Source organism: Moschus berezovskii, chromosome 16 (genome assembly GCF_049115385.1).
Source record: "Moschus berezovskii isolate FMDL1 chromosome 16, NW_MosBer_1.0, whole genome shotgun sequence".
Lineage (NCBI taxonomy): Eukaryota > Metazoa > Chordata > Mammalia > Artiodactyla > Moschidae > Moschus > Moschus berezovskii.
In genome coordinates, this window is record NC_142475.1 from 76,695,573 (window position 1) to 76,983,930 (window position 288,358).

General features: G+C 43.5%; 4 protein-coding genes, 1 long non-coding RNA gene and 1 other non-coding gene across 12 annotated transcripts; 4 read left to right on the plus strand and 2 right to left on the minus strand.

Moving 5' to 3' along the window:
- Window positions 1-1,789: 1,789 nt before the first annotated feature.
- On the plus strand, window positions 1,790-3,416 carry RPS20 (ribosomal protein S20). Its single transcript, XM_055431887.2, has 4 exons — window positions 1,790-1,947; window positions 2,131-2,230; window positions 2,489-2,562; window positions 3,198-3,416. The coding sequence occupies exons 1-4, from the start codon at window positions 1,945-1,947 to the stop codon at window positions 3,378-3,380; spliced, it is 360 nt and encodes a 119-aa protein (XP_055287862.1). The 5' UTR covers window positions 1,790-1,944; the 3' UTR covers window positions 3,381-3,416.
- Window positions 2,352-2,418, plus strand: LOC129560587 (small nucleolar RNA U54). Its single transcript, XR_008686816.1, has one exon. It is a non-coding gene; the product is annotated as a small nucleolar RNA U54 (small nucleolar RNA).
- A 32,406-nt stretch (window positions 3,417-35,822) lies between the features above and the next one.
- LYN (LYN proto-oncogene, Src family tyrosine kinase) lies at window positions 35,823-147,107 on the minus strand. 4 transcript variants are annotated; one of them, XM_055431658.2, is made up of 13 exons: window positions 146,840-147,107; window positions 84,737-84,873; window positions 81,089-81,134; window positions 79,897-80,002; window positions 77,672-77,770; window positions 77,446-77,549; window positions 76,908-77,057; window positions 75,242-75,394; window positions 66,794-66,976; window positions 64,133-64,209; window positions 43,048-43,201; window positions 40,427-40,558; window positions 35,823-37,236 (listed from the first exon to the last, which is right to left on the minus strand). In XM_055431658.2, exons 2-13 carry the CDS (start codon window positions 84,866-84,868, stop codon window positions 37,034-37,036), a joined length of 1,539 nt encoding a protein of 512 aa, XP_055287633.1. In that variant the 5' UTR covers window positions 84,869-84,873; window positions 146,840-147,107; the 3' UTR covers window positions 35,823-37,033. The 4 variants fall into 4 exon arrangements, with proteins under 4 accessions (XP_055287633.1, XP_055287635.1, XP_055287634.1 ...); XM_055431660.2 differs by having other exon boundaries at window positions 84,800-84,873; window positions 146,840-146,974; XM_055431659.2 differs by lacking the exon at window positions 146,840-147,107 and adding an exon at window positions 109,273-109,616.
- A 37,442-nt stretch (window positions 147,108-184,549) lies between these two features.
- TGS1 (trimethylguanosine synthase 1) lies at window positions 184,550-209,957 on the minus strand. The gene is made up of 13 exons (XM_055432380.2): window positions 209,680-209,957; window positions 206,861-206,925; window positions 204,992-205,164; window positions 203,584-204,421; window positions 202,857-202,974; window positions 201,843-201,929; window positions 200,478-200,652; window positions 198,206-198,512; window positions 197,715-197,867; window positions 196,002-196,145; window positions 193,944-194,160; window positions 192,346-192,424; window positions 184,550-185,479 (listed from the first exon to the last, which is right to left on the minus strand). The coding sequence occupies exons 1-13, from the start codon at window positions 209,781-209,783 to the stop codon at window positions 185,357-185,359; spliced, it is 2,583 nt and encodes an 860-aa protein (XP_055288355.2). The 5' UTR covers window positions 209,784-209,957; the 3' UTR covers window positions 184,550-185,356.
- A 26-nt stretch (window positions 209,958-209,983) lies between these two features.
- TMEM68 (transmembrane protein 68) lies at window positions 209,984-247,213 on the plus strand. Of its 4 annotated transcripts, none has more exons than XM_055432359.2 (7): window positions 209,984-210,091; window positions 219,202-219,595; window positions 230,097-230,264; window positions 233,225-233,418; window positions 239,617-239,677; window positions 241,491-241,630; window positions 245,649-247,213. In XM_055432359.2, exons 2-7 carry the CDS (start codon window positions 219,271-219,273, stop codon window positions 245,763-245,765), a joined length of 1,005 nt encoding a protein of 334 aa, XP_055288334.2. In that variant the 5' UTR covers window positions 209,984-210,091; window positions 219,202-219,270; the 3' UTR covers window positions 245,766-247,213. The 4 variants fall into 4 exon arrangements, with proteins under 4 accessions (XP_055288334.2, XP_055288333.2, XP_055288332.2 ...); XM_055432358.2 differs by having other exon boundaries at window positions 210,017-210,126; XM_055432357.2 differs by having other exon boundaries at window positions 210,018-210,164.
- Window positions 247,214-263,331: 16,118 nt separating this feature from the next.
- Window positions 263,332-270,756, plus strand: LOC148775282 (uncharacterized). The gene is made up of 3 exons (XR_016039279.1): window positions 263,332-263,736; window positions 269,487-269,653; window positions 270,617-270,756. It is a non-coding gene; the product is annotated as an uncharacterized LOC148775282 (long non-coding RNA).
- The last annotated feature ends 17,602 nt before the right edge of the window (window positions 270,757-288,358 follow it).

A 288,358-nucleotide genomic window follows, 5' to 3' on the forward strand; every position in this document is an offset into this window, starting at 1 on the left:
CTTTTGAGCACTTGTTGTTCATTCCATCTTTCTGTCGTGTCCAACTCTTCACGACCCCATGGACTGCAGCACGCCAGGCTTCCCTGTCCTTCATCATCTCTCGGCGTTTGCTCAAACTCATGTCCCTTTCAAGCACTAGTAAAACCTGAATGCAGCTGTAAGCTTTCTCTGAACATGCATACTCAGTACTAATGTAGTTGTGGTTGATCACTACCAGGGGAGTTTAGGCAATTGTATTTTTGTCTATCTATGACTGTTAGCCATGCCCAGGTGATGCCAGTGGTAAAGAACCCACCTGCCAGCGCAGGAGACACAGGTGACTTTGATTCAATCCCTGGATCGGGAAGATCCCTTGGAGAAGAAAATGGCAAGCCTGGAGAATTCCAGTATTCTTGCCTGGAGAATCCATGGACAGAGGAACTTGGTGGGCTACAGTTCACAGGGTCACAAAGAGTCAGACATGATTGAGTGACTGAGCACGAGTCATGCCAAGACATGAAAGTCCAAAGTTACGAAGTCTCATTTAGGTTACAACTAGTAAAACAAGAAAGCAGGTTTTTGGATTTTCTGCTGCAAATTCTACTAATAAAGTATTTACAGCCAATGGATGACATTTTAAAATAACTGAACTGAAAAATATCCAAATTTTAACACTTAAATTACTTGTTAAATGGAAGCAAAATCTAGAACATATTCTTTGTGAGCCAAAGATAGCCAGGTATTAGCTGTGCCCAATTATCCAGGAAAAAGTCAATGATATTATTCGATCTGTTTCAAGTATAATTTCCCTCCAAGGAACAGAAGAGAAAGGCTCAAGAAAGGCCCCGAACGGGAAGGATCAGATTTGAGTCGGAGAGAATCACTCTTATGCACTATGGTTCACCTGCAAAATAATAGGAGGTTATTGACCCTCACTTCTGCCCAGTACCAAAACCCAACTCACCCATTGCGTCCTACGTAACCACTCCGTCATCTGTAAGTACGTGTGTCCTCCTGGCTACCAGGTCAGCCGACTACTCTCGGGGTGTCCACTGTACTCTGTCCCATATCTAACTATGAACAGACAGACGCTCAGTATTGGGGAGGTCCTCAGGGATCTCGGCCAACCTCACTTTATCCCGACAGAGGAGATAACACGCTTTTGAAAGGAATCGGGTGGAGGGCCTGGGTGTCCAGGTGGGGGCCTCGGATGCACGACACGCCCCCAGATAAGCGGGCCGCGAGGGGAGCGTTTGCCCTTAGGTCCGGAGGGAAGAACTTCGCTCACGTACTTTCTAGAAACAGACTGCAGATGCTTCTGCCGGCCTGGGAAGCCAGAAGATGAAATACCACGAAAGGATGTTCCAGGCTATGAAAAATAACTGCTAATTTAAAAAAATAACATGACCAGTCATTTTCCCTGATATCCACGTGAGTTGTGCTCAGAAAAGCTACCGCTTCACAGAGCACGAGTGATTCGGTTTCTACGGGCAGTGGACTTTGCAGGGTAGAAGCCACAAGCACGGAGGCCGGCGGTCGGCGCACCAAGCGGGGCAGTTTGTGGGGTTTTAGGTCAGGTCGTAGTGTCCCCATCACCTCCGCCAGGTGCGCCCGAGGACCGCGCCGCGCGCACTCCACCTCCCGGCGCTCAGACTCCGCCCGGGCGACAGGGGGCGCGCGCAGCCACGCCTAGCCTGCCCCTTCGCGGGAGCCCCATCCCCGGCTCGCGCAGCCGCCTTAGAGCCCGCCGGAGGATTCCTCTTCCGGGGCAGCGCGGAGAGGCGTGCGGGACCCGGATGCAAACGTGAGCGCGGCTATATAAGCGCCCCGCAGGCCTCACGCCTTCCTCTTTGAGGAAGACGCGGTCGTCGCTGTCGCGGAGCGCCGTGCGCCCACTCCTGCTCCTGACTCACCGCTGTTCGCTCTCGCCGAGGAACAAGTCGGTCAGGAAGCCGCGCCGCAGCCATGGTGAGTCGGGGGCGTCCGGGTCGCGTCCTGGAGAAAGGTTGGGCTGGCGGGAGGGAACGGGACTCGTTTGTCCAGGGAATGGACTTAAAGAGATGCCGCCAGAAACTGCGAAGGCTCCTAGTGCACTGGTCCCCGGACTTGACCAAGCTTAAGGGTTCTTTATTCCCACTTGTGTGGTAACAGGCCTTCAAAGACACCGGCAAGACTCCCGTGGAGCCAGAGGTGGCCATTCACCGGATTAGGATCACCCTCACCAGCCGCAACGTGAAGTCTCTGGAGAAGGGTCAGTGCGGCGAATTCGGGGGTCTCGGGGCTTGCTTCTGAGCGAGGTCGGCCCTCGGGGAGCCAGCGACCTCTTTCAAAAGACAGAGTTAAGAGTGGTCCACATTCGGTGTGTGCCGTGTTGGCGGTGAGGAGAGAATTGCTGTGTTGACTTACGGTGATCGTCTTATACGCTATTCTGAGCCCGCGGCGGTTCAACTTTGAGCCGGCTACTGTGCGTTAAGGGAACCAACTGAAGGATGCTTTTACTTCCCTGCAGTGTGTGCTGACCTGATCAGAGGCGCGAAGGAAAAGAATCTCAAAGTGAAAGGACCAGTTCGGATGCCTACCAAGGTGAGAGAGTGTCCTGGGCAGGAGGTGGAAGATGGTAGTTGGAGAGAAGATGGGGAAATTAAAAACAAACTAAGTGAAATAGGAGCACTGAATATGAAAGAGAAAAAGTGAAACAAACTAGGTAAAAGGTTCTGTTACAGTCCAGTTGCTTTTAACATGGCTGCTCGTTAGAAACATCTGGAGCTTTGGCGAAAAAAAGTAATACCTGAGCATTTGTATTTTTCAAAAAATTTCAAGATAATTTTGATGTACATTTGGATATCAGAATGCATTTTTGCCTTTTAGGGTGGGGGATTTGGTTGCTAAAAGACTTAAAATGTACTGATGCTAGCAATACACGCCGAGTCAAGTGTTGGTAAAATCTGGTTCGTGTTAAGTATGTAATTTCTGGAGGTAAAACGGTTGAAGGTCTTTGCTGCTGGCGTTTGGTGTGCCTTTGTCACAGTACCAAGGGTCCTGTTGTGACCGAGGGAAAATAGTCTTGTTATTAAAAATTGTCTGTATCTGAAAAGTATTTATGTAAAGCTGGCTGAGGCCCTGGAAAGTTTTCAAATGGAATCTGTAATGATTCTATAAGTGTCCTTGGGAAGCACAACAGACCATAAATGCTTGGTTTCCATTTTTTCTTGTTGCAGACTCTGAGAATAACTACAAGGAAAACTCCTTGTGGTGAAGGTTCTAAGACTTGGGATCGATTCCAAATGAGGATCCACAAGCGACTCATTGACCTGCACAGCCCTTCTGAGATTGTCAAGCAGATCACGTCCATCAGTATTGAGCCAGGAGTTGAGGTGGAAGTCACCATTGCCGATGCCTAAATCAACCTTTTAATAAACCGATAATCAGTTATTAAATCTTGTTGACTTTTATTCATTATACTGACAAGTCTTAGGAATAGAGTTGTGTTATGGAATTGATTCCACCTTTTAAGTAGAATAATCAGAATTAGATGGATAGCCTGTGTGTTGGTTGACCCTATTCCATTGTTTTCCTGGGGTCAATAAGCTAGTTTACACGTGACAGCATTTGAAAACGGAATTGTGTTAACTGCCACATGAGATCTTGCTGTTGATGAATATTGGGGTTTTTGAACACGTGTGTGGGTTTAACTTTTGGAACTGTCAGAGGTTTCTGGGATGATTCTAATGTGACCAGCTATGGTTAGAAACCTAGTGTGATAAAAGGCAAGGAACTCGGAGGCTAGATCTTAATATCTGACCCTGACCCTGCCGTTTGTCATAACTCTTTTTAAACTTGGCAAATTTCAGTAAGTTGTGGAAACTTATAGATACTGGTACCTTAATTATATTTTAAATGAGAAAATAAAATATAAAACAATCCTAGTACTTAGATTTAGGTTATATCTATAGATACATGTTCTATAAATACTCTTTGGAATCACTTTTCACTTAATGTATATAGGTCATTCAGTATGAAGCTAAGTTAAGCATCTATATGTTTAGGGCTGAAAAGCACATCTTAGGTCAAATTCCATTTAGCCAAACCTCTATTGGCATGATACTGGATAACACTGCTTAGCAATAAAATTTGCCACTCTTAGGATTGCAGTAATGAAATTTCTGCCTTTCTTCCCAGGAGCCCAGTCCACTTTGGATTACCTTGTCCAGTGACTTCAGTTAGCATGTATAAACCGTTCAGGTTTCTCTATATATCCAATTATGTGCCAGATGCCAGAACCTCATAACTGACAAGCCCCCACACCTTGTTTTCAACCCATGTCCAGCACATGCCACACAGTCATTATGATATTGGAATTCTTATCCCTAAACACTTCTGCAACATCCAAGTCCTTTTGATTCTGTTCTTTTGCTCCTAGCAGGTCTCCATCAGATAGCTTGGGAAAACAAAATTTCATTGCATAAGAAGAGACTTACAGTTCTATTCCTGAGGCCAGCAGCGATCTAACCTTTCCTAGAGAAGCTGGTGTTCTCAGTCCAACTGAAGAAGTTGGTAGGAAATCAGCTTGGCAGTGAGCTACTAATTTGCCCTCTAGCCCAATTTTCAGCATTCTCTGCACTAGGAAGTTCTAAAACTGCAATGGCAGTTAAGAAAGAGTAGGTTGTTAGGCAAAATGTGCCTTCATAAATCAAAAGATACAGCTTGCATACAGTTCTGAAATTCAACCAACACATGCGTCAGGGTGACTGATGGTTTAGCAGTTGTCATCACATAAGGATAATTGCATTTAAGCCATAAGCAATACATAGGGCCTGAAATACAGCTAAAACCTGGCATTTGAAATTCAGGAACTGCTATTATCTTCAATCCCTTTGTTAAGTCACTAAGTTTTGTGGGACTGTCACCCCATGGACTGCAGCACGTCCGGCTTCCCTATCCTGACTAACTGTAGTACAGGGGAGATATCTCATGAACTAACTGGGGTTTTAGTCTTTAGTTCCACAGCTGGTTAGTTCAGTCGCTCAGTCATGTCTGACTCTGTGACCCTATGAATTGCAGCATACCAGGCCTCCCTGTCCATCACCAACTCCCGAAGTTCACCCAAACTTGTGCATTGAGTCAGCGATGCCATCCAGCCATCTCATCCTCTGTCATCCCCTTCTCCTCCTGTCATCCCCAATCCCTCCCAGCATTAGGGTCTTTTCAAATGAGTCAGTTCTTTGCGTCAGGGGGCCAAAGTATTGCAGTTTCAGCTTTAGCATCAGTCCTTCCAATGACAGGATTGATCTTCAGGATGGACTGGTTGGATCACCGTGCAGTCCAAAGGACTCTCGAGTCTTCTCCAACACCACAGTACAAAAGCATCAATACTTTGGCAATCAGCTTTCTTCACAGTCTAACTCTCACATCCATACGTGACCACTGGAAAAACCACAGCCTTGACTAGACAGACATTTGTTGGCAAAGTAATGTCTCTGCTTTTTAATATGCTGTCTAGTTTGGTCATAACTTCCCTTCCAAGGAGTTAGCATCTTTTAATTTCATGGCTGCAATCACCATCTTCAGTGATTTTGGAGACCCCCCCAAAAAAAGTCTGACACTGTTTCCACTGTTTGCCCAGCTATTTGCCATGAAGTGATGGGACCAGATGCCATGATCTTAGTTTTCTGAATGTTGACCTTTAAGCCAACTTTTTCACTCTCTTTCACTTTGATCAAGAGGCTTTTTAGTTCCTCTTCACTTTCTGCCATAAGGGTGGTGTCATCTGCATATCTGAGGTTATTGATATTTCTCCCAGCAATCTCGATTCCAGCTCGTGCTTCTTGCAGCCCAGCATTCCTCATGATGTACTCTGCACAGAAGTTAAATAAGCAGGGTGACAATATACAACCTTGACATACTCCTTTCCAGATTTGGAACCAGTCTGTTGTTCCATGTCCAGTTCTAACTGTTGCTTCCAGACCTACATACAGGTTTCTCAAGAGGCAGGTCAGGTGGTCTGGTATTCCCATCTCTTTCAGAATTTTCCACAGTTTATTGTGTTCCACACAGTCAAAGGATTTGGCATTGTCAATAAAGCAGAAATAGATGTTTTTCTGGAACTCTCTTGCTTTTTCGATGATCCGGAGGGTATTAGCAATTTGATCTCTGGTTCCTCTGCCTTTTCTAAAACCAGCTTGAACATCTGGAAGTTCACGGTTCATGTATTGCTGAAGCCTGGCTTGGAGAATTTTGAGCATTACTTTACTAACGTGTGAGATGAGTGCAATTTTGCGATAGTATGAGCATTCTTTGGCATTGCCTTTCTTTGGTATTGGAATGAAAACTGACCTTTTCCAGTCCTGTGGCCACTGCTGAGTCTTCCAAATTTGCTGGCATATTGAGTGCAACACTTTCACAGCATCATCTTTCAGGATTTGAAATAGCTCAACTGGAACTCCATCACCTCCACTAGCTTTGTTCCTAGTGATGCTTTCTAAGGCCCACTTGACTTCACATTCCAGGATGTCTGGCTCTAGGTGAGTGATCACACCATCATGGTTATCTGGGTCATGAAGATCTTTTCTGTATAGATTTTCTGTGTATTCTTGCCACCTCTTCTTAATATCTTCTGCTTCTGTTAGGTCCATACCATTTCTGTCCTTTATCGAGCCCATCTTTGAGTGAAATGTTCCCTTGGTATCTCTAATTTTCTTGAAGAGATCTCTAGTCTTTCCCATTCTGTTGTTTTCCTCAATTTCCTTGCATTGATCGCTGAGGAAGCCTTTCTTATCTCTCCTTGGTATTCTTTGGAACTCTGCATTCAGATGCTTATATCTTTCCTTTTCTCCTTTGCTTTTCACTTCTCTTCTTTTCACAGCTATTTGTGAGGCCTCCTCAGACAGCCATTTTGCTTTTTTGCATTTCTTTTCCATGGTGATGGTCTTGATCCCTGTCTCCTGTACAATGTCACGAACCTCTGTCCATGGTTCATCAGGCACTCTATCAGATCTATCAGAAGTGAGAAATCGATTAAAGGGACTAGATCTGATAGAGTGCTGGTTAGTTAGGTGACCTTAAACATGCTTAATTAAGCTCTTTGGTCATTAATTCTCATCTGCGAGAGGGGAAAGGCTACCCACTCCAGTGTTCTGGCCTGGAGAATTTCATGGACTGTATAGTTCATGGGGTCACAAAGAGTGGGACACAACTGAACAACTTTAAATGTAAACTATTCCAGGTAAGATTTTTTTTCCCTCTTCCCCAAAGGAAACATTAACATTTTCCCCCTAAAAATAAAAAGAAATTCTGAGACATTCAGTAACTCACTTAACATGAATGAACTGAAGCGTAATAAACATCAGCCCACTACCTCAGAGGACTTTAAAAGGACAAATGAGAAAATAACATAAAAATGCATTTGTTGTTAAGTTGCTCTGTCATGTCCAACTCTGCAACCCCACAGACTACAGCATGCCAGGCTTCTCTGTCCATCACCAACTCCCAGAGTTTACTCAAACTCATGTCCATTAAGTCGGTGATGCCATCCAACCATCTTATCCTCTGTCATCCCCCTCTCCTCCCACCTTCAATCTTTCCCAGCATCAGGGTCTTTTCCAATGAGTCAGTTCTTCACATCAGGTGGCCAAATTATTGGAGCTTCAGCTTGAGCATCAGTCCTTCCAATGAATATTCAGGACTGATTTCCTTTAGGATGGACTGGTTTGATCTCCTTGCTATCCAAGGGATTCTCAAGAGTCTTCAACACCACAGTTCAAAAGCATCAATTCTTCGTTGCTCAGCCTTCTTTATGGTCCAACTCACACATGTGTACAGGACTACTGGAAAAACCATAGCTTTGACTATACAGACCTTTGTTGGCAAAGTGAAGTCTCTACATTTTAGTACACTCTTAAACATTGAAAAATAGCTACTTAAAAGTAAAATCCCTACTGGGCCTTCAAATATTAGTAACAAAATAATGGTAGTTTACATAGTGATATCGATATCAATTAGTCTGGGTTGTAGGCCAGCTTGTATGGATTAAGGAGTCAGAGTGTTAGTCCCTCAGTCATGGCCAGCTGTTTGGGATATCATGGACTGCAGCCTGCCAGGCTCCTCTGTTCATGGAATTCTCCAGGCAAGAATACTAGGGTAGTCATTCCCCTTCTCCAGGGGATCTTTCCCTCCCAGGGATCAAACTTGGGTCTCCCACATTGTAAGCAGATTATTTACACAAATTAAGCCCAAGGCAGAGGAAGGTTGAAAATGGGAGGCTCTCCAATCTTTACCACATTCCCATTAAGATTCACAGCTACTTTGTTTTAAACACGCAGCTAACCCGGAGACAACAGCTGTGCATTGCTAGGTCAGATTTTTCCACCTGAAGCTCCTAAAGTATGTATTAAATAGGTTCCGGATCTGTGATGTCAGGTAAACGGGCAAGAGAAGAGAAATTCTCGGCCGTGCTGTCAAATATGTTTCAAACTTAATTACCTGGATATGCAGGCTTAATAAGATACTTCTTTGAGTCTCAATTTTCATGTGCAAAATGAAGGCACTTGTGTCTATCTCAAGGTCATACTGGGGGTTCCTTTGTCTCTCTGGGAGACATTTTCTAACAAAATCAAGACTGGTTTGCTAAGTGCATAGATTTCTCCCACGGCGACCTCGATTCCCACAGGGTGTGGTGCACTGCTGACCAATGGTGTTAGGTGAGATTACTTACAGGGGCATTTGAGCCCAGGACATGGCTTTCCTAACTGCTTCCTCCTTCACCAAACTAGTGAGTACACAGGACCAACTCCAAAGCAGATGTGGCAAAGCCAGTTTAACCTTTGGAAACTGCTGCTGCTGCTGCTAAGTCATTTCAGTCGTGTCTGACTCTGTGTGACCCCATAGACGGCAGCCCACCAGGCTCCTCCATCCCTGGGATTCTCCAGGCAAGAATACTGGAGTGGGTTGCCATTTCCTTCTCCACTTTGGAAACTAATAAGAGCTAATTCTCATTCTAGGCATACTACTTTTCACTTTCATAGCAAATTAGACTTCTAGAACAAGAGAACTTGATCTTTCTGTGCGTTTTGTCCTATAAAGTGCTTTTTTTTTCTTTACATAAAACCCACGCACCCCAAAAGGTATTGTTAATATTGAAATCTTCAGAACTTTTGTTGTAAATATATGTGATTTTAATCTATTCAATATCTTTTCTTTACCCATTAAAATTTATCTCTTTAAAAAATACATGTGAGACAATGCTAAACATATCGCTCTCTGTATATTCTGATATTAACTGATTATCTGATATGTGATTTGCAGATTCTCCCATTCTGTAGGTTGCCTCTTCATGTCAATTCATTTTGAGTAAATTTTTGTATATGGTATAAAGTGAATTTTATAGATGGCTTTATTCTTTTGCAGTAGATCTCTGTATTTCTCCCAACACCATTGGCTGGAAGAGACTTCTTTTCCTCACTTGCTTGGTCTTGGCACATCTGTTGTTCAGTCTAAGTCATGTCCAAATCTTTTCGACCCTATGGACTACAGCACTTCCTGTCCATAGGGTTTCCCTGTTCTTCACTATCTCCCAGAGTTTGCTCAAACTCTTCTCTATTGAGTTGGTGATGCCATCCAACTGTCTCATCCCCTTCTCCTGCCCTCAAAATTTCCCAGCTTCAGGGTTTTCTCCAATGAGTTGGCTCTTTGCATCAGGTGGCCAAACTATTGGAGCTTCAGTTTCAGCATCAGCCTTTCCAATGAATATTCAGGATTGATTTCCTTTAGGATTGACTGGCTTGATCTTCTTTCAGTTCAAGGGACTCTCAGGAGTCTTCTTCAGCACCGCAATTCAAAAGCATCAGTTGGCACCCTTCCTGAAGATCACTCGACCTTCAGTCAAGGCTGAAGCATCCTTGTGTTGCAGGAATAAATCCCACTTGGTCATGGTGTATAATCCTTTTATCATGCTGTTTAATTTGACTTTCTAGTATTTTGTTGAGGATTGCCTCAGTGTATTCATCAGAGATAAAGGTGTGAGTTTTTTAAATTGAGGGCTTCCCTGGTGGCTCAGGAGTCAAGAATCTGCCTGCAATGCAGAAGGCTGCCTGAAATGTAGGAGACGTGGGTTCTGGCTGGGAAAGATTCCCTGGAGGAGAGCATGGGAACCCACTCCAGTATTCTTGTCTGGGAAATCCCATGGACACAGGAGCCTGGCGGGCTACAGTCCACGGGGTCCCTGGAGTTGGACATGACTTAGTGACTAAACCAAAGCACCATAATTGACATACAGCATTCTATTACTTTCAGGTGTACCGTGTGATGATTTGATATTTGTATACAATCAGTAGTTTTCTTGTAGTGTTTGGTTTAAATGGAATAATTGGTATTATTGGAATAATGCTGCCTTCACAGAATGAATTTTGAATTGTTCCACCTCTTCAGTTTTTTGTAAGAGTTTGAAGACTGGTGTTAGTTTTTCTTCAAATGTTTGGTAGAATTCCCCAGTGAAGCTGTATGATTGTGGACTTTTCTTTGTTGTTCTTTGTTAAAGCTACTTCAATGTTCTTACTAGTTCAAATTTTTTATTTGTTCATGATTCTGTCTTAAGAGGTTCTGTTATTTCTAGGAATTTATCCATTTCTTCTAGGTTATCCCATTTGTTGACATATAAGCATTTATAATCCTTATAATCCTTTTTATTTCTGTGGCATTAGTTGTAATGTCTTATATTTCAATTCTGATTTTAGTTATGTAGTTTTTTCCTAGTTAATTTAGCTAAGAATTTGTCATTTTTTAAATCTTTTAAAAAATTCAGCTCTTAGTTTTATGAATTTCTCTGTTGTTTCCCTATTCTCTATTTTATCTCTGCTCTAATCTTTATTATTTTCTTCCTTCTGCTAACTTTGAGTTTAGTTTGTTCTTTTTTTAGTTCTTTGAGATGTAAAATTAGATTACTTTTCAAGAGTGTATTGTTTAATTTCCACATATTTGTGAATATTCCAGTTTTTCCTTTGCAATTGAGCCCTAGTTTCATTCCACTGCAGTCATTTGGTATATCCATTTCTTTCCTCAATTTAGAAAAAAAAAATTTTTTTTTTTTTTTTGCTTTTATTTCTTCAAGCAAGCTCTCTGCATACCCCTTCTTCTTCTGGAGCTCCTATAATTATTACATTGATCTGCCGGATGGTGTCCCAGAACCCCAAACTGTTTCACTTTCCCATTCTTTATCCTTTCTGCTCCTCTGACTTAATAACCTCAAATGATCGTCTTCAGGCCATTTGCTGATTCTTCCTTCTGCTTGATTAAGTCTGCCACTAAATCCTCCTATTGGAATTGTTAATTCAGTTATTCTATTCTTCAGCTCCAGAATTTTTTTTGTATAATTTCTGTCTCTTTGTTGATATTCTCGTTTTGTTCATCCACTGTTTTCCTGATTTTCTTAAGCTGTCTATCTGTGCTCTCTTTTAGCACACTGAGCACCTTTAAAGTGGTTATTTGAATGCTGTGTCAGGTAATTCATAGACCTCTTGTTTCTTTAGGGTCAATTTCTGGAAATTTATTTTGATCAGTTGATTGAGCTGTGTTTGTTTCCCCCCTTTTTTTCTTCTAAGCCATGTGATCCTTTATTGAAATTTGGGCATGTGAAAAATGGCCATTCCTCCCAGTCTGTTGTTGTTTACTCACCAATTTGTGCCTGACTCTTGCAACCCCATGGGCTGGACTGTAGCTTCAGGCTCCCCTGTCCATGGAATTCTTCAGGCAAGAATACCGGAGTGGGTAGCCATTTCCTTCTCCAGGGATCTTCCTGACTCAGGGATTGAACTCGCGTCTCCTACATCAGCAGGCAGATTCTTTACCAAGGAGCCACCAGGGAAGCCCAGTCTGTAGGGGAAGTCATCTTGGCTGGAGATTTGAGAACCTCTCATACCTTTTCTGGGGGTACGTCTCTCTAGGCTTGAGTGGATGATTTACTAGATAGAGACAGAGACGTGCCTGCTTCCTTCTCAGGAGCCTGTAATCTCTTACTCCCTCTGGTGTCTGTCTATGGTACTGCATTCTCCATGGTATCAGTTCAGTTCAGTTCAGTCCAGTCGCTCAGTCGTGTCGGACTCTTTGCGACCCCATGAATCACAGCACGCCAGGCTTCCCTGTACATCACCAACTCCCGGAGCTTACTCAAATTCATGTCCATTGAGTCCGTGATGCCATCCAACCATTTCATCCTTTGTCGTCCCCTTCTCCTCCCACCTTCAATCTTTCCCAGCATAGGAGTCTTTTCAAATGAGTCAGTTCTTCCCATCAGGTGGCCAAAGTATAACTCCAACTGAACATGACTTTGTTCTCAACGGCCTCAAGTCCGGCAACCACACACAATATACTGCTTTCCCACCAGTGCCCTGAGTTCCAGAGTCTGAAATTAGTCCCTTAGGCAGCCCTGCAAAAAGCCAGGACTTTGGACTCATGTTCCACTCTATTTTCCCTTCCAAGAGAGAAGTTGGGAGTTTTCTTCTGGTCTCTGTCGGTGACAGAGTGGTGTGGGTGGGACTAGGGCAGGCAAAACACAAGGAGCTTTCTTACCTACTGTGACCTTTCTTGGTTCTGTGCTCACCTCATGCTGCAGCCTGTTCCCTGGTTCCTGGAGTTGTCACAAAGATACTGTGGCCTGTGTATCACTGTTAGGTTGGTGTCTGTGTTAGGAGAAGGTCTGGGACTTCCTATTCCTCTGTCTCGCTGACATCACGCTAATGAATCTTTTTGAAATAGAATCAAATGTCATAAATAACAATAACCTCTTAATATCCTTAAATATCCAATAATATTCAAGTTTTTTGAGTATTTTTACTGTTTATTTATTTGAATAAGGATCTGATTGATGTTTCTAAAATTTATTTTAATCTCGTGGTTCCCCTTCCATATAAGAAATTGTTTAGGTACAGACAGGCCTCGTTTTGAGCAGTAGCATGGGACCAGAGAAAGTAAACACGCAAGCTGAAAACTTGCAAAATGGTCCTAATAATCAACAAGAAAAATTATGGTGGTTCTGTTACCTATAAAGTTTTACAAAAAATTAAATCTTTGCTTTCAGTTATAAATGTAAAGGAAAAATTTAAGTGGCAGAACTGATATTCAGTATGTGTGTGCTGTGCTAAGTCGCTTCAGTTGTGTCTGACTGTTTGCAACCCTATGGACTGACACCCTCCAGGCTCTCCAGTCCATGGGATTTTCCAGGCAAGAATACTGGAGCGGGTTGCCATGGCCTCCTCCAGGGGATCGTCCTGACCCAATGACTAAACCCATGTCTCATATCTCCTGCATTGGCAGTCCAGTTCTTTACTACTAGTGCCACCTGGGAAGCCTGATATTTAATGTTCAGTTATTTAGTGTACTATCATCTAAAACATTAGTAATATTAAGAAAATATTCTATGTCTTTGTTAAAACAAAAAGAACAAAACCCAGAAAACCCAAGCTCATCAATAGTAGTATGAACAGTGCTTGCTTTCTCATTATATAACTTAAGGCATTTTTTTTTTCCCCTATGCCTTGGTGAGCTGTCATATTTCTGACTTTGGTCATGAAATATTTCTAGTTTCTTTTTAATGTATAGCTTTTTAATGGTATCCCCCATCTAGGACATCATCACCCTTTTCATCACAACCGCACTCCTTCTTCATCTCAATAAGTCTGTCTTTGCTAAGTGCCTTTGGCTGTGTTTCTGAGTCTCTCAATGTTGCGCTGTCAACAGGCCCAGGGTCCAGTGTTTGCTCCACACCCCCGTTTACCTTTGATTCAGACTTCACGTCCAGCATTCTCGTATTGCTTCTTTGCTCTTCTTTTGTCTTTGTGTGCCAGTTTCCTGTTCTTAAGTCTCCAGTTTTGTAAAACATCACATGGGTTTATGGCTCCATGCTTTGTTGTCTCTGCGGCCTCTGTGAGGACTGAATAACACGAGCCATCACCAGACTTTGAGAGAAGTGACGTTGTTCTGTGTGTGTTAATGATTTGTAGACTGAAGTGCTCGCCGCAGATTTATCTTCTCTGCAGCTTCTCTCACAGTCGATGTACTGTGGTAACAGGAACTACATCAGTGGGGGCCTGGCGGTGTAGGCCTCTACTGTGATAACTGTGATAGAGCTCGTGCTTATCAAAACCTGGCAAAGCAAAGACCACCCACATTTGTCTTGGAATTATCTCTGATTTCTCAGGGGCAATTGTCTATTTATTTTGATTTTTCCCTTTGAAGTTATGGGGAATCTTTGGTTTCTTTTATTTGTAGTTCAGTTCAGTCACTCAGTCGTGTCCGACTCTTTGCGACCCCATGAACCACAGCACGCCAGGCCTCCCTGTCCATCACCAACTCCCGGAGTTCACTCAAACTCATGTCCATTGGGTCGGTGATGCCATCCAGCCATCTCATTCTCTGTCATCCCCTTCTCCTCCCACCCTCAATCCCTCCCAGCATCAGACTCTTTTCCAGTGGGTCAGCTCGTCGCATGAGGTGGCCAAAGTGTTGGAGTTTCAGCTTTAGCATCAGTCCTTCCAATGAACACCCAGGACTGATCTCCTTTAGGATAGACTGATTGGATCTCCTTGCAGTCCAAGGGACTCTCAAGAGTCTTCTCCAGCACCACAGTTCAAAAGCATCAATTCTTTGGCGATCAGCTTTCTTCACGGTCCTACTCTCACATTATTTGTAGTTAAGAATCATAATTAATCTTTTCTTTCTGGTACTGGTCTGGATCTTCCCTCTTAGGCAGACAGACCTGCTTCTCTAATAGGCTCTTCTTTACCATTTGAAGGATTTTCAAGGCCTGGAATTCCCTGTAAGGTACATGTATAGGCAGCTGGCTACTAGACTGGGAACCCTCACAACAGATACCACTTAAATGAAGAGCAACACTCGGTCACGCTTGATTCTTTTATCTCTTCCCAGGGGTTATTCAGGTCATAGACAGGTACAATCTCCCTCTTGTCCTTAGTGAGGCAGAAGCTTATGGGGCAGGCTGACAGGTATAGGTGTTTCAACAACACACTCTCAGTTAAAAATTAAGCCCCTGTTGGTAGCCTTCTTCTAACCCTGCACCCAGGGGTGCACCAACTCCTCCCTACCCGGAGCCCCGGGAAGGGCACTGCCCACCACCAGCCCTACCAGGAACATATTCTAGGGCGTGCCTCCTCCATTCTGTCTCTTCTCACACATTCTGAATCCTAGAAAGCTGTTGAACTCAAAAGTCTGTTCCATTCTCTTTCTTGTTATTGATTTAATTCTTTGTTTTCCTCTACGATAGTTTCAGTGAGGTCTCTAAACAGAGGTGAGGCAACTTCCTTGGCTCAGTCTGCAATCCTGAGCTGATTTCTAGATGATTCTTACCTGTCCGGGACACCTCTCCTTAGGAAGAACAGTGGAGTGTTGTAGTAAGGAGAGTAGGGGCTCCTAGCCAGGCTGTCCGTGCTCGCAATGCGACTCTGCTCTTTTCTAGCGGAGACTTTGAGTTATTTATCCTCTTGTATCTTGCTTTTCTCACCCAGGGCTTCCCTGGTGGCTCAGATGGTAAAAATAAATCTGCCTGCAATGCAGGAGACCCAGGTTCAATCTTTGGATCAGGAAGATCCCCTGGAGAAGGGGATGGCAACCCACTCCAGTATGCTTGCCTGGAGAATCCCTGTGGGCTGCCAGAGAAGCCTGGCGGGCTGCATTCCATGGGGTCACAAAGAGTCAGACATGACCGAGTAACTAACACTTTCACTTTCTCATCAATAAAATAAGAAAATACCTCATGGAATTGTTTGAAAATGAAGTGAGTTAATATTTTTAATATACTTAGGACAGTGGTTAGCACAGAATAAGAACTATTGAAGTATTTGAAAATGAATAGCTTTGAACTTCAAGAAATGAAAAATGAATCTGAAAATGTGGCCCCTTTAATTTCTTGTCTCCACATCTAGAACAGAGTTCCCTGAATACAAGGAGGCTTAGGAAAATTTATTTTTCCTGCTTAAAAATCACTTAGGTTCAGTGGTGACTGCTTTTGCAGTTAAGTAGGCGGTTCATAAGAAGTAAAGGTGTAAGTCTGAAGGACTAAGTATATCCCAGACAGGACACACAGGCATCAGAGTAGCAACGAAATGAATTCACCATACAAACAACTAACGGGGAAGAGACACAGCCTGACAGAGGAAGCTCAAAGACAGGATTCCAAACATCTGTTTGCTTCTAATTTTGGTAATCATTGCATCCTCACAATACTTCAGCCAAAGCTCAAGGAAAGCAAAAATGCTACCTATTTAAAGCCCAACAAAAAGACCACAATGAAATATTCAGCAAAAGATCAAGTTCTAACAAAGCTGCAATTAAAATAAAAAGAACTGTGGACATTGTTTTCCTATGAGCAGTCAACAGGTGTTTTCAATCATTTATCATTTGTTCACTTATGACTGAGCATACTGTACATTATCAAGTGTCAGATGTTTTCATTTCTAAAAGCGTCAACACTGAGCTGGAATCTTTTCCAAATACAAATCCCATTAAACTTTGGTTTAAAGAAAATGATAGAAAACCCACAAGAACAAAAAGTAAATTGTCTCAAAAAAAAAAAAAAAGTAAATTGTCTCTTTAAAACAGGAAGGAGAAATAAACCAGTTACACTACGAACAGGAAGCCTCATTGATCCCAGTTCTTGTTGGGATCCCAAAACTTGTTGATCCCAAAACTAGTTGCTGCCATGTCAGAAAATAATGTTGACAAACGTATGTTCCTTAAAGATTCTTTCTTTTTCCTTTGTAACCACAAACTTACATAAAAGCTGTAAGAAGAGTACAAAGAATATTTTGTCACCCATTTGGATAAAAACGATTAACATGATACCATCATTCAAATACTTCTATGTGTGTATTTCAGCCCTGCCCCCCCACAACCGAAGTGCAGCCACCAAAATTAGACCAAGGAGGCTCGCCTTGGTCTAATCCTCATGTCTCATTCAAGGTCTGTCAGCAGTGCTAACTCTTCAGAGCACAGTATCAGACTGACCCAGGCATCGCATCGCACCGCACTGAAGTTCTGTTTCGCCTGATTTAGCCCACCCGGTCCTCAGTCTTCCTTTGACCTTCATGACCTTGGCACTTTGGAGGGTTACAAGCATTGTAATTTGGATGCCTGCCTTACCTGCTCAGGCTGCAGCCCCACTCAGAGCTCGCCCCTGCAGTCTTGCCCTTCTTCTCCACTGAGCCCTTCCCTCTCGGGCAATGTCCTGGGCTGGGCTGAGCTGCTGGTCCTACCATCTCCCCCCGCTGGGTGCTGACACCCTGCAACGCGGCCACTGCCCTCCCACTCCCTCTGGGGGTGATCACACCCATGGCTGAGATGCTCAGGGAGAGAGGGATAAAGGATAAAGGGGAAAGAAAAGAAAAGGAAGAGGCCTCTAACAGTCTAGAGAAATATGTTTTTGTGTTTGTCTAACCGTGAACTGTAGCAGGTAGAACTTTGATCCAGTCAATGATCGAAGTCATCCTAAAGAGAATCACAGATTTTAAACAAAATGCCTTTGCATTTCTGTCATGAATCTCAGAGGAATAGTTTGAGGGGTTAGGTAGTGGTCATACTTAACTATGATTATTTTAAAAATGCATACAGAGAATTCATGCGGTCTTAAACATTTATGTGTGTGCCCCAGAATGATATTCAATTTATTTTGCCCACACTGAAAAATGAAACCAGTAAATTATTGTATAAAACATTTAAAGTAGTTAGAGGTTATTATGAAATGTGGGTTTATGTTCTGCAGTGATGTGTTAGGGTTCTCCAGAGAAATAGAATCAATAATATATATGTATAAATGTTGTATGAAATTTATTGACATGTATGAAATTTATTATGTCATCTCACGTGATTATGAAAATGAAGTGTTAGTCGCACAATCATGTCTGACTTTTTGCGACCCCAAACGACTCTTTGACCTCTGTGATGATTGATTTTATGTGTCAGCTTGACTAGGGCATGAGATGCCCAGGTATTTGACCAAACATTTTTCTGGGGATTTCTGTGAAGTGTTTTTGGATGAGATTAATATTTAAATCTGCAGACAGTAGAGCAAGTTGCCCTCTCTAACACGAGCAGGGTTCAGTCAAGCAGCTGAAGGCCTGAATAGAACACAGAGTCTAACTCTCCTGGGAGTAAGAGGGAACTCTTCCTACCTGGCTGCCTTTGAGCCTGAACACGGCTTTATCCTGCCTTCAGCCTTGAGCTGAAACACTGGCTCTTCCTGGTCTCTAGCCTGTTGGCCTTCAGACTGAAATTATTCCATAGTTTTCCCTGGTTCCCAGGCCTTTGCACTCAGTCTGGACCTAAACCATCAGCGCTCCTGATCTCCTGCTTGTTGCCTTGTCCTGCAGACCTTGGGGTCTGCATACCTCCATAGGGGCTTTCCTGGTGGCTCAGATGGTAAAGAATGTGGCTGCAATGAAGGAGACATGGGTTCAATCCCTGGGTTGGGAAGACCTCCTGGAGAAGGGTATGGCTACCCACTCCAGTATTCTTGCCTGGAGAATCCCATGGACAGAGGATCCTGGTGGACTACAGTCCATGGGGTTGCAAAGAGTCAGACATGACTTAGTGAATAAACAACAATCGAAGTTTAATCCTCTAATTTCCAAAGCTTTTCTATTATTCCCTCTCAGGGGGCAGTCTTCTAATATGCACTATGCTGTTCCCTGCTGTATTAAATAGGGTGCCGATTATCTAGGCTTTATCTGCTAGAGGGCCATCTGAACCTCAGGTGCTGGAAGACTGTCTGTCCTCAAGGGCCGTGGCACCATGAGGGGCTCTTGAGTTCACTTAAGGAGATGCTGCTCTAGTTGTTCTCCTTCTCTTCCAGCAAAGTTTCTCAAGGCTGTCTTTCCCAGTGGCATCATGCTTACTAGAAAAGCTATCTTATGGAAAGAGTGAGCAAGGTGCCAGAAGGCTGAGTGGAAATGGACTGGAGCACAGCTAGGTCCCTGCTTGGTCCTATAGACTCGTGATTGCATCACTTGCCCTTCTGAGGCGCCAAGAGCCTCTGTGAGGCACTTGTTGTTCAGTCACTAAGTCGTGTCTGACTCTTTGTGACCCCATTGGACTGTGGCTTGCCAGGCTCCTCTGTCCATGGTATTTACCAGGCAAGAGTACTGGAGTGGGTTGCCATTTCCTACTCCAGAGGATCTTCCTGACCCAGGGATCGAACTTGAGTCCCCTGCATTGGCAGGCTGATTTCTTACCACTGAGCCAGCTAGGAAGCCCAGTATGAGGTGATACACACCCACTGAACTCCAGATAGTCCAGATAGGGTGCCCCTACCCCCCCAGAAAGCACACCCTTGCCCCCCATCCAGGTCTGGCTATATTGCCTTTCTCAAATTCTGTGGTATCCTACGGTGAGCTCTTCTTTAACAAAGAGCTCTTTTCTTTCCTTAGGAGCTTCGGATTGCTAGACATCTGTGGATGGACTTCAGTGAATTCACTTTGAAATTACAGACAAAATTTTGCTTGGGCTGATGCCTGACCCTTCTGGAAAGAAGATCCAACACTGTCATCAGATTCTCAGAAGGAATGAGATGGGCTGAGATCTTACTCCTAAGATGGGCTGAGATCTTACTCCTAAGAAGAGGAAGTGATAAAGCGAGGTCATTAGTCTTCTGAACAGGTCTGGTCTGAGCTGAGCAGGTATAAGCAAACTGATAGAATAAATTGCCAGGGTAACCTTTGTGGAATGAGACCCCAAGGCAGCCAGGTGTGTACATGGAACTCAAATTACAGTGCTGTCTATACAAGTCCTGGTTCCCTTCACTTACATGTCATAGACAGCATTTTATTTTTGTTTATAGAACTGTCCTAATATTTTAAAAATAATTACATAGGATTCCATTGTATGGCTATACTGCAATTTATTTATCCGGCACCTCATGGATAGATATTTATAATTTTCATTCTAGTTATTTTTGGTCATAAACAGTGCTACCCTGCAGATCTTTGTACATATGATTTTGCACAACATATAACAGTATCTTTTTGCTCATTCCCTTCCAGCACAGGATATTGTGATTATCTTTTGGACATTTTCCTGAATGAAAGGTGAAAACTATGTCTTTTACTTGTTATTTATTCTCTGGAAGATGTTTATATATTTATGGATTATCCGTATTTCTTCTTCCATGAAATGTATGTTCACATTTGCCCCATAAATACAATCTTTCTAGAGTATGAAGTGTTATAAGTGAGAAGCGAGAGTGCTAGAGGAACAGCTTCCATTTCACCAATGGATGTGTGATTTGACCCTGCTCCAGAATATATTATCCATGTCTCTGTTTTCTCTTTTCAATGATTTTTTGCTGGATCTGTTAAGGTCAGCTGGAAATCTGATAGAAAAGTTAACTGCCAAAAGACTAACAATGCACTGATGCACTAAATAAAGATTTATTAATACCCGAAGTGATATTCCAGGAAATAATAGGAACAGAGCAGATTAAGAGGTCAAAAATTCTGTACCATGACCCCAACTTAAGTTGACTATGAACCTACTTAAAGAAATGCTCATAGCAATCATCATAGTCTTTGTGTGTTTTTTTAAAGTAAAGAATGCTTTGTTGTAACCATAGATCTCATTATTATCTATAGAAAAATAATTTAACGTCCTGTAATGAAAACTATTATAAAACTTCAAACGGGTTGTGATTTTTAAATGCAAACTTTGAAGTTTTATTCCTTGAATAATCTCCCTGCAGGTTTTTGGAAGTTGGTCTATTTCTTTTAATGTGTGCTTGATCCTTTAAGAGCATATTAGGAATTTGGCTCCTTAAGAGGTGAAGGGCTGAGCTCTGTGTTGAAGGCAAGCCTTGGTAAATCGTATGCTTGTCTGTAAAGTTCAACATGCTTATGATAAAGTCACGGTTTCAACTCAATACATGTTTGTTTCATTATCTGCAAAGCTAGATGTTTCACCTAACTCAGATTTTGGAAATAAAGGTCAGAATAAACTAGATTGTGGACGGGTGCTAGAGGTAGGGTGGGTCAGGGAAGTACTAAAGAGGACGAGAACAGGTGAAGGAACATTCCAGGAAGAAGGACCAGCTCGCAGCTGAGAAAGAGCATGGCATGGTAAAGGGACTGAGAGAAGTCGGGTGTGGATGAAATACCTAGTCTGGGCTTATGTGACGAGAGACACAGGACTGGTGAGGTAAGAAGGGTTGCATCATACTTTACCCTATGCTAAGGAATGTAGCGTTTATTTTCCAGCAAAGGGGAGAACATTGGAGCGTTTGGTCAGAGGCGTCAGACGATGGCATCTGCTGTTAAGAGTGGACTGCAGGGAGAGGGAAGCCTGGAGGCTGACCAGTGATTGAAAGGGTCCAGTCGAGGCACAAACACAGCTGGAACTAAAATAGAGGGACTGGGGATAGAGGAAGCTCTATCACTATGAGAGGTTTCAGAGGAAGATGCTACTGCAGTTGTGAGTAGGTCGAATAGGAGGAAGGGTAAATAGTGAGGCAGGATCTTGAGTGGTGAACGGCTGACAGAGCGTTTCCAGAGAACTCTGAAGAAGGGTTGTAGGGCTGGATCTGACATGTTTGAAGTGGCCGTGTGCCTTCCATGTGTAGAAACTGATAAACAGCTGGACAATGTGGATCTGAAGATTAGGAGAGGAATGTTGGGTGGGGAGGTGGACCTGGGAACCTCAGCATAAAGGTGATAATCGCAACCATAGTCATAGGTGAGATGGCCCAGGGAGTGTGAGACCGCTGAGCTGAGCTGGATGGATCCCTGAGAAGACAGGTCCTGAGAGGAAGGGAACCCGTAAGTGGGGTCAAGAAAACCAGCAGACCAGAATGAGGGGATGCCAAAACAATATTTCAAGAATGTTAACTGGAGGTGTTAACTGGTCCTGATCAGACACAAGTCGAATGAGTCCATTAGATTTCGCAAAAATTGATAAAGGACAGTTTCACAAAGGTGATGGGAATGTGAGGTAGATTACAGAGGAGAGAGAGAATGGAGACCCTCGAGCGCTGACAAATCTGAAAAGTTAGGTTCTAAAGGAGATGAAATAGACAAAGAGCAAGAGTGCAGCAGCGTGTGGTCGAGAGTGGACCTTTGTGTTTCTCAGAGGAACTTTAAAGGCCATTTAAGGGTTGCTGGGAAGGAAGCAGCAGAGAGGCCAGAGCTGAACACAAAGGACGAGGCGAGGATGATGACATCATCACAGGGGGAGGAGGTGGTGCAAACTAATACAAAGTTCCATGTTAATTATGTCTCAATAAAAATACTTTTGGAATAAGATCAGCAATTTCAATTAAGCTTTACATTTCATCAACAGAAAGACTTTAAAATCCTGCCTTTGGGGCTTCCCTGGTGGTCCAATGATTAAGAATCTACCAACCAATCCCAGTTCAATCCCTAATCCAGGAAGATTCCACGTGCCTTGAAGCAACTGAGTCCCACAACTGCTGAGCCTGTGCTCTAGAGCCCGGGAGCCACAACAGTGAGAAACCCATGCACTGCAACCAGAGAGCAGCCCCTGCTTGCCTTGCCAACTAGAGATAGCTTGCTCAGCAACGGAGAACAAAAATAAATAAATAAATCTAGAAAAAAAAGTAGAATCCTGCCTTCATACACCGTATGCCTTGTCTTTATACAGAAAAAGATATACATCCCTCCACAAACATCCGTGTGAGGAAGAAATAGTTGACAAATTCTGTTAGAAGAATAAATGGGCTTTTATATTTATAGGGGTGGCAAAGGAAATAACACCTGAAGATACCACAGTTTAAAATGGAAAGCTAACCTCTCTGCTGAGCAAGGAAAATAGCTCTCTGGCTGTTTTTTTTTTAATTGACGTATAGTTGATTTACATCTATAATTTCTGCTCTACAGCAAAGTGATTCTTTTATATACATTCTTTTTCACCGATAGATAATAATACTGCAGTGAACACTTTGAAACCTGTTAAGAGGGTAGATCTCATGTAGGGTCTTTTTACTATAATTAAAATTACCATGTGATAGACCAAGAAATCCACAAACGAAAGGGAGGATGTGCAACAGAAGAAGATTCTGATTGTTACGTCCAGTCAGCGTGAAAGGAAGTCAGAGCCCTTGATGAGCCTCTCACGGCAGCAGGAGAGTCGTGACTCTGCCTCCGTGCGAGCCTGCACAGACGGCGGAGCTGAAGGAGCACAGAACTTAGTACTGGGGGAGATGGGCTTCACTCTGTTCTTCCTTCTTGTTTGTCCTTGAGCAAGTGGTTCGACCTCTCTGGGACTCGGATGCCTAATATATAAAAGTTGAGGCTAACTGAGATCTCAGCTTTGAACTCTACAATTCTATGATTATATTAAAGAGAAATAGTTTTTTCCTAATCGTAAACAAATGTGATGCGAACTTCCTCCCATGGCTGCTGCTGCTGCTAAGTCACTTCAGTCGTGTCCGACTCTGTGCGACCCCATAGACGGAAGCCCACCAGGCTCCCCCATCCCTGGGATTCTCCAGGCAAGAACACTGGAGTGGGTTGCCATTTCCTTCTCCTATGTGTGAAAGTGAAAGTGAAGTCGCTCAGTCGTGTCCGACCCTTAGCGACCCCACAGACTACAGCCAACCAGGCTCCTCCATCCATGGGATTTTCTAGGCAAGAGTACTGGAGTGGCTTGCCATTGCCTTCTCCGTCCTCCCATGGCTATATAACATAATTAGTAGGAAAGGTGTTATACTCCATAATTACAAGAGGACTTTCTATTGCTGTAATTCTAACTAAAGATCTGAGAATACTGGCACTGATGTGCTTGGAGAAGTGCCAGGATTTTTGTTTTAAAGTGGTTACAGCAAAGAATCTAGTAACATTCAATAAAACGAGTTTTTTGTTGTTGCTGTTAGAACGGAGTTTTAGTAAATGAGAGATGCTAACTTATTTTTCATCTTTAAATAAATGTACATAATTGGGTGCTGCTGCTGCTAAGTCGCTTCAGTCGTGTCCGACTCTGTGCGACCCCATAGACCGCAGCCCACCAGGCTCTGCTGTCCCTGGGATTCTCCAGGCAAGAATACTGGAGTGGGTTTCATCTCTTACTCCAGGGGATCTTCCCAACCCAGGGATCAAACCCATGTCTCCTGTCTCCTGTGTTGGCTGACAGATTCTTTACCATGTTGCCATGTGGGAAACCCTAAATAAATGTATGCAGTACTGAAAATCCTAGGAAATGCACAAACTTTCCCCATGTAATTAATGAAACTTCTCCCTTTTACTCCCCAAAATATCCCAGTTTGGCTGCTAAAATGGAAGGGCACCCTACTGTTAGAAGATTCTTTTCTGCTTTGCTTGATTCCAAACCCACTTCAAAGATATTCTTCATCTGGTTCTCAAGTGGCTTCAGATGGGCTTGATGAAAATCAATTGCAGCCAGAAGAGTGGGTTTTTCTCTTTCTTTTCCATTTCCTAGCTGTGGGGTTATTAAGAGCATATTTCCAGAGATCCAACATGCTGATGAGGTTTCTGCTCTGACAGGTAAAGAGCTCAGAAGTCATCATTCCCTCCTGTGATAAGAAAAGCTGACCAACAGAAAATCAAAGAATTTCCCTCTACTCATCTGACAACTGCAGCCAGAGGGCACCCTCCCTCCTCCAACCCCACACCCAATCTGGAGGGTCTATCACAACCAGAAAGGTCCCTGGAGCAGAAACTGGGGATCCCAAGCTGGCAGAAAGATTTAAACCAGCCCTCAGGACCCTCTCTGCCCTCCCTCCCAACCCTGCTTCCTGGAGAACGTCCCTTCCATTCTCCACAAGCTTCCCGAACTCACAGCCCAATATATCTTTATGTGTTTTTATTAATTCCAGGGGCTCAAGATTGGCATGAAATTTATTACAGCAAATTTAAAGCATTGCACAATTTCACTGCAACTTTGAAGAGATTCCCTAGGGATTTCTTCTACTTGAAAATTTAATCAAATAACCCCTTGGTCATGAATCTGCCTGGCTAGTTGATGGGGAGTTGTGTTCACACCTGCAGTGACGTGTACTCCAGACTCGATTCAATTCTAACTCTCGGTGACCTCATCTCACCTACAGATGGCACTGAACGGCATGGAAACGGTTCAGATCTGCTTGCTCTCTGTAATTACAGTGACATATCCAGTTCTCAAAATCAGTGAACAGCTCCTGAAGTTGCTGTGTAGCAAAATGGTGGAGAGTTACATGAAAACTGAAATCCTACTTCGTTCAGTCAACAAGGAAAGGCTTGTATCGTCTCTGATTTTCATTTGTTTTTTAATCAACCTATAATGGCTGTAAATGGATGTTTCTCAGGAAAAATTTGACAAAGCTCACTGTCAACTACAAATGGGCACTCGCCATAGGCACTTGCCTCTACAAGGCTGAAATCATGAACTACTGCAGCTGCTGACCCTCAGCACCTCCTGAAAGGAGTTCAGGGTGGACAGCAGAAATGAGGAACGCTATGCTCAGGTAGAGGGGAGGAGGGAGAAACTGGCAGGACAGGTCTTCAGGTAGTTTGGTATTTTCAGGAGCCGATTTTATGAGCCCAATTCTTATATCTCCGCGTGTCTAGAAAAGCACTAAAACCCTTCATGGAGGCCACTGCTCCTTGTGACCAGCAGAACGTTTCTGGGAAGATTTGTGCTTGATTGCATGAACTCTCCATTCACCAAAATCACATACAGACTGACCTCCCCCCACTGCCCCTTTGGAGTGGTCTCTCAGAGCTATCTGAGGTGCTGTCTCCCGGGCTGCAGTCCTCATTTTGGCCCCAATAAAACTTAACTCACAGTTCTCACACTGTGCATTTTTTAAAGTTGGTGTCACCGCCCCTTTTGCTATTGGGAGTTGCCGGAGTCGGGTGTTTCTGTGGAAACCTCGCTCTCTCTGGAGAACACAGCACTGCACTCTCTCTTCCTCACTGAGGACCCAGCATCCTTCAAGAGGTCGTCTTATCACAGCCAAAGACTGCTCCTTCCCAGCACCCCGGAGACTCCAGCCAGCTCCTCTTTGAGCCCCGGCCAGTCCTTCTGTATCTGCTGGAGATGATGTTGGTGGCAGCGCTGCCTCTTGGTGCTTTGTCCTAGAAAAACTGCCTCTCCTCGGCCTCCCTGGGGCCCATCCTCTCGAAGTCCCAAGACTCTGATGCTAAGAGATCCTTGTGTGTGCTTAGTTGCTCAGTTGTGTCTGACACTTTTGCAACCCCATGGACTGTAGTCCCCCAGGCTCCTCTGTCCATGGGATTCTCCAGGCAAGAATACTGGAGTGGGTTGCCATGCCCTCGGATCATCCAGACCCTGGGATCAAACCCTGGTTTCCTGCATTGCAGGCAGTTTCTTTACCTTCTGAGCCATCAGGGAAGCCTTTATATGTCTGTGTATATATATATATATTCTTTCTCAGATTCTTTTCCGTTATGGAAGATGACTTCCTAACCAAAGGACACACATCTTACAGACATGATCTCTCCAGGGGCCTATCTTAGCATGCCTTGGTGGTTAGAAGACTATGAAGAGTGTCAATCAAATTAACAACTGAAGTGATTTTTTCCATCTATTCTATATGCCAAGTATATAGGAAAATACGGAGGGGAAGGAATACATTTTTGCCATTTATATTCTAGGCAATCTGCTACTTTGGTTATTTGCAGTTGAAATGTGCCAGTTATTTCACCTGTGTTTCTTTTTTTAATGACATATTTTGAAAAAACATTCAGGTTTATAACCCATATATGTTAATAATCATTTCAGTTTTTTCCCTTGAGATGTTTTAGACCATAATTGACCTCATTTTTCCTCTTTCAGTCTTTATTCTTAATAAAGGTATAACTTTATGAATAATAATCTGATATTAATATAAGCATGGACTTATTAAACAAGGGAATTTTATGTAAGTGTTAGGGTAAAGTTAAATAACACAATATTAATATATAGCTTTATGGTTTCTAGAACAGACACTTGGAATGGAGAGATCTCAATTCTGCTATCTTAGAAGGCTTAAGCTATTTCGTTACTTTTAAAAGTGGCTCTTACTGACTTTTTCATCAGTTTGTATTTCTCATAAGGTCTCTTTCATACACATTATTATTGGACTGAATATTTAAAAATAGAAGTAAGCATTTTATAAACAAAGATTCTAGGCTGAGGTTGTAAGTGAAACCGAGTTATTGCAATTTGATGGCTCAAGCCATTTGGTAGTAAAAGGACTTCTGGGGAAGGTGGGGGGAAGTGCTTTCATTTCATTTTTCTTTCAGTTTTGTATTCGGATGTAGGGTAAGGTATAGCTGATGAAGAAGTAACCAGACCACCTCCGGTTCATTTACGTGACAGAGCACTAGATGGCACTGTCTTCCCCGGGAATTGATCAGAATTCTTTTCAAGTCCATTTGTCAGGGATATGTTTCTTTTGCGTTTTCCAGAAATCAGATAAAAATATTCCCTTCACTTTCTCTTCTTAATGAAGTGTTAACTTTGTGAATAAGCATCTACACTTGAAACAAAGTGGACTGTTTGAATAATGTAACTGAGTAAATGACAGGTTGGTAGCTCTTTATGGCTTCTGGGAACCAGGACTCCTGGAACTAGTTTACTTTTTCATTGCTGTTGATGCTAATGAACTTCAGAACAGTTTCAGGTTTATACCAGCCTCTCAGAGCTAGTACAGGGGGCGCTCATGCGCTTTGCCTCCAGGTCCCCATTCTATTGCTGCCTTACTTTAGTGGGGCACGCTTGTCACAACTGATGAAGTGATGGTAACTACTGTTAGCTGAGGTCCAGGCCTCACCCAGTTTCCTCAGCTGTTACCTCATGGCCTTTCCTGTCCCAGGATCCCCTCCAGGTGACTGCTGTACATGTTGCCACCCTGACTCCTCGAGCTCCTCATGATGACCGCGATGGCTGCCAGGTTACTGACTGGGTGAGTGTCTGGTGCGCCTCTGCGGGTCAGGCTGGGTTGTGGGTTTAGGGGAGGAAGGCCACACGGGTGCCAGGCCGCCTCCTCGCCTGGTGTCAGGGTGCACACTGTGCTCAGTCGTGTCCGACTCTGAGACCCCATGGACTGCAGCCCACCAGGCCCACGGGATTTCCCAGGCAAGAGTACTGGAGTGGGTTGCCATTTCCTTTTCCAGGGTGCTCACTATTTTAAAAATTAATTTATTTTTAATTGGAGCATAATTGCTCTACAATATTGTGTTGATTTCTGCCATACATCAACATAAATCAGCCACAGGGATATGTATGTCCCCTCCCTCTCGAATCTCTTTCCCACCTCCCAACCCATCCACCCTTCTAGGTTGTCACAGAGCCCTGCTTCCCGTGTCATTCAGCAAATCCCCACTTGCTTTCTATTTTACATATGGCAATGTCTATTCCGTGCTACTCTCTCAGTTCATGAGTGTCCACAAGTCACACTGTCGATGTGACCAATCACTGTGTACACTGACCTTCATCTCCCAGCTGAGGGGTGCTTGGCGGGCTTCCTGTTTCCCCACTGTCAACGTACCTTTCCCCTCCTTTTCCATACTTTTCTCCTTGGAAGGAAGTCACTTTGCACAGTGAGAACTTGAGGAGGTGGGTGTGATGATTCATATCTATTACATTAATCATCTGGAATTCTGCATTGGAAAAATTTCTCTTCTCCTCCATTTATTCACTACTTTATTTATAACAGTGTAGATTCATGAATATTTATTTTACCCTCTGGGTTATAACTCAATACTACTTTATTTATTTTGTTACTCACATTTTTTCCAGCTTTGGCCCTTGGGGAATCTCTCAGTTGGCTTCTGTGTACCTTTGACATACCTCCATCAATGTATTTTTTTCTTTTTAAGCAGTTCAGTCTACAAATGGGATTTCACACCATTATTCTGTGAGCATGACTCTTTTCCATTTCTGGAGTAATATGTTAATAATGAAAACTGAAAGACAGATGAAAGTAGAAAGAAAAAGAAACAGTCCACTTTGTTTAAAAAAAAAAAGCCTTCGTTACTCTGTCAATCTTTGTTACTATTCATGTGTTCTCTGAACGTGTTTCTTTTTTCATTATTATTTTGCATACTTTTTTTTACATTTCCTCTTTAAAAAACAGGTTTACTAATTCTTGGTAAATAATTTCATATCCTGATCATTTCTATTTAACAATACATCATGGATATTTTCCCCATGTTATTATATATATATTACTTAAAATGTCATCCATCGAATTAACCTTTCCTTTAGAGTTGAATTGGCTCATAAGTATCTTCAGTGTGTAATTCTGGATGCAGAACATACCTTTAATACATAGGGACTGAATAAATTATCTCTCAAAATGATCTGTTTCAACATTTTAGAATTACAGTGGGGAAATGAGTACATTTGAGCCTACAAGTTCTTTAAGCACTTTCTCCTTATTTCACGTATTTAAGATTGCTAGGAGTTGAGCTAGGTCCAAGGAGGGCAGCAATATTTTTGAAGCTCTTGATTCATGTTTGGATTTTACAAAATTGGGCAAGCTGTATGAGGGCAGCCTAGGAAAAGGAAGGGGAAGATGTTGTCCAGACTACGCAGATAAGCCAGGGGTCAACAGCCAAGAAGCTAAGCAAAATGAGCTGCTTAGCAAGAAACAGGCTTTTCATAGAAATAATGTCTAATTCAGAGCCTGGGTGCTGCCCTTCTCAGCACAAATTCTTACTCCTTTACGGAGAAATTATGCAACTGACTTAATTCCACGTAGTTCAAGAAAATACAGGAGGAGATGACTCCACATCCTGGGTGGTACTAGTCACCTTATCCCCTCAGGAGCTCTCCTAAGTGGGCAGAACAGTGAGAACTTGTATTTTTCCCTAAGATCTCTGCTTAATCACACCACCATGCTATCCAAAATATTCATTAAACAGTTAACACAGGTGACTGAAAACAGAAAACACCAGAGGCTAGACTCTTACACATTTAACCAGAGGTGGTACATTAAAAGAATAAAATGGAATTTCTTTCTGTCATTTTTTGTTTTAAAATTATTTTTCTCTCCAAGGAGAGAGTTCAGCCCTCGTTTTGTATTATGTGGCATAATAACACGGAATTTATTTCTGGGGTTTCACATTCACAGGTTAAACCTCACGCACATTGTCCATGTGCGGGGAATCCTCCCTGCCCCACTCACCCCCATTTCTCCCATGAGGAGCTCGCAGGGTTTTCACTTCATCTTGTCTCAGCTTTGTCCTTGGGGAACAGGGGGCCTATTTCCTCATCCACAGCTCTTGTTCCAGAAATTTGTGTATATGTGAATTCTCTTCTCAGAGGACTTCCTTGTTATACTATTGATTGATAAGAAAAATATTTTTATTTGATTCTCTGAAGTTGAGGGTTTTCATCTGATTTTTAAGTTTTTCACACTCTCCTTTTCTTTATTTCCTATTACAGACTGAGAAGCTCTCTGGAATATGATTGGGATATTTTTAAAGCTGTTGACAGATGGGGAGCTGTTGTTCAGAGAGCTAAGTGACAAATGACTGTGGATATGTGTGTGTGGCGGGGTGTATTCATGTCAGGGTGTCCTTAGAACGAAGTGCATTCCAACCAGCTACCACCCAGCACAGTGCCTGGCACATGGCAAGTGATCCACAACTATCTGTTGATTGAATAAATGAACGAATAGCTGGTATTTTATTGTGATATGATTCCCGAGCTTGAGATTTTGTTGTTGTTGTTCAGTCATTCAGTCACGTCCAGCTCTTTGCAACCCCATGGACTGCAGCACGCCAGGCTTCCCTGTCCTTCACTGTCTCCTGGAGTTTGCTTTGAGTTGATGATCCCATCCAACCATCTTGTCCTCTGTCACCTCCTTCTCCTCTCTTGGAGCCAAGGGTGGTCCCAGAGAGGGATCCCAAGAAGGGAAGATGATGCTCTGTCCCAGAACCAGAAACTCAGGGGTGGGCCAGGAATCTGTGATGAAGAGGCAATTCCGAGGCCTTTAAGATTGAGAGTCATGACCTAACTCTACAATCTGGGGGGCTCTGTCCTTTGATGTCCACCCCCAGACTTTTCTGCCCTCCCCTCTCGCTTCAGCCTCTCTCTGAAACTCCCTGCAGCCTTCTCTTCCGCTCCCAGTGCCCTGTCCTCCTCTAAGCCAGTCTTGAAGGTCACTTCTTTACAAAGCCTTTTTGTTTTTCCAGGCCTGTCTTTGTAACCAGCTCCACTACCTCTCCACAGAAAGATCGTCTTCACCATTTTTTCCCCCTTATAATCATTTTCCTGCACTTGCATTATCATCACTGCCCTTGTTCCCTTAAAGCCGGCCACCTGAGACTGACTTCAGTGAAGCACTGTAATGAATGACCACTATTAACTATGGGATAACGTTCTTTCAAACTAAATACATTGACAGGAAATTAGGAGCGATGATCCACTTTGGGGAAAAAATGCCTTACAAAGAAGGATTCAAATCCTTTGACAGGGCAAGTGTTTTAACATCTGTCACTTGTATCCCCTTGCCCACATCAGAGAGACTTTCAGGGCAGTTAGATTTGGGAGTCCACCATCAATGGCAAGCCACTCCAGTACTCTTGCCTAGAAAATCCCATGGACGGAGGAGCCTGGTAGGCTGCAGTCCATAGGGTCTCTAAGAGTAGGACGCGACTGAGCGACTTCACTTTCACACATTGGAGAAGGAAATGGCAACCCACTCCAGTGTTCTTGCCTGGAGAATCCCAGGGACGGGGGAGCCTGGTGGGTTTCCGTCTATGGGGTCACACAGAGTCGGACACGACTGAAGCGACTTAAAGCAGCAGCAGCAGCAGTGAGCAGAATTGAACGGAACGCCTCCTTGTGGTCTTTTGTGAAAGAGCATCTCCTTTTGTTTGTGGTCTTTGACCGCTGCTGTGCCCTTTATCTATTTCAGCAAAGACAGTTCACTGGCATCTCTGTGGTCACTAAAACCACTAGACATTTCTTCCCACTTGAACCTCGAAGTCCCAGGCCTCCCTAAAGTGCATTTGATCAGAGAGTATTTTAATGACTACGTTGCTTCAGGGCTTCCCTGGTGGCTCAGACAGTAAAGAATCCACCTGCCAATATAGGAGACCGGGGTTCAATCCCTGGGTTGGGAAAACCCCTTGGAGGAGGAAACGGCAATACACTACAGTATTCTTGCCTGAGAATTCCATGCACAGAGGAGGCTGGTGGGCTACAGTTCATGGGGCCACAAAGGGTTGGACATGACTGAGCAATTAATACACACACATGTGTTGTTTCAAAGAGATGCATAAATATTTTGCATCTTGCAACATAGCTGCATAAAATAAGTTTTGAGTAGCCACAACCCCCATGTTGGTCAGTTTGAACTGGACACTTCACTAACACTAAAAGATCTCACAAACTCTTCAAGCTCTGTGGTCCATCGCCTTAGCCCTGGAAGTCCAAAATACCCCAAAGCAGCATTTTTAAAGAACTCATTTGGTGGTAAAACTGATCTGAAGCTATGTATAGGCTATATTCACTCCACTTCTTATGAACTCAGGCATTTTTCCTACAGAAATGTTTTATTTGTTTAGTGGTTTCTTCTCCAGTGTTCACTGAGAGAAATCCACCAAATAGTATATTTATTGTATTAGCCTTTCAAATAAAAACAAAAACAAAAAAGCACCTTAAATCAGAAACACATCTGACCCTGAGGTTAGCAGATGAGGGCTTAAGAACTTGTCTGAGCCCCAGCATAAAGTGTAATTTAAAAAATTCACGTATTGTTTTGTTTTGTGACATGGTATTGACTTTCAATGCTGTAAATAAAGCCACCTTTGATTCTAGAAGTTCTGTATTAACAGGGCACAATGACCAATCCAGATTATATCTGAAAAATCTTATCAGTGGTCTAGAGATGGAGGCCCAAGCCTGCCCCTATCATTTCCAGATTTAAGGGAAATATTCGAGATCACTTGGTGACCATCTTGGGGACCCTGTGACATTTTTGGCACTTGCTCCTACTCCAAGTATTTAGATTCATAAGAATACAGGAAATTAAACTGGAAGGCTTCCCTCTTACACATCTCTCAGATTAGGACTTTCTGGGATAAATTTTCATCAGTTTAATACAACCTCAATGTCATGAAATGGAGAACAAATGTTATCAAAGCAATTCATTCAAAAGCGTAGTTTCCTTAAGTTGTCTTTTTAAAAAGAGTGAATGGTGAGTTAAATACTTGCATGACTTTTCTCCTCAAATAATTGTTAGAAGAAATTTTCTCTCACATCTGTCTGGACTTCAAGTGGGGCATCTTGTAAGTAGTTCCTTTGCCTGCTTAGAACATCTAGCCAAGTCACGAAGATGCTGCTGTAAAGGAATTTCACTTGTTTTATTTTGCAAGAAAATATGAAGAGAAACCACTCTAATCCTTTTGTGGCCCTGAATCCAACTGATTTCTCAGCTGTGAATCAGCAATCCTAGCGTCCAGGTATTCCAGAGTGACTGTATGAGTTCAAGGTGATCTTTTTCTTAAAGTGCCAAAGCACAGAATGGAGAGAATGGTGGGTGTCTGGGTATCTTTGTGTATCTATAGTCATTATCGCCATCAGGAAGAAAGGCAAGGCAGCCCCAGTTCATCAGAAAACTTCACGTAGTCAAAGTGTAGAGACAGAGAGCTGATGTCTCATTCAACCAGCAGAGGCAGAAATGCAGGTACCAAATGGGGAAGGTGGGAGGTGAGAGGAGGTCTGAGAAGAATTAAGCGGGCATGGGACGCGGCTTAAAATCAGAAGGGTGGGGGCTGACCCATAGGATGAGCAGTTGTCTTAATTCAGTTGAATTTATTAGATGCTGGTGCTTCGCTTCCTTTTAGCCACAACTTCCTTGGATGTAATTTGAGCAAAAGGAAAGCCTTTAGCACAGGCAACATGAGAAATGAGCTAACATTTAACTTCAGCGCCCTTGATCTGTCACATTGTGTAAGCAAACAGATATGGCCCCTCCTCTAATCGACCCTCTTCTATGCTCCTGGGTGTAGTGTGTATGCTTCTGTGGTGTACTGTGTCCCCGAAAAGCAGACCCAGACATGCTTTACCGGTGGGATTCTGACAGCACCCCGAGAAGCCTTCTGGAGGGCCTATGGAAGCACCAAGTGTCCCCTCCTCCCAGGGACACATGTCAGGGCTACGAGCTCTACTTTAGGTTCAGCGAGCTTCCTGTTCCTAAGAAAGGAAAAAGCCACACTTCCTCCTCCTTCTTCCTTCTCTACGCCTACAGCCACCTGTAGGAAGGCAAGCCGTCTAGGGAAAGAGAAGGTCTTCTTTTGAGCAGATCACTTTGCAATACAGGTCAAAGCTGGGGCTGGCTCTGGAACCTGGGCATGCACTGTACTCACCTTAGATTCCCGGGAAGCTTTTAAGTTCACTGACAGCCCCATATCTCCCCCACCCAGTGCGGAACCACAGAGTCAGGATCTTGGGGATGGGAGTGGGGTGGGCATTCTGTTTCTCAAATTCTCAATAATGACCTGGGATGTAACCAGCTTGCATGTCTCTGTGGACCCTGAGATTAAACAAGTACCTGCCCCGCCCCTGGTTCTGCCAGTCAGGAACCCTAACAGCGCGTGTTGTCTGTTGGGAGCCACCTAGTTGGACGCCGGTTGAGAACAAGCGAGGAAGCCCAGGTGACAGCAGAGATGCTGAAGGCAAAGGAGTTCAGACTTGACCTGGGGGCGGGGTGGTGGGTGGGGGACAGTGGAATGTAAGACTGCCAGAGGAAGCAGAATGGAAAAAAACAAGGTGAAGGTGAATTTAGTAATTTCCTAGAGATGTTTCGGAGAAGGCACTGGCACCCCACTCCAGCACTCTTGCCTGGAATATCCCATGGACGGAGGAGCCTGGTGGGATGCAGTCCATGGGGTTGCAAAGAGTTGGACACAACTGAGCGACTTCACTTTCACTTTTCACTTTCACGTACTGGAGAAGGAAGTGGCAACCCACTCCAGTGTTCTTGCCCGGAGAATCCCAGGGATGGGGGAGCCTGGTGGACTGCCGTCTATGGGGTCGCACAGAGTAGGACATGACTGAAGCGACTTAGCAGCAGCAGCAGAAATGTTGTTTTGCTTTGGGGATTCCTTATACTCTCTCTTGATGCTGGGTCATGTGTGAGCTTCTGAAATGGAGTGTGAACAGGTGTGTGTATGAAACAAAATGCAGCGTGGTGAGTCAGGCCACCAGCTGTGCAGACATCAGATGGCGATGATAGTTCGCCTTTGTGAAGGTGGCTCTTGTGAGTTGAGAATTTTAGAATACTTTAGAATGGACCTTTAAAAAAGATTATATGGGAAAGAAAGTTAAAATTTAAGGGGAAGCAGAATATTTCGTCCTTTTCTCCAGGCACCCAACACCTACAACACATACAAAGTGAAACTGTAATGGAGCTTGATAGATAAGCCCGGCTTCCCTGCTGGCTCAGTGGTAAAGAATCCATCTGCCCAAGCAGGAGACGCAGGAGATGCGGCTTTGATCCCTGGGTTGGGAAGATCCCCTGCAGGAGGAAACAGCAACCCAGTCCAGTATTCCTGCCTGGAGAATCCCATGGACAGAGGAGCCTAGTGGGCTACAGTCCATGGGGTTGCAGAGTCAGATAGGACTGAGCTACTGAGCACGCACGCATGTACTTTACTAAGCCTATTTGAAAACAAATCCTGTTGGGCCCCCGACAGGGATGATGGGTGTCCAGGCCACCAACTCCTCAGTTCTCCAATCTGAAAACACTCAAAGGGTGGAGGCAGAACTTGTACACATTTTTCAAAAGATGTAACCAATGGAATCACCTCCCAACCCCCACTCCCCCACCAACCGGTACCCAGTATTATATTGGCGACAGCTGGAAATGTTAAACACCAGTAAAGAACTTGAGAGGTTACTGGCCCAGGTGTATTAAAATAAGATCAAAAATAGAAATATTAGGTATATACACAAACAGCATAGGTGAAATGTGACATGATATAGCATTTTCCATTCAAGCTTACAGTAGCAAAATTTAACAAACAAAAGCTCTGTCGAATTGCTGCAGTGACTCAGTAAAGCCTCGTCACTCATTTAGATTCCAGCATAGCCTCATATAAATAGACTCACACAGACCACACACAATTTAGAAAAGATTGCTGAATCACAAAAATAGCCCCCGAATATGCATTTTTACTTTCTAGAGTACAACTAAAATGAATACTTGATCAATAAAATAATGTTTAGAATCATGTGAAGCAGTAAAGAAAGCTCTGATGTTTTGTAAGGCCCTAGAAGGTTTTGCAGAGATTAGAATCATCTTGTTCGTCCAAACTACAAGGTCCAAAGAAGTCTGGATAGAGGACATTGTGGAATTGAAAAGATGGACTGTTAAAAAACATTCCTTCTATTGGCAGAATAGTTCCTGAAGCTCCCTTCCAGGGGAGCTGGGCAAACCTGGGTGGCTGGGTAGTCTGCGTCGCTTAAAACGGTGGCCCTGCCTGCTTGCTGATGACACTTTCAAGGAAAGAGATTCCTCTGCCCAGCTGGGGTTCTGAGTGATCTCCACGGAAGAAAGTGCTGACCAGTCCAGATTTCAGGGGGTGGGAGGTCACAGAAATCTGGGAAGGACATGGAAGCATCTGACTTCACCTGTAAAATCTAACAGGTGGGATTAGTAGATTTTTTTTTTTTTTTTAACAAGCTCAAGCATAGAGAACATACAAGGAAGTGTCATGAAGACATCTGGTCATTTCAGTTGTGCTCCTGTCTGCGATTTACCGAAATGGCCTCCGAACCTCTGTGTCACATGCCCCCTTGTAAACAAGAGGCCGATGTGGGTGCACTTTGGTGGGATAGGTTCTTTCTTCTCAGAAACCCATGTCCAGGTGTTGGACTCGCAGACCCAGTGTGCCCGCTGGGTGCAGGCTGGTGGGCATATCGCTCTTGAGAGGAGAATCCTTTCCCATGGAAGAAGTCCTTCCTGAGTTTTAGCCTGGTGTGAAGGAAGCAAGGACAGCTGGCAAAGCCAGCCCAGGAAATAACTAGTGACCGGGGATTGTTGTTTTTTCCCTTTGCAGGGAGGCGGCGGTCCCATGCATGGCTCGAGTCCCCGGCGCTAAGGCTGCTGCTGGTACTGGCCCTCGGTGGCCGTGTAAAAGTCGTCCAGCACGCTCTGTAGATAGTCGAACGTCGGCCTCTCCTCTGCCTTTTCCTTCCAGCACATCTTCATGATGTCGTAGAGCTCATCCGGGCAGTTCTCCATGCGGGGCATCCTGTAGCCCTGCGACAGGGCGGTCATCACGTCCGCGTTAGTTCTCCCTGGAGGCGAAAAACCCACAGGTACTCTTTAGAAGCCTGACTGAGGGTCATGTGATGCAGTGGCACCCACCTCCTTCAGCCCTGGTTGAAGCGAGTGTCGGAGGATGCTGTGGGCTGAACTGTGTCCCCACAGTCCCTGCTATCCTGGAAATTCCTATACTGAAGACCCTAGTCCTCAGGACCTCAGAATGGGACTGCATTTAGACATAAGGCCTGTAAAGAGGTGACCAAACCTTTAGGGTGGCCCTAAGCCCCATCTGACTGGTGTCTTTATAAGAAGAGGAGATTAGAACATGGAGATGCAGGGAAAAGCCAGAGAGAAGACAAAAGGAGATGTTGTCTCAAGGGCCAAGGATGAGCCTTGGAGAACGCAATCCTGTCAACACCTTGATCTTGGACTCCCGGCCTGAAGAACTGTGAGAAAATACATTTCTGTTGTATGGGCGATTCAGTTTGTGGTATTTTGTTACAGCAGCTCTCAAAACTGGTAGAGGGGCTAAGGACATTTCTGTAAGCAACGTAATCATATAAAGGCAGTTAGTACAAAGAGGATCTAGGCAGCATTCAGCTGCCAAAGTAAAAACCAGTGAACGTGATAAGCAGAAGACAGAGTGAGTTCTCTTTAACGACAAAAGGATGTTGGACCTGACAGACCTGGGGAATAAACAAGCCCAATTCTAACATTTCATCTCACTGTCTTTTGCACTATTTTCTCCCCCAGCTTCTACCGGTAATTAAAAAAAAAATCATTTTCTTACCCATCATCTCCCAATACTTTTTCAAAGTCAGCTTTTTCATTGCAAGTTTACTTAAAGAAGTCAGGATCCTTAAGTGAGCTAGACCAACTGTTTCATTTCCACTCCTCAAATTGTCCTCAGGACAAGAAGAGGCAGAGCTCAGTGGGCTCCAGCGAGGGAACCAGAGTGCCTGCGTGCTATGTCACTTCAATTGTGTCCGACTCTTCGTAACTCCATGGACTGTAGCCCGCCAGGCTCCTCTGTCCATGGGATTCTCCAGAATACTGGAGTGGGTTGCCATTTCCTTCTCCACGGGATCTTCCTGACTTAGGGATCCATCCTGTGTCTCTTAAACATCTCCTGCGTTGGCAGATGGGTTCTTTACCACTAGCTCCACCTGGGAAGCCCAGGGCACCCACTATTCCTGCTGGGCTCTGCAGGATTGCTGACTGTGGAGGATGGCTTTTACTATAATCACGTGTCTTAGGTTAGCTCAGACACCGAACTGTCCATCTTTGACACTGAGAAGAGCTTTAAGGGGGGGGAAAATGTCACTTTAATAATATTTTTCTCCATCATTAAAATGGGATAATAAAACATGCTCATTCAGCCATTTTAGCAGGCTTCCCTGGTGGCTCAGTGGTAAAGAATCCGCCTGCGATATAGGAGACCTGGGTTTGATGCCTCGGTCGGGAAGATCCCCTGGAGAAGGGAAAGGCAACCCACTCCAGTATTCTTGCCTGGAGGAGCCCATGGACAGAGGAGCCTGGCGGGCTACAGTCCATGGAGTCGCAAAGAGTTGGACAGAACTGAGTGAATAAAGAACAAAAACATCAACAACAACAGGGCTGGGGGGGGCGGGCGGGTCGGGGAGTATCTAATGGGTACAGTATCAATTTGGGAAGATGAAGACGTTCTGGAAATGAATGGTGCTGATAAGTCCAGCAGGTGAGAGCGAGGTGGTCAGGGTTCCGTGGGAGCCAGTGATGCGGCTTTGGGCCAGAGTCTCCTTCTCCGAGCCCCAGAGCCTCGTCCACACATCACTGTGGAGCGTACAGTACCTACCACACAATACTTGTGAGGCTGTATGTTTATTGATCAGGTGTCATATATAGGCAAAGTATATAATCTTTCTCTATAGGTTATATCTGGGCTGATTCAGAAATACCGTCCCCATTTTGCGGTGGTTTTATTCATTGACTTTGGTGTCTAGAGCAGAGCAGCCGTCAGAATATGAAATTTGGCACCAGAGGGTTTCACGGGACCATCAGCCCACTGTGTAGGCCCCACCCAAAGGCTTCCCCCTCCCACCAGCCCTCCAGGCCCAACAGCAGCAAAGGTGACTAGGAGCCTGGAGGCCACATCACTGTTCTGCCCCAAAGCCTCCCGTCTCTTGCAAAGTCAGAGGTGAAGTCCCTGGGCGGCCGCTGAGGCTCACATCCACTCCACGTCATCCCCACACCTCCTGCCCATGCTCGGGACCCTGTGCTCTGGTTGTTTCCCCTTGGGACACCCAGTCCCTGACAGCCCCTGGGGCTCTCTGTCAAGTCACTGAATCCCTGCTGGTACTGGATCGCATTTAGAACCTGCAACCCATCCCCCTACCCCAATTCCTAAACCATCACACCCCCCCCCAACAGCATGCTTCCCATCCTACATATGGTCCTTATCATCAGTGACTATTATAAATGATTGTGATCAATACTCAACTATAGCTCTCAAGGGAGGAGCTGGGACGGCTCTATCCCGCAACTCGGGAATGTTTAGCACCCTCAGATTTTTTAATGAGGGAATGATTTAAACCTTAAAGATTTACTTTTAAACTGGCCCTATCCATTGATTTTGTGAAAAGCCCAACATTAACAAGAATGAGAAGGCTTTGGGAAAAATCCCTCTGCTTGCATGTTCCTGGAAAAGGGAGGGCTGGCAGAATCTGGATGGGAAGATGTTAGGAATCTGGAAATACTGAATGAAGTCCCCAAAGCCAGTAAGTTGAGGATCTGAAGAATCATTTGTTGTCAGAGAGAGGTGGTTGTCTCTTGAAGTAGCAGAGACTCTGAAGTACATTATACAAATCTCTGTTTCAGAATTGACCAAGAAAGAATCATACAGCATCATTTCTATGTCCGTTTCCTCCACCATCTGGTGCGAGGTTTGGGAGGAGCCCCATGTCTAGTCCTCCAACCATGTTGCTTCAGCAGTATCTGTGACTGCGCCAGGCACATTCTAGGCTGTTAGTGGTGGAATTCATTAGTAGAGCGAAAGATATACACTCAGACAAGAAGGCGCAGAAGTGTCTAAGCATGTCTTAGAACACCTTCCGCTAAAGACAGTCAAAGTTCTCACACCCTTGTCTTTCCTCTGGATATTTGTTCATCTTTTTAATATCTCATACCACTAGGCTTTTTTTCTCATATATATCCCACAAATGGAAATAGGTAAGTAAGCAGTACCTGGATAGGGAATTTTCCCATAGGTGACAATTTCATACAGGAGAATTCCAAAGGACCACACGTCAGACTTGATGGTGAAACATCCGAAGTTGATTGCTTCTGGAGCTGTCCACTTAATGGGGAACTTAGCACCTAGGGGAGAAGACACAGGGGCTTTACTTGGGTCTCTGAGCTGAAACAAAAAAGTCACAGGCGTGTGACTCTCACACTTTCCTTCTTTGAGGGAGAAAGTTTTGATGATTTATTTTGAATAGGGAACACATGCATATCCCAGGTGGCTCAGCGATAAAGAACCCACCTGTCAATGCAGAAGACCCAGGTTCAATCCCTGGGTCGAGAAGATCCCCTGGAGAAGGAAATGGCAACCCACTCCAGTATTTTTGCCTGGGAAATCCCATGGATAGAGGAGTCTAGGAGGCGATAGTCGGTGGGATCACAAAGAGTCAGACATGACTGAAGCTATTGAGCACACACACACATAGAAGCTTGTCAAATTCTACAAAACCAATGTAATAAATCGATCTCCTGGGTCTGAATCCTGGCTCTCCCACTTACTATATGGCTTCAGAAGCTTCTGAACCTCTCCTTTTTCCTCATATACAAGACGGAAACAATAGACTACTTATCACACAGGGTTACTGTGGAGATAAGTGAGATAATGTATGAACAGCACTTAGAACAGCAGCTGCCTCACTGCAAAGCTCACTACCTTTTAGATTCCTGCTGTTGTCGCTCGGTCACTCAGTTGTGTCTGACTATCTGCGACTCCATAGACTGCAGCACACCAGGCTTCCCTGGCCTTCACTACCTCCCAGAGTTTGCTCAAACTCATGTCCATTTGAATAGGTGATGCTATCTCACCATCTCCTCCTTTGTCACTCCCTTCTCCTCCTCCCCTCAATCTTTCTCAGCATTAGGTTTTTTCCTTTTACCTACTTCTCAAACTGTTTTCCTTGAGCTGCCATTTTGCTGAAGGTGATTAAGGCCAAAGATGAATTATAGTCCACCAAAAAGAACCGAAACTTGAGGCAGGAGAGCCACCTTAAGCATGACAAATACAAGAGATGTTTCGCAAATCAAAACAATGTTTTCAGTCTGTTTGTCACGTCTATGAATTCTGTGGGCACTTTCCAGAAATAACACACATGTTGTTAAATTAATCCTTATTTAACAAGTCTTAGGAATGTCAAGGAAGTGCTTGACTCTGTCAGAAGAGAAAGCACTGCAAAAAAAGCCCAAAAAACAAGTCACTAAACTTTCAGGAATGAGACTGTTGGAATCCTCAGATCACAAGCAGCACAGAACAGTCTTTAACAGGAAAGGCCAGTGCGGTGCCAGGCGGGCCGGCCTCGGAGCAGCAGGCCAAGGGCTCGGGGATTTTCGCTGCTCCAGGTGTTCTTTGGTTTCCATGTATAACATGCAACGTGGGGAAATAAAGGAGTGTGTCTTTGTAGTGTTACATTTACTTCTGTGTGTGTGTGTGATAACTTCCATGTTTTAATTTGTATTGGGTTGGCCGGAAGGTTCGTTCGGGTTTTTCCATAAGATGCAAAGGAGAAACCCAGATGAAATGTTTGGGCAACCTGACAGTTAAAAGACCAGAATACAGCCTTGAATAATATAGTATGGAATTACTGTTACAAATATTTTTTCTACAGTGAAGCAGTGTACCTCATTGGGTGAAATCTCTGACATGTAATATGAACAAAGAATTATGATTCTGCCTAGCATCTTCTTGTTTTGCCTTGCTTAGCTGAAATTCAAATGACAGCATTTGTAAATTTTATAAAAACATCATATAGAGATAACTGAGAGAGTCATTTAAAAAAAAACAATTATTAGAATACACCACAAACTGCAGCTATGGTACATTTTGAATACTGTGCCAAATGAATTCTTTTTTTTTTTTAATGATGCCTATAGATGGGGAAACAGTGGAAACAGTGGCTGACTTTATTTTTGGGGGCTCCAAAATCACTGAAGATGGTGATTGCAGCCATGAAATTAAAAGATGCTTACTCCTTGGAAGGAAAGTTATAACCAATCTAGACAGCATACAGAAAAGCAGAGACATTACTTTACCAACAAAGGTCTGTCTAGTCAGCGCTATGGTTTTTCCAGTGGTCATGTATGGATGTGAGAGTTGGACTGTGAAGAAAGCTGACTGCTGAAGAATTGATGCTTTTGAACTGTGGTGTTGGAGAAGACTCTTGAGAGTCCCTCGGACTGCAAGGAGATCCAACCAGTCCATCCTAAAGGAGATCAGTCCTGGGTGTTCACTGGAAGGACTGATGCTGAAGCTGAAACTCCAATACTTTGGCCACCTCATGTGAAGATTTGACTCAGTGGAAAAGACCCTGATGCTGGGAGGGGTTGGGGGCAGGAGAAGGGGACGACAGAGGATGAGATGGCTGGATGGCATCACCGACTCAATGGACATGAGTCGGAGTGAACTCCGGAAGTTGGTGATGGACAGGGAGGCCTGGCGTGCTGTGATTCATGGGGTCGCAAAGAGTCGGACACGACTGAGCAACTGAACTGAACTGATTGTAATTGCTTTGTTAAAAATAGGCAAAAACTGAACAATAACCAAACACCTAAAGACGGCTCTGGGAACACACCTTCTCTGGCTGTGTACTCGTTATCTTCAATCACTCGAGCAAGACCAAAGTCTGCGATTTTGCACATGAGAGACTCGGAAACCAGCACGTTAGCGGCTCGTAGGTCCCTGTGGATGTAGTTCTTCCTCTCGATGTACGCCATCCCCTCGGCAATCTGGAAACAGAACAAGGCTCTCCTTTAGACGCTCCACTTAGGCCCAGAAAGGAAAATCAGAAAGCTTCTGAGTTCTCGTATGATATTCTGATGGTTCAAGTCTTTCAAACAGTGGGTAAATTACAATCACCCCCTTGAGTCCTTTCTAAAATAATTGCTCCTCCAAATCTCCAATGAGGACAATCACTCTCAACATGATTATTTAAGTTGTCTCAACCTTTCTGAATGTGTGAAGACCCTTTCGAAGACTTTGTAGATACAAGGACGTCATTGTCCCAGCTTTTCAGAAGAGAAAACAGAGCTGGGGGAGGTTACAGACCCAAGAGCAGGCTGTCTCTGTCACCACACATTCATGCAAGAAAAGTTGATCCTAGATTCCATTAGCCAAAGTAGTCTCTAATTTCTTCCTGCTGTTGCGAAATAGAGAAACAGAGCTGGGTTTACTGGTGTCCCTGTTACCACATCCCTGCTGTTCAGTTAGTCAACTGCCCACAGGGCCCTGGCTCCAAGCTCTCTCTGCACAGTCCCTCCAGGATGAGCAGAAAGAGTCACCCAGACACAAAGCTGATGGATGGCAGGAGAGAAGCAATGAACCAAAGATAAAACAGGGGAGGTGAAATTGCTACGCATCACTTACTGGAAAATTGGGTTAAGGAATTAAAATAGGGTTATTTAGGAACACATTACCAAATTATTAAGATAAGAATCAAGAAGGAAGAAAGGAAGGGAGGAAGGGGGGGATGGAGGGAGGGAAAGGAAGGAAGGAGAGAGGGATACATGAAGGAAGGGAGGGCAGGAGGAAGGGAAGGACCAAGTAGCTGTGTCTGGTGAGCAGTTAGAGGGAAAACTAATTAGAATTACTTCACAGAGGAATGAGTGTATTCTGCAGATTCTACCTTGAATTCCAGGCACCTCAGGGTGGGGGACCTGACTCCCCCCTAACTTCATCCTCAACAGCATCCTCCTTATCATTCATCAAAGGCCAGTTCAGGCAGGTGCTGCGGCTCAGCGAAGGCTTAGCTCCTTACTACATGTGACACTTCTCCTGACTCCAGCGACTACAGACTGGGACTACAGACTCCAATGACTGCACTGGGAACCAGGAAGAGCCGAGGTCTGCTGTGATTCCAACGCAAGCTGCACACTGCATCAGGGACCCTTGCCGGACACGCCGCCAGGATGGACCCACCACTCAGAGGATCCCAGGGGACACAGGCTGAATCTCTAACCTGGGGCACCAAGGACTCATGTCTCTTCATTCTCAGTGACGGATCTGAATGCTCAGCTCATGAAAAGCGTCCTGAGAACTTGTTGGTAAGGCTCTTCTTACACACTCACTGAGTTCGGCATTTATACAAACCTGAATGCAGTTTTTAAAAACATGATTCTCTGAAATAACAACAGACTTGCAGCAAGTCCAACTTATTCTGGCTTTTTTTTTCATTTCAGGGTTCATTAAGGAGCTCATATTACAAATAATAATAATGGCGCTCACCGAGACGAAGATTCAAAACAATAGCATTCGCCAAGTGGAATAAACAATGGATATGAGAGCATAACAAAAGCTTTTGGATAGGACTTGTTCTGAGGTCACAAAAGACTACAATTCTCTTTTTATATAAAATGTACTATTTCCCTGGTCTGTATGCATTGGTCTTTCTGGGTTTCTTTCTTTTAAACCTTAATCTTTTTTTTTTGGTTGTTGTATTTACTTTGACTTAAGTAAATCCAGCTCTATTTCTCTATTACGAAACACCAGGAAGAAATCAAAGACCACTCTGGCTAATGGAATCTAGGATCAACTTTCCTTGCGTGAATATGTTCTACCTCTTCTGGGCCACTTAGTCTAGCAGTTGTCAGCATGGAAGAAAGAGCTGTTGCATAAATACATCACCCCCAGGCTCAGCCATCCTCCAGGACCCAAGGAGAGGGGGGATGCTCACCTCCCACTTTCTTTTTAATTAAATTATAAATCATTTACAATGTTTCAGTCACAATGTACTACAAAATGACTCAGTTATACTTATATATTGGGTTGGCCAAAAAGTTCATCCCGGTTTTTCATACGATCTTATGGAAAAACCTGAATGAACTTTTTAAAGGCCAACCCAATACATGTGCATTCTTTTTCAGATTCTTTTCCATTATAGGTTATTACAAGATACTGAATATAGTCTCCAGCACTCTCCAGCAGGTCCTTGGTGTTTATCTATTTTATATATAGTAACCCATGGCATCACCGACTCTGTGGACATGAGTTTGAGTGAACTCCGGGATTTGGTGATGGACAGGGAGGCCAGGTGTGCTGTGATTCATGGGGTGGCGGAGAGTTGGACACGACTGAGCGACTGAACTGAACTGAACTGAACTGAACCCACTCCAGAATCTTGCCTGGGGAATCCCAAGGACAGAGGGGCCTGGAGAGCTCCAGTCCATGGGATCACAAAGAGTCAGACTTAGTGGAAGGAAATGGCAACCCACTCCAGTGTTCTTGCCTGGAGAATCCAAGGGACGGAGGAGCCTGGTGGGCTGCCGTCTATGAGGTCGCACAGAGTCAGACACGACTGAAGCGACTTAGCAGCAGCAGCACCAGCATGCATCTGGGGCTTCCCAGGTGGCTCAGTGGGTACAAAATCTGCCTGCAATGTATGAAATGGGGAGAGGAAGGTTTGATCCCTGGGTCGGGAAGATTCCCTGGAGGAGGGCATGGCAACCCACTCCAGTATTCTTGCCTGGAGAATCCCATGGAGAGAGGAGCCTGGTGGGCTACAGTCCATAGGGTCTTGAAGAGTTGGACATGACTGAAGTGACTTACTATGCATGCCATGCATGCACACAGCATGTATCTGTTAATCCCACCAGCTTGGGAAGGGTGAAGTGTGAAGGAGTTAGGTGGAGTTACTCAGGTCTGATGAGGACAAATCTGATTCACGAGGTTCCTTTGCACCCAGAGGTATTTTACATGGATGACGATGATAATAATAAGGTGGCTGATTGACAGGTAGATAGATATAGAGAGGGACAGTAATAACCACCACTTCTCCCAGCACTAAAGGAGCACTTTTTATGCACCAGACACTGTTTTACCGCCATTAAACCTACTTCACATTTCATCTGAAACACAAATCTATCAGGAAAGTTTTATTTCCACTGTACACATGTGAATGAGACTTAGAGAGGCACAGGAACCTCCTAGAAGTCATAGAGGGAGGGAGAGAGCCAGGACTGACACCCAGGAGAGTCAGCCTCCAGGTCCCATCCCAGAATGTCCCATCAGCAAGAGAGCTCACAACTAGATGCTTCTGGAACTCAAATTTTTCATCAAGAGGAAACTATTTTGCTGAGAAGAAGAAAGAATGCTTTTGATGTTTCCTCTTAGAATTCATTGTTCTTAAGCCCAAATTTCACAGCTCAGAAGCGCTAACACAAACCCTCCCCAGGTAGAGGGCAGGAAAGACATGAAAGCTTGGACAGGCATGGGTTGTCTTTGTCTGGAACAGTGCTTCTCAACCTTTTTCATTATCACCCTCTAAGGAGAAAAATTGGAGGGCAAGAGGAGAATGGAGTGACACAGGATGAGCTGGTTGGATGGCATTACGGACTCAATGGACATAAGTTTGAGTAAACTCTGGGAGATAGTGGAGGACAGGGGAGCCTGGCATGCTGCAGTTCACAAAGAGTTGGACATGATTTAGCAACTGAACAACAACAACCACAAAATTAAATATAAAGAAATAGGATTTTGTCCAGTAGGTCTGAGCTGTGGAGGGCCACAGAAATATCTAAGCTTTCCTCATCCCCCACAAATGAATTCTGACTCCTGTGGGGGCAATCTTGCCCCATTTTGAATTCTTGGTCTAGAAGCTAAATTAAGCAAAGAAGGTATAAAGTCCATTTTTTCCTATGACTCAAAAGCGGCAAATAAGATGGATGATGATATATTCTTGGCTTGGATGAGGTTAACACTCTGTCAGAATGAAAATAACCAGGCTAAAATTAAGCAGGAAAATATTCTTTCATTCAAATAGCCCTATATATTGTGAAAGAAGCAATAACTATCTTTCCTTTTGGAAAATTCAACAAGGCTGAAAGGAAATTATTTTCCTAGAGTCATGCCACAGGTTAGTGCAATGGTTTGGAAGTGACTTTAATTTCCCTTCTGCTCATTTAGTGGTTAAATTAAGTGTTAACCCTTATGACCATATTTCTTAACTCTGGCTGGCTGTGTCCCTGGGCATCTTATGCTAACCCAGGTCTCACCCTAAACCTCCTAAACCTGCATCCCTAAGAATGAGGCCTCCCTGGCTGGTTGTGATGTGCAGTCCAGGTGCAGAACCACCTTGGCCCTTGTCACTTCCCCGGAGCTTGACTCTGATCCTGATTTATTCAATAAGAACCTGGATTTAACAAGCTCTTTGTCTGCACACTGAACTTGAAGAAGCATTGCATTAGACCCAGTGCTTTTCAACTTCAGCTGTCTCAGGATTTAAAGCTCTAGATAGACTGGAACGAAAGCTCAGTCTCAGCCTCATGAATGGATGGACGTTTGTTCTCCTAATGCTGGGGAAAAGGAGGTCCCCACACAACTCACCTGAGGAGAAGCAAGGAGCAAGATGAGCGCAGCTGGCAGGAAAGAGCCCAGGCGGGGAGGCGAGGGTGCCAAACAGGGGCCAAAGGCCCAGATGGTGGGCAGCTCAGGACGTGTGTCCTGAGCTCCTGTTTCTTTTGTAACTTAGGGAGGAGAACACCAGGCTCACAGCTCAGAGGCAGGGAAACTGGAACCTCCTCCTGCACATCAAGGTTCTGGGGTCAGGCTGTTATTGACAGGGCTTAGAAAATTGATTTAACCTCTCAGCTTTAAATAGTCGGAGGGGATTCTCTACCTCTTGAGCCACGTCAGCATCATGCCGGCATCAGGCTTAGTGATGTGCAAACATGAGAAAACCCTGACTTTCTGAACCACCTGCCAACACTAAAGAAGAACTAAAAATGTCTCTTTCTCCATGGGCTAATTTCCAACTCTGTATTAGAGTGTCTGTGTGTGAAGCGAGTGGAAATTTGAAGTAAAAAAGCTCCCCGATGACTTAAAATGAGAATAATCATACAAGGAGACAAGGTTGGTGATGTGTCTGGACTCTTGGTTTAAAGCTACCTTGATTCACAGTCACACGGGCTGGCCATTTCCTGAGGTCAAACAGCGTGGCAGGCGCACATGTCTAGTTCCTCTTTTTCCACCTTCAGTGGAAATATATGGTGACATTTTCTCTCTTTAATGTTTCTGTGTGCAAGTGTGTGTGTGTGTGTGTGTGCGCGCGCGCGCGTGTAAACTGTCCCAAGAAGACAGAAAGGAACCACTTGGAAGTGAACCACTGGGACCCCCACCTGAGCAGTAACCCAGCAGCCCAGCAGCTTCTGGCAACATTTCCCCGGCATCTGGTACCCAGCAAAAGTTCCAGGCACCGAGAAGACATTAAAAATGATGCTTCCTGAGTTAGAGGTCACTCTCATCGTGCATGCGTGCATGCTCAGTCGCTTCAGTCCTGTCCAACTCTTTGAGACCCCATGGACTGTAGCCTCAGAGAAGGCAATGGCACCCCACTCCAGCACTCTTGCCTGCAAAATCCCATGGATGGAGGAGCCTGGTAGGCTGCAGTCCATGGGGTCGCTAAGAGTCAGACACAACTGAGCGACTTCTCTTTCACTTTTCACTTTCATGCACTGGAGAAGGATATGGCAACCCACTTCAGTGTTCCTGCCTGGAGAATCCCAGCGACAGGGGAGCCTGGTGGGCTGCCATCTATGGGGTTGCAGAGAGTCAGACATGACTGGAGTGACTTAAAAGCAGCAGCAGCAGCAGCAGGCAACCTGTAGCCTGTCAGGTTCCTCTGTACATGGGATTCTCTAGGCAAGACTACTGCAGCAGGTAGCCATTTCCTTCTCCAGGGGATCTTCCCAACCTGGGGATTGACCCTGGGTCTCCTGCATTGCAGGCGGATTCTGTACCACTGAGCCATCAGGGAAGCCCCAATCTCATCTTAGTGCTAAATAAGTAGACCCTCAGCCTCATGGCTGTCCTCCAGGGAGGCCTTTCAACATGCTGTGAGAAGGAAAAGGGTGAATATTGGGCAACTGCCAATCAGCTTCCCAGACAGGACCAGAGAGTAGGCTCTGACCCCAAATACCGGGAAGCCGCTGTTCTGAGAAATGGGCGAGTAGCAGGCTATCTTGCTCAATGAGTGATTTGTAAAATTTTAATGAGCAGAGCCCACATGAGACAGAGCGGATGGAGTAAAGGAACCTAATCAACGGACTTGATGTGATTTCTCAAGCAAAGCTAAAATCTGCCCCAGGAAATTCCAGCCCGAAAGAAAACTGGAAGTGAAAACCCAGCCTGTCTTCGAATTGGCCAATTGGAAAACATTTGTCACTTAGATGAGCAGTGAGAGAGAAAGAGCAAGAGACCTGCCAGAAAGCAGGAAAGACTAAACTTTGGTTTTCTTGTGGCATGCTGTTGTGGCACCTGTTCCAGGAGGCATGGTTTGCCTTACTCTTTAGATACATACTTTCTTCCTACACTTGGGAAAAATAGAATTCAAATAATTAATCACTTGCAAAAACCCTAGGGAGATTACAAAATAATAATAGTGTTACTATTAATAAGCTGGAACCGAGCCAAAGGGTAAAAGCCTCTCAAGCCTCTCTGAAGGGTTCTCTCCATCACCCTGGGGTCAATCCTAAATGGATCTGAAAAGACCATTTCATGACAAAAGGAAAATAAAATGTAGAGAAACAGTTTTCAAAAAGAATTAAGTAAGAACACATTTCCTTGGTACTCCAAATGGTACAGCATTTGCTTTGTGGCAGGTGATACTTCGTATAGATGTACTTTTCTATCAATATTCACTGAGCCTCCATACTGGATCCCTGCACTCTTTAATCCATAATTTGGATGAAGGAAGGGATGGCTTAGAGAGCTCATTCCTTGCTATGTTTGAGCATCACATTTCTTAGAAATTATGTTTTAGCTTTACTGAGTTATTAAAATATTCCTATTTATTCCTCTTTTTCCAGCAAAACTTCCAAGAAATAATGGAAACTATGGCTTTGATGATGATGGTGATGATGATGAGGATGGTGGGGATAGTGACGGGGATGATGATAATGGTGATGATGACAGCTACTATGTATTGGCTGCTTACTCTGCCCAGGTACCTTGCCAGGCATTTATAATCCCGAAAACAAGCCTATGAAGTAGCCAATATTCCTAGTAAAGATGAGAAAGCTGAGTCTTGGAGAAGTAAGATTTTTTTTCCTAGACAGACTTGGATTTGAATCCAAGGCTGGCTGGTCCTACCCACTGTGCCCTTAATTATGTATCTGTACTAGCTATTTCCTTTTAAAAGGGCTACAAACAGTAGAATTCTTGCAAGCTGACATCAGGGGAAAGGAGAGTAAGGAGAAATAATAACTAGATCATTTAACAAGTGGCCACATTAAAGTGTGCAGTCTGTAATATCTTCATAGCTGAAAGATGAGGGCAGAGTTTGATACATACAAACTTAGGGCTGGTGAGGTTCTCTGATAGATCAAAAATTAATCAGTTCAGGGACTTCCCTGGTGATCCAGCAGTTAAGAATTTGTTTTCCAATGAAGGAGATAGGGGTTTGATCCCTAGTCAGGGAACTAATATCACACATGTTAAGGCGCAACTGAGCCCATATGCCACAACTAGACAGCCCGTGCATTGTAACTAGAGAATCTTCATGCCACAGTGAATACCCAGTTTAGTCAAATTAAAAAAAAAAAAAATCAATCCAAAAGCATATAAGGACCCTCAAAGCCTCAGGAAGATACAATTTCCACACAGAAAACATCACAAAATAATCATACTTAAATCAGTAAGTTTCCATCAAAGATATTTACCTTCATTAGCAGAAAAGAAAGAACCAATTGTCAACTAATTCTCATAGATTTTCTCTTGCAAAAACTTATGGGACCAGCTAACATCTATTAGGATGGTTGTTATAAAAACAGCCAAACAATAACAACAAACAGAAACTGTGTTGAGGAAGTGGAGAAATTAGCTATTGCTGATGGGAATGTAGAATGGTACAGGCACTGTGGAAACCAGAATGAGTGTTCCTCAAAAAGTTCAACATAGGATTACTGCTGCTGCTGCTGCTGCTAAGTCACTTCAGTCGTGTCCGACTCTGTGTGACCCCATAGACGGAAGCCTACCAGCCTCCCCTGTCCCTGGGATTCTCCAGGCAAGAACACTGGAGTGGGTTGCCATTTCCTTCTCCAATGTGTGAAAGTGAAAAGTGAAAGTAAAGTTGCTCAGTCGTGTCCGACCCTTAGCGACCCCACGGACTGCAGCCTACCAGGCTCCTCCATCCATGGGATTTTCCAGGCAAGAGTACTTCACAATCCATCAATTCCACTACTGGGTACAAAGCACGAAGAACCAAAAGTAGACAGTTAATATTTGCACAATCTTGGACAGATGCACCCCTGATCATAGGAGCATTATTCACAATAGCCAAAAGGTAGAAACAACTCAAGTGTCCATCAGTGGATGAAATTAAAGAAAAAAAACAAATTGCAGTCTATACAAACAATGGACTAGGTATGATTCATCCATAAGAAGGAATGGAGTTCTAACACAGACTACAACATGGATAAACCCTGAGGACAGTAAGCTAAGAGAAATAAATAAGCCATAAATAATTAAGAAGGGCCAATACTGAATGATTCCACTCATGCAAGGTACTCAGAGGACCAAATTCACAGACACAGGAAGGAGAATGATGGTTGCCGAGGGCTGGCGGGAGGGAGAAGCGGAGTCAACGCTTCTTGGGTACACAGTTTTAGCTCTGCAATGTGAAAAGGGTTCTGGAGACAGATGGCTGTGATGTCCACACAGCAGTGGGAAAGCCACTGCCAACCGGATGCCACTGAACTGTGCGTTTAATAGTGGATGAAATGGTAAACTTTACGTTATGTGTATTTTATCACAGTTGAAACATAAAACAGGGAGCTTCCAGCTGTAGGAAAGCAGGAACAGAAGGTGGAGAGTCTGCTGGATGCAGCAGAGTGGGCCACACCCATCGCGCACCACTGCGCAGTGCATTCTGCAGCTTGTGGTGGCACCCTGGCCAGGGACGCCCATGCACACCTGGGGGGACCAAGTCACACTGGGCAGTGGTCAGGGCTCCTCCCATACCACTTCCTCCCCAGGCCACTCCTCAATCTAACCTCAAATAGACCCGGCCGTGATGTGAATACACAACCAGGGATCAGCAGGCAGTAGACCAACGACGCCTCAGAAGACAGTCAGACGGTTGTGACTTTGGGTCAGAGACTTAAAATGAGTCATCTTGGGTTTTAAACAAAACGGGCAAGTTTCTTCTCAAAATCTCAACTTTTCCACTCTATGAAATGCTGTAAGAATAGCATCACCTGAGAGTCCAGATGAGACTGAAAAGGAGAATGCAAGACCACTCAATACAAGATGGAGATTAACGATTCGTAACATTAATACTCCCTACTGTATAGCACATGGATCTCTGCTCAGTGCTGTGTGGCAGCCTGGATGGTAGGGGAGTTTGGGGGAGAATGGATAACATATATGTACGGCTGAGTCCCTCTGCTGTCCACCTGAAACTATCACAATATTGTTAATTGGCTATACTCCAGTATAAAACAAAAAGTTAAAATGGTAAAAAAAAAAAAAAAAGATGAAATGGGATCATAGCAAATAGTAGTGATTTCCTTTTTTTTAAGCAATTTTTTTTACCTTGGGAAAATGTACATAACGTAAAATTTACTATTTAAACCACACAAAAAATTATTACTACTACTGTTAATAATCCCTGGAGAAGGGCAAGGCAATCCACTCCAGTATTCTTGCCTGGAGAATTCCATGGGTACAGGAGCCTGGCAGGCTACCATCTGCGAGGTAGGATGGGTCATAAAGAGTCGCATATGACTGAAGCGACTGAGCACGCGCTGTTAATAATAATTTAAGTCCCACATCCAGATCTGGTCGTACTGGTGAATAGAGAGTAGGGCTGATCTCCATGGGGCAGTGGGCAGAACGCTGCCCACAGGTGCCCAAGTGCAGCCTCGTGCACACTGCCTCCCCTGCTGAGCGGCTGCCACCACCCCGGGGAGGATCTGGAGCTGGACTCCGTGTACACTGATGGGCTCCCTGGTATCAGCTGCCTGAGGCTGAAAAGGGATGGCCTGTCGATGATCGCCTCCTCCCAGTCAGGTCAGGGACTCCCCACTCTGCACCCCCAAGAAAGGGCAGTGAGTAACCAACAGTAAGATCAGAAATCTCCTTTGCTTACTGTCCCCTCTGCTGCATCAATTTCACTGCTGCTCCTGTTATCAAGACAACCTGCTCCGACCTGCGGCTAATGAACCGTGCTCATCACCTCGGAAGGAGAAGAAGGAAGCCAAATGTTCTCAACTTATCCCAAGGATGGAGGCATGAGAGAAAAGCCACGGGTTCTTCTGCCCACGCTTTTGCAGGAGAGAAGAAGTGTGATAGCCGGATCAATGTTGCCTCTAAGGAGGAATGTGGCCTGACGGGGTTTGCCCCACACACCTCCAGCAGAGGGACAAGTCGCAGGATGCAAATGCGCAAATCTGCTCAAAGAAAACTAAAACTGTCAAGTGACTCGAAAACATTCCTACTCTGATCTTATTATCTGGCAACTGGGGCATAAGGAAAGAGGTGCAGTAAGTAAAGAAAGGTTTTGTTACCTATATTAATGGAAAAGTGGAGATTCCCCAAACATAAACCAAGGAATGGTAAGGAAATCATGATACAGTTACAGGAATAGAATATTATACTTTAATAGGTACACACATATTGATGGAGAGTTAAAACTAAAAAAAGGTTTAGTTTATATTTATTTATTTGGCTGTGTTGGGTCTTAGCTGCAGCATGTGGGATATACTTTCCTGATTAAAGATCAAACCCGGACCCCCTGCACTGGGAGCATGAGGCCCCAGCCACTGAACCACAAGGGAAGTCCCTGGAGAGTTTTTAATAAAATGAAAAACTGTAATATTCAGTTCAATACATATAAGACAGCACATATGGTACAAAGCTAATATGCAATGAAAAGAATAATTAGAAAGGATGGATAATGATGAACTAATAACAAAAAGAAATTGGTTGAAAAGCTTAAAGAAAGAATTCCCAGAAAAATAAACTGCAAGCAAAGAATAAAAATAGGAAAAGATGTATGATTTCATCTATACTAAAAAACACAACTGACAATAAAGAAATAGTGCGTGCCTGCTAAGTTGCTTCAGTCATGTCTGACTCTCCTGCAACCCCCTGGACTGTTGCCTGACAGGGTCCTCTGTCCATAGAATTCTCCAGGCAAGAATAATGGAGTGGGTAGCCATACCCTCCTCCAGGGGATCTTCCCAGCCCAGGGATCAAACCCAGGTGTCCTGTGTTGTAGGCAGGTTCTTTACCGTCTGAGCCACCAGGGAAGCATCCTGCATTTAGGGTAGGCTCTAAACCAAAACTGAGGCCAGGAGAAGGGGGCAACAGATGATGAGCTGGTTGGATGGCATCACTGATTCAATGGACGTGAATCTGAGCAAACTCCAGGAGACAGTGAAGGACAGGGAGGCCTGGAGTGCTGCAGGCCATGGCGTTGCAAAGAGTGGGACGTGCCTTAGCAACTGAACAACTAAACCAGTGAGCAGCATTGTTTTAAGAGAAGACACGTGGAGAGACAGGGAGAGGAGAAAGCCTGTGAAGAAAAGTGACGCTGCCGCAGCCGGGCCACTAGGGGCCACCAGGGGCACAGGGGGCAGGGGGATCCTCCACTAGAGCCTCTGGGGTGAGCGCAGCCCCGCTGGCGAACTGATGTAGGGTGGCTTCCCAAGTTGTGAGAAGATAAAAACTCCCGATGGTTTAGCTACCCAGTTGGTGGTGACTGGTTATGTCAGCCCTTTCCAGTGGTCCTGTATGGATGTGAGAGTTGGACTGTGAAGAAAGCTGATTGCCGAAGAATTGATGCTTTTGAACTGTGGTGCTGGAGAAGACTCTTGAGAGTCCCTTGGACTGCAAGGAGATCCAACCAGTCCATCCTAAAGGAGATCAATCCTGGGTGTTCATTGGAAGGACTGATGCTAAAGCTGAAGCTCCAATACTTTGGCCACCTCATGTGACGAGTTGACTCACTGGAAAAGACTCTGATGCTGGGAGGGATTGAGGGCGGGAGGAGAAGGGGACGACAGAGAATGAGATGGCTGGATGGCATCACCGACTCGATGGAGGTGAGTTTGAGTGAACTCCGGGAGTTGGTGATGGACAGGGAGGCCTGGCGTGCTGTGATTCATGGGGTCGCAAAGAGTCAGACACGACTGAGCGACTGAACTGAACTGAACTGAGGAAAGTACACAGTGCTCTCAATGAGATCACTCAGGAGGTGAATCTAGAGAAAGAGGCGGTCCAAGGACTGACTCTGGGGACCTTCCAGTGTTTAAATGCTGGGAGCCGAGGAGGAAACTGCCAATGAAGTGGGAGGAAAACCAGAGTGCAGTGTCGCAGAAGTCAAGTGAAGAGGAATGTCTGGGAGGAGAGAGAGATCAAGCACGCCGCTATGAGTCTGAGGAATGCCCTTGTGTCATGGGGTCACCGAGGATGACTTGTCCAGAGCTGTTTGCTCGAGAGCTGGTGGGCTCAAGAGAGAGCCGGAGGGGAAGAATTGTAAAGAGAGAATATGGTCCTTCAAGGACCTTTGTCGTGACGGGGTGGAGTGAATTGGAGGTAGAGGCAGCTGGAGAGGGGTGTGGAGGAGAAGGGGCGATGTATCATAGTTCCTATGGGAATGGCACAGAAATGAAGGGAAAACAGCAGGGAAGACTTTCTAGGGCAATGTCTTGAAAGGAGGGCTTCCCAGGTGGCTTGGTGGTAAAGAACCAGCCTGCAATGCCAGAGATTTGGGTTCGATTCCTGGGTTGGGAAAACCCTTTGGAGAAGGAAATGGCAACCCACTCCAGTATTCTTGCCTGGAGAATCCCACGGACAGAGGAACCTGGCAGGCTACAGTCCATGGGGTCGCAGAGTCAGACATGATTGAAGAGACTAAACATGAATGCACGTCTTGAAAGGAAGAGGGGATAGGACGTGGTGCCCAGAGCAGGTGGCTGTCAGTCAGGAAGGAGTGAGTGTGCTGGCTTCTCCTTCTCAGGGAACGACAGCAAGTGACCCAAGAGAGCGGGAGGGGGAGGGGTTTAGATCTGGGGACACGTGTGTGTGAGTGGGGTCCCTAGGCAGCTTGACCGCTGGTCTAGAAGCAGAAGAGCCAGTGCCTTCCATCAGCCGTGGTCACGGCTGGTGTCTGCACATGGGGGCCAAACGTGTGAAGGGCTGGGCTTGACCCAAGCATAACTGATAAAGGAGGGGGCAGCTGGTACACAGAAGCCAGGTCAGGAGAGAAGAGAAACATGGGGGTGCAGAGTGTGGGGACAGGGACAGGCGGGGGCATCCTGGATGGATGGGAGGTGTTGCAGGGGGCCCACATTGTTGGAGCTGGAGTCCTGGAGCAGGAACCAGGCAGATGGGGGGTGGGGAGTGATGGGCAGGAACAGGGGTCCCAGGGGCAGAGTCTCTAGTCATAACCACGGTGGAGCTCCGGCAGGTGAGAACAGTCCTGGGGGAGAGGAAGTCAAGAAACAGAAGGGCCTGAATGTGAGGGTCTACATGCCTGGATGACCACCAACAATGGCTGGGGTTCCGGGGGATGGAGTGTCGTGCTGAGAAGCAGTGCCCAGGGATCCTGGGATGGATGGTGGGCTGGTGGATCTCAAAGCTGGGGGTCTGGAGAGAGGGAGATGGAAGATGTGGAAATGGTGAAGAAGATCAGCTAAAACACGCTGCTGCCAACCTGAGTATAATATGATGGTTACCAACCAATGTGCAGGTGGTTCTCCAGCTCAGAGCAGCTCAGATAGTGATGTCATAGACACGAGTGTGTGTGTGTGTAACCCCGGTTGCTAAGAAAAGCCTGTCAGCCCCTTTGCCCCTTGAATTCCAGCCTCAAAGGAATCTGGATGACACTAGAGAGGAAAAACTCGTCCGATTAAAAGTGTTTTCCTGAGTAAAAGCATCCGCCACTGGCTGCCATGTGCAATATTTCATTTATAGTTTCTCATCCCCCTGGTGTTTTTTACTCCACAGAGAGTGGAAACAAGGCAGCTCTTTGTCTTTTCAGAAAGGCCCGGCTACTTCTGTTCTACTTCCTTCTTTTTCTCTCACTGTGATTTTGACCAATCATGTAAGCTTGGTACAGGGAAGTCAGCACGGTCAGAGGGAGGGGAGGAAGAAATGTACCAGGAACATGTTTCATGGGTAAATCCACCTGAAGAGTGGCCCAGAAAACACCAGAAACACAGGCTCTTCTAATTACTCATTCAGATCCATGCAAAGCAGGCTCTGTTGTTTTAAACTGAACGTGGGCAGCCCCTGTGTGGGTCAGTGCAGTCATTCGACAAATATTTATTAAGTACCTACTGCATGCAAGGCACTGTGCTAAGTGTCTGGGACACAGAGATAAAAACTGCCCAGATATTCACACTGCAGTACGTGCTCTGAAAGAAGTAGAAAAGAGAGAGTGGGTGATCTCCAAGAGTGGGCTTGGGAGAGACACTGAGACAGGAGCCTGGTGGGCTGAAAACCTGAAGAAGGCTTGCAGGAAAGAGTTTTTTGGCTTCCCTGGTGGCTCAGATGGTAAAGAATCTGCCTGCAATGCGGGAGACCCGGGTTTGATTCTTGGGTCGGGAAGATCCCCTGGAGAAGGAAATGGCAACCCACTCCAGTATTCTTGCCAGGAGGGTTTGCTCAAGGATAAGCCTACTGCCACTAGGGTAGGGGGCCGGGCAGGACCTATGGGCCTATCATCTGGGGCTACGTCCTTGGGCAGGGCTCTGGGGGGGCTGGAGACTGGGGAAGGGGTCTCGGTGCACGGAGGGGGCAAGGCTGCAGGGTGGCACCCGTGGCAGGGCACCACGTGGCCTTGGGCATCACCTCTCTGCTCTGGTGGCCCTGTGGCCCTCGAGTAGGACCCCAGGCTGAAAGTGAAGCTGCGGAAAGTGCCTTTAGCCCCACCCTGACCTCAGAATGAACGCCAAGGACAACAAACTCCTCTTAAATTGGGGATGCAGTGACTTTTGGCAACTGTTTTAAACCTTCTGTTGGATTATATGAAGCCAGGGAGTGAGGTAACACAAGTGTCTTAAAGCAGGTATTCCAGGGGTGGGGAAGAAAGGACGCATCTGTGAAAGGCTATGAAAGCATCTAAAGGTTTTGGGTAAAGATCACTCATGTAAAGGTCACTTGAAGTCATTTTCTTCTATTTTTTTTCCTGCATAGAAAAAGTCAATATGAACCTGCTTTTAAAAACAAAGACCAAATGATTCAATTCAAGAAATACCTGGTATCAGTTGTTTGGAGAGCATGACTGAGAGAGGCCAGGAGGGCAGTGGGATGGGGACAGGGAGGAGGAGCAGTCAGGTCTAGGGAGGAGGCTCCGGAGGCAAAGGAAGGGATTCCAGGAATCAGGGACAGAGGAGGAGACCCCGAAACAGGGAAGGGGATGAGGCCCCAACTCAGCTTTCGCTGAAATCATCACTGGGAACCATCCAGCTCAGTTACCTGGGGGCGTCCTTGTTGCTGGGCACCCGTCCAGACGATTCTGTGGAACTGACCATCTCTGCAGACTGGTGGTTCCCACTCAGAGTTATTACAAGAGATTCCCTGTCTGTACCGTTTCCTGATCAGTAGATACTTCAATGAGGGCAGGCTCAGACACTAATGTCAAAGACCTTTGTACTAAACAGGCTGAGAATCACATGATCGTAGACTGAGGTATCTGACCTGCCTTGTTCCCCAATTTTCAACTTAAATGTGGCTTACCCTTTAACACAAGAAGGCAAAATGTATCTTGAGCATAACCACTATGTGACAGAAAGACCTGCATCTTGGCAATAGAGATTCTTTGGTGGAAAAAAACACTTAATTCTGATAATCAAAATCTTTAAAAGGGGAAAATACATATCAGCAAAATGTCAGGTGCAGATGACCACAGGGCAACTCTGATCATGAAATTATGGTGAGGTGCAGAGGAAACGACCAGTAATCTAGAGTCAGAGGAGCCACAATGGAGCCCAGCAATTCTACCACTAGCTGTAACCTTGGACAAGTCCAGGGTCACCCCTCCATCTGTAAAATGTATTAAACAACAATATAAATGCTTTCAAGGTTGTTGGGCTTAAATTAAATGATGGAGGTAGAACTGTTTTATCATCCAAAAAGAGTTAAAGAATTGTTACTTGCTGCCATGATTATAACAACTTTGATTTTCCCATTTTTACTGCAATTTTGTTGTTCAGTCGCTAAGCACTGTCTGACTTTTTGTGACCCCATGGATTGCAGCATGCCACCACTTTGTCATGGCGAAGGGGCTTGTGTAACTCAATGAAGCTATGAGCCATGCTGTTCAGGGCCACCCAAGATGGATGGTTCATAGTGAAGAGTTCTGACAAAATATGGTCCACTGGAGGAGGAAATGGCAACCCACTCCAATATTCCTGCCTGGAAAACCCCATGGACAGTATTGCAGCTTTACTCACACTTAACTGTGTGTTCTTTGACTTTTGGTACTTTTTGTACCCTCAAAGCTCAAGAAATGCCTTGATTCTCCTGAATTACAAGATGATTTATCTGACCTCCATATTGCAACTGTGAAGTCCCCACTTCCTTTCCTTCTCTGTTTGATGAGTCTACAAGCCTATTTCCATCTCTGCTGAAGGAAATTGCCACAGATTTCACCCACTCCTCTTTCCAAGTTCATTTTTTTCTCTTCCATGAGGCAAGGGCTGGAAAGTAGTTGGACAAAGTCTCTCTGCTTTGAAATTATCAAACTTCCTTTGCAAAGGGGTCATTTTTCTACTTCAGCACAAGATGGCTTTAATACAAGAAAAGCACTGGATACGGCTGACTCAGCTGGGATTTCTTAATCTCCACCAAGTGGAGAGGAAGACGGGTAGCCAGAGAGGTGGATTGGTCAATGACACTGGGGCTCCGAGGAACCTTTCAGAACTCATCCTGAGACAGGAAGTGATGAAATCAGCTCTCACAACTCACTTCCTATCTTGATGTGCCCTGAGGGAGCTTGCGGGGGGAGAAGAGCATGGGGAAGTAGCTGGTGGGGAGGGAAGAATTGCTGAGAGGAGAGTCTGGGAAAAGTCCCAGCACTGCCCCTCACGTGCTCCACCCCCATCCCCGTTTCCTTATTCTTCTGGGGCCGGGAATCGGTCAACAGGTTTATTTCTGCTCTCAGTCTCCCATTGCAAAAACTACTGAATTTAACCATAGCCTCTTGTGAACACTCAGTTTCCCAGATCTCTGATGCTACTGACAGTGAGAAAGAAAGCAAGTGTGAAAGTATTTTATAGGTTACTGATTATTAAGTTCAAATACCACTCAGATTCACCAATTCTTCTGCTTTACCCCATTTCCAAAGGTCCTTCTAGTCAAGGTTATGGTTTTTCCAGTGGTCATGTATGGATGTGAGAGTTGGACTGTGAAGAAAGCTGAGCGCCGAAGAATTTATGCTTTTGAACTGTGGTGTTGGAGAAGACTCTTGTGAGTCCGTTGGACTGCAAGGAGATCCAACTAGTCCATCCTAAAGGAGATCAGTCCTGGGTGTTCATTGGAAGGACCAATACTTTAGCCACCTCATGCGAAGAGTTGACTCACTGGAAAAGACTCTGATGCTGGGAGGGATTGGGGGCAGGAGGAGAAGGGGACGACAGAGGATGAGATGGCTGGATGGCATCACCGACTTGATGGACATGAGGTTGAGTGAACTCTGGGAGTTGGTGATGGACAGGGAGGCCTGGCGTGCTGTGATTCATGGGGTCACAAAGAGTCGGACACGACTGAGCGACTGAACTGAACTGAAACCCATTTCCACTTTCAATAGCCTAGTGGAGGTAAGGGGTAAGAAGTTTGCATTATTAGGGTACTGGGTGTCCTGTGTCACCTTATTGATTGTTGTTGTTTAGTCGCTGAGTCGTGTCCGACTTTTTGCCACCCTCTCAGGTTCCTCTGTCCATGGGATTTCCCAGGCAAGAATACTGGAATGGGTTGCCATTTCCTTCTCCATGTGTCACCTTGGGGCAGCTTTCTGAATATTTACTATTCTAAAGTTATTCACTATGGCAAAGCGACAAAGTTCATTACTGGCACATGATGGAGGGGAAAAGGAGAACCAATTCAGAGATGACTTTCTTTGTACAGAGATGGTTTCAGGAAGGCCCATGAAGACGGAGGAGTGTGGGGAGCGCCAGTCATAAAGGGAACTGACTATCACAGAGGGATGGGGTGGCCAGTATGGTTGACAGTGATCGGATGAGTGTGGTGTAGGATTTCAAACCGAAACTGAGGCATACATGCCCCAGCCTCACTGCCAAGGTGCAGGTCCCTCCAATATTACAATAAGAAAAGCCACGAGCAGATGAAATGGATGACAATTAATAACAGACAACAGGAGATCTCAGTAGCTCCCCCTAGAGGGGAGGGCTGGAGGAGAGTTGAGGCGAGGTTTGCCCCATGAACAAAGATGGCCTCAGGGAGACGGAATTCGGTTGTAACAACCTTGAGTTTTGTGCTGACCTCACCTGCTAGGGGCTCCCTGGTGCTGCTGACCCTCCACGGACACTCAATTCTCCTGCTCTTAAACTAGATGCGGTACCCGCCAGTCACTGCTGGGAGATCCAGCCTGAGACGGATGAACAAGAGCATCATCCTGTGAGCTGGATGCAGTACGCTGGCTTGGACGATGACTAGGGGTGAGTGCCTTGATTGCTCCCTGGCCCCTCCTGGAACCCACAATCTGAAAGTTAAAGATTAGAGATGGAGGCCTTGACTTGAACCTTAAGAACTATGTCAAGATAAGGTTTTACAAGATAAGCTATAGAAAACCAGATACAAAGTACCCCTGTGACAAGAGAAGTCCTACCCAGACATAGCACACAACCCGATGTGCTAATTTCCACCCTACAGAATGGCAGGCAAGAATGACCCTGAGAACCCGGACAGGGATGACCATCCAGGCCTCCAGGCCACGTGCCCTCCTCTTCCACAGCCCCCTTCCGCTTCTGAGAAGCAGGTGCACAAGCTCTTACGACAGCCCTCAACGTCCGCATCCAACGGGGACTCCCATGTCACTAGCCTTGGCAGGGCTCCCTGCCTTGTATGACGGTGCCGAGAGTGACACGGGCTCATAAGCCTCTGCCTTCTCAGTCTCCTGACTCCTGTCTGTGCGGGGTCTAGAGCTAAGCCCAAGTCATCTCTCCTCTCACTGAACAGCAATGGTTTTCAAAGCGTGGGCCCGAGGACTCCCCTGGAGGTCCAGTGGTTAAGACTGTGCCTTCCGATGCAGGGGGTACAGGTCCAATCCCTGGTATGGGAGCTAAGATCCTACATGCCTCTTGGCCAAAAGACCAAAACATAAAACAAGCAATGTTGTAACGAAGTCAATTAAGACTTTAAAAATGATCCACATCAAAAAATCTTAAAAACAACAACAACAACAAAAACCGTTGGCCCAGAGCCTGGGGGTCCCACAGAGCCTCACAAGGGCAGCTTAGAGAGTTTGAGAAGAGGGTTCAAAAGTTAGGGTTGCCTCCTCAGCCCCCACAACAATTTTGCTTCTTTCCACACTAGATATTGGAGTTGCAGATGCTGTTTGAATTGCCTACTGGGATAAGGAACCTGTAAAGAGCCCCAGCTGTGGAGACGAGGTGAGGGCCAAGCAGGACGACTTCCTCACTTGCCTTTACTGCAGGGAGGGGGCCAGTTGCCCCCGGGGTCTCTTCAGTGTCCCCCCGCTGGCTGTGAAGCACCCATTTCATGCCAGCTCATTTGACTCTACCCTCAATAACTCTCCTTGAAGCAGGAATGACCACACCCCTTAAACAGGTGAAGACACCAACCCAAAGAGGCAAAGGCCCCTGACAGTGGCCACCGAGTGGCTGAGCATCGGCACCAGCTTAGTCCACGATGCTGGGCTCCAACTCTGCCCCCTGACACTCTGCTGCACAGCGTGTGCTCCGGGCCTTTCCTACTCAAACTGCTTTACCTGCTGACTAATTTGTTCCTCTGGTCTCATCATCCCAGAAAGTTAAAAAAGGAAGGTGTTAGTTGCTCAGTCATGTCCGACTCTTTGTGACCCCATGGGCTGTAGACCTCCAGGCTCCTCTGTCCATGGGATTCTCCAGGCAAGAATACTGGAGTGGGTTGCCATTCCCTTCTCCAGGGGATCTTCTCAACTCAGGGATTAAACCCACATCTCTTGTATGACAGGTGGATTCTCTATCACTGAGCCACCTAGGCAGCCCGAGGCTAGTACTAGAAGTGTTACAAATGAACACTTTTCAGAATCCTAAAGACACATCCAACAAGAAGGAGTGAAGGTGAGGTAGAGAGGGAAGGAAAACAGTTCTGTTTCCCAGAACACTGAGGCATCAGAACTTAGTAACTTAAACACTACATATACATCACTGAGAAGGTGCCATGCTTATACCGCATGGAGTTCACCTCCAGAATGCACAAAAGTGATCAGCTCAGTGGCGCTGTTTCTATCTTTCATGCAGAAATGAACACAAGTATAAAGAGGTGGACCAGGTCAGACATAAGAGCATCCATGTCAACACTCAACACGTGCACACACATTCCAAGAGAAACACCCAATGCCACCTCCAAGGACCTGTCCTTCGAAGGTCTACTAGGAAACACAACCCTAATGCCTTCCCCGCAGAAGTGCGGTCCCATCCCAAGTCTGAAGCAGGGGGACATTTACAGCACTTTGCAGCTGCTCTTTCACACGTCACCTGAGCAGAGAAGTCAATCAGCTTCGGAAGCAGCACCTTGCCCCCCTCATCACTCTTCAGGAAATCCAGCAAACTGCCTGTTGATGAAGAAGAGCGAATCAGTGTCGTTCAAACATGCACACACACAAGGAAATCCAAACAAAATTCAAATGATCACTCCTACTGGCAGGGCAGAGAGGAGGGACCAGGTGAAATGACTGCTTTACCATTCTGTGTGGTCACCATGCCTTTTTCTGTCATTGGTCAAACCCAGTCCCCTGCGACCTGTCCCCTTTGACCTGTTATGAGATGGACATGAGCTCCAGGTAAGAAAGGGTCACGGTGGACACTCCTTTTCTTGCTACAGAGCATTTGTACCTGCCACCATGGCACACGTCCTGCAGGGCCTCTCTGGGACAGAAACCAGCCTGTCCTCCCAGCTGCACTCTCCATGCCCACAGCAGGCACTCATCTGTGCCCAGCAGGGCTCTCAGGCACCACCCAGGTGCCCAGTGAGGATGTGATGAACCAACTGTGCTTTGGAGCAAAGTGAGATCTCACTTAAAAGGGAGCAAGAGTGTACACCAGCATTGTCTCCAGCATCCACAGATTTCATCTCTGAAACACGCCCTGCTCCTTCTTCTAGAACTTGTAGCACCAACTTGAGGGTGATCTTGGGCAAGTTCTGTACCTCGTCTGAGCCCCTGTCAAGTGGGCAGTTCCCAGGAACTCTACCACAGCCCATGGGAGGAGGGGTTTAAAGCACGTGCCAGGGTGATGGCAGGTAGTAAGCGCTCAACGGATCCACAACACAGAACGGTGGTGCTCAGCCTGGACTGCTGGGAAGATGAGTGCGCTCCTCAGGGAAGACACCAAGCGCCATCTGGCATATAGTAACTGCTCAATACAAGGTGGGCACTGCTACCATTTACATTTATGGTTAAGAACACTATTAGTTAATCCCACAAGTATCTATGAACTCCTGCTTAAGCATCTGATCGAGCTTGGTTCCTGAGTGGCAACAACCTAATAGGTAATAGGGTTTTTCCAAAATGGATTTATCTATTTATATTTATTTTCTTGGCTGTGCTGTATGGGCTGCTCTCTAGTTGCGGCACACGGGCTTCTCACTGCAGTGGCTTCTCTTGTTGTGAAGCATGGGCTCTAGGTGCATGGGCTTCAGTAGTTGTGGCTCCTGGGCTCCAGAGCACAGGCTGTGTCTGTGGCGCATGGGCTGAGTTGCTCTGTGGAATGTGGGATCTTCCAGAATCAGGGATTGAACTCATGTCTCCTGCACTGGCAGGTGAATTCTTTACCACTGAACCACCAGAAAAGCCCTGATAGGGCTTAAAAAAATATATTCTTTTTTAGAAGGACTCCGGGGGATGTTAATATTCTGAAATATTAGGGTCGCAAAGAGTTGGACATGACTGAGCGACTGCACTGAACTGAAATAAGAAAATGTAATATTCATCTTTCTAACCTATTCAGTTATGGTATCACACTATAATCTCCATTCTCAGGAGGTCACTGTTAGTTCTGGATGATGGCTTAGGTATCATCTGCATTCCTTCCGAAAATTCTTTAGAAATCACGGGCAGTTTAATTAGTATTTCTCCTGAGCTAGAGGAAGAAGGAGGATGACTTAAGACCCTTGATCTGAAGGGGACAGCAGTGGGAGATGGCTGCTTGAAACCTCTTCTTCAGGGATTCTCTGATGACACAGGAACTTGACAAGTTTTTCAAATATTTACGTTTTAAAGTATCATTCTGAACATTTAGATAATGCTAAAGAGGACAAGTGGAGAAGGCAATGGCACCCCACTCCAGTACTCTTGCCTGGAAAATCCCATGGACGGAGGAGCCTGGTAGGCTGCAGTCCATGGGGTCGCGAAGAGTCGGACACAACTGAGCGACTTCACTTTCACTTTTCTCTTTCACGCATTGGAGAAGGAAATGGCAACCCACTCCAGTGTTCTTGCCTGGAGAATCCCAGGGATGGGGAAGCCTGGTGGGCTTCCGTCTATGGGGTCGCACAGAGTCGGACACGACTGAAGCGACTTAGCAGCAGCAGCAGCAGCAAAGAGGACAAGGATCTGGTTTTCAATTTTGAGAACTCACAATTGGAACCCAGAACAATAATACTCTTATTTGATATTTGTATTTACTTATTTGACAAGTATGTCCGGGGGGCCGTCTAGGCTTGGGGTCCCATTCTTGAGGCCAGCAGGTGCATGGAGACAAGTGCACAGAAACTGAAAAGACAACATATTCATTTTATAACGGATGACTTCCAGTGAGGTGGCTTATGAAAGAGCTTCGTTGTCCTGTGTTTTCTGATGTTTCCGTAGGAAGCCTGCGTGCTGAGTTGCTTCAGTTGTGCCCGACTTTTTGTGACCCTATGGATTCTAGCCCGCCAGGCTCCTCTGTCCATGGGATTCTCCAGGCAAGACTGCTGGAGTGGGTTGCCATTTCCACCTCCAGTGGATCTTCCCGACCCAGGGATCAAACTGACATTTCTTATCTCTCCTGTATTGGCAGGCGGGTTCTTTACCATTAGTGCCACCTGGGAAGCCCTTGTAGTGAGCCTGCTGTTGATAATCTGAGGAGTCTCTGAATGTCTAAGTGTTCTCCTTTCTGAGGGCTGGGCCATCACACGCCCGGGCCGGGGCGGGCACTCACCCTTGGCCATGTACTCAGTGATGATGTAGATGGGCTCCTCTCTGGTGACCACGGCATACAGCCGCACCAGCTTGTCGTGCTGCAGCGTCTTCATGAGGTTGGCCTCCTCCAGGAATGCCTGCACGGACATTGTGCCTGGCTTCAGTGTTTTTACGGCCACTTTGGTGCTATTGTTATAGTAACCTAGGGAGGGAAAAGAAGGGAGGTGGTGATTCATCAAAAACTTCACGCAGACTTAGAAGAATAGTTAGCTATAGACAAGAAAAACTTCTATAAACTCTATAGTGTTAACATTATCTAAAACCTTTAGGGACTTCCCTGGTGGTCCAGTGGCTAAGATGCTGAGCTCCCAATGCAGGGGACCCAGGTCTGATTCCTGGTCAGGGAACTAGATCCCACATGACACAACTAAGAGTTTGCAAGCCTTAACTAAAGATCTCACATGCTGCAACTAAAAAGATCACACATGTTGCAATGAAGACCTGGTGTGGACAAATAAATAAATGCTTAAAAAATAATAATAAAAAGGAAAATAAAACCTATATATGTAACATTAGGGGGCTTCCCTGGTAGCAGATCAGCTGGTAAAGAATCCGCTTGCAATGCAGGAGACTCCGGTTCGACTCCTGGGTTGGGAAGTTCCCCTGGAGAAGGGATAGGCTACCCACTTGAGTATTCTTGGGCTTCCCAGGTGGCTCAGATGGCAAAGAATCAGCCTGCAATGCCAGAGATCTGGGTTCAATCCCTGTGTTGGAAAGATCCCCTGGAGAAGGAAATGGCAACCCACTTCAGTGTTCTTGTCTGGACAATCCCACGGACAGAGAAGCCTAGTGGGCTACATACAGTCCATGGGGTCACAAAGAGTCGGACATGAAATTGGTGGCAAAATGACTGAGTGACTAAGCACAGCACAGCATATAACATTAGGGGCAACTGAGTAAAGGGTATATGAGAATTCTTTGTATTATCTTTACCAAAAAACTTAAAATTATTCTAAAATCAAAAGGTTTTTTATAAAACAATGGTAAAACAAAACTCCATATGCACTGTACCATTTTCTCTAATTAATTCGATTTTCTCTCATTAGATTTTTTCTAATTAATAAAATGTTTTTTATTCCGAGACAAAAACCCCCACATACCATAAGTCTATTAGATGTTCTTACACACACACACATTAACTGTCTGGAAGAAAATACACCAAAATACACTAAGTACTGGCTTAATCATGAGTGATTTAAATTTTGCTCACCATACCTTTAACTCTTTACCAACTTTACTACAATGAATATGCATTATTTTTATAATCAGAAACAAAAGCTTTGCCCTTAAAAAAACTTTACTAACTCTAAAGTACAAAGAATACACAGGAGTCAAATAAGAACTACTCAAAGTTTTCAAAGAGAACTGGACACAGTGGTTCTATGCAAAGGAAGGGCTCTGGGTTGAGCCACCTGGGAAACCCTGCCTGCCCCACACCGTCTCACCCAGGAGACACAGCAGGAGTGCAGACAGCCCAGCAAGGAAGATGCCCATCTGGCTCGGTTAACCACAGCATTTCCCATGCTATCTCAACCTCAGAACACATTTTCATGTACCTTTTATCTCCCAGAACACACTTTGGAAACACCGCCTCCGCCTCCTTAATATAGTTCCCCCAAGGCACTGATTTTCTGGGACCTGCCTCCATGATGTGCTTACTTTTTCTTTCTTTAAGATTACTTTTGATGTGGACCATTTTTAAAGTCTTTATTGAATTTGTTACAATATTGTTTCTGTCTTCTGTTTTGGTTTTTCGGCTGTGAGGCATGTGGCATCTTAGCTCTCCTACCAGGGATTGAACCCATATCCCCTCCATTGGAGGGTGAAGTCTTAACCATTGGACTGCCAGGGAAGTTTCCAATGACGTGCCTACTTTGGAGCTTGATTTTCTCCTGGAAAAGTCTTTTCTCGGTGGTTTGGAAAGCAGAAAAAGAGGTAATCACACGCAGCTTTTCTTTCTGTTTCCATAGTTCTCTTGGAAGGACAGGAAAAGGTGAGGATGGAGTGGCAGATGGTCACCACAAGTCACCCTCAAGGTCACCTCTACCTGGTGTGTGCCAGCCTAATAGCCCCAGGCCCAAGAGAGACAAACATCTAAGGAACGGTGATGTGAAAACGTTCAGGCCCTTTTCACATCACATGATTATCAGTACACACACAGCTTACGCTCAGTGAAAACCAACAATGGTAGTCTCCAGAGGACTTTAAGAATCCACCTGCCAATGCAGGGGACATGGGTTCGATTTCTGGCCTTGGAAGATTCCACATGCCGTGGAGCAATTAAGCCGTGTGCCACAACTACTGAGCCTGTGCTCTAGAGCCCTCGCACTTCAACAAGGGTAGCCTCCTGACTGCAACGAGAGAAAGCCCATGTGCAGCTACGAAGACCAAGAGGAGCCAAAAATAAATAAAAAATCTCCAGGAGAAAGAAACCACCACCCAGCAAGACAAAAATGACAACGTCTGACAATCTTGAGTGCTGGCAGTGCTAGCCCCTTAGCAGGACAGCTGGGGCAATTCCTGCAGGTCCTTTCTGGGTTCTCTTCTGAGCATCCCTGAAACTGAGTCGTAAAGCTTCTATCTTCAACAGTATCCTCAAGGGCCCTGGAAGGATGCTGACAGAGCAGGCTCCTTTCTAGTGCAGTTGTACTGAGTGACCACCCACCTGACCATGAACCTGTGTACATTGGTGGGGAGGGTGTAACCCAGAACAGCGCTTTAGAAACCAAGACTTCAGCATTTATGGGAGCTGAGGGCTTCCCAGGTGGCTCAAGTGGTTAAGAACTCGATCCCTGGGTCAGGAAGATCCACTGAAGAGGAAATGGCAACCCACTCCAGTAATTTTGCCTGGGAAATCCCATGGACAGAGGAGCCTGGCGGGCTATGGTCTGTGGGGTCTCAAAGAGTCAGACATGACTGAGGGGCTGAGCACTGGAACTGGAGATTCATATACCTGTGATCCAGTAAATCCACCCTGGTCATCTAGAGAAACTCACGTACCCTGGCACCAACCAATGCAAAAACGTTCACAGTAGCCTTGATCCTAATAGCCAGAACATGGGAGTAACTCTAATGCCCTTGATCAATAGTAGGTTTTCTTTTATATAAAGTTTAAAACCGGGCAAAAGTAAACTACTCTGGGTGCACTCAGCCCCATACACAAAAGCAGCAGAACTACAAAGAAAAGTCAGGAAATGATCACAAAAGCCAGAATAGCAGCTGCCTTCAGGGGACAGGTGGGGTTGTGGTCGGGAAAGGCAGAACGGGGGCTTCGGGTGTGATTCAGTGGTCACCACACAGGTTTTCATGTTGTCAGTAGCTGTGAAAGCGAATGTTCGTGTGGTAGGCACTTTTCCGTCTGCTTGTTATACTACTGCATGTTACAGCGACAGAAGAGAAAGAAGCAGGGCTAGCTAATCTCCTTTTGTCATCACAAAAACCATGGGACTCACTGAGACTTTTCACAGAACATGAAGTTATGGGTCAAGGATGAAGGAAAAAAAATGCTCTCCAAGCGTAGGGGAAAAAAATCACCAGGAAATACTGCAGCTGCTAAAGATATTAAAAATGCTGATAAGGAGTTTGAAAAGAGCAGCGATTAAAACAGCTGTGTCAAACCCAGCTTTAGGAGGACAGCAGCTTCCACTCACGGCTGCTTAGGGCTCTGATGTTTGCAAGACAGGGCAGCTTTCCGTCTACACCAAAGGCATGAGTTTTACTCAGCGCTAAGCATCAAATCGTAATTTACCGATACAGTGCCCGGTACCGGCAGGTTCACACGGCTCACAGCAATGTGGCATGATAGATGGAAACACACACACATGTAGCTACGTATAAAACAGATGAACAACAAGGAACTACAGGGAACTCTACTCAATATTTTGTAATGACCTGTAACGGAAAATAATCTGAAAAAAGATTCTTATATATAACTGAATCACTTTGCTGTACACTTGAAACTACCATAACACTGTAGATCAACTGTACCTGAATAAATAATAAATTTGTAATAATAAATAAATAAAAGGAATCTGCAAAAAAATTTTTTTTAATCTTTTGAAGGAAGTGAATAATTTCTTGCGGGTGCTGCTCTGCCATAGGTAAAGCAGAGAGCGCTCCAATGCAGGTGTGGCTGCCTTGCTATACCACAGGACGAAGGTGGTTTTGTTAATACGAAAAGATGAATGTAGTTGCTTTTAGAAGCTGGCTGGTGAGTCATTCAATGCAGTTGGCTCCTATGAAGATGGATCAAGCAAACTCCAATGCAAAATCAGTTTCCTTTCTTTCCCAAAGTCTCTTCAGAGACCGAGCAGGAACAGGAAATGTCACCCCTTTGTGTCACTCATGGGTCAGTTCCCTCAGCGTCCAGCAGTCCGAAGAGGAAAACGGGTCCCTGAACCAGACGGCCGAGGATCACACGGACAAGAGGAAACAGCTTGAGGGACAAACTCCTCTCTCTTTTCTCCCAACCCCTACTCCCCCCAGATCAGGGCATTTCCTAGTATTTGTCCACTGTGCTTTGGACCAAAAACTCCAGACCATAAAGTGTGCCTGGGAGCCTCTGAGCCATTTCTCACGCTTCACGATAATATTCACTTACTTGATTAACAGGGATGCAATTTTTAATCTGCTGTCCTTTTTCTATCCATGAGCAAAGCTAGCCAGCTTCTTTATCCCTCGAGAAGTTAAAGCTAATTGCCAGCAACTCTAAACTGCACAGACAGACCTTGCTTTTACATGGAGCCTTGGTCGGAATGAGACGTGCAGACACACGTGGGAGGGGCGCATCCTTTGACCTGATTCGCAGCACATCCCTTCCCACTGTTCCTTTGGTTTTATTTCCAGCATTCCCCTGCTAAATGCATTCAACAAACTGACGTAATTTCAGCAGCGAAGGAAGAGCTCCCTGGCTGGCAGCCAGGTTCACAGAACCACACTTGCACAAGACCCCAGATCAAAACTATTTTTCTCCTCTTCTTTCTTTTTTTTTCCTTCTCTTCCTCCCTCTCTTTCTTTTCTTTCTTTAATACAAAACTAGAAAACTAGGGGAAAAGCACCATTTAAAAACAAACAACTTTCAGCATCAACATTCCAGCGGTGATGTTATACCATAGTCTTGCAATATGTTACTTTTGGGAGAAACTGAGTAATATTTTGCATCTACAATAGTTTTATTGAAATATAATTTATATGCCACATCACTTTCCCATTTAAAACATACCATTCATTGGTTTTGGTATATTCAGATTTGTGGTACCATCACCACAATCAATTATAAGAACATTTTCATGTCCCCACCCCCCAAAAATGGTACCTATTAACAATTACACTGCCACCCCCCCACCCCCACCTGAACCAACCACTCATTTCCTTTGTCCCTACAGAACTGCCTTTTACACACATTTCACATAAATGGGAGTCATATAACACATGGTCCTTTGTGTCTGGTTTCTTTTTTTTATTATGTTTTCAAGAGTCATCCATGTAGCGTGTGTCAGGACTTTCTTTTTATTGCCAAATAATATTCCATGCAAGGAAACACCACATTTTGTTTATCCGTTCATCAACTGATGGACATTTTGGTTGTTTACACTCTTTGGTTATTATGAATAACGCTCTTACTTATGAACAGTTGTGTAAAAATGTGTGAACAGATGTTTTCATTTCTGTATTATTGCAGATAACTGCGTGTAAATCGATAGTTATCTCAAAAGAAAAAGTTTAATTGAAAATACCCAAGAAACAGCTCATGTTGAGGGGGGAAATTCTGGGTAATTTCTCCCCTCTATTTCATAGTCTTTGCTCTAATTTATCATACCATCTTCATAATTATTTAAAATAATAACAACAGTTCTTAAATGCTGTCAACTATACTAAATGATGACTTGCATCACCTCATCCTGTTTTTGAGTTGAGTTCAGTCGCTCAGTCGTGTCCGACTCTTTGCAGCCCCATGAATCACAGCACACCAGGCCTCCCTGTCCATCACCAACTCCCGGAGTTCACTCAAACTCATGTCCATCGAGTGGGTGATGCCATCCAGCCATCTCATTCTCTGTCGCCCCCTTCTCCTCCTGCCCGCATCCTGTTTTTACACCATCCCTATTTTATTGTTGCTGAGCCACTTTGATTTTAAGGAGGTCCACCAGATTTCTCTATTTTAAATGTAACATTTTAATTCCCTATTGTAACTGATGTATTCATTACCTTAGGGGAGATTCTTTATAATTGTTTAAATATCCAAAAGCACTTTCCCAAGATGGTTTCAGCATCATGTGCTCATCTGATTCTCATCCCTCTTAGAGGCCATCACCTCTCTAAAAGCCTCAGCCGTCTGTCCTCTGACCCGCCTCCACCCTCCCTGGTCCCCCCACCCCACCCCAAACATGGTTACTCCAACCTTCGGCTCAGTCTGGGAACTAGGGACTCTGCCCTCCCTCCTTGGCCTGTAGGCAATAATGGAACCAACCATCATTCTGTGCCCCTGAGGGATGCAGGAAGACACAGCATCGCTTTAGTACTTAGATGCCATTCGTGACCCAGGGCATAATCTGGACCAAGTCACGGGAAGCATTGGAAAATCCAAAAGAGAGACATTCTACAAAAGGACAAACCTGTCATGAAAGATGGGGACGGGCCAAGGGACTCTTCCAGATTCAAGGAGACTACAGACAGGTCAGTTAAAAGCAAACTCTAGATCCCAACAGCCCTGGGGACATCAGTGGGACAATGGGGGGTATTAGGATGTCGGCTCTACACTAGACTCTGTGGATCAATGCAGAACTTCCTGAATGTGACGACCGTGGCATGAGACCACAGCCCTTCTCTGAGGAGACGCCTGCATGAGTATTCAGGGGTGAAGGTCGTCGCGTCTGCACCTCACCCTCAAGTGGCTCCGCAAAAATAAAACATGTCTGCATGTGTATGTATAGAAATGATACAGGAAATACAGCAAAATATTAACTGGTGAATCTAGGTGAAGAATATACAACGTATATAGTATACCTGCTCCTACTCTGTGGACTTGGAAAAAATATATTAAGAAATAAATGCAAATATCTCAGGGGAGAAAGAGGTGACAATTTTTTAAAAAATGAGTAGATCCCAGTTAAGACAGTTCCTTAAAAAGTTAAGCACAGAATGATGTGACTCAGCAATTTCACTGCTAGGAGAATGTATATCCTTAAGAAAATGAAAACACCTGTCCACACAATAATCTGCACATGAATGTTCAAAGAAGCATTATTCATAATAGCCCAAAGATGGAAACAACCCAAAGGTCCACCAACAGATAAGCAGATAAGCTGTGGCATACCCATACAATGGAATAGTGTTCGATCATAAAAGAAGAAAGAAATTCTGACAAATGTGGGTGAACTTTGAGGACATCACGCTGAGGGAGATAAGCCAGACACAAAAGGACAAATGTGTGTAGGATCCCACTGACGTGAGAGCCCTGGAGTATTACAGTCATGGAGACAGGAAGTAGAGTGGTGTCCAGGGGCTGGGGAAGTGGGGTGGGGGTGAGTGTCTGCATTACGGGAAAAGGGCTTCCTTCTGGACTGATGGAAATATTCTGGAACCAAATAGAAGTGGTGACTGTACAACGTGAATGTGAATTGCTCACTTTAAAATGACTGACCTTATGTTACATGAATTTTACTTCAATAAGAAAGGAAAGGTGGACAGAGCAAGGAGGAGGAGGTGAGGATTTAGGCAGCAGAGTGGGAACAGAGTGCCACATATGACCCCAGTGATCAAGGTGAGGCTGTGTAATTATGATTTAGCCTGATTCCATTATCATGTTCCCAGAGAATTATAGCACAGTAAGGATTAATCATGGACTTCCCAGGTGGTGCTAGTGGTAAAGAACCTGTCTGTCAATAGAGGAGATGAAAGAGATGCAGGTTTGATCCCTGGGTTGGGAAGATCCTCTGGAGGAGGGCATGGCAACCCACTCCAGTGTTCTTGCCTCGAGAATCCCATGGACAGAGGAACCTGGTGGCCTGCGGTCCATAGGGTCGCAAAGAGTCAGACTCAACTGAGCGACTGAGCACAGGCACACAACCTAACTGTACCTTTCCCTGAGATGCCTGCACTCAACCGTATGTCCAAAGAATCTGCTGATGAGAGAGTCAGGGAAGAGTAGACAGATAAGCCAGGATAAACCAGGATTATTTACCAGCATAAGTGCTCACTGCCCCTTCCTTGTAACATTCATCCACCAAGAGAATGGCTAAGTCTCAAGGAAGACAAAGAGTCTAATCACGAGGACTGTGTAGGCTTGTTCTGGCAGCAGGTGGACAGAGGGAAATGAAAGCATCACTGCTTCTGAGAAAACTGACAGAAATCAGCTGGAGCCCTTATTTCTCCAGAAGGGACTCAGGCTCCAGAGCCACACACTCACCCATCCAGACTTCCCCGAACTGCCCGGCGCCCAGCCTCTTCACCAGTTTGATGGACTCTCGGGGGATCTCCCAGGCATCCTTGTCCCATGGCTTCTGTGGTTTGGGGCTAATGCATGCCTTTTCCAATCTCCGGCACAAGCCATCTGACTGTTCTAATTTCAAAGAGAAAGTACATGTAGAAAAAGTCATCCTGTGTATTTTACCAGTATCTACAGAAAGATTTGGACTATGAGTTTTATCATTTCCAACTCGCCAAGGTCTACAAACTTAAAATGTTTATGGGCATATCTTCTGTGTAACCATGACTTGAAATTCTTAAATGAAAGACAATTTAAGATGCACTTGATTTGATTCATCAGTAATACTAATCTATGAAAATAAAAACAATAAAATAAATAGACAAACACAGGCTGGCAGGCTGTCACACTTTAGCAATAGACTATAATTTTAATTACTGAGTCCGTGTAAACTCTTCAGGGCACAATGGTGGGAACTTGGTCAGGTCACCAGGGGACCCCGCCCTCTCCCCGCCCAGCCTCAGAACAGGGCCAGGGCTCCACAAGTACTTAGCACATGTGGCAGATGAATAACTTGATGGGGGTAACAGAGAGGGAAGAAGGGCTTACTACTCTAGAGTACTTGCTCTCTCCATACTTGGGGACATAAGCAAATTTTATGTGTATTACCTTAAAGCAGCTTGAAGAAATAAGCAGTAACAGCTTCCCACTACAGCTGACCTCAAACACAAAGGTAATGTACCTAAAGGCTATTCACGGGGTCAGACTAGCAAGGTTGTAGAGCAGGCTGGGGACGAAGGACCACTGACTGGCCACTTCTAATTGTTTTGGTGTTATTGTTTTAATTTCTGTTTTCTTTTACCAAGGGTATGTATTACTTTTACACACACACATACACATGTCTACACTAGAATGCAGATCTGTAGAGATCTGCATTCCTAGTCTGGATATTAAAAGATGTGCTGTAAAGTCATGCACTATATGAAAATAATATTCATTTCTAACTTTGTAATTTTTGAACATTAACTGTTAAAAAGCACAAGCTAGGTGGGAAGGACTAGGATCATTATTCACAAAAATCAAATCTGACTTTGAATGTTTGTGTGCGCTCAACCACTCAGTCGTGTCCGATTTTTGGCCCCATGGATTGTATAGCCCACTAGGCTCCTCAGACCATGAACTTTTCGAGGCAAGAATATTGGAGTGGGTTGCCATTTCCTCCTCCAGGGGATCTTCCCAACCCGGGGACTGAATGTGTGTCCCTTGTGTCTCCCGTATTGGCAAGTGGAGTCTTTACCACTAGTGCCACTGTTGAATGTATAGTTACAGGTTACTTTAGGACCAGTTACAGAATATGATCCTGCAACTTTATCCAAAAGAAATATGATTCTTCTTTCTAAAGAGGCTTGGTGATAGACAGGGAGGCCTGGAGTGCTGTGATTCATGGGGTCGCAGAGAGTCGGACATGACTGAGCGACTGAACTGAACTGAACTGAACTGAAAGAGGCTACCAGGAAAACTACTACAGTTCATCAATGAATTCTGTAAAGTTGCAGGATACAAAAATTTTTTATATAAGTTTGACATCATATATTTATCATAACAGATGTATCTTTCTTTTCTTGTCTGACCTTGTGTTTTCACTTACTTTGATAATGCTTAATCATGTCGCTGATACAAGGAAAAGTGATTCGTGGGGAGATGTAATAACCCCCATTGTCCAGACTTCTGATTTTGTAGTGCTTAATCACATCACCGTGGACGGGGTCATAGTCTCTGACAGACAGAGAGTAACTTCCTGCAGAGGAAGAAGTACAAGCAAAGATTACACCTATATTTTGTAAACAAGATTGGCATTATGGGGAGGGAAGTGTTGGGAGTTTGGGATTAGCAGACGCAAACTATGACACATAGGATGGATAAACAACATGGTCCTACTGTATAGAACAAGGAAGTATATTCAATAACCTGTGATAAACCAGAACAGAAAAGAGTATGAAAAAGACTACACATATGTATAACAGAATCACTTGGCTGTACAGCGGAAATTAACACAACATTGTAAATCAACTATACTTCAATAAAACGAGGTCTGCCCATAATTCTTTTTTAACAGAATTCTAGAATCGTTTCTAAGAACAATTTCCTAAACAGCATTTGATAAGAGGCCTTATGTCACTTCCTACCTTTTAATGTCTCGCTTTCTCTGATAAGGAAAGCTCCAGCGCTGTTCCCTGGGGCCAGAAGCTGCCTTTCTGCATCTTTCCTGGTTATATCCTTGAAAAACCACCTGTGAAGACATATTAACATCCCATGACTGCTGTGATCCAGGGAAGAAAAAAGATGAAGAAAAAGCAAGAAATCCAGCATGTCACACAGAACCATTCCAGACCACTCCAGGTAAGGACTCACTCTTCTGTTTCCAAGGTGTTGACTTTGGCCACATAGTTGCTGGGAATGAAGCCTTCTTTCTTTGTCGAAATGGACTTGGCTTTCCACCACTCTCCGTGCCTGGAATAGAAACCTGCATCAGAAAGGGTTTGTTGGACTTCCCTGATGGTACAGTGGTTAAGAACAACCTTGTAATGCAAGGGATGTGAATTCAATCCCCCATCAGGGAACTAAGATCCCGCACACCATGGGGCAGCCAAGCAAGTGTTTGTGCCTCCAAGAAAGAGCCCATGTGCCAAAGCTAAGACTCGACGTGGCCAAATAAATACATATTAAAAAAAGAAAAAAAAAAAAAAGGTTTGTAGTCAATGATTCAAGAACTACAAGAGCAATTGTCTTAAGGTGTTTGTTTTGTGGGGTGTGGGACAGAGGGGAAGATCCTGGGACCCCAGGATGCAGGGGAAAAGTTGATGCATCCTGATGAAATACAAATATGTTTAGTTATGGAAGCAAAGGGAAACAGCCTCATGACTAAAGTGTGGGTCTCTGTGCTCAGAGCTGCTGCATAAGAGTTGGTGAAAATGGTTTCCATCTTGCAGAAGCAGAGTTCTTAATTTCCCCAGGGATATCTACAAAATGGGCTTCCCTGGTGGCTCAGAGGGTAAAGAATCTGCCTATAATGCAGGAGACCTGGGTTTGATATCTGGGCTGGAAAGATCCCCTGGAGGAGGGCATGGCAAACCACTCCAGTATTCTTGCCTGGAGAATTCCAAGGAGAGAGGAGTCCATGGGGTCACAAAGAGTTGGATACAACTGAACAACTAACACTTTAATGGGAGTCAAGGGAATAAAAGGTCATAGTTCTTATGTTATAAATGCCTTTGTTGAAATAGCTAGTGTCCACTGGCTGATGCCATGGGAAAAAAAAATAGAAAATCGTAAAACAGTCCCAAGCAGATGAGCCTCATCACCACCTCACACCTCCTGCAAGAGGCATGGAGCCAGGGGAGGGAGGAACGGATGGGTTGCCAATGGATGAGCCTCAGTTGTGTTCCCGTCAGGTTCCCATACCCAGATGGGACCCTCATCCGGCAAGACATGAAGGACAATTACAACGGGCACTAGGCTGTGGTACACTACACGCCTGTGCCATATTTACAAAACGCACACACACACATAAGCCGTTTCTGGTTCACAAGCAAGACATTAAGATAGAGAGTTGAAGTGACTTGTCACGGTCACAGAGAGATCAAGTGGCAAGGCCAGGATGAGGCTCAAGTTCACACTCAGCCAGTAATGGACAATCCCTCTCAGCCACTCAACACTTTATACTTAATAAGGGTCTCCCTCCTCCAGCCAACCAGGGGTCTCCTGTTGGCAGGCCAAGGTGACGCTATATGAAGCGTAGTAGAATTACTGAAGTTCCTTATTCTCAGCACGGTCCTGAGCCCTGTGAGTCAGCCTGGCAGGGTCAAGAAAACGATGTCCAAGCATCTTCACAGAAGCGCTAAGTGCTGAGCAGGGGCTTTCCCCGAGATGACCACTGCCTCGGTGCCCCGCCCTGATGACTCACACCCACTTGGTGGGAATTTGAGGAAAATAACAAAGTAAAAATGGCATTAAAAGAACATGCAGGGACTTCCCTGGTGGTTCGGCGGTTAGGAATCCACCCTCCAGTGCAGGGGACACTGTGCAGATCCCTGGTCCAGGAACTAAGATATCACATGCCTCGAGGCAACGAAGCCCACAGGCCACAACTAGAAAGCCCGTGTGCTGCAACTAACTACTGAAGCCCGTTACACTCTAGAGCCCATGCTCTGCAACAAGAGAAGTCACTGCAGTGAGAAGCCTGTACACTGCAACTAGAGAGACGCCCCTGCTCACGGCAACTAGAGAAAGCCCAAGAGCAGCAACAAAGACCCAGCACAGCCAAGAATAAATTTTAAAAATGTTAAAAAAAAAAAAAGAAAGGCAAATTCCACATAGATCTAAGCCTCTTAAGGCAGCACACATGGATAAGGAAAGACAATGGTGTTTGGTTTCAAAGGAAAAACACTTGGGAACTGCTCACAGTAAAGCCTAAGAGGAAAATCCCTCTGGGCCTGCTCCTTCTGGCAGCAAGGCTGGGGTTCCGTGCCCACCCCCAGAGAGGTGTCTGCCATGCTGCGCCACTGGCGGCCAAGCCCAGGGGGTGGATAGGCTTTGGGACCTGGTGCCATAGAAGAGGGACACCTGGCTGCACTTACTGCTCCAGGACTTTCATCTTCTCCCCTTTCTTGAAGGACAAGTCGTCTGGGTGGATGCCATCGTATGGATACAATGCAATCACGATGTCCCCTTGCTCCTCTGGATCTGAAAATGAACAAGGCGAGCGAAGACCTTTAAGAATCCACAGCAGAATGTTTAAAATGGATAACCAACAAGGACTGATTGTATGGCACAAGGAATTCTGCTCAATGTCATCTGGCAGCCTGGAGGGAAGGAAAGTTTGGGGGAGGATGGATATATGTATACGTATGGCTGAGTCCCTTTGCTGTTCACCTTCCCTGTTTACAACACTGTTAATCGGCTATACCCCAATACAAAATAAAAAGTTTTTTAAAAACAGAATCCACAGCAGAAATGTTGTAACAGCTTGTCATGTGGCACGGAGTGCAGGGACGTACTGAGGAAACAGGCAGCTGGAAAGAAGACCTGTTTTCCTCCCAGAGGGCTTGGGGTCCACGTGGTCTGTGGTTGGCCACACACTGTACACACTGGTACAATGTCTGTTATCTCAAATCATAGAGACCTATGACCTCAATGACTTCCAGCTCTAGGTTTAAAATATGATACATCTGTGCTCATAGCAGCATTTTCACAAAAGTTAAAAGGAGAAAACCATCCGAAGACACTGTGTATACATACCACAGAATAAAGGAAGCAAAATTCTGACACCTGCTTCAACATGGATGAACCTTAAAGACATTATGCTAAGTGACATAAGTCAGCCGCAAAAGGACAGATACCATTTGATTCTATTTAGGCGAGATCCCCAGAGCCATCAAACTCATAGAGACAGAAAGTAGAATGGTGGGTTAACAGGGGCTGGGAGTTTGTGTTTGATGGGCACAGAGTTTCTGTTTGAGATGATGGATGGATGGATGGAGGTGATGGCTGCACAAAAATGAGAAGGTAGTTAATGCTACTGACCTGAACACTTCCATGGCTAAAATGATAAATTCTATGTTATGTCTATTTAAATTCAGAGACACATAGTTTTTCAAGGCAGAAGCCTAGATTTGTGTCTCCCTTTGCCTGGCAAAACAATAAAAGTATCCTTTTCTACCTCACCCTGCCGCCTGCCCCCCTAAAATCAACAAAAACATCCAGGACAACTACTTTACAGAGACTCGAACAGTAAAGAAAAGAAACTACCACGGCGTTATGAAAACATACCTTTACTTTGAAACCTCTGTCCTGGTAAAAGCTGAGAGTCTGCAACCTAAGAGAGAATATTCATTAGAAAAATATTTTCTATGTTTAGCGTTTTATGCTTACATTCACACTGTATGTCATGTCATTTTCGAACAGAAGCAAATAGGGTTTAGATTTGTTAATTTATTAAGCCAGAAAGAAGAGGAATGCAGAGGAACAGTCCTGCGGAGCTATGTTCCAATCCCTGCCCGCTGCCCCAACCATGGAAGGGCTTTTCCTTTTTCAGCAGCCACTGGCCTGGGGGTGACAGGACATGTCTGAGCCACTGCTGATCCAATTGGTTCCCTCCCTCTGATTCGGCACCAGAGCCCAAATATCCTTAGGGGTGGTGGTTTGCCCAGCTCCATGGTGATGCTTCCCAATTCTCTAGCCTTCTATGAAAATGGCAAGGAGCTGACCTGCAGGCAGGTAATGGGGCTTTGGGATAGGTTTTCTTATTCCCTGGCCTTCTTTTTTCTGCCCAGAAGCAGGTGATGAGCTGGGCTTTCAGCAGCCATGGATACCAGTGACCAGAGACAGCAGAGCATAAGATGGAGAGGGGTCCTAGGGGTCACCTGGGTCCTTGGTGACCTTTTGGAAGTGCCACCCAGGCCAGGACTGCTGATCTTCACTTTTCCCAGACTTGTTTTAAAAGCTGCTGTAAGGGCTTGGTCACTGGCAGCTGCGAACAAGTCCTAACAGATCCAGGCTTCCTGTGGCTGACCCCGATTCCGCTATGGAGACAGATGGCATCCCTGTTATTTTAGCTTGGAACTGAATGATCAGGAAGGGCCTCGTGGTACAAAAGGCCACCCCAATCACCTTGGAAATCAAATTCCTTTTTTCTTCGTTGACATGGGGAGGATGTGTGAGACTTCCTGGGCTTCATCGTGTTTCTCTTTGATTAACGTGACTGAATGGAATATGAATCAAAACAGCTTGTACTGAAATTTAAATTTCTGATGGAAGTCAGCCCATCAAACCTCCAGGGGCAGGGAGCAGGAGATTACGTTTTTCTGGTTTAGAAACTCTTGGCTCCAGATGATCTTTCAATACTTATTTCAAGGAATTCTATACCAATTTTTAAACTCATTCAGATTTGCATAATTAGAATGTATGATCATTTTAAAGGAGTTAGAGGAAACAATTAGAAGATGAGAGACTGATTAAATCATTTTGAAAGCAGCAAGCTGATTTTCAAATATCAAAGAGTCCTTAATTGACAAATGATTGAACACATTCTTCAGAAGGCCAAAACACATGCATAGAACTCATCTGTCACCACTCTTCTTCTCTAAAATGTCTTTTCCTTAGAGTGTTATTGAATTCGTGTCAGTTCAGCCTTGCTGTCACACAATAGAGCCTGTAATCAATCCAGGGGTGTGTTTTGGGCACATCTGGCTGGAACTGAATGTTATCCATGGAATAAGGCCCAACTGCCCAGTTCACAAAGCAGGGCACCTGTGACCACAGAAGGCGGAGTGTACTGCGCTCCGGGAGTGCATGAGGGAACTAAGAGATTTCAAACATGCTTCCTACTTCTGCTTTCTAACTTAACTTTTAACCTCCTTTACTTTTACCAAGAGGAAAAATGGTGTGTAAGTTTGTACTGGTCTCCTTTGCTTTTCTGAATGAAGGACATCTTCTTTCATTACATTAAAAAACAAATGGGGGATTCTAAACCATGTAAAATCTACAGCACATGACACTAGAGAAAGTCAGGTCCTTTTTATGACACCTCTGAAGTCTGTAATGGGAAAATTACCTGTGACTCCAAGTCCTTGCATCATCTCATTTTCTGTTAGTCATATTTCCATAGCAGAGCTCCATATCAGTACCTATTTATGTGATGTGTTTTTGAATATCATATTTATAGGTATTCATAACTAAATCATAAAAGTTATTAATACTCTTGTACACTTTGAGTTTCTGTATGTAAAATTACATTTTTAAAAATTTTTCTTTATTTTGGCTGTGCTGGGTCTTCATTGCTGCGCGTGGGCCTTCTCTGGTTACGGGGTTACTCTCTAGTTGCAGTGTACAGGCTTCTCAGTGCAGTGGCTTCTCTTGAGCACGGGTTCCAGGGCACACAGGCTTAACTGCCCTGTTGCATGGGGGTCCTTCTGGACAGGGGATCAAATCCATGTCCCCTGCATTGGCAGGAGGACTCTTAACCAGTGACCACCAGGGAAGTCCACAATGTTTTTCTTACATTTCTTTTTTGGTTGTGCACCACAGCCTATGGGATCTTAGTTCCCCAGCCGGGGATCAAATCCTTGCCCCCTGCATTGGAAGCATAGAGTCTTAAAAACTGGACTGCCAGGGAAGTTCCTAAAATTAACGTTAATTTATCTGTCTAGAAATATCACGTAGGGAATTAACAGCATAATGTATTCACTCTTCATCTCTACTTTTTTGCAAGAATACCAACACTGACTTACAATCTCAACAATGACATGTGACCTTGACACACACCATACCTGCAGGATAAGGGGGAATATGGGGGAGGGGGCTGGTAGAGGGCGTGACAACAATAATATACTTCTAGAATGCCAAGTCATTTAAAAACATGTCAGATTAGAGAAACAATGAAAACTCTTAATGAAGGCATTTGAACTAATGTGGAATAAGCTGCTTTCAGCTTAAACGCTGAAACACTGGTTTCCATAAAAACCAGGCGATGGGGGATGTACATATATACAGTGAGCAAACAGAAAGGACCTGAGATCTGAAGTAAAGTGCATTTAAGGTTGTAATTATCCAAATCTCTGTTCCTTTCTTCCATGAAATGTGATATTAGTTCTTTGCCAAGCATTTCTCAAACACATCAGAGAGCACATCCATCATGTAAAAATGCTGGCACAGATATTTGTCCTAGGTAAGAAGGCAGAATTAGTTGCTTTTTTAAAAAAATCTTTTAATTCTCTATAATAAGTCATGACAACTTCAGTGTTTGTACTAGTTTGAATTAATTGAAGAACAGCATGATGGGATAAAGTATGATGGCTACCCTGGTGCCTTAGCGGTAAAAAATATGCCTGCCAACGTGGGAGACACAGGTTCGATCCCTGGGTCAGGAAGATCTCCTGAAGAAGGAAATGGCAGCCCACTCTGGTATTTTTGCCTGGGAAATCTCATGGACAAAGGAGCCTGGTGGGCTATGGTCCACGGGGTCTCAAAGAGCTGGACATGACTGGGTGACTAAACAACAACAATATCTACCAAAGGGCAGATTAGCACCTATTTTGGCTTCCGACTTGAATTCAGCATTTCCTTCTGCTTCCAGACCACTAATCTTATTGCCCATCCTAAGTCACACAAGCTCATATACATGTCTTTACATATAAAGAGAGGGTATCTGTACCAGTGACAGGAAAGGTGATAATCACCACACATAGGAAGGTGACCAAAGGCCTCTTTATTGTACATTAAGTGGCCTGGTTGTCTTGAATATATTTATAAACTCTTTAAAGGATTAAGTTACAAAGTATATCAAAAATTATTTGGGACCCAAGTAATTAACACAATTTTTTTTTTTTTGGCATGCACATGGTACAGATTTGGAGTTTAAATTACGCAGCCATGTTTTCATCCTGCTGTGGGAATGCTCCCCTGAGACTATCTACTTACTGGCCTTTGGTGTTTATTGGACGTTGGATCTCTCACATAAATAGTTCGGTCAGTATTACGTACTGGTTGCGTCTTCAAATCTACTCCATCGTCATTCAGATTGTCTTTCCTTTTTGACTTTATACATCCCATAGTTCCTGTTGGAATACAAAAGCAATGGCATCGTTTTACCATTCCAGAACTCGCTTCCAGCCACCAAAGTCTTCTCCATTAATAAAGAGAAGGTGACAGCGACTCAACAATAACAACAAATACACTTCTATTCTTCATCGCTGATGATTTAACCAAGTCAAAAAGGTGAAGACTGTTCACAAGCCAGGTGCTTGTTCATAATCTGTTCACTCATTCATTTAACAACAATTTATTGAGCATCAGTTTTATGTCAGCATAAATTCCTGCCCTAAAGACACTCCTATTCTTGTGGTGAAGATGCGTGAATTAAAATAACAATGCGATGTGGCAGGTCAACGACAAAGGATGCACAGGACACAGGAAAGGGCACTGACCTCAGGCAAGAGGAAAAGGATGTGGGCAGGGGAAGGTCCTGATGGAAACGCTTTGAGTCAGAACGGGAGTGATGTCAGCTAGATGGCAGAGTCAGTAAAGGGATTCCAGGAAGAGAGAACTTCACATGCAAAGTGCTGGCCCTGGGAACATGGCCCCTTCGGGGAACTAGTTCAAGTCGAACCCTTCAGGGAACAAGTAGGGAAGTCCAGGAGTTGGGCTGGAGGGGTAGGCATGGCTGAAGACGAATGTCACTGTGCAAGGTGAAGTGAGGGGACCTGGGGCTTCAAAGGCAAACATGATGAGGAGCCAGGAAGCATAAAGGGTGGCTCCAGCCTTCTGTGGCTTGGGGCCTGGGGCAATGGCGGCAGCCTTCGCAGAGACTGGAAATCAAAGAGGAGACACAGGTATGGAGAAAAGATGCTTGTAGGAACATCCACCCGGTCACATCTGTAGACTTCCCAGTGAGACGTGTGAGTGTGGAAAACAGGAGAGACGTCAGAGCCAGAGGCACAGAGGGTGCTGCCAGCCACCCTAAGGCCTCAGGAAAGTCCCCCGACAGAAGGGGGCTTGAGCACAACCAGTGAGACAGACGGAACCACCCTTCTAAAGGCTAAACTCTTATCTGTCCATTCAGTTATACTAGGATGTGTAGCGTGCCACCCAAAGCAAACTGGGAACTTTAGATCTAAAGGTGACTTTAAAACTGAAATTAGATATGACAATTCCTCACAGCACAGCCTCACGGTCAAATTTATACATTAAAAACAAAACAAAATCTGTTATGTACTCCATTACAAGGTACTGGAGGGTGGTGTTCCCAAACCCAAAGGCACAGAAGAATTGCCTAGGTTCGCAGAGCAGATTCCCTGGACACAGTCCAGGAAGTTCTCCAGGGGCACAGGGGGGTGGGCACTCCACTGTGACTGTCATTCTCAGGCACTGCCAAAGGGGACCTCTGCCCAGAACATCACAGAACAAGTTCGGTTTCACGTGGGAAAGGCAGGCGATGGGAGTTCGTAACACCTCCTAGAGGAGGAATGGGTCAAAAATGCCTCAGGAGCTCGTCCCTATTGCCCCGGCTTGGCCTGCCTTTGGTCCTGCAGGTCTCGGCGACCACCACCTTGTTTATCACCTCATTGGCTGACATAGGAAGCCTCTGAAGACAGTCACGCCTCTTTCTGAAACTAGCGAGCTATAGTTCCCAAAATTAAGGGGAAGCAAGTACTTCTTTGACTCAAAACAGCACAGTATTTTTTTTTTCTTTCATGTGCTAAAGTTTCTGAAATGGGATGGGTTTTCTAGTTGATCTGTAAATAAACAGAAGAGTTCTTTTTTGACCCATCCCACCTCCACCCCTACTCCTACCCTAAAAAAAAATGGGTTTTTAACTTATTCACATTAAAACGGGGTTGCATGAAGGAGGGAAGTCGGTATTGGAAAAGGCCAACCCTAGCAGACCCCAATGGCTCCCTGAGCCGTGAGGGGAGCAGCCCTAGGAAACATGCATCCCTGGTCACGTGCACCTCTCCCCAGGATGTTTCCCAGGAGCCCACTTTTCTCCCCAGACCCTCCCTGGCTCTAACACACTCCAGTTCTGTCTTTTTTCCAGATCTGGACCCAAATGTTACCTCCTCAGGTCTTCTGAAGCAGACACCCCAGCCTGTTTCTTCTCTGAAATACCACTCTGAGCAGGTGGCTCCAGGTGGGTTCGTGGAAAGAAGGGATGGACCAAGTGCTCAGGCTGCTGCACTCTGGGCTTCCAGTGTGCTCATCCCAGACCCTCCCACTCCAGACAGACAAGGAAAGGGAAAGGGGACATCCCTGCCCCAGCCGTTGTTGCTGTATTGGAGATAGAGGCATAGAGACCTGTAGAACTAAGTACTGGTTCATAGGAAACAGAGGTTAAAGGATCAAAATAATCAGACAGGTTCATGATGTGTCAAAAGGTGGGAACTTCAGAGGTACTCCCTGAATGAGCTTTGAATGAATAGGTGAGTGGGGGAGGACACGTGCGTGGATCATTGGAGATATCTGAATACATGTGGACTTGATGCTGGGGGATTATGCGCTTCACTGATGTGAAGATGGCATTGCTGGTCATGCAGGAGAAGGTCCACATCTGAGAGGATGCTCATGAGGCGGGTAGGGATGTGGGCTCAGGATATCTGCCACTGTCAACATTTCCACAAACACGAAAAAGAAAAAAGGGGGACAAGGGAGCAAGAGGAGGGGACAAATGTGGCAAAATAGTTTAGAAAAAACTAGTGACTGGAGGTGAGGATGTTTTCTTCTGTAGATTTGAAATTTTCAAAATAAAAAGTCAGATAAGGGAGAACATAGGAGGACAGTATAAATGACTTTATGCAAAAAATTCCCGGCAAAATATTAGCTACCCCTGTAGTGTGTGCGTGTGCACACACATTTGTGTGTGAAGGCAGATGAGGTTAGAAAGTCAGTTTGTGGGTATTAGTGATACGGCACAGATCGGGGAATTGGTGTTCTGGTCCTCTGAAGGGGTGATGGTGATCGTCTGAGGGCAGTGGCCATATGAAGGAAGACAGAGAATGAAAAGGGAGGATGTGTGAGGGGGTCATCTAATCTGCAGATTATTATTTATTTATGCATATTTCATGATTTCCCTCTCCCCCATCACATGGGCTTCCCTGCTGGCTCAGCTGATAAAGAATCCACCTGCAGTGCAGGAGACTTGGGTTCGATCCGTGGGTCAGGAAGTTCCCCTGGAGAAGGGAATGGCAACCCATTCCAGTATTCTTGCTGGAAAATTCCAAGGATAGATGAACCTGGCGAGCTACAGTCCATGGGGTCACAAAGAGTCAGACATGACCGAGTGACTTTCACTTTTCATCACACAGGTAACTGAGAGCCCCGTGCGCACCCTGGAGACGAAGACCCTAACCCACTAGCACTGAGCTTTGAGTTTGGGCCCCTGCGGTTCAAACATTCCAGCAAAAGAGCTCAGATAGCATCCTGTTGCATCAGAGGATAAACAGCACCAGGTCTTCAATTCTTGTCACTAAGCCACGGTACCAGAAAAACACAAAACCCAGTGCACCCCCAACAAAAACTAAGAGCCCAGTTACGTGTTTGTGAGTGACAGGAGCCATGCTTTATAAGGATTTACAGCTTAGTATTTATTTTTCAATTAAATATCTGTAATTTTCTGAGCATCACATCTAATCCTCAAAGAAACCCCATGACCCAGGTATTATTAATCCCATTTTACAGAGGAGTAAATGGAGGCGTGGAGAGATTACATGACTGGCCTCAAACCATCGCACAACTGAATGGTGGACTCACATAGCTTTCGCCTGAAGTATGTGCTTTTTTCCCTTACCCTTTTGCCAAACAATGGCTATTCTGAAACGTGTTTTATCTCATTATTAATGATGCTAAAGACACTGTTTCTTATAGCCTGCTTCTTTCTCAAAAAGGATTTGAAATGCTTTTACCAAAAAGTGAGTTTAACAAACTGAAAACAGAAAACTCTAGGTGAGGAAAAGAAGACAAGGCAAATGTGGATCCAGATTTGCAGCAGGAGCTTTCCAGCAGGAAGAGCCCGAGCCGGCATCACAGGGCGCTCTCCTGGGAAAGAGGAAGCTGATCTGGGTCCACACTGGACGGGCCCGTCCAGGCATAAAATTTCTAAAGCTTCATAGGATGGGCTTCACATAAAGTGCTGTCGGCAATGTCTTCGATATTTCTTTTTTAACAGTAAATGACAGCACATTTTACATGTGAACGCTGTTGTTGTTCAGTTGTTCAGTCATGTCTGATTCTTTGTGACCCCATGGACCGCAGCACCCCAGGCTTCCCTGTCCTTCACCATCTCCCAGAGTTTACTCAAGCTCATGCCCATTGAGTCAGTGATGCCATCCAGCCATCTCATCCTCTGTTGACCCCTTTTCCTCCTGCTCTCAGTCTTTCCCAGCAGATATGAATCAATCATGATAATACTTGAGGGTCTCACATGCAAATACACCCCTAGGATGTTGTTCATCATAGAAGCTCAAGTAGATGATCTAACCAGACACAGTCAGTAGGTGACCCTCTGTCGCAAAGGGACCTCCACCAACATATCCAGAAAACAGGACTGGGCGACTTTTCCGTCCAGACGTTCACTGGGGCGAATATCCATTAGTGGCACCTCATCCTCACTGAAGGGCCTTCGAATACTAAAATCTTAGTTTAAAAAAGAAAAACCGGAAGAAACTCTGGGATAAAAGGGCTAATTATGACCCCTCGTTTATCATCGGGCTGCTCATGGTCAGACCAAATAATGTCCCACAGTTATCGACATGCTCAGCAAGAAAGCTGCTGTACACCTGGAATTTCACTTCTGAGAGGTTGTTCTTTTTTTCTCTCTCTTCCGTTTTTTTTTTTTTTTTTTAACAATCTTATTGATTTATTGGCTTTGCTGGGTCTTCGTTGCAGCATGTGGGCCTCTCTAGTTGTGGTGGGTTTAGTGGCCCTGTGGCATGTGGGATCCTAGCTTCCTGACCAGGGCTCAAACCCCGGTCCTCTGCATTGGAGGGTAGGTTCTTTACCAGTGGATCACCAGGGAAGTCTCTCTCTCCAGCTTTATTGAGATATAATTGACATATAGCATTGTGTAAGTTTAAGATGTACAATGTGATGATTCGATATACTTACATATTGCGAAATGATTACCTCAAAACAGTTTACACATTCATCACTTCACATTTTTAGGGGTTTTTGTTGTTGTTTGTTTTTATGGTGAAAACTTGTAGAGAATTTGTTCTTCAGATATGCTTACACAGAGCACAAGGATGTTCATACTGGTGTTATTTATATGACGGACACAGACAATCTAAATGTCCATTAATAGGGGTTGTGTTGTTGTGTGTTAGTTGTTCAGTCATGTCTGACTCTTTGTGACCCCGTGGACTGTAGCCTGCCAGGCTCCTCTGTCTATTTCATTCTCCAGGCAAGAATACTGGAGTGGGTTGCCATTCCCTGCTCCAGTGGATCTTCCCAACCCAGGAACTAAACCCAGGTTTCCTACATTGCAGGCAGATTCTTTACTATCTGAGCCACCAGGAAGCCTGATAGGGGAGAGTTCATTAAATTAGGCCAAACTAACATATTATATCACATGGATTACAGCTTTGTCTAACTCAATGAAACTAAGTCATGCCGTGTAGGGCCACCCAAGATGGACAGGTTACGGTGGAGAGTTCTGACAAAATGTGGTCCACTGGAGAAGGGAATGGCGAACCACTTCAGTATTCTTGCTTCGAGAACCCCATGAACAATATGAAAGCAGAAGAAGGGGATGACAGAGGATGAGATGGTTGGTTGGCATCACCAACTCAATGGACATGAGTTTGGGTAAACTCTGGGAGCTGGTGATGGACAGGGACGCCTGCTGTGCTGTGGTCCATGGGGTCACAGAGTCAGACACAACTAAGCGACTAAACTGAACTGAACTGAGCATCTTATAAGAGTGAGGTGGGTTAAAAAGAGAGATTTGCATAACTTGGATGCACTTGACCACCAATCATTATTAACTGAAAAAAATTCATATATATCTATCAATTTATGTAATCAATCAGCACACACACACATGCACACATCCATGTATAATTAATGTGCACAGAAAATAGTCTGAAAGGATCCCACCATCATGTTCCTTAGGTTCTGAAGTCCACTTATAAGACGCAACAGCCCATAAAGAAATTTTCTCTTAAAAATGTTTAAGGAAGGGAGTTTCCTGGTGCCCTAGTGGTTAGGATTTGGTGCTCTCACTGCGGTCACCCGGGTTCCATCCCTGGCCCAGGAACTGAGATACCACAAGCCCTATGGTGCAGCCAAAATATATATATTTTTAAAAATTCCTAAGGAAAACACCACAATTTGAAAAATATTTTGGAGAAAAGAACTGTGAAGTCAGATTGCTAAACTCAAATCCTGCATCCCTCAATTATTAACTGTGTGATCCTGGCAAGGAACCTAACCTCTTCCTTCTGAAGGAAATGAAGATAACTTCATCTAGCTCATCAGTTTGTTATGAGGGTGACGTGCCTTAAATCAGTAATATTTGTAAAGTGCTTATAAGTGTACTTAAGCAGCACATCAGTTCAGTTCAGTTCAGTCGCTCAGTTGTGTCCAACTCTTTGCAACCCCATGAATCACAGCACGCCAGGCCTCCCTGTCCATCACCAACTACCGGAGTTCACTCAAACTCATGTCCATCGAGTCAGTGATGCCATCCAGTCACCTCATCCTCTGTCAACCCCTTCTCCACCTGCCCCCAATCCCTCCCAGCGTCAGACTCTTTTCCAATGAGTCAACTCTTCGCATGAGGTGGCCAAAGTATTGGAGTTTCAGCTTTAGCATCAGTCCTTCCAATGAACACCCAGGATTGATCTCCTTTAGAATGGACTGGTTGGATCTCCTTGCAGTCCAAGGGACTCTCAAGAGTCTTCTCCAACACCACAGTTCAAAAGCATCAATTCTTCGGTGCTCAGCTTTCTTCACAGTCCAACTCTCACATCCATACATGACCACGGGAAAAACCATAGCCTTGACTAGATGGACCTTTGTTGGCAAAGTAATATCTCTGCTTTTTACTGTGCTGTCTAGGTTAGTCATAACTTTCCTTCCAAGGAGTAAGTGTCTTTTAATTTCATGGCTGCAATCAGCATCCGAAGTGATTTTGGAGCCCCTCAAAATAAAGTCTGACACTGTTTCCACTGTTTCCCCATCTATTTGCCATGAAGTGATGGGACCAGATGCCATGATCTTAGTTTTCTGAATGTTGAGCTTTAAGCCAACTTTTTCACTCTCCTCTTTCACTTTCATCAAGAGGCTCTTCAGTTCTTCTTCATTTTCTGCCATAAGGGTGGTGTCATCTGCATATCTGAGGTTATTGATATTTCTCCCGGCAATCTTGATTCCAGCTTGTGCTTCATCCAACCCAGTGTTTCTCATGATGTACTCTGCATATAAGTTAAATAAGCAGGGTGACAATATACAGCCTTGACCTACTCCTTTTCCTATTTGGAACCAGTCTGTTGTTCCATGTCCAGTTCTAACTGTTGCTTCCTGACCTGCATATAGGTTTCTCAAGAGGCAGATCAGGTGGTCTGGTATTCCCATCTCTTTCAGAATTCTCCACTGTTTATTGGGATCCACACATTCAAAGGCTTTGGCATAGTCAATACAGCAGAAATAGATGTTTTTCTGGAACTCTCTTGCTTTTTTTGATGATCCGGAGGATGTTGGCAATTTGATCTCTGGTTCCTCTGCCTTTTCTAAAACCAGCTTGAACATCTGGAAGTTCATGGTTTCCATATTGCTGGAGCCTGGCTTGGAGAATTTTTAGTATTACTTTACTAGTGTGTGAGATGAGTGCAATTTTGCCGTAGTTTGAGCATTCTTTGGCTTTGCCTTTCTTTGGGATTGGAATGAAGACTGACCTTTTCCAGTCCTGTGGCCACTGCTGAGTTTTCCAAATTTGCTGGCATATTGAGTGCAGCACTTTCACAGCATCATCTTTCAGGCAACACATAGTAAAAGCTATATACACCCCTGCTAAATAACACATAAACAAATATAGCCCAAAGGTTAGGTTTCCCTCCATTACTGGGAGAGAGAGAATTCTTGATGAGAAGCACAAGGAAACCCCATTTCACCCCAAAGAGGGACCCGCAGCAGCACACTTCCCAAATCAGCTTCTGGCTGGCACATATCCCACTTACACCTTCTAAATGGAGCTTTTCTCCCCTCTCCCTCCTCCCCTCTGTTAGGCAAGGTAACCTAGATGTCAGGTCACTCTGTTGTCTACTTTATAAAAAAAATATTGTAGTTATTTATTTTTGGCTGTGCTGAGTCTTTGTGGCTGCATGGACTTTTCTCTCGTTGCTGGGAGCTGGGGCCAGTCTCCAGTTGCTGTGCTCAGGCTTCTCACTGTGGTGGCTTCTCTTGTGGGCACTCAGACTTCAGTAGTTGCAGTTTGAGGGCTCAGTAGTTGTGGCTCCCGGGCTCTAGAGCACAGGCTCAGTAGTTGTGGTACATGGGCTTAGTAGCTACGCAGCATGTGCGATCTTCCTTGATCAGGGATCAAATCCATGTCTCCTGCATTAGCAGGTGAATCCTTTACCACTGAGCCACCAGAGAAGCCCTGCTGTCCACTTTAATAACATGATGATGTGAACATAAATGTATGTATTCAGTTCAGTTTAGTCACTCAGTCATGTCTAACTCTTTGCCACCCCATGGACTGCAGCACACCAGGTTTCCCTGTCTATCACCAATTCCCGGAGCTTACTCAAACTCATGTCCATCGAGTTGGTGATGCCATCTAACCATCTCATCCTCTGTCATCCCCTTCTCCTCCCACCTTCAATCTTTCCCAGCATCAGGGTTTTAGAAAAGAGTCAGTTCTTCGCATCAGGTAGCCAAAATATTGGAGTTTCAGCTTCAGCATTAGTCCTTCCAATGAATATTCAGGACTGATTTCCTTTAGGGTAGACTGGTTGGATCTCCTTGCAGACCAAAGGACTCTCAAGAGTCTTCTCCAATACCACAGTTCAAAAGCATCAGTTTTTCAGTGCTCAGCTTTCTTTATAGTCCAACTGTCACATCCATATAAGACTACAGGAAAAACCACAGCTTTGACTAGATGGACCTTTGAGGGGAAGGAATTCTGCAATGAAAGAGGTTCCTGAGCTTGGATTTATATCATATACATTTCAGGTAATATTTTATTTTTCACATTCAGTTTCGCAAATTTAAAAGATATTCCATCATGTCCATTTCATCCTGAAGTTCATATAAATTCATCTCTCGGCTATAGAAAGATTTTTAAATCACCAATTTCTCCTATTCTGAGAGCTAAATGAAATAACAACAGGAAATTAGATTGCTACTTCCCCTATAAAATCTGAACCCACACTTTAACTGCTATTTCACACATTTATGTTCAGAATCCTAGATCTTAAAATCGAAAAACAAAGGTACTAGAATTTAACCCCTGAGAACATAAATTTCTTGCCTTTACAAAGTGCTACCAAAGAAATTGGTTTTTTTGCTTTGTTTTGTTTTTATTATGACAGCATTTTCTTTTTATGATGACTGATGTATTTGCTTTCTTTAAAGATGGATGGCTTTATCCCAGAAGCCACACAGAAACTCAACAAAAATATTTTTTTTCACTTCATGGCAACTTCCCAGACTGAATGTGTACATTTGCACTGCGCTTTCCCAGGAGCTAGTGAATAACGCATCCAGAGGTTCTGAAGTCCCCCTCCTGGCCCCCTTCAGCCTGACCTTGTGAAATGTAAGTGGTCATTCTGGAGTGACCAGAAGCATCTCTGGGGCAGGAGACACACAGCATGTGGGAAACGAGAGGGAGGTGAGGACTTACTCGCTCTGTGACTGGCACAGTGCAGACCAGGAAGACACTACCAGAGACGGACCCGTGCCTGGTGATCAAAGGTCCCTGTCGAAGTGGACCTGAGCCCAGTGGCCTTGGAGTTGCACTTCCAACCACCCAAGGCCTCTTGCCTGACCGTGCAAGGAGCTCACCTCCAGAAGAGCTGAGTGAGGGAGCTCAGAAGAGAAAGGAAGCCCCAGCAACATAGGGATGGGTGCCTAAGATCCCAGACAAAAGTGGTCTTGAGCTTCCAAAGCAGGTTGAGCTCAGTTCCAGGATCATTCACAGGGACTCAACCCCAAGACAATTCTCATCTAGGCAACCTGGTACTGGTTATGTAGCCTGAGAGATGTACCTTGCCTGCCCAAATAGAAACCTTTCAGATGCCCTTTGACTGTTTTCCTTTACTTTCAAGAATGAGACTTTGGAGGCATTTTTAGAGATGCAAAGCCTAGGGAGGAGTTGGGATCTTTTCTCCAAACTGCTTATAAGAGAGAAAGGGGTCAGAAAAGCCTCCTGGGTATCCTGGGGAAGAAGGGGGACAGAAGAGGAGGGAGCATCAGAACTCAACTCCATGACCAGCACCATCAATTCCAACTTAAGTAGTTGTCTTTCTCTACTATTAAGCCTCTGCTAAGGTCTAAATCACTTTAGACCGACATTACTTTTTGAACAAAGGTTCATTTAGTCACAGCCGACAGCTAGTGACTATATCGGAGAAGGCAATGGCAAGCCACTCCAGTACTCTTGCCTAGAAAATCCCATGGATGGAGGAGCCTGGTAGGCTGCAGTCCGTGGGGTCGCTAAGGGTCGGACACGACTGAGCGACTTCACTTTCACTTTCTTTCATGGTTTTTCCAGTAGTCATGTACAGATGTGAAAGCTGGACCATAAAGAAGGCTGAGTGCCCAAGAATTGATGCTTTTGAACTGTGATGCTGGAGAAGGCTCTTGAGAGTCCCTTGGACAGCAAGGAGATCAAACCAGTCAATCCTAAAGGAAATCAACCTTGAATACTCATTGGAAGGACTGATGCTGAAGCTCCAATACTTTGGCAATCTGATGTGAGGAGCCAACTCATAGGAAAATACCCTGATGCTGGGAAAGATTTAGAGCAGGAGGAGAAGGGAATAACAGAGGATGAGATGGTTGGATGGCATCACCGACTCAATGGACATGAGTTTGTGCAAATTCTGGGAGATAGAGAAGGACAGAGGAGCCTGGTGTGCTGCAGTCCATGGGTCGGACATGATTTAGTGACTGAACAATAATAGGCATTTCCACGTATGCTAATATCAACCATTTGCTTGAGGTGGGGAATGGCTTCTTTCTCTCCAAATAACACAAGAGAAACCTGCATCTATCTACATCTTGGAAGAGAGCAGAAGAAACAAGAAGGACAACTCTTATCTTGAAGGTGTAGAGTCACGATGGAAAACAGACTGTTTAAAATGGAAATGATTTGACCCCTGTTGGTCAACTTAAGGTTGTTTTCCCACCTGCTGCTACTCAGAGCACTGGAGGGAGAAGAGTTAGACAATGTGAAGATTTCTTTTCCCTCCTTTTTCCTTTCTTTCCCTTTTTTTTTTTTTTGCACAGTTGAACTGCAGTGTGCAAAATCTGCAAGCCTGTTTCACAGAAGATGTATCAGTTTCCAGAATTAGAGAGTGGTGATGGTTTTACAACTCATGAGTATACTAAAAGTGTATCAATAAAAAATTAATTTAAAACAGCCCCCCCACGTTGAAATGAGAGACCAAGTGCATGACAGCTGATTCCCTCTTCATTAACTCTTCTTCAAGCCTTTGAAATAAAAATCTGATCCATTTTAATTTACCTCATGTTTGTTGCTGTCTTTATCCAGTTTGAAACCATTGTTTTATTTTGTGCTCTAAGACCCAGGGATTGGGCAATGAACTAAAACCTGAATGTGTGCCATAAAAATGTGAACCTGACCTGACACAGAGATCTTTTGAAATAACAGTCAAATACGAAAGACAGCAAATTGACTGCATTTTTGGAACTTTAATAACCTGGTACAATTTTTATCACTACATTAATTAGAGTGAGTCCAGAAAAGAAAGGCAAAATAGTTTCAGAGGTAGATGAAATTCAAAAGTGGGAGAGAAATCTAGCTCTTGCCTGGAAGAGAGTGAAGTGACAAAGGAGTGGGGAAGTTAGGAATCTGGGTGTCTAGCTGCAGGTCTGGCCTGGACAGTCCTGTATAAGGACAAGATGAAGCTGGTCTCAGGATTCTAATCTCCTCACCATGAAATGAAATCTGTGGCCATGGCTTGAGAGAGTATGTGATACTCTTCACCTTGATAGCAGGTAATAAGGGCCTTTAAAACGCATCCACTTCTCAACACAACACCCACGCCTCTACCAATAAGAGATTTCTAAGAAAATAACTGGGTAGTTACACAAAGCTCTAAGAAAGGGATTTTTATTGTGAGACTGTTTGTATTATAATACCATCCAATCAGAAATAGACTTGTTTGACATGGAAGAAACCTAAGTGTCCATCAACAGACGAATGGATAAAGAAGATGTGGTACACATGTGTATATATATACACCATATATATGCAAGGGGATATTATATATATATAATAGAATATTCAGTGCAGTTCAGTTCAGTCTCTCAGTTGTGTCCGACTCTCCGCGACCCCATGAATCACAGCACGCCAGGCCTCCCTGTCCATCACCAACTCCCAGAGTTCACTCAAACTCATGTCCACAGAGTCGGTGATGCCATCCAACCACCTCATTCTCTGTCGTCCCCTACTCCTCCCGCCCCCAACCTTTCCTAGCACCAGAGTCTTTTCCAGTGAGTCAACTCATCGCATGAGGTGGCCAAAGTATTGGAGTTTCAGCTTTAGCATCAGTCCTTCCAATGAACACCCAGGATTGATCTCTTTTAGAATGGACTGGTTGGCTCTCCTTGCAGTCCAAGGGACTCTCAAGAGTCTTCTCCAACACCACAGTTCAAAAGCATCAATTCTTCGGCGATCAGCTTTCTTCACAGTCCAACTCTCACATCCATACATGACCACGGGAAAAACCATAGCCTTGACTAGACGGACCTTGGTTGGCAAAGTAATGTCTCTGCTTTTTAATATACCATCAATAAAAAGTATGAAACAATGTCATTTACAGCAACATAAATGTACCTAGAGATGATCATACTAAGTGAAGTAAGCTAGGCAGAAACAGACAAATATCATACGTAACTTATATGTGTAATCTAAAAAATGACACAAATGAACTTATTTACAAAACAGAAAAAGACAGACAGAAAAAACTTTATGGTTAACAAAGGAGAAAGGTGATGGAGAGACAAATTAGGAGTTTGTGAGTAACATATACACACTACTGTGTATAAAATAGATAATCAACTGGATCTACAGTATAGCATAGGGAACTATACTCAGTGTTTTGAAATAACTTATAATGAAAGAGAATGTAAATGTAGACTATATAGTTATATGTCGCTGTCATTTAATTGCTAAGTTGTGTCTGACTCTTTGTGACCTCATGGACTGCAGCCCACCAGGCTCCTCAGTCGATGGGATTTCCCAGGCAAGGATACTGGAGTGGGTTGCAGTTTCCATCTCCAGGGGATCTTCCTGACCCAGGGATAGAACCTGTGTTTTCTGCATTGGCAGGTGGATTCTTTGCCACTAAGCCACCAAGGAAGCCCATATATATGTGTGTATGTATGTAAAACTATATATAACTGAATCACTTTGCTGTACACCTGAAACTAACACGACATAGTAAATTAACTATACTTCAATTAAAAAAAAAGAAAAACAGACTTGTTTGCCAGATAACAGGTCATTGGTTAAATAAATGGAGACTAGCTCTTGAACTTCAGTTCACGAGGTCAGTCGTTCAGTCATCTCCGACTCTGCAAACCCTTGGACTGTAGCCTACCAGGCTCCTCTGTTCATAGGATTTTCCAGCCAAGAATACTGGAGTGGGCTACCATATTAGCCTTGATTACTAGTAACTGGTAGCCAAATTATTAAGAATAATTATGAGATAACTGGAAAAATTTGATCATTTATTGAATATTTGATGATAAGGAATTATCACTTTTATGTTTAATAACGGTATTAAATTTATGTTGAAAATGTGATTCTTTATCTTTTAGAGATTAAAATGGAAATATTTATGGATGTAATTTTGGAAACAGTCATTAGCTTAAGTGTAATAGGAGATATCCTGAAGAAGGGAATGGCAACCCACTCCAGTATTCTTGCCTGGAGAATTCCGTGGACAGAGGATCCTGGGGGCTACAGTCCATGGGGTCACAAAGAGTCGGACATGACTGAGCAACTAACACACAACAGGAGATATGATTTTTCTGTAGTTTCCTACTTCATTTCTTAACTTTTAGGACAAGTTAATTTTTAAAAATTCTTTTGAACATAGTGGCATGCTTTTTGCTATGTCTGAGGCTCAAGTCTTCTGCTTCTTTCTACAAATTCCTCTATACACCCTCACTTCCTTTCCATATCTCAAGATTCTTCTCTCCTCTCATGTCAACTGATTTTACAAACAGCCGACAGATCAACACAGCCTGACTTATCCTTAGGATCCAGAGATTTAGCATGCCATATGTGTTGGGAATGTTTTTAAAAATATTCACTTATTTATTTGGCTGCACCAGGTCTTAGCTGTGGTAGGCGGGATCTTCAGTTGTGGCGTGTGGGATCTAGTTCCCAACCAGGGATCAAACCTGGGCCCCCTGCATTGGCAGTGAGGAGTCTTAGCCACTGGACCACCAGGGAAGCCCCTGTGTTGAGAATGTTTGATCACTTCCAATTACGTTCTGATCCTTCTCAATTTAAATTTAAACTTAAATTATAAGGTTTTAATTGCACAACTCTCAGAGTTGACATGCCACTTGAAGAACTAGCAGGAGAACATTAAAATGCCTAAAGTTTCTTTAAAAATAGAAATAATATTCAAGTAGTTCAAAGAAGCATGTCTTCTGGTAAATTGGAATATTTGATAACTTTATCAAATTGGCCTTCAGGAAACTGACTTTTGCAAAATTAGGTCGAGATCATGATCAGTTCAGTTCAGTTCAGTCGCTCAGTCGTGTCCGACTCTTTGCGACCCCATGAATCACAGCACGCCAGGCCTCCCTGTCCATCACCAACTCCCGGAGTTCACTCAAACTCATGTCCATCGAGTCGTAACAAAAAAGAATACTAGTAGCCATTAAAATATTACACATTATATCTGTTGACAAAAAAAATATATTCGCAATATCGGTTCAGTTCAGTTCAGTTCAATTTAAGTTAAAAAGCAACACATATAGCCAGATGCCATTTTTTGTGTGTGAGGAGAAATGATATAAACAGGTAGGAAAAGTGTCTAGGAAGAAATATCCTAAAATATCACAATGTTCATCTACAGATGATGAGTTTGCAGGTATTTTGGGGTTTGCCTTTTTCTTCTTATCATATATGTATATATATTTACATGTATGTGTACGTGTGTGCTAAGTTGCTTCAGTCATGTCTGACTCTTTGTGACCCCATGGACTGTAGCCCATCAGGTTCCTCTGTCCATGGGGATTCTCCAGGCAATAATACTGGAATGGATTGCCATGCCCTCCTCCAGGGGATTTTCAAGACCCAGGGATGGAACCTGTGTCTCTTATGTCTCCTGCATTGGCAGGCAGGCTCTTTACCACTAGTGCTAGCTGGGAAGTCCTACGTGTGTGTGTATATATATATGGCATATATATAATTTTCTATTCGGATATAAATATGTATACACACACATATCAGAGTTTGAAGAACCTTAGGTCATGTGTTTAATTACCCTTAATCTAAAATTTTAAAAGATGCTTTTTATTTTGTGTAAATTATACATACATATATAATGTCTCTATTATATGTAAGTATATATATAACATATAATACACACACATACATAAACTTGTACAAAAATGGATGGAAATTTTAAAACAAGAGAATCTGAACCTATAACCTAAGGTCCTTCAAACCCAGAAAATCTGTAGGAGGAAAGAACTTGGGGAGACTCCAGATGGAGCCATCATCCGTCTACATTTGCTAAGATCACTCAGAAATGAAATGTCAATCATGTAGACGGTTACAGACATCAGGAAAATGGCTCCGTGTCCAGGAGGCGCATACCAGCGTGCCCTGGATGGACAGAAGGCACCTGCTGGCTATCTCAGGAGACGACAAGCACTCAGTTCCTCATGTGGACACAAGAGGTAGGTTCCGTGGATACCTACAAGCCTTCTTCTCTTTGATTCCAAGGCAGTTGGAAGGTCATGCTAAGATCCATGCCGGGAAATTAGGTAAGAGGTGGGGAAGGAGTGGGTGAGGCTGCGTGAAGGCTGGGGGCTGAGCTATATGAGAGGAGGCCAGGGTCCTGACTCTCTCATGACAACAAACCCACCAAACATGCCGGTGACAGTCCCCAGGATTGAGTACACAAAGCTGATACTATTTGCATAACTCTTAGTTGAGCAATTTCACACAGAGGAAGACACGGGGGATTGCTGAAACAAGTGGGGGTTTTTGGTTTCGTTCCTCTTCACAGTAAAAGGGAACACTATGAAAACAAGATGAGCTAATGGAAAGTTAAGCATCACAGGGAAAACGTGTCATTTCAAGGACCAGAAGAGGAAATTCAAAGCAGTCTGAATTCTGTATGCACAACCCACCAAGAAGCAGGTGGAACATCAACCTTATTGACAGCCTCGGAATTTTAGAATAATGGTCCAATCACTTCTCTTTAGAAATATATAAAATGATATGTTTAAATTCTACTTTAAGAGTTAGTCACGTTTTACTGTACAGCACGAGGAACTCTACTCAATGTTATGTGGCAGCCTGGATGGAGGGGAGTTTGGGGGAGAATGGACACATGTATATGTATGGCTGAGTTCCCTCACTGTTCACCTGAAACTAGAACAACATTGTTTGTTAATTGGCTGTACTCCCATAAAAAAATAGTTTAAGTCAGGATTACATAATAGACGTAACAAAATAGAAATTATTATGAAATTGAGAAAAAGTGAAACTAAGCCCAAGACAGCTCAGAGCTAAAGGTCATATCTTAAGTGGTCCACACAATTGTTAGAGCAGACCAAAATCTCCAGAAGTTTAGGTTTTTTTGAGGCTAAAGCAAGAGGAAAACATGCCCACAGATATAAATAAGTCTGCATCTCTGCAACAGGCTTTCTCAGCCTCAGTACTATTGACATTCTGAACCGAAAAATTATATGTTGTAGGGGCTATCCAGTGCATTGTAAGGTCATTAGCAGCATCTTTGGCTTCAACCCATGAGATACCAGTAACGCCCCCGCCCGCTCCATGTGGCCAGATAGAACAACAAAAATGTCTCCAGACATTTCCAAATGTCCCCCCATGGCAGGAAATCTGGTGTTTCAATTACTGATAATGAGCTTATGTATTGATATGTTTTGTTACAGACTGGGACAGAAAAATATGCTTTGTCACTCATCAGAGAAAGGCAGGTCTTGTATTCCTTTATAAAATGTAAAGGACATTCATAGCCAACAATTCTGTCCAATAGACGTCTGCCACTCTGCTTACACACACAGATACAGACTCACAAACACACACAGAGACCTGGTGTTTGTTGGACTAGAACCAGAAACTTTCTACGAGAAAATCACCACCCTGGCTCCATACTTAAATACAATACAAACTAGTCTCAGGAGATAAAACTAGAACAGTTGCTGTTCAGTCACGTCCGACTCTTTGCGACCCCATGGACTGCAGCAGGCCAGCGTTCCGTGTCCTTCACCATCTCCCAAAGTTTGCTCAAACTCATGTCCATCAAGTTGGTGATGCCATCCAACCATCTCGTTCTCTGTTAAGAATGATCTATTCTACCCACTCCCTCTTATGAAGAAACTGAGGCTCAAAGAAGTCAAGCCAAGAGTAGCTACTAATAGATTCTATTTCCACTGAAGGTAACAACAACAACAAAAAACCCAAACACCTACACTGTAAAAGTATAGTAAACATTACAACAAACAGCCTAAAAACTGTAGTACTGTATGCACAAAACTGCATAGATTATAGTGGAAATACCATAGCATAAAAAATTTTGAATAGCATAAAAAATTTAAAAAATAGAAGTATAGTAAACAGAATAGACAGCCCAGAAATAGTCAATTTGTCTTTTACAAAGGAGCAAAGGCAATTCAATGGAGAAATGACAGTCTTTTCAATAAGTAGTGCTGGAAAAACTGGACACCCAAATGCAAAAGGAAAAATTATTCTAGATCCATATACAAAAATTAACTCAAAATGCATAACAGAACTAAGTGTAAAATGTAAAACTATAAACCCCTTGTAAGATGACATAGGAGAAAATCTAGGTAACCCTGAGTTTGGCAACGACTTTTTAAATAAAAAACTAAAAGCATGAGCCATAGAAAAAAAAAAAAAACTGATAAAGCTGGACTTTACTGAAGGTAAAAAATTCTGCTCTGCCAAAGAAAATTAAAAGATAAGCACAAGCTGGGAGATCTTTTCAAAACACAAATTAAGGACTGGTGTCTAAAAAAATACACAAGAATTCTTAAAAATCAATAATACAAAAACAAACAACCGAATCGAAAAATGAGTATGAGATCTGAACAGACACCTCACCAAAGAAGGCAGAAAGCTTCCCTGGTAGCTCAGAGGTTAAAGCATCTGCCTCCAATGCGGGAGACCCGGGTTCGGTCCCTGGGTCGGGAAGATCCCCTGGAGAAGGAAACGGTAACCCACTCCAGTATTCTTGCCTGGAGAATCCCATGGACGGAGAAGCATGGTATGCTACAGTCCACGGTGTCGCAAAGAGTCGGACATGACTGAGCGACGGAACGTAACGGAAGCCTGTGAAAGATGGTCCACATCATATGTCATGAGGGAGATGTGGATTAAAACAATGAGATACCACCACGCACCTATGAGAGTGACAAACATCCAAAACACTGACACCACCAAAGTCTGGACAAAAGGGAGAAGGAGAGGAACTTTCATTCAATACTGGAGAATAAAAAATGGTGTAGCCGCTGCTTCAGAAAACAGCTGGGCAATTTCTTACAAAACTAAATATACTCTTAGTACCTGATTCAGTAATTCTACTACTTGCTATTTACCCAAATAAATGGAAAACTTAAGTTCACACCAAAAACATGCATATGGATGTTTATAACAGCTTTATTTATAACTGCCAAAACTTGGACACTACTAATATATCCTTCAGTGGGTGACTGGAGGAACACACTGTGGTCCAACCAGACAACAAAATATTATTTATCAACAAAAGGAAATGAGCTATCAAGTCATAAAAAGGCATGGAGGATACTTAGATGCATTCTGCTAAATGAAAAAAAGCCAGTGTGACAAAACTACATAATGTATAATTTCAATGCTATGACATTCTGGAAGAGGCAAAACTGTGGAAGAGTAAACAGTTAAAAGGTCAGTGGCTGCCAGTGGTTCAGGGAGGGGAAGGAATGAATGGGTGGAACACAGGGGATTTTGTGGGTACTGCACTATTCTGTACGACACCGTAATAGCAGACACATGTCATTACACATTTGTCAGACCCACAAAAGGTACAGCCCCAAGAGTGAACCCAATGAAAACAGTGGATCTGCATTCATCACAATGTATTAATATTAATACTGGCTCATCCATTGTAATAAATGCACCACACTATGCAAGATGTTAATAATTAGGGGAAACCGAGAAGGTGGTGAGTACTACATGGAAAACCCTCTGTACTTTCCATTCAGTGTTTCTGGAAACCTGAAGCTACCCCGAAAAATAAAGTATTAATTTTTTAAAAATTTAGTAGATTAAAATTTGTGACAGAATTGGCATGGAGCCACATACTTCTGAGTTGATATTTCAGAAAAATGTATCCTCAATTTTGAAACGACTGTATTACCTTAAAATATTTCTGCTGAGAAAAGTTGTCCACAGCTACTAGCGTGTCCCTTCCTACCACCCAATAGTCTTTGCAAAGATCGCAATGATCAAGGCTGCTCTGCCTTAATCATCGTTATGTAAAATACAATATAATATTGTTAAATCCTCTTAACTGAATCCCCAAACTTCTACAATGTTAGCTTGGAAAAATAACTGATAAGAGGTAGAAGTTTACTAATGTTTATTAGTCATATTCCTAACGATATGCCTGTAGCCATCTACAATCCATGAAAAATACAACTAAATTAGACATAAAAACAGAAAGAGACCATCAGATGAGGCAGCCCTGAGGACACACACATATTTGCATAATGCACAGGATTTTATCAGAAATTAGCAATCCTGAAGAACCACTGCTGTCAACCAATAGTTCAGTAAGTTGATTAAGTAAAAATAGGACGGTAGCAGATACCTAAACTATATGGTAGAATTGAGGATAAGAAAGTGGTTGGATCTGGTGAGTAAAACTGGATGGTGGATGCTAGGAAGGAGATGTGAGCGTCAGATGTTTCAAAGTGTTTCAGTTGTTTTGGTTTTTAAATTATGCGCAAGTATCTCCTTGAATGATGTGAGTTGGACCATAAAGAAGCCTAAGTGCCAAAGAATTAATGCTTTTAAATTGTAGTGCTGGAGAAGACTCTTGAGAGTCCCTTGGACTGCAAGGAGATCCAACTAGTTCATCCTAAAGGAAATCAGTCCTGAAGAGTCACTGGAAGGACTGATGCTGAAGCTGAAACTGCAATACTTTGGCCACCTGATTCAAAGAACAGACTCATTTGAAAATACTCTGATGGTGGGGAAAATTGAAGGCAGGAAGAGAAGGGGATGATAGAGGACGAGACGGTTGGATGGCATCACTGACTCAATGGACATGAGTCTGAGCAAACTCTGGGAGATGGTGAAGTCCATGGGGTCGCAAAGAGTAGGAAACAACTGAGCAACTGAACAACAACATCTCCTTGAAAGTGACAAGCATCCATTTTTAAGAATGGCTAAAAGAACTCAGTGACTGAATAAAACAATGTTTATAATTTAACATTTTAACAAGGCAAGATTAAAACTGAATCCACGTTATGATGACATTCGTAGGAACAAGTCCAGAAAGGAGTATTCAAATCAAATGAAATCAGAATGGGAGGGGGAGAGAATCAGTACAGCGTTATTATATGTGATGGGTTTTAAAATTACAAGTGGAAAACACTTGGTTATTATTAATACAATAAAATAAACTTTAGAAAAAATTTTGTTTAAATCAAAATTAAAAACACTTTCACACTTCTATGGTCAGTTTTTATTTTTCTCCCTCTCCACTGTCAAAATGTCAATGACAAGCGACACTGCTTTACTTTCATAGAAGTATGATCTTTTTATTTAAAATGGATAACCAACCAGGACCGGTACAGCACAGTAACTCTGCTCAATGTCATGCAGCAGCCTGGATGGGGAGGGGAGGTGGGGAGACTGGATACTTATATATGTATGGCTGAGTCCCTTTGCTGTCCACCTGAAACCATCATGACATTGTTAATTGACTGTCACTCAGTTGTGACTCTTTGTGACCCCATGGACTGTAGCCCCCCCAGGTTTATCTGCCCATGGGATTCTCTAGGCAAGAATACTGGAGTGGGTTGCCATGCCTTCCTCCAGGCGATCTTCCTGACACAGGGATCAAACCTGCATCTCTTATGTCTCCTGCATTAGCAGGCACGTTCTTTACCGCTAGCACCATTATTATTTTTTAAAATGGTACTGAGTTGTGATAACGAATGCATATGAAGTGGTTTGGACCTGACTCCCTAGGGAATGGGAGTCTGGTGCTTTTGCTCTAGGATTGCCAAGAAAAACTTACAGAGACCCTCAAGGGGTTGTGAAGCTAGGGGGTTGGGGATCTATGAATCTGTAACTTTACACAGTGAGCAGCAGCAGGAGGGGAAGATGCAGCAGGTGGGTGCTGTCAGCTGAAGCAGCCAGGCTGAAAGAGGGTGGAGGGTGGGGCCCCGTCAGGTGCGCGTTGGGGGAGGGGAGCTGGTGTGCTGGCGCTCGAAACCCACCCCGTCACCTTCCAGGCTGCCCACTGTGCTCAAAGCAGAAACCACTGATTCTCAGGGAGAACTGATGCTAGACCAGGTGCCCCCTGGTCACTTCCAGAAAATTATAAATCAGTTAAACAGCATGCTGTCTATTCTGTTGAATTTCCATTATTCATAGGGCAACTTTCTCATTTTCCCCACCATCCTCGTCACCCAGCATCAAAACCTCTGTCACCTTTGTAGTCCCATTTTATTCTCCATTGGGCCCTTGTCACTTTCTGTGTAACCTCGCTGGGTTTCTAGGCTTAGGGAAAGGCACAGACAAGGCCAATAGCATCATTCTGATGGTTTTCCCCTACATTAGTCTTCTTTCTCTACTAAACCCTGTGTGCATGTTCAGTCGTTCAGTCGTGGCCTACTCTGCGACCCCACTCTTGGCGCATGCCAGACACCTCTGTCCATGGGATTCTCCAGGCAAGAATACTGGAGTGGGTTGCCATTTCCTTCTCCAGGGAATCTTCCCGACCCAGAGATTGAACCCGCGTCTCCTCTGGCTCTTACATTGCAGGCGGATTCTTTATCCACTAAGTCATTGGGATGCCCCCTACTAACCCTTACATGATATTAATGACTAAAAGGTCCACTTTAGATGTGACTGTTCTGGGTAGTGTGGTTGCCTCCTGGCTGGTCTCTGTGACAGAAGGCTTTTCCTGACTCTGGGCTCAACTTTGTGAATTATCATCTCATCTTTTCATTTACATTCAGGATCCATCAGACCCGCCTTCTACTCTTCACCTGATTAAATGAATGAATTCTACCTTTACTCAGAGGCAAGTTTCAAAACTGAGATGTGCTCTCATTCACCCACTCCCTGCCCACCTCTCTGTATTCACATTTCTCCATGTCACAATCACACGAATTTAGCCTACAGGATCTACTGTAGCATCTGCCTTGTCCCTCCTCGATGAACAGCAAGCCCCGTGAGAGCAGGGATTTTTGTCAGGTCTGTACCCTGTTGGACTGTCAGTCTGCAGAACAGAGCTTGGCACTTGGAAATGCTCATACATATTCATCATGGCATGGAGGACACAGTAGAATAAACGCTCAGGAAGTGTTGCTGCTGCTGCTGCTGCTAAGTCACTTCAGTCGTGTCCGACTCTGTGTGACCCCATAGACGGAAGCCCACCAGGCTCCCCCATCCCTGGGATTCTCCAGGCAAGAACTATACCATCATCTCAAATTCTGCTACCAACATCTCTAGTACTGTCAACAGGAGAAAACTGCAAGTGTTCAGCTTGCCCCACACAGCTCCTCACAGCCTGGCTCCGGTCTGTCTTGCCGCTCAGTGTGACAAGGACAGAAACTTGCATTTATTGACATGGTAGCGCCATTCTGCCTCCCCATGTAGGCCAAGCCCACTGATTCTCCAAAGCCTCATTCAGACCGAGTCTTGCCTACATCCTTCTCTCCCTGACTACTTCTCTCCATAATCGATTTGGGATGCAGCCACAAGCCCCAGGACACCACCAACAGTCCTGTTTTATGTGGGTCTGTAACTCCTGCATCAGCTGCTGTTAATGTGTATGTGTCTCTCTCCTCCGTGAAGACTGTAAACTCCTTGAAATACTATCCGATCAGCCTCCTTGTACACCACCCTGCTTCCACCATTGAGACACACACACAGTCCCCTGACCTTGTCACCATGACACAGCAAAACCCCTCCGTTGAATTGAAGTTGAACTTAGAAATCCCATGGACTATGCTGGGAAAGATCGAAGGTTGGAGGAGAAGGGGACGACAGAGGATGAGATGGTTGGATGGCATCACCGATTCAATAGACATGAGTTTGAATCAACTCCGGGAGTTTGTGATAGAGATACGCTCTTGTGTTTAATCCTCACAATAACTCTCACAATAATCCTCACAATAACCCAGCACACCAGTCTGTGACCATTCAAACAATCTGGGCTGAAATCTCGACTCAGTCATTTCTCCCAAATGAAGGCGCCAAGGGCTTTAGAATGAGTAAATTTAGGTCCAACCTGACTCCTGTATTTCTTAAAAGCCAAACAAACGTCAGCCAGTTACTTAATTGAACTTCATCCTACTCATCTGTACCACGCAGATAACACTACTCCTTCAAGGGTTACTGTGAGGATTAAACACAAGAGCATATGTTAATCCCTCCACCTCAAAACAGTGAACAATGCATTACTTCCCATTTTCTCTCCCCATCCCCCCAAACAGGGAGAGCAAGATTATAGAGAAGAAAGGCTCATGGGACCTTTGAAACAAACAAAACTGCTAAATAAAAATCACTAAGGAGTCTTTACAAGCATGGGTTTCACCAACTAAAGTGTTACAATTTGCACAGCACTGCAGACCGGCCTCTAAGGCACCCCACCCTCAGCCCCATCCCAGACTTCTGTTCCCTTCCCTGAGATGGAAGTGAGCCAGATTACAGAACCCTCCCCACTCACACGGGGCTCCCCGCACTGAACTGCTCAAGCCTCTCACTGTCTTACAGCCCTCACTCACCCATCTGGCAGACAAACGAGCTTTGTACTTACAGGTCTTTCTTTTTCAACTGGCTTTGGGTCTCTTCTCTGATTTTGTTACCAAGAGACTAAAAGCCTGAAGAAGTCTATTTTCGGCCTCCAGGTGCGGTTGGCTTTAGGACCCAGAGGACTAAGGGGCAAACAACAGGGACACAATTCAGTCCCCCTGTCCCTCACTCCCCAGGTTTACATCGAATGAAAAGGCAGTTTCGGTGCTTCAGACCCCAAGGCCCAAGCCTGCAGCCTCAGCCACCATGTTCGGAGTTCCTCCTGCAACGCGGCCGTTCTCTGCCCATCACCCCTCCACCTCCGGGAAGCCCTCCAGCCAGCCTCACGCTGAGCTGGAGACTCAGACAGGCACAGCAGGCCTTTCAAGCAGCCCCAGGAGGAGGAAGTTTCTTGTTCCCACGGGCCTGGGTTTTTCTCTTTTGGGTCTGTTTTCTCTTTCTGAAACCAGGAAGCCCAATTTGCTTAATGGTTAAACCCAAAAGGATTACAGATTTTTTTTCTGTAAGAACCCACAGTCCCGTGGTCCCTCCCTCCCGGTAAAAAGCAATCCGTTTCCAAACCATCCCAACACAGGGGGGCTTTCTGTTCTCCCCAGGGAAGACTTTTTCATGCCACTATTTGGATGAAAAGTACAGCATTAACAGATCATTCATATTTCTGTTTGCCCCTCTCACCAAATGCTAAAAGTGCAACCACTGAATTACATCTCAATTCCCTAAAGAGACAAAACCCACTCTTTCTTTTCTCCCTGCCTCTATTTCTTTTTCTGCTTTTAACCAAACTGCTTTTAGGTTCAGACTCTCACACTTAGATCCCTCACATTTCCGTTCATTAGCCCTGAACGCACAGCGACTTCTGCTTTTCTTGCAGTAATTGAGGTTCTCCTTCTCGCCTATGGTTTTTGCTAAAAATGTGCCCTCCCTTAGTAACACAACCAAACCTTCAACAATCCTTCCTTGTGCCATCAGCTCCCCTGGTTTTAACCTCCAGGCAAGGGATTAGGGGGCCTCACCCACAGCCCCCATGTGGCCCCAAGAGGGAACCATGGAGAAGAGGGTGTCACTCAGGATCAGAGAGGTACAGACACAGGCTGAATGTATAACTGTTGAGCTACTGGTCGACCTCAGGAAGTCATTTACTTCCCTCATCCTCCGTGGACTTACTGGGAAACTGGGGCCACTGCCCCCTACAGCCAGGGCATCTACTTTGGGAGGGCTCTTGTTAACGTTACTTATGTGTGTTTACTCACAACTGCCTGATTCTTCCCAAAGAATCCTTTCTACATGTGTCGCTCAATTCTTTTTTTAAAAGAAACTTTTTATTTCGTATTGGAGTATAGCTGGTTAACAATAGTGTGATCGACTCAAGTGGAGAGCGAAGGGACTCAGCCATACATATAATGTATCTACTCTCCCCCAAACTCCCCTCCCATCCAAGCTGCCACATAACACTGAGCAGAGTTCCTTGTGGTGTACGGTAGGTCCTTGTTGGTTATCCATTTTAAATATACTAGTCTGTACAGGTCCTAGACTCCCTACCTACCCCTTCTCCTCATCAACCATAAGTGTCACTCAGTTCTTCTAAACATATTTTCAGCTGTGCTGGTGACAGCAGTACATCCCGTGTTTGGTCTATCAATGTGTTTATTAGGCCACAATTCTTTTATTATTATTATTCTTGGAGTTCAGTTGCTTTACAGTGTTGTGTTGGTTTCTGTTGTACAGCAAAGTGACTCAGCTATACGTATGCACATATCCTCACTTCGTCACCACAGAGCACTCAGTGGAGTTCCCTGTGCTGTACAGCAGACTCTGCACTTTGTTCTTGACAAGGGATGTCAATGTTTGAAACAGTGGGAGGCTGGAGTGGGATTAGGGGGAAAATGTATATAACACCTGTGTATTCTTATATTTCACTGTGTTGGAAATTTACCTTTTTGGCATTTTTCAATTTTTTTTCTTTTAACAATAGGATTTATTAGCATAAGAATGTAAGTTTATGAATGACATTGTTTACACATCTATTACTGTCTCTCAGATTTAAGAATAAGAGATTTGTTATTCTGTAATAAATGGAAGGAGAAGGCAATGGCACCCCACTCCAGTACTCTTGCCTGGAAAATCCCATGGATGGAGGAGCCTGGTAGGCTGCAGTCCATGGGGTCGCTAAGAGTCGGACACAACTGAGCCACTTCACTTTCACTTTTCACTTTCATGCATTGGAGAAGGAAATGGCAGCCCACTCCAGTGTTCTTGCTTGGAGAATGCCAGGGATGGGGGAGCCTGGTGGGCTGCCCTCTACAGGGTCGCACAGAGTCGGACACGACTGAAGCGACTTAGCAGCAGCAGCAGTAGCAGCAGCAGTATATGTGTAAGGCCCAATTAGGCCTTGATCCTCAACCAGAGCTAGGCATTGAACATCATGGGGCTGTTAGGGAAAACACCCAAGCTCCGGTGCTACGCCAGACTACTTCAATCAGCATCTCTGAGGGTCAGGCCTGGGCATCAGTATTTTTAAATCTCCACAGGTGAACAAGTAACTCTAAAACTTTTTAATCATTCCTTTTTTAAAAACATTTTCTGGATGCATACTATTTTTGAAATCTTTATTGAATTTGTTACAATATTGCTTCTGTTTCAGGTTTTGGTTTTTTGGCCCCAAGGCATGCGGGATCTTACTTATCCCATCCGGGATGGAACCCGAACCCCTTGCACTGGAAGGCGGATTCTTAACTACTGGATCGCCAGGGGAGTCTCCAACTCTAAGACTTTTAGGTGGTGGTGAGTGATGCAGAAAAAGCAGGGTAACAGGAGGTGAGGGATGGGATGGTTGGTGAGCAAGGTCTGGGTGAGAACGTGTTCATGGCGAGGGCCCCACGGAAGGGAACTGAACCACTGAGTCCCATGTGTGGATCAGAGACGGAGTGGGCAGAGAGTTGGGCTGCCCAGCATCCGAAGTGGGAGGTCTCGAGATGCCCTCGTCCAGAGCACCGCAGACTCACTTACTCAGCCCTTCCTTCAGCTCGGGGCAGTTTTGTGTAAGACCTCAGCTTCCTTTCAATATTTCCTCCTTTCTGCTTACGCTGTGGCCAGAGCAAGTTTCCATGGGAACCCAAAGAACTACTAACGCCACAGGTTATCTAGTTTAGACTCATCTTATTTGTAGAGCCGTAACTGGCAAATTCCAGTCAGGGAATCTGTGGGGAACTGAGAACAGCGACTACCGCTGAGGATCCCGGATGCACTATTCCTTTACTTGGTCTAGACGTCCACTGTCTCCTCATTCACAGCTCTCGTGGGTCAAACACAATGTCCATCTTTTCCAGCTCAAATTCTATGCACCTGGGGTTACTGTTACTTGTTGAATCTACCGTAAGAGACACAGGAGCTGCAGACACCTTCCAGACACGGGCTTCCCCTCAAGGAGCACTCTTTTCTTCCTGTTTTCCTTCAGTTCATGTCACCAGCTCCCCCTCCTCCACTCTCTCAAGTTTGACACAATATCATTAGCGTATCCAGTGTGTAAAAATGTTTGAAGAGCAATTGCAAAAGAATGACTCTTGTTGATCTCAGCATGCTCAGTCACTTCAGTCATGTTTGCCCCTTTGTGATCCCACGGACTGTAGACTACCAGGCTCCCTCTCTCTATGGGATTATCCTGGCAAGAATACTAGAGTGGGATGTCATTTCCTCCTCCAGGAGATCTTTCCCACCCAGGGATCAAACCTGTTTCCCTGCACTGACAGGCGGGTTCTTTACCACTGAGTCATCTGGGAAGCCCATCATCATTCCAAATGAACAGAAACCTGGTCTTTTATTTTTCTGTCTGTACACACACACACAGGCTTCCCTTGGGGGCTCAGACAGTAAAGAATCCATCTGTAATGCAGAAAACCTAAGTTGGATCCCTGGGTTGGAAAGATCCCCTGAAGGAGGGCATAGTAACCCACTCCAGTATTCTTGCCTGGAGAATCCCCATGGACAGAGGATCCTCGGGGGCTACAGTCCATGGGTCGCAAAGAGTCAGACACAACTGAGCGACTAAGCACAGCATGCGTGCACACAAACACACACACACACATACACACAGTGTTCCCATCCTCACATCTCTAGGTCAGTGTGTGCTTGTCCTTCAGGGGTGGGGCATCGTGACATGCAGGACATGATGAGGGGTTTACACCTTCTTTCACATCTGGTGCTCAGGAATCAGCATCAAAGGCAGGACACCCACCTAGAACCCCTGTTCCAGTGGAATCATCTCCACTGCTCCGGGATCTGTACCCTGCACACACACCCTCCCCGAGTGGTGTCAGGTCTGGAAATAAGGCATAAACCTTTCAAAATCACCCCTAGTAATCTGACAAAGTTCAGGAGAAGCAAGAAATTTAGCCTGAAAAGTATTATTTTTATTTTTTATTATTTTTAACTTTTTATTTTATACTGGAATATAGCCCTGAATACTCATTGGCAGGACTGACGCTGAAGCTGAAGCTCCAATACTTTGGCCATCTGATGCGAAGAGCTGACTCACTGGAAAAGACCCAAATGCTCGGAAAGATTGAAGGCAGGAGGAGAAGGGGCTACAGAGGACAAGATGGTTGGATGGCATTACTGATTCAATGGACATGAGTTTGAGCAAACTGTGGGAGGCAGTGAAGGACAGGGAAGCCTGGTGTGCTGCAGTCCATAGGGTCTCAAAGAGTCGGACACAACTTAGCGACTGAACCACAAATAACCGATTAATAGTGTTGACAGTTTCAGGTGAATAGTGGAGGGACTTAGTCATATATATATGTGTATCCATTCTTCCCTGGGCTTCCCTGGTGGCTCAGCTGGTAAAGAATCCGCCTGCAATGTGGGAGACCTGGGTTCGATTCCTGAGTTGGGAAGATCCCCTAGAGAAGGGAAAGGCTACCAATTGCAGTATTCTGGCCTGAGAATTCCATGGACTGTATAGTCCACAGGTTGCAAACAGTCGGACATGACTGAGTGACTTTCACATTCTTTCCTGAACCATCTGAACTCACCTGAACCCCTGTCCCATCCAGGCTACCACATAACACTGAGTAGAGTGAAAAGCTGGAGAAGGCAATGGCAAGCCACTCCAGTACTCTTGCCTAGAAAATCCCATGGATGGAGAAGCCTGGTAGGCTGCAGTCCATGGGGTCGCTAAGGGTCAGACACGACTGAGCGACTTCACTTTCACTTTTCACTTTCACACATTGGAGAAGGAAATGGCAACCCACTCCAGTGTTCTTGCCTGGAGAATCCCAGGGATGGGGGAGCCTGGTGGGCTTCCGTCTATGGGGTCACACAGAGTCGGACACGACTGAAGTGACTAAGCAGCAGCAGCAGCAGAGTGAAAAGCACTATTTTTAAATGAGAAAACAGCACACCATGGGAAACACAACCTCATCAATTTCAACTTACTGGTTTCAAGGCCAATATCTATGGAACTCTTACTGTGTACTTGGTACTATGTCAAGCTCTTTACATGGATTGTTTCATTTGATACTTAGAACAGTCTTTCAGATACTATAATATTCTCTCCATTTAACAGATGAGAAAATTGAGGCTTTGGCAGGTAAAGTAACTCCTCTAAGGTGACAGAGACAGTAAGCCTTGGAGCCCGAGTTGACTTGCTTGCTCTCCGGTCAGCACCACTTGCCCCCCAAACCCCGAGGGTCCACACCTGAGAGCATGCAGTGCAATTGAGGACCACTGTGCCCCATCACCCACCCAGAATGGCTTGCCCTCTGTGGATGGGTAAGACTGGCCCTTGGATGCTGACAGGTAGAGGGTTTCTTAGCAGGTGGGGTGAGCTGTTGGAAAAGGGAAACAGGACCACAGGGGTGAGCTTGGCAGAGGACAGGAGAAGGAAAGAGTGATTAGAGAATACACCTCTGAGGATAGAAACTGGCAGATAGAAACATTTACTTAAATGCGACAAGTCCCCCCGCACCCCTCACCCCAACACTTTACAGATGACAGAGTCAACATTTCTGAGCTGGGGAGACTTAAGAAGTCATCTAGAAAAGCAACTTCAGCATCTCCTGGGAAATGAATTACAAACACCACTTCCCAGCCGGACCTGGGGCATCACTGTCTTGTCGGTAAAACAAGGAGACTGCACTAGTGAATCAGTGGTTCTGGACCTCACCGCGGGTGTAAGAATCGCTGGAGGTTCTCTCAGACCCAGACTGCTGGTTCTACCCCGAGAGGGGCTGGTTCTTTGGGGGCAGAAGGCAGGGTGTTGGTGTTTCTAAGCGGCCCATGTCCAGAACTGTAGAACAAAATCATAGAAGATGGGGCAAAGGACAGTAAGGGCTGCAGTGGAAAGCAGGCAGCAACCAGTTCTAGAATTCAGAGATCTTGGACCACTGCAGTGCAGTGCAATGGAAACTAAAATGAGAAGACAACTTTCACAAGGAAGAGCAGATAAAAGATGAAGCACAGCCTCAGTCATCAACCCAGGGCTAATGTGTGTTATTACAAAATGGATCTTTCACATTTAATTAACAAACCCATCTGGCTTCCCAGGTGGCACAGTGGTAAAGAATCCATCTGCCAGTGCAGGAGACACAGGTTCAATCCCTCGGTTGGGAAAATCCTCTGGAGAAGGGAGTGGAAACCCACTCCAGTATTCTTGCCTGGAAAATCCGACAGACAGAGGAGCCTGGCAGGCGGGCTATAGTCCATGGAGTTGCAAAGAGTAGGGCACAACTTATTGACTGAGTGCACACACACACCCATCTGAACTCCCCATCTATGTGGATGTCACTTATCCTAATTCTAAGCAGGGGAAACCTCGGGCAACAGAGGGTTGAAGCCGCTTCCTAGTCTGGCAGCCCAGGATCCCCCGACACCAACCCACTGCCATTGTTCACCTTCTCCGCATTTGTTTCAAACTGGGTTCCCAAGTTACAAACACAATGCACAAGGTCGGGGAGTGAAAAAAAACAAACAGCATTTTCCTTGGTCTTTCTCCCTTCACCAAGTAGGTGAATCTACTGGCTTTTGTTCTGAGATGGTGTTTTCTCACATCTGGAGGGGAGCGAGAGGCAGGTGGACAGGAGGGATGAAGAACACGGCTCACACGGAAATGCAGATGTGTGGGTTCCCTGCAGAATCTGGAAGACACCCCAGGGCTTGGGCTGGTGCCTGGACGCCTCAGCTGGTCCAAGCAGCGCCCGGTCAAGGCTGCTGGTTGTGCCGACATACCTGCAGGGCCCCTCCTGCCCTGAGACCCAAGGGACCGAAGCCTCTCACACGTGGAGACTGGAACATTCTGGCTTTTTCTTCTCTACTCTCACTTGAAGGGAACATTCGCTTCCTGAGGTATGGGGTCATCCCCGCAGGTTTCACGTTAATACTTGAGACGCAGTATCAAGGGAGCAGAGGGCTGGCCTCCTGGGGACTCACTGTGCTCTCTGCCTCTCGGAAGTCGGGCCTGGATCCCCGACTTACCTCGGGGCTCACACTCCCACCAGAGCTGAGTTTGAAACTCTCCACCCTGGTTTCAGCCCTCCTGTTCTCCCTCTACCCCCACCCCAGCCCATCCGCCATGCCGCACGGTGCTCTTCCAGTTATCTTTCCAAAAACAACTGCAGCTCTCTGCTGTTTCCTCGTTCCTCACACGACAGAGCTTGGCAAGACTCACCCTTCACAGCAGCCTACCTTCCTGGTTCCACCCATCCTAAGAACCAGCTCCATGGGAACCCCATACCCGAGGGCCCCATTCTCCTCTAACCATCACACCTGCTCCTTCCTGGAATAACAACCCTCCTCCCCACATCAGTCCATAAGCAATCTCCTTCTGGTTTCAAATGAACCATTTCAAATGCCTCGTCCTGTGTGCAAAGCTGCCTGGAGCTACCGGGCAGAACTGACCGTCCCTCCTGGCTCATGTCTTGTCCACGCAGCACCGTCAGCGCCCAGGATGCTTTCAAGCCCTTCGGCAGACATTCAACAAACTCTGATGAATTGTGTAACTAATGAGACCACTTATGTGCCATTATTTCTCCTCCAATCCCTCAAAAGGCTCTTTCACTCACACCTTCAAGATAGTTGGAATTCAACAATTGTATTTTATTTTTAAAATTGTTTATTTATTAACTGTGCTGGGTCTCCGCTGCTTCATGAGGGCTTTCTCTAGCTGTGGCGAGCAGGGACGACTCTTTGTTACTGTCCCTGAGCTTCTCATCGTGGTGGCTTCACTTGCTGAGGAGCACGGCCTCTAGGCGCGGGCTCAGTAGTTAGTTGTGCACAGGTTAGTTTAACCAGAAGCATGTGGGATCTTCCCGGACAAAAGATGGAACTCTTGTCTCCTGCATTGACAGGTGGATTCTTTACCACTGAGCCACCAGGGAAGTCCTCAATGACTATATTTTAATTCTTTCACTCAAGCCAGTGTTTTCCAGATTTGCCAGCCCAGGAAAACGGCTGGCGTATTTGTTAAAAATACAGATTCTTGGACCCTGCCCTAGGCAGACCCCTGAATTCAAATCCATGTGAAGCAAGTGAGCATTCATAACAAACATTACAGGTGATTCTCCAGGTTTGACTTAGGGGACATTCTGTCCCCCACTGGAAGCTGAGAAACTTTGGAAATACAGCAACAGTAATAAGCCCTATTGACTGTTCACATGGAATTTCTGGTAAAATTGTTTTACTAAAAGATTTAAGTAGAAGGGGTGGAGAAAAAGACAGAGTCATGGCATATGTTCAGTTTTCACTTTTGCAAAACATTCTCTGGATAAGGGGCCATTTTACATCCAAACCCTCTGTAATCAAAATATTTATTTAATCAAGTGGCTTCACCCTACATAAGAATAAAGTCAAGGAGAATTACCTTTTTACAAGGACTACTTTAAAAGAAATCTTAATATTTGTAGTCCAATTTAAAAAAATGTATCTTTTTAATCAGGAAATGCAATATCACAACTGTGCTTGTATACACTTGTTTTTTCTTCATAAACACAGAAATGAGAAGGCTAAAATTCTTATCTGGGCTAAAATTTCAGAAAATGCTTCAGTGTAGCCATGCAGTTAGTTGTAATGATTGTTTAGTTGCCAAGTCGAGTCTGACTCTTTTGTAACCCCATGGACTGCAGCCCACCAGGCTCCACTGTCCTGGCAAGAATGCTGGAGTGGATTGACATTTCTTCCTCCAAGGGACCCTCCCAACCCAGGAATCAAACCCATGTCTCCTGCATTGACAGGTGGATTCTTTACCACTAAGCCACCTGTGAAGCCCAATTGTAATGTTAGATATTATAGTTGTAATGTTTGGAATAATTGTAATGTTGGATTTTATAAAAGCTGTGACTAAGACACTTCTGTACACAGTTTATTTTGCCTGTCCTTGGTTGTCCACGTAGCCACTTCATTGCAAAAACTGTCCTGTTTGTCCTGTTTCATTATGCCTATCGATGGATCCTTAAAGACACATTGTAAAAGAGGCGCACAGAAATGTTACACAATGAACTATTAACAGAAATATTCTGTAGCCCAGTTCCTAGGAAGCACATTTCTTTTTTCCCACCATTTCCCTTAGTAGCAGCTTGAAAGTGTGCAAGTATCAGTTGCTCAGTCATGCCTGACTCTTTGTGACTGCAAGGACTATAGCCCGCCAGGCTCCTCCGTCCATGGGATTCTCCAGGCAAGAATACTGGAGTGGGCTGCCATTCCCTTCTCGAGGGGATCTAAATTTTATCTTCTAAATAGAAGATAGCTTGTCCCAGTCACCTGTGTCCTGAACTGTTTTTCTCTATTCCTTTGGAGCAGAGAACACAAGATGGGGGGTGGGGGAGGAGGAGGGGGAGACAGTTGGAGGGGTGGGCCTGTTCGGAGCAGCAGGGGACAATTCATGAAATGTCCATGTCTTCCTGTTTACACACCCTTAAACAAGGCTCATCAGCATCACAACACACACACTTCCCGCCCCATCTTCTCCAGCTCAGTTAAGGGCCTCCAGGTGCTGAGGTTGGAGATCTGGAAGTCATCTTGTACTCCTCTGTCTCACTCCCCGATCCAGCTCATCAGCAAGGCCTCCCCAAGGACATCCACTGCCCATCCTCGGTCTGACCTCGCGGCTCCAGCCCCACAGCCTCCCACTGCCAGAGAAAATGCAGGACACCCAGCAACACCGGCATTTCATGAAACAGCCAATCATTGCGTCCCAAACATTGCATGAGATATACTAAAATCAATAATCAATCAATAAATGCGTCCCAAACATTGCATGAGATATACTAAAATCAATAATCAATCAATAAATGTGTCCCAAACATTGCATGAGATATACTAAAATCAATAATCAATCAATAAATGCGTCCCGAACATTGCATGAGATATACTAAAATCAATAATCAATCGATAAATGCGTCCCAAACATTGTATGAGATACACTAAAAATTCATTCATTGCTTGCCTGAAATTCAAGTGTAACCTGGGCATTCTGTGTTTGTATTTGTTAAATCTGGCAACCCTCTCTAGGATTTCCCAGATGGTACTTGTGGTAAAGAACCTGCCAGGCAATGCAAGAGACGAGAGACTTTGGTTCAATCCCTGGGTCTGGAAGATCCCCTGCAGTAGGAAATGGCAACCCACTCCAGTATTCTTGCCTGGGAAATACCATGGACAAAGGAGAATGGCAGGCTACAGTCCACGGGATCACGAAGAGTCAGACACAACTCAGCAACCAAACTAAACCACTAAGACATATTGCTGATGAATGAATGAATGAGTTTCCTGTCTGTAAAAGGAGATTTCCTTCCATTGTAAGCAGTCTTCACTGCGGCGTGTCCAACTTTCATAATAATATGTTGACATCCCCAAACAACCTTTTCTGCCCCAAACTCAGACTTTTCCCTCTCAAACAGTGAATGCACATTCCTGCCTGTTGCATGGTGATACCGCCCGCCCTCCAAGTTCAGAGTCACCAGGAGCTCCGTCTTAGTCCCACCAGGTGATAGATGGGACAGTGTCTTATTAGAGTGTTTCATTGTATTTTAAAGTGGTAATTTAAAAAATGTAGTGGGAAACTAAAAGTCCAGGTGTTGATATGAATGCTAGGAAAAGACATGATGAAAATTACAAGGTATGTTGAAAGCAGGAACTCTTCAGCCTTAAGCAAAACACTCTTCGGTGTAAGCTGGTCGCATTTTCTGGTGAAGAAAATGCGTGCAATTGAGACCATGGACGGAAATGCTGAACACATATTGAAAACTGTGTCTGAACAGGATTAGGCAGTTTTGAAACGGTGCAAACCGTTCAGCTGTCCGGGAATGGAAGCCCTTATCACACACGACTCTATTTCTGGCTTTGGGGTTCCAGAGAGGAAGAAGGGCCTGCAGGGGACCATCTGTGACTCAGCTGAGAAGCAAGGCAGCCAGGTCCTCCCACTGCAGCATGCAAAGACCCCTCCCCTTATTTTATAATCTTTCTGATTCCTGGCAATTGTTGGAGTTTCTGAAGAAGAAAAACATGAGGTCTTAGTTTGGACTTTTCTGAGCTGCTGGAGGAATGGCATATTTGCAGTGGTCCAGGCCCTTTGGGCTGGGTAGATAGGCAGCCTGAAGGCGGGCCAGGAAACCGCAGGACAAGGAGGAAGGGAAGTGCTGAAGGCCTCATGTCGGGTGGGAGAGCCTGAGAGTTGACTCCAGCAAGAAGGAACGAGAGACATGAACGCACAAGCTAACCAGAAGCAGTGGTTCCAGGAAATCGTGCAAAAGGCTCCCCAGTTCACGACTCTAAATTCGCACATGGTTTCTTGAGCCATTTAACAGATGCAGCACTATTTTCTTTGAGAAAGCCTTGGAAAGGTACCAGGCTGCATGCTGGCACGAGGACCACTAGGCATTCAGCACATGTTCATGGGAGCCCTCCTCATGCAGATGACGGGGGAGGGCGATGAGCAGGACTGTCTTGACCCTTGGGAGCTCTTGGTCAGTGGAGAAGCAGGCAAGTCCATGCTGATGTGGAGGGCACAGGTGTCCAGCAGAACAGTGTCCACCGCGCTTGGGAGCTGCAGCAGGAAGCAGATGGTCCTGTGTGTCCGGACGTATGAGGCCAACACCTCAGTTACAGCTGAACTGACCTCACCACATGACAGCGTTTTTAATGTTCTTTTCTTACTGAGGCAAAATATAAAGAGTCTCCTGGAGACGGATGGTGATGAGGGTTGCAGGACAGTGTGAATGTTTTTAATGTCACAGGATACTTAACAATGGTTAAGAGGGACTTCCCTGGTTGTTCAGCAGTTAGGACTGCATGCTTTTACTGCAGAGGGAGTAGGTTCCATCCCTGGTTAGGGAACTAAGACCCTGCAAGCCAAGCCGTTGTGGCCAGAAATTTTTTAACTAAAAAAATTAAAATGGTTAGACAGTAAATGTTGTGTTAGGTATACCACAATAAAAAAAAAAGAAGAAAAACAAATTTTAATTATTCACCTCCCCACAATTTATAGAGTAAAATGCACAGATCTTAAATGCTTTGTGAGATCAGTTTTTTTATAATGTTCCAAAGCAAGACGCAGAACGGCCATGTTCTGTGTGGACACAACCTCAGCACCCTTGAGTTCACTTCTTAGTCACCTCCTCCCCATGACAACTGTTCGTGACCTCCGGAGAAACAAGATCAGATAGTATGTATTTCTTTCTGTCTGACTTATCAATCCTTCACTTAATATGATGTTTTGGAGATTCAACCAGTCATTGTTGGAGCAGTGTCTTTTTTTTTTTGGTTTGAGTAGTCCTATTTTATGAATACATCATCCAGCTTTATTGAATCACTCTTCTGAATACTGTTTTATGAATATTTGTTTTATGTACAGGGTTTTTTGTTTTATGTACATATTATGAAAAGAGATGCTATATACATCACTGTACACATCTTTTTGTGGACATGCGTCTTCATCCCTCTTGCATAAATACCCAGAAGTAGAAAGGCTTCCCTGTGAGGTATTTGTATGTGGAATTTTATAAGAAACCACTGAAGGGCTTCCTGCAGTGGCTGGACCATTTCCACTCCAGTCTCCCCACAACCTCGCCTTTGCCAGCATGCTGTGATTGTCAGCGTTTTGGTTTTTTTTAATGGACCCTAATGGTCATGGAACCAACGTGAATGATGCCGGAAAAGGGTAGCAGCTTTCAGGCAGGGCTACTAGTTTCCCAGAAGTCTGCTCCTTCCACCTAGACGAGATGGCCAGCACCCCAAGCTGGAGTTTGAATGGGGTTCCTTTCTTTTCTTTCCTTTTCTTAACAAACCGCTTTCACATACTCTTTCACAACCAATCCTGATAAGAAATTCCAACAGATGGTGACAGAGCAGCTCAGAGATGCAGTAATTTGCCCAGAGCTCACAGGGTAAATCTCACCACCCTGGCCCTCTGCCTGAACAAGTCTCTGAGACTTAGGTCAATCTGGATGTTAAAAAAACAAACTTCTGAAAGAGCTACAACGGCACTATGCTACTTCCTGGCTGGCTCCTACATGGACTTCCTTTCTCACTCATGGATTGCTTTGACAGAGCCTTGCTCTGTAGAGGTCACGAGCGACCCTCAAACCTTGGAGTCCTGGGGAGAGGGGAGTGGTCCCCTATTGCAAGGGAGATGCTTGAAGTGGGAGGAGCTCTGTGTACCCACACACCTCACAACACAACCAGGACTTGCTGTGTTGGAGGCTGAGGCTCTCCCAGCAGGTAGGGTATCCCACCCCACCCTCAAGCTTCTGGAGTATGTTGGGGGAGACTGGGGGCGCAGGCTCTCTAAACCCAGGAGACACACCACCCTCCTAACTGTTGCCCAGTGTGGTGGCCCCTTCTCCAGGGACGGGAGCTATTCCACACATCTCAGCTCTTAAGACATTTGACATTCAGGTGGGAACTAACCAGATGTTAACAGGACATCTGAATTCACTGATCTGAACTTCAATCCATAACAGCCCTGACATCCTCAACGGCTGGATCTGGTGAAGTGGTTCAACCTTGGTACACAAGCAGGGTCTCGAGGACAGTGCTAAAAAGCACCAACGGGGACTTCCCTGGCAGTCCAATAGTTAAGAATTCACCTTCCAGTGCAGTCTGCATGGGTTCAATCCCTGGTCAGAGAGCTAAGATCCCACATGCCTCTCAGCCAAAACACCAAAACATAAGACAGAAGCAATATTGTAACAAATTCAATGAATCTTAAAAATGGTCCACATCCAAAAAATCTTTAAAAAAGAATAAAAAGCACCAATGCCTGGGTCCTCCACGATCCCCCTTTTATTAGTTGGGGTGCAGCTTGGGCCCAGGGAGAATTAAATGCTCCTGCATTGACTCCAGTGAGCTGCCAGGGCTGAGAACCACTAGAGAAACCCTATACTTTTGACTTCACCTGCTCTGAAGAAGACTTTACAGTCCAATGGTGTTGGGATCCTTTTATCAGATACTGAACTCCACTTCAGAACAGAAATCATAGTAATAGATAAGCTGTGTGTGTTGTTGTGTTGTACTCAGTTGCTCTGAGTACATGTCTGACTCTTTGTAACCCTAGCAACAACAGGCTTCTCTGTCCATAGGACTCTCCATGCAAGTATACTGGAGTGGGTTGCCATGCCTTCCTCCAGGGATCTTCTCAACCCAGGTATCGAACCCGCATCTCCTGTGTTACAGGCGGATTCTTTATTGCTGAGCCCCTGGGGAAGCCCGGATGGGCTATGTGAAAGTGAAATTCGCTCAGTTGTGTACGACTCTTTGCAACCCCATGGACTATACATTCCATGGAATTCTCCAGGGCAGAATACTGGACTGGGTAGCCGTTCCCTTCTCCAGGTATCTTCCCAACCCAGGGATAGAACCCAGATCTCCCGCATTGCAGGGGGATTCTTTACCAGTTGAACTACAAGGGAAGCCCAAGAATACTGGAGTGGGTAGCCTATCCCTTCTTCAGCAGATCTTCCAGACCCAGGAATCAAATTGGGGTCTCCTGCATTGCAGGCAGATTCTTTACCAACTGAGCTATCAGGGAAGCCCAAAGTGAAACTCGCTCAGTCGTGTCCAACTCTTTGTGACCCCTTGGACTATACAGTCCATGGAATTCTCCAGGCTAGAATACTGGAGTGGGTAGCCTTTCCCTTCTCCAGCGAATCTTCCTGACCCAGGAATCGAACCCACATCTCCTGCACTGCAGGTGGATTCTTTACCAACTGAGCTTTCAGGGAAGCCAAGGCAGGCCATAGATGGTTTAATTTCAGCTGTCCTGCTGGTTAGCTGCTACAAAAACCATCTCATGTTGCATTACAATTTCATGCTCTTATGCAAGAGTGGACATTGGAATTTATCCACCACCAACCTAACCCCATACCTGAACTCTCAGAAAAAAAAAGAAAAAAAAGCTCAGCATGGGAAAAAAAAAAAATCACTGATTAATAAATGGATCCCACTATTAAAAATTTGCTGGTGCAGCAAAATTGACTTTCTTATCATAATTTGTCTTCTGCGAACTTTATTTTTCATTCTGGAAATGTGTGAGCTTTTTATTTTATTCTATGAACTTTATTTTGTTCCACTTGGCCCCAAATGGAAAGTTATTTATTCCTGGATTTGGTTATACTCTAACCATAAGAAAATGGTAGTATTTGCAAAGTATTAGCTTTGGGGCATATTTTATGAAAAGTACTAATTCACTTATACTTATCTCAGATTTATCTACTATAAAACTATCACTATCATTTTCCTTTAGTTCAAGAGTCCTTCTACCTTATAGTTTATAATCAATGCTCAGAGAATGAATGTTTATGAAAAGCAGAGCTACTTCAAGTTTCAAACCTCAAGATCTAAATAAACAAAATAGCTTAAGTTCTATATAAACAAACAATAAACTAATCATCACTTATAAATGATGAAGTGTCAATAAACCTAGTGAATTCAGATTATACTATCAACACAGAAATAGAAAGAACTTACAGTGAAGAGCAGCTTCCTAGGAAATAACTTGTCTCCTGACCTTACAGGTAAAACTTAGAACAGCAGAAAATTACCAACCAGTTCATTTCACGAAACATTGGCAGTCAAAAACATCAGAAGCATAGTTGACCCTTGAACAGGGTGGGGCTAAGGGTGCTGTCCCCTTGGAGAGGAAAATCCATGGACACCTCTATATTCAGCCCTGGTTTACCACATTCACAGATTCAACCAAGGCAGATCATAGTACTGTAGTATTTACTAATGAAAGAAATCCAGGTATAAGTGGACACATGCAATTCAAACCCATGTCGTTTGTTCAAGGGTCAACTATAATCCAATTCATTATTCTTCTCTTATTGGGGTTTAGTTCATGTCTTTTAATTTTACCTCACAGGTCTGGCATACAGGAACCTCAGTCAATTTCATTGGGAAGCTTTCCTAGTGGCTCAGTGGTAAAGAATCCACCTGACAGTGAAGGGGACAAAGGTTCGATCCCTGGGCCAGGAAGATCCCACATTCTGCAGTGCAGCTAGGCTTGTGTACTGCAACTGAGCCTGTGCTCTAGAGCCTGGGAGCCGCAACAAGAGAAGCCACCAAAATGAGAAGCTCACGCACTGCAACTAGAGAGTAGTTGAAACTAGACAGAAAAGCCTGTATAGCAAGTAAAACCCAGCAGAGCCAAAAACAAATAATTTTCACTGTTCCCCATAAGCTCACATTGTTCTTTTGAAACTTGAAAGAAACAGTCAAAGTGGGGCTCCATCTAACATCTGGTCTACCGTTTGCATAAACACAGTGAGACATTTTTAAAATGACGACACATCATCACTCACTCATTCAGCTTTTCTCACCCTAGACTCAATCCCATGTCTATCCAGGAATGAGTCCATTATGACCCTGGGGTAGTTTATTACCCAAGTCACAGTCCTAATGCCCTTTCTGGCTTAGGTTCTTCTCATCTGTTTACATTTGGTGGAACCAGGAAGTGCAATTAGACAAAGAACTAGCACGAGCTACTCAGCAAGGAGTTCTTTCCTCTGCACGCAGCCCAGCCTCCAAAAGATCTCAAGCAAGTGGCTGGTCCTGGACGGAGCAGCGGTTCTACGGCCCAGAGGTTCTTACACGACCAGCAGCGGGTCCAAACTGTCAGTCAATTGTGTTTATTTCAGTGCATGACTCATGTTGCTTCTGGATCGGCATCAAAAATATGGACACAAGACTCCTCCAGCTCTACCCTCCTGCCCACAGAAAGCAAAGATGACACACAACCTCTGCTAACGCCCAGCCTTCAGGTACCATATTTGGGGACTATAGGTCCTGGAAAATCCCCAGAAGTGGTTCCAGCCAGGCCACAAGATAGACCAGAAGAGGATCCTGTAGGGGCCCAAGAATGAACACAAGGACTGACGTGGAGATTAAACAGCAACGTTTACGTTAACGTCAAGGTCAAAACACTTCTGCTTATACTGACTTCATCAAGACCAGAGAAAATTGGGATTTTACTTCAAGAGTCACCTGGCACCCCAGGAATGAAAGGAAATCGAGGGATCCTAATACATTTTCCCTTCTAAAGAATGTTTAAGTCTCATCCGCTTTCCTTTTAATTTCTTTTTGGAAAGCAATCATTCAGAAATGGAAACAGCCCATCAAGGAATCACAGAGAGACAGCAAGCAAGGGGTACCCAAGTGCTGAGTAGAGACACTGTCCAGAGGGTTGACACACTTCCCGGGGAATAAGTCGGTTTAGCCGAGGCTTAACCATAGATGATCTTGAATTCATCCCTGCAAATGCCATAGGAAGGTGGTGAGCCAAGGATGGATGTATGACTCACCAGATCCGTATTCTTTGCCTTTTATCCAGCCCTTTGCCATTAGTAATCTATTAACTACAATCTTAATAACTTTTCAAAGTCCAGGGCTTTGTAGCTGTATTTTAGAGTTGTGATAATGTAAGATATTGCTTCATTAGGAAGAAAAACACAAGCTAGATGAGTACTTAGCAAAAGAAAAATGTGACAGCACTATGAAGAAAAGGCTAATCCAGTCATGATTCACTACAAAACAACTGATTTGCTTTGCTTGGCCAGCAGAGGAAAATCATTTCTTTCCCAACAAATGGTGACCAGGACACTAGCGAGAAATGGAGTCACCAGCTGAAGTTAATGAACATAAAATCAACTGGCTTTAACCTAATCACACTTAAGCTCTTGATTTAATGTTCAGATATTCAGCTCAATTTCAGTATTTAAATTTTATTTGTCTTTACAAGTTGTGATCATAGTAAGAATGACACCAAACTGTCAGAACTGAAGGCTCTCTCTTGCTTTGGCTGGTTGTGAGTGTCTGGGTTTTTTTCTCCCTCAAGTCAGAGAGGTTGCACCTTGGAATCGTACAACTGTAGAGTTGGCCTTAAAAGTCAGATTTCCAGGATTCAAGTTCGAGCTCTACCCCACAGAGATGTGACATTGGGCAAGTTAATTAACCTTCAATTATCCACAAAAAAAGGGGATGATAATTGTACCAATTTCATAAGGTTGTTGTGAGGATTAAGTGAATAAAAACTTGGCAATGTTTAGAATAATGGATGACGTCTGTCCCCAGTAAATATCCCTGAGCTGTATTTATTATTGATCTCTCAGGAGGAGTTGCATTACTGTGTGTGCATTCAAGTTAATGTATAAAGTCAACTTGATAAACTATCCAGGATATTACCTTTCATATATTATAACCATGATTTTTTAAAAAATAACCTTTCAAAGTGAAATAAAACACATCAGCCTGGGAGTCGAGCTGTCTCATATTCCATTTACTTAGTATCCAAAGAAAAAAGTGGACTTCCCAGGTGGCTCAGTGAGCAAGGAAAACACCTACCAATGTAGGAAACACAGAAGACTGAGCTGGATCCCTGGGTCAGGCAGATCCCCTGGAGGAGGGCACGGCAACCCACTCCAGTACTCTTGCCTGGAGAATCCCATGGACAGAGGAGCCTGGCAGGCTACAGTCCATGGTGTCACACAGAGTTGGACATGACTGAATGACTGAGCATGCACACATGTCAAGGAGAAGGTATTTATTATCTCTAAGCCCTGGTTTCCTTAACAATACCAAGAATATCAATAACAAGCCTTGTAAGGAATGGTCATCTAACAGAGGACACACATTCAATACACGTTTGCTCTTTTTATTATATTTTCTGTTAAAGGTAATTATGGCCTGATACAAAAGTCAGGCAAGTAATAACAGTGCTGGCATCATTGTAAGATTCTTCTGGGAAATCCCTGGCGGCCCAGTGGTTAGGACTTGGCACTTTCACTGCCCCGGCCCAGGTAGGTTCCAGCCCTGGTCAGGAAACCAAGATCCTGCAAAAGTGTGTGTTAGTTGCTCAGCAGTGTCCACCTCTTTGCTACCCCATGGACTGTTACCCAACAGGCTACTCTGTCCATGGGATTCTCCAGGCAAGAATACTGACTGGAGTGGGTTGCCATTCCCTTCTGCAGGAGATCTTTCCCACCCAGGGACTGAACCCAGGTCACCTGCACTGCAGGCAGATTCTTTACCATCTGAGGCACCAGGGAAGCCCAACAGCCTGTGGCCAAAAAGAAAGAAAGAAAAAAGAAGATTCTTCCAATTAAGAAGGAAACTGGCTTTCATTTTGCCAATTTAACTACTGTGCCCGAACTAATCACTCCCAGTTCCTTTTCTCCTTGGGCCTTGGACATCAGTCTCCTCCACCAAAAGAAAGTTCAGAGTGGATTCCCAGGCTCACCTTGACCTAGTCTTTACTAAGACAGTCTGAATTTTGGGACCTGTGAGCTAGAGAGGCCCTTTAGGTCCCTACAGAGCCCAGGCAGCATGGAAAATGTAAGTCATCTGGTGTGGTCCCTTCTCTGTCCATCACTCATCCAAACATTTTCTCCCTTTCATCCACACATGGTGTTTCTGAGCTTGAACAAACATTTCCAAATGCACTTCGGGCTCAGGTACAAGTGCACACCTAAGTTCAGATGACCACAACCTATGCAGTCACTTCCATATTGTTGCACAGAATCAGCTCCCTAAAGACTATCATGGTTAAAAAAATGATCACTTGAGCGAAAAGAAAAGCAAATACGAAATATTTGTTAGGCCTCTGTTATGTTTCAAGTACATCCATGCAAATAAACACAGCTGAACTTCAAAAGACCTTCTGTTATGAACTGTCACCTAACAGATGGCCATAGGGAGACGTGGAGAAGTCAGATGACTTGCTCGACATGACACCTCTGACAGGAAGGACTCACACCTGAGAAGGTAGAGCCAGGTCATGTGACCTGTCCTCTGTCTGTCCCGCCCACAGGACATTCCTCCTCTCACAAAGAGGAGGAAGCACTGACTCAAATGACCCCACCTCCCTTGATGTCAGTGACAGCCTGAGAGAGGCAATGGCCATAATTGCTCTCCAGGTGAGGAGCTGGGGCTCATGGACACTGCTGCCCAAAGGAAATCTAGGAGTTAACAGCAGGGCCATCTCCCCTGAGGCAGCAGGGTTGGGGGAGCAGGCAGCAGAATTTTGTAGTCGTTCATTTGCTAAGGCATGTCCGATTCTTTGTGACCACATGGACTACAGCATGCCAGGCATCCCTGTCCTTCACCATCTCCTGGAGTTTGTTCAAACTCTCATGTCCATTGAGTCAGTGATGCCATCCAACCATCTCATCCTCTGTCACTCCCTTCTCCTCCCTTCTCCTCCTCAATCTTTCCCAGCATCAGGGTCTTTTCCAAATAATCAGCTCTTCATATCAGGTGGCCAAAGTAGTGGAACCGCAGCTTCAGTCCTTCCAATGAATATTCAGGGTTGATCTCCTTTAGGATTGACTGGTTTGATCTCTTGCTGTCCAAGAGTTTTCTCCAGCAACACAATTTGAAAGCATCAGTTCTTTGGCACTCAGCCTTCTTTATAGTCCAGCTCTCACATCTGTACAGAAGCAGTGCAAATGCCCAGAGTTCACCCCTAGAATCTACAGCACAGCTTCCCAAGGTCTGCTCCTTAATAACTTTCATCCAGGTTGAATAACACCTTCCTGTACCATCTTGGAGGATTCTTCTGGAGAGGACCTTTATTTTTTTTAGGTAGGAGGTCTAAAAGAAAATAAGTACTATGAGTATCCTTCTGCTCCGCAGACACCTCAAGGTCTTCTGGAGCAACAGGGTTCTCAGAAGATGCTGCTGCTGCTGCTGCTGCTAAGTCACTTCAGTCGTGTCCAACTCTGTGTGACCCCATAGACGGAAGCCCACCAGGCTCCCCCGTCCCTGGGATTTTCCAGGCAAGAACACTGGAGTGGGTTGCCATGATGCTAGATTGTTGCAAATGCACACCACAGGTAAGGAAGCTGGCTAAACTGCTTTTCCAGGTTTTCTTTTTCTTATTCTCAACTGAGGAATGCACTTCTTCCCTGGAAAGCTGCCCTGCTCTGGCCAGTCCCCTTGCTAATCCTCCTCTCCCTCCATTTCCACCTACCCTCCTGGTTCCAATTCCTGTGGATCATCCAGAGGTGAAAACGCAGACGCCAAACATCAGCAACTGCAGCTGGAGGAAGATGAACCTGGGGCTGGAGCTGTGGGCAGTCTAACCCTGGGCTCAGCAACTGCCCCAGGGTGGGGTCATTCCCAGCTTTGACCTCTGGACCACAACTGTGACTTCTTCACAGGAAGATGGGTACCTCTGTACTCTGCTACCTGACTGTATTCTTCATATTTCATATGAAATAGAAAGTTACATTCTTCAGCCCACTTTAAAAACCATTTTAACTTCCTGAGCATTTATGGAACAATTCTGCTATTGCAAGGTGATGGATGGGAGGGCAAGTCGTAAGCCTACACATTCATGACCAGGGAGCATCTGAGAAATGTTTCCGAATCATGAACAGATGAAGCATTACTTCATGGGTTAATGCATCCTGCAGGTCAAACGACAGTACCCTCTCACCTCCAACCAAAATAAATGTCAAAACTACAAGAAGCGGAACAGTTAGTCAGTCATAAGGGTGCTGTGTTCCTTCACATCAGAAAAATGAGTCCCCTTTTATGAGGACTCTCATAACTAAGTTCACAAAGCCAGTTGGCACTTTCAAATGTCTGTGTGCACAGCAGGATGTTTGATTACTTGTGGGTCACTGGAAACCACCCTTATCACACCCACATTTCCACATTTGCATTTATACATTTACTGAGCGATGCAGAGATGGGTAGAAAAACAAGCTATATATGGTGAGTGCTATCTAATTTTACTAACTAATGGTTGGATAAACAGGTATTTAAATAAGGCTCTGATCAAACCCACAGTGTGAGAATTTTGGCAGCTGAATATCCAGGGTGTAAAACCTGACCAGGACCTGCCCTCTATCTTGCTGAACTGCAGTCATGCCTGTGCCAGCCAAACCCACAGCTTGAAAACTTGTTCATCTGCCAAGCCAAATGGCTTTGTGCTGCTCTTCAGTTTCTTACACTTTATTGTGAAAAAGCCAACCTGGGAAACTAAACTAAAACTTGAAGCAGGAAGGCAGGTAACTTTCAGGAGAGAAAGTATTATGTATGGGGGGAAGGCACCCGGAGATGCTGGTTGTATGCATCGTTCTGCTTCTTGATCTGGGGTGGGGGTTACAGGAGGATCTGCTTTGAGCTAGGTTTGCCATTTCCTTCTCGAGGGGAACTTCTAGACCCAGGGATTGAACCCAGGTCTCCTGCATTGCAGGCAGATTCTTTACTATCTGAGCCACCAGGGAAGCCCTAGGCTTGTCTGTGTTTTAGTATTTTGCTCCATATACATTATACTTACATTAAAAGAAAAAAAAACCCCTACACTGGGAAAGTTAAAAAAAAAAAAAAACACTTCAAAGGTATTAAGAAATCCACTGAAAATATTCTTTCCCACTATGTAATTTGGAATTAAGGGTCTGTGGCTACAAATAATATAACTATCAAATTAGAAATTGCCTTTTAGAAACATCCATTTCACCTTTTCTAAAAGGCCGTGAAAGAAAGTCACTTAGCCTGTGCTTGTGTGTGTTAGTCACTGAGTTATGTCCAACTGTTTGGGACCCAATGGACTGTAGCCTGCTAGGCTCCTCTGTCCACAGAATTCTCCAGACTAGAATATTGTAATGGGTAGCCATTCCCTTTTCTAGGGATCGAACCCAGGTCTCCCGCATTGCAGGCAGATTCTTTACCAACTGAGTCACCAGGGAAGCCCATGCTTACAAGCTTCTAACTTGTTTCCAGACTGCCCTCGTCTATTAATATTTGTACACAGTTCTGCTTACCATGGGCTTCCCTGATGGTTCAGACAGTAAAGAATCTGCCTCCAATGCAGGAGACATGGGTTCAGCCCCTGCATTAGGAAGATTTCCCTGGAGAAGAAAACAGCTACTCACTCCAGTATTCTTGCCTGGAAAATTCCATGGACAGAGGAGCCTGGTGGGCTACAGTCTATGGGGTTGCAAAAAGTTGGGCACAACTGAGCAACTTTTACTTTTCTGATTACCAAGTAAACTTTTTTTATTTTTAAAAGTCTTTTTATTGAATACTGACTTTTGTTTAGTCTTTTTATCACTGCTTCTTTTTATTTGTAATGTTTTGGTTTTAGGGCCATGAGTCATATTGGACCTCAGCTCCCTGACCAGGATCAAACCCACACTCTCTACATTGGAAGGCAGAGTCTTAACCACTGGTTCCCTAGAGAAGTTCGACAACTTTTAAAAAATCATTTCTAAATTGTATTAAAATACACATAACAACATTATGTCTTAACCATCTTTAATTGTACATGTAAGTGCCTACGTGGTCTCATGTGACTTTCATCATGCATCTCCAGAACTCTTTTCATCTTCAGTTCAGTTCAATTCAGTCGCTCAGTTGTGACCGACTCTCCATGACCCCATGAATCACAGCACGCCAGGCCTCCCTGTCCATCACCAACTCCCGGAGTCCACCCAAACCTATGTCTATTGAGTCGGTGATGCCATCCAACCATCTCATCCTCTGTCGTCCCCTTCTCCTCCTGCCCTCAATCTTTCCCAGCATCAAGGTCTTTTCAAATGAGTCAGCTCTTCACATCAGGTGGACAAAGTACTGGAGTTTCAGCTTTAGCATCAGTCCTTCCAATGAACACCCAGGACTGATCTCCTTTAGGATGGACAGGTTGGATCTCCTTGCAGTCCAAGGGACTCTCAAGAGTCTTCTCCAACACCACAGTTCAAAAGCATCAATTCTTCGACGCTCAGCTTTCTTTATAGTCCAACTCTCACATCCATACATGACCACTGGAAAAACATAGCCTTGACTAGATGGACGTTTGTTGACAAAGTAATGTCTGCTTTTTAATATGCTGTCTAGGTTGGTCATAACTTTCCTTCCAAGGAGTAAGCGTCTTTTAATTTCACGGCTGCAGTCACCATTTGCAGTGATTTTGGAGCCCAGAAAAATAAAGTCAGCCAATGTTTCCACTGTTTCCCCATCTATTTCCCATGAAGTGATAGGACCTGATGCCATGATCTTAGTTTTCTGAATGTTGAGCTTTAAGCCAACTTTTTCACTCTCCTCTTTCACTTTCATCAAGAGGCTCTTTAGTTCTACTTCACTTTCTGCCATAAGGGTGGTGTCATCTGCATATCTGAGGTTATTGATATTTCTCCCGGCAATCTTGATTCCAGCTTGTGCTTCATCCAGCCCAGCGTTTCTCATGATGTACTCTGCATATAAGTTAAATAAGTAGGGTGACAATATACAGCCTTGATGTACTCCTTTTCCTATTTGGAACCAGTCTGCTGTTCCATGTCCAGTTCTAACTGTCGCTTCCTGACCTGTATACAGGTTTCTCAAGATGCAGGTCAGGTGGTCTGGTATGCCCAGATCTTTCAGAATTTTCCACAGTTTGTTGTGATCCACACAGTCAAAGGCTTTTTTTTTCAATAAAGCAGAAATAGATGATTTTCTGGAACTCTCTTGCTTTTTTGATGATCCAGTGGATGTTAGCAATTTGATCTCTGGTTCCTCTGCCTTTTCTAAAACCAGCTTGGACATCTGGAAGTTCACGGTTCACGTATTGCTGAAGCCTGGCTTGGAGAATCTTGAGCATGACTTTACTAGTGTGTGAGATGAGTGCAATTGTGCAGTAGTTTGCGCATTCTTTGGCATTGCCTTTCTTTGGGATTGGAATGAAAACTGACCTTTTCCAATCCTGTGGCCACTGCTGAGTTTTCCAAATTTGCTGGCATACTGAATGCAGCACTTTCACAGCATCGTCCCTGAATATTCATTGAAAGGAATGATGCTGAAGCTCTAATTCTTTGGGCACCTTATACGAAGAGCCGAGTCATTGGAAAAGACACTGATGCTGGGAAACATTGAGGGCAGGAGGAGAAGGGGGTGGCAGAGGATGAGATGGTTGGATGGGATCATCAACTCAACAGACATGAATTTGAGCAAACTCCAGGAGATAGTGAAGGACACGAAAGCCCAGCAAGCTGCAACTCATGGGGTCATAAAAAATTGGACAGGACTTTAGCAAATGAACAACAGCAAAAGGACCTCTAGATGGAAACAGAATATTTGTCTTTTTATTTCTCTTAACATACTGTTCTCAAGATTCATCCGTGTTGTAGCCTGTATCAGAGGCTCCTTCCTTTTCAAGGCTGTATGATATTCCCTTGTATGTATACACCTCATTTTGTTTATCCATTCACCTGTTGATGGACACTTGAGTTGCTTCCACCCCCTGGCTATTGTGAATAATGCTGCTATGAATGTGGGTGTACAAATATCTCTTGGAGACCCCACTTTCAATTCTTGGGGGTCTATACAGACAAGTGGAACTGCTGAATTGAAAGATAATTCTGTGTTTAATTTTGGGAGTAACTGCCATACTGTTTTCCAAAGGTCTGCACTATTTTACAGTCCCCACAGCAGTGCAAAAAGATTCCAATTTCTCTGTATCCTCACCAACATTTGTTATTTTCTGGGTTTTCTTCCTGTCAGTTTTTTTTGGTAGTAATGATTCTAAGCAACTTTCTTTTGTTCATAACAATGACTACCATTGGCTATGTGCTTCAAATATAGTTTAGTTCTGAACCTATTACATCCTGGAATCCCCGCAACCAGCCTCTGAGGTTTATATCTGAGGTCAGCAAAGCCAGCACCTTATGCCTAGGAAGAGACAGACCTGGAATTTGAACCCAAATGTGATTAATTTCACATACTGTGCTCTAACCACTTCACATACTGCCTTCCTTCTTTCCCAGAACTGTTGGTTTCTGTGCACTAATTCAGAAGCCTAGGGATTTCCTGAGCAAGGTAACTGTCCCACCCACGACCACAGCAAATTAATTTGTCAGCTTCTGGTGTGTGAACAGCCCAGGCAGACTAGAACACAGTAAACTCTTTAGGACAGGAAGTTCACACTTATTAAGGTTTATGTTTCCCCCAGGAACCCACTACAATGCCTGACACACAATACTCAATAAATATGCTGCTGTTCAGTTGCACAGTCGTGTCCGACTCTTTGCGACCCCGTGGACTGCAGCACACCAGGCTTCCCTGTCCTTCACTATCTCCTGGAGTTTGCTCGAACTCATGTCCATTGAGTCGGTGATGCCGTCCAACCATCTCATCTCTGTCACCCCCTTCTCCTCCTTCCCTCAATCTTTCTCAGCATCAGGGTCTTTTCCAATGAGTCGGTCCTTCGAATCAGGGGGCCAAAGTATTAGAGCTTCAGCACCAGTCCTTCCAATGAATTTCTGGGCTGATTTCCTTTAGGATTGATTGGTTTGTTCTCCGTGTTGTCCAAGGGACTCTCAAGAGTCTTCTCCAGCACTACAATTCAAAAGCGTCAATTCTTGGGTGATCAATCTTGTTTATGATCCAACTCTCACATTCATAGGTGACTACTGGAAAAACCATGGCTTGAACTATACGGACCTTTGTTGGCAAAGTGATGTTTCTGCTTTTTAATCACTGTCTAGGTTTGCCATAGCTTTTCTCCCAGTAAATATACATTTTAAAAAATCCACTGTGATTACAGAAGCCCAGTTATCAGCATTAATTCCACACCAGTCTGTGCGACTAGGACAAACACAGAACAGACAATCACACACAGCATACATCACAAATTACTGATCAGAATAACTTACACTATCTCCCTTCCAATTTCCAGTTTCCTGACTTTCACATACTGTGTTTTATTTCTTTATCTTTTGTCCAGGTCTGACTTTCCTTCTCTCCTACACCGTTTCTGTTTGTATCTTAGGACCATCTATGGAGCATCACTTTTTTCACTGATTACCACCCAACACAAAGTACACCACTCATGAACCAATCACTGGTAAGAATAGTAGCCTTTGATCAATCAGAGCCAGTTTATATAGATGGGGATGTGGAAAAGTTCTGCAGAAACTTCCATGGAGAAGCTGGATCTTGACATAATCTGGGCTCTGTTAGAAGAGAGGTGAAGTAATAGCGCTGGGTGGACAGTACAACAGTTACGTCCCTACACATTCCATACTTAAAGTCACAGTGGTTGGACAGTCGCCCAACAGGGGCTGGCTTCAACTGTGCAGAAAAAGCACAGAACTAGAACCAACAATCAGAAACTATAGAAATAAGACATTACAGTACAAGACAAAAAAGCTTTTTAATATCCACAGCTGGACAAAAATGAAATGGGCCACTTTGGCCAACAGGAATATACCTGTCACAGGCTTCTCAGAACGTGACCTCCTCTACTGCCATTAGAATCACTGGGACAGACGCTAACTTTTGAGACCCAGTACTCAAGAGAAAGTGACTGCTTGATAAGGCCCATGTTCGAGAAACACAACCAAGATATCTTCCTCCTCTGAGAGTCTGATTTTCATATGGGACACCAAGATAGACAGGTGATGTCCAGGGTCCAGTGGCTGACACTTGACATCACTCACCAAATGATGAGTCATTTGTTAAATGGGGCTGTGCAGCACAGCCTTAGCTCCTTAGCTGAAGACAGAACTATAGCAATGAGGTAACATTCGAGTCATTTACCAAACTGTTCAGAAATTTTTTCTATTAAAATAAAGATAAAGGAATTTATGGAAAATGACCATTAATTTCTCATTTGGTGGTTATTTTCACTTATTTAAAACTTTTAAAATAATTGAAAACCATCAAAGGTATGTAGACAGTTATGAAACTGAATTTGTTGAATTTTGTTTTTTATGTACACTTGCCATGGGTTAAAGTTGAAACAGCTGGAAAAGTCAACATGGTCCAGAGAGACAAAAGCCGACTCTTGGGGTGCATGTTTAATTATCCTGATGACCATGAACTGTGTATTAGCAACTTATTTGAAGCAGGGAGCACGTCCACTATTGTATTGGTCCATCACTCCTCGGATGATAAAGTCTCTCATTGTTTAAAGATGCCTTTCTTTAAGGTCTTCAGGTGGTAAATTCCTTCTCCGCCAACCCTACATGACCAAGCATCATCCCCTCACTGTCACCAACAGTCCTGTCCTGTTTGCAGAGTGCTGTGTTCACCTGTCTAGGGCAAAAACAGTCTCGCTCTGAGAACCACGCTATGGCCCATGTCCCACTCCTGAGGGCATCTTTGAATGCCAAGAACACCGAGCTCACCCCGTAGCCTCTGGTGATTCCTGGTGCCCCAGGCGGATCAGAAGGTCACCTGGCTTTTGATTTGTGTCACCTCGAAGACCATCTCCTTTCCACCACATTCCACTATCTCCTCTCAAGGCTAAAACTAATAATCCCTCAGGGGCTGCAGTCCACAGGGTCGCAAAGAGTTGGACACGACTGATGCACTGAATGGAGCAGGTATTCAACAGGCCGTGTCTGATCATGTAAAGGCCTTCCTTGCAGAATTGCCCAATTATCCCATTTTGTCCAACTGTTGCCATTCCTGGTTATGGTGATGTTTTTAAACACGCTAATTTGAATATGGTAAGAACAAGGCCAACACCAAGCCGCTGCTGTACAGCAGTCTCCATTTATTTATTTACTTATTTACTGGCACCCTTTGGGAATCTTAGTTCCTCACCAAGGAACTGAGCCCATGCCCCCTGCACTGAGAGTCCAGAGTCCTGACCACTGGACTGCAGGGAAATCCCAACAGTCTGCATTTAAGTCAAATGGAAAATACTGATAACTCTACAGAAACTTAGAACTCAACTCCTTGTTCCCCTCAGCAGTGTTGCCTCATCAGGAAGAGTCAGATAAATGTCTGCACAAGGTCATCATCTCCCAGGGGAGTGACCAAGGATCTGCTCGCTAGTGACTACAAACGAGTCTTAGGTCATGTAGGCAACAAATACTACTTTCTAGCCCCCAGTTCATCCCCGTGGAAGTCCCCATTCCTCCCCCTGTTAATCATCCACCTATTCAGAGGATGACACTCACCTATTCAGAGGACACTTAGCCATTACTCAGTGGCTCCGTGTCGCTACAGTTTTTGGCAACATCATCAATTCTTTGTTACAGAAGAGTCTAGTCAAGAAGGTGATTGCGATGGGGGAAAAAACAGTTTCCCACAAAGACTTTCCACAAGATTCACCTTGGTCTACACAGTGAAATCCAACACTGAGGGTCCTGGGGGCACGGGTCCTTCGTGCCTGCGCAAACTGCCTCATGACTGCCTGGCCGCCCAGGGATGCTGCATGAACTGGTCTGTTCTCCCCGCCCCAGACCCCTTCTCCCCTTTGGGGTTTCCTCCCCAAAACTGGGCCTAATGGATGGTAGGTTCTCAAGAAACTCAGTACTAAATATGAGTAAATATCAGTAGACACTTCTTTAGGAAAATATTATGTCTGCTTATACCGTCTGCAATGCATGAGCTCCTCTAGGGTCGGTCTGCCTACAATGATATCCACACAACCATCAAAAGGGCCATTTTTGCCCTAAAGTTTCCTGCTGTTACGCCAGCTTATTACGCGTCATCGCCCATCACACCACTGTCCTAAAACCACATAAGTCACAACTTTGTAACAAAAGAAAGATGTAAAAAAGAAAAATCAGCATTCATCCGTCACTCAGAAAAAATCAGTATTGAAAATTTTAGTATAAAAAAATCATTGATATTCATAGTTTATCATTGTGTCAACATAAATACTGTATTTCAGAAATGGTAATATATATTACTGTTCAGCTTGTGTTCAGCTTTTTAAAGAACATCTTTCACACTAGTAAGTATAATTTAATTTTATTTTAAAAATATTTATAAGGTATACCATTCATTGTATGCCTGCTAAGTTGCTTCAGTCATATTCGATTCTTTGTGACTCCATGGACTGTAGCCCGCCAGGCTCTTCTGTCCATGGGATTCTCCAGGCAAGAATACTGGAATGGGTTGCCATGCCCTCCTCCAGGGGATCTTCCCGACCCAGGGATCAAACCCGCATCTCTTATGTCTCCTGCATTGACAGGCTGGTTCTTCACCACTAGTGCCACATGGAAAGCCAGATGTATCTTAATTTGTGTTTGTGTAATAAACCTTATTGGTCAGGAGCTTATAGAATAGCTGGACTCACCTCTGTGTGTTTTACTTTACTTATATAGTTATTTTGGGGCCAAGCCACTTGCTAGATCATAGTTCCCAGACCAAGGACCGAACCCAGGCCACAGCAGTGAAAGCAGAAAGTCCTAACCACCAAATCACCAGGGATTCCTCACTTCTGTATATTTTACATCTCACCAAGCTGGCCTCAGAGGACTGCCTGGGGTCACACTCCCCATCCCCTACAAGCTGTGGGGAGGGGCTTTTCACCAAATTTCCTTTCTCTCTTCCTCTTTCTTTCTTTGCATACAGATGGATGTGCATTCTGGCACAAGATAAAGCATGATGCTTCTTGATATGGATCAAGGTAAAGAAGTTTGAAAGGTCACTGATCTACCCCAAGTATTTAAGGAGAGGCTGGTTGCTCAGATAGTAAAAAATCTGTCTGCAAATGCAGGAGACCCAGGTTTGATCCCTGGGTCAGGAAGATCCCCTAGAGAAGGAAATGGCAACCCTCTCCAGTATTCTTGCCTGGAGAATCCCCTGGACAGAGGAGCCTGGCAGGCTACACCCACGGGTGTCACAAAGAGTTGGCCACAACTGAGCGACTAACACAGCTTAAAGAATTTTTAAAACAGCACTGAAACACTGTAGTTAAGATTAAGAAATAATTATACTGCCTGCACATTAAAAGATTTCAAAACCTCTACTCAGAGTTTTGTAATGATTTCCATGATGGAAAATTTCAAAATGAACATCTTTCTGTGGCTGAACAATCCAGCATGGCCGTGGGGGTCTCCCCACCCCAGGAGGCTCTGCACTGAGGACGGCTTCATTCTGTTCCTCCCTCCCCTCTCCTCCCGTCCGCCTTCTCAAGGGCCAACTGCAAAGAAAATGGTAGAAAGAACCCCAACCCAGAGGAAAAGCAGGGCTGGGTGGTGAGGAAGGTGGGGCTTCAGGCAAATGACGGGCCTGGGCCTTCGAAGCAGAAGGAAGTATCACTTTCTTGCGGCCTCCTGCTGCAGTTCTGTGCTCTGTGACCCAGCTTCCCCGTGGAAAGCAGAAGTGGGCCTCCCTCTCCAGACGGTCTCTCTGAGACAAGCTTCTCAGCTGCCCTCGCCCCTGTATGGGTTAACATTTCCAGGAAGACTGGAGGCAACTAGAAGGCCCAGCACCTCGGAGACATCTCTACTCTGGCTGGAGGCAGGATGAACCCAGACCTGCCTTACCGTCTCACTGGGGACCCACACCAGTGCCGAAAAGTCACCATAGCCCCTACCAAGCGCTGGACCAGTGAAGAGAGAACTGGGCAGAACTGACAATGAGCTTCCAACCAGCATGACTCAGGGTCAATACAGAGAGTGATGTTAGATGCTTACAGAAAGGGGGGAGTGTGCAGCCATTAAAAAGAATGAAACAAGGCTATTTGCAGCAACATGGATGGACATAGAAAGTCACACGGAGTGAAGTAAGCCAGGCAGAGAAGGAGAAATATCATATGACATCCTTTACATGTGGAACCTAAAAAAGAAATGGTACAAATGAACTTACAAAACAGAAAGAGATTCACAGACTTAGAAAACGAACTCATGGTTGCCGGGAGGAAGGGATAGTTAAGGACTTTGGGAAGGTCATGTACACACTGCTATATTTAAAAAGGATAACCAACAAAAACCTATTATATGGCACATGGAACTCTGCTCAGTGTTATGTGCCAGTCTGGATGGGAGGGGTTTTGGGGGAGAATGGATACATGTATATGTAGGGCTGAGTCCCTTTGCTGTTCACCTGAACTATCACCACATTGTTAATTGGCTATACCCCAATACAAAATGTTTTTAGTTTAAAAAAATAAAATTTAAAAAAAAAAGGTGGGGGGAGTGTGGGCAGGCCCAACAATATCTGACTTCGTCTCAAGTGTGAATGGTAAAAAGGAAATGAGACACTTAAAGACCCTTTGAACCTGTTGATGAATACTTCTTCCCTGAGTCCTATAGCTCGTCAAGAGCAGAGCCCACAGCAAACACCAAGAAACATCCATCCAATGGTCTCTGTTAACATATCATCCATCATTTTATGGAACATCACTTACACATCTCAGCACAATGAAGAAAGAACACAGTTACATTGAGGTTAACCAAAAATGATCAATTCCTATCAACGCATGGCTTGCAGGCTCTGTAAGACAGTGAGAAAGGAGTTGAGGGGAGTTAGAGAAGAGAGACTGGACATACGTTGATGGTGAATAAAGCAGAGATAAGTAACCAAGATTTTGGAAGAGTTCTATGAAAGGAAACTTGTATTCTGATTATAAATACAGCTGTCATTAAACAGCTTGGCAGCAAATCAGGAGTGTTGATGCTTAGTCAGTACTAAGATGCAGCCAGTGACTGAAGCCATGAAATTAAAAGACGTTTGCTCCTTGTAAGAAAAGCTATGACCAACCTAGACAGCATACTAAAAAGCAGAGACATTATTTTGCCAACAAAGGTCTGTATAGTCAAAGCTATGGTTTTTCCAGTAGTCTTATACAGATGGGAGAGCTAGAGATGGCTGAGTGCCCAAGAATTGTTGCTTTTGAACTGTGGTGTTGGAGAACACTCTTGAGAGTCCCTTGGACTGTAAGGAGCTCAAACCAGTCAATCCTAGAGGAAGTCAGCCCTGAATATTCACTGTAAGGACTGATGCTGAAGTTCCAATACTTCAGCCACCTGATGCAAAGAGCTGACTCACCGGAAAAGACCCTGATGCCGGGAAAGATTGAAAGCAGTAGGAGAAAAGGGACGACAGAGGATGATAGGTTGGATGGCATCACCAACTCATTGGACAGGAGTTTGAGCAATCTCCAGAAGATGGTGAAGGACAGGGAATCTTGGAATGCTGTAGTCTGTGGGGTTGGGAAGAGTCTGACAGAACTAAGCAACTGAACAAGAACAACAAAGCAAAGTGAAGGTCAGGACAAGACTGAAGAGAAAGCCCAAGAATGAAGACCAGGGTGATAATAGCCCCTGCAACCTGCCAGCATGGAGGAGCCTTTTCCACACATCATCCCAAGCAACTCCTGAAACTTGTTGTTCTAAATGACAAGACAGCCCTTCCAGTTAATGTAGTCAAGAGAATCTGAAAGAAGGTCCATGTCTTTAAACTGGTGTGTTCCAAAAATCTGAATCCCTCCGTGGGCAGGGCTTCCCTTGCAGCTCAGTCAGTAGAGAATCTGCCTGCAATGAATGAGACCCGGGTTTGATTCCTGGGTGGGGAAGGTGCCCTGGAGAAGGGAATGGCATGGCTACCCACTCCGGTATCCTCACCTCGAAAATCCCATTGACAGAGGAGCCTACGGTTTGTGGGGTCACAAGAGTTGGATGGGACTTAGCAACTAAACCACCACTATGGGCAGATTTCCATACTATTTTCTACATATGGGCTTCTCCCCCAAATGGGAACTTACTCAAAATAAATGTCAGAAATGATGAGAGAGTGAACTCAAGGTTTCACAATTTAAGTATCAGGAAACCAGGCAGCTGTAAGAAATCTTTCAGTACTTCTGACCAACTTCCTCTTCCTTGTCCTTCTCCTCATCAATCTTAAAAGCTGGGAGGGAATGTCTATCCATTACAGGAGTGTGGACTTAGGATGAGCCTGGTCCACAACAGGAGCCCAGGAAGGAGGCTGCGTGTTTCCACATGCATCCCACGGGCCCTGTCTCCTCACCTTGTATGTTCCCCTGGAATGACACCTCTCACTGTTATAACAACCATACAGGGAGGCTTGTAGGGTTTATAAAGAAGCTAGTGAAGTGAAGTCGCTCAGTCGTGTCCGACTCTTTGCAACCCCATGGACTGTAGCCTGCCAGGCTCCTCTGTCCATGTGATTTTCCAGGCAAGAATACTGGAGTGGGAAGCTAGAGGGAACTTTTTTACAAAGTATCATTGAGTACTTCTATACTGTCCCAGAGGCTTCCCAGGTGGCTCAGAGGTAAAGATTATGCCTGTCATTGCAGGAGACTCCGGTTGGATCCCTGGGTCGTGAAGATCCTCTGGAAAAGGAAATGGCAACCCACTCCAGGATTCTTGCCTGGGAAATCCCAAGGATAGAAGAGCCTGGTAGGCTACAGCCCATGGGGTCACAAAAGTGCTGGGCACGACTTAGCAACTAAACAACAACATACTGACCCATAAGCATGGAATGGTCCTGACGGCAGTCACTAGTGCTGCTCTGACAGTGACCAGGACAGATGTCATCTGGGGAGTTATCACGGCTCCCCCTTCCCTGAGCAGGTAGCAAAGTTGAAAGGCACAGAAACTCAGCTCGACAGAACAGCCTCCGCACCCTGTTCACTGGTCCGCCTGCTCATTTACTCTGACAGTCCCTTAGTGCAGACCACCTCCATATGATAGAGGAAGATGACCTTGTGATTCTATCCTTAAAATGTTTATTAAATGATGAGTTCATTTCTTTACTTCTAAGTAATGGAGTACCTACTACAGATCCAAAGGCAGAAAAGTGGGAAAAGCTCTTAGAGCTGGAGCGGGAAAACATACCTACCAGGCCCAATGATGCCACTTAACCAAGCCTGTGACCCTGGTCATGCCAACCCCCCACCTCCACCCCCTGCTTTTGGTCCCTGCCTACCGTGCAGGGTCCTGAGAGGTTTGGAGGAAATCAGTGTTCAGAAGGCTTCAAAGCCCTGGATCAGCAAAAATCATCAGTACCACCATTGGCCGAAGGAGCCAAGGAAAGGTCTGAGACTGTCTCTGACATCAACATGTCACTGATCAGCATCCCAACTAGTGATGCGATGACCTTTCCTTGTCAACTCTCCCCATGCCTGAGGACGCGGAGGTCACAGACCGATGATGTGAGTGGGCCACAGCAATGTTCCATGCTGGGGTCATGTGCTCCCATTTGTGCAGATTTTAAATGAATATGGGTTCGTTTATGGATAATATGATTTCACGTTGTAGTTTACAACCCCATATATTCATTTAAACCAGTTGGCATCTCAAAAGTTTTGGTGATTTTTTTTTTTTAATACAAAAATAATGGAACTGAAAGGCTTTGGGAATCATTGAATCACTACCTCGCTGGACCACTTTTCTGCTAAGAGAATGCCATGGGCAGCATTTAGGTATCACACAAGTACTCTACAAACCTTTCTAACATTGATGATTCTAGGATGTTGTGTGTCTTTTTGATTGCATAACAGCTTGCCCAGATGTCAGCTTTGCAGGCTGCATCTTACCACTTCAGATCAAGACTTCTCTCTCAGTGTTACAGCATGGAAACCAGTCCTGAGCAGAGCACTCTAGCACTGGGATAACTTGACAGTCAACTTCCGCCAATTCCCAGTTTAGAAGCCAGGACTAGAGGGACAGTGGGCTACAAATGCCTTAGGGGCCAGCCCTGTTCCTCAGTCTTGCACGAGGTGAGGCTTGGAGGAGACCCTCCTTCCTTCTTCCAAGCAATCTCGACCATGTGACAGGCACCAGGGCTGGCGTTTTGGACAAACCAGACAAAGCTGTTTTCACGGACATTTCATTGTAGTGGTGAAAAAGGACTATACACATATGGGCAAATCATAATATAATTCTAATTACCATTGTGAAAGAGATGTTGACGGGACAAATGGTCCAAGCAATTTATCCCAAATCATAGCTCTGATAAGTGATGGAAGACACCCAAACTCAGGCTTCCTGGCTCCTGTTTGCTCTCCCTTCACATCGGTTGCCCTCTATACTTCTCTCAGGAAGAAGGTTACCCCATTCTGCATCCAAAAAGGACCAGTCACCAAGAGCCTCTTGTGATCAAATTAAATGACTTCAAGCCTCAAAACACTGACTTCCGAGAGAGAACCAGGAGCCACCTGAATACTACCTTTTTCCAGCAGAGCTTACCTTATCAGGACAGATTCTGAGGACTCAGTAAGTGCCTATTTCCCTCCACCCTGCTTTAGAAGGTGCTGGAGAGAGAGACCCACCCCCCACACCCACCCTGGCCCTTCTGAACCCTACAGCCAGCTGGGGGTAACCAAGAAATCAAAAGTAAATCAGACCTCCTCATTGGCTTGTTCTTAGCCTGAGTCAGACTCCGGGCCCTGCTTTGGGACAGTAAATCACTGGTGTATTTATTATGCAGTGTATCAGTAAGGTCAAGTGGCTAAATTGGATAAGCCGCCTTAGGTTTAAAATCATCAAATTGCAAAGAACCAGGGAGTCTCGTTGTTATGGACAGAATTATTTGCAATAACAACAGCACCGTTTATGGAATGCCTAGTATGTGCTTGGGGCTTTACATGCAATAAATAGCTCAGAAGGTAGACAAGGAAACCCTAACCGAGAATTTCAGTAACGGGCCCCAGTTCACACTTAGCTAGGAAACTGAGAAACCTGGGTTCAACTCGAGTTTCTGAGATAACAAAGAAGTTGGGTGGATTTGGGGTAATTCAAACAGACACACACACATATACACCCCACGATCACGCTTGCTATTAGATGGAACATAACAAATGCTCAGCATCTCGAAGACACCACAGTGGCCGAGATAACGCAGAAAAGTGGGAACTGACGCGCACACCCTTCCCCCAAGGCGAAGGAAAGGCAACCCCTGAATTCTTAAAATAACTCTCGCTTCCTCTCGGCCGCAGGGGGCTCGGGGCTGCGGCTCCGCAGGCCGGGAGGCGCCGGGCTCGGCGGGAGGGTGCGCACCGCCTCCGCCGCAGAGCCCGGACGTCAAGCTCCGCCCGGGCCCGAGGAGGGCAGATGCCCGCGGTTCGCGGAGGGGCCCCGGGCCCGGAGGGGAGGCCAGACTGTTCAGGCCTGGGGTCCCCCGGGGATCCCCGCCGCGCGCGCGCTCCGCGTGGAGACGGGCTTCCCCGGCAGCGCGGGGACAGCATCCGGCCCTAGGGGCAGCGCCGGAGGGCCCCGCGGTGCGCCCGCCCCGCCCCTGCGCCCCGGGCACTGAGACACCTGCGGAGCCGCCCGCCCCCGGTATCGCGCTCCCGGGCAGAGTCTCCGCGGGCGGAAGGCATCCGAGCGTACTCACCGCCCCGCCGCGCGCTCCCCACTCCCGCGCTCCCCCAACCCCAACCCCGCCCGGTCCCGCCCGGGACTCACCAGCTCTGTGTGTGAGTCGCGGGGCGGCGGCGGCGCTCCACGGTGGCCGGAGGTCCGAGCTGGGGCCGCGACGGGGCGGCCCGGCGGGGCGGGACGGGGCAGGGGTGCGCGGGGTGCGGGGTGCGGGCGGGGACCCGGGTGGCGCGGCCGCCCCGCCTGCCGCGGGCTGGAGGCTGCAGGGCGACCGGCCCGGAGGCGCCACGGCCCGGAGCGAGCGGCGGCGGCGGCCCGGAGCAGCGACGGAGGAACTGGCCGTCGCCGAGCTCGGCCGGGAGGTCCCAGCTACTTCCTGGTGCTCGGATTTGCATACCGCGCCTGGAGGGCGGGGAAGTGACCGTTTGGCCCCTGCCCAAGGTTTGGGGCGCTGGCGTGGCCGTCGCGCAGCGCTTTGAAGGCACAGAGACCTGCGTCCCGGTGCGCAGAGCCCGGGAGTCTGGAGACGGACTTAAGGGTCTTCCAGGAGGTCGCCCGGCGCCTGGCGTCCTGCACAGCGAAGGAGCCCCTCGCGTCTCCGTTCCTTCCCTTCCAGCCTACTCCCCAGTGTTAGGAAGAGGGGTGCTCCTGGCAGCAGAGGGGGCGCTCGGGTCCCCCAACATTTGGAGTCGTCTGGAAAGAGGATGCTGCGGGTCTCCTGTAGTTCTTAACTGGTAGAGTCTCTCCTTCAGGGTGTACCCGGGGGCGTACTGATGGGGGTGGAGGTGGCCGTGGCGTTAGATGGTCTGGCAGTTAGCCTGTTCCTTAAGACTTCAATTTCCTCCTGGAAAAATGGAGACAGGGCTGCTGGGAGGTTATAAAGGGCACTGCGCCTTGCACAAGGTCATGGTTGCGGTAATCTTTCCCTCCTGCCATCTCTGCATCCCCGCGGGCCGCACATACCTGACCAGTGTTTGTTGAAACGAGTTCATCTTCAAGCTCATGGTCCAACTGAGTAAATACCACTTACAAACCCAGGGTAGAGAATCAGTGTCTGGCGCTGTGGATACTCACGTGTTCTAAGCAAGATTCCTGCTCCCTGGAATCCCAGCATTGCACTGCAGCTCAGAATTTACAAGGAAATAATTAGTACCCTGTAGTAGATTTTGGCGGAGAAGGCAATGGCAACCCACTCCATTACTCTTGCCTGGAAAATCCCATGGACGGAGGAGCCTGATAGGCTACAGTCCATGGGATCGGGAAGAGTCCAACACAACTGAGCGACTTCACTTTCACTTTTCACTTTCACGCATAGGAGAAGGAAATGGCAACCCACTCCAGTATTCTCGCCTGGAGAATCCCAGGGACGGGGGGAGCCTGGTGGGCTGCCGTCTATGGGGTCGCACAGAGTCCGACACGACTGAAGCGACTTAGCAGCAGCAGCGGTAGATTTTGGAGTTTGTGTCAATAGCAGACACCTGCATAGGGCCTATTGGGAGCCAGATATTGGTTTGACAAGCCTGAGCTTGTCAGACCGATAACCTTTTGTTAACAATGTTCTTAGGAGGCTGACCCCCACCGGAGTCTGCAACCACAGTCCTGGGGTCAAGTCTACCATCTTGTAACATAACCCATGGAGTAGTCACTTATTACTGGTACCAGAGGACAAAGGTCTGCAGACTACAGCCTTATCCAACAACACTAAGTAGTGTAGTTTCTACTGATGATGATCACTGGTATGTAGTCAGTTTCTTGCTGAAGAGGAGAGATTGGGTGACCTGCTGGAAAGCGTTGACTATCTTGGATCCTACTGAGTAATTCAGTATGTGAGAGCCCGTTTCCTGGACTTTTCTTCAGAATGACCTTTCAAATATCTTGGCTTTAATTTAAAATATCTGTTATTACAAGTGAGTCCTTGAGGTCCTGGCTAAAGGCATCTGGCAGATAAGAACAGCACACAGAATGTTTGGTGTTGGTTAACCCATCTAGGAGGTCTTGCCAGTTTTTGGTTTTTATTATAAAATGGCTCTTGAAGTAAGAAACAAAACGTCATTGGGGAAGGTCCAGTTGTTAGGACTCCAAATGCAGGGGGCACAGGGTTTGATCCTTGTTCTGGGGAACTTAAAAAATGAAACCATCAGGCAGAGCTAGGCTTGCACCAAGCTCTACCATTTCTTCTTCTGCTGCTTTTTTTTTTTTTGGTGGTAAAAGTAAAGATCTTCAAAAGAGATCCCCAGAAGTGTTATTATTTATTTTCAATTAAAAGCTGAGTGCTGAAGAATTGAGGCTTTTGAACTGTGGTGTTGGAGAAGACTCTTGAGAGTCCCTTGAACTGCAAGGAGATCCAACCAGTCCATCCTAAAGGAGATCAGTCCTGGGTATTCATTGGAAGGACGGATGCTGAAGCTGAAACTCCAGTATTTTGGCCGCCTGATGTGAAGAACTGACTGATTTGAAAAGACCCTGATGCTGGGAAAGATTGAAGGCGGGAGGAGAAGGGGACGACAGAGGATGAGTTGGCTGGATGGCATCACCAACTCAATGGACATGAGCTTGAGTAAGCTCCTGGAGTTGGTGATGGACAGGGAGGCCTGGCGTACTGCAGTCCATGGCGTTGCAAAGAGTCAGACACGACTGAGCAACTGAACTGACTGAATTTTATTTTTATTGAATGATTCTTTAAATTCTATAGTGCTTTACAGTTTTCAAAAGCTTCACACACATGATATAATCTCTTAATAATTACTTTTTGTTAGTCCCCTGCCCCTAAAATGTCCCTCCTCAAGCTCACCCGCTTCTCACTCCCCACACCCAAGTGTCCTGGCTAAATTCATCTCTATTCATCTGGAAAATGTACAGTGTGAAATACTCACCACTGTCACAGTGTGGACTTTCCCCAGTGCCCCTGCTGCTCTCTGGGAGCTGCCCTCCAGGGGTTCAGACTCCTCAGCACAACTCTAGGATTATCTCCGGAGGCCCCCTGGGTTGGCTTTGCCTCAAGGGGCAGAGTGAAGGCTAAGACTCTCCATCTGACTCTTGCAGACATAGCCATGGACCTGAGCAATAACGCAGGTCAGTTGTGCTCAACTGAGTGGCACCTGAAAATCACCAGTCCAGGCCTTACCAGGTCTTCATTTATTTTTTTAATTTTTATTATTTTATTTGTTTGCTTTTGGCTGCCATGCACAGCATGCAGGATTTTAATTCCCTGACCAGAAGTCAAACCCGAGCCCCATGCAATGGAATTGCAAAGCCCTAACCACTGGAATCGGAGAAGGCGATGGCACCCCACTCCAGTACTCTTGCTTGGAAAATCCCATGTACAGAGGAGCCTGGTAGGCTGCAGTCCATGGGGTCACTAAGAGTCGGACATGACTGAGCAACTTCACTTTTATTTTTCACTTTCATGCATTGGAGAAGGAAATGGCAACCCACTCCAGTGTTCTTGCCTGGAGAATCCCAGGGACGGGGGAGCCTGGTGGGCTGCCGTCTATGGGGTCGCACAGAATCGGACATGACTGAAGCGACTTAGCAGCAGCAGCCACTGTACTGCCACGGAATTCCCTTCCCAGGTCTTTAAAGGGAAGTCTGGAGGGGACCCAATCATCAGATTGTTCCAGTGAGTAGCCATGTTGGGGAGCCACTGGGAAAGACCCCCAGCCAATTGTTCTGGGAGAATATGGGGCAAACCTGCAAAACAGATGGGTTTCTGCTTCTCACTAGTGTTTCTAGCAAAACACACTGGGAGGCTTTTCATCTGGTGCATTTAGCACTGAGGAATCAAACAAGTTGTTTGAAGTGAGGAAATCATAAAAGTGATGTAAATGTGCCTTAAGCATTTTACTTGAACTTCAGCTAAAGTGCATTCATCCAGGGAATTCCCTGGCAGTCCACGCTTCTATTTCAGGGGCATGGGTTCAGTCTTTGGTCAGGGAACTAGGATCCTGTATGCTGTGCAGTGAGGCCAAAAAAAGAAAACAAAATTAATTAAATAGTACATTAATTAAATATTACTAATTAAAAATACATTCATTTACCTCAATGTCCCACAACGGTGCTTCCAAATTCACCTTGCTTAGGTTGCATGTGCTGGAATTGAACCTTAGAATTGCATGCACTAGAATTGAACTCCGACTGATATCAAGGCTCAACTCAGAGCCTTATATAACAAGGCTGCCTATGAAGTTCAGGCTTCTCATCCTGAGACACCTCAGACACAGCACAGCGGGCCTGGAAGCAAAGCGAGAAATCAAGGCTGAGTCCTCCTAAGTTCCTTTACATTTATAAAGGAAGCTCTAAGGTACCTGAATAAGAAACTAATAAAACTGAGCCAAACAGTAACAACACCAATGACTAGGATTGGAGCCTTATCAAATTTACAACAAAGTTAATTTGTTGCTCAGTGACACACAAGATTGTTCTACACGGTAACGAGACCAATAATAGTAACTGTGTCTAAGAAATTCTCTCCTTGGAATACTATTCAGCCATAAAAAAGAAGGAAACAATGCCATTTGCAGCAACATGGATAGACCTAGAGATGATCATACTAAGTGACGTAAGTTGGACAGACAAAGACAAATATCATGTGGTATCACTTATGTGTGGAATCTAAAATATGACACAAATGAACCTCTCTACGAAACAGAAACAGGCTCACAGATATAGAGGACAGACTTGTGGTTGCCAAGGAGGGCATGTGGGAGGGATGAACTGGGAATTTAGGATTAGCAGATGCAAATTACTATATATATGTATAACTCAATCACTTCGCTATACACCAGAAACTAGCACGATATTGTTAATTCACTAGGAGCTTGGCAGGCTACAGTCCAGGGGTCACAAAGAGTCAGACATGATCACGCAACTAACACTTTCACTTTCATTCTTTAATAAAATAATTTTTTTAAAGAAAGAAATTGTCTCCTATAGACAGGTTGGGGGTTCTTGGAATCTACCAGGGAAAACCCAAAAGCTAATTGCTTCTGACTTCATTTCTCTGAGGAGGGGGTCACATTGCCACCTCCCCCTCCTTCCTACCTTCTGGTCATCAGCAAGGATGCCCAGACCCTCAAATTAAGTTGGTCTCAGGACTCTAGAATCTGCCCTGATCTCATGTTTAGAGGTGCCAAACCCATTTTCTGAGTGCTCCTCTGGTGTCTAGGAACTCAAGTATTTGGCTTTTCCTGATTTTAGACATAGAGAAAAGTTCCAAAGAGGGCACAGAGGCTCACCAGCTGTCTTCTGCCAGATTCTTTACCCGTGTTTGGCCGTCTTTGTGCTCTGTGTCCACTGTAAGGTTCCTATTCTTCATCAGACTTTTCCCCAGACAGCATCCCTTAATGATTCTTGCCCGAGTCGATGGTCACTGTGATGGTTGCCAAATGCTCTATCCCATGACTTTTGAACTAAAAAAACTTTCTGAAACTGGATGTGTCAGTTAAACGAGGTGGGAAGAATTTGGAGAAACAGATGGCAAGGATCAGAGAAAAGGGCATATAACCACTTAATTTTCATAGCAGCTTCACGATGTTGTCTAACCAGAGAGCTTTCTTAAGGCTGGTCGACATTAAAGACTCTGGCAGTTTGGATGGAGATGGAGGGACAAGGGGTCACATGTTGCCCAGGTCACCATGAAGGAAGGTGGGCTTTGTGGGGAGTAAGCCAGTGCATTGCAGGAAGCAGGGCTGGACCCTGAGGGAGGCGCTGGGGGAAAAAGGCTGCAGAAAGAGACCTCCTCCTGGAACAAACGTGGTCTGCTGCTCTGGGTGTCCAGTGGAGCATCGTGCAGCCCTTAATCTTGAGACCTGGCTGTGCAATGTAATTCCTGCTGGAAAACGCAACTCCACTGGTCACCTGCAATGGTCACAGCAACAAACAAGTTAACAAAGGGGGACAGTGGATGGGGGGGCAGCCGGTCAACTCCACGGTCAGAGCTGAGCAGGAGTCCCGCTGCAGCAGCTGGGCTGGAGCGGTGCCCGGGATCGGACCAGCCTGAGCTCTTCTGCAGTGCTGCCAGGCTCTCCTGTTATGTTTTCTACTCCACCTTCTTGAAGGTCTCCTTCAACTGTTCTGTGGGGAAGCATTCCTGGTTACACTGGTTTAGGGATCTCAAGTTGCACCCAGTCTCAAGGCTCCATGTGTGAACTCCAGGAATGGGCTCTGGTGTATGTCCCACCCCATGGACCCAGGTGACAAGTGTGCAGAGAGATGCTCCTGTCAGGGGAGACCCTCCCACGCTGCTCAGTGATGGTGGGGGTCATGTCTGAGGCCCTGGCATCTCTCATAGACATGACGGAAAAGCAGTTAAAATCGTGAGCATGAAAGGGCTACACAAGGATGTCTGCCCTGCATGAGACAAGCCTGCCTCCTTCCCAGAGCTTCCTGTCACTCTATGTCAACAGAATTGTTCATTGCCACCTTTCATGATGAACTGCCAGGGGCCCTTCAGGGTGTGGCTCAGACCGGAACCCCTCATTCACCCAATGACCTCTTCAGTCAGCCTGTGCTTCTTTCCAGGAGTGAGAAATAAGACAGCACTTTGAACTCAATCGAGAAAAACAGTGACAGCAGAAGACATGGCCAGATGAGGATGTCTGTGCGAAGTTGATGACTCCTCTCATCTTTTTAGTCTGCATTGGCCAGTGTTATATCACTTTTTTAATTAATTTTTTTATTGGAGTATGGTTGATTTACAATGTTGTGTTGTTTTGCTATACAACAAAGTGAGTCAGTTATACATGTACATATGGTGGTGATGGTGGTTTAGTAGCTAAGTCATGTCTGACTATGGCCCCATGGACTGTAGCCTGCCAGGCTCCTCTGTCCTTGGGATTTTCCAGGCAAGAACACTGGAGTGGGTTTCCATTTCCTCCTCCAGAGGACCTTCTCAACCCGGGGACTGAACCCAGGTTTCCTGCATTGCAGGCAGATTCTTTACTAACTGAGCCACCAGGGAATCCCATATATATATATATCTCCACTCTTTTTAGACTCTGTTTCCTTATTGGTCGCTACAAAGTATTGAACAGAATTCCTTGTGCTATGCAGTAAATTCTTAAAGTTGTATCATTTTTATGCACAGATGTGTGTCTTCAGTTTGATGACCATCTTAGATGTTTCTCCACTGCCTTTGAATGATCTCAGCCTCAAATGAACTCGGCTTCTGTTGTTTGCCCTGGTAGAAAGCAGCAGCTGAATTCGCCCAGATCTCTTTAGAGTCAGCCTTGATAACATGATTTGGCTATTACCACTTCTTTTACACACACGGCCACCTTTGCTGTAAGGAGAGAAGTGTTTCAGAGGACTCTCTGGATTCTAACTTTATGCGATGTGTGTTAATATGAGTCCCACGGGCTGGTCTCAGCACCAGTGTTAGGGGAGAGCCCTATGGCTCCTTTGTTATCGTATTCCTTTCCTTACCTCCACTTCCAGAAAAAGTCCAGGGAATGCAGAGTATTCCTCCAAGTCACTCAGTAAAATCTCAACTGCCCTCTAAAGGGTGGATTCACACCAGGGTGGGTTTATGTTTTTCTTGAATTCTGGGTGTATCTTATTGTCGATCTAAATAGTTTATGTGTGTCTGTTCCTCGGAAGTCCTGTTTACTTTGATTAGTTATTGTTAAGCTTTGAGAACACCACCATCCTAAAAATATAGCTGTCCTTTGAGCTATCTGGCTCCCCTGGTGGCTCAGATGGTAAAGAATTTGCCTGCAGTGCAGGAGACACTGGTTTGATTCATAGGTTGGGAGGATGCCCTGGAGAAGGGAATGGCAACCCACCCAAGTATTCTTGCCTGGAGAATCCTATGAATGGAGGAGCCTGGTGGGCTACAGTCTGTGGGGTCCCAAGAGTCAGACACGACTTAATTACTAAATCACCACCAGCACATGAGCTAACTGGTTCTTACTGAAGGATTCTTCAGATCTGATTGTAGGTAGTAGGATTTAAAGTTACAAAAGGAAAAATGTCGCATGAGTAAACTTACAACTTAATTCCACCCCGTGGAAGAGTTTCAACATAATAAATATGATTTTAACCTGAATTGCTCATTTTCACGACCCCAGGATCAGAAGAGGCTCCTCAGTGATTACTGGGTAAACTGGACTTAATGTGACTCTTTGTCCGTCTATAAACTAAGTCACATGTACCTCACACAAGTCCTGTGAAAGCAGTAAGTGACCAGTTTCCCTAATCTCTGCAGAAAGTCATGATGGCCTGGGGCAATGGGGTGGGGGTGGTGGTGGAAGGAGGAACAGAAACCCAGCGAATGCTTTGAGGACATGGGATTCGGAGGTGTTCCTATGTCGTGTAGGCTGCACCAACATATACCTTTATGCCTTTGTGTTCACACTTTCCCTTTCCCTCCATCTTCCCATGGCCAGCTCCTACCCATCCTTCAAGGGCCAGTTCAAGTGCCACCTCCTCCAGGAAGCCTTCTTTGGATTCACTGCCTCTCTTTCTCCTTTGAAATCCTGCAGAAAGTTACCTCTAGCTCTCGTTGACACTCGTCACTTTCTACCTTTGTTCTAATGCTGTTATTTATCTATATGGCGCTCCTGTACCAGAAGGTGGACTGAAGGGGAATCCAGGTTGTGTTTCTGTTTATTTTGTTTTTTCTTTTGGTTAATGTTATTCTAAGCTCCAAGCTCAGTGCACAGGAGTTGCAGGGACTCAGTGAGTTTGCCAAATGAAGCGTGAGTGTGCAAAGAGGCTGTCACCACATTGGGGGAGCCTAGAGAGGTGATGTTCAGTCTTGGTTCATTGAGAAGACCCACCAGTAGTCCTTATGGGTTGAATTCTTTCCCTCAAAGATACTGATGTCCCGGACTTCCCTGGCTGTCCAGTGGTTAAGAGTCCTCCTGTCAATGCAGGGGACATGGGTTCAATCCCTGGTCCAGGAAGATTCCACATGCTTAGGGGCAACTAAGCCTGTGTGCCTTAGTAGCCCCTCACAACTGCTGAGCTCATGTCCTAGAGCCTGTGCTCCACAAGTGAAGAAGCCACCGCAATGAGAAGTCCACCCACCACAAACAAACCAGAGAGTAGCTTCCGCTCCCTTCAACTAGAGTAAGTCTGCATGCAACAAAGAGCCGGTGCAGCCAATAATAATAGTAAAAAGACACTGAAGTCCTGATCTCTAGTACTTGCAAATGCAGTGTTATTTGAAAATGAAGCCTTTGCAGGTAATCAAGTCAACAGAGGTCTTAGGGTGGACTGCAATTCCACATGACTCTGTTGCTATGAAGGAGGAAAACCTGGACTCAGGAAGATCTGCCTGCACTCAGGGAAAGGCCTATAAAGATAAAGGCACAGGTCGGAGTGATGCATCTACCAGCCAAGGAATGGCCTGATATTGCTAGGAAACTATTAGAAGCTGGGAGAGAGGCAGGCAGAGCATTTTTCCTCATGGGCTTTTAGAAAGACCCAGCCCTGTCAACTCCCTGATCCTGGATGTCTGGCCTTCATAACTTTGAGACCGTCAAGTTCTATTGTTTAAGCCAGCAGTTTGTGGTCCTCTGTTACCACAGCCCTAAGCAAGTAACATAGTTCCTGAGTCCCCAGTCTGTTCCTGGAGAAGGAAATGGCAACCCACTCCAGTATTCTTGCCTAGTGAATCCTGTGGACAGAGGAGCCTGGTGGGCTGCTGTCCATAGGGTCATAGAGTTGGACACGACTGAAGCGACTTAGCATGCATGCACACGTTGAAGGAAATGGCAACCCACTCCAGTATTCTTGCCTGGAGAATATCAGGGACAGAGGAGCCTGGTGGGCTGCCATCTGTGGGGTCGCACAGAGTCAGACACAACTGACATGACTTAGCAGCAGCAGCAGCAGTCTATTCCAGGAGCCAGGAGCTCACTTATAGGCACCTTGTGTGCAAGTCTCACAGGCATGTTGGCAACGTGTTTGCTGTTCATCCTGTCTTATGGTCGATGAGCCCCTCATGCTACAAATGAGGAAAAGGTGATGCGGAGAAAGGAAGAGACTTGCTCACAGTCACGGGACTAGCAAGAAGGGAGCTGAAGTACACCCAGGGCTTCTGAGCCAGAACCAGGCCTTATCCCACTTGTGCCCATGCCATCCTTCAATGAAGACCCCCATCATCCTACAGATGCCCATGGCACGTGGCCACATCCCCAGGAAGGGCCAGGAGGGTCCTGAGGGATTTTATGTTGAAGATGGTGTCCTGATCACTCACCTTCACTAGTACAGCACAAGGCATGTGAAGATGCTCAGTGCATGTTTGTTAGATGAATGGATTTTTCAGTGTATCAAAAATTAATTTTAATTTTTTCAAATATTTATTTATTTATTTGGCTGTACCAGGTCTTACTTGTGGCAAATAGGATCTTTTAATGTCAGCATGTGGAATCTAGTTCCCTGACCATGGATCAAACTTGCTCCCCCGGCATGAGGAGAACAGAGTTTTAGTCACTGGACCACCAGGAAAGTCCTTGAAAGTTAATTTTATATCACAATATCCTGTGATAAATCATAATGGAAAAGAATATGAAAAAGAACACACACACACATAGGGATCACTGGGCTATACAGCAGAGATTAACACAGCATTACAAATCAACTATGAGAGTTGGACTGTGAAGAAAGCTGATCGCTGAAGAATTGATGCTTTTGAACTGTGGTGCTGGAGAAGACTCTTGAGAGTCCCTTGGACTGCAAGGAGATCCAACCAGTCCATTCTAAAGGAGGTCAGTCCTGGGTGTTCACTGGAAGGACTGATGCTAAAGCTGAAACTCCAATACTTTGGCCACCTCATGTGAAGAGTTGACTCACTGGAAAAGAGTCTGATGCTGGGATAGATTGGGGGTGGGAGGAGACGGGGACGACAGAGAATGAGATGCCTGGATGGCATCACCGACTCAATGGACGTGAGTTTGCGTGAACTCCGGGAGTTGGTGATGGACAGGGAGGCCTGGTGTGCTGTGATTCATGGGATTGCAAAGAGTCAGTCACGACTGAGCGACTGAACTGAACTGAACTGATACTTCAATAAAATTCTTTAAAAATTAATTTTATAAACCAAAAATGTTATGCTTTTATGCATCAAAAAGACTAAGCTCTCTGGGATGTCATCTGGCAATGAAAAATAGCCTTCCTTTGGTAGAAAGAACATTATCTAGAAATGGTAGGAGCTTGGTTCTGGCTTCAGCTCCACCGATTATGAGCTATGACACCGGGGTCTCCTCATCTTTAAACTTAGTGTTTGGTCTGCCTGTCATCTACAGTAATTTCCAGGTGTCAGAGTCTGTGCTTCTGACAGCAAGACTTTCTGTGAGGACTTTCATTGCCAATTCAGAGCATTTTACCCAAGAAAATGATTCATTATGCCCTGGAGCTGTTAACTGAGCAGAATAAAGCAGTATTTTTACTTAGACCAATCAGAAGCAGCTTTTTGTTTCAACAAGGAAAATAATTTCAGGGGCATCTACATATAAAAGAAGTGGTATGAAGATTGTTTGTATTAAAAACTTTAAGTCTCACCAGGTATCATGAGGGTTTATAAACCAACCCAACTAGATGCTTCTGTGAAACAGGAAGAAAGAAAACCTTACAATGACTAGAAAAACCAACACTAAATCTCCTATGGTGCCTTACTACGGACCTTTTGCGATCGGAACCTGAAGGTTTAGACTACTGCTGATGTATGCACTACAGTCTAGTAGAGTGAAATGGTCGTGAGAGATTATTGTTCATTTTGACTTATTTCTTTGGCAGCACCTGGGTTACAACCCTAAACATGCTCCAAAAAACAAAAAAAGGCTCAGGAAATGACTGAGAAATAATTAAGCTGTATCAAACACATTACACTACAGACAGATTGAGAAAAAAATGTCAGTTTTAAGAAAAATCATGAAGTTAAAGAGGCTGTTGTTATTGTTTAATTGCTAAATCATGTCCAACTCTTTTTCTGACCCCAAGGACTGTAGCCCACCAGGCTCCTCTGTCCATGGGATTTTCCAGGCAAGAATACTGGAGTGGGTTGTCATTTCCTTCTCCAGGGAATCCTCCTGACCCAGAGACTGAACCCTAGTCTCCTGCATTGGCAGGTGGATTCTTTAGTGCCGCACCGCCAGGGAAGCCCAAAGAAGCCGTAACTGTGCATATGTATGTATACGTGTATGTAGGGCTGTGTTATGACACACATGTGATATAATCTTGGAGACAGGAATAAGAAAGAGTGTCACCCTCTTCCCCCACCCCTCAGCTGGTCTTGTCAAACAGCAGGTTTTAAGTCCAATATGGCCATGGCAGAGCCCCTCTGTTGAGAAGTAGAATTCAAAGATGTGATGAATTTTCTGAAATTGGGTTCTGTTTCCAGCTTTTCCATCAAAAAGCAAGGCTCAGAGATGCTAAGTAACTTGCCCAATGTCACACAGCCAGTAAACGGCAGGAAAGAATAATTACTGAAGCCATGTAATACCTTAGTGTATATATATTAATACCAACAATTGAATGTTGGATCAAGTTCGACTCATTACATGCTTACCTGTGGACTGTAACTTGAGTTCTGTTATAACTTGAATTGAACTATAATTTCTTGGTGAAATACAATGCTTAAGAAATTGAAGGACATTTGTGAAAAACTAAATACAGCTTAATTTGTTAATATTTACTAAGGGTCACTGTTATTAGCTGAAGAAACAACATGTTTTGTTCTTCAAGTAAAACCTAAATAATAATTGGATTAATGTCTTCATTGTTCTTCCTTTTTCTACATATTAGGTGATTTTTGTCCTCTTCTCATGAATCCTCGACTGTTTTAACTGGTGACCCACTCTGCTGCTGCCTACTTGATTGGGTCATTTTCTCTCTGTGCCACTGGAAGAAATACAAAATCACTTCAAAGTAGGTTTGTGAACTCTGAAGAAGGCAGCGTGTCACCAAAACAGCCTTTCAGAGATGTTCCTTATGTCCCAGTAAAAGAGAAAAATAACAGCCAAAACCAAGCCCCTGACAAGAATGAGATTGAGGGGAGAGGAGAGCATGATGGAATAAAAATCAACAGAAAAGGGATTTGTGCCCCAAATGAAAATGCATTTTGCAGGGATGTGATCAGATCTGTCCTCATCCAATAGTATCTGTAACATTTTCTGTTTTTTGCATGCAATTGTGACTACAATTATGTTTCAGTATTGGGTTAAAGGGACTCCCCTGGTGGCTCAGATGGTAAAGAGTCTGCCTGCAATACAGGAGATGCATGTTTGATCCCTGGGTCAGGAAGATCCCATGGAAACGGGAATGGCTATCCACTCTAGTATTCTTGCCTGAAGAATTCCATAGACAGGGGAGCCTGGTGGGCTGCAGTCCGTGGGGTCGTGGAGTCGGACATGACTGAGCAGCTAACATACACTGGGTTAAAATGTGGTTGCCTTTGCATCTCTTAAGAATCGAGAGACAGAATGAGAGAAGGGAGAGGGACAGAATGAAAACTTAGAAGCATTGGAAACACTGCTCAGCAACTACAGGATGTCCTGTTACATTTATCTGGTTAGACAGACGCGTGAGTCACTATAAAACTTGACACATCGGAAATGGTTTTATTGTATGTGGTACTTTACTCCTCGTAAATGTGAAACACTTAGATCCGAGGATGACCAGAGAAGTGCGTCCTTGTGTGAGGGTATCTGCTGTCATTCTTTTCGAAGTGAAAGAACTTTAACTGCAGACATGGAGGTGATGATAGCTCAGAAAGGACACCAGTGTCAAGCTGAGCCTTCTCTCTGAATTCTCGAAAGCTCTGGTACTTCCTTTTTCTTAAATTGTTGATACTAAGATATCTCTTGATTGAATCTCTGTGTTTTACCAACGTTTTGCAATGCTACGGCAGCTGAACTGAAAAGACTTTTTTACCCCTGGATCCACACAAAAGTGATGTATTGCAAAAGGAAAATAAAACAAAAAATAACGACAACAACAAGTGATCTACTGCAAAACCTCACCAGTAAGCTAATAATAATGATGATAATAACAGCTTCCCATTAAAAAGGGATGGCAACACTCTTTCATTATGACAAAGCAAAACGAATTCCCTGCTTTCAGTTTCATAATTCTTTAGAAAGAAAAGCTGTGACACACAAAATGAAGAAACATAGAGGTGTCTTTTTCCTCCTTTTTCAGAATTTGCAGACATTCATGCGATCTAATTCAGGTTGTCGAAAATGTCTTCTCTCCACAGAGATGTCTCCATAAGAAATGTTGTAGAATTCCTTCTTTCTAGGAAGAAAAGCTTTTATTTGTGTATTCAACCAATATTTACCAAGTGGCAGCTATGGGCCAGGCATTGTATTAGGCACTGGGAAGGCTGGTGAACACATATAATAAAGAGCTCTGCATTCTGGGACTGGTATTACAATGAGGGCAGATGAAGATTAAAAAACTAAGTCAATTATAGAGATTGTTAGGAGAGATACTGTGGAAAGTTCTACCTAAAAAACTGGGCTCGCCTCTTGGTGGATGTGGAGCCAAAAGTCACAACCAAGCCAAAGGTCAGGAGGAAGAAGGATTACTAATAACCTTCAGCAAGTTAGGAGAAGATGGAGGTCTTTCCTGAAGACTGCTTGATTACGTTACCTTAACTGACCTTTCTCCTGCTGCTGCTGTGCTCAGTCGCTCAGTCATGCCTGACTCTTTGTGAGCCCGTGGACTATAGCCCACCAGGCTCCTCTGTCCATGGGATTTCCCAGGCAAGAATACTGGAGTGGGTTGCCACGCCCTCCTGCAGGGGATCTTCCCAACCCAGGGACTGAATCTGTGTTTCCTGTGTCTTGTGCATTGGCAGGCAGATTCTTTACTACTAAGCCACCTGGGAAGCCCAGACCTTTCTCCTTGGTGTACATTTATTGCCAAATCACATTATTTTAAAAAACAAAACAAAACTAACACGGTCCCTACTGCAGAGCACAAGCAACTATATTCAATATCCATTATGAATAAACCATAATGGAAAAGAATGTAAAAAAGAATGTATATACGTGTCTGAGTCACTTAGCTGTACGATAGAACTTAATACAACATTGTAAATCATCTAGACTTCATTAAAAACAAATTAACAAGGAAAGAACATTTCCCTCAGTCCCCTCATTGGAATCGTGAAATGATAAAATGCCCTAATTTTTTCACTCATGTTCAGATACCAGCCTGGCTGTGCCTGTGTGCAGTGTGTGTGTGATAATGCAGACTCTGTGTGTGTGTGTGTTTGTATGTAGAGCATGTATGGAGAAATGGTATTTACACACGTGTAGGGGTGTATGTGTGTGGGTTTGTATATATACAGAGGTATGTGTGAAAGATGTGAGCATATGTAAAGAAATTTGTATGTGGGGATGGGTGTTTGTGCTCAGGGGGCTGTGTGTCAGTGTGTGTTGTGTGTAAGCATGTCTGTGTGTGCTTTTATGGAGGACCGTGGGTATGCAGGGATGTGTGGGGTGTGTTATATGCGTGTGTACATGTTTGTGTACATGTAGACACACATCCTAAGTGTAGGGATGTATGTGTGTGTGTGTGTGTGTAGGAAGTGTAACATCTGGGGAAGAAGTTTTGAAAAATGGGTCAGCCATGGAGAGGGGTTGTGGGAAGTTTAGATAATAAAGGACAGAGGGGTTGAGGCTGGAGCATGCAGCTTGAATGCCGAGGCCAGGAGAGCTGTGACTTCATTTAATGGATAAGGAGTCACTGCGACTGTTAGGAGGGGTGGGGAGGAACAAGGTGAAGCTACTCTAGGGAATTCCTGCGGACTGAGGGGCTGACGTTGGAGGGTGGGGGTGCAGGGAGAAGGCAGGGTGACACTGACCACAGAATCTGAGAGGTCACATGTCGGGGGGTTGGCTGCTGGCTGCTCTCTCAGCCAGAACCCAAAGCCTGGGGACATTACTGAACTCCCTGGGCCTCAGGTTCTGAGTTTTAAAATGGAAAGAATAAGGCTTCATGGGACTGGTGTGAGGATCAAATGAGACACAGCTCGTAAGGGACTTGGCAGGGCCTGGTTCCTAGGAAATTTTCAGTAGATACTATTAACAGAGAAAGAGAAGAAGAGAAACAAGGAAATTCAGGGAAATGCAAAGAAGACTTGGTTTCGGTAGAGAAAGAGGAACGATTGTGTTTTCAGCATTTCAAACTCTGTGGCGTCCAATGCAGCGTCAAAGTCTGAACATCTCCAGGCTGCGAGCCATGAACCCTCCAGCACAGCTCAGATGGAGGAGGGAAGGGGAGAAACCCTGGGAAGAATACAGGGCGCCCCCACTCCCAGACTGCTTCTTACGGCAAAGGCAGGGGAAGGGTGACTCCTGCACGAGATTTAGAGGGGATTGTTAACGCATCTCCAGAAAGAAGAGCTGGATTTGAAGACTGGATGCCCATCCAAAAAGCAAGATGCAGTGTAAGGAAAGGACGATGGCTTGTGTGATCTGCCATGCTGATGTGTTGATACAAAGCTGTGGGCTGGTCGTCCACAGGAAATGGGTTGCAGTTCCTCTCATTTTTAATTTAGGCTCTTCTACCAATCAGTCGATCCTTCCTCTTAACTATCTATAAATAGGAAGAACAAACCTTACCTCTTTTCCTACTGCCTTTTTCTTGACGCCTCTCCTGAACTCATAAATACCTTCGCAGAAGTTTTTGCATCCTTCTGGAAATGTGCTGAAGTATTTGCTCAGTTTATCTCCTTTTAATTCTCCATTTATGCAGCACTAAGTTATTGGTGAGCATCCGCCATGTGTTGGGAGCCTCAGTGCTGGCAGCTTTCCCCATTTTACACCAGAGGAAATGGAATCTCAGCCAGCTCAACAGTCCTGCTCCAAACGACCCAGCTGGAAGGTGATGGAGCCCAGCCTGCTCAGCTACCTTGGAGAACATTTTCTACCCAGAAGCTGCCTTGTTAGAACACTGAAACCAAAGTGGGAGGGAATATTCTCTGGTCTTTTTCAAAGATTGTGCCACATGAAGGAGAAAAGAAAGACCAAGAAGAAAAAGAACACCATCTCTGGTTAACCATAAAACTGAGTTTTCAATTCTTTACAAGATGAAATCACTTTCTTTGCCTCTAAAAATAACTTTTGGTTGATTTTGAGGTTGGTGGCAAGTTTCGGGCCAATGACTACTAAACTTATAAAAAAAAATTAGGTGAAAATAAATGAAGGAAGAAATTTGTGCGTTCCAGTCTAGCTTAGATGTTAACAGAGACAGTGAAGCTTCTGCTTAAACAGAGAATTGACAATGCTGTGAAACAAAGAATGAAGTTTTTGAGGAATAGAAATTTCACAAATTGTTTATGCTTAGCTTGAGGGTCCATCTTAAATAATGAATTTTTAATAATCAACAAATTCTAAAAGGGTGTTTTTCAGGACATTAAAAGTAAAATTAAAATTCTAAATTGAATATAACCATATTCCAAATAATATAGAGAAAACAGCCCTGGAGGAAGCCTGAGAATGGCTTTCCCACCAAAGAAGGGAATTATTATCTTGTTCATTTCTTAAAATCTTTATTACTGCTTGTTTGGTTAAAGCCTGACTTCTCTTGATTTAGAACATATAGACCTCTGCCAAACTGCATGCACATTTTTCTGATAAATTAATTGTTATGGGATAAATTGTATTCTGGGTTTCCATGGTGGCCAAGCAATAAAGAATCTGCCTGGCAATGCAGGAGACGCAGGCTAAATCCCTGGGTCAGGAAGATCCCGTGGAGAAGGAAATGACAACCCACTCCAGTATTCTTGCCTGGGAAATCCCGTGAACAGAGGAGTCTGACAGTTTAAAGTTCATGGTGTCACAAAGAGTTGGACTTGACTTACCAACTAAACAATAACAAAAAAGTTGTATTCTGCCCTCACCCCCATTCATATATTAAATCCCAACCTATAGTACCTTAGAATGTAGCTGTATACGAAGACATGGCCTTAGAGGTATTTAAATTAAAATGAGGTCCTACAGGTAGGCCCAATCTGATATGACTGGTGTCCTTATAAGAAAAGGAGTTTAGAACATAACACATAGAACAAGGGAAGACCATGTGAGGACACAGGCAGAGGAGAGGCCTCAGGAGAAACTACCCTGGTAGACATCTTGTTCTAGCCTCCACAATTGTGAGAAAATAAATTCTGTTGTTTAAGTCACCCATCTGGAGTATTTTGTTGTGGTCATCCCAGCAGACTCAAACACCAACCAACAAATGTGTTCAGTCACTAAGTCATGTCTGACTCTGTGGCCCCATAGACTATAGCCCTCCAGGATCCTCTGTCCATAGGATTCTCCAGGCAAGAACACTGGAGTGGGTTGCCATTTCCTTCTCCAGGAGATCTTCCCGACCCAGGGATCAAATCTGTATCTCCTGCATTGGCAGGCGGGTTCTTTACCACTAGCACCACCTGGGAAGCCAACAAAAGTCAGGAAAGAACCAGGATCCCAAACCTAGGGTCAGCATTGCCCTATGGTCTCCTTCTGCAAAGACAGAATGACATGTTAAGGATACACGGACAGAGAAATAAATATGAATGTAATGTGTGTGTGTGTGTGTCTGCAGTGTGTGTACCTACCAATATTCTCCTCTTCTGCTCTCCGCTCATGTAACACAGCGCTCAACAATGGAAACTTGAAGACCTTTCCTCTAAGATCGAGAACAAGGCAAGGATGCCCACCGTCCCACACTTTTATTCAACACAGTACTGGAAGTCCTTGCCAGAGCCAGTGGGCAAGAAGAAGAAATAAAAGACATCCAAATCAGGAAGGAAGAAGTGAAACTGTCTCTATTTGCAGATGTCATGGTATTATATATAGAAAACCCTGAAGACTCCACCAAAAAAGTGTTAGAACTGAAAAATGAATTCAGTCAAGTTAAAATATAGAAAATCAATACACAAATATCTGTTGCATCTCTATACATGGATAACAACTATCAGAAAGAAAAATCAAAAAACAACCCCATTTACAATTGCATCAAAAAGACTAAAATGCCCAGAAACAAATTTAACCAAGGGAGTGAAAACGCTGTATACTGAAAACTATAAGACACCGATGAAAGAAACTGAAGGCAAGCAAACAAATGGAAGAATATTCTGTGATCATGGATTGGAAGACATAGTATTATTAAAATGTCCATGCTGCACAATGAAATCTAAAGATTCAGTGCAATCCTTAACAAAATTCCAGTGCCATTTTTCACAGAAATAGAACAAATAATCCTTAACTTTATGGAACCACAAAAAACCCCAAACAGCCAAAAGGATTTCTTTCTTAAGAAAGAAAAGCAAAGCTAGAGGCATCATACTTTCTGATTTCAAACAGTTTACAGAGCTTTAGTAATGAAAACAGTATGGTACTGGCCTACACATAGACACACAGATCATGGAATAGAGTAAGAGCCCAGAAATACACCCACACATATGTGGTCAACTGATTTCCCTGGTGGCTCAGACAGTAAAGAATCTTCCTGCAATGCAGGAGACCTGGGTTTGATCCCTCGGTTGGGAAGATCCCCTGGAGGAGGACATGGCAACCCACTCCAGTATCCTTGCCTGGAGAATCCTCATGGACAGGGGAGTCTGGCGGGCTACAGTCCATGGGTTGCAAAGGGTCGGACACGACTGAGAGACTAAGCACAAGTGAAAGTGAAAGTCACTCAGTCGTGTCTGACTCTTTGTGACCCCATGGACTATATAGTCCATGGAATTCTCCAGGCCAGAATACTGGAGTGGGTAGCCTTTCCCTTCTCCAGGGGATCTTCCCAATCCAGGGATCAAATCCAGGTCTCCCAAACTGCAAGTGGGTTATTTTCCAGCTGAGCCACAGGGAAGCAAATATGTGGTCAACTGATTTATGAGAAAGGAGCCAAGAATGCACAGTGGAAAAGAACTGTCTCGCCAATAAATGGTGTTGGGAAAACTGGGCAGCCATGTTTTTGCATGTGTGCATTCCCTTGTGGCTCAGTGGATAAAAGAATCCACTTGCAATGCAATGGGTTCGATCCCTGGGTTGGGAAGATCCTCTGGAGAAGGGAAAGGCTACCCACTGCAGTATTCTGGCCTGGAGAATTCCATTGACTGTATAGTCCATGGGGTTGCAAAGAGTTGGACATGACTGAGTGACTTTCACTTTTCACTTTCATGCAAATATGTGAACAACTCATACAACTCAATAGAAAACAAAAACAATCCAACTGAAAAATAAGTGAAGTTAGGTGAAATGGGTGTCTTTGTGTGCTCAGCCATATTCGACTCTTTGCAACGGATTTTCCAGGCAAGAATACTGGATGGGTTGCCATTTCCTTCTCCGAATTTTTCTTCCGGACCCAGGGTTCAAATGTGCATCTCCTGCATTAGCAGGCAGATTCTTTACCGCTGAGCTACCAGAGAAGCCTAGGTGAAATGGACGAAGACAGTCAAAAAGTACAGACTTCCAATTATGAGCTAAATAAGTCTTGGGGAGGTCATGTACTGCATGGCGACTACAGACATAATCCTGTGTTGCATATTTGAAAGTTGCTAAGCGAGAGGATCTTAAAGGGAAAAAAATTTGTATTTCTGTGAGGTGATGTGACAGTGTGGTACTCATTTCACGATATATACGTGTATCAGGCCATCACGGTGTACACCTGAAACTGATACAATGTTCAATCTCAATTATATCAATTTTTTTAAAAAGATGGGCTGTCAGGATGTTAATGAAAAACCTTACTTTTGTTACTTTTTGTGTCTTAAGAATTTTGTGATTTCTCTGCTTTCTGCAGATGAGTAAAGTTAAAAGCACAAATATCAGAGTCTTTGTCTTCTTGTTTTTAAACCTAAAATCCTCACCTTCCTGATCACTTTGTTTTAACCATATACTAGTAGAAGTGGCCATATTGGGTTTGAAGTCATAAGGTGGTAATTTGATGAGGTTTGGGCAAGTCATTCAGTGTCTCTGACTCTGCTCATTAAAGTGGAAATAATTTTGGCTTCACAAAACAGTTGGGAGGAGGACAGTGGGGCATAGTCGTTAATATATAAGGTCTTAAGAGTCACACCTGTGTTGATAGCTCGTGATTTTGCTGAACCTCCTTTGCTCTGACTGTAAGATGGATGTGAACGCATCGAGGGTTGCTGTAGAACTGAGAGCAGCCAACACTGTTCCAGATACTGCTTTGCCTTAAAACATGAGAACTAGCATGAGAATGCTGCTAAGGATGCCGGAGTGCTGTGAAAGCACTCAGTTCAGGCTATTATTTCTGCTTCTGCCTAAACAGCTCTCTTAACAAGGAGGTACATTAAGCTAGTTCCGGCGGCACTCCTGAGACATCCATGGAGCAGGTTCTACTGGGCAGCACTTGCAGTGGACAGTGCCCAGGTATGCTCACCACATCATGCCCTCAAGTACAAATGTGAACACAGATTCATCGTACCTGCTGCTGCTGCTTTAGTTTCACGACCGGAAAAGCCTCCTTGGGTGGAAAGACTTCATTTGCTATGCTTTCTGCCTTTGAGTCTGCTTCGCATAGTAAGCAGGTGTTTTTTCATTCAAAACATGCTGTGGCCCTTGGTGAAAACCATCCTGCAGCAAGCAGCCTGTTCAGTGGGGTAGGGGGATGGGAGGGACGCAATGCAGGGTGGGGTGAGGGGAATCTGGCAATTCTGGACTCATTACAGCCAGATCAGTCTCAAGAAATACTTAACGTGAGAAAGCGCCATGCCCTGCCTGTATACCTTATCTTACTTACCTGGAGCCAAATGGCCTTCAGTTTCCTGGAATTAACCAGAAGGCATGGTGACTATTGGACATTTCTCAGTAATTCTAGGTTGCAGGTCAGCAAACTATACCCAAGGGGCCAAGTCTGACTCAACACCTTTTTTGGAAGGCCTGTCAGATAAGCATGGTTTTCACGTTTGTAAATGGTTTGTTGCTATTGTCGTGGGAGTTTTTAAAAAATGTACAATGTATATCTACAGTTGTTTATATTTTTTAATTTGTAAATAGTTTTTAAAATGGAGAAGGAAACGGCAACCGACTCCAGTATTCTTGCCTGGAGAATTTCATGGACGAAGAAGCCTGGTGGGCTGCAGTCCATGGGGTCGCAAAGAGTCAGATACGACTGAGTGACTAACACAGTTTTTAAAAAGAAGAATGTCATTTTATAACACATGAAAATGAAACTCAAATTCTTGTGTCTATAAATAAAGTTTTATTGGAACATCACTGACACATGGCCTCTGACTGCTTTCTGTTTGGAAGGGCAGAGCGTCACTGTTGGTGGGGAGGTTCCCCTTCTACTCAGTTGAACAAACACAAATGAATAAATAAAACAAGACATCCCTTTGTTTTGATATGACAAATTCTGACCATCCAGTAGTGCCACAGGTCAGAATTTAATCTGTAAATATTTAGGACTGATCCAAACAAAGGGGAAAACCATGACGAAAATAACCTTTATTCTGTAAACTAAGCACCAAATGGGCACTCCCTAGCCTGTGATTGTCTCTGAAATATTTATTCAAAAAGGGAAGAAACAATTGCTCTAGGGTAAGCCTTAAGTTGAAAAGAATACTAGAAAAATAAAATTAAAGTCTATAGCTAAGTTATTCAAGATTAAAGCAGGAGTTGTTGAAATAATCCCCACAATTCTCCATTTTACTTTGGTGGCAAATCAGGTGAGATTAAGCTAACAGCATTAAACCCCCCTAGAATCTCAACAAAGGTCTGTATAGTCAAAGCTATGGTTTTTCCAGTAGACATGTACAGATGTGAGAGCTGGACCATAAAGAAAGCTGAGTGCCCAAGAATTGATGCTTTTGAATTGTGGTGCTGGAGAAGACTATTGAGAGTCCCTTGGCCTGTAAGGAGATTAAACCAGTGAGTCCTAAAGGAAATCAACCCTAAATATTCACTGGAAGGACTGATGCTGAAGCTCCAATATTTTGGCTACCTGATGCGAAGGGCTGACTCACTAGAAAAGACCCTGATGCTGAGAAAGACTGGAGGTAAAAGGAGAAGGGGGTGACAGAGGACGAGACGGTTAGATAGCATCACTGACTCAATGGGCATGAATCAGAGCAAGCTCTGGCAGATAGTAAAGCACAGAGGAGCCCAGTGCATTGTACTTTATGGGGTCAGAAAGAGTTGGACATGACAGCAACTGAACAGCAACAACAACACAACAGGATCTCAAAGGCTTTACTTCCCAAGACTAGATGCTTCCTGAATGACTCCAGGATCTGTGGATGCATCAGTCTGTACTTTGACTGCTCCTTCTTTGTTTTGGGTGCTCTGAGGAGGAAACGTGTAGTTGGGGTGTGTGTCTGTGTGTATGTGTCTGTGTTTCTTGTAAGAGATTGAGAGAATGAGTTCTGATGACTAAGCAGCAGAAGCAAGTCAGGAATGCTATCCCTGGTTGAGGGAGTATAACACCAAAAAAGTCAATTCAGGTGAGAAGGAATTTAAAGGCAAAATACAACTCAAAAGTAAATGTTCACTGCAATGCTCTTTTGAGTAAAGATTGAAAACAGCCTAGATATCCATAAAGTGAATTGTTTTTATTTTAATTTTAAATTGGAGGATAATTATTTTACAATGTTGTGTTGGTTTCTGGCATACAACAACATGAATCAGCCATAACTACGCATATGTCCCCTCTCTCTTGAACTTCCCTTCCCCCCCCTTCCCATTTTACTCTCTAGTTAATTGTGGTACATGCATGGAGAGAAACACGTCAAGAACTCTGTAGAACTAGTGTAGGCACACTACGTGAAGCTCAGTAGAGAAGGGGCTTGTTGCCAAACGGGGTAGACCTGGAGCTATTGATCTATGGGTCCACTCAGGGTCCCAGTTTGAGGCCCACCTCCACGATAAAGAGGTCTCCATCCACGTTTCCTGCTTCTCAGCACCACTATCTACCTCCCTGATACCGTGGCCCCTTGACCTGCAATAGTCTCCACAGCATGGATCCTCCCCATTCCAAAGGAATAAGGAAGGGAGAGAGGGGCAAGATAAAAATAATTAAATTGCCATAAATTTATTTATTTACTGTTTTTCACAAGTAGTCGTTCATTCCAATGATTATCTGAACTTTTAAACTTGACATGAATATTTGATACAATATTCCATAGACAGAAAAATAAACCAGGAATTATTGAACTTATTTAACTGGAAGATAACAAACAATTTAAATAGCATACATTTTTCAGGCAGTTCATCATCAAAAGAACCAAAGAAAGATTTGTGTGTTGGGACGCATCTGAGATTTTGTAAGAAGTCCCTTGTGGCTCATCCCTGGCAACATCTGAACCCCTAGTCTTTGCTGCTTATTTAGTAATTGTCATTATTATCGTGATTGAGAGCTTCCCTGGTGGCTCAGAGGCAAAGAATCTGCCTGCAATGCAGAAGCTGCAGGAGATGCTGGTTTGATCTCTGGGTTGGGAAGATCCTCTGGAGGAGGACATGGCAACTCACTTCAGTGTTCTTACTTGGAAAATCCCAGACTGAGGAGCCGGGAGGGCTACATTGCTACATCAGTAGGGCTGTGAAGAGTCAGACACGACTATAGGGACTGAGCATGCACGCAGGCATAGGCTGACTTGTGTTCTCGAAATCCACATGCTGAAGTCCCAGTCCTTGGTACCTTAGAATGTGGCTGTATTCAGAGGCAGGGTCTTTAAAGGGCTGATGAAGGTAAGATGAGATTATGAGAGTGGACCTGAATCCTAAGGGACTAGTGTCCTTATGAGCAGAGACTAGGACCCAGACACACATCGAGGGAAGACACAGTGAGGACACACAGCGGGGGAGACCACGTGAGGACACGTGGAAAGAATGGCCGCTCACCAGCCAAGGAGAGAGATGTCGGGAGAAACTGCCAACACCCTGAGCTTGGACCTCCAGGCTCCAGAATGCTGAGAAAAATAACTTCTGCTGTTTAAGCCCCCGAGTCTGTGGTACGTTGTTGTCACAGTCTTAGCAAATTCTCACAGTCATTAGCCACGCACTGGAGAGAGACATCTCTTCCAGGCTCTTTAGTCATTTGACAAGAGCACCACTGAAAAGCTTCTGATGTGTTGATGTGTTTTTTTCCCATCTGGGTGGTTCTGAGGGCAATTCAACCCAAACCTATTTAGCTCAGTGTTCTTGTAACTAACTCATCAGATGTTTATTGACTTCACCTAATAACAAAATGTGTAACTCGATACTATAAAAAAAAGAAGAAGTGAAAAAAGAGAGGGGAAAGTTAGTAGGGAGGAGACATGACATTTCTATGGGAGTGATTCTTTAACTCAATAATTAAGCGAAGATTAACTAGTGCCGGAAGGAAAACTTTACCAAGCGATTTTCTTGGACCAAATCTCATGTGCCTGCGTGAGATTCCCTATGGATTGTAGCCCACCAGGCTCCTCTGTCCATGGATTCTCCAGGCAAGAATACTGGTGTGGGTTGCATTTCCTCTCTTGCATCTCCTGCATTGGGAGGCGAGTTCTTTACCACTAGCGCCACCCTGTACTCCTCACAAAGCCTGGGAGAGAAATGCCACAGTTGGCTGCAGGATGCAGATGAGAACATGGAGCTCAGAGCTGGCTTGCAACTTGGGTGGCACAGAACCGCAGCAGCCCAGGCTGATGGACTGGGGAGGGCGGTACCAGTCCCCTGAGTGGCTAGGCGGCATTCACCAAACTCACCCTCTTCTGCAAGCCTTGCCTTTCTCAGCTCAGCCCCTTGTAAGAATCAGAACCTTGGGCTGGACAGGAAAGAGGGCTGTGCAATTAAAAGAAAAGCTTTTGTTTGTTTGAGTGTTTGATTCCGGGTGAGGGAACCCAGCCGTGGTGCTGATGCAGTGCACTTACTGCAGGCTCTCAAAATTTTCTCTGAGCAGTTTTTTTCTTTTTCCATTTGCGGTTTTCCGCCCCGGTCAGGGAGCCTGTGCTCTACGCTATGATGCTGAAACGGTCTCACTTCTCCATTCGCCGGGCTTCCTCCTGGCTAACAGCTGGGCCCCTCTCCAGAGACCTGATTTAACTCGCTCCTTCTATGGGGCGGCCGGAGGGCTCCCAGGCCAGCTCTTCTGGGTCCAACCAGCCTTCCTTGAGGGCTGCAAAGCCCTCTTCTCCCTCCTGATAAACCCTGTAAACGCAGCGGTAACAGCTGCTCGGGTTAGACACCTGAGCGACTGAACATCTCGAGTAAGGAAGAATTTATTTGCTAGGGGAAGGGATTTTCCTGCTCTCCAGTAAGTCAGTTAACTGAGAAAAGGAAAGAAAATTACGTCCTCTGACAGGTACTGAATGAGAGCACCGGACCCCTCAGGGACACGGACGCTCTAGCGCCAGGCCCCATCCCTGCCGGGGTGGAGGTGGGAGTCGGGGTGGGAGGGGAAGGGGATGCGGGGAGACTTGGCTCCTCCCACTTCCCCGGGCCGGACTTGGCTCCTCCCACTTCCCCAGGCAGAGAATGTCCAAGCGCTGCCCCTCCCCCAGTCTGGCTAAGTTTGGTTCCTAATTTGAATGAAGCCATTTAGGTTAGCTTTTTTCCCCCCTCTTAATTAATTAATTTGTTTTTAATCGAAGGATAATTGCAATATTGAGTTGATTTCCATGCACCAACATGGATCAGCCATAGGACAACTGACAAAGGATTAATTTCCAGAATATACAAGCAGCTTATGCAACTCAGTAACAGAAAAACAAACAACCCAATCAAAAAGTGGGCAAAAGACCTAAACAGACATTTCTTCAAATAAGACCTACAGGTGGCTAATAAACACATGAAAAGATACGCAACATCGCTCATTATTAGAGAAATACAAATCAAAACTGCAATGAGATATCATCTCAGGCTGGTCAGAATGGCCATCATTAAAAAAATCTCAAACAATAAATGCTGGAGAGGGTGTGGTGAAAAGGGACCCCTCTTGCACTGTTGATGGGAATGTAAATTGATGCAGCCACTGTGTAAGACAGTATGGAGATTTCTTAAAATATTAGGAATAAAGCTACCATATGACCCAACAATCCCACTACTGGACACATAACCTGAGAAAAGCATAATTGAAAAAGACACATGTATCCTGGTGTTTATTGCAGTGAAAGCGAAAGTTACTCAGTCGTGTCCAGTTTTTTGTGACCCCCTGGACTGTAGCCTGCAAGGCTCCTCTGTCCATGGAATTCTCCAGGCCAGAATACTGGAGTGGGTAGCCATTCCCTTCTCCAGGAGATCTTCTGAACCCAGGTCTCCTGCATTCTTTACCATCTGAGCCACCAGGGAAGTACAAGTTCATTGTAGTACTATTTACAATAGCAGGACATGGAAGCAACCTAGATGTCCATTGACAGAGGAATGGATAAAGAAACTGTGGTGCATTTAGGTTATCTTTAAAATTACCTTTTGGATGCCGAGTTCAACTTCCAGGATCTGATAGGAGGGGCTGTGAAAATTTCATAAAAACAAAACTCTAGAACTGCCCTTCAGTTCCTAGCTAAAAGCTTCCATGATAGTCCCGAAGCAGAATTCACACCTTATTGTCCTAAGACATCCAAAAAGACTCACAAAAATGCTCTGCACTCCTCTGCAGGTGAGTGTGGAACATGGTGACTCTCCAACCTGATCTTCTGCCTTGCAGGCACATTGGCTCTCTAACTTGAGTACACCTCATCTTCATGAAAAGCTGGCTTCTTTCAAGGTAGAGCTGGGTGGGGAGTTGGGGGCGGTCTCTGGGTCCCCAGTGCACAGCCCTGCATTGCCACCAAAGCTGATCTCCAGAAAGCTATAGGGTGGTGATTCTAATATCTGGCCTCACCATAAACCCGCAGCAATCTCAGGTCTTTCCTAAAGAAAATGTATAGCATCCAGGAAGACAGTTTACTGCTGACCAGTTAAGAGCTCCAGCATACCGACAGAGTCCATGCATCTGGCCATACCTATATGACAGCATCACAGGTCACGTGGTCCAGTTGTGTCACCAACAGACAGGTTGAGGCTTCTCCAGCACCACGGAGCTCAGAGAAAGCAGCGCTGACCCCAAGAGCCAGACACCGGGGCCTAATCTCATCTAGATTGCATTCTTCTGGTGCCTAGAAAGGAGGAAAATTGACTTCACATTCTTACGGTGCCTATAAAGATGAATCCTTTTGCAATGACTTTCCGGTAGAATAAGATTGCCCCAGCCCCCCACCCCCAACACCTTTTAGGGGATAGAATCCTGGTAAGTGATGAGAGACAGATAAATAACAGGATGGAAAAGACCTGTCTACGTGATGCTCAACAGCTGGGACATCCAAATGGTCTGTTTCATCTATACTGAAAAAATCTGAAGAATAGGCCTTTCCCAGTGACTCAGTGGTAAAGAATCCACCTGCTAGTGCAGGAGACACAGGTTCAATCCCTGGTCTGGGAGGACCCCGCATGCTGCAGAGCAACTAGGCCTGTGCACCCTAAGCACTATGGAGCCTGTGCTCTAGAGCCCGGGAGGCACAGCTACTAAAGCCTGCATGCCTAGAGCCTGTGCTCTGCAACAGGAGAAACCACTGCAGTGAGAACCCGAGCACCGCAACTAGAGAGCAGCCCCTACTTGCCACAAGTAGAGGAAAGCCTGAGCAGCAACAGTGAAGGCCCAGCACAGCCCAGACTAGTTCATTAATTAATTCACTTAAAAAGAAATCTGAAGGACAGATTAAATGTTGGAACTCTTCATGCAAATGTTTGAGCCTGGTGGAAAGACAGCTCTAGATTGATGAAAGTGATGTATTTATTGGAAAATGCTGTAGGTTATGTCAAGCTTGGATGGTGCGGGCAGTCGGGGGGAAGCTCCTGACCCCAGAGGCACAGGAAGTGGGCAGCTACACCCTAACACAAACGGCTCCTGACAACTGACTGTCTCTTTTCCAGGTGGCCAAAAGTGTCATTTCCCGGACACGGCCCAGAGCAAACCATCTGCTGAGGTTCGGGGAGAGGCTTCAGTGGGTCACACACGGAGAGCACAGTGGACTAGGCAGAACCTGAGCCCGGCCGTGGAGCACACCAGAGGTCACGCAGCTCCCCAGCTGAAACTGTCATCCCAAGCATCGGACAAGGTCACCTCACAAAGGGAAATGCAAGACCTTTCTGTGTGCTCGTTACCACATTTGCTCTTAGGTTGAACACAGGCTGGAGGCCGAACATCTGAGTGCCTTAGTGGATGCAACGTTAAGACACCCTGCCCCCCAGAAGTCCAGTGCAATGAAAGTGGGCACACCTGTAAATCCTCTTTTTAAAAAACTTTTTTTTTGGACCATTTTTTAAGTCTTTATTGAATTGTTTCTATCTTATTGTTTTTATTATTATTATTAAACTTTTAAATTTTGTACTGGAATATAGTCAATTAACAATGTTGTGATAGTTTCAGGTGGACAGTGAAGGGGCTCAGTCATACATATACGTGTATCCATTCTCCTCCAAACTCCCCACTCCATCCAGGCTGCCACATAACCTTGAACAGAGTCCCCTGTGCAGTAAGGCCTTGTTGGTTATCCATTTTAAATATAGCAGTGTGTACATGCCCATCCCAAACTCCCTAACTATCCCTTCACCCCATCCTTTCCTCTGGCAACCATGTTTGTTCTCTAAGTCTGTGGGTCTGTTGCTGTTCTGTAAATAAGTTCGTTTATATCATGACTTTCTAGATTCCAAATAAAAGGGATGTCACACAATGTTTCTGCTTCTCTGTCTGACTTATTTTATTCAGTATAACAATTTAGAGGTCCACCCATGTTGTGTTTATGTTTTTTTTGCCACAAGTTGTGGGATCTTAGCTCCCCAAGCAGGGATCGAACATAAACCCCAGCATCAGGAGGTCAAGTCTTACCCACTGGGCAGCTAGTAACTGAAGTGAAAGTCGCTCAGTTGTGTCCGACTCTTTGAGACCCCATGGACTGTCCATGGAATTCTCTAGGCCAGAATATTGGAGTGGGTAGACTTTCTCTTCTCCAGAGGATCTTCCCAAACCCAGGGATCAAACCCAGGTCTCCCACACTGCAGGAGGATTCTTTACCAGTTGAGCCACAAGGGAAGCCCAAGAATACTGGAGTGGGTAGCCTATCCCTTCTCCAGGGGATCTTCCCAACCCAGGAATCAAACGAGGGTCTTCTGCATTGCAGATGGATTCTTTACTAATTGAGCTATCAGGACAGCTAGGGAAATTCCTAAATTTTAAAGTAAACTTATAGAAAAGTTGCAGGTACCATGTGTGAGTGCATGCTAAGTTGCTTCAGTTGTGTCCAACTCTGTGCGACCCCATGGACTGTAGCCCATCAGGCTCTTCTGTCCATGGGATTTCCCAGGCAAGAATAATGGGGTGGGTTGCCATTTCCTTCTCCAGGGGATCTTCCTGACCCAGGGATCAAACCTGAGTCTCTTCTGTCTTCTGTATTGGCAGGCTTTACTACTAGCGCCACCTGGGAAGCCCCGCAGGTACTATACAAGACATTTTCCCTCTAATCTAATCAGTTTAAGAGGAGGGTGAAAAAGCTGGCTTAAAACTCAACATTCAGAAAACTAAGATCATGGCATCCAGTCCCGTAACTTCATGGCAAGTAGATGGGGAATGGAAACAGTGAGAGACTTTGTTTTTTGGGTTCCAAAATCGCTGCAGATGGTGACTGCAGCCATGAAATTAAAAGAAGCTTGCTCCTTGGAAGAAAAGCTATGACCAACCTAGATAGCATACTAAAAAGGAGAGACATTACTTTGCCAACAAAGGTCCATCTAGTCAAAGCCATGGTTTTCCCAGGAGTCATGTATGGATATGAGAGTTGGACTATAAAGAAAGCTGAGTGCCAAAGAACTGATGCTTTTGACTGTGGTGTTGGAGAAGACTCTTGAGAGTCCCTTAGACTGCAAGGAGATCAAACCAGTCAATCTTCAAGGAAACCAGTCCTGAGTATTCATTGGAAGGACTGATGCTGAAGCTGAAACTGCAATACTTTGGCCACCTGATGTGAAGAACTGACTCACTGGAAAAGACCCTGATGCTGGGAAAGATTGAAGGCAGCAGGAGAAGGGGAAGACAGAGGATGAGATGGTTGGATGGCATTGCTGATGCAATGGACATGAGTTTCAGTGAGCTCTGGGAGTTGGTGATGGACAGGGAAGCCTGTGCTGTAGTCCATGGGGTCGCAAAGAGTTGGACACAACTGAGCGACTGAACTGAATCAGTTTAAGCCAAGTTGCTGACCTGTCGTCCCTTCTGTCATAACCATGTTTTTACATTCTGGGGTATCTGAGGCTTTGGTCACCCTAGAGAGTCTGCCCACCCACGGTAGCCAGTTCCTAGAGGTAACAGCTTGCCAAGGAGAGGCTTTTCAGTGTAGACCAACCAACCCAGAGTCCACACTCACATCTCTGATGCTCAGGCCCTTGCCACCTGCCCTAATCACCAGGGCCAAGAACCAGACAGCCAGGGGAGGCCCTGGCCCCAAGCCCTCCAACCAGATTCAAACTGGCACATTACATCTTCCAGTAAGTGTCTTCTTTGCAAAGATCACAGAGCTGGTATGTGTGTTAGGTGAGTTTGTCCACATACAGCATTGAGAGCCCTCTCCACCCATGTGAGCCCCACATTATTCCGTCTTACCATAGTTGGAGTCAGCCATGTGGGGCTGTGTCCCTGCGGAGAGGATACCTTGTGCTGATGGCAAGTGTTTTCTCTGCTTGGCTGCCTGTGATGATCTTGGGCTGGGCTAGCAAATGGCTCTTCCTTCATCCAGGAAGTGACTCAGGTAAGACCATGTTAAATGTTGTTGTTGTTCAGTCTCTAAGTCATGTCCAACTCTTTGAGACCCTGTGGACTGTAGCCCACAGACTCCTCTGTCTATGGGATTTCCCAGGCAAGATTACTGGAGAGGGTTGCCATTTCCTCCTCCAGGGGATCTTCCCAACCCAGGGATTGAACCTGTGTCTCCTGCATTGACAGGCAGATTCTCTACCCCTGAGCTACCTGAGAAGCCCTAAGACAGGGAAGATGGGATTATACTGGTTGGCTTTGGCTACCTGGGGCCCACTCTGAGAACAGGGATGAGGAATCATTAGCACAACTCAGACCCTTCAGAAATGACTGGTAGGTTGGCAACCACTAATCATATCCTCTGTGACGGAGCATGGATTATTGGCCCCAAACCACCTGTACTTCACAGGGCAGTTTAGGGAGCATCAAGGGCAGTTTAAATTGAAACACTCCAAGTCCACCTTGCCCTTAGCCCTGATTGTCTTGGGTAGGGGTCTTAATTCAAGTACTGTCTCTAGACCCTTGACTCTACTTCAGGAACTGACTGTTGGATCTGGGTTTAAAAGACCCAGATTGCAGTTCTTCAGATTCCATTCTACTGCTTCTGCAGAAGGCAGGGACGATGAACAGCCAGCGAAGGAGTGAACTGTTTTACCCTAACAGCCTGGCATGGATGTTACTATTTTTAAATTGTTAACTGATGAGCTACAAACTGTCATCTTAAGGCCGCATTTATTGGTGTGACGATCCCCAAAGTCTTGCAGTACCTGCCACATTTAATAAATGATAATAAAAAATAAATGTATTTCTTCTGTCTGCATACTATTTGTATTTCCTCATGTAAATTAATGTCTAGTTTTTTTTTAAAATTTACTAGAAAATCATTTGAAGAAAATGAAATTGAATGAAGAAAGCCTATGTCTTAAAACAGTGGTTCTGCTTTCCCTTAGAAGGGGTTTCCCAGAATGCAAGTTCATCCCTCCTGGAATCTGAGCTCTTCATTACCTCCTAGGGAGAGGCTGTCAGGCCTGGAAGAATGCAGATCCATCCAAGCTCCACAGGAAGTCTAGGCTCAGGAACAAGCGGCTGTAACAGTTAAAACAGAAATCTCCAGCGTATACATTTACTATTTTTAATCTCAGTTATATAATTCTTAATTATTTAAAGGATTAAAAAATTTTAAATATACTTCAGTTGGGCCAATTGAACTAGAACAACCTTAATTTGGACTTGCTGAGTACTGGCTTATCTGAAGTACTGTGAAAGCCCAATCTCTGTATTTCCAGCTGGAAGGAGGAAGAATTTTTACAGTGTTTCATCCTGTGCTGTAAAATGTAAATCTGGTCATTTCACTTTCCAGCTTGAAGTCCTATGACTGCCTATCACCTAAGAAAGAAATCTAAATTCCGAAGCATTTTAGATTTAATTATAAGGGACCAAAAGCCTCAAAATGAAAAAAAAAAAAAGTGTTCTTTTTTGTTCTCCAGAAGTCTCAGTTCAGTTCAATTCAGTTCAGTCGCTCAGTTGTGTCCGACTCTTTGCAACCCCATGAGTCACAGCACGCCTGGATCAGCACTATTTAAACGGAAGCCAGCAGCAATCAGCCGCAAGTGGCTACCAAATATTTGAACTGTAGCTGATACAAACTGAGATGTACTGTAAGTCTAAAATACACACTGGATGTTGAAAACCTAGTAAGAAAAAAGGTAAAATGTTCCATTACTAATTTTTAAAATATCATTTACAAGTTTATATAATATTTTCAATAAAGTTAATTTCACCTGTTTGTTCCTACCTTTAAAGTGGCTACTAGAAAATTTTACAATTACACTAGTGGTTCATATTATTTTTACATTGAACAGTGTGGGTTTAGATGATTCCCACTGACATTCTTCAGCATTTCCACTAGGCGTCCTGTTTAGTCTCAGAGTGCCTCCTCCGTTTTTTGTTTTTAAAAATTAATTTCACTGTGATGGGTGTTAGTTGCAGCATATGGGATCTTTAGCTATGGCATACAAACTCGTGGTTGCAGCCCATGCAATCTAGTTCCCTGACAAGGGATTGCACCTGAGCCCCCTGCATTGGGAACTGAGAGTCAGTCACTGCACCATCAGTGAAGTTCCACCTTCTCCATTTACAGGGACTCTAGCCGCTGAGCGCCCATTGGGAAGACACAGTCAGCAGCTGATGGCCAGTGGGCTCCGTCTCCTGCGCCTCCTGGGTCTGCCTCTCCTGGGTCCTCTCACTGCCAGGTGCACACTCCTTGGCCATGGGCGGAAGCTTCCTGCAGGGCCCACAGTGAGCATCGGGTCATCCGTGAACGTGAACAGCAAACACCGAACAAAAACAAGCTTTTGGCAGTTCCTGCGCTCTGTGGCCAATAGAAATTTAGATGTTCTCATGTCATGGTCTAGTTGCTGCGGCTTCTTGAGATACTGTTTACATGGATTGCTGCTGGGAAGCTGCGGCAGCTGGGACCCAGTGTGTAGATAATGCAAGGCTCCCCACTGTTTCTGGGGTGCAGCTGGGGCTCCGTGCTCCGCCCAGGATACCAGTTCATGCTTCTGCAGCTCTTCCGGGAGTCTGACACTCACCGAAGCCGAAACATACTTGGCATTCTTTTGCCTTCGTGTCTTCTAAATGCTGATTCCTTTCCTAGAATGTCTTGTCCCAGCTTGTTAACCTGGAAAACCACGTGTATCCTCCTGCTGTCCCTAGGGTAGCCTTTCAAGCACAGCAAACAGGCCAGGTCACACTTGCCAGCTCCTTGGGGACTATGACTCTGTCGTGTGTATTCAGTCACTAAGTTGTGTCCTACTCTTTTGTGACCTCACAGACTATACCCAGCCAGGCTCCTCTGTCTGTGTGATTTCCTAGGCAGGAATACTGCAGTGGGTTGCCATTTCCTTTTCCAGGGGATCTTCCTGACCCAGGGATTGAACTGATGTCTCCTGCACTGGCAGACAGACTCATTACTACTGAGCCAACAAGGAAGCCCCTGTATCATCTTTGCCACGCACCATTCTGCTGTTTCTGAGTGTATATGTATCATTTTGGAAGTAAATGGATGCACTTTTAAAATATTAACATATAAATTTAAAAGTGATAGTGATTTTTTTTCATTTTTGGCAATGTTTGACTTTCTCAAATAATTTTGCTTTTTAAAATTAGCTGTTAATAAAAAAGCTAACAGTACATATTGCCATGACATGGCAGCATTATGATGGTAGCAGACAGTTCCCAGAAGGTGGGGAAGCACTGGCTGGGCTTAAGTCTGGCCTGGGGCTGGTTAGGCTGTGACCTTGACTGGTGAGGGCTATGGGTGCATTTCATGTTACCCCTTGCGTTCCTGTACTATTTCATCCAGAATTGTCTGGGTCTTCTTATAAAGAGCCTGAGATAAAACATTAACATTTGGGAAGATGAACAAACACTGTATGAAAAGTTTTTGTGCTTGTTTTCCAACATTTTTATGACAGAAATTATTAAAAAATGAAAACAAGAATGAAAGCAAATATGAGCTAATGTACTAACTTTATATCAATAAACCAACGTCTAAGTGAACGTGTACTTTTCAGGGAATTAAAATTTAAAAATAAACTTATCAAGACACTTAAAAAAAACTGGAATAAAAAGAGCAATGTTATTTAGGATACAGAAAAAAATAAAATAGTTTCCAGAATATTCTGCCAGAACAGTCTAACTCTGATACCAAAACCAAACAAGGCGCACACATACATGAAAACATAAACAAAACAGAACAAGGTAAACTCTTCAAGTGAAATCCATCAGTGAACTAAGATAACACAATATGGTAAGCAGGATCTAAAGACAAAATGCAGATGTGTTTTAATAATTGGAAATTTCAAAAGTAATTTAGTATTTTATAAAAAGAACAAAAAACTCTAGGAAAGAAAAAGAGTATCTTTAATTTTAAAGCTACTGCAATAACATCCAAAAAATTGCTTCTAACCTTTCATTGTAAAATAAAAAAGCAAGGGAAAAAAACATCATTATCATGACATTCCTGGTGTCCTAACCAACACAATAGGAAAAGAATATTAGGAGGCATGCTGACGCTGCTAAGTCACTTCAGTCGTGTCCGTCTCTATATGACCCCATAGACGGAAGCCCACCAGGCTCCCCCGTCCCTGGGATTCTCCAGGCAAGAACACTAGAGTGGGTTGCCATTTCCTTCTCCAATGTGTGAAAGTGAAAAGTGAAAGTGAAGTCGCTCAGTCATGTCCAACTCCTAGCGACCCCATGGACTGCAGCCTACCCGGCTCCTCCATCCATGGGATTTTCCAGGCAAGAGTGCTGGAGTGGCTTGCCATTGCCTTCTCCGATTAGGAGGCATACATGTCAGCAAAGAGAACAACTCATGTAGATGTCATGACCCTTACTTAGAAAATCAAAGTGAAATGATGGAAAAGCTATCAGAACTATCAGAGTTCTGACTGGACGTAAGGAAGAACTCAAAAGCACTGTTTCACAAACAAAATACACTTGTTAGAAAATGTAACAACAAAAAAGATCCTATTCAAAATCAAACAGTGTGAGGCATCAAGCAATAAACATGGCAAAAAATATAGAAGATTTATACAATTAAAATGACACGTTATTGGAAGACATAAAAGATCAGAATAATGGAAGGATATTTCATAAGTTTCTGGAGAGGAAGATTCAATGCTGTGAAGATATCAGTCTTTCTAAGCTGAAAATTAAAAATCCCAAAGGTTGCGGTTTTTAAAATAAACCTTGATAAATCCAATGCTCAAGAAGAGCCAAGAAAAATTTAAGACACTAATAATAGAAGCCAAAACTATCAATACATATAACAAAGACCTCAGTAATCAAAAACATACGACACACACACAAAAACACATGGCACCAGAACGGATGAGTGATCAATGGAAAAAAAAATTTTCACAAACAGAATATCACACACACACGAAGGTCAAACTTCAAATTGATGGAGAGATGTTAGCTCATTTGATAGTAAATGATGTAGCAATTAGCTATTCATTTGGTGAAAACATTAGATGCCTAACACATGTATTTTAGGTAACAAATAAATGAAAAACTGCTCACACTTACTAGTCATCAGAATATGCAAATTAAAATAACTTTGTTCAGACTGGTGATAGTAAGAAGTGAAAATATATGATGTTTTTGAGGCTGTGGGGAAAACCAGTCTGTTTCATGCTTAGCTAATGAGAATATACATTTCTGTAGGGCAACCTAACATGATACACTAAATAAAAAAATAACCATGACCTTTGACTTAAAAATTCCACTTCTAGGAACCTACGCTACTTAAAAATATACACTGTAGGACTGTCTGCAACTGCAAAAACTGGAAACAATATGAGTTCATAGCTGGGTAATGGTTAAAGAAATTCTCATAGATTTGTATTATGTGACTGTTAGAAGACATATATATGGAAAAATTTGTAGGACATTAAAAACAAAAATCAATCCAATCCCACCCCACCCTACTGCGTGAGGACAAGGTTACACTGAACAGAGAAGTGTCTTAAAGGACACACACCAAAGTGTCAGCAGTGGCTGCCTTTGGGAAGAGGAGTGGAAATGCGAGCAATGGAGATGCAGAGGAAGGGTCAAGGCAGGGGAGGATGGTAGGGTAGGTGCGTTAGCTTTGTATTTAAATTGCTGGAGTATATATTCACTTCTATAGAAGTGTTTTTAAAAAGTTCCACGGTAAGAAGAAAAAACCAAAACGAGTTGGACTAGAACGTGATTTGGCTTCTAAGGAAGATTTTGTTTGAACAACGGGGTTGCTTGATAAGTTCTTTGGACCACTGGTAATCTATCAGTGAGTCATTTTATAAGTCAGCTCTATCTGTGCCATCAGCGGGCAGGCGTATTTTAACCCTGGTTAGGCTTCCTGTTATATTTGCACACAGTCATGTACATTTAGTAAGACAAATCAGTTTTAATATTAACAACATACAAGCATGGAAATGCATTGAGGACAAAGTATATGCATGAAAGGTTAAGTGACAAAAACAAAAATAATTGGTGATTTTGGATATCTGCTTTTACCCCTCCCGTCTCCCACCCCAAGAGGCATATTCTAGTGCTAAGGGCCATGTACAGAGCTGTGGATGACCAGCACTGCCACTGTTTAAAAAATGGTGACAAGTTTACGGTGTAGACACTAATGCTACCTGATGAAAAAGTATAAAAACCTACAACACTGACAGATTTTGATGTTGCAGATTAAAAAGAAATTAATTTAATCCTTAATGATCAGTTCACCTGCTACTGTATTGCAAGGCAAACAGGCAAACTTCATGAAGTTTCAAGAGACTAAAGTTAGCATTGCTCCATTCTCCAACCCAGTTGCTTTTTATTTGTTATTTTTTTCTAATATTTACTGGAAATTCTCTACTTTATTTTAATCCCCTGGCTCCATCCCAGCCAAAGTCATGTTTTGTTTAAAGTTTAATATGCCTGTATTATTGGAAGATAAAGGTCCCACATCCCCAGTGGCCAGAGCCCCATGTTCATGAATTCTGACCTACTTGTAAAAATGACTGAACACACTTTTTACATGAATAATTAAGAGACACATTTTCTTCCTCTGTTGACTGCCATTTAATAGAAAAAGAATATAAACTCTTACATTATAAAATATTTTTTCCCAAAGAAACTTAAAAAACACTAACTATAAAATAAATGGATGCTTAAAAGCAAATTTCACATAGGGCTGCACCAGTGAGGGAAAATGTGTATTTGGGCACAAATACCCACTAGACTCTGGGCAAAAAACATCAGTGAGCACAGAGAGAAATTTCGGTGAATGATAATCTGACTGCTACATGATCTTTTGGTCTCTCTGTCCCAACTCACTTATGATTCAGAGGTTGATCTTCGGATCAGGTCCCCAAAATAAGCAGTGATTGTCTTCAATCTATTATTAAGAAAGTTTTGTTCTATTTCCACTTGCCCTCCAGGCCCAGCCAAGGACGCCACCTGAAAATGGAACAGAAGAAGGTCATATGTACATAAGCATGATTTCAAAATAAACCTTCCATTCAGATGCTTTATCAAGACAATACCACTCAGGCTTTTAAGACTTTCAAATAATGAGGCATCTCAAATGTTCACTGTCACTTTCCAGGTGAGTATTAGTGAACTGTTGGTGGCAGAAATACTTGTTGTTTCAGACACTTTTGACATAGGACCATGGTGCTACGTTATTGTGTAAGACCTAATCTCTCCAAAGCCAGAAGTTACAGAACTTAGAGGAACAGAAAATCAACATATCCTTCCTGAATATCAGGTTTATTTATTAAGATATAACACATCAGCAAGTGAGACAGACCTGTCCATCTCTCACGGGAGCTACAGCTTCTATGGCCTGACTCTTGCTTCCTGGGTGGCTCTGTGCTGTTCTCCCAGCTTGAATCACCTCCTCCACCTGCTGCTCTTGCATGTGTGTATTTTTAAGTCTCCCCTCCCCCCTTTATTATGATTAAATATATTGCTCTTTTAGAGGTCTACTCGTATACGGTGACTGGCCCTGTCATTGAGAAGCTTAAAGCACCACCATCTCTCCACCTCCGAAGAGTTAACCTCAAAAGGATCCTTCACAAGAGCAATGCTTTACTACCCTAAGTCCTTAAATAGACAAAGTTTCATTTTAGTCCAGCATCTTTTCTCAACCTCTCAGGTCTATTACTAGCAAATACACTCCCTTCTAACCATGATTACATCACCAGAGACCAGTTTGCCGAGGGTGGCAGGGAAAGGGGGACGCAGTGGAAGCCTGAGGGTCAGAGACCGGGAGTGGGGGAGAGAGGGCTCCCGGAGTACCAGGGGCTGGTTTGGAGGTGAGACAGCTAATCTCAGTGGTATTACACATGCTCCACCAGCTTCTAGCGGGAAGTAAGATTTACTGTGTATCATCAATGAGCATGTATTCTAGAGCACTTCAACTTCCTCTTAGAAAAACGTCAGAGATACAGAAACAGGGAAGAAGCAAAGGTCATTCCACAGTACACGCTGAAAGAAAAAAAAGAGGTTGTCCCACTAAGAAAGTAACAGTGTCGATATCAACCGCTCCAACAGAGATGCAAAGAGATGGCCGTGTTTTTATCAATAGGGATAGATGATAGCAAAAGCCTAACAGTATCTGTTACAATGAGAAGATGCACGTACACATCCCACTATTAACTAAAAAGGCGTAAAATAATTAAAGTAAAACTAGAAGTGAAAAATACTGAAGTCATCTAAGAGCAGCAATTATTAGGAAGAAATAAGTGTTTCGTTTTCTATTCTGATATCTTTGTGCCTAGGCAGTGTATTAAAAAGCAGAGACATCACTTTGCTGACAAAAGTCTGCATTGTCAAACATATGGTTTTCCCAGTAGTCATGTATGGATGTGCTAGCTGAACAATAAAAAAGACTGAGCATCAAAGAACTGATGCCTTTTAACTGTGGTGTTAAAGAAGACTCTTGAGAATCCCTTGGACTGCAAGGAGATCCAACCAGTCAATCCTAAAGGAAATCAACCCTGAATATTCATTGGAAGGATTGATGCTAAAGCTGAAGCTTCACTACTTTGGCCACCTGTTGCAAAGAGCCAACTCATCAGAAAAGACCCTGACGCGGGGAAAGACTGAAGGAGGGAGGAGAAGGGGACAAGAGGATGAGATGGTTTGATGGCACTGCTGATGCAATGGACGTGAGTTCAAGCAAATTCTGGGAGATGGTGAAGAACAGGGAAGCCTGGCGTGCTGCAGTCCATGGGGTCACAAACAGCTGGACATGACTGAGTGACTAAACAACAGCAATCTTTGTGCCAGTCTGATTTTTCACAACGAAGGGCAAATGAAGAATTTTGTCTTTAACCAATGAAAGGTGTCTATCGACTAGTATGTTTAAAATATAATTGTTTCAGAGTAATTTACCTATGAATTAAGATATAATTTAAACCCAGTATTTCTCCCATTCCTTTAAATAATGATTTACATAAAGAAAGTTGAGGCTGGCAAAGCAGACGTCTTCTCTGGGTGTGGGGTGGGGACTGAGAGGAAGAGGAACGAAAGGAGGAGAGACGAGGTGGGTGAAGAGAAGTGGTGCTGAGCTGAAACAGCAGCAAAAACTCTGCTGAACAGGGAGAGCAGGGCACCCAGAGGCAGGCGGCAACATCTCGGTTCTACCCGTAACTTGCTCACCAAAGCAGAAAGCCATTAAGATGAGGTTTGGCTTCTTAAATCTAAAAAGGAGGAATATTACCAATCTCCCTGAAAAGAGCACCCTGTAATTCATACACAGAATTACATTAACATGAATCTAAGAAGGTAGGGTTTCCTGCACTTGGGCATTTTGGGTAGAAAAAGGAATGAAGATGTCTTCCATGGGAGTTTTTGAGGTCTATTATAGATTATTTACTCAACAACTACTGGGTAAATGGCTTAAGGGTTTTTCTTCTAGGCAGTGGAGTGCACCAAAACCAAAACCAAACCAAAGGATGCATTCATTCTAGCCAGGAGACTCAGACGATGGACAACTAAAGCAAGTATCGAAAACACCCATCTAGTGTTTAGAAAGAAATTTAAAACAAAATTAGTATGTTACTTTAAGTGTTCTATTTAAAAATGATTTCTAACCTTAGCCTTTTTGTGCTTTTAAAAGATATTTTCAGAAGTACATACATTTTAAAGGTTAGAATTCTGGAGATGAAATTATCACTAACTACGTAACTAAAAATTATGTAGTTCAAGGCAATAAATAATATTTTCTTTCAAGCAAACTTACTGCCATCAATTTACAGCTGTCTTTATTTTTCACTAGTAGGTTTAACTGACATAATGTCATCTCGTTCCTTCCCCTTTTTGAAGTTTAATACATTGAGAGGGGTGGGGGAAGGAGAAGGAGAAGAAGAGGAGGAGGAAGGAGGGAGGGGAAGGGAAGGAAAGAAGGAAATAGATAAAAATCCGCAGTTCCCAACTACAGGCTGTATTTCTGGTATTGGACCTAAATATACTACGTTTACCAAAAGAAACGCCAGTCTGTTTGGACAGGAAGTACAACTGAGAACTGGACTCCCATGAACTCGACTTCATGTCAAGCATGCCACTCTGCTCTTTCTAAATCTTGCAGTACTATCTCTTCTCTCATTTAAAAAATCCTACATGTGGTATACCTACCTGTGGCTGATTCATGTGGATGTATGGCAGAAACCAACACAATAATCAAGCATCTTGCAATTAAAAATACATTCAAAAAGGAAGTTATTAAAATATATCAAACAGATTAAGATTGGAGAAAAAAATCCTATATGTGGATAGATTTTCTTCATTTTAAAAAGAAACTCTGATTTCCCACAGTAATTTGATCCAAATTCAATACCGGTATAATGCATTTGAAATTTCAAGGGTTTTTTTGACTTTTATTATTCTCTAGTATCACTACTCCCTCTAGAGGTAGAATGTGAATGAGCTAGCTGCCAACTGCAATTCTGGCAGGTGTGTGAAGTAAACCAAAATGCAAAAAAAAAAGTTCACTTTCTCCTTGGGCAAGCGTTCATTTAACTAGAAAAGATGTACTCACTCAAACTTTTGTGACAGTAAATTTCCTATTGTCATTCAAGTACCAAAATATCCCATCTAATGTTTAACAGAAGGATCATTTAGCCTCCTGTGAGACTAGTTGTGATGTACAATAATTTCTTAAAAATTTTTTTTCCTTTTCTTGATGTGTAATATTTACATGCGAGAAAAACAGAATTATGGAACAGGCTCAGCCTTATCCTGGAATCTAGAACTGAGTCACATGAGTAGCAGATGTTAGGTTTAATATTCAATTTGATATAAAGCCAGGAGAGAGTGCTTCTTTCTCCTGTCACAGCACACACTACCTGAGAGGCTGATGTTCAGACACAAAGGCTCACCAGCAGATGACAAGCACCGCGATCTAAGATTATCCCTCAAAACTCAGAGGAATAGCTCGGACGTGTTCATTCTGTTTCCTCTTCTTTTAACCCAGAGAATTTCACTGCTGGCGGCACATGACAATCACCTGGGGGGTTTTAAAAATTCATGTGTGGGCCTCATCCCAGAAAATAAATTGGAGAGAATCCTCCCCAGTAGACTTATCAGTAGTTTAAAAAAGCTACTCAGTGACAACTGTACAAAGAAGAAAACAGGAGAAAATCTTCAAGACACTGAATTTAGCAATCGTTTCTGGAGATGACATCAAAAGCACAGGCAACAAACAAAAAAATCAGCTAAGTTGAACTTCATCAAAATGAAAACATTTTGTGCATTAGAAGGCACTACTGAGAGAGTAAAGAGGGACTTCCCTGGTGAGCCAGTCCCTAGGACTCTGCACCCTCACTGCTGGGAGCTCAGGTTCAGTCCCTGGTCGGGGAACTAAGATCCCCCAGGCTGTGCGGGACAGCCACAACAACAACAAGAGTAACAAAAAACACTTCAGAGGCAACCCACGGGATGAGAGAAAAAACTGGGAAAGCATATATCCAATAAAGGGTTAATACCCGGAAGACACGCACATGAAAAGATGCTCAGCATCACTTAGGAAAGCACAAGTTAAAAGCACAGTGAGGCACCCACTAGGACAGTTATCACCAGACAAAATAACAAATGTTACTGAGGCTGTGGGCAAGTCAGAACTCTTGTGAACTACTGTTGGGAATGTAAAATCATTCTGTCACTGTGGAGAACAGTCCAAAACCTAAAAATAGAATCACCATGTGATCCAGCTGTTCCATTTGTGGATACATAACCAAAAAAGCTGAAAGCAAGGACTTGCCCAGACGTGTGTACACCGTGTTCATAGCAGCATTATCCATAGCAGTCAAAAGGTGGAAACAACCCTGAATGTCACAGACGGGTGACAGGACGAACAAAACGTGTGCATACAACAGAATGTCACTCAGCCTTAAAAATAAAGGAAGATTCTGACACACGCTACAACATGGATAAACCTTAAGGACCTTATACTAAGTGAAAACAGCCAGACACAGAAGGACAAATATTGGATGACTCCACTTACTGAGGTACATACGAGTAGTCAGATTTACAGACACAGAGGGTAGAAGGTGGGCGTTGGGGGCAGTGGTGGACGGATGTGGAGTTAGTCTGTGATGGGTACAGAGCTGCAGTGTCAGAAAACAGAAAAGTCCTAAGGCATATGGTGCTGACGGCTGTACCACAACATGAATGTATTTAACACTCCTGGATTGTGTGCTTCAGAGTGATTTAGGGTGAATTTTGTCATGAATGTTCTACCAGAATTAAAAAACAAAGCTATTCAGGTGATTTAATTTGCAGCCAGATCTGAAACCCAGCATTCCAAAGATTAAGCAGATGAAGCAAAGATGGGAAAGCGTAACAAACTAACACAAGAACAAGTTCAGTACATAAGTGTTACTGGTTAGTAGAGGAGAAGAGAAAAATCTACAATCTGGAATGTGTGTTTATAAACTAGATTCTGTCATTTTACAATTTTTTTGGGGGTGGTGTTTGCACCTCATGGCTTGTGGGATCTTAGTTTCCTGATCAGGGATGGAACCCATGCCCTCACCAGTGGCAGCAGTCTTAGCCACTGGACCACTAGGGAAGTCCCCGTTTTACAAATACTAAAGATGTCCGCTCTCCCCTCTAGGGAAATCATGACATCTTTACTTATTGTTCTTCTTCCAAATCTTAGTAATGTTTACATTCTTTCCACAATAACTTTATGACAGGATCTTCTGAGTAACAGACACAAGAAGTTTTGAATAGTTACGGGCTGGAGGGACTGTGAAATATGCTTTACCTCTTATTTCATTTATTCTTCGAAAAACACATTAGATGGGATAGAAGGAATTTAAATATGTGAGGAATGAAGAACAGACAGAATTAATCTCCCACAAGGAAAAAGGAGACAAAACACCAGAAAATACAGTTATGGGACATTAACTGTCATGTAAGAGACATCTTGATAAAGGGAAAAAGATGGTGAGACCATAGCTGAATAAATAATGGAGATAATTTCAGAGTAAGATATGATGAACAAAGCTCAATGAGAGTCAGCTCTCAGAGTGCCAAATGGGAGAGAAAGCAAAAACCAACATCCAGCAATGCTGGAGTAAACCTTAAAGATGAAAGACCAAAGATTCTCAGCAGCATACTTAGCACAAGCAGGTATGTGATGAAAGCCAAAGTGAAAGCTGCTCGTCCAACTCTTTGCGACCCCATGGACTATACAGTTCATGGAATCCTCCAGGCCAGAATATTGGAGCAGTAAGTGCTTACAAAACACATCAACGAAAGCATGAAACCAAGACATCCTCAGATCTCTGTGAAGCAGTTATTATTCTAGGGAAAAAAAACAAGTTTAAAATAAATGTGATAAGAACAGAATGAGGACATGTGAAAGTTAGTCAAGTGCCCTATACCTCAAGACCATAGAAAAAACTGTTGGTCACATTAAGGTTTCATCTGTCTGTGTATTTCCATCGAGGCTGTCATTTTCAGGAATACCTAACACCTATTCTCAAGGCAGGCTTCAGTAAAGATATCTCGGCTATGTCAGGTGTGCAGGATTGGAACACAACACATTCATCCTTTCAGGACATGGAATGAAAAGCCCTGAGTGTTCTGTTTATGGTCATGTACTCCGGGAGCCAAGGAGATGAACAGGATGAAATGGGCATGGGTAGACTTAACTGCTGAGCACTTCCAGGTTTCTAATAGAAAAAAAAAAAAGAAGCCAGGCCCTTCTCACAAATATGCTTTCAAGTAAAGAAATACCCTGTATCTTTTTCTGTCCAGTCTCTGTAACAGTCACACCAGAGGTTCATAGAAGATCTTCAGTAATGGCTTACCTGGTCAATATCAGCATTTCTTGGAAGGAAAAAAACTATATTATTAGTGATCTTCTGGGAAAGTCTGAAAATTTCAAAGGTAGACAGTAGTTAAGGAAAAGTAACAAAAACAGCAATTGATTTCCAATTAGAGACATGTTCTTCAACTGTTGTATTGTAACCGAAATGTATTCTGATATGAAACAGTGTTCCATGTGTGTGTGAGTTGCTCAGTCACGTCCAACTCTGAGACTCCACGGACTGTAGCCCTCCAGGTTCCTCTATCCATGGAATTTTCCAGGGAAGAAAACTGGAGTGGGTTGCTATTCCCTTCTCCAGGGGTTCTTCCAGACCCAGGGATCGAATCGGGGTATCCTGCATTATAGGCAGATTCTTTACCACTGAGCCACCTGAGAAGCCCAACAGTACCTCTAATGGGACCTAAAAGAGAACAAAGGTCTGTCTTGTCAAGGCTATGGTTTTTCCCATGGTCATGTATGGATGTGAGAGTTGGACTGTAAAGAAAGTTGAGCACTGAAGAATTGATGCTTTTGAACTGTGGTGTTGGAGAAGACTCTTGAGAGTCCCTTGGACTGCAAGGAGATCAAACCAGTCCATCCTAAAGGAGATCAGTCCTGGGTGTTCATTGGAAGGACTGATGTTGAAGCTGAAACTCTAATACTTCGGTCACCTGATGTGAAGAACTGACTGACTGGAAAAGACCCTGATGCTGGGAAAGATTAAAGGCAGGAGGAGAAGGGGACAACAGAGGATGAGATGGTTAGATGGCATCACCCACTCAATGGAGATGAGTTTGAGTAAACTCTGGGAGTTGGTGATGGACAGGGAGGCCTGGCGTGCTGCAGTCCATGGGGTCACAAAGAGTCAGACATGACTGAGTGACTGAACTGACTGAACTGTCTCCAACAGATCAGGGATTAGAAGTTTAATCTATGTATTGGATTATCCTAGGGTAGGAAACCAAGAACTAGAAACACACGCTCTTTCTTTCTGCTATTTCCTAGTCTTTGTGAAAACAGGATGAATGGGAAGGCACAATAACCACATCTTTCTAGTAAAAAATAAAGACAAGTAACTCTGTCCACTGTATTTTTTCTAAATTTTAATTAGCAATTTAAAACAATTCCTGTTAAGAGCCATAAATGACTCCTCTGGGGAATTGAGATAAAAGGAAAAATAACACAAGCTAGTCTTCCTGAAATAAGAGGTTTGCTCCAGTAACCTGGAGGAGTAACAGGCAGAACCTGGAGACGCAGACAACTTAGGTCAGTGTGAGCTGAAGAGAAGTCAGGGGACAGTCATCCAGACTCCAGGGACAGGTCCTGAGGAAACCCCTGATTTCCAGACAGTAATTCCAAACAATTAATGCCCTTTAGTTCTTGTTTTCTAATGGGACAATTGGAGAGTAACCAATGGAAATATAACCTCACATTTGCCATAACTTTTGGAGATCAATCACCAGTTAATTTTTATGCAAAACAAACTGGAATCTATCAAGTGCTATTAGCTAACATCTCTCCTGTTCACTAATTTCACACACACACACACGTTTCCTCTCAACCACCATTTGAGTGAACTCTAGGACTTCCAAAGGATATCCGTCAGGAGACATCATCGTGCTGATGTCGAAGATCTCGGCAGTGGCGTAGTCCGGTCCTCCCCAAGGCGGGCTGAGAAACACGATGTCAGCCTTTAGACTAGAAGCCAGCTGCAGGAAATCTCCACAGATGAACTCGATCTTGTCCACTACACCGTAAATTTCTGCATTATTGCGAGCAAGATCAATCTTAACGGGATCAATATCGATGGCAATCACTAAAAACAGGAACAAGAAAGAGGAGTTCAATGATAGTGATTGTCAGTTACATGGACGAGTTCATCTTCTGAACAGTCTTCATTTTCTGTGAGTTTAAGTCCCTTTTAAAAAGAGTTTTTAAAGGGAGATTTGGCCACATAAATGAGAGAATTTAATTTAAAATTTTCACCTAACCTAGGAAGATTCACTTGTGCTATATCAAGAAAATGAGACCAAGGATGTGGCCTGCAGAGCTGTCTCACTTAGGCCGCTAGGCCAAGGCAAGCAGTGAGGTGGTTACCCAGCATCCCAAGTCTGGTCTGTGGTCAGAGCTGGACGGTAGACACTCAGGAAGGTGATGGCTGCACAGACAGCTTAGAAATGCTAAGATGTCAGAGATTTGACAATGTCTATAGAAAGGCAAATAAAACACTTTTTGACAAACCTATGTAGCCAACTTATGAAGAAGAGATGCAGAAACACCTGCTGGTGATGTTTAATGAGACACTTTAGGTAGAGGGAACAGACGTCATGTTTTTACCGCACGGGCTCTCATTTAATTTACTTCAATTTCATAATTAGCAACGCAAACGTAAGTTAATTCCGACTAACTCATGTCTTGCAGTAAATTACTCATGTGCACCTGTGCGTGCAACAGGATGTTAGTGGCAATATTTTATGTCTGCAAGGGCGGAGTGCAATCTTGATGTATACACCATGGTTGACAAGGAAACGGCTGTATTACAGAAAATGTTGGTTTCAAGGTTTGTTAATGCTTTGGGGAAATAATGCACTAAGTAAATCACTGGAACAGTGAATACAGGCACCAAACCTATGTTGCAAAATCATGCATCCACAACACTATTCTTCTAAATAACATTCACATTTATAAAAGGGACAAGGTCCTTTATACTGCTTAATCTGCTGAATTGATGGCATGGAGACAGACTCAGAGATACACTGCCAACAGCAAAAATTCAACAGAAAAAAGTGACTTTCAACACCAACTGTATTTGCCTAATCGCCCTGTTTTCCATCTGTGCTCTCCTGGAAGCCATTTTTGTCTTCAGGCCTAACCGAGTGTGAGCAACTCAATCTGGCAGGTGAATGAAGTGCTGATAGATGCTGGAGGATACTGCGGGGAACTGCAATGTCCAGGAATAGCGGCCACTGGCCACCTTGTCCAGTCTCATAAAGCCTCCCCCACAATCTATCCCGGGAAACAGCACATGTACCACCTACTTGACACAGTTCCTGGCAGATATATAGTAACAGGTTTTCTTTTCTGGATTCCGAAGTCAAACAACCATGAAGACAGTCTAATATTTAAAAGGTTCTTAGTGTCTTAGGATGTCAAAGCTGAAAGGTATCACCGGGTTCTCTCAATTTAATGTCTCGTTTCCATTAAGATTAAAGGAAGTCCAAAATCATACAGCGGGTGAGGGCAAAGCTGGACCCCACCTCCCCTGCTGCACCATGTACGCTTCTCTTCTTCCAGAGAACAGTCTCTCCCATTTTAATAGTTTTACTTTTATATCATGTTATAATCTTGCCGCCGCTGAGCTGGGTCTGTGTGATCTTGGGAAAATTACTGCATGTTTTACTTCTCAGTTTATTTGTTAAACACAGAAAGTATAAAAGATATATATCACAACTGTTGACTAAATACACTGATACATATTAAACACTTACAACAACAGTACACCAAGTGTAGTCTTAATATATTCTAACTATTACTGTTAAATATTTGGCATTAAATTATCAATGATTATATCTCAGTAAAGATAGGGCTGAAGGAAAATGAAGCGTCTGATGAATAAACTGAAATTAATTAATGAGTAAACCACTGATGACCAATTACCTCTTTTCCCTGTTAGTGCAAACTGAATGGTATTTCCTCCAACTCCACAGAAGGCATCCACAACGGTGCCACTCTCCAAGGACTGGCTGACCCTGCCCGCGATATGCTCGGCGATCTTCTCGGGAGTAACTGAAAACCAGCCCTCTGCAAAGGGAGAGGCTTCTGTTAGGACATTCAGTGTCAAGAAGCCAAGCCAGACACAGACACAGCAAACATTGATAAATACCTAAAAAACAACTCAGTTTCTCTTTTCAAAAAATCATATATTATCCAGTTTGAAAGAAAGGTCTACAAATTTTGTTATAAACAGAGCAGTACTATCCCCAGTCCCAATTTCCACATAAACAACCACCTGTATTCTTGCCTGATTCTTTTACAAAACGCCTCCAATAACTGAAAGCAATACTGATTTTTCTGTCTGAAATAGTAACAACTGCCTGCCTATCATGGAAAACAGAAAGGTAGCTGTTCTAGCTGATCAACTCCCCAATTTCACTGAGGCTCTCAATTAATTCATTCCTAGAAGGGAAGGAATGAACCATATTTGTACCAGACACTTGGCAAAATCTGCAGAAAGCAAGGATGTGACAGCATGACTGTACGGTTGTCATCATCTTCAGAAACGAAGTCCCGTGTCCACTCCAGACAAAACAGACACTGCCCTCCTCCTTCTTGTCCAACAGAAGGAATTTACATTTTTCAGAATGACATTTCTCTGAACAAAATGATGTACCAATTTTCCTACTCCTTCTCTCTCCTTTTTTAAACCAAAACTTTAAATGGCTCCTCACTGATAGAAGAATAAACACATAAACTCCTGGTATAGAATTATCAGCTTTTATCCAGTCTTATTTCCCCAACAAACTCTATGTATGCTCCCTGATATATAACATTTTACAAATAATTTTAAGAGGTTTAAGGAACCCTGGAAACTCCACCACAGATCAGTACCTCCTGATTTTGACAGTTAATAAAGACCAATATTTCAGTAGCCCCAACATGAAAATAAGTGTCAGTTTGTGCAACTGAGTGTAAGCGAGCTGTTTAAGGTCATGGTAGGAAAGCTAGAGAAAGAATGAAAACTTTCCACTGTTAACTGTTTAACTTAAAGCTTTCTCCACATCAGATGTTCTGTTTAATCATCTATCAATTGTGCTAAAAATACAGAATAAACCTGAGTCTGAGTTTAAAAAACATGTATATATCCAAATTGAGAGACACTGCGGAAGATGACTGGCAGCTGTTCTCTAGAAAATGTCGAAGTCATCATAGGCAAAAAGGTTGAGGAACTGTCCCAGATTAAAGGAAACTAAAGAAACATGAAAATAAATGTAATATACGATCCTACACTGGAAGGAAAAAAATGCTGCAAAGGACATGATTAGGATAATTGATGAAAGGAGAGCGCTACTTTGTTGATTATAACATGGTAACAATGTTAAATTTCTAGATTATAACATGGTAACAATGTTAAATTTCTAACCTTATCATTGTTACATCATTGTTCTTAGAAAATACACACCAAAGTATTAAGAGGTAGGAGTACCTGGATCAGAAAACACACACACACAGAATGACAAAGCAAATGTGGCAAGACGGTAGAAAGAGCTCCATCTGAGTAGATGTGATATGAAAGTTTCTTACAAGTCTTGTAACTTTTCTATAAATCTGAAATTATTTCAAAACAAAGTTAAAAATTATACATCACGTTACCTCTGTCTAATTTAATCCCATCATCGAAACGGGAGAAGAGCCTGTACCTCTGAGCCCAGTACTTCACCAGCTCAGGCACGGCAGCGATCTCAGGGGGCAGATTCAGCCCCTTTTTGTTCTTCTTTTTCTTTTTCTTCTTCTTCTGACTTTCAGCTAGAATATAAGAACAGAACCAATACAGATGCTGACTACAGAAAGAGGAAATCACAGGTTGAAGTTATCTAAAGTCTGGTTATATCAAATAACTAGAGTTTGGGGCTGTGCTTCAGAACACGCAGCCTACAGAGCAGCGTGGTGGCAGACGCCAGTCTGATAGCATCGATGGAGGTGCTCAAATAGCTCCCTATGTGAGTTAACTTCTTATTTTACTGTGCTTGTTCAAGCCAAGGGGGCTCTGAGTCTGGAGGTGTAGATGATCGTAAACGATAACGAGGGAAAGGCACACTGAGAACAATGACCTTCCGCCAGCGACAGTGGGAGCACAGTCTCACCTTCAGCCTCTTCCTGGAGAGGGTCCGAAGCAGCCTGGGGCACGCAGCTCTCTGTATCTGTCCCGGTGGCTTCTGGGCTGGTCCCATCATGCTTCTCTGCTCCCACTTCCCCGGCTGGACACACAGCAGGACGCTGTTCAGGTTCTGCCTCACTCGTTTCCACCGGGTCATCCCCCTTCTCAACAGACATTTCTGGTTCCTCTGAGCCACTGCTTGTGCAAGTGGCTTGCACGTTGTTATGAGAAACTGACTCTGGTGATGCTTTCTCATCCACTGGTTCATTAACCCATTTTAGAAATTTTTCTACCTGAAATGTTAAGATGTTACAAGCATGAATTCTCTGTTACAAAGAACATGTCTACCTGCTTTACCATTTGTGATTTTCAAGCTGTGTCACAGTATTAGCTCAGATATGTACAGTACATCATACAAGTTAATAGTAAGTAATTCCAACACAAATGTTACCTGGACATACCATGACCTCACTTAAACACAAGATGATGACCTTCCTGCATGCAATCAACACTAAGAGGACAAAAGTCTCTGTTCCAGGAACTTTCCATTAGGTCTCCTAACAATATAACTGTACTAGAGTCCCTTGGACTGCAAGGAAATCCAACCAGTTCATTCTAAAGGAGATCAGTCCTGGGTGTTCATTGGAAGGACTGATGCTAAAGCTGAAACTCCAACACTTTGGCCACCTCATGCGACGAGTTGACTCACTGGAAAAGACTCTGATGCTGGGAGGGATTGGGGGTGGGAGGAGACGGGGACGACAGAGAATGAGATGGCTGGATGGCATCACCGACTCGATGGACATGAGTTTGAGTGAACTCCGGGAGCTGGTGATGGACAGGGAGGCCTGGCGTGCTGTGATTCATGGGGTCGCAAAGAGTCGGACACGACTGAGCGACTGAACTGAACTGAACACATTACCATTACAAATGCACTCACCTATTGCTGAGCCGTAAACTTTTAGTTTTTCCAACTATACAGAATTCTCTGCAATGGCCCAGGCTATTTGATCTATGTTAAACGGTACTCGGCATCACAGATGAACTCTACAAAGATTTAGTGTCAATCCCGCTAAAGAAAATGCGAGCTGCCTTCTAATGAAGCAGCAGAGTCAGTAAAGTGATTCCTAAGAAACAGGTTTCTTCTTTGAAATGCGAACAAGGCTCAAGGTCAGATGATGCACAATTCCATGCAATTTTCTAACATGAATACCCTTCATAACAGATCTTCCTGATCTTCCTAAGAGTCAGGAGACGAGAATAAGAGTGACAGGCGATGGGCGGAGACCACGACCCAGAACCTTCCTTTGGGGGCACCAATCGGATACTAAGGGCACAACAGCCACGCTGAGTTTACTTCCTCGGCCACACGCAGCAGCTATGTTTCAGCTCTTCAGCTAAGGACGAATGCACGGGACTACCACATTCAACAGTGTAGAAACATCTGTTAGACTGATCGGACTGGTACTAGGAAACTTGTTCCAGATATAGCCAGGACCACTCACATAGTAAAATAACACCACAAGCCAAGCAATCTGAAATACAGTAAAAATAAAACCAGTGATAAATCTGTAGCATGTTTTGGAAGGATGGTGAAGTTAAGGAAAGATAATGTACCCTAAGGGTAAAACAAAGTCATCATGGGGCTTGAGACTTGTTTCATCACTCTACAGAGCTGCTCCAGAGGTGGCAGACACAAAACTGCTCACTGGATGGTGCTCTTTTTCCATAACAGAGAAGGATCACTCATGAAACGAAGCAAAAGCAACTCTAATTACTTTTGTTTCCTAGGTACTCAGAAGGCTGGTACAGCAAAATCCGAGAGAGGGGATGTGAGTGCTCCAGTTAACAATGTGAGTCACTAAATTAGCCTTGGGGCTCATGACAGCAGGGTGAACTTGTCAGTGCAAAGTTAAGATTGATCACCTCTAGATGACCTCAGAATTAAGGCTTACAATAGCTGCTGTCAGAAATCAGGCCTCCAGGATGGTACTTGGCCTGAAACAGATGAGATGTCACTGTACACATCAGACAATGTCATCTATTTACTGTTCCACATGCTACTACTTTGCAGATTTCAAACATCCCCATCAGACCACCTCCAAATTAACTATTCTGCAAATTCCATTCACACAATAAAAGCCTTCAAGAAGCAAAAGGAACAGAACTTTTGGTGCCCTGACAACCAGAAGAAACAAAGCAGCCAGGGTCACAAACTCAGACTGGGTTTGTAAATATAGAGCAAATGTTACACACACCTTACTCAAAGTTCTGCTTTTCTTAAAACCAGTTTTCTCTGACTCTTCAGTGAAGAAGATGTGCTTGTTTTTCATAGTGATTTGTCGTCTCATGTCCAAGGACTTTGACTTTCGCTTCATGTTTTTCTGCAGATACCTGACCCGCCGGTGACTGAAGTTTGAAATTCCTCCGTATCTGTGATCAAACCAAAAGGAGTGGACTTAGACATGAGGGTATACAGACTTCTTTATACAAAAAGAGAAGAAACTAACAATTTTCACTATTTCTTATTAGCAGTCAATACTTTTATTTCATTTTTTTAAATTATGGAAATTATGAAATACAGTTAAACACGCAGAGGACTTTTCAAGGTCAAGCTTGTAGATTAATTCTCAAGGAAATGTGAAACACCAAAGGTGGGAACATCAACACATCTTGCCTAAAACAGAAAGGAGAAATTATATTGTAAAATGTAACAAAGAAATAGCAGGAAACTATAACCCCAATGTTCGTTGGGGAAAATACAATTTTTCTCACAGTAAGGTGATGCCAAAGCTCTTCTAACGCTATTGTGGATATGTTCAAATTATCTTGAAAGTGGCCACTAGATTCTTAAATCTATCTGAACTCACCTAAGTAAACCCCTGTTACTAAAGTAACTAGAGAACATCTGCTGACCTAACCATCTGAATTTTTCCAGTCCCAGAAGACAAATGTCCATTGTGAAGCCTTCACTGATTCTCTGAAGCCTCATTAACTGCCTCTCCTAGAGACTATTAGGGACCTACAGAGTAACATACAATTTAGCACTTACAAATAAACTCTGAAGAGTCTGGCTTTAAATGTCAAGTGTATCTTCCAACCATATTATAAACGTAATAAAAAGTGTATCTTGCCCTTCTCTTTTACTGAAATTGTGTGCTCCAAATAGGACAGTTAAGTTAAATTCCAGGTAGCAGAATAAATCTCTGTGAACATATAGCTGCAAGAGCTACCTAAGCGATTTCTCAATAAAATTACATGTGGCTAGAATTCTGCCAGGAATTTTAAAATGTGGCAGTTATCAGGAAAAACCTTTATATTATTAACTTCTATAAATTCTAGCCTTAAATGATTATATGGCTTGGAGCACAAAGAGACGATTACCATTCTGTAGACTAAAAACACTGGATTGCTATGAAGTGCAACTGAGTTAATAATGTGAATATGTCAAATGCAGTGTTAGCTCTACAATTCTTACTAATAAGATAGGTCAGTGCTTTGACTGTAACACCTCAAATGCCATGAAATATGTAACCACCGTTCCCTATCTGAGTATCAAGAGAGCTTGAGGACTGCTGAGTGGTTAAGGTTTCTAAAAGACAACAGCGTTGATAGAACATTACTTTTGCCCTGAGCCGTGCTTGAATCCTAGAAGAGAACCATCGCTGTCAAAGTCTGAGTCCGGGTTTTCATCGAGGTCCAGCTCATGACTAAACAAACAAAGCAAACAGTGATAAGCCATTAACTACGGAGCCCACTAGTTCAGGCAAATATTAAAAGTCAACCCATGTAAACTTTCCCATCACAACAGTCAACCACAGTTCACAAACCCAGAAAGACAGGAAGAAGTGCAGTTCAATCAGGATTTACCAAATGAGATCAACTACCTAGCAGTGTTTGGGACACAGTAACAAGCACTCAAATCTTAAGTAATTATCTCTTCCAGAACATGGTACAAATATAGATTTCTCCATTTTCTTTTGGAAAAACACCAGTTAACCTGTAGCCTTAACTAATCTCCTAGGTGATATCTCTAGAGGTTTTCCTTAAAAGCAAACAAGGAAATATTTGAGAGGTATCAACGTAACCAAAAAAGTTATAGAAGAAAAAATAATGTTAAGAAGGTTCTGATGAAAGTGATATTAACTAACTCAGTGGCCCACTCTTTTCGACCACATGGACTACTGCCCAGCAGGCTCCTTTGTCCATGGGATTTCCCACCAAGTGGGTTGCCCTTGCCTTTCCAGGGATCTTCTCGACCCAGGAATGGAACCCATGTCTCCTGTGTTGCAGGAAGCTTCTTTAGCACTGAGCCACCATCGCCACCTTTTGTGCAAATCTTCTAGTCAGCTCTACTATGTGGGTGACAGTAACAAATGAAAATGATGAGAAATAACTCTTGCAAATTAAGTTAAGCTCACTGTGTGTATGTAGAACCTACGAGGTCCCAAGAATATAAGTACACACAAGTACACACATAAGGACCTCTCTGCTTCTAAGGACCATAGAAACTGAGGAGTTAGCAAGAACATGTGCTGTTCAGAAAGAGCAGGTAGAGGTGTGCTCTCCTGCAGAAAGCTCCCGAATTCCTAAAGCGTGCTGGTGTGTGCTAGACAGAAAGGTAGTGAGTGACTCGCCTCCTCTTGAGTTTGCTTCGCTTCTCTTCAGGTGGATCGTCTCCACTCTCGTCCCCATCAGTCCCACTGGGGTGGCGTCCGTCTCTGACTGTGTTTGCTTCTGAGGACTCCTGTGAATCTAAAGAGGTCGAGATATCACAGTGGGTTTCTGTCCCTGGTTTGACAACTCTTCTGTCATTTCCAAAGGCAATCAACATCTTCCAGGGCCTTTCCTGCAAAGAACTGCATACCAGACCACATCTATTTATTCTGCGTATCCACATACAGAATCCTTAGCTAGGTCTATTTGAAAGTCTGAAAGTTCCCATGATCTAACTACTTGAAATGTCAACTCTAAGAAATTCCATGGTGGTCCAGAGGTTAAGATTTGGCACTTTCATGCCTTCACTGCTCTGGCCTGGGTTTGATCTCTGGTTGGGGAACTAAGATCCCTCAAGCCAGAGGGTAGCCAAAGTGAAAAAAAAAAGTGAACTGTGAAACTACTTTTCCTCATGGCTGTCCAGATCTATACAAATTAATCCACAAAGTTACCTCTGTGACATCTGTTAGCTATCACACTTTGATGAAATCCTAATCTAAGTAACTTTAAAGATGGCATGGTCACATTTAATTAAAAACAACTTCTCTTTCTTAAGAAGCAAATGCATCTAATGGTCTCTAATACAGCTCTTAAATTAGTAACGGAAATAACAAAAAGACAAGCACCAAAAATCTAGGCCAGTCTTACCCTGAGCTGGCTGGTCTGTGCTTCTGCTCCCAGACGAGCTGCTTTCCGTAGTTCCTCCATGATTCGGTTCACTGTGGCCAGAAGCAGGGCATTCTCTTCTGCTGGGAACTTCACTCAAACACTGACATCCATCACAACTTATGGAGGGATCTAGCTGTCTCTGTTCTGCTTCCTCTGAATTCAGACTTATGTTACTAATTCCATTGAGAATTTCACTGTGATCTTTATCACTTGAACTAAAGCTTTCGCTGCCAACAGATAAAGATGGAGAAAAAAGTTCGTCTGCTTTCATGTGATTTTCGTCTTTCTTGTTGTCAACTTCTATTTTAGACCCGCCAGGGTCTAAAGATACAGATACAGGGTCCGTATCTTGGCTTTGTGAGGCATCAAAAGTCCAGCCCTGAGCTTCCCAGTACTGAAACTGTTCCAGGTAATACCAATACATCTGACTGTAGTGCTGCTCCCACTCCTCCTTTGTGTCTGGAACATTCCATGGTTCTGGACACAGGGTCTGACCTTCATGTTTCTCTTGCCAGCTTTGCCACAGCAGTCCTCCACCATATTCATTCCAGTACTTTTCCCACACCTCTGTAATTTCCAGCTTTGGACCTACTGTGTTTTCAACAGGAAAACTTTCAGCCTCAATGTCTTTTTGGCTTTGAAGTTTGTACTTTCTGGTGTTCTCATTCTCAGATGAAGAAGGATCGTCCGAAGCTGAAATGTCATCTTCTTCACATTGTCTCCAGGATTCTCTCTTAATTTCATCTAAGTACTTCTTTTGATGTTTTTTCTTTCTCTTTTTCATTATTTTAACTTTGTTTCTAGTATTCATAGATTCCTACAAAGAGAAACAACTTGAATATAAACTGCACTTCAGAAACTATAAGAATCGGTAGAATCTAAATCTATCTTGACATTAAACAAAATACCCTTAAACTCCCAACCTGGGTTTTAGTTACACAAACAAGTGAATGGTACTATCTATGTTTCTAAAAAGAGGAATCATCACGCATGAGACATATCACAACCAGAACCACAAGTTCTAGTTATCTTATAAATACGTACATACATTTAAAAACAGGTGTATGTGTGTGTGCTAAGTCGCTTCAGTCATGTCTGACTCTGCGACCATATGTACTGTACCCCACCAGGCTCCTCTGTTCGTGGGATTCTCCAGGCCAGAACACTGGAGTGGGTTGCCATGCCCTTCTCCAGGGGATCTTCCCAACGCAGGCATCAAATCAGTGTCTCTTAAGTCTCCTGCATTGGCAGGCTGATTCCTTACCACTAGTGCCCCCTGGGAAGTGTCCTAATTCAAGAAAGCATTAGATCTGGGATAAAAAAAATTCTGTGTGATATTTCATGAAGAAAATTAAGAAACAAACAATTAAAGTAAACTAATACTTACCTCAAAATTCTTATGTGCGGACATCCTACCGAACTGAAGGGGCAATCCCATACTCCTCATGAGTTCAGCCTCAGAATCCAGTTCACTCTCATCTGGGTCTGGGCGTCTGTTGTTGTGGGGCTCTGCAGGGCCCTGGGAGTGGCCGTCTTCCTCCTCTTCCGTGGCTTGTTCTCCTACACACAGTGGTTGTTATGTTAGCTTAGTTTCAGAGAAGATTTAAATGCCTGTTTTACCATCCTCATTTTAATAAAAAAGAACTTGAGATCCAGAGTTACTACATGACTTGCTCAAAGTAAAGGTGTGCAAATGTGATCATTTTTAAGGGGAAGAAAAAAAGGAACTGATGGGAATGTGGACTAGTGAGGAAACAGCCTCCTAGAGCCAGGAGACAGCTTCTAGTCTGGCTCCGCCTGCCGTTGTCCACCCAGCTGCCCACTCAGCTCACCGCACAGAGCGCCTCCTCTTGCTCGGCGCTGTGCTGGGACTGAGGATGTGTGAAGGAACACAGCAGGGTGGCCCTGGAGAAAACAGCCCCATTTCCACATTCCCATCTGCAGCACCACTATGCTAGAGCAGTGGGTTTAACACGATGACTTGGGGAGTTATTTTAGGAGTTGGTAATAAGAGAAGTGAGAGGCAGGTCTTTAAGCCCTTCACGGGCACTTCAATCTCAACTGGGATTTACAGCCTGGGACTCTGTGGGAAAGTTCATTTAATGAAAGGTTTCACTATTAAAAAGGTCTGAAATCCACTGAACTGGAAGATCTTTTCAAGCTCCCTGATTAGAGAAAACCTGTTTTATTACAACAAAGTGAGTTTTACTTTATCCTATTACAGTAGATCATAGCATTAATTGGACAAAAGCCACTCAAATGCTCTATTTAAAAAATGTGAGACAAAACACTCTATATGAGCATACTCAATTAGGGCTGAGCTGCACTGAAGCTAAACAATCTTAGGCAACAGAATGGGAATCTTACACTGCACAGATGAAGCCTGAAAAAAGAGATCCTATGATCCTATGGGCAGAAATTCTACTAAAAGCCAAAGGCGGAAAGATACCGATCTAGGAAATAAAGGAGACTCCACTCGCCAGCTGATGTAACGAACTCATGGAGGCTCAGGAGAGCAAACAGGGAAAATGGACCAGCTACGTATGCCTCATGCTCCCCTTGGGCTATGCATATTCCCTCATGTTCAGTGGGAACCTAGGGTCTAGAGGAATCTTACTTGTACAGCGTCACACTGAAACACAACCAAACATTCTACCAGGTGGGTAAGTGACGATGCAATGATGGCTCCATCACGTGAGAGCTGGGGAATTTCTCAGGTCACATGACACACTACTTGTGCTGCAGTCTTCCCTCCGTGTCTGGAGAAACATAAAGATCCACGTGGAAGGGACAAATGGGGTCCTGACAGGGAAGTCTGACAGAGACCCAGGTGGTTTTCAGGTGAGGCTCAAAGTGTAGACGAGATTCTGTTTGTTATGTGGGAGAGTTAATACAGATGGTAGACCCCTTACTTCAGGCCAGAGTGTGGACTTTCACTTGGAGTTGACGCTGAATCATTTACCTATAAAACTGCTAAAGGTCTGAAACAAGGAGGCCGTGAGAGTGAGGTGGCTCCAATGCCTGGGTAGCCTAACCAGCAAACCAAAACCCAAGCCAGAGCCAGGACACTGGGACCCGAGAACATGAAACTGAAGTACACCATGCATGAGCAGCCAAGTAAGCTTTCCCAAATAAGGCAAGTGCTTAAACTACGACCAGTCAAATAACCTCCCTGCTTTGCATCCGCATCTTCTCTATACAGTATTATGGCTAATTTCAGTAAAAAAAGGGGTTATAGGGCTTCATACTGTATTACCTGCACTGTTGTCATTGTCTTTAACGTAGTAGCCTTTTAGTCCCAAATTGTATAATTTCCGATCTCTGTGAAACAAATTAAAGAGTCAATACTGACAAAATTTAACTAGAGAAAAAACAAGGTTAAGGCAGCACATATTAATAAAAAGATTAAAAAACAGAAGAGCTCTCTGCTAACACATTATTCTTATCTGTAATACAGAGGTGATAACACATAGCTACAGGGTTCTAACAAGGATTGACTGTACATGTAAAACATTTGGTATAATCCTATGCAAGGCACACTATAATGATAACTACTAATTATTAAAGTTAAGTGGCAGCTCTGGATATTGGGGGAAGAATCTGATCTTCCTTGTGATATACAAACAGGGAAATAGTCTATAAATTTGCAGTAAGAAGACAGCATAAATGTCAAAAGATTTATCGTTCAGATTTACAAACCCATGTGCAGACACTACTCCATCTGCAAATAGGACCAGTAGACAAGACAGTCATGGTCTGAGCTTGTTTTGGTGACTAACATAAAATGAAGTTCTCACTAAACTGAAACATAAATCATGATTAAACAATTTGGTCTCAGTGAGTTTTAAAAACAGTGAATAGATAAAACTTTTCTTTACATATCTCCTTTTTTCATTACGAAGAGAGGAATTTCATAACCAAAATAAACCTAGCAGAACACTTAAAGGGGGGAGAGATTTTATTATTTTATTATTATCTTTCTACCAGCAAATCAAGCTGTAATACATTCCATTGTATCTGCCACAAGGCCATCTGCAAGAAGAGCTAATACAACTTTTCTAATGGAGTGACAATAAATCCAACAAAACAAAGCTCTTGTGCACTTGATGTATTTCATATCCCCTGTTTATTTATTTTTTGGTACTTCATGAAATATAAGGTAGATGGTGACTTAGAAGGACAGTGAATGGGGAAGGGATGAAATGCAATTGACAATGTGCCCTCTGACCCCCAACAACTTGGGGCCCCAGTGGGTGGGAGGGCAGCCACAAAAGGGCATCAGTGGTGTGCCTGCCAAGTCCCAAGGACATGGGGCTCCGTGGTGCCCACAGTGGCAGCCTGCCTGCCTGCCTTCTGGAGCCTGGGGCAGCCTAGCAGGCCCTGCCAGGTCCAGAAGATGGAGCAGAAGACCCTTGTCCGTGGCTGAGGAGCAAAGGAGACAGGTGTCCGAGGTTGTCAACAGTTTACCCCAAAGCTACAGATGATCTGAGACAGGAAGACTGCCAGCTCTCACATTTCTATGGAACTTCTTTTTCCCATTTAGGGCAACTTTCAAACATCTCTAAGAGTGCTCATCACCAGGGAATGTGCATTTCTGATGCTGAGTGTTCAAAGAATTTCCTGTTACACCTGCTAAGAGATCTCTATAGAGCAATCTTTGAGTTTGCTAAGTGTAACTCAGTCCACAAAACAGAGTGATTTGGGATGTGTTATCTGGACCTGGTGGGCTTCCCTGGTGACCCAGCTGGTAAAGAATCTACCTGCCATGCAGGAGAGGCAAGGTTGGTCCCTGGGTCGGGAAGATCCCCTGGAGAAGGGAATGGCAACCCACTACAGTATTCTTGCCTGGAGAATTCGATGGAGAGAGGAGCCTCGCGGGCTGTAGTCCATAGCATCACAATGGGACATGCCTGAGTGAGAAGCACATACACACACAGAGATGGACCTGGGACACGATAAAGACCAAGTGAACTGTAACTGCTGAACTGAACTGTAAGGCTGGAGACCAGACCCGCAGCAGAGGGATGCCAGGAAGACACTGCCCTCTAAGAGGCCTGGACAAGCAGCTCATCATCATACCTTGAGGACAACGACCATCACTACCCTTTCTAAGTCGGCTTTTTCTCACAGCACCAGACACGTGGGTGGTCAAAATACACGCCGAGCAAATGACTCTTGGAAACCTCTGAAGTGGCAGTAGCCATTTCTCTACTGTAAAGGGACCACGCATTCATGAAAGCAGTCAAAAGGAAAGGGAATCCTTTCTGAAACGGCTGAAAGGGGAGCACAGAGATGTTTTGACTCGCCCACTGCCCACACAGCTCATTTGCCACAGAGTTGGGATGTGAAACCAGATATTCTATCTCTAAGGACAGTGCTCTTAAATTCTGGCTTGAGAATGTGTTGTGGGGAAAACTACCCACGGGAAATGACTTCGTTATGCTTTGTATGAAATCCTAGAGATCACCACTAGACAACATCACATGCGTGTAATACCAGAAAGTATATTTCACTTTCTTCAGCTTCCAGTGAAAGTGTTAGTCGCTCAGTCGTGTCTGACTCCTCCGCCCATGGAATTCTCCAGGCAAGAATACTGGAGTGGGTTGCCATTTCCTTCTCCAGGGGATCTTCCAGACCCAGGGATCGAACCCGGGTCACCTGCAGGCGGATCCTTTACCATCTGAGCCACCAGGGAAGCCCAACAGTTTTTTTTAAAAAAGATGTTAACCAAAAGTCAGTCATCTTCAAACCTTCGCCGTGTGATGTCACATCCCAGATCAATTTCATTCGCATTTCACTCCCCTTGCTTGTAACCGTCCTCTCAGGTGGCGAGTGTAAAATAACAACCACCAGCCACCACGGTTCCCGCTAACAGCCCACAAAGCATATTTTTCCTCCTTCACTTCAGGGCCGCAGGCGACCACCCCCTGATGCCCGAGGACGATTTCCCCTTTTTCGTAAGCATCGCTATACCCGAGGGTCGGACGCGCTGGCCGCGGTTCTAGGGCTCCATCACCACGGGTCTGCAGCCCAAGCCCCACAGGTCGGGGACCGAGCGTCCCGTGTCCGACTTACTCCACAAACGCCCGCGAGCAGAGGCAGAGGATGCGCGAGCCCTCCCGCAGGTCTTCGATGAAGAGACACATCTCCGCCACAGGCCTCCACTTCTCGCAGTACATCACAGCGCCTCAGAGGCGGCGGCCACGCTGCAAACGGCGCGGGCCGGCCACCCCGCCGCGGTTCGGCTGCCGTGGGCCGAGGGTCGGACGAAGGGAGAACCCCCGGCTGCAGGGTACAAACGGGCCAGGGACTGCTCTAGCGGGTGGCAAGCATGCAGCCGCCGCCGGAAGTGGTGGGGGCGGGACAGGAAGGGGCGGGACGACGAGCGGTGTAGCACACAACACTGTCCGGGATGCAGCCGGCGCTTGGCTTTTTCCTCCCGCGTCGCTCGGGGAGAACGGCTGCTCGAGTGTCTCCGCTTCCCCGGGTGAGCCACCGAGGAGCTCCCGCCGCTGCTCCAGGGTGAGGGCGAGCAGAGCCGCCTCTGCCTTTCGCTCTAGGTGCGTCGTCCCCGCCTGGGCTTCCTGGAACCCCGCGCTCCTCGGTCCCCGGCCAGTCTCCCGGGACGCGGCTCTAAGCCCGCACGTCTGGTCTCATCGGGGCCCCGCGGCGTCCCCAGGCTCCCCCTGGATTCGGGGTTCGGCTCGGGCCCCGGAGTGGCTGGCAGGGGAGGCCCTGCCTGGGTGACAACGAGCCAGTTCACCTTGGCCTGCATCTCCCCCCCACGCCCCAACGCTGCAGTTCGGCGTGTGTGGCCTCCTCTTGGGTGGGGGGCGAGGTGTCTCCGCTCCCTGCCTGCCTCTGGGGCCGCTCTGATGGGGATGCGAGTGGCACCCCCTTGTGTGGTGTTAGGGAGGAGGCCGCTCCGGCTCGGAGGATGTCCTGGTCGGTGCCCTTCATACCACCTTCGTGACCAGAGCGGGCCACTTGACCACCCGAGCCTGGCTGTAAGAGTCTGTAAATAGGGGTGATGAGTAGCACCTGCTTCGTAGGGCGGCTGGGAAGGAATGAAGAGAACCATGAGCATCAGACTTCTCACCAGTGCTGTTAGTAGTCTGGGTGGGTACCTACTCTAGAGGCGCCTGGCACTGTCTCGGTCTCCGAGTTTTGCAGCCTGTAAGACAGGACTTAAAGATAGGTGTGTCCAAACCAGGATTGGGAAAACTGGATCAGCTCTGCTGGGTTTGAAAAAAGCAGTGCTTGGCATTGGTTGAGATCGCCCAGACAACTTCCTCCAGGAAGCACGTTCATACTTGAAGCTTGTGGAACACTTAGGACTTGGTTTGTGCTGTGGGTCCTGAAGTTGGTTTGGTATTCTTTCCTACTCCAGGAGATCTTCCCAACCCAGGTATCGACCCCCCATCTCTTGGGTCTCCTGCATTGGTAAACGGATTCTTTATCACTGAGCCACCAGGGAAGCCCAGAATAAGTAAGAGCTGAGATAAAATCCAGAGGTTTAGAACGGCCCCTCATGTTCTGGCCGCTTTTACTAGTCGGTGGAAGTAGAAGTTTAATGTTCAAATGAAGTGTTTATTCCAGGATCGTTTGTTGTGGTTCGGTTGAGTCCACCTCTTTGCGACCCAATGGTTGCAGAATGCCAGGCTCCTCTGTCCTCCACTATCTCCCCGAGTTTGCTCAAATTCATGCCCATGCCTCCTTACTGCTTTCTTACTCATGTTAGTGACTCAAACAGAGTGGAAGATTTTAACTAGGAATCGAGGGACATTCTAGGACTGAAAAAGAAAAAAACATCTTGGAATTCAGATCAGAACTTAAGAGTCTGAAGCTTGAAAGCCAAAAGATAAGATGGTTGATTTTGCCAGATAGCATAGCTGAAATATTAGATAAACTTCTGCTTTATTGATGGTTTGAAGTAGAATGCTTATTCACTGAAACTGAGTGTGAGAGCCCTGTTAAACCATTATGAAATACACAAAAATAAAAAGGGAAAAGTAGTTAGTGTTTCAGTGAGGATTTCTTGTAACTGGCATTTTCAGCATATCTGCAATTTGGCTCCTATACTAAAAATAAGAAATGAATCTGCTCCCATCCATGGTGGCGAAAGTACTGGTAATGATTAAAAAAAAAGAATAGATTTATTTCCTGAAGGTTTTATAGAAAACAAAATAGCCCTCTGTTTTGCTGGTTTTTGAAATATTCTCATTTTAACATCTACAAAGTCAGTAAATGTTCCTCATCAGCAACATCGACATGCTGATATTTCAACTTGGCAGCTTTTCCTCACAAGTTACATGAATTCCAGACAGGAAAGTATATGATGCATAGGACTGTGTGTCATTGGAGAGTTTTTTTGGGGGGTGGGGCTTAGGAAATACTCGGGAATCTTGGTAACTAAAATAAATCTCCTCCAAAACATCTTTTAAACAGTGATAGTTTTTACTGGATGACAATAAAGCAGTAGGGAGTCATGTACAGCCCTTGGTAAACTGGAGGGGGCAAAGGGCCAGGCAGAAGCACAGGGAGGAGAAACTGCAGTGTTAATATTTTTAGCCTTTCTGTCAGAGAGGGAGTGAGACTTAAAAAGTGAATGAAAATCAAAGTAGGAAGTAGGAGGCCTGGGTTTTAATTTTGACTCAGTTTTTCACTGAATTAGTTTGGTTACTTGGTAAGTTTACTTGGCTTTCTGTTTTTAACTTTTCTGCACAATTAAGAGGTGGTATTCATTGAGATCTAAAGCTATTTTCTCATTTTCTTGTGAGTATTCTATCAAATCAAAAGCTTTTTATTAAAATCCTCCGATAGTCCTCTGGTGAAAGGTTTTAGGACTCTATCTTGGTCCATATTTTTGTCAAAGATTTGGATGAACAAATTCACCTCTATCTGTAGTTAGCCAGCATTGCTTAGGTGACTAGCATGTCCTGGGCATATTATCCTAAGTACTTTTGCATATATTTTCTCATATAACCATCTATTTTGTTTACTGATACATTCCTGTGTTTAAAATAGTGCCCGGCACAAACTACATACTTGCTCGATGACTGTTTATTGAACACATGAATTCATAATCAGTGATATAAGTCTTCTCTGTGCTGTCCTCTTTCTTGTACGCTGTGTTCTATCCCCGCTGGCCCAGGCCCCAGTAATTATCTTCTCTCTTGATCATCCGTTTCTCATTCTCCCATTGAAACATCATCATTGGTATTAAAAACTGCAGTAGTTTCGTTCACGGTGAGACAACAACAAACTTGACCCACGTTCCCCACCAACCTGTTTTTCTGTGCCTTTACACAACAGCATTCCTCTGAATATTTGCTATTTCCAGTTCATTCCCTCCCATTCTTTCTTGAACCTACTTCACCTTTTATCCCCCACTGAATCAAAGCTGATCTTACAGGGCTGGCCAGTGCCTCTGTGTTGTGAAATCCAAGGATCACTTATTATTCCTCATCTTACTAGACCTCCCGGCATCATTGAGGACTCCTCCTTTCTTACTCTGATGTTCACGATGCCACTCCTGGAAGGAGGATGGTAGTTGCTCATTGGCTTCCCAGCTTCTGAAATGTTGAGGGCCCCAAGGCTCAGCTTTTTTATTGTATGTTCACTCCCTAGAGGGATATTCTTTAGTTTTCCAGTTTTCATTACTGGTCTATATGTCATTGTCTCCCAGGTGTATTACTCTAGCCCTGACCTTCCTGTGAAACTCTGCTGTGTCCAGCTGTCTGTTGAACATCTTCACTTGGATGTCCAGTACAGCCTGGACGTGTTCAAACCTGAATTCCTGATGGCCAGGATTTCCTGGGATGCCTAAACCTGTTCTTCCAGCAGCTCCCTCTTTTTACAAGCAAGCTGATGATAGTCACGCTTGTTTAGTGCTTTTCTGGTGGAAGGCACTCTTCTAAGCTTTGTTAATAACAGTCTTATTCAGTTCAGTTCAGTTCAGTTGCTCAGTCGTGTCTGACTCTTTGGACCCCATGGACTGCAGCATGCCAGGCTTCCCTGTCCATTGCCAAGTCCAGAGCTTGCTCAAACTTATGTCCATTGAGTCAGGGATGCCATCCAACCATCTCATCCTCTGTCGTCCCCTTCTCCTCCTCCCTTCAGTCTTTCCCAGCATCGGGGTCTTTTCCAATGAGTCAGTTCTTCTTATCAGGTGGCCAAAGTATTGGAGCATCAGTTTCAGCATCAGTCCTTCCAACTAATATTCAGGACTGATTTCCTTTAGGATTGACTGGTTGGATCTTCTTGCAGTCCAAGGGACTCTCAAGAATCTTCTCCAACATCACAATTCTAAAGAATCAATTCTTCAGCAGTAAGCTTTCTTTATGGTCCAACTCTCACATCTATACATGACTACTGGATAAACCATAGATTTGACTAGATGGACCTTTGACACAAAGTAATGTCTCTGCTCTCTAGGTTTGTAATAGCTTTTCTTCCAAGGAGCAAGAATCTTTTAATTTCATTGTTGTAGTCATCACGTGCAGTGATTTTGGGGCCCAGGAAAATAAAGTCTGTTCCTGTTTCCGTTGTTTCTCCATCTATTCACCGTGAAGTGATGGGACTGACTCCCAAGAATATTGAGTTTTAAGCCAACTTTTCTACTCTCCTCTTTCACTTTCATCAAGAGCCTTCCTCTTCGCTTTCTGCCATAAGGGTGGTGTCATCTGCATATCTGAGGTTATTGATATTTCTCCTGGCAGTCTTGATTCCAGTTTGTGATTCATCCAGCCCTGCATTTTGCATCATGTACTCTGCATATAAGTTAAATAAGTAGGGTGACAATATATAGCCTTGACGAACTCCTTTCCTGATTTGGCACTGGTCCGTTGTTCCGTGTCAGGTTCTAACTGTTGTTTCCTGACCTGCACACAGATTTCTCAGGAGGCAGGTCAGGTGGTCTGGTACTCCCCTCTCTTGAAGAATTTTCCACAGTTTATTGTGATCCACACAGTCAAAGGCTTTGGCATAGTCAAAATAAAGCAGGAGTAGATGTTTTTCTGGAACTCTCTTGGTCCAGTGGATGTCAGCAATTTGGTCTTTGTTTCCTCTGCCTTTTCTAAATCTAGCTTGAACATCTGGAAGTTCTCTGTTCACATACTGTTGAGGCCTAGCGTGGAGAATTTTGAGCATTATTTTGCTAGTGCATGAGATGATTGCAATTGTGCTATAGTTTGAACATTCTTTGGCATTGCTTTTCTTTGGGATTGGAATGAAAACTGACCTTTTCCAGTCATGTGGCCACTGCTGAATTTCCCAAATTTGCTGGCATATTGAGTGCAGCAGTTTCACAGTATCATCCTTTAGGATTTGAAATAGCTTAGCTGGAATTCCATCACCTCCACTAGCTTTGTTCATAGTGATGCTTCCTAAGGTCCAGTTGACTTTGCATTCCAGGATGTCTGGCTCTACCTGAGTGTGATCACACCATCGTGGTTATCTGGGTCATTAAGATCTTTTTTGTATAGTTATTTGTATTCTTGCCACCTGTTAATATCGTCTGCTTCTGTTAGGTCCATATCGTTTCTGTCCTTTATTGTGCCCATGTTTACATGAAATGTTCCTTTGGTATCTCTAATTTTCTCGAAGCGATCTCAAGTCTTTCCCATTCTATTCTTTTCCTCTATTTCTTTGCACTGAAGAATGAGAAGATGAGTGCATGTTCTTCTACTCTGCCGTCTTGGACTTCAAGACAGTCTTATTAGGTTGGTACTGTTATCCTCATTTGTAGATGGAGAAACTGAGGCAGAGAGATATCCTGTAACTTGTCTTGGGTTCCACAATAAGGAGTGAGCCCTGCCGTGTACCCACCCATGTTGCCTGAAAACGTGTGGCCATCCAGACTTCTCCTCTTATTCATGTTCTACATTCATTCACCAGTGCATCCTGTTGGCTTTATCCTCAAAATATATGCAGAAGTTTACCGTCTCTTATAGCCTTCCCTCTGCACACTTGTCCTGCACCTTCATGACTCATCTTGGTGACCGCAGTAACTTCTTATTGCCCCTTGTGCAGTGTTTTCTCAACATAGCCGTCACTGAGAACCAAAGTTGGAAATCTCATCCTTCTGGCACCTTTTCCCTCTCACTTAGGTAAAAGCTAGCCCACAAAATTCTACAGTGCTCCCTGTTTCCAACCGCCCACCCCACCCCTCTTCCTCAGCCTGCCTGCGTTTCTGCTCCTCACTGCACCCCAAAGTGAGCAGCGCTTGTGCCTACCATTCTTTTAGCCAGAATTCTCTTCCAAAGGCGCACGTGGTTTGCTTCCTCACGTCCTCAGGTCTTTGCTCAAACAGGTGACACAGTGGTAAAGAATCTGCCTGCTAATGCAGGAGATGTAGGAGACACAGGTTCAGTTCGATCCCTGGGTCAGGAATATCCCCTGGAGTAGGAAATGGCAACCCACTCCAGTATTCTTGCCTGGAGAATCCGGTGAACAGAAGAGCCTGGTGAGCTGCAGTTCATGGGGTCACAAAGAGTTGGACATGACTGAGCACAGACACAGACCTTTGAATGTGGAATGGGCACCTTTTGAGTTTTCTGTTCTGGAATGTTTTAACTCGAAGGGTTGACCGTTTGTGGAGGAGGTTCTTGTGTGCGGTATGTGGGGTGCTGTTAACGGGTGGCTGGATCTTGTGATGGGTCCTCGTAGCCTCTGGCCCCGGGAGTCTACCTATGCACTGTCCCTCTCCCCTCTACTGTGTGTGTGAAGGATGTGTGATAGGTCAGAATGTGACCAGGGTAGGAGAGAGAGTTCTGTTACCAATTTGGGTGGAGGGAGGTACTAAAGATTTTAAAATCACGAGATTTTAGAATCCTATTAAAAATTGGAAATGAGACTAGATTACTGGGACAGTTCTATTAAGCAGTAAGGGTCAGCTCACCAAAATGATTGGTTTTCAGGCCTGGGAAAAGCTTCTTTGAACATATTAGAGAGGCTATCGTAAATTTTAATGTATTAACAGTATTCGAAAGCTCTCTCTGTTGAGATATAATTCATCATAATATTCACCATTTTAAAAATGTGCCACTCGGTGGTTTTTAGTATATTCATAAGGTCGTACAGCCATCACTACCATCCAGTTCCAGGACATTTTTATTGTCCCTCAAAGACACCTCTGTTTCCATTGGCAGTCACTTTTCATTGCCCTGCCGCCAGCCCCTGGTAGCCACTAACCTTTGTGTCTGGGTGGATTAACCTGTTCTGGGTGTTTCATAGAAATGAAATCATGTAAGATGTGGCCTTCGGTATCTGACTTTTTTTTTTTTTTAACTTAGTATAATGTTTTCAGGGTTCACTTATATTGTGGTATAAACTAGTACTTCATTTCTTTTTGTGCCTGAATAATCTTTTTTCTGGCTATAGCATATTTTTATCCATCAACTGATGGACATTTGCGTTTTTTCCATTTTTTTGGTTATCATGACTAAATGCTGCTGTCAACAACTGTCTGCAGATTTTTCTGTGAATATGTTTTCAATTCTCTTGGTTGTATAACTAGGATAAAAATTACTGGGTCCAGTGGTAACTCTCTGTTTAACCTTTTGAGGACTGCCAAACTGATTTCCACAGTGACTGCACTGTTTTATATTCCCACTGGCAATGTGCAAAGGTTTGCATTTTGCTATATCATCAATATCACTTGTTATTTTCCTCTTTTTTTTTTTTTTTGATGATAGCCACCCTAGTGAGGAAAGCTCTTATTTTAAAAAGTAGTAAGTTTTGCTGTGTTGTTTTACTCTGAATGCTCAAACACTGATAAATTTTAGTGGTTTGACTCTGTGTGTGTTTATGTTTAGTCACTCAGTTGTGTCCAACTCTCTGCGACCCCATGGACTGTAGCAGGCTAGGTTCCTCTGTCCGTGCAATTCTCCAGGCAAGGATACTGGAGTGGGTTGCCATCTCCTTCTGGTTGACTCCTTTGATGGGTTGGTTAAAATGTGATGTAAATGAAACACAGAATGTGGGCTGCGTGTGTGCTGTGTCCACCTTCTGGACACCACAGGCCCAGACTTCTTACAGATAAGTGCTGTTGGTTACCAGGAAATCAGACACATCCTCCATCCCTGGAAGAATAAGTCGATCCTGTGTGCCGCCAACACGCTAGTTTATTACGTCTGTCTCCCTCTCCCTTAATCTCTTTCTTTCATTTTTTTTCCTTTCCCACCTCATCCACAAACGATTTGAGATGATTTTCATTAAGGTTATGTGGTATGGAGTAATGTTAAAATATCTCTAAGAATAGAATCAGAAGCAGAGAAAATAGGAATGGAAGAAGGAAATCTTATGTAGGACATTGTAATCATGAGGGCTAATACAGTTGTGTCATCGAAAATCATGTTTGACCATCAGCTTTATCCAGCTACTACTGGATAAAGTAGTTACTAAAAAGAGACATCGCCTGATACACATCCTAACTTCATATTTTTTCTCTGAAGAAGCACAGTTTTCTGTAACTCTGAATTCAAAAACATCTTGGTGGCGGGGGGTGGTGTTTGAGTACAGGGGCTTCCCAGGTGGCTCAGTGGTAAACGATCTGCCTGCAATGCAGGGGATGTGGGTTGATCCCTGGTTCAGGAAGATCCCCTGGAGGAGGAAATGGTAACCTACTCCAGTATTCATGCCTGGGAAAGCCCGTGAATGGAGGAACCGTTTAATATAGAGTTAGGCTGTCTATGGGGTTGCACAGAGTTGGACACGACTGAAGTGACTTAGCAGCAAAACAGTATATAGAGGTCCTCACTAAAAGCTATGGTAGCATGAGTATAATTTTGAATTATGATACACTGGTGTTGGGCAGGATACATGTTTGTCACACATTGTGTTTATGTCTCTTGCCATTTATTTTATGGAAATTCTGTCTCTAGGTATTAATGGTTATCTTTTTTTAAATCATATTTTTCTTCCATTTGTTTATGGTGTTTTCCAGAATACAGATATTGAATCTTGGGACAAAATATTTATCTAATTTCTGGCAAGTTAAGTGAATGCTTTAGGGAGTGACATAAAATAATTGTATGCTCTGTTTCTTCAGTCATTTAAGATACAAGAGAAATTTTAGTGACATATAAGATAAAAACTATGCTGATAAACTTTTATTATTGTATAACATAAAAGGAACAGAGAGCTTTTCTATAAACCTGCTTGTAAAAGATAATACCCCAAAACATATGTCATCATTTCCTAAAGAATTGGGTTACTTTTATTGAATCAGATATTGATGTTTTCTTCTGTGAAGAATAGTTATCTCAACATAACTCAGTTTAAGATACAAATGCTCAGTATGATTCACTGAAGATATAGTCAAATTATTCAGATCAAGCTGCAGTTTCATTCATCGGCTTTGTTTTCCTCTTGTAACTGTAGCTTGTGAGTTATTTTCAGAAGCTAAGCCCAGCACGCTTCACGAGTGGACAGAGGATACCCATTTTCACATTTAAATCTTCAACGAAGTTAAGAGTTAACAACCGACTCATTTTTGGTATTAAGAAATGTCTCTGCACCATATTTTTACATAGACCAAAACATTGAACCCCTCAGGTGCGAAGAGAATCACGCTGGATTATTTTTCCCTTCTAGTGGCTAAGTTGAAGACCGGCCATGACGATGAAGAAAGAGACTGCATTTGCTGTTTCCTGCTAAAGAAAAATGACCAACAAGAACCAAAGTTGTGGTGTGGGACAGGACTCCATGCCCTCCATGACTTGTCTCATCCACGTTCTTGAAGCGTGGTTTGGTGTGGAGCACTTGGAGGACTACTGGAATTTTGCAAACTACCTCTTGTGGGTTTTCACACCACTCCTTCTTTTAATACTCCCTTACTTCACCATCTTTCTGCTCTACCTTACTATCATTTTCTTACACATTTATAAGAGGAAGAATGTGCTAAAAGAAGCCTACTCCCATAATCTGTGGGATGGCGCGAGGAAGACGGTGGCGACCCTGTGGGACGGACACGCGGCTGTCTGGCATGGTAAGCAGATCGCTTTGTGCTCTGAGCTCCTGCTGGTGTGGTGCACTGACACCCCATCATCATCCCTGTGGGTGACTGAAGAAATGTTGAAAAATATGATGGAGGGGAGAGTTACTGTTTCCTGTTATCTGTTTGCATGTGTGGTGCACGTGTATGTCTTTATTAAAGTGATTTTCTTCTAAGCACATTCGTTTCCATTAAACAAAGAACCATATAGCTGTGTAGAACCATATAGCTTATTGTCATCAATAAGCTAAAATTAAAAAAATGAATAACATTTAAAAGAGTAAGAGACGAATTAAAACAGTATAGAAAACTGTTTTGAAAGTGCTGTAATTATTTAGTGTTTACTTCCCACTTTGTTCAAAATAAGTTTGACTTTCCCAGTGTCGAGATTTTTAAACAATGAAATATTAAGTAATAATACTTTAAAATTAAATATGATCTATATACCAAAATTTACCCATTTTCTATTTGCCTCATTTCGGAAGTCACTGGGTGACTTACTAAGCTAACGTGTTGTCACGTTAAATCTACATGTGCTTGCAAGTCATTTTTGAGCACTTGACCATGCCATCTGGTGTCAAATGCTTAACATGCATCAGTTCTTATAACATAGTAGATGGAGCCCATGTATTATCTCCATTTTGCAGTTTTCTCATAAGGAAACTGAAGAACAGAGAGATTGTCATTTGCCCAAGGCCGCTAGGACACCAGGGAGAAGAGCCAGGACGCAGCCCCTGGTTTCTGGGTCTCGGCCTGTGTGTCTCTGACCTGTGCTGTGCGGTGGGTCTGTCCCTGGCTGGGGGCTCGGACTCCCAGCAGTGGTCCTCAGAAGGTATGCAGACAGGAAACACGCTACTGATGTAGGGAATTTACTATTTACCCGCTAATACCAATGCCCCTGCCAGTCAGCACAGCCCTCACACGTCTGGTGGCTGTTCACCCACCGTGGGATGGTGTCTCCACATTCCATGACCAGAGCCCGCGTCTGTGTAGACAGCTACTGTTCATTGTCCTTACTGCAGTGAGACAGAAATGCAGTGGCCTGGTTTATAGGATTTGGGAGTCTATGTCCCCCTCCCACTTGTTCAGTTCAGTTCGGTTCAGTCGCTCAGTCGTATCCGACTCTCCGCGACCCCATGAATCACAGCACGCCAGGCCTTCCTGTCCATCACCAACTCCCGGAGTACACTCAAACTCATGTCCACAGAGTCGGTGATGCCATCCAGCCATCTCATTCTCCGTCATCCCCTTCTCCTCCCGCCCCCAACCTTTCCTAGCATCAGAGTCTTTTCCAGTGAGTCAACTCGTCTCATGAGGTGGCCAAAGTATTGCAGTTTCAGCTTTAGCATCAGTCCCTCCGGTGAACACCCAGGATTGATCTCCTTTAGAATGGACTGGTTGGATCTCCTTGCAGTATAAGGGACTCTCAAGAGTCTTCTCCAACACCACAGTTCAAAAGCATCGATTCTTCGGCGATCAGCTTTCTTCACAGTCCAACTCTCACATCCATACATGACCACGGGAAAAACCATTGCCTTGACTAGACAGACCTTGGTTGGCAAAGTAATGTCTCTGCTTTTTAATATACTATCAAAGTTGGTCATAACTTTCCTTCCAAGGAGCAAGCGTCTTTTAATTTCATGGCTGCAATCAGCATCTGCAGTGATTTTGGAGCCCAAAAAAATAAAGTCTGACACTGTTTCCACTGTTTTTCCATCTATTTCCCATGAAGTGATGGGACCAGATGCCATGATCTTTGTTTTCTGAATGTTGAGCTTTAAGTCAACTTCTTCACTTTCCTCTTTCACTTTCATCAAGAGGCTTTTGAGTTCCTCTTCACTTTCTGCCATAAGGGTAGTGTCATCTGCATATCTGAGGTTATTGATATTTCTCCCGGCAATCTTGATTCCAGCTTGTGCTTCTTCCAGCCCAGCGTTCCTCATGATGTACTCTGCATATAAGTTAAATAAGCAAGGTGACAATATACAACCTTGACATACACCTTTTCCTATTTGGAACCAGTCTGCTGTTCCATGTACAGTTCTAACTGTTGCTTCCTGACCCGCATACAGGTTTCTCAAGAGGCAGGTCAGGTGGTCTGGGACTCCCATCTCTTTCAGAATGTTCCACAGTTTATTGTGATCGACACAGTCAAAGGCTTTGGCATAGTCAATGAAGCAGAAATAGATGTTTTTCTGGAACTCTCTTGCTTTCTCCATGATCCAGCGGATGTTGGCAATTTGATCTCTGGTGCCTCTGCCTTTTCTAAAACCTGCTTGAACATCTTGTAACCCCCCGTATTTCAGGATAATGCATATTGTAAGGAATTTGAATTTATTTATATTTCAGGAGACATGATTTAATTTCTATAAATTCAAGTGTTGAACTTATTTTGTAAGCGAGTATATAATTTTGAAGTATTTATTCTTTATTTTTCTGAGGTATTTCTAAATATGCCCCTAGGCTCAGAGGAAGTAAAAATATAGATTACTTCTTACCCTATTTTAATGTTCTGTTATGATAATTTAACCTTGTATTTTATTGGGATAAGTGATGCTTTTTAAAACGGTTTTCTCCACTCTTTTAGTGACATACACAATAGGCATTTGTGTGCACCTTCAGATTTTGTATTGATGTCAAATCAGTTCTAATTTGTGCTTTGTAAAGAATCTTCAGAGAAGTTTTTAACTAATAAAAATGTTCACTGTAGAAAATGTGGCAAGTAAAAATAAATATGGAGAAGAAAATAACAGTCACCTAAAATTTGCTATGCCATTGAATTCTGGTGTGTTTATTGCTTTTTATTTGTGTGGCAGACTAGTATCTTCCTGTCACTAAGCCTTCTTACATGAGTTGTAATGACTGTATAGACTCTGTAAATCCTATAGCTAATTTAGTTAGTTACCTGGAGGAGACGGGGACGACAGAGAATGAGATGGCTGGATGGCATCACCAACTCAATGGACATGAGTTTGGGTGAACTCTGGGAGTTGGTGATGGACAGGGAGGCCTGGCATGCTGTGATTCATGGGGTCGCAAAGAGTCGGACACGACTGAGCGACTGAACTGACTGACTGACTGACTGACACTGTTGTTTGTTGGTAATTGCTTTACTATAAGTATCTTTATTCAAGAATCTATCCAGTGTTTCCTGTTTTGAACTTAAATTTTACCCTCTACTGTATATTATGTAAATGCTCTGGCATTTTCCAAACCATTCTCTGATTCTACTATATCATGGAACATGAATCTGATATTTCTTTAAATACCTATTTTTAGGTAGTCTGTCAATGAGGTCCCTACCTTCAAGTTGTTTACAGCCTTTAAATTATAGCAATTTTGACTTTTTAACTTCACATTTACTATTATTTTTTAAAAACATGGACATATTTTATTCACTAAAAGGGTCCTCCAAGTTCAACCACAGGTAGTAGGTTTCTTTTTGGCATATATATATTTAAATTTATTTTTTAATTGAAGGATAACTGCTTTATAGAATTGTAGAAGAGTATTTTTATGGAAAATTAAATTGGGGTTTCAAGAGAACATCCCCGCTCTCCTTCAGGTGGCCCTCAGGTGGGTTAGAGTTTCCTTCACCTCCTGCGTTTCACCCAGGGAAGGGCGCCTGGGTCCACCGGCTAGAGCTCAAACCAGCCTCTCCTGTCACAGCTGGGTGACCTTGGGCAGGTTACCTCACTTCCTTTGCCCTTTCCCCCTTCTCCCTCTTCCTCCTCCCTTCCTGTTTCAACAATTAGGACTTTTTAAAACTTCATTTAAAAAAAATTTTAGAATTACAGAAAAGTTGCAAAAATAGTGCAGAGTTCCTGCTGTTTTTCACTCAGCTTCCCCTAACGTTAGCATCTTACATAACTGTTTCTACAGTTATCACGTTAACGGTGGTACAGCATTATCAACCAGACTACAGATGTCATTTGAATCTTACCAGGTTCCCTGCCAGAGTTCTTTTACCAGGATCCCATCTTGCATTTAGTTGTAATATCTTCAGTTTAAAACGGAGTTTTCGTCTTTATGGCCTTCACACTTTTGCAGAGTACTGCTCAGTGATTTTGTGGACTATCTCTTAATTTAGGTGATGTTTTCTGTAATTAATTTGAAGTTGTGCATTTTTGACCAGAATCTCACTGATGGTGCATTCTTACTACATTGTTTCCGAGGTGCCTGATGCTAACGTGTTATTACTGGTGATGGTGACTTTGATCACTTGGTTGAGGAGGTGTCTGCTAGGTTTCTCTACCACAAAGTTGCTAGTTTTTAATTTTTAATTGATAAATGTCTTAGAAGAGCTCCTTTAAAGCTATGTAAATAACCTTTCTCTTCAAACAAGATACTAAATTTTTCTGAACTTCATTTTCCTCTTCTGTAAAATGGGTCGTTTTAAGGATTCATTGGATCTTGATATAAAGTACTTAGAATAATTTCTATTATGTAATAAAAATTCAACAAATGTTAGCTCTCATAATTATAGAGCATCTTGCGCCAATAATTTGGAAAGCACTAAAATGCATCACTTGCCTCTTGGTCATTATTAAGTTCAACTTCGCACACCTACTGTGTTCAAGATTCCTAGTATTTTCAAGGCACATTTTTAGGCTGTCAAGGCTTTGACTCTTGTTGCTAGCAAGAAATGCATTCTGCCATTCAGTGTATACACACAGGTATATCTACTTCATCAAGTGTGTAGAGACTGTCTTCATGTGATCTGCTCTGTTTTCTGTCCTGCTCTCTCTCCTTTAAAAAGAAACATGCTGACAGTAACTCACTACAGTGATTGCACAGCTCAGTGAGTGGATGACCACAAGCATTTGACAGTCTCAGGTGCAGGTTAGCCTGGGCACACCTGCTAGGAGGTGTGAGGGGCAAGGACACAGACGCCCTCCCCCGCCCCCTCCCCGCTACTGTGTGACCTTGAGTAGTTGGTTATGTGGGTTTTGCTTCCCTGGGTTTCCTCACCAGTGAATCCTGTGAGAACCATATGACATAATTACTATGGGTCCAATACAGTGCCTGGCGGGTGAATATTCAACAAGTGTCCATTCTTGTTTCTGTGGGACAAAAGTGAAAGCACTAGTCATGGAGGAAGTAGTTTTTAAACAAGGTTTTGAAGAATGAGTGGGGAAATAACTGAGTAACCATTTCATAGAATCCACCTTCAATGCAGGAGGAGACCTTGTTTCAATTGCTGGGTCAGGAAGCTCCGCTGGAGAAGGGATAGGCTACCCACTCCAGTATTCTTGGGCTTCCCTGATGGCTTGGCTGGTGAAGAATCCGTCTGCAATGCGGGAGACCTGGGTTTGATCCCAGGTCTTCTCCTGGGTTGGGAAGATCCCCTGAAGAAGGGAAAGGCTACCCACTCCAGTATTCTGGCCTGGAGAATTCCATAGACGTCCATGAGGTTGCAAAGAGTCAGACATGACTGAGCGACTTTCACTTCACCTCACTTCACTTCACACCATTATATTTAAAAATTAAATACATAGTTTTTTTGAAGAAAAAGAGAAATGATCAAAATTAGTTCAAGAAGGAGAGAGAAACAGAGCAGACCAATAATCATACAATAAATATTGAAACAGTGGTCAAAGTCTATACCCTCCTCTCTTCACAAAGGGCTGAGAGCCCACAAGTTACACTAAACTTTTAAGGAACAGATAATGCCCCTCTTAAAGTGAGAGTGTAGGAAAAAGTGGAGTTAAGCAGTTTATTTTACAAGGATAGCAGAACTTTTCTATCGAAACTAAGGAGAACACAAAAGGGAGATTTGTAGGTCAGTCTCAAAGTAGTTTTATAAAATTCAGTATTTATGATAAAAAAAAAACTTCATAAGTGAAGACTAAAGGTACTACTTTAATAAAGGGGAATGTTGCAGAAATATTCAACAAAAATGATCCACATTAGAGAAGTGGTGAAAGCAATTCCCATAAGTAGGAAATAGGACAAGGATGCTCTCAACTTCTACTATTTAACATTCTCTGGGAGCTCCTGGAAATAAGTAAAGTGATGAGAAAAGAGGCCTGAAAGAACTAAGTGAATCCACTTACTAGTACTGATAAGTTTGCTTAAACGCAAAATCATATACTACCAGTAATCATTTTTAAAATGGAAATAAAACATTCTATTTGAGACTAAATCTAACAAAAATCATGTAAGAACTTTAAGGAGAAACTATATGCTTTACAGATGGAATCCAAAAAAGTTGGAAGTGGATACAAAGTCTCAGTGTAATATAGATGTCCCTTCCACAGCCCACACTTCCAGTTCATTTACTAATTCAATATAACTGATTTTTCGTCAACTTCTAAAATTCATATAGAAAAGTGAAGAAGAATAACCAAGGCAAATTGGAACTAAAAGAGGGCATTTTCCCCTATCATATCAAAAGCATCAATATTTATCATGATTAAAATTACAGTGTTGGTACATGGAAGGGATTATCACAAGTAGATCAGACAGATTAAAAAGTTAGAAGCATGAATGTAGTAAGTGATAAAAGTGGTGTTTGAGGTCAGCAAGAAGAGACAGGAAAATAGTTGATGACCTTCAAGTATGGAAGATCTTAAAGAAGATGCAAAACAAAAGCTATTGAGAATAACTAAAAGTTGTGTCAAAAGATGGGGCAGGTCAGAGTAGGCCATTTACAGCATAACTTAGAAATAGTACATAAAAATAGTCAATTTAAATGGTCTAAACATGTGGTCTGAAAATGACCTGAACATAAATGCCAACAATTATAATAGATTCACAAGCCCCCTAGTAATTAGGAAAGTGCAAATTAAAACTTATGCTGCTGCTGCTGTTGCTGCTGCTAAGTTGCTTCAGTCGTGTCCAACTCTGTGCAACCCCATAGGTGTCAGCCCACCAGGCTCCCCCATCCCTGGGATTCTAGAGGCAAGAACACTGGAGTGGGTTGCCATTTCCTTCTCCAATGCATGAAAGTGAAAAGTGAAAGTGAAGTCGCTCAGTCGTGTCCGACTCTTAGTGACCCCATGGACCACAGCCTACCAGGCTCCTCCATCCATGAGATTTTCCAGGCAAGAGTACTGGAGTGGGGTGCCATTGCCTTCTCCGAAAACTTATGCTAAGATATCATTTTTACTCAAAAGATTGGCAAAAATTAGTTTGTTGACATTTTAAAGAGTGAGAATGTGGAGACAGGGACTCTCAGTGCCTTTAAGAAAGTACTGTAGTGCAGCCAGTCAGGAGGACCATTTGGTAGCTTGTTTTAATTTAAAATGGGTGTATCATATGATCAGTTGCCCTTACTATCTGGTTTTCTCAGTATGCAGTCTAGTGGTAAACTCACACAGTGCACAGGATGCATATAAATGAATGTTCATTGCAGCAATATTTGTGAAAAACTGGAAATGGTCCAGTGCCCCTAAATAGGGAAATGGCCCAATGAACTGTAATAGGAATTCATTATGGAATACTTTATAGCCATTAAAACATCATCAATAAGAAATCATTACATGTGTCTATCAGGTAGATGTCCAAGATACATTGTTGCACGAAAAAAACTAAGATTCATTATTATAATCACAGTAGGAAACCACCTGTGTTCAAACACCCTCATACTGAGTAAAACGCAGGGTGTATTCAGGACCAAAAGAGGGGTCATTCTTGTTCTTGGGTAAGAAGTATGTGGAAGGATGAACCTGGAAAGGTAGACTGAAATTAAGTCGTGAGGCAATTGAATGCTGTGCCCAGCCAGGGGTTTGCCTTTACTTTGTAGGTACTTTTTAGGTCCATTTGCTTTCCTGAGGAAGACCCAAAAGGATGGTATTGTCATTTTACCATAGTGTGTAGGTGTCCAGCCTTAAAAAGGGGTTTTTGGTGTCACATTTAGAAGGGATCATCTCTTAGGAGATTAGCCTTATCTGAAGTTATGGTGCATGCTTGCCTGCTCAGTCGCTTCAGTCCTGTCCCACTCGTTTCAAACCCATGGACAGTAGCCCACCAGGCTCCTCTGTCCATGGGATTCTCCAGGCAAGAATATTGGTGTGGGTTACCATTTCCTTCTCTAGGGGATCTTCCCCACCCAGGGATTGAACCTGTGTCTCTTGCATTGAAAGGGGGATTTTTTACCACTAGGCCACCTGGGAAGCAAGGTGGTGGGCAGTTATCTCATTCATTACATAATAAGTAAATCCCTGCGGGTGAAGCTCTGGGGGAAACCAAAGAATCAAGAAAGTTCTTAAGATCAAGGCGCAGAGTAGGGGAGGTAAATAAGTATGCATTTCACGGCATAAAACGAGAGCCACATTCGTCACAGAGCAGGGCTGTTCTTGGTGAAGGGACCCAGACCACTGGAAATGTGCACAAACGTGCCTATGTCCAGGCCCCATCCCTGAACAGCGGAGGGATGGACGGTGGCAACAGCCCTCTTGGAGAGTGACGTCTTTCTCTGAGCGCAGGTACGCATCACCCCCCAGGATGGGTCCTGAAGGCAGAAGACGGGGTTGCACTTCAAAACGCACGTCAGGGAGGGGGAGTGATATACTTAAGAGAGTGGAGGTAAACAGACAGAACGTGGTGACCAGAAAACAGAGTCCGAGGGAGGAGCAGGTAAAGCGCCCCAGCATTTCTATGAATGCGTGACCGGAAGTGCTCCGTTAGAGGCGGTCGTGTGGGCAGCGTGGAGTGGGAGGCGCCCTGGTCCACGTGACACAGGAAAGAATGTGACATCACTTGATGGGCCTTTTTGGGGTCTGAAAGGCCTTGACAGTGTTTGACCAGTGTGACCATCCGCTGGTGCTTTCTGAGGCAGGGGCGGTATGACCACATCCGTGCTTCACGATCAATGCTGTTGAATATTGGGGCTTAAGGTTTAGTGGAAAGATGGTAAACTCTAGTCGATAGTGAACTGATGAATTTTTCTTTCAACCCGGTGATTTGGTAATATGGAAGCAGCTCAATTAATTGTCAGTTCTTTTAAAAGAAAATTATTCTGGAAAACAAAAGGGAAGCTAAGGAATAGTCTGTATAGAATCCCTTAAAGAAGTATTCTTTCTTTCTTAGAATGTCTGCTAGAAGGATCTATCCTTTTGATAACTTAAGGCAACTTCAGTGACTGAGTCTAAGTAAATTGAATTATTTGAACTAAAATTAAGTAATTGGGAAGAAATGTTAAAAGTACAGAAACACAATTTTGAAATACCATTTAATTTTTAAAACCGTTCTGTTGAGTCTGTTTGCAATATTACCAAATAATTTATTTCTTCAATACTAGAATCAGTTACCACACTTAATCTGTTCGGTGAAGATATTATGTTGTTGTTTAGTCACTAAGTCATGTGCGACTCTTTTGCGATCCCATGGACTGTAACTTGCCAGGCTCCTCTGTCCATGGGATTTCCCAGGCAAGAATACTGGAGTGGGTTGCCATTCCCTTCTCCAGGGATCTTCCTGACCCAAGGATCAAACCCGAGTCTCCTGCATTGGCAGGCAGATTTTTTACCACTGAGTTACTTGGAAAGCCCAAAGACATTGTAAACTACTTTAAAACTGAATCTCTTAAAATTTACACCTAAATCTTTATAATTTAAATGTTTGTTTCTTAGCAAATCTAACAAGGGATGAACTGAAGGAAAGAAGCACACTGGCAGTTTCAGATTTCTGTATTCTGGGCGTCGTGTCTTTCCTGTGTGAGTTGCAGACTTGGTCAGCAGTTCTGTGTGGGAGAGTCTGGCCACAGGAACTTGCTTTTCCTTCTCCCCTTTAGTCACTGAAGACTTCCTTCTTTTTTCTTTGGGCCTCATTGCCCTTGGCTGTGGCCTCTGGATGCTCCTGTTTTCTCTTTGCCAGGTCCAGCTGAGACTCTGATCTATAACAACCCCCCTGATGGGGAGAAGGGAGGCAAAAGCAGGTCTTAGACCAGGGCCAGGATCACATGCCTTCTCCTGCACAGTGCCATTTCCCACCTCCTGGGATGAAACACTCAAGGTAGTTTTTACTGACACATGTGTGGAGCTTACCTCAACCTTTTATATGTGTTTTCCACAGTCCACCCACAGCACAGAATGGTGGGAGGAGAGGTGAGGACTGGTGTGTCTTTAGTCCCATTCATACTATGGGAGAGATTTTCTTGACATTCAGTTTAAATCTCTAGCATCACATTTTTTTTCTCCATATGTAGTATGATAGATCCTATAGAGTCATCTTTGTTTTGAATGAATAGGATGGGAAGAATTTGTGAAGAATGATATATATTTATATATTTGTTCAGTCGCTAAGCTGTGTCTGACTTTGCAACCCCATAGACTATAGCAAGCCAGTCTTCTCTGTCCATGAGATTCTCTAGGCAAGAATACTGGAGTGGGTTGCCATGTCCTCTTCCGGGGGATCTTCCTGACTCATGGATCAAACCTGGTCTCCTGCGTTGCAAGCAGATTCTTTACCGTCTGAGCCACCAGGGAAGACTTAGTATGAATAGACTAATATTAAATACATTTTAAGTGTCTGTGCTTTGTTTTTCTAACAGGTTATGAAGTTCATGGGATGGAAAAAATACCAGAAGAAGGACCAGCACTGATCATTTTTTATCACGGAGCTATTCCCATAGACTTTTACTACTTCATGGCTAAAATTTTTATCCAAAAAGGCAGAACTTGCCGAGTAGTAGCGGATCACTTTGTCTTTAAAATTCCAGGTAAACTTTCACTGTAGCTGGTGATGGAAGAATATTTAACGAACACAACCAAATTATGTGACAGTCTGTGTATCTTTGAGTTCTCTATTAATAGTATTACATGGAAATTATTTTTGCCTTTTTGGGGTAGCACATTTGGAACTCCAATTTGGGAGTATCTGTTTTAGGTAATATATCTAAATATAAAAACATTATGGCCAAAAATGTTATCTGATTTCTTTCTTTACTAATAAGTATTTAGTCATTATTTTTCAAAGTTAAATCCTAAAATAAATTGTAACTTTTGCCAAACAATTAATATATATTTTGGTATAGAAGGTAGTTAACTTTTCATATGGTGAATTTTTCTGTGAGGTATTGATTTGAGAGTTTACTTCTACAGTAATCAGGGTTTGATTACTGTTAGTTGGATAGCAAATGAAAATTAGTGAAATAAGCTAGCCAGGATATATTTTGTCTTTACATAGTAACATAATATTGCCTCAAAAATGCTAAGCTATATAGCCTATTATGTCTCTTATCATATTTGACTTGCGTGGTAGAATTAAAACTCTTGAGATTGAGGACTACATTCTTTTTAATATTCATGTTCCTAAAGTCTTTGTGCCTTTTAAAAAAGATTATTAGGTGGACTTCTCTAGTGGTCCAGTGGTTAAGACGCCATGCTTCCACTGCAGGGGGAACAGGTTTGATCCCTGGTCAGGACACTAAGACCCTGCATGCTGTGCAGTGTGGCCCCCCAAAACACAATAAAATAAGAATAAAAAGATTAATAGGAAATTCCCTGGCAGTCCAGCAGTTAGGACTTTGTGCTTTCGCTGCTGAGGGCACAGGTTCAATCCTGGTTGGGGAAATAAGATCCCACAGGCCATATGGTACAGCCAAAAAAGAAAAAAAAATTAATAAACTGAATGGTTTCAAACATGATAAGAATTTTAAAAGAATCATTCTAAAGTAAACTCACTGACACTAAATTACTGGGAACAAGCCAAGAAAATTTATAGCATGTTTTCTGGATTAATAAAAGCAAAAGCCAACCCTCAGCCAGCTAAGCCCCAGACAGTGCTTGAAATAACAGTACACTTAGTGCCTTTCACAGACATGGTTAATGCTTCCAGTATCCCTGTGTCGCTAAAAAAGCCATCGTTTTTTATACACAAAGTACTTTGTGTATAAAGTAAATTGGCTATAAAAGGTATTTCTTTAGAAAGTAACGTGATCACTTTATAATAAACTTGGAAACCAGAGGAAATAACATCATTACATGGTCTTATCACACTAACATGTACCCAGTTACCATTTTGATGTATTTTGCTTCATTTTTAATTTGTACATTTTCATCTTATGTAAACTATTTTGTGTTCTTTTAAAAAAATTAATGCAACATGAACATTTTTCCATGTTTTATAAAGAACATTTTTAATATATGACTAAAATATTTACTTGTTTTCTCTTATGAAACATTAGGTTGCTTCCATTTTTTAAATATACACAATAGAATGTGAGGGGCTTCCCTGGTGGCTCAGCGGTAAAGAATCCGCCTGCAATACAGGAGCTGCAGAAGATGTGGGTTCGGTCCCTGGGTCAGGAAGAGCCTCTGGAGGCAGAAACGGCAACCCACTCCAGTATTCTTTGCAGTCCATAGGGCTGCAAAGAGTCAGACACGACTGAAGCAACTTAGCACGCATGCAGTAGAATGTGAATATTTTTATTTAGCATTTGACTCTGAAGTTTTCCTCCTTTATAATCTTTATGATCTTATAATATTTTATTAAACCTTCCCTATTTATTCATTTACCTTGAGAGTGCATCGAGTGAAATCAGTGAGCTTTTAATAGAGGATAAAAATTATTTCTTCTCAATAATATTGATAATCTTGCCTCAGACCCTTAAACCTATTAGCAGTTTGGCTATTCTGCACAGTTTTCACTCTCCATCCACACATTTTCCAGTCTCATGGAACTATGTTATGAACATCAGTCCTCTAAACTTTCAGTTTAGAGTTTGGTTAAAATATTTAATTACTGATTAGATTGTTTCTTTCATCCATAAGTAGTTGTAATTTGAAAAACTGTATCATATTAAGACTGGAATGAATTGTTCCCAAGCCAAACACTAACATTATTAAAAGCTCTTAGTGATATTGCTATTATTGTTGATTTAAAAAATCTAATTGTGAAATTAGCTGTATGTAACTTTTAATTTTGGGGGCTTTCATGGTGGCTCAGATGGTAAAGTGTCTGCCTGCAACGCAGGAGACACAGCTTCGATCCCCAGGTTAGGAAGATCCCCTGGAGAAGGAAATGGCAACCCATTCCAGTACTCTTGCCTGGAAAATTCCATGGACGGAGGCGCCTGGCAGGCTACAGTCCATGGGGTTGCTTTTAATTTGGATGGATTTAACTGTGGCCTGCCAGTTTGGGTAGGTCCAGGTCAGTTAGATTCATGTTCTCCTCAGTGACTCTCTCATGGGGTAAATGGAAGGTTAGATGGGTGGTTTCTGACCCCTCTCATAAATACTGTGGACAGTGTTTGCCTATGACACGCACTGGAAGAGCTTTAGACTAGACACACCTGGGCCGGAATCTCTGCCCTGCCCTTTGCCGGATGTGTGCCTTTGAGCAAGCCTCTCAATCCTCTGAGCCAACTTTCCTCCTCGCAAAATGGGGATAAAAATCCCTACTTTGCTAGGTTCTTGGGGGTTTTAATTGAGAATTTGAATATTCAGCCAGAATCGTAGGTGATCATGAAGGAGGTGATCAATAAGACATTGCTATTAATTTACCAGCAATATTGATCTTAGGTTACCCTTGAGAGTTCCTGTTGGTTTAAAAAAAGTGAAAAAAGAACTTATTGATTTAAGTATAGAGACTACATTATGTAGGTTGTGAAAACTTTTGTTCTCAAAAAACTGGACAAGAAGTACTTAAGATGTATCTTCATGCTAATATATCTTACAGGGTTTAGCTTATTACTTGATGTATTTTGTGCTATTCATGGACCAAGAGAAAAATGTGTTGAAATCCTGCAGAGTGGTCACTTGCTAGCTATCTCGCCAGGTGGCGTTCGGGAAGCGCTGATGAGTGACGAGACCTACAACCTTGTATGGGGTAATCGGAAAGGCTTCGCTCAGGTTGCAATCGATGCAAAAGTGGTGAGTTGTATAAAACTGATTGTTAAAGGAAAGCTAGGTCAACTTTAAAATAAATGCTTAAGTAGCCAAAGTATATCAGAATTTAGATCCTGTCTTTGCACTGCTTTAAAAAGTAGTGTCTGCGACTCATAACAATAGAGACATTGTCCTTGCGCCTGGGAAGCCATCTTTACAAAAATCCAGTCTGGAAATTTGCGAATACCTGGAAAAGCTTTATTGTTCACTTCAAAATCCAGCTTCTTATATTCAGATTTATGACATTTTTGTATTCCTTTAGTTATACTCTTTTTCATGAGTATAATCAGTCCAATTCTGTGTAGTTTAATCCTCTGAGTTGACATATTTCAGTGATGGCTATTAGTTGATTTCGCTGTAATCCTTGTGTCTGTGACCAGTTTATAGCAACAGAACTCAAATAATATATGACTCCTACCATTTTTCATCAGCAAATGTGATCAGCTATCTAATAGTCTGAATAAAGATGAGAAATAGATATTGATGTAATTTAGAGCTTTTAAAAAAATGAATTTGTCAATAAAGTGACAGTTCCTCTGGGAGTCACTGTAATTATTCTTAGTAAACTGGAGAATCTGAATGTCATCTTATCCTTTTCTTTTGCTTTGGAAAGTATTTCTCAGCTTTTTGGTCTCCGTATTGTACTTTGTCCTATGAAACACTTACTACTTATGGGATGTTTCTTCTTTGTTTTCTCTTTATTTTCATTTTAGATTGTCTATCAGAAAAAGAAATCGTGGCACTTGCCAAGGTGGTTTTCTTTTTCCAGGCCAGTTAGTTAGAGACTGCTGCCCATACTTCCACATTTTTGTTTTGTTTTTTTGTGTGTGTGTGTTTCCATTGTTGTCATGTAGACACCAGTTTAGACCCTTAACTTGACTGTTTATCTTGCAAATACAGACCTTTGATTAAAAAAGAAAGGATTATGGATGTCTCTTTCTAACCCCAAAGCAACATTTAAGGAAGAATGGACATTTTTCCTTTATTTTTTAAATTGCAGAGTTACAATAAAATATAATGCATTGCGCTGTATTCTCTACTGTACATAGTTATATATGTAATTCCTAGAAGATAGTGCTTTATCAGTGTGGTCTTGGTGTAAGTTAACATACTTGGCCAAGTGTTCTATAATGGACAACATAAAAATGTAAACACTATTGTCCTACCGTATGTTATATACTTCCTTAGGACAAAGCCATCTTTTTATAGTCTGAGTTCTGAGTACAATGATTAGCATGTAGGCTCTGTGTATTTGTTGAATTGATTTTGTAAACACAATATTAAACACTATAAGAAAGGAGCCTTTTGAATTTAAGTCTAGATTAATAGTATTACTGATACAGAAAATTAATTTTTAGCTTATTTTCCAAAAAATCTTATGTATTAAGATAGAAAACAAAACTTTAGACTTTATGAATACTGTGGATACAAGATGATATATGCACAGTTGTTCAGAAATTAAGGCTAATCAGTATAAATGTACATTGAATCAATGATAAAAGCTGAAAACCTAGTTCAGGTTTCAGATTTATATTTTGAGAGAATTATTTCTTCCAAGGTGTAAGATAAAAGCTAGAAAAGCTTTATTTTACACTTCAAAATCCAGCTTCAAATCTATTGACGAAAATGGATTTGGAATCACCCACATTGATCATGGGACTCTAATTCCTCATCCTTAAGTAACAGTTTTAAGGACCTTTGCCTGGAAGAAGGACTTGATAGAAAGAAATGACATAGAGAAAGAAACCCTTTCATCAGTCCTTGAATTTCTAGATAAATAAGATAACCTAGGTCATTTAAGGTTTTGGTACAAAACTTGAGAAAATTTAATGAATAGTCCTTTACAAGTTAATCAACAAAAATCTTTAACGTTGCTGGCTTCCATCATAGCACTGTATTGTTGATAAGTTTTGCATCACCCCCAACCTTTCCTAGCGCTTTTAAAGGCTTTGCACTGGTGCCCTGCACAGTGAGTAGGTGACGTATGTGGTTATTCCAATGTTGCAGATGAGGAAACTCAGGCACAGAGAGATGGAGGGACCGAAGCAGAGCTTGCAGTTCAGGACGGCAGGCAGCCAGTGCACGTCACAGTGAGTCCGCCCACCCTGAGCGTAGAGGTCCTTCCAGGTCCACGAGGGAAGCCTTTCAGTCGCATGTGGACATAGCTGTAAATGGCATCAGTAACTTATTTAGAAAAGCCTTTGCTCGGCCTCACAGAATTACCATAAACTTAGAGTCAGAATTTAAGACAGTTGTTGCACGGTTAGCTGCATTTAAATTGTATAATAACAAAGTAATGGAAATTCAAATGAAAAAAATCCAGATTGTCAATGGAGGTTCACAGAATATTGATAGCAAATATTTAAGGTTCATGTGAAAATTATAGGCTTTTTGGTATAATCTAAATCACGCTTTATTTTGTGAATTCCTGAGAATTCCGACTTTGTTGAGAATTTTTAGGTAGCATTATACCTAAATAATAAAAATGAGCCTGTGTACTCTAATTGGAAAACAGGTAACAGATGTGAAAGAAGATAACATTTGTTTCAGTAATATTGTCTGTGTGTATTATCTTAATCTATAAAAAACCTTGAGATGGGATAATTATTATTATTGTCCCTGTTTCATACATGAATAAACTGAGGTGTAGTGAGTGACTTGTCCAGTGGTTCCCACTTATGTTTTTGTGGCAAAGACTCCAAGATCACTGTATTCCCTAAGAGGAGTTTTAACAAAATACACAGTCCCTCCCTCTCACGTACATGCACACGTTAACAATTTGATTCTAAGTTACTGATGCAACTACTTTGTTAATCAAAGCGTGCACAAGAAAGGAATGAACTACAGTACATAGTTGTCAATAATGGTAATGCTTGTAGCTGTAAGGCAGTGAGCTTGAACATGAATTTAGAAACCACAGACCCAGGGCACAGCCTGGAGTACTAAGTTTGTAGGGTAAGCTTCCTCCTGTTTAGTGTCTTCTAGAAATGCCCTCCAGTGTTCTTGCCTGGAGAATCCCAGGGATGGGGGAGCCTGGTGGGCTTCCGTCTATGGGGTCACACAGAGTCGGACACGACTGAAGTGACTTAGCAGCAGCAGCAGCAGAAATACCCAGCCTCTGGAGAGTTACCCATTAAAGGATGATAATGCAACTTAAAGAGCCTTTTGATGAGGGTGAAGGAGGAAAGTGAAAACGCTGGCTTGAAACTCAATGTGAAAAAAACAAAGATCATAGCATCTGGTCCCATAACTTCGTAGAAGGGAAAAAAGTGGAAGCAGTGACAGATTTTATTTTCTTGGCTCTGAAATCATTATGGGCGGTGACTGCAGCTATGAAATTAAAGGATGCTTGTTCCTTGAAAGGAAAGCTATGACAAACCGAGTGCATGTCTTCTACATTGCCTCAGTAGTGTCTGACTCTTTGTGACCCTATGGACTGTACGTCATAAGGCTCCTCTGTCCGTGGGATTCTCCAGGGAAGAATACTGGAGTGGGTTGACATTCCCTTCTCTAGAGGATCTTCCTGACACATGGGTTGCATCCACGTCTCTTATGTCTCCTGCATTGGCAGGTGGGTTCTTTACCCCTAGCACCACTTGGGAAGCTGCATGACAAGCATAGACAGTATACTAAGAAGCAGAGACATCATTTTGCTGACAAGGGGCTGTATAGTCAAAGCTGTGGTTTTTCTAGTAGTCAAGTACAATGTGAGACTTGGACCATAAAGAAGGGTGAACACTGAAGAATTGATGATTTTGAATTGTGGTGCTGGAGAAGACTCTTGAGAGTCCCTTGGACTGCAAGGAGATCAAACCAGTCAATCCTAAAGGAAATTAACCCTGAATATTCATTGGAAGGACTGATGCTGAAGCTCCAATACTTTGGCCACCTGATGCGAAAAGCCCACTCATTGGAGAAGACCCTGATGCTGGGAAAGATTGAGGGTAGGAGGAGAAGGGGGCGACAGAGGATGAGATGGTTGGATTAGCTTCACCAACTCAATGGATAAGAATTTGCGCGAACTCCAGGAGATAGTGGAGGACAGAGGAGTCTGGTGCGCTGTAGTCTATGAGGTCACAAAGAGTCAGGCATGACTTAATGACTAACAACAATTGCAAATGCATCGTGAAGAATCTTTGTAAAGTACACCCTTCAATACAAACTTTGGGGTTAATGCCAGTCAGTAGATGTAAATCTGGCAGAACTGGTTGGAGAAGGCAAAGTGGTATACATATGAACTGGAAGTTTTCTGTTCCTTCTTGGGCATCTTATCTTCTCAACTATGAAGACATTGTACAACTATTTAAAACATTAGGATTCCAGCCATCACTTTATTCTACAAAACTCGTGGTGGTTTTAGAAAAATCATAATCTGAATTTTTTTACAGAAGAGTTAGTCTGCTTTGTCTTAGGTGTTAGCTTTGTGAATGAACTCCATCAGATTTTAAATTCTTCCTCTGACTGCTTTTATTTACACGACTTCTCTCTATCCTAACTGGTTTTTAAAATGCCTGCTGTCTGTTTCCTACCCTTTGTTTTCAGAGAACACAAGTGAATTCCTCAGAATTTTCTTTCTGTTCTGTCAATTCATTCCTTCTGTGGTTTGTCCATTACACTATCTGTTAGCACCTACTTTTTCTGGGCAGTGTTCCAGGTGCTGGGGATCCAACTGTGAACGAAACAAAGTCTCTGCTGTTGGTTACAGAGATAATAAATAAGTGATCAGTTAGGTATATGTGAGGGAGTAAGTTTTATGAAGAAAACTGTGCCTGCAGTCTCTTTCCTTCAGCCCACCACATTTTACTGCTTTCCAAAGCTGAAAAGGAACAGCTTTTTAAATGTCAGCTTATGTAAATGTTTCAAGCCCTGCTCACTAAGGCAGGTCACTCTGATTTAGCAAATGCTGATGGTAGACTGTAAGTGAAGTGACACTCGCCCTTCCCCACCAATTTTATCTATTCTAAACATCATTTAATTCAGTTTGTTTTGTGTACACTTTAAAGTATTTTATTCAATTTTTTATCTATTTCAGTTTCACCATGGCATAATCTCCTTACATGGTCCTTTGCTATAATCCATTATTTTATGATTAGATAAGGCCTCCATTTTAAGTGAGTGAAGTCGTTCAGTCACGTCTGGCTCTTTGCAACCCTGTGGAGTGTAGCCTGCCAGGCTCCTCCATCCATGGGATTTTCCAGGCAAGAATACTGGAGTGGGTTGCCATTTCCTTTTCCAGGGGATCTTCCTGACCCAGGGATCGAACCTGGGTCTCCCACATTGCAGGCAGACTGTTTATCATCTGAACCACCAGGGAATCATATTTAATCATTGATATTCATGGAAAAATAAAAACCATGAACTTGTGAACAGATATCCTCCAAAATTAATGATATGAAGAGTTTATACACACACACACACACACACACATATGCTTTTCCTACTTTTTTGGTGTTGAGTCTTAATACATGGGTTTCCCTAGTGGCTCAGCAGTATAGAATATGCCTTCCAGTGCAGGAGACGGGGGTTCGATCCCTGGTCTGAAAGATCACCTGGAGAAGGAAATGGCAACCCACTCCAGTATTCTTGCCTGGAGAAACCCATGGACAGAGGAGCCTGATGGGCTACAGTCTATGGGGTCACAAAAAGAGTCAGACACAGCTTAGCGACTTAGCAACAATTTATACAGTTTTCATTGATATTGAATATTTTCAGACTTAATAAGCTCACACACAAAAAAACGGTGTTTCACTAATTTCAGGACAGCATCTTGCCAAAACTTGTTATTTAAAATTATATAAATTTCCCCATAGAGAGAATTTCTGTCTTGTAACTTTTTCTTCGGTGAGCATACTATTCAGTACCCCACTAAAACCAATTTAATTATCTTGTTCATTTTACTCAATGACATTGATGACTACTTTAATCCTTGAGTTTAATGATAGCAAAGTTGGCAAATGAAATATTGCATATTACCACTAGAGGGTAGTGTTTCCAATTTATATATTTATAAATACCACGTTAATTTTAGTCAATAAATCACACTAGTGATAACAGTATGTTTTTATTTTTTAAAAGACCGTAGTTTTGTGACGTAAGCAGGCCCTTAAAATTGCGCAGTAGTGACTTAATGGAGACATGAAATGCATTAATGTGTTTACTTTTTAATTCAAATTCTCTCTTTAGCCCATTATTCCTATGTTCACACAAAATATTCGAGAAGGATTTAGATCACTTGGAGGAACAAGTAAGTTCTGATTCATATGGTTTTTCTAAGTGTAACTGTAATATTTTAAATATTTGAACTTTTAAATAATATGCAGAAACCTTTTGAATTTATTTTAGAAAATGCATATACTATTTAGGTGTTTTTCTTTTTTAAATCTAAGTGATAACTGGTTCTAAGTGATGGCAGTTCCAGGTGTTAAGTTTTTGTTGAGTCTCATATATACTGAAGATTCTTTGCCATGGGCTTTTAAAACCTGCACGGTGAATTTTCTAATTCTGTGTTAAACCATATTGTTGAGGTTTAGAACAGACTTACGTATTACCCAGACTACCTTCCTAACTCATTCCTGAAGAAGTTACAGCTTTAAAAATGGATGACAGCAAAATACTGAATTAAGATTAGCAACCTAAGGAGATACCATTTGCTTTCATTTATTGCTGTTACTTCTTGTTCTTTTTATTTTTTTGAACCATGATAAACTTACCTCAAAGAGTTCTTTTTGCCTACCTTTAATTTTTGATAAAAATAGCTTTGAACCTAGCTATAGGAAGGATAGCAATTAGATGTGCTTTCTCTTTGGAGTTTGTCTTTGGCTTATTTGTTTTTATGAAATTTTTATGGATTGTTTTGTACCCTGTGGTTTCTGTATTTGATTATATTTTGTATCCTTAGCACTATATTGTTAGTGTTCCTATCCATATATAAATCCCATCCTGAAAACCCTAAACTTCTATTGTTCCTTTTATGTCTAAAGTTGGTGTATAGTTGATATTATATTTTGTTTTCTTAGGTCTTTTTTTTTTCAAATGTGAAATAGAAAGGCAGGTTGATGTGATGTTTAACTTTTGTTGTATAATTATTCCTTCTAATTTTCTTTCAGATCATTTCTTTAGAATTTAAGTTGCATACCTGAAATCATTCCTAATTTTGCATACCAGAAATCATTCCTAATTTTGTTCCTTTAACTGTAAAATGGTTTTAAAATTTTTTGACTGCCTTTTTTACTTTAAAAGTTGAATATCTCAAAAATTGATGTGTAGTAATATATTGTTTTGAGTACTATTCTGGGTCTTATGGTGTATTCTGTGTTTTCACATATAAACAGTGTTTTAAACTTTCAGTACAATTCCTAATTGTATATTCCATGTTCCTTGCCTTTTATGGATGGTTTTGTAAACTTACACAGTCTTAGCCCATCAGTTTATTTTATATTACTACCACTTTTAATCTTGCTAAATTTCACACTTGGTCCTTAGCACTAATAATTTTTTCCCTTAATTTATAGTATTTTTAGTCTTAGTTTTTCAGTGTGTTTTGGTCTCATGTTTATTTGAATTTATTTTATGGCTCCATTTTTTCTTTTATTCATGTAAGTCACATATTTATGAGCCTCTAGACTGTTTAGCCTCTAACTTTTTGTTGCAGTCTTTATCCTGTTTTGCAATAATAATAATTAGTTTGTCTTTTAAAATTCTTACTTTTTGAAAGCTCATCTCCACCCCTACCCCCCATTAATAGACCTTATTTACTGAGCATTTTTAGGTTGACAGAAAAATAGAGCAGAAGACACAGGGGGGACCCACACACTCACCACTGCCTGGTTTCTTCTGTTACTGGCATCTTGCGTTAGTGTGGTACATTTGTTACCATCAGTGAAAAGCTCCCCTTTAAAAAATTATTGTATTAATTGCCAGGAGATGATACTGGTTGCCACCTTCCTTGAAGTGTTACATAATTCATTTGAAAGATTACAATTATATGCTCAGAATATGTAACAATTAAAATGATTTCATTTCCTTTATTTTTTTTTTTTTCATTTCCTTTAAAACAGGGCTGTTTAGGTGGCTTTATGAAAAGTTCCGCTATCCATTTGCTCCCATGTATGGAGGTTTTCCTGTGAAGTTGCGCACCTACTTAGGTGACCCCATTCCATACGACCCAAAGATCACAGCAGAAGAACTAGCCGAAAAGGTAAATTATTCTTTCTTTAGTTTTAGGACATATTTTTACTTTTACTGAAAATGAACTCATTAATTTCCACAAATGTGTTCTGGATCAGCGGTGACTTTTCCCCCAGGGACATCTGCCTGTGTCTGGGGACATTTTTATTGTCACAGTGGACAGAACTCGGGAGGTGGTGGCACCCTTGGTGTCCTGTGGGTAGAGGTCAAGGATGCTGGTAGATATTCTGTGGTGGGCAGGGCAGCCCCCACAGTGAAGAGCTGTTCTTTCTAAAATGTCAGTACTGTTGAGGTTGAAGTTCTTGGCTCTGATGATTAAAAAGTTTTGTAAGTGATGTTTAGAAGAAGAAAGCTTTGACCTCCATGAAAAGAAAGAAATTGCCTTTGTGTGGTAGAAGTACCTTGGGAGGAAAATGGAATCTTGTTTGTGAGTGCTGGAGTCAGGTTGTTCCAGTGCTGTTTGTTTGCTCACCACCCTCCTCTAGTCTAGGGGAGAGAAGCGGAACCCACTCACATGTACCTGGAGGGTCACAGGCAACTGTTCATGTTCACTGATGAAAACTGTTTGCCATCCAGTAAGTGCTCCGTGGATGCTGGCTACTGTTGTTATCCAAGGAACATACAGCCCTCTGTAGAAGGTCAAAAACTAAATTGATGTTTTTAAGGTGATGTGTTAGCACACGGGGGCTTCCTCGGTGGTTCAATGGTAAAGGAATACACCTGTCAACGCAAGAGACGTGAGTTTAGTCCCAGGGTTGGAAAGATCCCCTGGAGAAGGAAATGGCAACCCTCTCCAGTATTCTTGCCTGGGAAATCCCATGAGAGAGGAGCCTGGTGGGCCATAGGCCATGGGGTCACAAAGAGTTGGACGCGACTGAGCAACTGAGCGTGCATGTGAGCATGTTAGCACAATGCTGTGCTTGTGGCTTGATTTCTCAACCTGAGCACCGCCTACTTTTTGTTGCGGGCAGCTGGAAAGGGGTGAAACTTCCATGAGCCTGCCAGAAAACTTCTTACTACTTTTTTCCTTCTGATTTCCACCCCCCCCTTCAGTTCTTTTTAGTGTTTACTGTGTGTAGGGCATTGCTGTGCACAATGCTAGAAAAATGCTAAGGTCTATCTTAAGGTATAGAAAGTTGCCATGCAGACAGTGTCTGTAATTCAGCTGTAATGAAGTGGATGTAGGAAATATGGCTGAGTAATATTCCATTATATATGTGTAGTGCAGCTTCTTTATCCGTTCATCTGTTGTTTGACATTTAGGTTATTCACATGTCCTGGCTGTGAAAAACGGTGCTGCAATGAACACTGGGGTACATGTGTCCTTTCGACTTATGGTTGTCTCAGGGTATATGCCCAGTAGTAGGATTGCTGGGTCACATGGGGAGGGGTTCGGAAAGAGGCTCAAGAGGGAGGGGATATATGTATACGTATAGGTAATTCACTTTGTTATATAGCCAGAAACTAACACAGCATTGTAAAGCAATAATACTCTAAAATAAATAAATAAAAATTAAAGAAATATGCTGTACACCTTGAAGAGTCACTGCATGAATGAAAGTTCAAGAACCTTCTGTACTAAACACAGTTTGCAACATTTCGTTATTTTTTGTATGTTTAGAACGCTGAAAGGTTTTTGAAGTTAAATTAACAGTATTACATTAAAAAACAAAACTGAGAAAGAAGTCATGCATTCTGAGAACTGATAGATGCTAAGTTTGGGAAGACTTCTTTAAAGTACTGCTGCTGCAGCTGCTGCTAAGTCTCATCAGTCATGTCTGACTCTGTGCGACCCCATAGACGGCAGCCCATCAGGATGCACTGTCCCTGGGATTCTCCAGGCAAGAACACTGGAGTGAGTCGCCAGTTCAGTTCAGTTCAGTCGCTCAGTCATGTCCGACTCTTTGCAACCCCATGAATCACAGCATATCAGCCCTCCCTGTCCATCACCGACTCCCGGAGTTCACTCAAACTCATGTCCATCGAGTCGCTGATGCCATCCAGCCATCTCATTCTCTGTTGTCCCCTTTTCCTCCCGCCCCCAATCCCTCCCCGCATCAGAGTCTTTTGTATATTTTAAAAAAGTATTAAAGTATAAATAAAATAAGTAAATAATAATTTATTTATTATTAAATAATAATAATACTTACGTAAACCGTGAACTCCCAGATGTACAAGCAGGTTTTAGAAAAGGCAGAGGCACCAGAGATCAAATTGCCAACATCCGCTGGATCATGGAGAAAGCAAGAGAGTTTCAGAAAAACATCTATTTCTGCTTCATTGACTATGCCAAAGCCTTTGACTGTGTCGATCACAATAAACTGTGGAACATTGTGAAAGAGATGGGAATCCCAGACCACCTGACCTGCCTCTTGAGAAACCTGTATGCAGGTCAGGAAGCAACTGTTAGAACTGGACATGGAACAACAGACTGGTTCCAAATAGGAAAAGGTGTACGTCAAGGTTGTATATTGTCACCTTGCTTATTTAACTTATATGCAGAGTACATCATGAGGAACGCTGGGCTGGAAGAAGCACAAGCTGGAATCAAGATTGCTGGGAGAAATATCAATAACCTCAGATATGCAGATGACACTACCCTTATGGCAGAAAGTGAAGAGGAACTCAAAAGCCTCTTCATGAAAGTGAAAGAGGAGAGTGAAAAGGTTGGCTTGAAGCTCAACATTCAGAAAACAAAGATCATGGCATCTGGTCCCATCACTTCATGGGAAATAGATGGAAAAACAGTGGAAACAGTGTCAGACTTTGTTTTTTTGGGCTCCAAAATCACTGCAGATGCTGATTGCAGCCATGAAATTAAAAGACGCTTGCTCCTTGGAAGGAAAGTTATGACCAACCTTGATAGTATATTAAAAAGCAGAGACATTACTTTGCCAACCAAGGTCCGTCTAGTCAAGGCTATGGTTTTTCCCGTGGTCATGTATGGATGTGAGAGTTGGACTGTGAAGAAAGCTGATCGCCGAAGAATCGGTGCTTTTGAACTGTGGTGTTGGAGAAGACTCTTGAGAGTCCCTTGTACCGCAAGGAGATCCAACCAGTCCATTCTAAGGGAGATCGATCCTGGGTGTTCATTGGAGGGACTGATGCTGAAGCTGAAACTGCAATACTTTGGCCACCTCATGCGACGAGTTGACTCAGTGGAAAAGACTCTGATGCTGGGAAAGGTTGGGGGCGGGAGGAGAAGGGGACGACCGAGAATGAGATGGCTGGATGGCATCACCGACTCTGTGGACATGAGTTTGAGTGTACTCCGGGAACTGAAATAATAATATACAATACTTTATTATTAAGTAATAATAAATAATACTTTATTGTTAACTAATAATAAATAAATAAAATAAAATATTATAGTTCAGTTCAGTTCAGTCGCTCGGTCGTGTCCGACTCTCCGCGACCCCATGAATCACAGCACGCCAGGCCTCCCTGTCCATCACCAACTCCCGGAGTACACTCAAACTCATGTCCACAGAGTCGGTGATGCCATCCAGCCATCTCATTCTCGGTCGTCCCCTTCTCCTCCCGCCCCCAACCTTTCCCAGCATCAGAGTCTTTTCCACTGAGTCAACTCGTCGCATGAGGTGGCCAAAGTATTGCAGTTTCAGCTTCAGCATCAGTCCCTCCAATGAACACCCAGGATCGATCTCCCTTAGAATGGACTGGTTGGATCTCCTTGCGGTACAAGGGACTCTCAAGAGTCTTCTCCAACACCACAGTTCAAAAGCACCGATTCTTCGGCGATCAGCTTTCTTCACAGTCCAACTCTCACATCCATACATGACCACGGGAAAAACCATAGCCTTGACTAGACGGACCTTGGTTGGCAAAGTAATGTCTCTGCTTTTTAATATACTATCAAGGTTGGTCATAACTTTCCTTCCAAGGAGCAAGCGTCTTTTAATTTCACGGCTGCAATCAGCATCATTAAAGTAGTAGTATATATCCTTACAAACTAAATATCTACATTGAGAACTGAAAGAATAACGGCTTTTCTTTTGCTTTCTTGATAGACGAAGGATGCTGTGCAAGCTCTGATTGATAAACACCAAAGAATACCCGGAAACATAATGAGTGCTTTGCTAGAACGTTTTCGTAACAAACAAAAGATCAACCAGAAGACTCTTTAATACATTTATATTAATCTCTTTGTATCTATAGGACTGTATTCTGAATTTTGTAGGTTCTACAGTTAGTATTTTTTTAAAAAAATCACATCAAGAAGCATCTTTCATTGAACTTGTTTGCTTAAAATTATGTTGTCAATTTTGTTTCTGCAATCAATTGTGTCAAATTTAAACAATAACTCACTACATGTGTCATAATTCAGAAAATGAGCATGGTTCTTTTTATAATTTCCTAATCATGTATCATAAACATAGATCCTTAAAGCTATGGGCTTCCCTGGTAACTCATCTGGTAAGAATCTGCCTGTAATGCAGGAGACCCAGGTTTGATCCCTGGGTTGGGAAGATCCCTTGGAGAGGGGAATGGCTACCCACTCCATGCCTCATAATTTGGAAAATGATCATGGTTCTTTTTAGAGTTGCCTAATCATGTATCCCACACATAGATCCTTAAAGTTAAGTTTATCAATAATAGCAGTGGAGGTTAAACGAACATTCCTAAATAATGCATCTAGTTTCTGCATCTCTTACACTGAGCTAGTTTTGCAAGATGGCATAACCTAAGGTTTTAGTACAGATGCTTAAGTTAGAGAAAAACAAGCTCTTTCCTCTGCCTCTCATTCCTTTCATGACCTTGGGAAAATCACATATTTTTGTCCCTCAACAATTCACTTTTTAAAAACATGTTAATTCTTTAGTAAGGAATATTGTTTTAACTCTTTATATTTGCTGTGATTGATACCCATAGAATGGAAATTATGACTGTATAAAGTAAATAATACCAAGATCTTTTAGAAGTTTGTGTATTTATTTTGTCCATAGGATGTTTAAATTATTCCTTCAGGTATGTTGTCAAGTTGCCAAGCAGCAATGAAAAAGGTACTGTTTTTCAAATTGAGTAAAACAGAAATTAGGGAAAGTAAAATTTCTAATTATTGTGATTATTCTTTTTAGTATTATATTTTTAATGAGAATCTGTAGACAAACCATAAAAGGTATGCTCTGCGTCGTCTGCCATGTAATATGGCATTTAATAGCATCAGGTTAGAAATCACAGTCATGCCCTGCATCTCGTACTTTAGAAGCTGATTCTAGGCTGATGACAGCCCTGGGAGAAAGTTCTGCTTTTCTCAACATCCTTTCTCATTCAGCTTGACTCTGCATCCAGACGGATGGTTTATTGTTTCAATAAAAATATACTTGAATGATGAATTTATGTGAACATAGGGCTCTCTGAAAAATTAATGGGTTTAGATTTGTTGTCTCTTTGAAATCTGAATTTAAAAGTATTTAAACAGAATACTACCAGGAATCAAATGCAGTATGTCCCTTTCCCTTTTTAAGATATAAAATTACTTGGATTTTTGTATAAACTTTTATATAACAAGTATGTATGTATGATATGTGTAATGTATATAAAATTAAGAAAAATAAAAATAAGTAAAGCTGAATTTCAGTTCCTGTTCTTGTAAGATTATATATGTTACAGTTTTAAAATTTAAACTGATTTGTTGTTTTACTATTTATGCTTTTCTCACCTATAGTCGTATTCATCAATCTCAGCCATAATGAATAAACATGACTTTTCAATGTAATATATTTTAATTTCAGTGAAAAGTATCAACTAATTTGCAGCTTTTTTTCCCTCTTGAGTAGTGAGCAGTGTTTTTTAAAAAATTCATCAATATTTCCAGAATAAAGGAATAAATGGTCATAATATGAATAAGAATAATGGTTTTTTGGCAACTATTGGGTCTTAAAAACTGAACAAAGAACAACATTCATTGCTAATGTAGCAAAAGCCATTTTTTTTTTTACAGTATTGAAGTTTTACTGCTTTACTTAAAACTTTTTTCTTCTCTGATACTCAGAGAAGTATTAACAAGAAGCCTGTCTCATTTAATAAAAAGTCTTTATCTATGCTGTTTGAATTTAAATGCCATTTAGAAGAATGAGGGGGCTTCCCTGGTGGCTACTGTGGTGGTAAAGAATCTGCTTGCAATGCAGGAGACCCAGGTCTGATCCCTGAGTCAGGGAGATCCCCTAGAGAAGGGAATGGTTACCCACTCCAGTATTCTTGCCTGGAGAAGCCCATGGATGGAGGAGTCTGGTGAGCTACAGTCTATGGGATTGCAGAGACACAACTGAACTAGTCACTTTCACTAGAAGATTGAAGGAATGTGACTAAATATAGAGACATAAGTAATATTATTACTATTAACATTATTGCATAATAATAATAGATCTAAATATGAGACCCTCTGAAGTTAATGACATTTATGAACCATTGAAATAATAGATGTTTACAGAGATAAGTTGCATGTGTTTTATATTTGTGTATATGATTACTATTTTTAAAATACATTTTTTTCTTAATGTGTATTTTTTATTGAATATAGTTGACTTGCAGTGTTTCAGGGGCACAGCAAGGTGATTCAGTTGTACATGTACACATATAATTTTTTGAAATTATTTTCCATTATAAGTTGTTACAAGATATTGACTGTAGTTTCCTGTGCTATACAGTAAACCTTTGTTGCTTGTTGCGTATCTATTTTTTTAAATTAGTAGTCTAGCATTCAATTCATACTAAGTGGATGACATCTTTAAAGAAGCCCTGAATACAGAACTCTAAGCCATACCTATGGTCTTTCCTCAGAATTCTCTGTGTGTGTGTGTGTGTGCACGCTCAGTTGTATCTGACTCTTTGTGACACTATGAACTGTAGCCCTCCACTCTCCTCTGTCCTTGGGATTTCCCAGGCAAGAATATGGAGTGGGTTGCCATTTCCTTTTTCTGATAAAATATACTTTTGTTACTTCTTTGTTGTGGCAAAATATACACACCCAAATTTATAATTTGTTAAGCCCAATTCTTCCCTCAGGATGTCCATCTCCCCAGGAAGCTAAGCATTGTTAATTAAGATGACAATTCTGTGTTTCTGGTCTGCATTTAGATCAAGTTCCATGTTATTAGAGGCTTCACAGGTGGCTCAGTGGTAAGGAATCCCATCTACCAATACAGGAGACAAAGGAGACATGGGTTTGATCCTTGGGCCGGGAAGATCCCCTGGAGGAGGAAATGACAACCCACTCCAGTGTTCTTGTCCTGGAAATCCCATGGACAGAGGGAGCCTGGCAGGCTACAGTCTGTGGGGTCACAAAGAGTCGGACACAGCTGAGCAACTGAGCTCGCACACCTGTGTTCTTAACAAGGGTGACAAGTAAGCCTACATGTTACTACTCTCCCTTTTTCCCTCTTCCTGTCATTTGATTTTAGTCATACATGTTTTGTTTTAGTTTTTCTGCATCTCGCCCCCACTTTTCCTCTGCGTAGGCACACAGTGCCCTCAACCCCTCCAGCTTCCCTGGGCTAACACTTGTTCCGCTAAAGCATCTGGTCCGTGATAGTCTTCTCTGTCCCTCTGCAGGTTTGGGTGCCTTAGGTTTCCTTTGTTTTCCATTTGTCTCACTTGTAATTGAGTAGGCATTATGTAACGGAAGCATGGTAGCACTGTGGTTGAGAGCTTGGGCTCCAGACACAGGCAGACTGGGTTTGTCACCTCTTCCACATCTTAGTAGGACGAGCGTGGTTAACTCACATCACCTCTTCAAACGAACACCAGATGTAACTCACTTGGCACAGTGCTGGCATAGATACCGATGCATGTCATATTGTGTGCATCCTCAGTCGTGTCTGACTTTTTGCGACCCCATGGATTGTAGCCTGCCAGGTTCCTCTGTCCATGGGATTCTCCAGGCAACAATACTGGATGTGGGTAGCCATTTCCTTCCCCAGAGGATCTTTTCGACCCAGGGACTGAACACACATCTCCTGCATTGGCAGGAGGAGTCTTTACGTATATGTGTATATATATATATATATATATGAAGTGAAGTGAAGTCACTCAGTCTGACTCTTTGTGATCCCGTGGACTGTAGCCTACCAGACTTCTCTGTCCATGGGATTCTCCAGGCAAGAAAACTGAAGTGGGTTTCCATCTCCTCCAGGGGATCTTCCCAACCTAGGGATTGAACCCGGGTCTCCCGCATTGGAGGCAGATGCTTTAACCTCTGAGCCACCAGGGAAGCCCATCTATCTATAGAGAGAGTATGTATTTGTTTGGCTGCACTGGGTCTTAGTCGTAGCACGAGTAGTCTTTAGCTGCAGCATGTAAACTGTTAGTTGAGGCATGTGAGATCTGGTTCTCTGACCAGGGATCGAACCCAGGCCCCTTGCTTTGGGAGCATGGAGTCTTTGCCACTGGATCACCAGTTAACTCCCATCGTTTTTAGTATCAAGAATCAGCAAATTAAGAGTTGTGTCTCCAACTGTTGAGTCCTTGCTTCCTTGAAGAATACTTAGCATATTATAAATAGTTACTGAATAAATGAGTGTATGAGAAGACTAAAATATTTTCTTTGGATAAAAAAAATCACTCGACTGACTTCATATAAAAAAGCAATTTAATTGATTTGTAGAAAATGCACCATTGTATTTAAATCCCAAGCAAGAAATTCTACTAGCTAAGAAATTAGAACCAGTTCAAAAATAGTTTGCTTTATTGATAAATCAAAAAAGTCTTGATTCCCCTAAAGATCAATGTCCAAGACTACACGAAAGCTAGAATGTAGACAGCAAATAAATCCTCTGTGTAAAATGTTTTGTATTGAGTTTCCTGCAAATCGAATCTAAGAATTGTTCGTTTCATTGATTGGTGCTGCCATCATGAAATGCTATAAAGAGGGATCTTTCAAGTGTTCCAGGAAACAATTAAATGGATTTTGTGAAACCTGTGTGGGATAACTTTGGGAAATGAACAATGTTTTCTGTGTGTGTTCAAGACTGCAAAAGAAAAATTGGCCTTAAATTTAGGCAAGTGTGGTACTGATTAAGTTTCTTGAGCCTCAAGCTGATGAAGTAGTGTAATAGGCTACACAGGGAGGTTGTGAATTCCAGAAAAGTTTTTTTTTTTTTTTAAGATAATACTACATAAAAGACACATTCCATCCATTTCCTCCTGGAAAAAACTTCACTTTCCCTCCTCCACCGGGGTCACATTTGAGCATGTATTCATTCTTTCTTTCCTACTAACATGGTTGATGCTTATTTTTATGGAAAAGAAGGTTGACAAGATTTCCTTTTTGCATTATATCGTATTTATTTTGTTTTCATTTATGTATTTGGCTGTACTGGGTCTTCGTTGTGGCACTCGGAATTTTCAGTTGTGACATGCCAACCCTTAGTTGTGGTGTGTGGGATCTAGTTCCCTGACTAGGGATCAAACCCAGGCCTCCTGCATTGGGACTGAAGTGTCTTAGCCACTGGACCACAGGGATGTCCCTATAGGTTCACTCTCCGGTTAGGAGCTAAGATCCCACATGCCTCATATACAAAAAAACAAAATACGAAACAGAAACAGTGCTGTGACAAACTCAATAAAGATTTTAAAAGTAGTCCACATCAAAAAAAATTTTTTTAAAAGAAAAGAGCATTGATTCACAAATGAATCCAGTGGCCTGAGCCTATTAAGTTTGAACTCCAACACGAGAGAGTCCATTGGTATCTTTGCTCTAGAGATTTTGTTTATTTAAAAATTTTTTTCACTTTTATTTTTTCCTTTACTAGACTGCGACTCAAAATAAACATAACTTTATTTTTTCTTGTAATGAAAAGTGACAGTGAAAGTGAAGTCCCTCAGTCGTGTCTGACTCTTTGCGACCCCCATGGACTGTAGCCCACCAGGCTTCTCAGTCTATGGGATTTTCCAGGCAAGAGTACTGGAGTGGGTTGCCATTGCCTTTTCCAGGGGGTCTTCCCAACCCAGGGATCGAACCCTCGTCTCCTGCGTTGTAGACAGATGCTTTACCCTCTGAGCCACCAAATAACACATCAATAGAAATAAATCCAGACAATACAAAAACGTGTAAAGTAAAAATGAAAATGACCACCACCCACAGAGAAACCTTATTAACATTTTGATGTGTGCCTTTTCATATTTTTTCTATGCATATAAAAATGTGATTATATTACAGTGCTGTTTGGTAATCTTTTTAAGCATATCAGGAGCATTTTTCTTTATAATGAATATTGATCTTCATGATTATTTTTGAATCTATCATAACAATAGCCATTCATTGACTGAGCCATGATGTATTTAATGAGTTCCCTATTGAGAACTGAGAAAACACGCTTTTCACTTTTTCACTATTATGAATAACAGCATGATGAACATATCTGTACATGTAACTTTCTATGCCTTACTAGTTCTTTCCTTGGGATAAATTCACAGAGGTAACATGGCTAGGTAAAGGATATGCATATTAAAAAAACTGATTACATATTGCCAAATTACTCTCTAGGGAAGTTGATTTTACTTACATTACTGAGATGTTGGCATGGGAATATGCTGCTGTTCATATTACAAATAACAGCTCATCAGTTCAGTTCAGTCACTCAGTCGTGTCTGACTCTCCGCGACCCCATGAATCACAGCACGCCAGGCCTCCCTGTACATTACCAACTCCCGGAGTTCACTCAAACTCATGTCCATCGAGTCAGTGATGCCATCCAGCCATCTCTTTCTCTGTCGTCCCCGTCTCCTCCCGCCCCCAATGCTTCCCAGCATCAGAGTCTTTTCCAGTGAGTCAACTCGTCACATGAGGTGGCCAAAGTACTGGAGTTTCAGCTTTAGCATCAGTCCTTCCAATGAACACCCAGGATTGATCTCCTTTAGGATGGACTGGTTGGATCTCCTTGCAGTCCAAGGGACTCTCAAGAGTCTTCTCCAACACCACAGTTCAAAAGCATCAATTCTTCGATGATCAGCTTTCTTCACAGTCCAACTCTCACATCCATATGTGACCATGGGAAAAACCATAGCCTTGACTAGACGGACCTTGGTTGGCAAAGTAATGTCTCTGCTTTTTAATATGCTATCTAGGTTGGTCATAACTTTCCTTCCAAGGAGTAAGCGTCTTTTAATTTCATGACTGCAATCAGCATCCGCAGTGATTTTGGAGCTCCCCAAAATAAAGTCTGACACTGTTTCCACTGTTTCCCCATCTATTTCCCATGAAGTGATGGGACCAGATGCCATGATCTTTGTTTTCTGAATGTTGAGCTTCAAGCCAACCTTTTCACTCTCCTCTTTCACTTTCATCAAGAGTCTCTTTAGTTCCTCTTCACTTTCTGCCATAAGGGTGGTGTCGTCTGCATATCTGAGGTTATTGATATTTCTCCCGGCAATCTTGATTCCAGCCTGTGCTTCTTCCAGCCCAGCGTTCCTCATGATGTACTCTGCATATAAGTTAAATAAGCAGGGTGACAATATACAACCTTCTCCTATTTGGAACCAGTCTGTTGTACCATGTCCAGTTCTAACTGTTGCTTCCTGACCTTCATACAGGTTTCTCAAGAGGCATAATCTTAAAATTTTGTCAATTGGCATAAATACACTACCGCATGTAAAATAGATAGCTAGTGGGAAGCTGCTTATAGCACAGGGAACCCAGCTCAGTGACTTGTGATGATCTAGGGGGGTGGGATGGAGAAGGCAATGACACCCCACTCCAGTACTCTTGCCTGGAAAATCCCATGGACGGAGGAGCCTGGTAGGCTGCAGTCCATGGGGTCGCTAAGAATCGGACACGACTGAGCGACTTCACTTTCACTTTTCACTTTCCACTTTCACACATTGGAGAAGGAAATGGCAACCCACTCCAGTGTTCTTGCCTGGAGAATCCCAGGGACGGGGGAGCCTGGTGAGCTGCTGTCTATGGGGTCGCACAGAGTTGGACACGACTGAAGTGACTTAGCAGCAGCAGCAGCAGCAGCAGGGGGGTGGGATGAGAGCAGGTGGAGTGGGAGGAAGGTTCAAGAGGGAGGGGATGTCTGTATACATATGGCTGATTTACTTTGTTGTACAGCAGAAACTACTCAACATTGCAAAACAATACTACTACAATAAAAAATTAAAAATAAAAATTTTCAAAAATCTCCTTCCCCGCCCCCCAAAATTTGTCAATCTGTTAGGCAAAAATGATTTTTCTGGTTTAATTATTTTGCTTACTCAATGGGGGAAAGTATTGATCCAATTCTGGACATCACTAGGGTTTGGTCCCACATAGAGAAAGTAACCAGTGACCTGACTCTGATAAAGGCCAACGTGATAGCCTGCTGACTCCTTTTTTTTGTTTTAACTTATCTACTCCTGAAGTCTATACAGATTAAATTACTGACTGTATTGATTTTCTGTTCCCTCTTTGGTCCCAAATCTCCAAAAATAAATTGGGAAGAATTTGTGAGGATCTTGAAAAATTTATATATTACCCATGTATCCCCCTCACTTCAGTGGCAGAGAATGAAGCAGGTCTAACCCTTCTTCACCCCTGCAACCCCATCACTTTTCTTTGCATCTTCACATTGTCTGCTTGAAATATTTTCCTCAAAAACACTCTTTGTCATCTAACAGTCACTTGTTCATTTTCCCCCATTCCACTGCTCTTTTGTTTTAATTTAACACACATGTAACTGTTAGCTATTTTATACCGTACAATGAAATGGTCTTTGGCACGCCTGCAGTGTAGTTCAACCATCACCTCTATGGAATTTCAAGAACTTTTCATCACCCCAAAAGGAAGCCCTGAGCCCTTTGAAGCAGTCGCTCCCCACTCCCTCGTGTGGGAGGCCCTTGCCAGCCTGACAAGGGAGCTAAGAAACAGACCCTCAAAAGAAAAGCAACTGAACAGCACGTGTGTTTCTGGTGGGGTGTGAATCTAAGTCAGTAACACAAAAATGACCTTTTCTCTTGAGCTGCAGCTCTTGCTAAGGAGAAAACAGTATGTTATCCTTCTGTCAGAACTGGATTGAATCTGATCTGTTGAAAATGGAATTTATGATGCTAACACTAGAAATCTCTTAAGTCGGAATTTGAGTCGTATGCAATATCATATTATGGAAATCGGCATAGAATACGTTTCCTTATAGGTTTTGTTCACATTGGCTATAGAACTTTGTAAAAAATTATTGACTGGATTCTTCTCAGTGAACAAAAGCACTTCAAATAGTAAATAATACTATCACCTATTTATATTCTATTTAGTGTCCATTTTATTAATATTATGATTTATTTCAACTCCCTTCATACATGAAACATAAATGATTGATATTTCTCTAAGTATTTACATGTTGCTTAAGATGAATAAATCAAAATTTACACATTTAACAAATTAAATTATCTAAATGCTTAAGCATTGATTGCAAACTAATTTAATCAAACTCTTCTAAACATCAAATAAAATCATGGATTTCACTCACCCAGTGCTTCAAATCTGGAGAAGGAAATGGCAACCCACTCCAGTATTCTTACCTGGGATATCCCACGGACAGAGGAGCTTGGTGGGCTGCAGTCCATGGGGTCGCTAAGAGTCGGACACGACTAAGCAACTTCACTTTCATGCATTGGAGAAGGAAATGGCAACCCACGCCAATGTTCTTGCCCGGAGAATCCCAGGGGTGGGGGAGCCTGGTGGGCTGCCGTCTATGGGGTCGCACAGAGTTGGACATGACTGAAGCGACTTCGCAGCAGCAGCAGCAGCAATGCTTCAAATACGTTAAGAAGCAGAAAAAAATGCACAGAAGTATAGTGATGATTACCAAATGGATTACACTTGCTAATACCAGTTTCAAATGTGCTAATTCCATGTGAAAGTTGCTCAGTTGTATCCGATTCTTTGTGACCCCATGGACCGGACCGTACAGTCCATGGAATTCTCCAGGCCAGAATACTGGAGTAGGTAGCTATTACCTTCTCCAGGGGACCTTCCCAACCCAGAGATCAAACCCAGGTCTCCCGCATTCTAAAGCCGTATTCTTTAGCAGCTGAGCCACCAGGGAAGCCCATGGTTCCAAGCTAATATCGTAAACTGATTGATTATTTCTTATATTTTTCTGGAATTGTCTTCCTCGAGTTGTAGAGAGTTTTAAAAATTCTAACAGGAGAAGAATACCTCCTTGGACTAGCTGAGCCTGCAGGATTTGGTTGTCAAACAACTGACAAGACCCAGCAACCCTTTTGAGGTCCCAGACTTTTAAATGTGAGCCTCTGTAAAAAGACCAGATCTCTTTTTGTAATTCAATTTTTCTTTTACATCAAGAGGACTTTTAAGTCTGTCTTTTAGGAGGCTTTTAGTTCTTGAGCTTCGTGTATTTCCAAGAAATAATGTATTTTCTAATTTTCACATGGTCTGTATTATCAAGTTTATTTTGCCATTATGACCCAATTTCTTAGTGTTACTGGAAACTCATGGATTGTATGCATTATATTTAATAAAGTTATTCAGAGTTTTTGTCTATAGGTGAATGAGGGGTAATTTCATCTTTAGGACATCTGGCTAAGTGATTATCTCGGAACAGGTTTATGTCTGACCACTAGCATGAATGGCCTGCTTTCACCTGAGAATTCCCTCAGGTTCCCTCATAGTTCCCTGAGGTTCTGTTCATTTTTTTAAATATAAATTTTACCTCTCTGCTTTTCTCAACATATTCAAAGATATTAATTTTTATCTTTTTAAATTCTGACGTTCCCAATCAGTTCTTAAGCTTATCCAATGAATTTTTAATTTCAAGTATGAAACTTTTCTGTCACAGAATTTTGATTTGGTTCTTTTAGGATTTCCATTTCCTGCTGAGAATTTTTTCTCTCTGCATTGTTTTCTGTTGTGTACTGCTGCTGCTTTAAAATCTTTCTCAGTTAATCCCAACCTCTGGACCATTTCAGTTAGTATCTGCTGATTGTCTTTTCTGTTAAGTCTGGGTCATGTTTTTCTGTTCCTTTGTATGTCAAATGATTTTGAAAGGTGTCCTGCATGTTATGATATGCCATGCAGATCTGGACTCTGCCATGTTACTACAAAGAGTGTTGGTATTTTGTTTGGCCAGAGAAGTGACTTGTGGAACTCAAGCCACAAGCTTCATCTTCCCTTTTTCACTGTCCCTAGAGTGGGCTTTTGCAAGTGTGATTTGGAGGTTGGGAAGGGGTCTGGGCCATGTTTATATACAGAATTTGTTCTCTGGCTCTCTCATTTCTGAGATATTCTTCCTCATTTTCTAGCTGCTAGTTCTATCCAATTTCAGTTCTCTTATTCTTCAAACAAATAAGGCTTCAAAAAATTATTTCTTTAATCTCAAGTGGAGGCATGGGACTCAAGTGGACTGGGACCTAGTCTCAGGTTAAAAGCCATAAAAATGCAAAATTCATCCGGAGTCTTCCCTCATTCCTTGTGTTACTCTTCTTCCTGCTCTTGTCTGTTCTCTAGTGTATTCAGCTAGTTGTTTTTTAATTTTATCCGGAGTTTGTATTTGTGGAAAGATTAGTCCAACAAGGCCATACAATTTGAAGCATCATGATGCTAGTTTGGTCATGTGGACTGAAGTTTCAGAGAGGGAGGGGAAAAATGGTGGGGACTTTCCACTGAGTATCCCTCACCCCAGAGCTCCAGGTTTAGGAAGACAAATTTTTTTTAATATTTAAAAATATTTTAGAAATGTTTATATATATATTATATATATATATTATCCAGGGACAGCATATTCCCTGGAGTTTCCATGCCTCCAGGATTTTAGGTGGGAAGTGATGGAGTCAGATAAGAAATACCATGAGGCTGCCCTGTACGCCATGCTCTATCAGTGGGCATGTGGTTCACGCCTATATGTCTCTGATGATAATTAATAACTCCAGGGGTGGGGTCTAAAGTAAGCCACAAGGGAGGATGATCAGGATGATTATTCTGGCTATTGTGTTCTGCTTTTCCAGATTTTAGGGAAGTTACTCAGAAGACTCAATGGACATGCGTGCGTGCTAAGTCGCTTCAGTCATGTCCGACTCTTTGCGACTCCTCAGACTGTAGCCCTCCAGGCTCCTCTGTCCATGGGATTCTCCAGGCAAGAATACTGGAGTGGATTGCCATTTCCTTCTCCAGGGGATCTTCCCGACCCAGGGATCAAACTTCCTTCTCTAGGCAGGAGGGTTCTTTACCACTAGCGCCACCTAGGTAGTTAAGACTCAACAGCTCAGAAGACTCAATGGACATGAGTTCCAGCAAACTTGGGAAAAGCATGAAGGACAGGGAAGCCTAGCGTGTCCCAGTCCATGGGATTGCAGAGAGTCAGACATGACTGAGCAACTGAACAACGAACAACAACTCAGAAGAGACAGAAAAGGAGACAGTTTGAAGTCCATCCTTTAATGCCTGTATCTGGGCTTTGCAGAGATATGCACATAGCCGGGAGGGTCATTGAGAAGAGAGATTGGAGAGTCTCACCTGGGGTCTCACAGGTCTTCTCTGGTCAGGTTCCATCGGGCAGGAAGATCCCAGCTGTAACCCTCATGTTAGCAGTTCCACTGTCTTGAGAGAACAGATGAATATTCAGAGTGTTTTGATACTTCTTTTTGTTCATGCTCCTGCCGGGAAATCTGGAAAACTCACCCCAGTGCTGTGGTTTGAAAAAATGATGTTCCAGTTGTCAGGAAAGATCTTGATAAGAAAAGTCAGGCAATTGAAGTCAAAATCTCTCCCCCAAGGAACTACAAAGTCTGTTCCAGGGGGATCTTCCTGCAGGGGCTGCGTGGTGGCCTGGGGGCCCCCAATGTGACTGTGGTCCCTGGCTGTTCTTGTGCTCAGGGTTCTTGCGGGAGGTCAGCTTGCCTCCTGCCCACATGATCCCCCCTCCCTGCTTCCCTGCAGGTTCTGAGCCTCAGAAGATCTAGAGCCTGTCGTAGAAATCTGCCTCTTTGACAAGGTGGAAAATTTCAGATGCATGGCTAAGGGAATGCCACAGGCATGGTATAGTTAGGTCATACATGTTAGGTGGCAACATCATATTTTAAAAATATCTTGACACTATATTTACACTAATACAAACAAGAGGAAGTTGAAGAGAATAAATGTGATGAACTCTATTAAGAAATCAATTGTTTGTTGGTAGCTCTAATATGGTTGTATTAGTAGCTCAGTTGTGTCTGACTCTGCGACTGTAGCCTGCCAGATTGTCTGTCCATGGAACTTCCTGGGCAAGACTATTGAAGTGGACTGCCATTCCCTTTTCCAGGGGATCTTCCTGACCTAGGGATCGAATATGGTTAATAATTTTTTAAAAAAGGTTGTAGGATATAACCTCTTGATGGCTCTGAAAAATACAATATAAATACAGGGTTCAGGACAACTGGTGTTAGTGTACAAGTCAGAGGATCTGGCAATTTACTGTACTCTGGAAGACAGTAAAGGACAGGGAGGCCTGATGTGCTGCAGTCCATGGGGTCGCAAAGAATCTGACACGACTTAGTGACTGAAGAACACCACCAACAACACTTACATGTTCAGTGTGGTTATTACTCTTTGAGAGAGCTCTTTATGAATTGAAGTGCATCATTAAAAGGATGACCAGAATTAGAATGGGGTAGGAATCAACACCTCCAAAATGTTCAGTGTTCTGCAGCAAAGGGGTTGGATTTATTCTGTACAGACACAAGGCATAGAACTCAGACCCATTGGGAAGTTCATGGAAAAGTGGATTTTCCCTTTATATGAGGAAGCTCTTTCTAATAATGAATGTTGTTCAAAAGTGGAGTGAATTTTCTTGAATCACAGAAAGTATTCAAACAGAATAAATAATCACAAGTTGGAGATGTCGTAGATGAAATTTCTAAATTAAGAAGACACTCAAACTCACTTCAAAGATATTTCCTCATTCTAAAATTCAAAGCCAATTTTTAATCCTTTGTGGGACAGTAATTTTCTCATAGATAGTATATACTTCATAGAGTTTTATTAGTATATAATGATTCTTTTTATTATAAAAATATAAGGCTATTTCAAGTGACTCGATTCTTTTTCTTCAATCATGATGATACTGTTTCTTTGGAAAGAGGAGCAAGAATCTGTATGATTGCACAGGGTAAATCAGATTTCCACCCTGATGATAGTGTCAAATATGGAATGGTCAGCTTCTTGCTCCTTATTCCCAGCCGTGGGACATCTGGCTTGGCCTCAGTGGTCAGTTTCATCCCATCAGTGGGCTATCTGATTTGCAAGTGTGAGCAGTGAGAATCGGGGTTGAAGAGAGAGAGGTAGAATAAGGCTTTCCAGTTTTACTGATGACTTTTTTTGTTTGAAGACCTTCAATCGAAGCCTCTGCTACTTTGACAAGTTGCTCTTCTTTCTTTTAAACAAATTGTTGTTGCAGCTTAGTTCGCTAAGTTGTCTGACACTTTTTTGACTCCAAGGACTGTAGCCCACTAGGCTCCCCGTCCATGGGATTTTCCCAGCAAGAATACTAGAGTGGGTTGCCATTCCTCCTCCAGGGGATCTTCCTGACCTAGGGATCAAACCTGCATCTCATTTTCTGCATTGGCAGGTGGAATTCTTTACCACTGCATCACCTGGGAACTTCAGACACACTGCCTTTATTTGTCTGATAACGCTTTCCTCATTATCATAGTTAATTAGACACTAAACTTAATTAAAAGCCTGATGAATACTTCCTGCCACCTGAATTCCTCAAGGTCTATTATAATTGATGGCTATTTTGTTTATTCATAATAAATCCATTGGAGGGTTTTCTCTGGTTGGACTCAGAAGAATTCTTCTATATTCTCTTTAAAACTTTTACAACTTTTTTTCCTAGACAAAGAAAACAGGTAAAATAAAAGCTATTGTGGCAGGACTGTTGGGTTGAATCTGGGACCCCAACTTTCTGGCTCTTCTCTTTCATGTGATTCCACTTTAGAACACACTGGTCTGTCCTGTATTTAAGCAGGAAAAGTCTTTATTCCCCTAAACTACTGACTCACTTTGAACATTTCGTCGAATGATAGCAGTAGTTCCTGACGACCGCTAATTTTTGTCAAGATATTAAGTGGCCTTTGAGAACTTATTTTATTATTGATTGCTGTTATGGAGAAATAGGTGAGGGCCTAGATTGTTCACCATTTTTGCTGCCTTTGATTTTGGACAGACACTAGTCAGAATAGGTCACGTGTACTGACCCTGTATCTCGGTCACTGATGTGCACACATAACCTGTATCTAATACTATTGTGAGATTCAAAATCAGCTGCAAAGATAGTGTCCTGAGAGGTTAGAAGAGTATGCATCGTTTAAGAGAGGAATACATTTTGCTTTCCTTTTACACCTTTTGTACATTCATGATTTGAGCCACTTTCAGACTCAGAATGGTACCCCTCTGGTCCTATTTGCCAAAGATATGGGTTTATAGTCACAAGCAGAAGTAGTCTCAGGAGTGATTTGGCTCTATAAGTACTATCAGAAAGAATGGTTTAAAACCAACCGCTCTAAAATCTTTTAGATCAACATTTGGGAAATGCCTTCAAAATATAATTGTCAACAATTTTGTGTAGTTGGATCAACTCAGATGCTCAGGAGTATGTTTTCCAACTCATTTTTCCCTGGAGGTTTTCCAGGACACTTTAAAATTAATTATTTCATGGGTGCATCTTTGAGGGTAATTTTTATGGCAAAGGTGAGAAGTCTGTAAGTGCCTTATATTTTTTCCAGGCCAGAATGATGCGGATAATGTTTTCCAGGACTTCCCTGGAGGTCCAGTGGTTAAGACTTCATTCCCAATGTTGGGGCCCAGGTTAAATCCCTGGTCAGGGAATGAGAGCTCACATGCTGCAACTTAAAAAAAAAAAAAAAAAGCAGAAAGTGGAGCACATCTTATATTCAGATCCTTGGTTCGGGTGTAGACAAGAACCCAGAGGATATGGGACTTTGGTTGGTCTCTCCACTCTGCTCCAGGTGTTCATCTGCCCAGTCTAACTCAGCTTTCAGCGGAGGTGGCCTTGTTCTCTGGGATCAAGACAAGATGAAAACAGACCCATCTCACATCCCTGTGAAACCAAATGTCCTCCCTGACTTCTCCTTGGATTCCTGGCCCAAAGTTCCTACTTTGTGGGTTCGGAACACCTAGCATCTCTCCTCTTGGGCTGTTCTCTTCTCTTTGCACTGTGCTTACCCAAAGTGTAACATAGTTGACTCTCGTGTGTGGGAGGTTTTAGGAGGGTTTGGGGAGACAGAGACTCTTTAGAGGAAGAATCTCAAAGCACTTAGCGCTGATCATCGGGTGCTCCTGTCCCTACAGGTCCTCAGGCTGCCCTGCTCGGGACACTGCTCGATGGCCAGAGGCCAGGCTCATGGCTCAGCTCCTTGCCCTGCTCCCCACCCAGGGGCTAAACAACTGAAAATTGGGGGTTGGAGTTGTGGCCTGAGGATGGAGAGCTTTAAGGTCATCCACTTTAAGACCATAAATGGGTAGGACAACTGCTGTGCTGGAGGAGGCCTCCTGTGGTTCAGGTGATCTTCTGCTTCCTTCCCCACTCCCCTTTCATAATGACCCCTGCCCGGCTTCACAGAAGGAAGGTGCCACTCTCCCCCATTCCCAAATCTGATTATAGCATTGCTCTGGAATGTTGAAACTTCCATGCAAAGGGATCCTTTGAAATATCGATATGGGTCTAAGAAAGAGATAAACTCTACTGGGTGGATAGCTATTCCTTTCTGAGTCAGATGGTTTCTAATTCTTGGCTTCCAACAAAATTGAAGGAGAACTTGACTGAGTTGTCAGTTGACAGACCATTTAAAAATACATTTTGAGGATACAAAATTGTGCTGATTTGAGGAAACAGAACTCTGAGATAATTCAGCTGTTGAGTGATCTTGTAGCCCATTCCCATCTACTTGTTTAGATGATTAAGGAATTTTCAGCATTTTCATTAAAAAAAAAAAGTCAGGATGAAATTAAATGCTGTTCCCCGTGTCATTTTAGCAATAAGTCGTCATCATCTAAGAATACAGGAAAGCATCAGGAAAAAAGGACTGCACAAAATCTGTTAAGATGAAGACTTCCAATTTTTCTTTTACTTTTCATATATTTGATCATTCTCCTCAGTGGTGTACTGATCATTTGACTGATAATTTGATCCACACATTTTACAACATTTCAAACTTTAGGCTCATGGGAAATAAACAACCAACTTCTAATTGTAAGTTTCATTCATTTAGGGTAAACAATAAAAAGGCTTTCAAATATAAAAATATATTACATTTGAATAAAATCCTATGATAGTAATGGAATGGAGATCCATATTTAAGGGTAAAATAAATATTAACAATGAATAAGATAAACAGAAGCGTGAAAAGAAATAAATAAAGTCCTAGTGTTTTTTTTTTTTCCCCCCAGTAACTTACACAGGGTTTAGTGTAAAGGTTCCCAAACCACGTGGTGCTGGTGGTGGTGGGCTGACCAGTGGACGCACCTTCTGCGCATGAGTGAGGGGCGGGCTAAGGGTATTGTGTGTGGCTGGCCTGTGGGGCTGATTCATGATTCTTCTGCAGAGTCAACGCCGCGGGCGGGGTGTTCTCTGTGCTCTTGACCTTGTAGTTATTACTTAGTTTTTCTTTTTTCAATATACTTACTCTGCACTGAAAAACAAAAGGCTTTACAAATACTACCTAGTAAAAACCATCCAATCTCTTTCTCCCAGGTGGTGCAATAAAAACCTAAAAATATCAAGGAACTTTTCTGAAATGTTACAACTAAGTGGAAGAAAGAGGAAGCATCCTGATTCTCAGGTCCTCATTCCTGGGTTATTAGACGGTGATTTGTGGCCTTAGGTGTGAGGGGAGTCACATGGCTGGGGGAATTTCACATCATGGTTTCGAGTGATTTGTTAAAATTCTGCTGAATACCAAGCTCTTTCCTTTAACATTTCCTGAAATTGCGTTTTGAATCAGGACCTATCAGGCTTGTTCCTGGGGGGTCTCCTGCACCCAGTTCCTCTGGTGGTAACATCACAGGTAACTACAGAACAATATCCAAGTCAGGACATTGGCGGCTAAACAGCAGAGGAGACTCTCCTGGGTTGTCTGGCCACTCCTTCATCTCTTGGAGCTCAGGTGAGGACACCATGGAGGAAGTGTGGGAAGGTGGGTGGGGTGAGGGGGGAGATATGCCAGGAGGGGGAGGGAACTGTTGGGGAGACACCTTTGCTGATTCAGATGATGTGATGGTCCCCAGGACACGGAGCCCCTGGAAATTTGGGGGCAGCCTCTGTCCTCCCCAGGAGGGACGGTTAATGGCACACCCATGTGGCCCCACCCAGCCAGGAAGAAATCTGTGACTCTGAGGGGCTGGAGTGGGATGGGGCTTGGCAAGTGATGCCATCTCTGATTTTTTCCCCTTGAGATGCAATTCAGACACCAGAAAATTCCCTCTTTTAAAGTATACAATTCAGTGGGTTTTAGTGTATCTTCAGAGCTGTGCAGCCATCACCATTGTCCAATTCTGGAATATTTTCACAGCCCAAAAAGAAACTTCAAGCCCATTGGCTATAACTCCCTATCCTACTCCCTTCCCCAGCACCCCCCATCAGCCCCAGGCAACCATTTCTATCTCTAAATTTGTGTGTTTCTAATGGACATTTTATATAAGTAGAATCATACAATGTATGAGCTTTGTGTTTGGCTTCTTTCACTCAGCACAACATTCTCAAGGTTCTTCCACGTCTCAGTTCATCATGCCTTTTAAGGGCAGAATAATATTTCACTGAATGGATCTAGTACCATCTGTTCATCTGCTCATCAAGTGATGGGCATTTGGGTTTTTTGCACTTTTTGACTATCACAAATCATGCTGCTATGAACATCTCTTCAGTTCAATTCAGTTGCTCAGTCGAGCCTGACTCTTTGCAACACCATGGACTGCAGCACGCCAGGCTTCCCTGTCCATCTCCAACTCCCGGTGCTTGCTCAAACTCATATCCATTGAGTTGGTGATGCCATCCAACCATCTTATCCTCTGTCATCCCCATTTCCTCCTGCCTTCAATCTTTCCCAGCATCAGGGTCTTTTCCAGTTAGTCAGTTCTTCGCATGAGTTTAATATTTTTAATGTGCATGTTACTGAGAGCTCATTTTAGTTGAACAATGCTGATAGACTCATCAGGATTCATTTCCACTAGACTTTACATTTGGCTGATTCAGAAGCCACTGTGAATTTGTTACCAAAAGTGGGATCTGGCTGCTAGCTGCTCAAAAGGCAATAAAGAGGCAAGGTTGGTGGAAAGGAAAGTTTGCTTTATTTTGGATGTTGGCAACCAGAGGAAGTGGAGTGGTCTTCTTGCAAAAACCACCCCTTCCCCTGCAGTGACAGTCAGTGGGCAAGAGCTTTTAAAGGCTGAGGGAGGGGGCTACATGCAGAAACAATGTGGTCAGCTCTGACAGTCACCTTGAATTTTGTCATTCGGTGATCTGACTAGCATCATCTTTTTTGTTTTAAGTACAGTTAATATTCAGTTCCAGGGTCCGTTTGTTGCCATTTCCTTGAGGCCAATTCTCAGAATTATGGCAGTTTATGTCATGGTTATAGTCTGGTCATCATGTAGCCAATTTCATCACCTGGCGGAGGTTTCAGTATATACAAGACAGCTCACAGGACACGGCTCAGAATACTGTTTATAGCCCTTGAGAAGGAACAAAAAGTCTTTGACTTTGTTTAGTGACTAAACTTACTGTTTTGTGCTGTTTGTTTTCCTTTGCTTCTGTATTTTCTCACTTTCGTGATTAAATTTATTTTTTGGCTAGAGGTTTTCCACAAAGGCAGGCTGAGGACCTGGGGGGAAGGACCATAGGGTCCTGTTATATTTCGAATTAAGAGAAAGAAAGAAAATAATCTCTATTTACTTCATTATGCATCCAGGATGTGAAGAGAAAATGTTTATTTGCTTGTCTCATCTACCTGTTGAATATTTTCAAGTCTCCTTTAGGAGACTCAAAAGTTTTGGTTGATTGTATCTTCATTTTCATGGCCGTGTCACATTTGTATTTCAGAAAGGTATCCTATGTGTTTCATGGTTTGAGTTCACCTTATTCTCCACCCCTGCGTTTCCCAAACAGTGCTGAGGTGCCTTTCGTGGAGGTAACTGCGGAAATTTCTGAAATGTTCATGTTCAGGATGCTCAAAACTTAGTACTACTATTAAAAGCTAAGGATAGGTTACAGTTTCAACATCAGACAGTGGCACATTCTGTTGGAGTAATATCTTTGTGGAGCTGGGATTTTGGTGATAGCTTGATAAAAAGAAAGCACTGCATGAAAATCATTGTACAACAGGAAGCAGGGTAGTGATGTCCAATCTGGTTTCAAAATCTGAGAAGTTATTGAGTAACCAACTGATGTACACATCTCCCAAATAAGTAATTGCAGTTATTTAAGAGTGAGATAAAAGTATGACTTTCCTTTATTGTATCTTAAATGTTATGTGAACTCAACTGCTTAATAAATACAACGTTTAAAAATTTCTTTTGGCTTCACGTGTGCCATGGAAAAATTACTGAAAAACTCAGGTTGCAATAAAAGAAGAAGTTTGGGAATCTTTGGTCTAGTCTTTCCCCCCTTAATTTCTAATGTTTATTATGTTGAATTCTCATTATTTTAAAAATATATCCTGCTCTTTCACAAGTCCATGTGTCTCTTTAACTTGTTGTTCCTGCCTTCTTTCCATTCTTCCTTTCCTTGTAAAAAAATTCTTTTTTGTTTTTACACTTCAAGACTCAGCTCAAATACCCTCTCCTCTGGGAAGCCTTCCTGGACTTCTCACAACATCCAATCCATCCTTCCACTCCAGTGCCCACAGGAGGTCACTGGGTTGTAGTTTGCCTGGATTACTTGGCTTCTCCCAATCTGAGTTCCACAATCACAGAAACCACGTCTTAGCACCTCTGTGTCCCGAGCCTGGTGCCCTGTGTGTTGCGAGTGACTGGCTAGCCGTCTGGATGGACTGAAGGATAATGCGAGACATCTATCAAGCTGCTGCCACTTCTTCAGGATTCACATTTTTCATTGGAAGCAATTTACTGTGGCACTGCTGGAGAGGACTGTGAATAATCATGATTGCAGTGCCAATAAAGCTTTATAATCAATCAGAGAGACCATTGGCATACTGAGTGCGACCATTTCAAAGGTAATTTCCTGACTACCACCTCAAAGTACATGTCAAACACAAAAGTTGTGACATCTTAGATCTCCGTTTTAAACCATAGAGTTTACTGCAAGTTCAGCCTGAATTGGGCTTAAATGAAATGAAATGGATAGCAGATGAAAGCTCAACAGGTTCCAGAATAATTATATACTTGTTATGATGTTCTCCCTAATTGAAGCACCAGCTCAGTGAACCTCAGCTTCTGGAACTGCTCCTGGGGAAACTGGCAGACACATCTGTTTGGGACAAATCTGCATATTTGCTCATTTGCCAAAAATGTAGAGTAGAACCCTGAATTAGTCTCAGTTCGCTTCATCACTGCCAAGCTGAAGAATCAGCTGATATATTACAGCGCCTCTCCCTCCCCTCCACATGCCAAATTTCATCCATAAGTGAACATTCAAAAAAGGCCATTTAAAAGCAGGTTGTCTGGAATGGCATTGCCCGGAGATGCAAACCTCCTTTGGACGGATGTATGTAGCTCTCATTATTCTAAATAGGAGCTGAGCACTCACACCGCAGAGGAACCGGATGAAAAGAAACTTTGCGGAAGCTCTTATTTCCAAGAGTAGAATGAAGCTTGCCTCTTCTTACAGGAAAACCCCTTTAATTCATATTCCATTCCCTGTGGCAACGTGTGCATTGATAGATAAGTATTGGCTTCAGGGCCTCAGAAATTGGACTTCTCATAGAATTAAAGACTAACCTTCATTAGTCCCAGAGGTGTTTTCACTAGAATAACTTCTGTCACAGCCCTTGAAGGCCATGTTCATTTTACTTTATCACGGTTCTTAAATTATAGTAATCCCCCACCTCTTCAACTTGGTATAAAGCAATTTCATATTTATATTTTCCTTAGGCAACTCAAGTTATCTTCGAGTGTTCTACAGAAATATGACTATCAGCTCCCAGAGCTGTAGCCGCCCCATGGAGGTGACATGAGAGATAAGAAATGGCTTCACTTCCAACTCACAAAGTCCGACCATTAGAAAAAGCTTCACTTTGCTCCTCTTGGTTAATATTTACAAAGCTTTATTCTGAGTGTGAGGAGCAAGGAGTGACTGAGTTGTTTGGGGTAGAAATTCACTGATGGAGAACGTCCTCACCCACTATGCCAGCTCCATGAACTGGTGCGGGGTCCTGAAACTGCTCCTCTCCAAGCCCCCGCCTGTTTCCTTGACGTGATGTGTGATTCCAAGATCCACTGGATCCCACCGTGGACACTCTCGCAGGTGCTGCATGTCCAGCAGTGAAGAGAGACAATCTGTCTGCCTCCAGGAATTTACAGTCTAATAGGAGACAGACTGAAAGCAACAGAACCCGTAAACAGCAAGATCAGAAGAGAATGATGATATGGGTGATTGGGTGGTGGGAAGGGAATAATTTCTAGATACAAGGGGAGTGCTGGTGGTCAAAGGAGGGTCTTGAGAGGAGGCAGCATCTAAGATGAAGCCAAGGATGAGAGGGAACTGGCCTTGAAGAGACCCTGGGGAAAGGCCATCGCAGGGAGGACTGGGTCATCGAGTCCCTGTCCCTCCAACCTGTCCTCTTCCCGGCCTCCCACCAGCACCCCATGCTTTGTTTCATGTATGTCAACTGATGGAAGATTCTGTCTGATAGATGTCCTGCACGGGGCCAAAGGTTTTGGTGACCCCCGCAAAGCCAGCCATACCTAATACCAGAAGGCAGGGGTCTTAATAAATTATAGGAACTAATATTTTAAAGCCATGAAAGCAAAAACATAGAGCTTTTCTAAAAGATAGTTTTTCTTTTGAACTTTTCATTTTGTGTTGGGGTATGGGAAATAGATGGGGAAACAGTGGAAACAGTGTCAGACTTTATTTTTTGGGGCTCCAAAATCACTGCGGATGCTGATTGCAGCCATGGAATTAAAAGACGCTTACTGCTTGGAAGGAAAGTTATGACCAACCTAGATAGTATATTAAAAAGCAGAGACATTACTTTGCCAACCAAGGTCCGTCTAGTCAAGGCTATGATTTTTCCCATGGTCATGTACGGATGTGAGAGTTGGACTGTGAAGAAAGCTGATCATCGAAGAATTGATGCTTTTGTACTGTGGTGTTGGAGAAGACTCTTGAGAGTCCCTTTGACTTCAAGGAGATCCAACCAGTCCATTCTAAAGGAGATCAATCCTGGGTGTTCATTGGAAGGACTGATGCTAAAGCTGAAACTGCAATACTTTGGCCACCTCATACGAAGAGTTGACTCACTGGAAAAGACTCTGATGCTGGGAGGGATTGGGGGTGGGAGGAGACGGGGACGACAGAGAATGAGATGGCTGGATGGCATCACTGACTCGATGGAGGTGAGTTTGAGTGAACTCCGGGAGTTGGTGATGGACAGGGAGACCTGGTATGCTGTGATTCAAGGGGTCGCAAAGAGTCGGACACGACTGAGTGACTGAACTGAACTGATATCCAGTTAACAATGTTGTGATAGTTCCAGGTGAACAGCGAAGGGCCTCAGCCATGTATATACTAGCAGATAATTTTGCGGAGGGTGGCTGTGTGTTTTATCAGGGAAACTTAAAGACCCTGTTCTAACATTCAGTGAAGTCTACTTACCCATGACTTCTGGACAGAGATGAGGAGTTGCTATTTTGCTTGTTTTGTCTCTGAAAACTTGCTCTCCCCTGGGATTCTTTCTAGGTACAGGTGTCTGAACCAGGCAGACTCCGCACTGATGGCTTTGCCCCACCTGTGGCCATCAGGTGTTCCTGGGCTGTGGGGGCCCCCAGCATCTCCTAGTGATGTCATCTGCAGTCATCATATTGTTGGTCCTTCCTGCTCCCAGAGGGTGTTTCCACCAAGGACAGGTAAGACAAGCACTAAGGGTGGCAGTGTCCCTGGATGACCTGTTGCCACCTGCCTGGGGTTAAGAAGCAGAACAGAGATGGGACAGCTTTGCTTGCTGGGAGGGGCCGGGGTAAGGGCTGATGATAGCCTTCTGGGAGCCTACAGAGCTCCTGCCATTGTACAAGACCAGCCCAGATGACTCTGAAATTTTGCCTGATCACTCCTATTCCCAGCCCTGAGATCACCATTAGTCTGCATGGTTTCTCTGCACCCAGGAATCTTTGCATTTGCTCATCTCAGTGAATCAGGGTCTGACTCTTTGTGACCCTCTATCATGGGATTCTCCATTCAAGATACTTTAGTGGGTTGCCATTTCCTCCTCCAGGGGATCTTCCCGACCCAGGGATCAAACCTTATCTCCCGCGTCTGCTGCATTGGCAGGCAGATACTTTACCACTGAGCCAACTGGGAAACCTGAATCACAGTATATCTCGCTGTAAACCTCAATCCCTATTTGGACTGTGAGAGCATCTGTATTTTGTTCATTTAGCTCAGTCCAGAGTGCCTGCTCCAAAGATGTTGTGAATAAGTCTGTAAGTGCATGATATGTAATATGCACAGCTCTACTGAAGCAATATCAGAAATGTCGGCTGCAAACTGGTTGCAGAGCCCCACACACTGTGAAAACTGGAGGAAGAGGGGTTCTTCCACAGCAGAAGCCCCCTCCTCGTGAAATAGGCACCATCACCCACTTAGGATTGTTCATTTTTCATCCGTGTAGACATTTGCTTTGCCACTGCTCTGGAAAATAGTGGGCAGAAGATGGAGGGACTGAGATATTTTGATGAAATCATCTCATTATTTAATGGGTTGGCCTGGGCCCTATTTTTGTTGCTGGACAGTCTGCCAAGAAGTGTTTCAGCCTCAGTCTTAGTAACCTAGCAAGTGCAAGCTTCTGAGCAAAATGGCATCTTTCTTTGCAGGTTGAAGCTGTTGTAATATCCTGAGGCTGTCATAACATCCAGACCCCTGCCTTGGTTTCTTCTGGAAAATGCATAGGAAATACAGCTAAGTCTTCACTGACCCCCTGGGCATGACTGGCACAGTAAATTTTTGAATAAATCTGGAAATAATCTGGTTTCCTTATGACCCATGCATTTCTTTCCAAAGTCATAAGCTATAAAAAATCCGGATGGGTTTATGTCTCTGGTTAATCAAGGTTTACTGTCTGCTTCAAACTTAGTGCCAAGTGACACCCAGTAATCATTCTTTGTTTGGAGCGTCCCAGCAGCAGAGAAGTCAGATTCATCACCAAGTGACAGTTGCACTCACATTCCAGAAGAGAGACAATTCATAAACCTCTCATCTTTATTTATTTTTCTTTTACCCCCATCAGGGAATCTTCTAGCCTGATGCTATGAGTAGACAGAGCATGACCTTGCACACTACTGTAATATTTCTTCCGTTGGTATGCTTAGTAAGAAGTCTCTGGAAAAAATGGATATGGAGAAAGCAGGATGTATAATTCCTGCCTTCCTCGAATATGTCACAGTGATAAGTGGGTGATGAATGCTGACGAGGACTGACTGCTTCCTCAATCAAGCCCTGTGTGAGTGTGTGTGTGTGTGTGTGTGTGTGTGTGGTTTGCAGCTGCTGTCTAGACTATACTCTCTATTACTAAACCATCAGGATGATCACAAATAATCAAGGGGAAAAAATGAAATGACATCAGATGAATCATTGTGAAAAGAAGTGAAAGGCAAAGGAGAAAAGGAAAGATATACCCATTTGAATGCAGAGTTCTAAAGAATAACAAGGAGAGATAAAAGTCTTCCTCAGTGATCAATGCAAAGATATAGAGGAAAACAATGGAATGGGAAAGACTAGAGATCTTTTCAAGAAAATTAGAGATACCAAGGGAACATTTCATGCAAAATAGGGCACAATAAAGGACAGAAATGGTATGGACCTAAAAGAAGCAGAAGATATTAAGAAGAGGTGGCAAGAATACACAGAAGAACTGTACAAAAAAGATCTTCATGACCCAGATAATCACAATGGTGTGATCACACACCTAGAGCCAGACATCCTGGAATGTGAAGTCAAGTGGGCCTTAGGAAGCATCTCCACAAACAAAGCTAGTGGAGGTGATGGAATTCCAGCTGAGCTATTTCAAATCCTAAAAGATGATGTTGTGAAAGTGCTGCACTCAATATGCCAGGAAATTTGGAAAACTCAGCAGTGACCACATGACTGAAAAAGGTCAGTTTTCATTCCAATCCCAAATAAAGGCAATGCCAAAGAATGCTCAAACTACTGCACAATTGCACTCATCTCACAGCCTAGCAAAGTAATGCTCAAAATTCTCCAAACCAGGCTTCAATAGTATATGAACCGTGAACGTCCAGATGTTCAAGTTGGATTTAGAAAAGGCAGATGAAACAGATATCAAATTGCCAACATCCATTGATCATCAAAAAAGCAAGAGAGTTCCAGAAAAACATCTATTTCTGCTTTGTTGACTATGCCAAAGCCTTTGACTGTGTGGATCACAACAAACTGTGGAAAATTCTTCAAGAGTTGGGAATATCAGACCACCTGACCCGCCTCCTGAGAAATCTGTATGCAGGTCAGGAAGAGACAGTTAGAATTGGACATGGAACAACAGACTGGTTCCAAATAGGAAAAGGAGTACATCAAGGTTGTATATTGTCACCCTGCTTATTTAACTTACATGCAGAGTACATCATGAGAAATGCTGGGCTGGATGAAGCACAAGCTGGAATCAAGATTTTTGCCAGGAGAAATATAAATAACTTCAGATATGTAGATCAGTTCAGTTGCTCAGTCGTGTCCGACTCTTTGCAACCCCATGAATCACAGCACGCCAGGCCTCCCTGTCCATCACCAATTCCCGGAGTTCACGCAAACTCATGTCCATCAAGTCGGTGATGCCATCAAGCCATCTCATTCTCTGTTGTCCCCTTTTCCTCCCACCCCCAGTCCTTCCCAGCAGCAGAGTCTTTTCCAGTGACTCAACTCTTCGCATGAGGTGGCCAAAGATATGTAGATGACACCACTCTTATGGTAGAAAGCAAAGAAGAACTAAAGAGCCTCTTGATGAAACTGAAAGAGGAGAGTGAAAATGTTGCCTTAAAACTCAGCATTCAGAAAATGAAGATCGTGGCATCTGGTCCCATCGCTTCATGGCGAATAGATGGGGAAGCAATGGAAACAGGGAGAGACTTTATTTTTGGGGCTCCAAAATCACTGCAGATGCTGATTGCAGCCATGAAATTAAAAGACGCTACTCCTTGGAAGAAAAGTTATGACCAACCTAGACAGCATATTAAAAAGCAGAGACATTACTTTGCCAACAAAGATCCGTCTCATCAAGGCTATGGTTTTTCCAGTAGTCATGTATGAATGTGAGAGTTGGGCTATAAAGAAAGCTGAGCGCCAAAGAATTGATGCTTTTGAACTGTGGTGGTGGAGAAGATTCTTGAGGGTCCCTTGGACTGCAAGGAGATCCAACCAGTCAGTCCTAAAGGAAATCAGTCCTGAATGTTTATTGGAAGGACTGATGCTGAAGCTCCAATACTTTGGTCACCTGATGCAAAAACCCTGATGCTGGGAAAGATTGAAGGGAATGACAGAAGTTGAGATGGTTGGATGGCATCACTGACTCAGTGGACATGAGTTTGAGTAAACTCTGGGCATTGGTGATGGACAGTGAGGCCAGGCGGGCTGCAGTTCATGGGGTCACAAAGAGTAAGACGCGACTGAGTGACTGAACTGAACTGAACAATATTAACCATGTGGCTTAATAAAACCCTCTTGGAACACATTTTTCCTTAAGAATGTATCGGTGGCAATAACTACAGAGAATTTCTGAAACCTCACTCAAGAACCAGATGTGGACATGGATTACTACAGTAATTCTTTTGATAGAGAGTATACAGTGTAAGGGGTTTCATTTGATGATGGCTGTTTTTTAGATCATCTGCATGTGAAGCCACAAGGACCTGGATCAAACACCTGCTTCCAGGGTACTTTGGTCAGGTTCTTAATCCCCCTAAACCTTGAAACCTGACTCAAGGGGCTGTTTGGAGGAGAAGGCTGCAGAGGAAGGGTGTCCCTGAAGGACACAGGCCTCAGGTTCTGACCACCAAGCTTCACTTCTCAGCACCTAAGTTACATTGGTCTAGCTGCCTACCTTTTCTGAGTTCCAATTCTTCATTTGAAAGTGAAAGTGTTAGTCTATCAGTTGTGTCCAACTCTTTGGGATGCCCATGGACTGTAGCCCGCCAGGTTCCTTTTTCCAGGGGATTCTCCAGGCAAGAATACTGGAGTGGGCTGCCATTCCCTCCTCCAGAGGATCTTCCTGACCCAGGGATCAAACCCTGGTCTCTGCATTGCAGGCAGATTCTTTACAGCCTGAACCACCAGGGAGGCCCCATTTCCTCATTTAATGGATAACAATGTAGTTCTCACAGGACTGCTGTGAGCAATCAGATGAAGATATGCCAAGTTAAACACCTGGAATATATCAGGTGTTCCTCAGGTGTACAGGCTGTTCAGTCTCCTAATAAGCCTGTTGTTCAGTCCATCAGTTGTGTCCTACTCTTTGTGATCCCGTGAACTGCAGCCCGCCAGGCTACCCTGTCTTTTGCTACCTCCTGCAGTTTGCTCAAACTCATACTGGGATGCCTTCCAACCATCTCATCCTCTGTCACCCCCTTTTCTTACTGCGTTCAATTTTTCCCAGCATCGGGGTCTTTTTCAGTGAGTCAGCTTTTTGAGTCAGGTGACCAAAGTATTGGAGCTTCTGTCTGAAGAAACCCTATTCCTTCTGAGTCTCAGCTCAGCCAATGCAAATCTTATTACTCAACACGATCAATAAATACTGAGTAATGAAAAACAAGGTGAAAGCACTCTGCCAGTATTCATTATTGTTAATAGCAAAATTTAATAATCAAGAGCCTTTCTTTCCCACTAAAATGTTTCAAACTGGATACAGCATACAAGGCAAGTCTTTTCAGGTTCTGGACAATGGGCTAAACTGCCTTGTGTCAATGTCTGAATATTTATTTCATATATTATGCTTGGCCTTTAATTGTTTCAGGTGAGATGATAAGTCCAGTCCATGTTACTCCATGTGGCTGGACATGGAGGACTGCCAGTGGTCTGTAATGAATTAAAGATGCACCTACTCTGATAGCTCAGTTGGTAAAGAATCCGCCTGCAATGCAGGAGACCCCGGTTCAATTCCTGGGAAAAGTAGATATGCTGGAGAAGGGATAGGCTCAAGTATTCTTGGGTTTCCCTTGTGGCTCAGCTGGTAAAGAATCTGCCTGCAATGCAGGAAACCTGGGTTCGATCCCTGGGTTGGGAAGATCCCCTGGAGAAGGAAAAGGTTACCCATTCCAGTATTGTGGCCTGGAGAATTCCATGGACTGTGTAGTCCATGGGGTCACAAAGGATCGCACATGACTGACTGACTTTCACTTTCACTTTTTTCACTAGAAGAGTAATAATAAGAAGCCTAGCTAAAAAGCCAGCACAATATTAAATATTAAAGAATATTAAAAATTATTTGATTAAACCAAGTGGAAGCAGGAGGACAGACAGAGGAACCAAAAATATAAAAAAAGTAGAAAACAAACAGAGATGGTGGAGAACCCAGCCATATCAATAATTAGACTAAATGTAATTTTTCTTCTTTTTTTAAATTTATTTTTGAGTGTGCTGGGTTCTCATTGCAGTGGCTTCTCTTGTTGCAGAGCATGGACTCTAGATGTGTGGGGTTCAGTAGTTGTGGCTCCCGGGCTTAGTTGCCCCGTGGCATGTGGAATCTTCCTGGACCAGGGATCAAACCCATGTCCCCTGCGTTGGCAGGTGGATTCCTAAACACTGTACCACCAGGGAAGTCCTAAATGTAATTCCTAATCGCAAACATTCCACTTACAGACAGACTGGATGAAATGAAGATTATGATTTACACAAAGCTGCTCTGCCGGGTCGTCCTCATGGAGGACTCGCCGCTCTCCTCCCTGGTGTGGTCCACATCCCATCACTGGTTGGGGCAAGAGCACAAGGACCTGCCTTTTCAGCCGAGGGTCTCACGACTCAGACAAGCCACGTGTGCATCAGAGCTTCCTGCGGGGTTGGCTGAGGCGCCTCTAAGACTTCAGTGCAGCTTGACTTCTTCTGCCCCACCCTGCGTACTCACCACCACCCCTCATCCCACAGCTGCCGACCCCAACACTTACTCTGCCCAGCAAACTCCAGCTTAGCATCTGCTTTTGGAGAATGTAACTTATGACAAAAATCCAATTATATGCTGTCCATGAGAGGTGGACTTTAAAGACAAATAGATGAAATAAAAGGCCAAGTGAAAGGAATCAATGTGAAAAGGCCACATGCTGTAGGATTCCCACTTCTGGCAAAGACAAAACTGTGATGACAATAAAAAGATCAGGAGTTGCAGGTGTGGGTGCAGATGGAGGGGTGAATTGGTGGTACACAGAAGAGTTTTAAGGCAGTGAAAATAGTACCATAGTGACGGGTACACGTCATTATACATTTGTCCAAAGCCATAGAACACACAACACCAAGACTGAACCCTCATGTAAACTATGGGCCCTTGGTGATAATTATGTGTCAATATAGGTTTGTCAGTTGTAACACATATACCATCTGATGGGGGATGTTCACGGGGGTGGGAGAGCCATGTATGTGTGGGAGCAGGGGATTTATGGGAAATCCATACCCCTGCTCCTATACCTATAGGCTTCCCTGATAGCTCAGTTGGTAAAGAATCCGTCTGCAACGCCGCAGACTCCGGTTTGATTCCTGGGTGGGAAAGATCCGCTGGAGAAGGGATAGACTACTCACTCCAGTAAACTTGGGCTTCCCTTGTGGCTCCACTGGTAAGGAATGTGTAGCTCTACAATGTGGGAGACCTGGGTCCAATCCCTGGGTTGAGAAGATCTCCTGGAGAAGGGAAAGGCTACCCACTCCAGTATTCTGGCCTGGAGAATTCCATGGGGTCGCAGAGTCAGACATGACTGAGCGACTTTTCACTTTATACCCTCCTCAGTTTTGCGGGGACCTAAAACTGCCCTAAAATAATTGTCTTAATAACAATAAAAAAGAAAAAACACATCACATAGTTTATTTAATCAATTAAACACAAGGCAAGAAAAAGCAGAGAAAGAGCCATAGGGTATTCGGCACACTTTGGAGAGCAGGCAGGCAGGTAGAAGAGCTGAATCCTGGGCTCTGCTGTGTTCTCCTGTCCTGCTCTCCATCTGCCTCATCTGCTGTCCCCATTGATGAGGTGGTTACAGGACAAGAATTGAGGTTTGAGCCGGGGGACTCACTGGAGTGATGTAGATGCAGTAAAACTTGGCCACAGCTGTTGATTGTTATTTGCTTGTTGAACAGGCTTGGGTTTTGTTTCTCTTGAGGCCAAAACGAATGTCACCAGTGATGGTGAATTAAGGCCTCTTGAATATGGAGTGCCCATAAATATGTACTGTAATCTGAATATTTTGAGCTTCTTATATATTTAGTACCATATATGCCTCGTAAATGTTAATTAATCCTGAATATTTAGTACCTCTAGGTATCTAGTGTATCATGAATGTTTAGCATCTGGGTGCTGCATGAATATTAGGTATTTTTGCTCTTTCTGCCCTTTTTACCTATGTTTAGCACACACACACTCTACTTTGTAACTCCTTATCTTTGCTTAACACATTTTACAAATGTTAACATTTTGTGAATTGTTTATTTGCATGAAGATTTTGCTTATGAAGTTGTCTGTATTTAAAACACTTTAAAGTTTTTGCCAGTGTTTGACAAACTACAGTCATTTTCATCTTTTATAATAAAATTGAATATTTTCAAGATAAATGTACGTTACATGTGCAAGGCCTCTACACTGAAATTATAAAGCATTGCTTGGAGTAATTTAAACAGGCTGACATAAACAAAGAGGTACACTGTGTTCATTTTTTGGAAAACTCATTATTGATGAGATATCAAATCTCTCCACATCGATTCATAGATTTAACACAGTTTCAATTTAAAAAAATTCCAGGAGGCTTTCTTTGGCAGGTGAGGTGAGTAGCAATTCACAAAGTGATTCTAAAATCTACATGGGGGATGCAAAATGATTTTTGAGAAAGGAAAACAAAGTTGAAGGACCTAAACTACCTGGTTTCAAGACTTCCTTTGACATTGAACTGTTGGATACATGTGTAGAATAGAGCACAAAAACAGTGCACTGACTTTCAACAAGAGCTTCAGAGTAATTCAATGGGGAGAAGATAATATTCTCAACAGTTGAAGGTTGTGTAACTGGATAAAAAATGCACTGTAACCTATACCTCACACTATATGTAAAACTTGATTTGTTGCCAAAGGGGTGGAGGCGTGCAGGATGCGGAAAGGATGGAATGGGAGCTTGGGTGTAGCAGATGCAAGCTATTATAGAATGGATATGCAACAAAGTCCTACTGTATAGCACAGGGAGCTACATTCACTATTCTGTAATAAATCTCTGTGGAAAAGAATATGAAGAATACTATATATATCCATACATTCACACATATATACATATATAATTATAGCAAAGTGATCGTGTATATAAATCACTTTGCTGTACCCCAGAAACTCATACAACACTGTAAATCAGCCATGTGTGCATGCGTGCTCACTAGTGTTTGACTCTTTGAGACCCCATAGATTGTAGCCCACAAAACTCCTCTGTCCATGGGATTCCCCAAGCAAGAATACTGGAGTGGGTTGCCATGCCTTTCTGCAGGGGATCTTCCTGACTCAAGGATGGAAATTGCATCTCCTGTGTCTCCTGCATTGGCAGACAGATTCTTTACCTGCGGAGCCATTGGGGAAATTCCCCAAAACTATACTTTGATAAAAAATTTTAAAAACTAATTTGACATGTATCATTACCCTAAAGGTAGATGCTAAAAAGAAGAAAAAAGTAGGAAAAGATATTCCTTGTGGTAGACAAGTATTTCTTACACACAAAACACACATGGAACTTGCTAGTCCTCTTGCTTTTTCCTGCTCCCCAAAAGCCAGGGATCATCTTGACTCATCCCCTACCCTCATGATGGTCCCCCAGAGAGGTTGCTGGCCTCCATCAGAACTCCATAAGGACTGGGCATGCCTGTACTCATGGAGGGTCTAGAGGGCAGATGGGGCATGAAACCTCTGGTCCCCTGGCTTATGCAGCTGTAGTTATGAATAGGTACAAGTGTGGACCTCACTACTTGATTATTTCAAGAGGGATCCTGAGATTTATAACAAGAGAATTACACAAGAAAATAAATCTGATAACCAGGAAAATAATTTAGTTTCAGTGAAAGGTAAACAGCTCATTCTTAGCTTTTTGGAGATGAGAATAAATAGGATGAAGGGGAGAAAATTGCCCTAATAGGGGAAGTGGTTAATTCAATTTCCCTCTTATTGCTTCATAGACACGGTTCATGGATTTCCAAACTAATCCAGGAAAAAAAAATAGGTTGTCTTCTTAGGGAAATATCATCTTGCTTTAGTCCATTCATCACTTGAAGGCAACAGAGTGAAACCATGTCTGCTTAAGCATCAAAGAGAGTTAGACAGACTGCAGTTACAGAAAGAAAACTGTGAGTGTTTATAACCACGAGTGTGAAGGAAGTCCATCTGGTCAAGAAGGGACATGAAGAACAACTTGGGACACACATGGGATGCTTATGAAAGACAAAAGAACAGTGCAGAAGAAAGCCTGAGAGAGAATGAGTTAGAGCTCAGAGAAACAAAACATGAATATTGCAAAAACTGTCTCCATAAGGAATTTTCAAATCACTGAACACAGATGGATAAAAAGTAGCATGTCTTCACAAGAGTGGTTTTCAAGGGCTTTTTTCAGATGATAAAGCAATGCAATCATGCAAGTACAGCAATGCAGTGGTTCCTTTGCATTTGTTTGAGAAAAAGGACAGAGAATGACGATGGACCTCAGATCAAAACCTTAGTGTTCTCCAACATCTATGAAAACAGAACTAAGCAATGCTCAGAGATAACAAAGCCACTGATGCGAAAGGAAACACATTGTCATGTTTCCATTTTCTTCTGACTGTGGGTCTGAGAGCAAAGAATTGGTGAGTTCTTTACAGATAGGGCTAGATATGAAACTAAATGTTGAATCATGAATTTTAGTTCTGGCCTTGTTACTAGGGAGGTCCTTGATCTTGCATAAACATTCTGCTTGGTGTCTCATTGTTTTAAGCCTACCTGTTGAGATTGTTTGCTTTATTCTGCAAGCATTTCTGAGGCCCCATTGTGTGCTGGGCTCCATGGTGCCTATACTGATGGGAGAGGCTGTTTTTAGTTCTCATTCCTCACTTAGAAGATGGTGTAAACTGAGACTCAGAGAGGTGAATAAATCAGTTAAGATGTGTCAGCTGGCACAGAGCTGGGGTGAGAGTCCTGGTGGCTGCTGCCTGGCAGCCCTGCCCTGCTGTGGTGAAGGCTAAGTGCAGGGTGCTTCCTGAAAAACGGAGAGTTCCAGTTAATGTGGAGGGAATGTTCATCTGGTTGAAAAATATTATCAGCCTTGGGGGAGTGGTGGGATCAATTGGGAGATTGGGATTGACACATATACATATTGAGACTATGTATAACATAGATAATTAATGAGAACTACTGTTATTGTTCAGGCTTCCCAATACAATGGAATATTCAGTTCAGTTCAGTCGCTCAGTTGTGTCCGACTCTTTTCTCACCTCTAAAGAGGAACAAAAGGGGTCATTTGTAGATACATGGGTGTGCGGCTTCCCAGGTGTTGCTAGTGGTAAGGAATCTGTTTGCCAGTTCAGGAGACATAGGAGACATGGGTTGGATCCTTGAGTCAGGAAGATCCCCTGGAGGAAGAAATAGCAACCCTCTCCATATTTTTGCCTGGAGAATTGCATGGACAGAGGAGCCTGGCGGGCTACAGTCCATAGGGTCACAAAGAGTTGGGCATGATTGAAGTCCCTGAGTACACATTCTTATTTGTAACTATATGCTCATCTGTATGTGAATTTGTTTCTGGACTCTCTTTTCTATTCCAATTGCCTTGTTTATCCACAACACCAGTCCTGTTCTGTTAATTACTGTAGCTTTGTAACATATTAAAACTTTTTGGAAGACTAGATTTCCCTACTGTTCTTGTTTTTAAGGGAGTTTCACCCATTGGTTTTGTTTGTTTATTCTGCAGTTACTTCTTAAAACTTAATTTTATACCAGCAACATTGATTTGATTACATTAGACCCATTGATAACTTCACTTTGGGCTTCTGGACCCAAAGATCTGTGAGCTGCCTTTAGACCGTAACCTGATGGTAGGTAGAAATGATGCTGTGCTTTGTCTGGTGCAGAGCACAGAACAGTTAACTGAAGAAGGGGAAATTAGAAGGAGAGATACGGAGTCAGAGGGAAACCTACGATTGATTGCCAGAGAGTCAAGAATATTAGGTGTGGCAGGGATCTTAAAGATTAACTTGTCTCCAGGTGAAAAAAAAGTGAAAGTTGCTCAGTCATGTCCGACTCTTTGCGACCCCATGGACTATAGCCTGCCAGGCTCCTCTGTCCATGGAATTCTCCAGGCAAGAATACTGGAGTGGGTAGCCTTTCCTTTCTCCAGGGGATCTTCCCAGCCCAGGAATCGAACCCAGGTCTCATACATTGCAGGTGGATTCTTTACCATCTGAGCCACCATGGAAGCCCAAGAATACTGGAGTAGTAGCCTATCCCTTTTCCAGTGGATCTTCCTGACCCAGGAATCGAAACAGGGTCTCCTGCATGGAAAGCTTCATAGATGAGGCAACTGTTGGTTTTTTTTGTTGTTGTTGTTTGTTTGTTTGTTTGTTTTTTAAGTGTCTTGGCTAAGATCATATAATTAGTTGGTGGCAAAATCCAGGCTAGAGTGGCCCAGGATACCATCAGTCTACTGAATATTCTTTCTACTTATCCCTTCTAGAATCATTAGCATAGGATTTAAAAAAAATTTTTTTATTGTGGTAAAAGTCACATAATACAAAACTATCTTAACCATGTTTAACTGTGTGTTCAGTGGCACTATCTACGTTCACATTGTTGTGTAACTCTCACCATCATCCAGCTCCTGAATTTTTTACCTTCCTAAACTGAAACTCTGCCCCCATTACACACTAACTCTCCATTCCCCCTCCTCAACTTGTCACCCCAACCCCTAGCCCATGGCATCCACCAGTGAACTTTCTGACTCTATGAATTTGACTATTCTAGGTACCTGTTATAAATGGAATCAAAAATTTCAGCACCTAGTATGTTTTTTTTGTTTGTCTTGAATGTGCTTCCGTTCCGTTCTGTTCAGTCGCTCAGTCGTGTCCGACTCTTTGCAACCCCATGGACTGTAGCCTACCAGGCTTCTCCGTCCATGGGATGCTTAGTTGCATCCAACTCTCTGTTGTCCACATGGAACGTAGCCTGTCAGGCTCCTCTGTCCATGGGATTTTCCAGGCAAGAATACTGGAATGGGTTACCATTTCTTCCTCTAGAGGATCTTCCTAACCCAGGGATTGAACCTGCATCTCTTGCATTGGCAGGCAAATTCTTTACCACTGAGCCACCTGGGTACGTAGTACAAGTGGAATACAAAAGTATTTGTCTACATGTAGTGTGTATTCCAATGTATTTTTTTAAGTTTAACTTAATATATGTCCTACAAACAGATCGTACCTTCTTTCCCTGCCCTGAGGTATAAGAGGGATTTTGTTTTTGAAATGAAAGTGTGGAAGACTTCAGTTCTCTCTAGTGAAAAGAAAACATACCAGTTCTGAAAATTCCATGATATTGTCATTTATAGACTACTTAGTGAGTGAGCAAGAGTTGAAGCATACAATTGAGACTCTAGAATGTTTTTCTCTTTGCCCACATTAGTAAGGGTACCACATACTTTTGATATGAAGGGAACATATCTTTACTGCTGCTTTTCATTTTCCTGTTGATAAAATACCGTAAGCCATCTGGAGAGAGCTGGAGCTTGGCTTCATTTCTGTTTAGTAGCAATCTGGGCATTGAGGGGAGGGAAGTGACACACCTCTGGAGTAATTGTGTCCCCAGCCAGCCGCTGCCAGGTCTAGAGATAACTTGATGTTTTCCCCCGCAGTGGTGGAGCTGGAGTTTGCAAATATTTGCTTGGGGAGAAGACCTCTCAAATGCATACTCACTTTACAGGAAAAAAATTTGAATGATATCTTCAGACAGCTCACAGGAGGCAGGTACTTTCTAAATTAGCATTGACAAAGCATGATTCCGTGTGCAGTTCATCTTCCTAGATAACCCTTGGTTTATCTTCTAGGGTTAAATGTGGATAAGAAGGTTGATCTCTACATGTCATGTCATGCTGATGACTTGGGTGATATATATTTGTGTTAATTATTTTCTATTTATGTGAAAAGCAGTTTAAAATGTGCTAAAATGTAGACTGGATGCAGCCAGCTTTCCCTTGTCTGAGCTTTTTTTTTTTTTTAATGTCCCATTTTCCAATAATACATCATATTCCAGGAAGAAATGGAGACTCTCGGCCAGAGTTAAGAATATTGGATATTAACAGTCTGCGGGTTGCACGTGGCTATTTATAAAACGCTCTATTTTTGCCATCTGTTCATATTCCCTGGTCTCTTTATGTCCTTCTTTTCCTAAAAATGTTAGCTATGGCTTCTAAATTAATTTCCATATCTTTTTTTTTGGAGTCTAGGATTCCTTTTCAATATTTGATATTATTCAATATTATTCAGAGTTTTTCTAATGAAATGTCCTTCATTCTGCTCAACCCCAGATTTTGTATGGTGTTTCTGTCCTTCCTTCTGCTCAGAAACCTGTGCAGCATCCTCTCTTTGTGTCCCTTAGGCCCAGGGTGTACGGGAGACTCTGGAGGACACAGGAGGTCTCTCCCGCAGCTAGTGAGCCTTGAGGACAGGCGGTCCTCCTGTTCCTGGTCCCAGCTTGGGCCTTAGCCTTGCTGCTTCTTGCTGCAGCCAAATGCTGCTCCTCAGAATAGCCCCTTTCATCAGACCTGAATCCATTTTTAAATCCCTGCATTTTATTTTTTTAATTTTTATTTTACGGAGTATAGTTGATTAGGTGTTGGGTTGGTTTCAGGTGTACAGCAGAGTTATTCAGTTATACATATACATAGTTCTAATCTTTTTCAAATTCATTTCCCATTTAGGTTATCAGAGTACTGAGCAGAGTTCCCTGTGCTGCGGGCAGTGGTCCTTGTTGACTGTTGTTGAGTCACTGAGTTGTGTCTGACTCTGTGCGACCACATGGACTGCATGCAGCACGCCAGGCTTCCCTGTCCTTCAGTATCTCTTGGCGTTTGCTCAGACTCTTGTCCATTGAGTTGGTGATGCCATCCAAACACTCATCCTCTGTCATCCCCTTCTCCTCTTGCCCTCAGTCTTTCCCAACAAGTGTATATGTTAACCCCAAACTCCCAATCTCTCTCTCTTCCCAACCCTCCCTGCCTCTGTTAACCAAAAGTTTGTTCTCTGAGTGTGTGTGTCTGTTTCTGTTTTTTAAATAAGTTTGTTTGTATCTTTTTTTATTTCACATATAAGCAATATCGTATGATATTTGTCTTTGTCTGATTTACTTCACTTAGTATGACAACCTGTAGGTCCAGCAATGTTGTTGCAAATGGTATTATTTTATTCTTCTAAATGGCTGAGTAACATTCCATTGTATACAAGTACCACATATTCTTTATCCAATCCTCTGTTGATGGACATATAGATTGCTTCCACGTCTTGGCTATTGTTAACAGCCCTGCAGTGAACTCTGGGGTGCATGTATGCTTTCGAGCCATGTCTTTCTCCACATATACGCCCAGGAATGGGATTGCTGGATAATATGGAAGCTCTTTCAGTTTCTTAAGGAACCTCCATGCTGTTCTCCAAAACGACTGCACCAATTTCCATTCCAACCAACAATATTGGGCTTCCCTGGTGGCTCAGACGGCAAAGAATCTGCCTGCAATGTGGGAGACCAGGGTTTGATCCCTGGGTTGGGGAGATCCCCTGAAGGAGGGCATGGCAACCCACTCCAGTATTCTCGCCTGGAGAATCCCCACGGACAGAGGAGCTGGGAGGGCTACAGTCTATGGGGTCGCAAAGAGCCAGACATGCCTGAGCGACTAAGCACAGCACACAGCACCAACAATATAAAAGGCTTCCTTTCCCTCCACACGCTCTCCAGCATTCATTGTTTGTGAGTTTAAAACAGATTTTAGATGATCATGATTTTCTCAGAAATTTCAAATTTAGTCTCCCCTTTTCATGGATGTGGAAACTGAAACTCAGAGCAGCAAGTGGCTTGCAGAAGGGTCCATGAGTGTTGGCAGAGGAGAATAATTTCACTAATAGAGTGTTACCCATGTTTGTGACAGATTTAGAACACATAAGTGAGAAACAAACTTAACAAATCCTACAAATGAAATAGTACTGTCAAACCCACAAAACCTTTTGAACTCTCGTGACAACCTTGTATACTAGATAACTGGGGCTGTCACAGCAGAACACTGCAGACCAGCTGCCTTTAACAACAGAGCTATATAATCTCACAGTCTTAGAGGCTAGAGGTCCAGCATGAAGGTGTGGGCAGAGCTGGTTCCTCCTGAGGTCTTTCTCCTTGGCCTGAAGATGGCCATCTTCTTCCTGTGTCCTCATATGGCCTTTCCACTGTGTGCTCTTCCCTGGTGTCCCTCACATGTCCAAATTTCTTCTTTTTATAAGGACACCAGTCAGATTGGATTCAGGGCACACCCGCATTTAAATTAATTAATTTGGCCTCATCGGGTCTTAGTTGTAGCATGCAGGATCTTTCATTGCAGTGCATAGACTCTCCAGGCTCAGTAGTTGTGGCATACAGGCTTAGTTGTTCCAAGGCATGTGGGATCTTCCTGGAGCAGGGCTAGAACCTGAGTCCCTTGCATCGCAGGGAAGATTCTTAACCACGGAACCTTCCTGGGGCCCACCTTAATGGCTCTTTTTGACTTAATGATCTCTTAAAAGGTCCTGCTCCGAGTAACAGGCTGAGTAGGTCAAGGCTGTATGTTGTCACCCTGCTTATTTAAGTTATACACAGAGTACGTCATGCGAAATGCCAGGCTGGCTGGATGAAGCACAAGCTGGAATCAAGATTGTCAGGAGAAATATCAATAGCTTCACATACGCAGATGACACCAACGTTATGGCAGAAAGAGAAGAGGAACTAAGGAGCCTCTTGATGAAAGTGAAAGAGGAGAGTGAAAAAGTTGGTTTAAAACTGAACATTCAGAAAACTAAGATCATGGCATCCGGCCCCATCACTTCATGACAAATAGAAGAGAAAGCAATGGAAACAGTGACAGACTTTTTATTTTGGGCTCCAAAATCACTGCAGATGGTGACTGTAGCCATGAAGTTAAAAGAGACTTGCTCCTTGGAAGAAAAGCTATGACCAACCTAGACAGCATGTTAAAAAGCAGAGACATTACTTTGCCCACAAAGATCTGTCTAGTTAAAGCTATGGTTTTTCCAGTGGTCATGTATGGATGCGAGAGTTAGACCATAAAGAAAGCTGAGCACCGAAGAATTGATGCTTTTGAACTCTGATGTTGAAGACTCTTGAGAGTCGCTTGGACTGCAAGGAGGTCAAACCAGTCAATCCTAAAGGAAATCAGTCCTGAGTATTCATTGGAAGGACTGATGCTGAAGCTGAAACTCCAATACTTTGGCCACTTGATATAAAAAACCGACTCACTGGAAAAATGAGTTGATGAGTTGATGCTGGGAAAGATTGAAGGCAGTATAAGAAGGGGACGACAGAGGATGAGATGGTTGGATGGCATCACCAACTGGATGGACATGAGTTTGAGCAAGGTCTGGGAGTTGGTGATGGACAGGGAAGCCTGGTGTGCTGCAGTCCATGGGGTTGCAAAGAGCTGAACATGACTGAGTGACTGAACTGAACTGAACTGAACTGAGGTGCCTGAGATTAGGGTTTCAACACATGAATTTTGAGGGGAACAGTTTATCCCCAAACACCATGTGAGGTCAGAATTATTAATACCCCCATTAACTGATGATGGAAGAATGACACAGAGATGTTAAGTGACTTGCCCAAGGTTGCTCAGCAAATAAATAAATGGTAGAGCCAGGTTCCCTGGTGGCTCAGATGGGAAAGAATCTGCCTGCAGTGCAGACCTGGATTTGATCTCTGGGTCAGGAAGATCCCCTGGAGCAGGAAATGGCAACTCTCTCCAGTATTCTTGCCTGCAGAACTCCATGGACAGAGGAATCTGAAGGGCTACAGTCCATGGGGTCACAAAGAGTCAGATACAACTGAGTCACACACACACACACACACACACAGGATATGAACACACTCCAGCCTCAGAAAATCTGCTGAGAATGTTGCTTGGAGCTCAGAGTCCTGCTTAGAAATGTTTCATAATGACACTATTATAATGTTAAAAATCTTCCTTGAATAATTTGCACTAAATAAAGATTTTTAAATTATTATTTATTTAGGGCAGTTTTTGTTCATTTGCCATGACTTTTTCAGGTCCATTTGATAGAATTTTGCTATAGTCTATGTATTATAAGAAATGGAAATGCTTCTGTAATAGTCCTACAATCTGGAGGAAATTTCCCAAGGAAACTCAATAGCACAACCAAAGAGGTGAACATCTAAGAAAGAATGATTTTCTATCTTGGAAGTTGTAAGTTCATCATCATTTCTGGTCATCCTGTGGTCTAATGTAGCAGTAAGCCTGTCAGCTCTCTTCTTAATTGTAAATTTAACACATTGAGGACAAAAATAGCTGTCCTAACTTCCATAGATCTTTCAAGGGGAAAATGAGCTGCCCAGGCTCTGCTGTTATAAAATTTTCATGGTCCCTGTCAGCACCAGTGAAACACTCAGGAGGAAGAACCCAGGTCTTTTTTTCAGTGAAAGGGGGGGTCTGAAATTTAACTTCTGCTTAACTGTTGTGTTTGAAACAAGATGAAATCATGTGCACGAATTTACACAGCAACAGCAGAAAGTTCATATAATATTAAAGTACTTTTCAGTCTTAAATCTCTCAGTGAATCAGAAAGAAAATGCATTTATCTGTGCATTAAAATTTTAATCCCTTTACCTCCCAACTTTAACCACTAACTGCAATATCACAAAATAAAATGTGAGCCTTTGTTATGGGAAAACCCCATGACAGTAGAACAGATGCCAAGAGACTCAGTAATAACTGCTTCTAAAATAAAGCTGAGCATGAGTAAATGCAGTGTCTGTCTCAGTGCTAATGACTGAAGTCTAGAACAATTAGTTGTCATTTCTTTTTCTCTGTGGCTCTCAGTGGTTGGCTTCCAGTTCTTTGAAAGACACCTCAGTACCTTCAAACAGACACTATCACATAACCTTAAGGAGAAGAGAGTCAATTTTCTGATTTGTTTATGAGGAATTTTAGACCCGGACAAGTGTCATCTTTTTAAATCATGAAGCTGATGCCATATGCTGGAGCCAGGACTAAAATCAAGGTCTCCACATTCCTTGTCAGCCTTATAGCCACCCTTGTCTTTATGGAAAGATGATACTGGAAAACTTTCCCCAACATTGAGAACCTTATAGGGTCTTTGTTGTTG

Coding starts and splice junctions, on each gene's coding strand:
- RPS20 (XM_055431887.2), top strand. Junction 2,231..2,488: donor CGTGAAGTCTCTGGAGAAGG/GTCAGTGCGGCG, acceptor ACTTCCCTGCAG/TGTGTGCTGACCTGATCAGA. Junction 2,563..3,197: donor CAGTTCGGATGCCTACCAAG/GTGAGAGAGTGT, acceptor TTCTTGTTGCAG/ACTCTGAGAATAACTACAAG.
- TGS1 (XM_055432380.2), bottom strand. CDS start 209,783: ATGTACTGCGAGAAGTGGAGGCCTGTGGCGGAGATGTGTCTCTTCATC. Junction 206,926..209,679: donor TGCTCGCGGGCGTTTGTGGA/GTAAGTCGGACA, acceptor TTTGTTTCACAG/AGATCGGAAATTATACAATT. Junction 194,161..196,001: donor TGCACTAACAGGGAAAAGAG/GTAATTGGTCAT, acceptor TCCTGTTTTTAG/TGATTGCCATCGATATTGAT.
- LYN (XM_055431658.2), bottom strand. CDS start 84,868: ATGGGATGTATAAAGTCAAAAAGGAAAGACAATCTGAATGACGATGGA. Junction 80,003..81,088: donor ACAGAGGTTTCAAAGTAAAG/GTATGTTTTCAT, acceptor GTTCATTTTCAG/ATCCAGAGGAGCAAGGGGAC. Junction 66,977..75,241: donor GTTCGGGGAAGTCTGGATGG/GTGAGTGTGTGG, acceptor TTCCCTCCCTAG/GTTACTATAACAATAGCACC.
- TMEM68 (XM_055432359.2), top strand. CDS start 219,271: ATGACCAACAAGAACCAAAGTTGTGGTGTGGGACAGGACTCCATGCCC. Junction 219,596..230,096: donor ACACGCGGCTGTCTGGCATG/GTAAGCAGATCG, acceptor TTTTTCTAACAG/GTTATGAAGTTCATGGGATG. Junction 233,419..239,616: donor TTGCAATCGATGCAAAAGTG/GTGAGTTGTATA, acceptor TTCTCTCTTTAG/CCCATTATTCCTATGTTCAC.